We start from the raw sequence: 243793 nt of genomic DNA on the forward strand, positions 1-243793 counted from the left end.
GACAACAGAAAAAGAAATAAAATGATAATAGAGAAAAAAAAGACTATACATACCATACCCCTTACCCCTCGCTTTCATTTACCATTTCAAACTGAATTTATTTTAACATTTGTTCCCCCTATTATTTATTTTTGTTCCATATGTTCTACTCTTCTGTTGATATAGTAGCTAAAAGGAGCATCAGACATAAGGTTTTCACATTCACTCATTGTGAAAGCTGTATCATTGTTCAATCATCATCAAGAAACATGGCTACTGGAACACAGCACTACATTTTCAGGCAATTCCCTCCAGCCTCTCCACTACATCTTGAACAACAAGGTGATATCTACTTAATGCGTAAGAATAACCTCCAGGATAACCTCTCGACTCTGTTTGGAATCTCTCAGTCATTGACACTTTGTCTCATTTCACTCTTCCCCCTTTTGGTCGAGAAGTTTCTCTCAATCCCTTGATGTTAATTCTCAGCTCATTCTAGGGTTTTTCTCAGTCCCTTGATGCTGAGTCTCAGCTCATTCCAGGATCTCTGTCCCACGTTGCCAGGAAGGTCCACACCCCTGGGAGTCATGTCCCACGCAGAGAGGGGGAGGGTAGTGAAACTGCTCGTCATGTTGGCTGGAGAGAGAGGCCACATCTAAGCCACAAAAGAGGTTCTCTTGGGGGTGACTCTTAGGCCTAAATTTTAAGTAGATTTGACCTATCCTTTGTGGGGTTAAGTTTCATATGAACAAACCCCAAGACTGGGGGCTCAGCCTACAGCTTTGGTTGTCCACACTGCTTGTGAGAATATCAAGAATTCAACTTGGGGAAGTTGAATTTCTCCCCACTCTCACCATTCCCCGAAGGGGGCTTGCAAATACTTTTCCAGTCACTGATCAAATCATTCTGGGATTCATCGGGGGATTGACACTTTATTTTGTCTCATTTCTCTCTTCCCCCTTTCAGCTGTGAAGGTTTTCTCCATCCCTTGGTGCTGAGTTCCAGCTCATTCTAGGATTTCTGTCCCATGTTGCCAGGAAGGTCCACACCCCTGAGAGTCATGTCCCACGTAGACAGGGGGAGGGTGGTGAGTTTGCTTGTTGTGTTGGCTGGAGAGAGAGGCCACATCTGAGCAACAAAAGAGGCTCTCTTGGGGGTGACTCTTAGGCCTAATTTTAAGTAGACTTGACCTATCCTTTGTGGGGTTAAGTTTCATATGAACAAACCCCAAGACTGGGGGCTCAGCCTACAGCTTTGGTTGTCCACACTGCTTGTGAGAATATCAAGAATTCAACTTGGGGAAGTTGAATTTCTCCCCACTCTCACCATTCCCCGAAGGGGGCTTGCAAATACTTTTCCAGTCACTGATCAAATCATTCTGGGATTCATCGGGGGATTGACACTTTATTTTGTCTCATTTCTCTCTTCCCCCTTTCAGCTGTGAAGGTTTTCTCCATCCCTTGGTGCTGAGTTCCAGCTCATTCTAGGATTTCTGTCCCATGTTGCCAGGAAGGTCCACACCCCTGAGAGTCATGTCCCACGTAGACAGGGGGAGGGTGGTGAGTTTGCTTGTTGTGTTGGCTGGAGAGAGAGGCCACATCTGAGCAACAAAAGAGGCTCTCTTGGGGGTGACTCTTAGGCCTAATTTTAAGTAGGCTTAGCCTATCCTTTGTTGGGTTAAGTTTCATGTGAACAAACCCCAAGATTGGGGACTCAGCCTGTGCTTTGATTGTCCCCACTGCTTGTGAGAATATCAAGAATTCTTCACCTGGGGAAGTTGAATATTCCCCCTTTCTCACCATTCTCTCAAGGGGACTTTGCAAATGCTTTTTCATTCACTGTTGAAATCCTTGTGGGATTTATCGAAGCATTGCTCTGGACAAACCTACAAAATCTCATGCCCTACTCAAGGTTCCATGTACTTATGATGTTCAATTAAGCTGTCCACATAAGTTATATTCTCAGGTCATTTTTAAACGTATTATTCACACCCCATACAATCCAACCTAAGAAAAAAATCAATGGCTCCCGGTATAAACACATAGCCATGCCTTCGCTAGCACAGTCTATATGAAGACATTTTCCTCTCCTTCCGCAAAGAATCCCGTACCCCTCCCCCATATCCCCTGCTTATTGCCATTTGGTTTTGGCATATTGTTGCATTATATTCAATGGAAGCATATTACAATGTTACTGTTAACTATAGACCCTAGTTTGCATTGATTGTATTTTTTCCCATATACCATCCCATTTTCAACACCTTGTAGTGTTGACATTCATTTGTTCTCCCTTGTGGAAAAACATTCTTATATTTGTACATTTAATCACCATCTTTGTCCACTTTAGGCACTGATAAGTTTACACCATCTCAGTCTTAATCCTCTAGTCTTCCTTTTTGTGTCCAAATGCTCCCAGCCCTTTTCCCTCCACCATATTCACACTCAGCTTCATTGAGGGTACTTATATTTTGCTGCTGCCATTGGATAGTATTGGACTATCCATTTCTGGATCTTTATAGTCAGTCCTGTTGCACATTCTGTACTCCTTCAGCACCAACTGCCCAATCTCTACTCTCTTTCTATCTCCTGATAACTTGTGCTCTTAACTTAACTCTCAAATTCACTCATGAATGTTAGTTCATGTTAGTGAGACCATACAGTATTTGTCCTCCTGTTTCTAATTTCACTCAGTGTAATATCTTCAAGTCTTATCCACGTTATTACATGCTTCATGACTTCGTACTGTCTTACAGCTACATAATATTCCATTGGATGCATATACCACGGCTTGTTTAGCCACTTATCCATTGATGGACATTTGAGTGGTTTCCATCTCTTGGCTATCATGAATAATGCCACTATAAACATCAGTATGCAAATGTCCGTTTGCGTCCTCGCTTTCAGTTCCTCTGAATATATACCTAGTAATGAGATTGCTGGATCATATGGCAATTCTATACTTAGCTTTGTGAGGAACTGCCAAACTGCCTTGCAGAGGAGTTGCAGCATTCTACATTCCCACCAACAGTGAACAGGTGTGCCTTTTTCTCCACATCCTCTCCAGCACTTGCTGTTTTCTGTGTTGTTTTTTTTAACAACAGCTATATTGGTTTGCTAGGACTGCTGGAATGCAGTATATCAGAAATGGACCAGATTTTTTTAGTGGAATTTATTAAGTTGCAAGTTTACAGTTCTAAGACTATAAAAATGTCCAAACTAAGGCATCTAGGAAATGATACCTTGACTCAAGAAAGGCCAATGGGCCAGGATCACTTCTGGCAGCTGGGAAGGCACATGGCTAGCATCTGCTGGGGTCTTTGGCTTCTCATTTCATACAGCTTCCCCAGGGGCATTTTCTTTCTTCATCTCTGATCATCTCTGCCTGTGTCAGCTCTGAAGATTTTTCCAAGAGTTCTCACTTAAAGGATTCTAGTTAAGCAACCCCACATTGAATGGGTGGAGACACATCTCCATGGAAACCACTTAATCAAAAGACCCCTCCACAATTGGGTGGATCACATCTCCATGGAAACAACCTGGTCAAAAGGTCCTATCATAAACAATATTGAATGAGAATTAAAGAACATGGCATTTCTGAGGCACACAGTAGTCTCAAACTGGCATTATGGCCGTTCTAATGGGTGTGAGATGATATCTCATTGTGGTTTTGATTGGATTTACCTTATAGCCAGGGAAGTTGAGCATCTTTTCATATGCCTTCTAGTCATTTGTATTTCCTCTTCTGAAAAGTGTCTGACCATGTCTTTTGTGAATATTTAAATTTAGTTGTTCGTCTTTTGGTTTTTGAATTGTAGGATCTCTTTATGTATTCTGGATCTTAAATCCTTAACTGATATGCAGTTTCCAGATACTGTTTCCCATTTTGTAGGCTGCCTTTTTACTTTCCCGAGAGAGTTCCTGGATGCACAAAAGTGATTAATTTTGAGAACTTCCTATTTATCTATTTCTTTGTCACCGTTTGCGCTTTGGGTGTAGGGTCTAGGAAATCACCTCCAGTCACAATATTTATATTTCCCTACATTTTCTTTTTAAAGTTTTGTGGTCTTGGTTCTAATGTTTATGTCTTTGATCCATTTTGAGTTAATTTTTGTATAGGGTGTGAGATAGGGGTCTTCTTTCCTTCTTTTGGATATTGCTGTCTAGTTCTCCAAACAACGTTGATTGAAGAGGCTGCTCTGTCCCTGCTGGATTGGCTTGACTGCCTAATCAAAGATCAGTTTTCTGTAGATGAGAAGGTCTATTTCAGAACATTCAGTTAGATTCCATTGGTCAGGATATCTATCTTTATGCCAGTGCCATGCTGTTTTGAGCACTATAGCTTTGTAATATGCTTTAAAGTCATGCAGTGTGACACCTCCCACTTCATTTTTCTTCCTCAAGATATTTTTAGCCGTTTGGGGCACCCTGCCTTTCCAAATAAATTTGCTTATTGGTTTTTCCATTTCTGCAAAGTAAGTTTTGGGGATTTACTTGGTGTTGCATTGAATCTATAAATCAATTTGTGTAGAACTGGCATCTTAACTATACTTAGTCTTCCAATCCATGAACACAATGCCCTTCCATTTACTTAGGCCTTCCATGATTTTTTTTAGCAATTTCTTATAATTTTCTGCGTGTAACTCTTTTGTATCCATGGTTAAATTTATTCCTAAATATTTTATTCTTTTCGTTGCTATTGTAAGTGGAATTTTTTTCTTGACTTCCTCTTCAGATTGATCATCACTGTGTATAGAAGCACAACTGATTTGGGAACATTGATCTTTTACCCTGCCACTTTGCTGTACTCATTTATCAGCTCTAGTAGCTTTGCTGTAGATTTTTCCAGATATTCTAGATATAATATATCATCAGCGAACAGCGAGAGTTTTACTTCTTCCTTCCCAATTTGGATGCCTTTTATTTCTTTTACTTGCCTTCTTGCTCTGCCTAGAACTTCCAGCGTAATGTCCAATAACAATGGTGACACTGGACATCCTTGTCTTGCTCCTTTGATCTCAGGGGGAAAGTTTCAGTCTTTCCCCATTGAGGATGATGTTAGCTGTGGGTTTTTCATATATTCCTTTTATTATGTTGAGGAAGTTCCCTTCCATTCTTATCCTTTGAAGGGTTTTCATCAAGAAAGAATGTTGAATTTTGTCAAATGCCTTTTCTGCATCAATTGAGATGATCATGTGATTTTTCCATTTTGACTTATTGGTATGGTGTATTACATTAATTAATTTTCTTGTATTGAACCATCCTTGCATACCTAGTATAAATCCCACTTAGTCATGGTGTATAATTCTTTTAATGTGCTGCTGGATTTGATTTCAAGTATTTTGTTGAGGATTTTTGCATCTATATTCATTATGGAGATTGGTGTGTAATTTTCTTTTTTTGTAGTATCTTTGTCTGGCTTTGGTAGAATGAATTAGATAGCCTTCCCCCCACTTCAATTTTCTTGAAGAGTTTGAGCATGATTGGTAATAATTATTTCTTGAATTCTTGGTAGAATTCACATGTGAAGCCATCTGATCCAGGAATTTTCTTTTGGGGGAGCTTCTTGACAACTGATTCAATCTATTCACTTGTTATTGGTTTGTTGAGGTCATCTATTTCAATGCTCGTTGTTCTTGACTTTCTATGAAGTTTTCCATTTCATCTTCATTATTTAGTTTATTAGCATATAGTTTCTCATAGTATCCTCTCATTTCCTCCTTTATTTCGGTGTGATCAGTGCTTATGTACCCTATTCTAATTTTATTTATTTACATCCTCTCTCTTTTCTCTTGTTAGCCTAGCTAGGGATCCATTGATTTTATTCATTTTCTCAAAGAACCAACTTCTGGCTTGTTGATTTTCTTGATTGTTTTCATATTCTCAATTTCATTTATTTCTGCTCTAATCTTTATTATTTCTTTCCTCTTGTTTGCTCTGGGATTAATTTGCCATTCTTTCTCTAGTTCTTCCAGGTGAACAGTTAATTCCTTGGTTTTCGCTCTTTCTTCCTTTTGAATATAAGCATTTTAGGGCAATAAATTTCCCTCTCAGTACTGCCTTTGCTGCATCCCATATGTTTTGATATGTTGTGTTTTCATTTTCATTTGCCTCAAGATATTTATTGATTTCTCTTGGAATTTCTTCCTTGACCCACTGGTTGTTTAAGAGTGTGTTCTTTAGCTTCCATTTGTTTGTGAATTTTCTGGCCCTCTGACTGTTATTGATTTCCAGCTTCATTCTGTTATGGTCCAATACAGTGTTTTGTGTAATTTCATCTTTTTAAATTTATTGAGACTTGCTTTGTGAGCCAGCATATGGTCTATCCTTGAGAATAATCCATGAGCACTTGAGGAAAATATGCATCCCACTGTTGTGGGGTATAATGTTCTATAAATATTTGTTAAGTCTGGTTCATTTATTGTATTATTCAAAATCTCTCCTTCCTTATTTATCCTCTGTATAGGTCTTTTATCCATTGATGAGACTAATGTATTGAAGTCTCCCTCTATTATTGTAGAGGTGTCTTCATCCTTCAATGTTGTCAGTGTTTGCTTCATGTATTTTTGGGGCACTCTGGCTTGGTGCATATTTATGATTGGTATGTCTTTTGGATGAATTTTGCCTTTTATTAATACATAGTGTCTTTGTCTCTTTTCATTGCTTTACATTTGAAGTCTAAAATTTGTCAGATATTAGTATAACTATCCCCATTCTTTTCTGGTTGTTGTTTGCATGAAATATCTTTTTCCAACCTTTCACTTTCAATCTGTTTTTGTCCTTGGATCTAAAGTAAGTCTCTTGTAGACAGCATATAGATGGGTCTTGCTTTTCAATCCATTCTTGCAGTCTTTATTTTTTGATTGGGAAGTTTAATCCATTAACATTTAATGTTATTATTAAGGCCTTTTCTCCCAATTTGTCTTTCAGAGTCATATTTTTTTCCTCTACTGATTGTTCTAGTTGGCTAGCTGTCATAATGCAATATACCAGAAATGGAATAGCTTTTAAAAGGGGGACAGTTCACAGTTCTAAGGCAGAGAAAATGTCCCAATTAAAACAAGTCTATAAAAATGTCCAATGTAAGGCATCCAAGGAAAGATACCTTGGTTCAAGAAGGCTGATGACATTCAGTGTTTCTCTCTCAGCTGGAAGGGCACATGGCAAACATGGCAGCATCTGCTGGCTTTCTCTCTACACCTCTTATTTCATGAAGCTCCCTGGGAGGTGTTTTCCTTCTTTATCTCCAAAAGTCGCTGGTTGGTGGATTCTCTGTTTCATGGTTCTGCAGTGTTCTGAAGATTTCTCCAAAATACTTCTTTTATAGGATTCCAGTCAATCAAGACCCACTTAGAATGGGTGGAAACACATCTCCATCTAATCAAGTATAATACCCACAATTGATTGAGTCACATCTCCATGGAGATAACCTAATCAAGCTTGCAACCTATAGTATTGAATATGGATTAGAAGAAACCATTGCTCCCACAAGACTGATTAGGACTAAAACACGGCTTTTCTAGGGCACATAAATCTTTTCAAACCAGCACACAGATCATCTTAATTTTTATACTATTCTCCAGACCTCTGTCTCCTGTCTTTTCCTATCTGCCTGTAGTACTCTCTTTAATATTTCTTGTAGAACTGGTCTCTTAGTCACAAACTCTCTCAGTGACTGTTTGTCTGAAAATATTTTAACTCCCCCTCATTTTTGAAGGACAGTTTTGCTGGGTATAGAATTCTTGGTTGGCAGTTTTTCTCTTTCAGAATCTTAAATATATCATTCCACTGCCTTCTCACCTGCGTGGTTTCTGCCGAGAAGTCTGCACATAGTCTTATTGAGCTTCCCTTGATTGTGAGGGATTGCTTTTCTCTTGATGCTTTCAGAATTCTCTTTGTCTTTGGCATTTGACAATCTATTTAGTAAGTGTCTTGGGGTAGTTCTATTTGCATTTATGATGCTTGGGGTACACTGCACTTCTTGAATCTGTAATTTTATGTCTTTTGTAAGAGATGGGAAATTTTCAGTGGTTACTTTCCGCATTAGTCTATTTGCCCCTTTTCCATTCTCTTCTCCTTCTGGGACACCCATAACATGTATATTCGTGCACTTCATGTTGTCATTCAGTTTCCTGAGACCCTGATCATATTTTTCCACTCTTCTCCCTATCTGTTCTTTTGTGTGTAGGATTTCAGACATCTTGTCCTCTGTCCTCTAGTTCATTAATCCTTTCTTCTGCTTCTTCATATCTGCTGTTGTAGGTCTCCATTGTTTTTTCTTTCTCTTTTGTTGTGCCTTTCATTCCCATAAGTTCTGCCATTTGTTTTTTCAAGCTTTCAAGCTCTTTGTGTTTACCCAATGTCTTCCTAATACCCTTCATCTTCTCTTTTGCTACACCTTCCCTCAACTCTTTGATTTGGTTTTTTGATGTGATTTTGCATGTCTGTTAGAACATTCTTAGTAAATTGTTTCAACTCTTATTTCTCATTTGAAATGTTGATTTATTCCTTTGACTGGGCCATATCTTCAATTTTCCTAGTGTGACTCATTTTTTCTGGTGTCTAGGCATTTGATTTCCTTAATTAGTTTATTTTGAAGGTCATTTTCACTCTTTTACCTAGGGTTTTATTTTTGGTTGGCTTTGTTCTCTGTTTGTTCTTTGGCATTCAGTTCAGGTTATTTCAGGCCTCTAGTGTTCTAGTTTGCTAGACACCAGAATGCAATATACCAGAAACAGAATGGCTTTTAAAAAGGGGAATTTAATAAGTTGCTAGTTTACAGTTCTAAGGCTGAGAAAATGTCCCAATTAAAACAAGTCTATAGAAATGTCCAATCTAAGGCACCCGGGTAAAGATACCTTAGTTCAAGAAGGCTGATGAAGTTCAATGCCTCTCTCTCAGCTGGAGGGCACATGGCGAACATGGTGGCATCTGCTGGCTTTCTCATGGCTCTACAAAAAGGACTCTCTCCAAAATGTTTCCTCTTCTAAAGGATTCCAGTAAGCAACTTCACCTTCAATTGGTAGAGACACACCTCCATGGAAACAATCAAAATGCTACCACCCAGCAATACTGAATGAGAATATGGTTTTTCTGGGGTCCACCAGAGATTCAAACCAGCACATCTAGCAAAGCTTCTGTTTAACTCATCATAATTTTTTTTTTATTAATTAAAAAAAGAATTAACAAAACAATTAGAAATCATTCCAATCTACATGTACAATCAGTAATTCTTAATAACATCACATAGTTGCATATTCATCATTTCTTAGTACATTTGCATCGATTTAGAAAAAGAAATAAAAAGACAACAGAATAAGAATTAAAACAATAATAGAAAGAAAAAAAACAAAAAAAACAAAAAAAAAAAACCTATACCTCACATGCAGCTTCATTCAGTGTTTTAACATAATTGCATTACAATTGGGTAGTATTGTGCTGTCCATTTCTGAGTTTTTATATCCAGTCCCGTTGTACAGTCTGTATCCCTTCATCTCCAATTATCCCTTCTCTTTTTTTTTTTTTTTTTTAATTAACGGAAAAAAAGAAATTAACCCAACATTTAGAGATCATACCATTCTACACATGCAATCATTAATTCTTAACATCATCACATAGATGCATGATCATCATTTCTTAGTACATTTGCATTGGTTTAGAAGAACTAGCAACATAACCGAAAAAGATATAGAATGTTAATATAGAGAAAAAAATAAAAGTAATAATAGTAAAATCAAAACAAAACAACACAAAACAAAACAAAAACCTATAGCTCAGATGCAGCTTCATTCAGTGTTTTAACATGATTACTTTACAATTAGGTATTATTGTGCTGTCCATTTTTGAGTTTTTGTATCTAGTCCTGTTGCACAGTCTGTATCCCTTCAGCTTCAATTACCCATTGTCTTACCCTGTTTCTAACTCCTGCTGAACTCTGTTACCAATGACATATTTCAAGTTTATTCTCGAATGTCCGTTCACATCAGTGGGACCATACAGTATTTGTCCTTTAGCTTTTGGCTGGATTCACTCAGCATAATATTCTCTAGGTCCATCCATGTTATTACATGGTTCATAAGTTTATCTTGTCTTAAGGCTGCATAATATTCCATCGTATGTATATACCACAGTTTGTTTAGCCACTCTTCTGTTGATGGAGATTTTGGCTGTTTCCATCTCTTTGCAATTGTAAATAATGCTGCTATAAACATTGGTGTGCAAATGTCCGTTTGTGTCTTTGCCCTTAAGTCCTTTGAGTAGATACCTAGCAATGGTATTGCTGGGTCGTATGGCAGTTCTATATTCAGCTTTTTGAGGAACCGCCAAACTGCCTTCCACAGTGGTTGCACCCTTTGACATTCCCACCAACAGTGGATAAGTGTGCCTCTTTCTCCGCATCCTCTCCAGCACTTGTCATTTTCTGTTTTGTTGATAATGGCCATTCTGGTGGGTGTGAGATGATATCTCATTGTGGTTTTGATTTGCATTTCTCTAATGGCCAGGGACATTGAGCATCTCTTCATGTGCCTTTTGGCCATTTGTATTTCCTCTTCTGAGAGGTGTCTGTTCAAGTCTTTTTCCCATTTTGTAATTGGGTTGGCTGTCTTTTTGTTGTTGAGATGAACAATCTCTTTATAAATTCTGGATACTAGACCTTTATCTGATATATCATTTCCAAATATTGTCTCCCATTGTGAAGGCTGTCTTTCTACTTTCTTGATGAAGTTCTTTGATGCACAAAAGTGTTTAATTTTGAGGAGTTCCCATTTATTTATTTCCTTCTTCAGTGCTCTTGCTTTAGGTTTAAGGTCCATAAAACCGCCTCCAGTTGTAAGATCCATAAGATATCTCCCAACATTTTCCTCTAACTGTTTTATGGTCTTAGACCTAATGTTTAGATCTTTGATCCATTTTGAGTTAACTTTTGTATAGGGTGTGAGAGATGGGTCTTCTTTCATTCTTTTGCATATGGATATCCAGTTCTCTAGGCACCATTTATTGAAGAGACTGCTCTGTCCCAGGTGAGTTGGCTTGACTGCCTTATCAAAGATCAAATGTCCATAGATGAGAGGGTCTATTTCTGAGCACTCTATTCGATTCCATTGGTCGATATATCTATCTTTATGCCAATACCATGCTGTTTTGACCACTGTGGCTTCATAATATGCCTTAAAGTCAGGCAGCGCGAGACCTCCAGCTTCGTTTTTTTTCCTCAAGATGTTTTTAGCAATTCGGGGCACCCTGTCCTTCCAGATAAATTTGCTTATTGGTTTTTCTATTTCTGAAAAATAAGTTGTTGGGATTTTGATTGGTATTGCATTGAATCTGTAAATCAATTTAGGTAGGATTGACATCTTAACTATATTTAGTCTTCCAATCCATGAACACGGTATGCCCTTCCATCTATTTAGGTCTTCTGTGATTTCTTTTAGCAGTTTTTTGTAGTTTTCTTTATATAGGTTTTTTGTCTCTTTAGTTAAATTTATTCCTAGGTATTTTATTCTTTTAGTTGCAATTGTGAATGGGATTCGTTTCTTGATTTCCCCCTCAGCTTGTTCCTTACTAGTGTATAGAAATGCTACAGATTTTTGAATGTTGATCTTGTAACCTGCTACTTTGCTGTACTCATTTATTAGCTCTAGTAGTTTTGTTGTGGATTTTTCCGGGTTTTCGACGTATAGTATCATATCGTCTGCAAACAGTGATAGTTTTACTTCTTCCTTTCCAATTTTGATGCCTTGTATTTCTTTTTCTTGTCTAATTGCTCTGGCTAGAACCTCCAACACAATGTTGAATAATAGTGGTGATAGTGGACATCCTTGTCTTGTTCCTGATCTTAGGGGGAAAGTTTTCCATTTTTCCCCATTGAGGATGATATTAGCTGTGGGTTTTTCATATATTCCCTCTATCATTTTAAGGAAGTTCCCTTGTATTCCTATCTTTTGAAGTGTTTTCAACAGGAAAGGATGTTGAATCTTGTCGAATGCCTTCTCTGCATCAATTGAGATGATCATGTGATTTTTCTGCTTTGATTTGTTGATATGGTGTATTACATTAATTGATTTTCTTATGTTGAACCATCCTTGCATACCTGGGATGAATCCTACTTGGTCATGATGTATAATTCTTTTAATGTGCTGTTGGATACGATTTGCTAGAATTTTATTGAGGATTTTTGCATCTGTATTCATTAGAGAGATTGGTCTGTAGTTTTCTTTTTTTGTAATATCTTTGCCTGGTTTTGGTATGAGGGTGATGTTGGCTTCATAGAATGAATTAGGTAGTTTTCCCTCCACTTCGATTTTTTTGAAGAGTTTGAAGAGAATTGGTACTAATTCTTTCTGGAACGTTTGGTAGAATTCACATGTGAAGCCATCTGGTCCTGGACTTTTCTTTTTAGGAAGCTTTTGAATGACTAATTCAATTTCTTTACTTCTGATTGGTTTGTTGAGGTCATCTATGTCTTCTTGAGTCAAAGTTGGTTGTTCATGTCTTTCCAGGAACCCATCCATTTCCTCTAAATTGTTGTATTTATTAGCGTAAAGTTGTTCATAGTATCCTGTTATTACCTCCTTTATTTCTGTGAGGTCAGTAGTTATGTCTCCTCTTCCATTTCTGATCTTATTTATTTGCATCCTCTCTCTTCTTCTTTTTGTCAATCTTGCTAAGGGCCCATCAATCTTATTGATTTTCTCATAGAATCAACTTCTGGCCTTATTGATATTCTCTATTGTTTTCATGTTTTCAATTTCATTTATTTGTGGTCTAATCTTTGTTATTTCTTTCCTTTTGCTTGCTTTGGGGTTAGCTTGCTGTTCTTTCTCCAGTTCTTCCAAATGGATAGTTAATTCCTGAATTTTTGCCTTTTCTTCTTTTCTGATATAGGCATTTAGAGCAATAAATTTCCCTCTTAGCACTGCCTTTGCTGCGTCCCATAAGTTTTGATATGTTGTGTTTTCATTTTCATTCGCCTCGAGGTATTTGCTAATTTCCCTTGCAATTTCTTCTTTGACCCAGTCGTTGTTTAGGAGTGTGTTGTTGAGCCTCCACGTATTTGTGAATTTTCTGGCACTCTGCCTATTATTGATTTCCAACATCATTCCTTTATGGTCCGAGAAAGTGTTGGGTAAGATTTCAATCTTTTTAAATTTGTTAAGACTTGCTTTGTGACCCAGCATATGGTCTATCTTTGAGAATGATCCATGAGCACTTGAGAAAAAGGTGTATCCTGCTGTTGTGGGATGTAATGTCCTATAAATGTCTATTAAGTCTAGTTCATTTATAGTAATATTCAGGTTCTCTATTTCTTTGTTGATCCTCTGTCTAGATGTTCTGTCCCTTGATGAGAGTGGTGAGTTGAAGTCTCCAACTATTATGGTATATGAGTCTATTTCCCTTTTCAATGTTTGCAGTATATTCCTCACGTATTTTGGGGCATTCTGATTCGGTGCGTATATATTTATGATTGTTATGTCTTCTTGTTTAATTGTTCCTTTTATTAGTATATAGTGTCCTTCTTTGTCTCTTTTAACTGTTTTACATTTGAAGTCTATCTTGTTGGATATTAGTATAGCCACTCCTGCTCTTTTCTGGTTGTTATTTGCATGAAATATCTTTTCCCAACCTTTCACTTTCAACCTATGTTTATCTTTGGGTCTAAGATGTGTTTCCTGTAGACAGGAAACACAGGATATAGAAAACAGGATATAGAAGGATCCTGTTTTTTAATCCATTCTGCCAATCTATGTCTTTTGATTGGGGAATTCAGTCCATTGACATTTAGTGTTATTACTGTTTGGATAATATTTTCCTCTAACATTTTGCCTTTTGTATTATATATATCATATCTGATTTTCCTTCTTTCTACACTCTTTTCCATATCTCTCTCTTCTGTCTTTTTGTATCTGACTCTAGTGCTCCCTTTAGTATTTCTTGCAGAGCTGGTCTCTTGGTCACAAATTCTTTCAGTGACTTTTTGTCTGAGAATGTTTTAATTTCTCCCTCATTTTTGAAGGATAATTTTGCTGGATATAGGAGTCTTGGTTGGCAGTTTTTCTCTTTTAGTATTTTAAATATATCATCCCACTGTCTTCTAGCTTCCATGGTTTCTGCTGAGAAATCTACACAAAATCTTATTGGGTTTCCCTTGTATGTAATGGATTGTTTTTCTCTTGCTGCTTTCAAGATCTTCTCTTTCTCTTTGACCTCTGACATTCTAACTAGTAAGTGTCTTGGAGAACGCCTATTTGGGTCTAATCTCTTTGGGGTGCGCTGCACTTCTTGGATCTGTAATTTTAGGTCTTTCATAAGAGTTGGGAAATTTTCAGTGATAATTTCTTCCATTAGTTTTTCTCCTCCTTTTCCCTTCTCTTCTCCTTCTGGGACACCCACAACACGTATATTTGTGCGGTTCATATTGTCCTTGAGTTCCCTGATACCCTGTTCAAATTTTTCCATTCTTTTCACTATAGTTTCTGTTTCTTTTTGGAATTCAGATGTTCCATCCTCCAAATCACTAATTCTATCTTCTGTCTCTTTAAATCTATCATTGTAGCTATCCATTATTTTTTCTATGTTTGCTACTTTATCCTTCACTTCCATAAGTTCTGCGATTTGTTTTTTCAGTTTTTCTATTTCTTCTTTATGTTCAGCCCATGTCCTCTTCATGTCCTCCCTCAATTTATCGATTTCATTTTTGAAGAGGTTTTCCATTTCTGTTCGTATATTCAGCATTAGTTGTCTCAGCTCTTGTGTCTCATTTGAGCTATTGGTTTGTTCCTTTGACTGAGCCATATTCTCAATCTTTTGAGCGTGGACAGTTATCTTCTGCTGCTGGCGTCTGGGCATTTATTCAGATTTCTCTTGGTGTTGGACCCAGCAAGGTTGTAATATTTTTCTGTGAAATCTCTGGGTTCTGTTTTTCTTATCCTGCCCAGTAGGTGGCGCTCGTGGCACCCGTTTGTCTGCGGGTCCCACCAGTAAAAGGTGCTGTGGGACCTTAAACTTTGGAAAACTCTCGCCGTCCTGGTGGTTCGCTAGCCGAAACGGCTTGAGCCGGCCCGGGGTCCGAACGCAGGGAGGGTTGCTGGTCGCCGCAGCCAGGGAAAGAGCCCGTCCGAATTTCCTAGTCAGCCCTGGGCAACAAGCGTGGCGGGAGGGCGCCAGCGGCAGCGGCCTGCCCGAGAGAGTGCACGTTCCCCGGGAGTCACGGGTTTGGAAGGGGCCTCCCCCACCCGTCACCGTTCTCCGCGGCCTGGGGGTTTCCGATCCAATTCTCTCAGTTGGTCCGGGGGCTGCGCGTGGTGTGGGCGCCAGCCGTCTTTGTTTCAGGGGACCACCTCTCCAATTCTCCCAGCCGGCCCGGGAAGGGGGAAGGGAGTAACTCCGGCCGCTTGCCACCCCGCCCGGTAAGGCCCGCGCGCCTCGGCGATCTCACCCGAGCTACTTCTCTCAGCCAGCCAGCCGTTCCAGGATGGGGTACGCTGTCTTTTTTTATCTCTGTTGTGGCTTTGGGCGCTTTCTGTATCGTTTCTACTCCCCTAGTAGGTGTCCTGGAGAAGAAACTAAGATCCGCGCGTCTTACTAAGCCGCCATCTTCCAGGAAGTCCTCATCATAATTTTTGAGCTCTTGTCTTTCTGGTTCTTGTGCTGCTTATTTAGAACCGGTTTTTGAGGAGGGTCTCCTAAGATATTGACTCCAGTCAGAATTCCCCAGACCAGACAGGCCCACATCTTAGGAAGGGCTTGTAACCAGTATCACATTTCCCTGAGGGTGAGACTCCACAGGTTGTCATACTTTCCTTTGAAGCCTCTAGACTCTGTGCATTTCCTATCCTGCCCAGCATGCAGCACTTTGTCAGCCTGCAACTTCTCAGCAGCATAAGGTGATGCCATGCCTTTAATTCTCAGCAGCCTCTCCTTTCCAGTGGTGTGGTTGAGACAGAGGCTGAGGTAGAAAGCGGGCTTAGGGGCTTCTGTTTTGCATCCCCTGGGGCCTGAATTCCCTGAAGGAGAGCCCCACCTTGAGCTGAGCCCCACCTCCCTTTTCTTGGAGAAGATGCACCCTTTAGGGAATTATCCCCATTCATCTAACTAGTTACTTTGCCTCACAGATATGCCTTACTTCCACCCTTGCCATGGCAGTGCTGAAGCCCAAGAATGCCAGCGGTTCTATCTAATGAGGTGTTAAGACATTTAAAAAAAAAAAGAAAGAAAGAAAGAGAGAGAGAGAGAGAGAGAGAGAGAGAGAGAGAGAGAGAGAGAGAGAGAAAGCCTTTTCAAAACAGTTGAAAAAGTGATCAGACATTGAGTAGAGCTATGAATGAAGGTGATCTGGATAGGACTAAGGTATATTTGAAGACTGGGTAAACGATGATATCATCCATGTTTTAAAACTAACTTCTGTGTGAGACTAAAGAGAGAAATGTTAATTCGGGGCAAAGTTTATATTTTGGCTAGTGCATTTCCTAATTTAACTTGTATTGTCAGTTTAATTGAACACCGTTAAGTACATGGAATCTTGAACAGGGCATGAGATTTTGTTGGTTTGTCCAGGTTAGAGTGATGCCCCAATAAATCCCAGAGTGATTTGAACAGTGAATAAAGAGGTATTTGTAAAGTCCCATTGGGGGAATGGGGAGTAAGGGGAAAATATTCAACTTCTCCATTTGGAGAATTTCTGATACTCTCACAAGCAGTGGGGACAACCAAATCAATATGCAGAGCCCTTGATCTTGGGGCTCATCCCTATGAAACTTATCCCTGCAAAAGATAGACTAAGCCTACATAAAATTAGGCCTAAGAGTCTCCCCCAGAGAACCTCTTTTGTTACTCGGATATGGGCTCTTTCTCTCTAAGCTGACACAGTAGGTGAACTTACTGCCCTCCTCACCCCACCCCAACGTGGGACATGACTCCCAGGAGTATAAATCTCCCTGGCAACGTGGGACAGAAATCCTGGGATGAGCTGGGACTCAACATCAAGGGATTGAGAAAACCTTCTCAACCAAAAAGGGGAAGAGAGAAATGTAATAAACTATCAGTGGCTGAGTTATTTCAAACAGCGTTGAGAGGTTATCCTAGAGGTTATTCTTACACATTATATAGATATCCCCTTAGCCTTGATTCTTGAAGATGACTGTATAATGATATAGCTTTTACAATGTGACTGTGTGTTTATGAAAACCTTGTGTCTGATACTCCTTTTATCTAGGGTATGGGTAGAAGAGTAAAAATATGGATAAAAATAAACAATGGGGGAACAAAGGTTAAAATAAATTCAGTAGATTGAAAAATAGTGGTCAGTGAGAGGGGGGACAAGGGGTATGGGATGTATGAGTTTTTCCTTTTTTCTTTTAGAGATGCACATGTTCAAAAAATGATCATGATGATGAATACACAACTATGTGATGACATTGTGAAGCACTGATTGTACACCATGCATAGAATGTTTGTAGGTCAAGAATGTTTGTATGTTTGTTGTGCACAGTAAAAATATTTAAAAAAAAGAAAAGAGCCGGAGTTGGTACAGAGCTCCCTGTGTCCCCAGGCTCTGTGGCCAGCCTTTTTGCAGCATTTTGTGCTTGTCCAACTCAAAAAACTACTAATGTTGTTGGGTTTTTTTCCATCAGCCCTGGCCCCTCTCTGCCATGGCAAAAACTTCCAGGTCCTTTAGTTCTTACTCCTGATTTATCTGTGCTCTGGTCCTGTTTTCAGAAGTCCAGTTTTGTTCATTGATTCTACAGTCGGAGCTTGGTTGAGCTACGTTCCTTCCTCCTAGTAGAGTCTGCTTCTTCTTCCTTTGGGAAAAATAGCCTGCTGTGTCCATGGGGGAGAGGTGCTGGCCTCTGTGGCTTGAGAGACTTACAGTTCTGTGTGGAATCTCAGCCATTCCACCCATTACCGACTGGTGTACAATGTGTATCTGGTCACTGAAGTCCCCCCAACAGTTGTGCCATACAGTTTCTGGCTATTTACTAGCTGCTCTGGAGGACGAGCTAAATGCCACAGCTCACTATGTCACCATCATGGACTGCCCTTCTTCCAATAACTTTTTTTCAATATATATGTAATTTAGGGATCCGACTTGATACAATTGGGAAGCTGCTTAAATAGTTTGGAAAGTTGTTTCTTCTGTGTCTGGTGCTGTGGCCTGAAGTTGGTAGGGCAGGCAGTGAGGAAAGGATGGCGGCGAAAGTGAGGGGTGCCCCCAGGGTGCAAGGACAAACTGGAACCTACAAGGATGAGTAGAACAGAAAAATATAGACTAGAATTCACATTGTTCTTTCAGTACCTCTAAGCCTTCAGTCCCTAAGGTAGAGTTGTCCGTAGGAGAAGCTGTTGCCCTTTATCACTTTGCTAATACACCTGGACCAGGTGTATTAGAGTAAGTAAAAGAAGAGATCTACCAAGAGCTGGCTTTGCTGTGAATCTGGTTGATCCCCCCATGCCAGGGAGGGGTTAGCTTCCAGTAACTTTTAATAATGGTGGCTCAAGTTTGTGATGCCACCTTACTATGGTGTGATAAAGATGTGAGGAGACCATCTCCTCATTTAGGTTCAATAACTTTGAGTCAAAACTCCTTTCTCCTGAGAACAAGCCCCTGGAAGCAGCACTGCTGAACCGTGCACAAGAACTATTCACTAACAGTGACCCCACGGCCATCACACAGCCATGCAGCTGATAGACTGCAAGGTTGCCAAGACACTAGACGTCTCAGAAGAGATGAGCTGGAGCATGGGCTGAGCGCAGGCCTGAAACCCATTACCTTGCCTTTTGGACACCAGCTGTGCCTGGACATAACTGAAAGACCCAGCATGATGGATGTTCTGGCCTGCACGGGCACTCTGGAGGACTCTTGATAATATCATCCAGGTGGTGGTAAAATTGCAAGACTCCATCGGGAAACTGTGTTCTTTCTCAGCCATCATGAAAGCCTTGGAAATACCACAGATCACAAAGTTAGAGAAAACATGGACTGCCCTGTGGCAAAAGTACACCCAAATGGCCATCTTCTATGAGAAGCAGCTGAAACCCTGCAGCAAAGTCCTGCAGGAAGGCAGAGAGTCCATGTGTATTCCCCTAAGCAATGTATCAGTCCCAACTGCTGATGCTTCTTGTGACCTTAATGGACTCTAGGCTGTCACTCTTGAAGGACAGGTGAGGAAGAAATAACCAAAGCTGTGAGATCGTGTTGAACCATCTGACACCAGCCCAATCATGGCGGAGGCTGTAGACGCCTTCCAAATGAATGTCAAGAGACACTGGAAGATTGGAACCATTGTTGACAAACCAGCTAACTTCTACCATTCATGGATTCCCAAGAAGCCAAGGAAAAGAACCATTGTGGAAGAACTGTTAGCTGATTCTGAGTTCAGTAGGTATACTGAAGGAAATACTCAGAGTTCATGGCTGGAAAAGCAGTAAATACAGCAGGAAAGAAAGTTTGAAAGAGGAAGAGATTTCGCAACTAAAATTCACCAAGCAAACCACAGTATTTTACATCTCCTTTTGCTTATTTGCTAAAGATGTTTTAAAAACTCACACCAGGGTGGTGTGATGGTGGCTCAGCAGGCAGAATTCTCGCTTGCCATGCCAGAGACCATGGTTCGATTCCCAGTGCCTGCCCATGCCAAAAATAAATAAATAAATAAATAAATAAAAATATGCCATCGCATAAATAAGTTAAAGTAGACTGGTCCTGTTTATATAAGAATTTTCACACTGACTTCTGGCTCATGAACGCAAGAACAGGTTGAATTATTCAGTTCTTCAAAGCCTACAGTTATGACAAAGTTCTAGAATTTATTATTTTTTAATGTAATTTTATTGAGATATATTCACACCATACAGTCCATCTAAAGTATGCAATCACTGGTTCACAATATCATTACATGGCTATGCATTCATTACCATGACCTAAATGTTCTAAAAACATTTGCATTACTCCAGAAAAAGAAAAAAAAGAAAAAGAAAACCCCAAACATCCAATATACCTTGGATTGTATTATTGACCACTAGTACTGTCTACCTTATTTTAAGACTTACAATAGAGGTAAGTTAACTAAGAAATGTAGTATTGAAAGAGATAGATATATAAGTGTAATATTGAAAGCTAATATATAGTCTAGTTTGCTCGCTGCTGGAATGCAATATACCAGAAACAGAATGGCTGTTAAAAAGGGAAATTTAATAAGATGCTAGTTTACGATTCTAAGCCCGAGAAAATGTCCCAGTTAAAACAATTCTATAGAAATGTTCAATTTAAGGCATCTGGGGAAAGATACCTTGGTTCAGGAAGGCCGATGAAGTTCGGGGTTTCTCAGCTGGAAGGGCACATGGAGAACATGGCAGAGTCTGCTGGCTTTCTCGTGGCTCTACCAAAAGAGGACTCTCTCTAAAATGTTTCCTCTTTTAAAGGATTCCAGCAAGCAACTCCACCTTCAGTGGGTAGAGACATACCTCCATGGAAATCATCTAATCAGAAGTTACCACCCACAATTGGGTGGGCCACATCTTCATGGAATCAAAATGCTCCCACCCAGCAATATTGAATGAGGATCAAAGGGCTTAGCTTTTCTGGGGTCCAGCACAGATTCAGACCGGCACAATATACATACATCAGTGGAAAGAATAAAACATCTGGAAATAGATTCATATAAACATAGGCAACTGACTCTTTTTGCAGTATGGTTATATAGTCATTATCGAAGATCAGGGCTACTGGATTACAGCTCACCAACTTAGGGTATTTCCTTCCAGCTATTCTAAAACACTAAATACTAAAAAGAAAGAGAAAAAAAAAAGATAATTAAAAAAAAAAAGGTGACTCCAGCCCATAGCCGGTGCCAAAGCCGGGACTCAGTCTCCACTCTGCACCCTGTCCCACTCCGGCTACCCGGGGGCAGCAGGGAAGGAAAGGGAGGGGTCTTGACCTCCCCAAGTCCACCACTTGCAGGACAGAGGTCTGTGTGCCGTAGCAGGCACAGCTTCCAGCATCTGTATGCATCACACTGTGGAGTAGAAACACAGCCAGCAGCTGGGGCTCCTACCTCGCCCCTCTAAGATACAAGCCCCCCGCCCCGGATGCAGCTCAGGGGGGGATTAATTGGAATGCTGGATGCACTGCCTTTATTTTGAAAAAGAGAGCATGATGGAGGAATACTCACTCCCTGTGGCCAGGTATCCCATGTGTCCATCAGCTGAGCGTATCTCCACAACAGCTTCTCATCCTTGGGTGTCCTGATGGGGGCAGAAAACCTTAGACTTAGGAGATGTGTTGTTTGTTATACCCTTTGACTCCCAAGCCGGACTCAGAAGGTAGGTGAGCTCACCCAGGCAGCTCTGAGCAGAACCTCTGCTCCTTTTTTCTTGGGCTCCATGAGAAGTAATTGGATGTTTAGGCTAACGAGGGGTTGCTTTGAAGCCACCTGCAAAGGAGGAGGTGTGAGAGGAGTGACAAGAGAGAGGGTCTGTTAGAAAGGCCAAGAGGGAAGATCAGAGAACGTGGAAGAGATTTTTGAGGTGGGTGTCAGACCAGGCACCACAGAGCCCAGGCTTGTCTCAAAATCTCCCTCAGACTGGACTTGAGTGAGAAGCCCAGGACATTCTTCAAAAGCCATCCTTTAGGGTTATAGCAAGGAACAAAGAAGTTGCAGAGGCGGAGGTTTCATTTGGCTGAGGCCAGATTTTTACTTAGGGAGTAAAAAATGGATGACGTTCAGCATGAACACAAGAGCTTGCCTAGTGTAGCCAAGAGGTCAATTGCAAAAAAGAAGGCATGAGAAGAGTGCTAGAAAAATGGTCGCAAGGGAACAGTGAGGAGACAAGATTGGGCAGGGCCAGGGAGGACCAGCCCAGCTAGCTGATCAGGAAAGTTAACAAAACCAACAGAAAGCAGAGAAGGAAGAGACCAGAAAGCAAAGGAGCCAGAGAAAAAGACACTGTGAGTCAGGAATAGAGAGGATGAGAAGACGAGAAGGATAGAAGGGGCAGAGATTTCTGGAGTCAGGTGTCAAGGGCAGTAAGGGAGAGATGGTAGGAGAGTGAATTCCTACGGTGTGGAGTGACCCGAACACCGGCTGGCACACAAAATGCAATCAGGAAAGCCAGGATGAGTATAACAGAGGCAATTAGGGGGAAGATAAGAAGTGAGGGCTGGTGTCTTCTGTTGAAGATGCTCCTGTAAGTTCCTGGCTGCCCCTGGAAGCTTATGGAAGTGTCTGTAATTTTCTCCTGGCTGGCTCGCCAGAATATGTAACCGATGCCCTGCTGCCCCATTCCAGGTTCATTAGTCTCAAAACCAAAAGAATTTAGAGATGAGAGGGCCAGTGGGAATAAATAGTAAAGTTTATTAAACAGAAAGAGAGAGTGTACATGTAAAAGAGGTTAATGCAGACTGCTGAAGGGAGGGACATGAACTGAGTGGAGCAGGCTAGCTTGTTTTATAGGAAAGCTTTGTTGGTAGCAGGTTTCCATAGTTACCTTTGAAAACCAGGTGTCTTCTTTGTGCAGGTTCCCATGGTGACTTTTGAACACTACAGGCTTACACGGTTTTTATCACCCAAGTGCTTGCAGGGTTAGCATCTTTTCAGAAGGAGATAACCATTGATGCTGGTGGCAAGCCCATTACATATCCAAAATTTGTCTTGGGGCAGATGTAACAACCCCAGGTGTGCTGGTTTGAAAGTATAGTGTACCCCAGAAAAGCCATGTTCTAACCATGATTCAATATTATAGGGCCGAAACTTTTGATTCAATCATATTACTGGGGGATGTGGCATGCCCAATTGTGGGTGTGATCTTTTGATTAGACGGAGATGTGACCCCACCCATTCAAGGTGGGTCTTAATTAGTGTGCTGGATTCCTTTAGAAGAGGAAACATTTTGGAGAAACCTCAGAGGCAGACACAGACAAACATTCGGAAGAGCCAAATAGACATTTGGAGATTGAGGCAGAAATAGTCCAGGTTCTAAGCAAGGACTCACAGAAATAGCCACAACCTGAAGAAAAGAAATTTCCAGCCCTGACAGATGCTAAATTAAGAAGCAAAACCCAGAGCAGTTATTTAGAAGGCCCACAGACAGTTAGAGAGGAAACCACTGGCAGCAAAATCTGGAAGCAACGGAATCGGGGAAAAGGACCAGCAGATGCCAACCACATGCCTTTCCAGGCCACCCTTCTTTGATTCAAGGTATCTTTCTCTAGATGCCTTAATTAATGGTCTTTGAACTGTAAACTTGTAACTTATTAAATTCCCTTTTTAAAAGTCATTCCGTTTCTGGTATATTGCGTTCCGGCAGCTTAACCAACTAATACACCAGACTTTCTATTATTAACTAAGAGTTTGCTTCAGGCCCATGATTTTACGAGTATTTATGGTTTGGGGAGACTTGGATGGTTTCAGAGGTTTGGGGACTTAAGGGGAAAATTTTTGTCCAGAAAGTTTGCAGCTGAAGTTTGACGTTTGCATTAATTCCTTTGCAGTTAGGTAAGAACCAAGGGGCTTGCAGTTGTCCATTAACTCTTTCAGAGCTGAACAGTAAAGCAGGGACTTGCAGTGTCCTATTTTATCCTGCTTTACTAGGCACAGAAGACCCCTCCTCACAGGGCTCTGCTTGATGTCTCTGTTGGGCAGGGGCGGCCAGGACTCCAGCCTGGGAGTGTGGGCCCAAGAAGCCTCTTAACCTGCTCCCCGTTGCTCAGTGCACCTAGAAAGTCCATTCCCCTCTCAGGCCTCAGTTTCCCTCTCTATAAAGCGAAGGTGTTGAGATAGCTGATGCCTGAGATCTCCTGAGCATTAATGGGCTGAGATTCCTAAAAGTTCCCTTTCATGTCCCCCTCCTTGCTCAAAAGCCTGCTGTGGCTCCCTACTGCCCCAGGACCAACTCCGCACACCTTAGGCTGGCAGGCAAGGCCCTGCAATGGATGCCAGTGCCCTGGCTCATGCCCTACCCGATGGGAGCCTCCACTGTCCTCCAGCTCCTGCCCATGCCTGGGTCACTCCTGTCCCTGGGCCTGAATTCCTGCTGTCTCCTCTGGCCCCCACCCACCTCCCTTCCTCTGTTTCTGAGAACCTCAGCGGAAAAAGCCTGGGAAGTCATCCGGACTGGGTTTGAACTCCAGCTCTGCCACTTACTATGAGGGTGCAGTTTGGACAAGCCCTCGCACTCTCCCCTACCTCTGGGCGGGGCGGGGGTGGTGGTGGTGGCCCTCCCGGTGTGCACACAGGGTCAGTTTCTGCTGCCATCCGCACACCCATTTCCTGGGACGGTAAAGGGAGTGGAGGAGGCAGAAATGAACCAAACCCGGATGCTGCTCTCACAGGAAGAGGGTGCCATCTGGGGGTGTGCGATGAGGGTGCGGAGACAGCTGAGCCAGCCAGACCCCCAAGGACGGTGGCCTGGGGAGAAGCAGATGCTGGAGGCCCCCGGGGCCAAAGTGCTGTGAGCGCGGCAGGGACGCGGCCATGGGCCAGGTGGGTGGGTGGGGGGAGTGCTGGGCAGGGGACAAAGGCTGGGGAGCTGGGGAGAGCCCAGAGAAGCACCATTTGGCCTTAAGGGTGAGCAAGATGGGGAGGGGTGGGGAATGTTCTGGAGAGCCAGGAGATTGCATCAGGGAGGTCCTGGCAGGCCCAGGAAGGTGTGGATTCTGTCTCGAGGGCCACAGGGATCCATTTAGGGATTTGCACCAGGAATGACGGGGCAATCTGGAAGCCTCTCCAGATGGATCTGTGAGCCAGTGGGCGGTGCCAGGCAGGCACAGGGAGGCCAGGCAAGAGGCGGCCACAGCACGCCAGGTGGCTTGGAGTAGGTGTCAGGGCAGGGGCTGTAGGCAGCTGCAGGGGCTTGCAGAGATCTCTGGGTTGAGACCCATCGGGCTCACAGAGGCTCCCTGGAGTTGCAGGAGACCCTCACGCACCTTGAGTTCCTCACACCTGGACCTTGATGCACCCCCCCCAACCGACCAGCTGTCCTGGCTGCTGGGGGTGTCTGAGTGAATGTGGGTCAGACATGGGAACAGGCAGCATCGATACACATGTGAAATACCTGGGGGTGGGGTGCCACGCCTGTGTGCATGCACGTCTGAGTGTGCGGGGACTGTCCAGGCCCTGGGCCCAACCATGGGGCTTATGACATCTATGCAGGGACTGTCGAGCACATCTACATCCCCTCTTCACTGGGGGTTGGAATATTCCCTCTGTTGCTGTAAACCCCTCCTCCAGGAAGTCCTCCAGGATGGATCCTCGAGGTTCAGAACCTTATTTCGTCCTCCCAAATGGGGAAAGGGACATGACCTCCCCAGGCCCGGGGATTGTCATTTGTGGGGTCCTGCTCAGAATTTGAACACGTGGACTGGTGCGTCCATGTATGGACACATGAAGCACCTGGTGGCAGAGGATGGCATTGGGGCGGGAAGAGGGGTGGCTGGCCATGGCATAGCTCCTGCTGTTCTCTCACCTTGGGTCCTGCAGATGGTGGGGGGTCTCTGCCTCAGCAACTCCCATCGCCCCTCTGAGCCCCTCCCTAGTTGCTCCTCCCCTTGCTGGGACCCTGAGCTTTCCTACGTCTCCCCACCCCCACCAAGCTGGCCAAAGAGGAGGCCACCATCTCCCCAACCATGTTGTGCCAACTTTGAGTCAAGGCCCCGTCACAACAGCTCATTGTGAGATTGGGGCTTCCAAACTGAATCGGGGCCAGAGAGAGAAGCAGCAGGCAGGGAGGGCTCCCTGCATACCCAGCCCCTGCCGTGGCCTCTGAGCTGTTGTCCAGGAAATGGGCACCGCAGGTCCGGGTGGCACTGCCTGGCTGGGGCAGCCCCCAGCCCCACAACCCAGAGCCCTCCTGGCACCCAGTCCCTGTCCCTTCCTCCTAGATCCTGGTGATTTCATGTGCAGCTGTTCAGGCCCCAGGATTTTCCACCAGGAACCAGACAGGTGGCCTTTCGCAGCTGGGTCCCCACGGCCCAGGTGCTGCAGGACAGCATTGGACCGGTACAGGGTGAGGTCTCCATCCTGGAACTTGGGGAGCTGCCTGTACAGCCGGGGGTGGCACAGCTCGGTGAGGGGCGCTGATCTTGGCCACCCCCACCAACACGCAGCACCCCCCCACCCCCACCTCATTTTGCAGATGAAGAGACTGAAGCACAGAGAGGTTAAGCGATTTGCCCAAGGTCACAAAGCTGGTAAGCAGCAGAGCCAGCATTTAAAGCCAGGGCTGGCTGGCCCCAAGGCCCTCCCTTTTAATCCTCATTCCTTTCTTGGCAAGGCTTTGCAGTCCTCAAACCATTTCTTTGACCTAGTCTGAGAGCTCGGCATGCTTCATACACTGGCTGGGCCTGAGGACATGGGTGGGGAGAAGGACAAATGGACTGGAATAGACAGGGCCTTCCAGACCTCCCAGCAGGCCTGCCTGACACCCCCCTAGCCCCATTCACCTCCTGGCTGCCCCCTCCCCAGGGAGTGCCTTGGTCTTTCCCTAAGAACTCGGGCATGTCAGAGCCCCAAGGAAGAAGGAAAATGTGCTTCCCCAGCACAGAATTAAAAACCTCACAGCATGCAAAAATGCAAGCCAGAAATCTGCCATCATTAGCAGAGGGCTTAGGCTGGGGAGTGCTTTCCTCTCCTGCCTTATTCCTGCCCACAAGCTGCCTGGGGTGGGCAGCGGGGAGGTGGTTGCAGAACAGGGTTTCCATCCCTCACACAGCTGGGGGAACATCTGCCCAGCACTTAGCAGCTTGCAGAGAGCTTTCACACTAATCGTCTCATCGCTTCTACACAACCACCCTGGCAGATAGGGTAGCAAGTCTTGTTCCGCTTATACACAGGAGGCCAGCAGGCTCAGACAGGTTCGCTCCTGTGCTGGGACCAGGAGACACACAGCCGCTTCAGCCAGCTGGGCTGCCTGGCCCCAGCTCACTTCCTGCAGCCATCCATGCCGGGGAGGGGGCTGGCTTGGCACTGAGCTATGCTGCTTTGGGCTGACCTCCAACACGGAACTTCTGGCTCCAGGGACCCAGGCAGACCTAGTCCTGTGGCTTCCCTGGTGCTCTAGGCTGGGTTTTCCCAGGCTGGCCATTCCCCTTTGTCCACTCCCAGCCTCCACATATCCACGCACAGGTAGCCTCTGTGTATCCATCGGCACCAGTGTATGGTGCTTTTAAAATATATCGCAGTTTTATTGTTACCTAAAATGCATTCTTATAAAATGTACGATTCGCCGTGCTGTGCAGCCATCAGCACTATCGAACCCAGAACATTTTCCCCACCTCTAAAAGAAACCCCAGACCCACTGGTAGTTCCTCCCCAGCCTCTCTACCCCCTCCAGCCCCTGGCAACCACTAATCTGCTTTCTATTTCTATAGATTTGTCTATTTGGGTTATTTCCTATAAATGGAATCATACGATAGGTGGCCTTTTGTGACTGGCTTATTTCACCTCACGTGGTATTTTCAAGGTCCATCCACGCTGTAGCATGTATCAGTGTTTCGTTCCTTTTTTATGGTTGAATATTGTTTCACCGTATGGATATACCACCTTCTATTTATCCTTTCATCGATGGATGAACACTCGGGTCATTTTCACTTTTTAGCTGTTACGAAAATGCTGCTATGAGCATTCATGTACAAATTTTTGCAGGGAAATATGTTTTAATTTCCCTGGGGTAGATTCCTAGGAATGGAATGGTTGGGTCACATGGTAACTCTATGTTGAACATTTTGAGAAACTGCCAAGCAGTTTTCCAAAGTGGCTGTACCATATTACAATCCCACCAGCAATGTATGAGGGTTGCAGCTTGCTCTTATTTTCACCATCACTTGTTACTGTCCATCTTTTTTATTTTGGCCCTCCTGGGTATGAGATACTATCTCATTGCGGTTCTGTGTATGTTGCTTACTTGTCCCAAGCATTGGATTTCAGCTTGTGAAAAACACAACGGCGAGGGAGCGATGTTCTTGACCGTCAGAGGAATCGCAGTTCAGACAGGGAGAGAAGAGACAATAATTCTTCATTCACACATTGATCAATATGTATCAGGCAATGAATGGGATAGATACCAAGGGAGACAGTGAAATAGGTAGAACATAGTCTCCACCCTAGTGGACTTCATAGTTACTCATTTAATGAAGAAGATAAGACCTTCACCAGCAGTCCACCCATCCATCTATCCACCCACCTAGCCATCCACCCATTTGTTTGTCCATCTATCCATCCATCTACCCAAACATCCATCCATTCAACAACCAAACATTCAGCCACCAGTCCATCAAACCACCTACCTATCCATGTATCCACCCATCCACCCAACAACTCATCCACCCACCATTTTGGATTGAATTATGCCTCCCAAAAATATATGTTCAAGTCCTAATCCCCAGTCCTGTGAATGTAATCCTATTTGGAAATGGGATCTTCGAAGATATTTTGGTTAAAATGAGGCCAAACTGGATTAGGGTGAGTCCTAACCCAGAGCCCAGTCCCCTCCCCCCCAGGTGCGGGCACTCACGCAGGAGGACTTGAGGGCACCCGGCAACCAGGTCTCCTTGGTCACCACCTCCTCCTTCCAGCTCTGTCCCTGGTCTGCTACGCAGCGCCCTGGGGAGGGGGCACAGGGGGGTGTGGAGACCCCAGCCCCACAGTGCCCAAGGGAGAGAATCGAGAGAGAGGAACAGAACCCCTCCGCCTGTGACCCCCCACGGCAGGGGGTGGGGGGGTGCAGCCTGGCCCCCGCAATCCCGGTCTGCCTGGAGCAGCCCCCTGCGCCCTTCCCGGCCCTGCCAGCACTCTTCATCCCCTGGACCCCTGAAGGGAGCTGAGGCCGCACCTCGCGCAGGGAAGTTCACGATGGTATACTGCAGCACTGGAAAGAGACAGACAGACAGGCCAATGGAGGAGGACCCCCGACCCTTGCCAGGCAACCCAGGTCCCACCCCCCACCCTGTCCAGGCCCCACTCACTGGTGAGGTGCAAATGCAGCAGGAAATGAGGAAGAGCCCCAAGGCCATATATCGGCTGTCCTGCTCCCCCACCCTCCTGGTCCACCCGCTCCACCCTCCCCACCCACAAGGCGGGACATGCCACCCACCCATCTGCAAGGGCATACACAGCAGGGGTAGGGGCACACTCAGCATCACACACTCACCCCCCATGTACAAACACACACAGGTCATCATGGCCCACAGAGGGCCTGGGCCAGGGAACTCGTTAAAGGATTCTCAAATGAATGAATGAATGAGTGTAAGTTCAATGGACAGATGTGTGCATTTACTCGTCCCCCCGCCGTGATAATAACAGTAGCAAACCTTTAGGTGCTGAGGACCAGGTTGATGACCTCGCATATATGGAACCCCTCATTTTGCAGATGAAGAGACTGAAGCACAGAGAGGTTAAGCGATTTGCCCAAGGTCACAAAGCTGGTAAGCAGCAGAGCCAGCATTTAAAGCCAGGGCTGGCTGGCCCCAAGGCCCTCCCTTTTAATCCTCATTCCTTTCTTGGCAAGGCTTTGCAGTCCTCAAACCATTTCTTTGACCTAGTCTGAGAGCTCGGCATGCTTCATACACTGGTTGGGCCTGAGGACATGGGTGGGGAGAAGGACAAATGGACTGGAATAGACAGGGCCTTCCAGACCTCCCAGCAGGCCTGCCTGACACCCCCCTAGCCCCATTCACCTCCTGGCTGCCCCCTCCCCAGGGAGTGCCTTGGTCTTTCCCTAAGAACTCGGGCATGTCAGAGCCCCAAGGAAGAAGGAAAATGTGCTTCCCCAGCACAGAATTAAAAACCTCACAGCATGCAAAAATGCAAGCCAGAAATCTGCCATCATTAGCAGAGGGCTTAGGCTGGGGAGTGCTTTCCTCTCCTGCCTTATTCCTGCCCACAAGCTGCCTGGGGTGGGCAGCGGGGAGGTGGTTGCAGAACAGGGTTTCCATCCCTCACACAGCTGGGGGAACATCTGCCCAGCACTTAGCAGCTTGCAGAGAGCTTTCACACTAATCGTCTCATCGCTTCTACACAACCACCCTGGCAGATAGGGTAGCAAGTCTTGTTCCGCTTATACATAGGAGGCCAGCAGGCTCAGACAGGTTCGCTCCTGTGCTGGGACCAGGAGACACACAGCCGCTTCAGCCAGCTGGGCTGCCTGGCCCCAGCTCACTTCCTGCAGCCATCCATGCCGGGGAGGGGGCTGGCTTGGCACTGAGCTATGCTGCTTTGGGCTGACCTCCAACACGGAACTTCTGGCTCCAGGGACCCAGGCAGACCTAGTCCTGTGGCTTCCCTGGTGCTCTAGGCTGGGCTTTCCCAGGCTGGCCATTCCCCTTTGTCCACTCCCAGCCTCCACATATCCACGCACAGGTAGCCTCTGTGTATCCATCGGCACCAGTGTATGGTGCTTTTAAAATATATCGCAGTTTTATTGTTACCTAAAATGCATTCTTATAAAATGTACGATTCGCCGTGCTGTGCAGCCATCAGCACTATCGAACCCAGAACATTTTCCCCACCCCTAAAAGAAACCCCAGACCCACTGGTAGTCCCTCCCCAGCCTCTCTACTCCCTCCAGCCCCTGGCAACCACTAATCTGCTTTCTATTTCTATAGATTTGTCTATTTGGGTTATTTCATATAAATGGAATCATACGATAGGTGGCCTTTTGTGACTGACTTATTTCACCTCACATGGTATTTTCAAGGTCCATCCACGCTGTAGCATGTATCAGTGTTTTGTTCCTTTTTTATGGTTGAATATTGTTTCACCGTATGGATATACCACCTTCTATTTATCCTTTCATCGATGGATGAACACTCGGGTCATTTTCACTTTTTAGCTGTTACGAAAATGCTGCTATGAGCATTCATGTACAAATTTTTGCAGGGAAATATGTTTTAATTTCCCTGGGGTAGATTCCTAGGAATGGAATGGTTGGGTCACATGGTAACTCTATGTTGAACATTTTGAGAAACTGCCAAGCAGTTTTCCAAAGTGGCTGTACCATATTACAATCCCACCAGCAATGTATGAGGGTTGCAGCTTGCTCTTATTTTCACCATCACTTGTTACTGTCCATCTTTTTTATTTTGGCCCTCCTGGGTATGAGATACTATCTCATTGCGGTTCTGTGTATGTTGCTTACTTGTCCCAAGCATTGGATTTCAGCTTGTGAAAAACACAACGGCGAGGGAGCGATGTTCTTGACCGTCAGAGGAATCGCAGTTCAGACAGGGAGAGAATAGGCAATAATTCTTCATTCACACATTGATCAATATGTGTCAGACAATGAATGGGATAGATACCAAGGGAGACAGTGAAATAGGTAGAACATAGTCTCCACCCTAGTGGACTTCATAGTTACTCATTTAATGAAGAAGATAAGACCTTCACCAGCAGTCCACCCATCCATCTATCCACCCACCTAGCCATCCACCCATTTGTTTGTCCATCTATCCATCCATCTACCCAAACATCCATCCATTCAACAACCAAACATTCAGCCACCAGTCCATCAAACCACCTACCTATCCATGTATCCACCCATCCACCCAACAACTCATCCACCCACCATTTTGGATTGAATTATGCCTCCCAAAAATATATGTTCAAGTCCTAATCCCCAGTCCTGTGAATGTAATCCTATTTGGAAATGGAATCTTCGAAGATATTTTGGTTAAAATGAGGCCAAACTGGATTAGGGTGAGTCCTAATCCAATATGAATGGTGTCCTTAAAAGAACAGGAAATAGGACACAGTAGGAAGACAGAAACAGAGAGAGGGAGATGGCCATGTGACAGAGGGAGAGATTAAGTTCCATAGATTGCTGACGACACACCAGAAGCCAGGAGAGAAGCATGGAACATATTGTACCCTTTAAGAGGAAGCATGGTCCTACCAAACCTTGATTTTGGAATTCTGGTTTCCAGAACTGTGAGGCAATAAATTGGAGTTGTTTAAGCCAACTATTTTATGGGGTGTTTTGATACAGCAGCTCTAGGAAACTAAAGACATCATCCAATTATCCATCCGTCTACCTCTTCATCTATCCACCTACCCATCCATCCATCCATCCATCCACCCCTCCATCCATTTGTTCATCAGTCTACCTGTCCACTCATCTAATCATCCACTCAACCATCTATCTGTGCAATCATCCATCCATCCAATCACCAAACATTTAACTACCAGTCCATCAAATCATCTGCTCATCCTTCCACCCAATCACCCGCTCATCTGTTTAGCCTTCCATCCATCTGTCTATCCATCCAACTTCCCTTCTACCCACCCAATTATCCATCCACCTGTCCATCTATTCATCTATCAATTCATCTAGTCAATCATTCGTCTTCCAATCACTACATTCAAACACTGGTCCCTCAGATAATCCACCCATCAATCCAACCATCCTTCTAATCACCCAAACACCTACCCACCCTTCTGTCTACCCATCAGTCAATTGCTGATTCACCCATCCCATACACTAGGGCTTTCACCAGTCAAGGGCACCAAGATGAATGTTTCAAGATGCCACTCATTGAATACAAGCCAGAAAGGATTTCCAAGCCAACCTTTCACCACCATCTAGACACAAAACCTTTGCTCCCTGGTTGAAAGCTCTTCTCCCCATTATCCCTGACCAGTTATAATCCCAACTACTTTGGATCGTACGTGGGGACACACATTTCTCATCACTTCTTGCTTTCTTAGATGGCACTATGAGAAAGATACTAAGTCAATCTCCATTTTACAGATGAGGAAACTGCAGCTGAGAGAGGTGAAATGTCTTGCCCAGATCACACTGTAAGTACCTGGTGGAACTCAGGCAGGAGGCTCTTTCTAGAAAATCTTTGAAGATCACTCTGGACTTCCGGAGAAGATGGCGGCTTAGTAAGACGCGCGGGTCTTAGTTCCTCCTCCAGAAAAGCAACTAAAGAAACAGAAACAATACGAAACAGCTCCCGGAGTCACGACAGAGACCAAAAAGACAGCATACCCCAATCTGGAACAGCTGAACGGGCAGGGAGAATCTGCTGCGGTGAGATACCCGAGGGGTGCGCGTTTTCCCGCTGGGGCGGCTGGCGACTAGGGTCCCCTCCACGCACGTGGCTCCCCGGTCTGACTGGGAACGTTGGATAGCGGGGCCCTCCCGTCACGCTTGGCGTTTCGGGCCAGCTGGGCAATTAGGACCGGCACTCTCCCAAGACGCGGTGGCCAGCGACCCCCGCCTCCACGCGGGTTTCCGGCGGTTTCCCGGGCCAACTGCCGTGCAGACAGACGAGCACCACGAGCGCCACCTACTGGGCAGGAAAAGAAAAACAGAGCCCAGAGATTTCACAGAAAAACCTTTCAACCAGCTGGGTCCCACACCCAGGGAAATCTGATCAAATGCGCAGACACCAGCAGAAAATAATGGATGACGCTCGGAAAATTGAAGATATGGCCCAGTCAAAGGAACAAACCAATAGTTCAAATGAGATACAGGAGCTGAGACAACTAATGCTGAATATACGAACAGAAATGGAAAAACTCTTCAAAAACCAAATCAATAAATTGAGGGAGGACATGAAGAAGACATGGGCTGAACAAAAAGAAGAAATAGAAAATCTGAAAAAACAAATCACAGAACTTATGGGAGTGAAGGACAAAGAAGAAAAAATGGAAAAAACAATGGATACCTACAATGGTAGATCTAAAGAGACAGAAGCTACAAGTAGTGAACTGGAGGATGGAACATCTGAATTCCAAAAAGAAACAGAACCTATAGAGAAAAGAATGGAAAAACTTGAGCAGGGGATCAGGGAACTGATTGACAATATGAAGCGCACAAATATACGTGTTGTGGGTGTCCCAGAAGGAGAAGAGAAGGGAAAAAGAGGAGAAAAACTAATGGAAGAAATTATCACTGAAAATTTCCCAACTCTTATGAAAGACCTAAATTTGCAGATCCAAGAAGTGCAGCGCACCCCAAAGAGAATAGACCCAAATAGGCGTTCTCCAAGACACTTAGTAGTTAGAATGTCAGAGGTCAAAGAGAAAGAGAGGATCTTGAAAGCAGCAAGAGAAAAACAATCTGTCACATACAAGGGAAACCCAATAAGACTATGTGTAGATTTCTCAGCAGAAACCATGGAAGCTAGAAGACAGTGGGATGATATATTTAAATTACTAAAAGAGAAAAACTGCCAACCAAGACTCCTATATCCAGCAAAATTGTCCTTCAAAAATGAAGGAGAAATTAAAACATTTATAGACAAAAAGTCACTGAGAGAATTTGTGACCAAGAGACCAGTTCTGCAAGAAATACTAAAGGGAGCACTAGAGTCAGATACGAAAAGACAGAAGAGAGAGGTATGGAGTAAAGTGTAGAAAGAAGGAAAATCAGATATGATATATATAATACAAAAGCCAAAATGGTAGAGGAAAATATTATCCAAATAGAAAATCTTTGAAGGATGCCTGTGCTGCTATCTCAAGGGGATGTTACCTGAGATGGGGAGAGGGGCTGAAGGTTGAGCCTTCAAAACATCACTGTGGATAATTACAGTGAGCCCTACAGCTGACCAGCATCTTCTCACCTCTAAATCCTGACCTTTCCTCAGATCCTCAGACCCACCTCAGGAGCTTAGTAGAGGCTGTTCCCTCTGCCACCATGCCTATCCCTTTCCCTTCTCTTGGTGGCTCCCATCATCCTCTGGTTTTGGCTCAGAGGTCGCTTCCTCCCCAATCACAGTGAGGTTCCACCCTCCTCCCTCTCAACACCCTGCACTTATCCATCCATTGTAATTCCAGGTTTGCTGAATGTTCATCTCCCGCCAGGTAGAAAGTTCCCGACTGGTTCCCACCACCTAGGAAGGCACTGAGGAGGTGCCCAATAGACATTCGTGAAGATCCAGCCCTTCTGCAATTTTCTCTGAAGCCTTACCACCCATATCCTCTTTCCCAAAGCTACTTACTCCTCCTGAGGGCCTCCACCCAACGGGCCCTGCCACCTCCAGTGCCTGGGCCACGCCAAACTCGTGGCTGACCCCTGCTGGGGACCAGCACTTGCCCAGAGCAGATGCAGTTTAAGCATTCACTGCAAGGCCCAAAATGTCGCCCCATCATCCCCCTTCAACAGGTGCCCCCTGAGGTGTCCCCCCCAAGGTAGCTGCCAGGTGGCCCTCTTCAGAGTTAGATGTGCCTGTGAGCAGGTCTCAGGGCAGGCAGGCTGTGTCCTGGGGCCCCAGGCACTGGCCCGCGGTGGGCCCCAGCAGGCCTTGGCGATGTTTGCAGAGGGAATACGTGAACGGGTGGCGGCGAGAGGTCAGAGCCACCAGCTCAGGTGGCAGGCGTCTGGTGGGATCTGGTTCCCTGGGACAAAGGCCAGAGCGGGGGGCAAGTGAATAAATCATGAGGGGCCTGGAGGGGGGAGCTGACCTCATTCTGGGAGGTGAGAGCCAGGCAGCCGGGTGGTGAGTGGGTGCCCACCCCAGCCACCCCCATCCTTCGTGCCTGAGAAGCAGGAAGCTGGAGGTCAGCAGGGCGCAGGTGGGAGATGCTGGGAGGAGGAGGGGAGGTGGGGGAGCAGAGAGGGACCCTGGGGTTCTGTGGGTGGGAAAAAGAAAGGAGAAAGGCCTGGGTGGGGGGGGTCTGTCTTTGCAGAACCCTGGAACCACCCTGGGTGGGGGTAGGGGCGGGGGTCAGAGAGACCCACAGAGACGCTGCTGGACAGAGACAGATGGTGACAGGGGGCAGAGGGGTGGGGAGGGGCCGCAGGTGGGACAGACACAGAGACACCCTCGGAGGAGGGGGGCAGGGAGGAGGGCGGGGGAGCCTGGGGAGACCAGCGCCCGCAGGATGGACAGATGAACCCCAGGAAGTAGGCTGCGGCCCACGTCGGGGCTGGAGGGTGGCGGCACGGGTGGGAGGAGGTCTATAGGATTTCAGAGAAGGGTAGTAGGGCTGAGTGAGGGGCAGTGGGGGGCTAGGAAGGATATGGGACTTTGGGGGGCCCCAGGAGAGAGGGAGAGGGGAAAGAGCGGCAGGGCGCACGGGACCATCCCTGTACTTGCCCACTGAACCCATCCCGCAGGAGCCAGGAGGCCAGGGCGGGCTGGTGTCTCTTCTGCCAGCAGGAGGTGCCACCCCCGGGCACCATGGCCCTGCCCCCGGGGCACCCCAGCCCCTCTGAGGGCACTCCAGGGCCCAGCCGGGCCGCTGCCAGCCCAGAGGCCACCAGGCGGCGGGCACTCCTCCAGGAGCTCGAGGCCCAGGTGCAGGCCGCCTACGGGCAGGTAAGCGGGGTTGGGGTGCGGGGGCCGCCGTAGGGCAGACCCGGGACCCAGCCCAGGCAGGGGGTCCGGGACACACGTGTTGACAGAGGGGGCCAGTGGGTCCATCGGCAGAGGCTGACGCCCGCCCCTCCACCCCCCGGCCCACGCTGAACCCTGCTGCCACCCCAAGGCGCCCAGAGTTGGGTCTTTGAAGCTCCTTGGCCAAGTGCAAGGGTCAGGAGCCAGGCCAGGCAGGGGCAGCGCGGGCAGGGCCTGCCAGCTTCACATCCACCCGGGATTGTTCTTTGGGGAGAGCGGCCCCCGCCCTCCCCTCGCCCGCCAGGGCAGCTGGCTCATCCTCCAAGGACCCAGCCCTGCTTCAAATCTCCTGATTGGGAGAGATTAGGGGCTGGGTGGTGGGGAGGAGGCTGGAGACGGGGGTGTCTGGAAGCCCCTCAGTTGAGTATGGGGGGAACTGTGCCTTCCAGGGGTCCTTGAGTCTCAAGTGACCACCCCCTCCCGGCCCCCCAGCACACAAACTCATGCTCAGAGATTATCCGGGATTAGGGCCCAAGCCCCCATGCCCGGGGCCCGCCCGCCTGCCCACCCACTCCCGGTCTTCCCCACAAAACCCTGGGACAATCCCCCACGGTCCTCCCGGGCTCCCACTGGGGGAGGCTGGGGCTGGAGGAAGCCACCACATCTGCGAGGCGTGGGCCGTGGCCGCCGGGCCTGGCATGCTGCAGGGGCCCATGGGAAACTGTGCCAAGCGCCCCCCGCGCCGGGGGCCTAAGGTAGGAGGGCTGAGGGGAAGAAGCCAAGGCCAGGAGGCTGGGCTGGATCTTAGAAGGGGCAGGTGTGGGGTCGGAGGCTCCATGTGAGGGCTGCAGGTGGGGGATGGACGTGGGGCAAGGGATGGAGCCGGGGAGGCGTGGTGCCCACTGGCCTAGAGCGAGACATTTTCCTGGCAGCCCCCAGACTCTGACCCATGCTGGCCTTGGCTGCCCGAGGTACTGGGACCTCATGCCCGGCTCACCCAGCGCCCCAGCTGCCCCACGGCCCCACCCCCCACTAGCCTGTCTCGACCCTGAGACTCCGAGTTTGAGCGAATGACCAACCTCGGCCAAGTCCCTTGCCTTTTCTGGGCCTCAGTTTACCCGACTGAACAGTATGGAGGTGGAGCCTTCCAGCCTAAGGTAGCAACGGCCGAGGGCCCCCTCCACCCCTGCCAGGCCCCGTGTGGGTTCCAAAGGCTGCTGGGTTGGGGCACAGTGGCCACAGCCCAGCTCACGGCTGCCTCTGCCACAGGACCCCTGGCAGTGGCCCAGCTCCCCCCCGGGGGGCTCCCCCCGCAGCACCAGCCCCCAGCCCGAGGCACAGGGGGACCCCGGGCCGGAGCGTCAGGGCTCCCCGGTGCTCAGCAGCCTAGTGGGCCCAGCCTGCATCTTCCTGCGGCCCAGCATTGCCGCCACCCAGCTCGTATGTACGGCCCCCCGCCCGCCCGCCCAGCCCCTGCCCCCTCCCTCGCTTTGCCTCCCCTTGAGCAGGGGGAGAGCATGGCATGGGGACATTGGAGCCAGGCGCACAGCTCCAGGGGCTGGGGGAGAGAGGGGCGGACAGGGATGACCCCAGAAACAGGAAGGACACAGGCACGGAAGAGTCCCAGGGAGAGGCAAGGGGGCAAAGAGCCAGGGAAACGTCAGAAAGAGCCAGAAGGGGAGGGGCCAGGGAGGTGGCGGGACCCCAGGAGAGGGACAGAGAGGGAACAAGACACACACAGCCAAGCCTGAGGCTCTGCCCAAACCCCAGACCCCCCAGTGGCAAAGGGTGGTGACATGGGGGGTGGGGGGTACATGGGGAGGGGGCGAGGCCCCAGGGACTGTCCTGGGTGCATGGCAGGGAAGGGGGCGCCCAAGACGTCCAGGCCAGGCGGCGGGGATGGGGGGGTAACAGGCCCGAGTGACAGTCACAGTTCCTGTATCTCCATGTTGGGGGGGCGTGAAGGATTGAGGGGGTAAGGAACCAGAAGGAAGGGGTGCAGGAGCCTGGGTGGTCCTGGGAATTCCTAATCCCTCAATTCCCCCTTAGGATCGGGAGCTGCGGCCAGAGGAGATTGAAGGTAAAGGGTTGAGAAGGAACTGGGGTTCCTCTGAGGGGCGAGCAGAGGGAGGGACACAGGGTGAGGGCATCGGGGTGGGGGCCAGTGGGCCTCAGCAGTTTCCAGAGGAACTAGAAGCAAGGAGAGAGTGCAACAGGGCCAAGACGGAGTGGGTTGGGGGTGGCAGGTCCCCCTAACGGTGGGTTCCTTGGTCCCGTTTGCTGGGCGGGTCACCGTGCCCATGCATATTTGTCCTGGGCACCTGGCCTTGTGCCAAACACTGGGAAAAGTGGCAAATTGGGCAGGTACGGCCCCTGCCCTGTGGAGACAGATGTCAGTAAGTCAACTTACAAGCACAGAAACGACAGGCGGGGCTTAGTGCCCCGAAGGAAATGAACAAATGGGCTGGAAGGGAACGAATTTAATGGAAGGTTTCCCTGAGTAGATGACTTAACGACCAGAGTAGAGAATGTTCCAGAACGTGAGCTCTGCGAAGGCAGGGGTTTGTTTTTCTCGCTTTTCTTTTCTTTTCACTGCTATATCCCCAGTGCCTAGAGCAGTGCTTGGCACATAGCAGGTTTTCCTTAAATATATGCCAAAAGAACAACTAAAAGGAACAAGATGTGCAAAGGTCCTGAGGCAGCAGAGAAACCTGCTTCAGAGAGACTGCTTGTACCAAGGGGAAAGTGGGGGCTGGTCCAGGCCCAGTCCAGGGGCACGTGGTAAAAGACCGTGCCTGTCCCTCCGGGCAGAGCTGCAGGCAGCCTTCCAGGAGTTTGACCGGGACCGGGACGGCTGCATTGGCTACCGGGAGCTGGGTGCCTGCATGCGGACGCTGGGCTACATGCCCACCGAGATGGAGCTCATCGAGATCTCGCAGCAGATCAGTAAGCGCTTCGGGCCCACCCCTGCCCCAAGCTGGGGGCCTTGGTGGTTCTCTGGGCCAGCTCTCTGCCCCCCTGGGAGAGTGCCACCATCCCCTATGAGGTGGGCAGGGCAAGGACCATTGTCCCCATTTTCAGATGAAGAGACTGAGGCTCAGAAAGGTTGAGTAACTTGCTTGAAGCCACCCAGCAAGTAATTATTAGAGCCAGAACTTGAACCCAAACTTCAGGAAATTTACTAAAAACTTAAGGAAAGCCCCCAGAAAGCCCCTCCCCTTTGGCCAAATCTGTGCCTTGCCTGCCGAGGAGGGCAGTGGTTTTCCATCAGGAAGCAGCAGGGACTGGGCCTGTGGGTGCAGAGGGAAGGAGGGGCCAGATGAGGGGGGGTGCAGGGAGAAGGAGGTGGGTCGCAAGTAGGGGTGGGAGCAGAGGGCAGAGAGGGGGTCAGGGTCTGTGCAGGGGCCCCCCGGGGCCCTCAGTCCGGCTGATGGGGGTGGCCCCCAGGTGGCGGGAAGGTGGACTTTGAAGACTTCGTGGAGCTCATGGGCCCCAAGCTGCTGGCGGAGACGGCGGACATGATCGGCGTGCGGGAGCTGCGGGACGCCTTCCGGGAGGTGCGGGGGCGGGGCCCGGGGCCCCGGGGCGGCGGGGGGAGCGGCCGGGGCCCGCGGGGGGCCTGCTGGCGGCGAAGGGGCTGACGGAACCACGCCGCCACAGTTCGACACCAACGGGGACGGCTGCATCAGCGCCGGCGAGCTGCACGCGGCGCTCAAGGCCCTGCTGGGGGCGCGTCTGAGCCGGCGCGAGGTGGAGGAAATCCTCCAGGACATCGACCTCAACGGGGACGGCCGCGTGGACTTCGAAGGTACCCTGCCCCCCCCCCGCACCCCCACCCCGCTTAGCGCCCCACACCCAGGAGGGTTTACAAGACTAGCCACCAAGGTAGTGTTTGTTGGGCACTCATCATTCTTAGCCTTGCCCAGTTGATTATCACCGGAATCCTGGAGGAGGGGCGTCTTCGTACTTAGGAGAGGAAACCGGTCCTTAGCAAACTTCAGGCACTTGTTGGAGGTCGCGCAGCAGAAGGAGGTGGAAGGGACCAAGATTTGAAAATGGGCCACCTGCTCCGGGACCCAGCTCTTCCTCCATGCTACATCCCCAGGAAGGGAAAAAGGGATGCAAGAATAATACAAGACCAGGGAAACTTAGCATGTGGAAATGCATGACCCAAAGTAGACTCCAGATTTGCACCCGAGCTTCCTAGCGGCCAAAGCGAAAAGGAAAACACGTGCAGTTACCAGACAGTTTTGTCTGTAAGACAAAGTTACCCTCTTCCTGGCCCTGAGGACTATTCCCGACCAGATCCAGGGGTGCTGTCAAAGGCCCTCCCCTCTGCACCTGCACTGACCCCAAGGCCAGCAGATCGGCCTCACCCCTAGCGGGACAAGGCAGCAGAACCAACCCTTCCTTGGCTTTTTCCTGGCAGAGTTTGTGCGAATGATGTCTCGCTGAGCGTGGACAGGAATTGGTGGCAGCAGACAGGATCCGAGGACCACCACTGCTGGCCGTTGCCTCCTCTCCTTCCTACCCCCACCTGTGCACTGCCCCTGCCTTCACATCCACCTCTGCCCATTCACCGGTCCCACCTCCTCCCACCCCCACCCTGTCTCTGTTTCTCTGACAATAAAGAGTCTTCTAGCCTGGGACGAGAGTTCTGGCCGCTCACTTGCTCATCCTGGAAGCCCCAGCATTGGGCTCCCAAAGATTCAGGTCCTGGGGTTGTCCTCTTGGCCCATGGCCCCCTCCACTGTGAGCTCCTTTTGGGCAGAGACCCTCTCTCCTTCCCCTCTGGATTCTGGGTCCTGACAGAGTAAGTGTCCGTGGACAGGTCAATGCAAGCCCTTTTCTCCCAAAGTTCTAGTGAATGAGCAGCTCCTGCAGACCCACATTTAAGCCAGTCGGTGGAGAAAGCACCCGCAGCTCATCCACTCCCGCGGTGGAATTCCAGGTGGCTGCTTGCTTTCCTTCCGGGAAGAGGTTGCCATTTGGTTAGCTGGCAGCTTCCAGCTATTTGCCCCATCAGGCTTTGCCTCAGCTGGGGGGCTGCTGCCCTGCTCTTCCCAGGGTCCCCCACCAATGGCTGAGCACGGCGAGGGTACTGGGACCCAGAAGTTTCTGCCCAATGGGAGCCCCCTGCAATGGGCTGCTTTGCTCCGGAGCTCCCCCTTGGGTTAGGCGGGTCAGAGGGGCTCCTGCCCAGTCTTCTCGCTCCAGCCCTGCCTCCAGTCTCCATGCCCCCCTTTTGCAGATTGAGGAAACTGAGGCCCTGAGCATCTACGCAACTTGCTTAAGGCCGCACAGCCCGGCTGCCAAATTATTCTGCCAAAAATATCACTTGCCTATTGTTGTGCTCCCTGTTCCAAGGTAAACCTGGGGAGGTTGCCCTCAGGAACAACAGCCCCTCCGCCTGGCACCAGAGGTTTCATCAAAGAATGAAGGACTGGCATAAAGTCACACACAAATGGGGTGACGTGGGGGAGGGGTGCACCCAGGCCAGGGATCTCTGAAACTACGGAGGGGCTGGGTGGGCGTGGGATGGGCCTTTTCTACCTGCAGCGAAGGCTCCCATCCCCACACCTGGGCCTCACCGTCGCACTGCCGAGATGGCCCTGGGACAGGGGAGGCAGGCGCCCCCAACCAGCCCGGAGCCTGGACCCCAAGGTGCCAGGGCTGGCTGCAGCAGCCTCAGCACCACGTGGCCTGGGAGATCCTAATTAATCCTTAATCCCCAATTAGGCGATTTCTCCTGCCAGGCTGGCAGGCTGCGGGCACGAGGATGAGTTCCCCATGGACACACCCGGCCTCCCACACACCCTCCACGGCTGGCACAGGTGGCACTGCTGCCTGAGAAGACATCTGTCCTCTCTGCAGGGGCGAGAGGGAGACAGGGTGAGGGGTGGGGAGGTGGGGAGGTACCATGGGCAGATCAGAACCCAGCCCAGGATCAGTCTCCCCCAGCCCCACCCACCTGGCCCCCTGCCTGGCAGGCTCTGTTGGGTTAGGGGGAAAGGGAGAGCACGGTGGTGAGATGCTCTTACCTGCTTCAGTGTGTCTGCTGGACCCTGCAGTGCCCACAGCGCCCCCAGATCTCACACTCACCCTTCCACTCCATGGCTGAGAAGGTCCCAGCAGGCTACAGCTGGAGGCAGAGACTGTGGCAGGTGAGCCCCTTCTCCACCTACAGGGGGCGCCCGCCACCCAGCTCCACCAACCTGCCAGTCACAAGCAGGCTGGAGCTACCAGGTCTTCTGATTTCCCAGCAAGAGCTGTAAATTCAGATTTCTACATTAAATCCACTTAAAATATTCTGGAGTCATAACATACGTTCAGTAGGGTGTATAAATCTTAAAAGCTTAGTTCAGTGCATTGTGGCATGTGTAACACCCAGATACCATCATCCAGATCAAATAATACAGCCATTTAGTTTAAAAAAAAAAACTTTTAATTTTAGAAGTCTTAAGTTTACAGAATTATTGCAAAGATAGTGCAGAGAATTCCCCTATACCCCACACCCTAATTCCCCTATTGGTAACATTTTTCATTAGTACATTTCTCATGGTTAATGAACCAAGATTTTAAAAAAATATTTTGATTGTAAACAACAAACAAACATACAAGCACTCTTGACATGGTTACAATCAATGGCTCACAATATCATCACACAGTTGTGTATTCATCACCATGATCATCTTTTTGAGCATTTGCAACTCTCCAGCAAAAGAAAGAAAAAAGAAAAAACTCATACGTGCCATACCCCTCACCCCTCCCTCTCACTGACCACTAGTATTTCAATCTACGTAATTTATTTTTAACCTTTGTTTCCCCTATTACTTGATTATTTCGTATCCATATTTTTACTCATCTGTCCATACCATAGATATAAGGAGCATCAGACACAAGGTTTTCACAATCACATAATCACATTGCAAAAGCTATATCATTATACAATCATCTTCAAGAAACAAGGCTACTGGAACACAGCTCTACAGTTTCAGGCAGTTCCCTCCAACCTCTCCAATATACCATAAACTAAAAAGGGGTATCTATATAATACATAAGAATAACTTCCAGGGTAACCTCTCGACTCTGTTTGAAATCACAAACCAAGACTTTCATATTATTGACCAAATCCATATTTCCCTAGTTTTCCCCTGATATCCTCTCTCTGTTCCAGCCCACCCAGGGCAGCATCATCCTGGCCTCTTAGGCTTCTCTGGGCTGTGACGGTTCCTTAGACTTCCCTGTTGTACATGACCATGAGAGTTTCGAGGAGGACTGGTCGGGAATCTTATAGAATGTACCTAAGTTGGGATTTGTCCGATGTCTTTCTCATGATAAGACAGGGGTAATGTGTTTTGGGTAGGAGGTCAAGTGCCCCTCTCATCAAATCACATCAAGGGTACAAACCCTCAGATGACTTACTGCCGTGGAGGTTGGCCTTGATCACCTGGCTTGGGGTGGTGCTGTCAGGTGTTGCCACTGTCACGTGCTCTTCCCATTCCGTCCTCTTTTTGGAAGAAAGTCACTATGCACAGTCCACCCTTGCGAAGTGGGGAGTTATGTTCCAACTCCTTGAGAGGCAGATATCTACACGTAAATTATCTAGAAGTCTTCCTATGGGAAATGGGTCTATTCTCTCCCATGTATTTATCTGTTCATTCAATAATTTTTTTATATCAGTATGGATATTTATTTTATACATTGGGTTATAATCAATTCTACTTTATTTTGTTCCCAAATTGCTCCAGCTCTGGCCACAGGGGCAATCTCGCAGTTGGCTCCTATCGCCCCTTGTCATGCCCCCCCCCCATTGGGTGTGCATTTTGCTTTTGTTTGAGCACTTTTTTACTTTCTGCCATTATAAGATACTCCAAGCCTATCTTGTCTATTTCCTGCCCCAGTCTAAGAATCAGCCATATCTCCAGAGAACGCTGGTCCTTCTACTGGAGAATGGTCTTAGAAACCAAGATCTGGGTGCTGTAGGTGCTTGTTGCTACTGGGGTGTGGTTTCCTACATGTGTATGGTACATGTAATACAATTCCATTCTTTTGTCACATTCTGCATTCCATTCTGGGATCCCCCATCTCCTAACAGATTTTTAAATTTCACATAGATTAAATTTCACTCTATGCTGTAAGGTTCAATGGGTTTTGAGAAATGTTTACTGTCTTGTATTCACCATTGCAATATCTATCATACAGAATAGTTTTACTGCCCTAAAGAGGCTCCTCTGCTTCACCCATTCAACCCTTCCCCCACCCAAAACCCCCAGCAACCACTAATCTGTTTACCATCTCTATGATTTTGTCTTTTACAGAATGTCATATAATTGGAACCATGCACTATGTCCTTTTTTTCAGATTGGTTCCTTCAATACCAATATGCACTTACGATTCATTCTTGTCTTTGTGTGGCTTGATTAGCTCATTTCTTTTTATTGTTTGGTAGTATTTTTTTCCTTTATTAGGGAAATTATGCATTTATAGAACAATAGTGTATAAAATACAGGATTCCTATGGACGGTGTGACAGTGGCTCAGTGTCAGAATTTTCATCTGCCATCCCAGAAATCTAGGTTTGATTCCTGGTGCCTGCCTATGCAAAAAAAAATATATATATAGGATTCCTATACACCACCCTGTTAACATCTTGTATTGGTGTGGAGCAGTTGTTATAACTGATGCTAGAACATTTTTATAATTGTAGTATTCACTGTAGTCCATGCTTTCACATACGGTTCACTGTTCGGGTAGTGTCAGTCCATGGATTCTTTTTTTTTAATTTTCATTGTCACATATATGAAGTTTAACATCTCCCCTTTCAAATCACATATTTCAGTGCTGTTAATCACATTCACAGGGTGTGTTACCATTACCACCAAACTGAGTAGTATTTCACTGAATGGATGCAACACAGTTTATTTATTCACCTATTGGAGGAAATCTTGGTTCTTCCAGTTTTTGGTGATCATGAATAAAGCCGGTATAAACTTTTGCATGCAGATTATCACGGGGACATAAGCTTTCAAATCATACAATTGCTGGATCATATGATAAGATTATGCTTAGTTTTGTAAGAAGCTGCCAAGTTGTCTTCCAGAGTAGCTGCACCACTTTGCGTTCCCACCAGCAACAAATGAGAGTTCCTGTGGCTCTGCAAACTCACCAAGAGTTGGTATTATGTTTTATGGATTTTAACCATTCTTAAGGTATCATGGTATCTCACTGCTTCATCAACTTATTTTTCCTCATTTTATTACAAGATTTTTCAAACATAATAAAACCAAAAAAACTGTACAGAAATACAATGTTGAGTTTTATAGTCACAAGGTAAGGCAACAAACTCATCTGCTGGCTGGACTGAGCCTGGGGGCTTGTTTTCAGTGTCTGGTTTGGAGGCTATAATGCTGCAAGGCTCCAAATTGCAGAGGGTGAGCTAGGAGCCTGGGGTCTGAGTGGAGAGGGGACTCCCTGAAAAGTTCCTCCAAGACCACGCCACAGAGGTCTGTGCTATCTTCCCCCCAGGGTAGGAGTGTCCCTACCAAAATTGTCATCTCTGACCTCCTCAGGGAACTCTGTGCTCCTTCTGCTATGGCCCAAGGAAGAAGGATTTGGAAAACTGCTTGAGGGCAAGGTTCAGCCCTGCAGTCACCTCCTGGCATGTCCCTCCTGCCAGACACCGGCAGTGGAGAAAACGGGAAAGCCTAGGCTTTGGGAGAAGAGGCAGAGCTACTGGCCCCTCAGTGGCCCCCTCCCCCTATCCCTGCAGAACTCCTTCAGAGCACAGCCTCTGTGCCACTGGCAGGCTGGGGAGGCTCTTGGGTGATACATGATCAACACTTTTTATTTCTATAGTCAGATACTTAGTTTGAATATGAATTACAGAAGAACTTGGCTAGTCTTTGTAATTAGTCCCTGGGAGATACCCACTAACTCTTTGGGATTTCCCCTAATAGGACTGTCATTTGCTATTCCTGCTGGGCCCCAGCCTACACCTCCGAGCATACATTAACAAGATGACTCAAGGTGGGGCCAGGCGCACCTGCGGCTTTATTACGGGGGTCACCGAGGTGATTAGAGGATTGGGCTTTGAGCCAGACCTCTGCAGGTTAGAGGGCGGCAGCTGGAGACCAAATTCACCCACCTGAACCTTGATTCCATCAATCATGCCTTAAAGTGTCAAAGTACACAGAGGCAATTAGAAAACCTTATTAAACCTTATTTGGGTAACAAAGGATTAGCGAATCAGGCAGCACCAAACCAAAAGTGTAAGGAGGGAGTGGAAAGGGGAAGCTTATATAGGGCACAGGTGGAAGCAAGTGAGACGTTCTGATTGGCTGACATTGTTAGCATTTTATATGGGGGGGTCTTACAAAAGTGGGGAGCAGATAGTCATGGATTAGTATGGTATGCCTGTACATTCTGATAAATTCTCTCTACTGGACAGAAACTGGTTTATCACCAGGTGTTGCTTACCTGCAATCCTGCAAGATACCTTTCCTCATTCCATTTTCTCGGAAAGCCCCTGCAGGTCAATTGTTTTATCTCTGAAAATCCTTTCTTGGAAAGGGTCCCCTCCTGGCAACACCCAATGCAGGCGGCCATTTAATTTTACTTAACCTAAGTAATGAAACTCTGAAAAAAACTCTGGCCAGTGAAGCTCAAGTGAGCTTCCCTGCCTGACAAGACTCTGTTGTGCAAGGCGAGTGATGTGTCCTGACTCCACAGGGAGAGGACGTGAGCGCTTTGGCATCTGGCGACCTCCCAGACTTTATCCTATGTGTCTCTTATTTGTATCTTTTCCACTATAATAAAATTGTAATTGTAGCATTTTCCTGAGTTCTGTCAGTCCTTCCAACAAAAGGTAGAACCTGTTGTCAGAACCCCTGAATTTGTAGCCAGTTGGCCCAAGTGCAGGGGTCCCTGGAACCCCTGAACATGTGGCTGGTGTCTGAATTGCCACCTTGGGGAAGATTGTGCTCTTGGGCTGTGAAGTCTCATCTGACTTCGGATAGTTAAGTCAGAACTGCATTGTAATTAGAAAACTATGAAGTACACTGAGCTCATAACTAAACTGATATGATTCCTTTTCCTTTTAAATTTTTTTAAAAAGTGAATTGATACAAAGGAAATATTAAGTAGATGATGAGACTTGAAAATGTTTCACAAAGACTAGAACAGATGTTCAACACAATGAATAATAGACGGTTATATGGGGAAAATGCACCTGCTGCAAACTTCGGACTATAGTTAACTGTAATATTTTAATACTCTTTCATCAACATTGACAAATGTACTACACCAACACTATGGGTCAATAATATGGGATGATACAGAGTATGGGAGGATTAGGGTTTTCTTTTTATTTTCTGTAGTAAAGAAAATGTTCTAAATTTGCTTATGCGGATGAATGCAGTGTTAACCAGTGACTGTACACTTAGGATGGTATCTATGTTGTGTGACTATATTTCAATAAACCGGCATTTAAAAAATATTTCACAAAGGACTGAAGTTAGAAAAACATTGGGTACAGATTAAATTCCAACTTCCTTACATGTTTGCCACCTGAGATTCCTCTATCATTACAGCCCTGCCCTTGCTTCCCAATTATCCCCACAGCAAAAAGAAATGACTTGTCCAATCACTTGTGCTTCCAAACTCTCAATCCTTTCCATGTGCCAGGCCCTCTACCTGGAGCACCCCCCTCCTTCTCTGCTCCCACCACCCACCTTGGGGTCTTAGCTCAAATGCCACATCCTCTGGGAAAGCTTCTGTGAGGTCACCAGGTAGGCCCCTTCCCCTTGGCTCCAATGCTCCAAGGTCTGGGCTTCACCGTGGCCACTCCCTTAGTGTTGTCTGTGCCTCTGCTTTCCTATCTGCTCCTCTTAAGACTAGGAGCTCCTTGAGGACAGAGTCTGCAGCTGGTTCGTCTCTGTATCCTCAGAGTCCAGTGCAAGGTCCGGATAGGGAAGGGATTCAGGAAATGTTTGTTGGATGAGTGCATGAACACATGTCCCGGAGATGAGGGAAAACCTACAGACCTAGGGGCGTGACATGTACACCAGGCCAGACAGGTTTTGGGTGGAAGGAGACTGGGAAAAACAGGAAGGGGGGTGGGAGGGTCTGAGACTTGGGGTTTGTGATAGATGAGATTTGAGTGGGGTCGCGTAAGGTAATGAAAATGTTTTGAGGCGCTTAAATGGGATAGGGATAAAGGAACAAGAAGAATAAAATCGTAAAAGCAATACAAATATTCATTGAACCCACACAATAACTCCGAGAGGTAGTTTTCATGACTCCCCCACCCCCGTCCCATTTCACCGACAGGCACAGGAGATGAGCGACTTGGTCAAAGGGAAACTGCTAGTAGGGAAGGTGCTGAGATTCGAACCAGGCAGTGACTGCACTCGGTCCTGTCAGTCACTCCTCTGGTTCAGAGCCTGGCACGCAGAAAGTGATTAAGGAGGGGTTACCTGTGACTGCTGCTGTCATTATCTGCGGCAGAGGCGTGGGGGCTGGGGGGCGGGTCGCGGGGTCTACGGGTCGTCCTTACACCGACCACCTACGGACGAGCCAATCCCAGGAAGAGCCGCGGGTCGCGGCGTTGGTGCTGGACTCGTTGCCATGGAAACAAAGGGCGGCAGCAAGCGAGCGCATGCGCAGATTGGGGAACGGGTGTTCAACCGGCGAAAGGTGACGTAAAAGCGCATGGGGTGGGGCGGAGGAGCCGGGACGTCAAAGCCCTGCGTCCTTCGGCATCCGGAGAGGAGAGGCGCGCTCGGCGGCGGCGATAGCGGCCCCAGGTGGACCGAGTCTCGGCCGGAGACCCGGAGGCGTGAGGTTGACGTGCGAAGCGGCGCGGGAGAGGCGGGCGGACAGCGCCCGCGCCCGGGAGGAGCCACTCGACGCGAACCGCGGCGGCCCAGACCCGGGTCCCGGTTCCCGAGGCCCCGCCCCTGGGGCCGTGGGACTAATCGGATTGAGAGCGCGCTGGCCCGGGCCGCGAACTCGCCAGTTGCGGAGGGCGCCGCTCACTACCCAATCCGAGGCAGACAGGTGCGAGGTCCGGAAGGCGGCGGCCAATCGGCAGCGGTTGCGACCTGTGGGGGCCGGTCTCGGCCAATAAGGAGGCTCGAGTGACATCTTGGCGCGCCAATCGGGAGTGAGGGAGCGGTCGCGCCCGCCCGCCCTTCCGGCCCGAGCTCTATTTACCCGGGGCGTGCAGCCCACTTGCCAATCAGAGCGCGGCCGAGCGGCCGGGCAGCCAACCCCGGAGGAGCCGCCGGCCGGCGTCCGCCAGCACCCAGGAGTTTGGGATGTCCTACAAGCCCATCGCCCCCGCCCCCAGCAGCACCCCCGGTTCCAGCACCCCCGGGCCCGGCACCCCGGTCCCTACAGGTGAGGACCCAGCACCACCCCTGCTCGCCTCCCCGGCCGGTCGAGGTCTCGAAGACAAGACGGCCTGCGTTCTGCCATGCTGGCGCCGCCGCCTACCTTCCCGCGAGCCTCAGTTTCCCGGCCTGTGAAGTAGGCGTGGTCACGTAAGGGCTTGTAGGTGGAGCGCAGGGGGAGGGGTTTGTCCCTGAAGTTGAGCGGCCTGGAATGAAGTTGTCCCCTTGGAGGGATTCGGGCGAGCCCGGTCGGGAGCTTGAAACGCTGGGAGGAGGCGTCCCCGCCCCGCGCTGACCGCTGACCTCTGACCTCTTACTCGCGCGTGTTGCAGCCGGCAGTGTTCCGTCGCCGTCGGGCTCGGTCCCGGGAGCCGCAGCCCCCTTCAGACCACTGTTTAACGACTTTGGACCGCCCTCCATGGGCTACGTGCAGGTGAGTGCGGCCGAGGGTGGGCCTGGGGGTGGGGGGCTGGAAGCCCACCCTGGTTGGATCTCACTGCCTTGTTCCCTTTTGGCTCAGGCGATGAAGCCCCCCGGTGCCCAGGGCTCCCAGAGCACCTACACGGATCTGCTGTCGGTCATAGAGGAGATGGGCAAAGAGATCCGACCCACCTATGCTGGCAGCAAGAGCGCCATGGAGCGCCTGAAGAGAGGTAAGCGAGGCGGGGCCCACCCTGCCCTGCCCAGGAGAGGACACGGGGCAAGCCTCCTTCCTTAGGACAGGAAGGGCTACCGAGGCCACCCAATCCAAGCTCAGCACCCATCTCATTACCCAGAGAGGCATTCTGAAATGAATGGAATTGAACTGAAATCAAGTCCATTTCGAGGGAGGGACCTGAGAACTCCTATTTTACCAGGGTGAATTTGAGGATTGGCCAAACCTCTAATCTCATCCAGCTTGTCGTTATAGACTTCAATCCCTCTTACTGAAGGGCAGAGGGTGGGGAGCCAGTCTTCCTCTGGAGGGTGGGGGTGCAATTGGAGCGTCTCCGGGGCCTGGTGTTACTTCCCCGCCCCCACCCCAGGCATCATCCATGCCCGGGCCCTAGTCAGAGAGTGCCTGGCTGAGACAGAGCGGAACGCCCGCACGTAACAAGAAGCACCTCGTCTCGGCGTCTGGACCTTTCCTGGCCACCGCAGAGCACCTGCTTCTTCCTGGCCTTCACCCTGAGTTGCACTTCCCATCCTGGGCTTCCTGTCCCGTGTCCCGTGGTGGGAGCCCTCTGGGAGGCAGGAGGCAGCTCCCACTCCAGTCAGCAGCACTAGCTGGGGCCCCTGGACTAGTTAGCAGTGAGGTCACTTGTGAGGCCCACCCATGACCTGCTAACCAGGTTGATCCAGCGGGAGCTTTCCCCTTCCTGGGGCCCCCCCACTTCCCCAGCACTGAGAACCACGTTGTCCCTGCCCCCCTTCTCCCCACAGCAGGCCTTAAGAAGGCCTGTCGACTCCCTACCTTGACTCCTGGGCTATAGCGACTTTTCTCAATGTGTCTTTTGCTAAATAAGCCCTTTTTGTATAAATAAAAAGTGATTTGGAGTTGTTCTCTCAGCTCTGAGCCTTTCTGGGTCCAGTTCTTCTAAGCCTAGGGGAGCCTGACAGCAGGGAAAGAGGAGACCTGGGGTTGAGAGGAAGTGCAGGGGTGGGGGGGTGGGTTGAGGCTGAGGCTGGCTAAACTTGGCCTTGCCTCTGCTGCCCATTGCTCCCTGGGTGGGGCCTGGTCCCAGGCCTCAGACCCTCAGCCTTGTCTGTCTACTCTTAGGGGACAGATTTGAGTTCCAGGAACGGAGAGCCCTGCCTATGCCTTCGCACTGTGCCGCCAGGGGGCAGCACAGGGCCTTGGCTGCCTCCACAGCTGGAGGGCACTGCCTGCCAGCCTGGGCCTGGAGCGTCCTGCCCCTGGAGTGTCCTGCCCCTGGGTGGAAATGCCAGTTCACCAAAGCCTCTCCTCCACAGGCCTTAGTGCCAAAATGTCCTCAACTACCCTGAATCCATCTTTGACTCTTCAGCGTGGGAGGTGGGAGTGGAAAGTATTCCTGCTTCCTTTCCCCAGCGCCGCCTTCCTGGGAAGCAGGGGAAGGGGAGGCTTGGCCTGTACCATGGGGACACCCAGGTCTGTGCTGCCATCCATTGTCCTGGCACCTTAGGGCAGGCTGGGTGTGGCCTTCTGAACCCTGCACCAGTGTTGGTCTTTGCCCTGGGTTTAGTGGCTGTTGGGCCAGACTTGTGGGCCCAGAAGGCACAGGAGGGGAGGGCCTTGGGGCACTGCGAAGGGGCTGGCCCAAGGATTCCAAGGGGCAGTACGCTTCTGTCCCAGGCCTAGACTGAGTGACCCTAGAGGCCCAGGGCCTCAGAACCCCACCCCCAGGTGGAGGCAAGTCACAGTCACCAGCTTCTGGCCAGACTTTGGGGGTGGCACTTCCCCTGCCCTGAGTCTCAGGTTTCTGACACTGCAGAGGGTGAGGGCTGGGGACATGGGGATGGGACCCTGCCCACCAAACTCCACCCATTCATGTGTACACAGGAGGGCTGGGCCAGGGTGGAGATGGGAGCCAAGAGCACCTTACAGGGAGTAAGAAGTGCCGCCTTCCCCCTCCCACCCCTCTGTAACCCGCTGCGAGTGAGGAAGGCAGGCAGGGGTCAGCCCTCCTCCGCGGGCAGGGCCGGGACCCCGCGGTGGCAAGGGCCAGCCGGGCCCAGGAAGGGGGCGGGGCGGCCGCAGTGACGCGGCGGGCGGCGGGGAGGGGAAGGCAGGGGCGCCCGCGGGCGGGCTGGGAGGAAGGTCGGGGCCATGGGCCCGTGCTGCGCTACCAGAGGGGCCCGCCACTGCTCGAGCCCGAGGCCGGGGCTGGGGGCGCTCGGGGCTCCGACCCGCGGCGCAGCTGGCCCCGCCAGGGCCGGGTGAGGGGCGCCCGCCCCGAGCTAGAGGTGAGCTGGGACGTCAGCGGGCGGGCCAGAGCACGGCGCGGGCCGGGGACGCCGGGGATCAAGGGGAAGTGGGGACACCGGGGCCTCTCGCCTTCTGGCTGGCTGCGAGGTGGGGAGTGGCCGGGGGATTGGGGCGCCTGCAGCGGAACCGCGGCGCCGGGCCGGGGAGCAGGTGGGCGGAGCGAGTCCCCCGGGGCGGGGGCCCGTGGGATACCAGTGGAGGCACTCTTGCCTCGGTCCGGGGACGATGATGGGGTGGCTGCATAGACGAGCAGGAAAGGCGCTGGGGAAGGGGAAGTCGGGGACCCGGCCGCCGGCCGGGGTGGGGAGAGCCGAGCTTCGGGGAGGAGGGGTTGACGGCTGCTGCACGCGGGGAGTGGGGCACACTGGCAGGGATGCGGAGCGGGGCGCACGGGTCCTGTCCGCGGCGAGACACTTCGGGGAACGCGATCCGAACAGGACGTCCTGGAGTGGGGGATCCGGAGCCCGGTGGGCTCGGGGAAGGGAAGGAAGGGCCCGGGAGGAGGGGGCCGGGGGGCTCCGAAGGCGGGTCCCCGAGGGACGCCGAAACGCGGGGGGCTAGGTCGCGGCGGCGGCCGGAGAGGCGGGGCGGGTGGCCCGGCCCGCGCCCGCCGCTCCGGGGGACCCGCGTCGTCAGCGCGCGGTTGCCACGGCGACGGGCGGCGGGCGGGGGACGGGGGCGCGCGGAAAGGAGGTCAGCGCTCAGCCTCGCTGCGGCTCGCGGCCCCCGGCAGCGCTCGCGGCCGCGCCGGGCTCGCCTCTGCCTCCCCCGCGGCGGGCCGAGGCATGGGGTCCCGCGGCCCGAGCCCCCCGGCCGGCGCGCACGGCTCGGGGCCGCGCGCTGGCGCCCCGCACTGACGGCCGCGCGGTGCCCTGCGCCAGGCGGAGCGGAGGCCGCGCGCGGCCGGCCGAGCGCCTTCAGGATGCTCATCAAGGAGTACCACATTCTGCTGCCCATGAGCCTGGACGAGTACCAGGTGGCCCAGCTCTACATGATCCAGGTGAGGCGGGGGCGCGGGGGGCCGAGGGGCCGCGGCTGCCAGGTGAGGGGGGAAGGGCGGGAGCGCGCAAGCTGGGCACCGGGGAGCCGCACCCCGGACCAGGGGCCGGGCCCAGCTCCGGAGCCTGGGAGAGGAGAGAGGGGCTTCTGCTCCATGTGGGGAGTAAGGGCTGTGGGAAATGGGACAAGAGGGCCGAGGGACGCCTCCCCGCCCCCATGTGCCCAACCGGTGCTGGCCGCTCAGCGTACTGTGCCCTCCTTTAATCCCCCTTCTAGCTGTAATCCCACGGGGAAGGGAAAGGAGGGGCGAATGGGAAGCAGGGAGCGAGGAAGGGAGCCGAAGTGGGGGGAAGGCCGGGAGGGGGCTGGCAGCCCCAGGATGGCAGGGAGAGGGGACGAGGCTCAGACCCAGAGTTGTGTAGGGAAGGGACAGGGGAGGGGAGGGGACTGGACACCACCACCCCACCCCACCCCCACAAAGTCTGGGTGAGGTCTGTCCCCAGAACCAGGGCATCAGCATCTGAGGAGGCCAGAGCCAGCTGCCGGCCTCAGGGGGCTTGAGGGAGCCAAGTCAGCTCCCAAGCCGATCTCTCCAGCTATGAGGGGTGTGGCAGGAGCTGGGATTGGGGTCCCAGGGAGAGGAGTCTCCCTGATCCCAGAGTCAGGTCCTCCGAGAGGTGGGGCCCTTTTCCTGTTCTTTCTTCCATTCCAGCCACTCTGGCTTCGTTGCTGCTCGTTGAGCCTGTCTGGTCTGCTCCCACCTCGGGGCCTTGCAGGGTCTCCCCCCTGCCTCCAACCCTCACCCCTCAGCCCACCCAACCCAGAACCCTCCCTCACCTCCTTCAAGCCTGGTCATGTGACCGCTATTAAAATTAAAATGGCAATCTCCAGTTCTTACCAGATCCCCCTATTCCATTCTTTTTTTTTCCATAGCATTTATTACCCTCTAACATCCCATACAATTCGCTTTTTTGTGTCTGTCTACCTCCACCAGAGCAGAATTTCCACAAAGGCAGGGATCTTTGTTCTGTTCATCGATACCAATCCCAAGCAATATAATCCCAAAAAACTCTAAGCCTACCTTAGAGTAGGCACTGAGTAAATATTTGAACTGAAGGAGTGTTGGCTCACAGGACCCGTAGAGGACTGGGACCCGGTTCCCAGGGGCTGCAGGGACCGGGATTGGGATTCAGGAATTGAGAAGGCTGCGACCGAGATCCCAGAGCGCTGGGGCCCCAGGAGGTTTGTGGGGAAGGCCTTTGCTCCCAGGTTGAGCTCTGCATTGTGCTCCGCCCCGGGCTGCAGAAAAAGAGCCGGGAGGAGTCGAGCGGCGAGGGCAGTGGCGTGGAGATCCTGGCCAACCGGCCGTACACGGACGGGCCCGGCGGCAGCGGGCAGTACACGCACAAGGTGTACCACGTGGGCTCCCACATCCCAGGCTGGTTCCGGGCACTGCTGCCCAAGGCCGCTCTGCAGGTGGAGGAGGAGTCCTGGAACGCGTACCCCTACACCCGAACCCGGTGAGTGGGCACGCGGCACGGGCCTGGGGCCACGAGTGGCGTGGTGGGCACAGGAGTCACCCCCACCCCTGCCCTCTGCCCAGGTACACCTGCCCCTTCGTAGAGAAATTTTCCATCGAAATAGAAACCTATTACCTGCCTGATGGTGGGCAGCAGCCCAATGTCTTCAACCTGAGTGGGACCGAGAGGAGACAGCGCATCCTAGGTGAGGCCTGGTGCTCTTCTGGAGGTGAGGGCATGGGGGGTGGAGGACCCTGGAACCCCCCCCCCCCCAGGCCATGTGCTGCCTTGATGGGCAGGTCCCAGCCCTCTGCGGGCTCCACTTCCTGTCCGTGAAAGGCTGCCCTCTCAATCCGGACGGGTTGCTCAGTGCCCCGCCCACCCGCCTCCAGACACCATTGACATCGTGCGGGACGCAGTGGCCCCAGGCGAGTACAAAGCAGAAGAGGACCCCCGGCTGTACCACTCAGCCAAGACGGGCCGCGGGCCGCTGGCCGACGACTGGGCACGGACAGCGGCTCAGACGGGGCCCCTCATGTGCGCCTACAAGCTGTGCAAGGTGGAGTTCCGCTACTGGGGCATGCAGGCCAAGATCGAGCAGTTCATCCACGATGTCGGTGAGCCCCGGCAGGCACCGGGCCCCATGCTGGAGCTGGACAGGCCTCCATCTACTGGGGGGCCCAAAAGCATGCGGCCATCACGTCCATTTGACAGTGGTGGACACTGAGGCAGAGGGAGCCAGGCAGCCTAGTTGGGGGCTTGGAGAGCCAAGCTTTGAGGTATGGGTGATGGTCAGGAGGGTGAGAAGCCTGTGACATGATCTTTGAAGTCCATACCAGCACTGGTGTTCAAAGAGGTAGTTTCCTCTATTAAGACTCTAAAATTTTCCTTCATCCTACGGTCAACCCAAACCATTAGAAACTCTCAGGTTCACCAGCCCTTTTGGGCAAGAAATGCAGGCTACGTGGCTGTGACACTGAGGTCCTGCTTTCTGGGGTACCCTCCCACTTCTGCCTCTGGGGTCCAGGAGCCCCTGTTCTACCCCTCACCTTAAAAACAACCCCACATCTCCTGCAGGTCAGCCCTGCCCCATCCCCCGGGTGAAAGGGCAGGCAAGCCTCCACCACCTGCAGGTAGAAGGCCAGTCCCTGGGTGGGGGAGTCCAGGGGCCTGGGGTCCAATCCACTCCTGTCTCCCTGTGGGACTCCAGCCAGCCACTGCCTGGCCCTGCTCCGTACGTCTCCTTTCTGTAAATGAGAGGAGGCTGGGCCAGTCCTGAAGGCTGATGTTGACTGAACGATCATAACTTGCCCAATCCTTTGCCAGTGACTTTCAGGCAAGGGCCCATTTGGCACCTTCAGTGCCCCTTCAAGGGTGGAACTATCACTATTCCCATTTTACAGTAGAGGAAATTTAACTCCAAGAGTAACACACGCTCCCTGTCTTGCATTTGAAAAATATAGAAAAGCAGAAATAAGACCATTAAAATCATGCATGTACAACCACTATTAAGATTCTGATAGATTTCCTTCCAGAAGCTTGAGATTATAATTCAACCATTATTATTGTTTCCTTGATACTGCAAGGTTTCTAACTTTATTCCTCTGCTTATGAGGAAGATATCCCAAAATGAGTATCGTCTTTCACTACAACTTTCATCAAGTGCCGACACTTCCATTAACTATGAACACCTTCATTAACCATTAACTATTTTTTTAACTGTTAACACCTTGATTAACTGTTAACTGTTAGCAAGAAGTCCGCAGGAAGCCAGGTGAAACAGGGCAAGAACAAGGCTTGGTCCTACCTTTCAGGGTGGGGTGGGGTCAGTGCTGGGGAGGTGGGGTGTCCCGAGAGATAAAGAGGCAGTGGGCAGGGAGACAGATGCCCCAGTTTCCACTCCCATTCCCCAGATAACGCTGGCCCTGCCCTATTTTGTGGCTCTGGGCAGCAGCGGCCCAGGGGAGCCATTACCCAACGTCAGCGGCTGTGCATGTGGCTACAACAGTGGCGGCAGGGGCCCTGATGCCTGGGCACCCACAGGTCTGCGCCGGGTGATGCTGCGAGCCCACCGGCAGGCCTGGTGCTGGCAGGACGAGTGGACTGAGCTGAGCATGGCCGACATCCGGGCCCTGGAGGAGGAGACCGCCCGCATGCTGGCTCAGCGCATGGCCAAGTGCACCACGGGCCAGGAGGCGTCCGAGGCCCAGACCCCGGGGAGGCCAGGCACTGAAGCCCGGGTTGGGGCCAGCCACGCGGGCACCCCTGACGGGCCCGAGGCACCCCCTGGCCCCGATGCCTCGCCTGACACCAGCTTCGGCAAGCAATGGTCCTCGTCCTCGCGCTCCTCGCACTCATCCCAGCACGGAGGTGAGGCCAGGGATCGGGACTGGGCAGGGAGCGCCTGTGCAGGCCTGGGGCGGGGGTGGGGCGGCCCGGGCTGAGCCAGCCCTGCAGGGGGCGTGTCCCCCCAGAGCTTGTCCGAGTGGCGCATGCAGAACATCGCCCGCGACTCCGAGAACAGCTCTGAGGATGAGTTCTTTGATGCCCACGGTAAGCGCCGCAGCCCCGAGCGATGGGGGGTGGGGGGGCGCCCCCGAGCAGCTCCCCGCTCCCCCCCACCATGACACAGCCCCCTGTCCCCCTCAGAAGGCTTCTCGGACAGTGATGAGGTCTTCCCCAAGGAAATGACCAAGTGGAACTCCAACGACTTCATCGATGCCTTTGCCTCCCCCACGGAGGCGGAGGGGGTGCCAGGTGAGGGGGCCACGCCTGGCCACCTGGCAGCAGCACCCACCCGCGTTCCACCCACAGAGGCCAGGAGGGCTGGGTCCTTCCCCTCGGCCCCCAACAGGGAAGGTCCGAATCTCAGGGAATCCAACTGGAGTCAACAAACTCCACTCGTCTCTCCCCATAACTGGCTCTGTGCTGGGCACTGGGGGCTCAGAGAACAAGGTGGTTGTGACTTCGTGGGGGTCCTAAGATGCAAGTCAGTCCAGAGAGGCAGCTCATTAGATACACAAATGAATAATGAATGGAGGATGGAGGATGGATGGTTGGACGGATGGACAGATGGACCCACTCAAGGTGTGGCCACAGCGCAAAGGACAGGGGAGTTAATCTGGAACCCGGAAGGCTTCATTTGGAGGGCGGGTGATGTATAAGTGGGAGGTTGGAAGGCGTGGCCTAGCGCTGTCCACAAGAACTTGCTGTGATGATGGAAATGTTCTCTGTGTGTCCTGTCCAACATGGCAGCTAGGAGCCACAGGAGGCTGGCAGACACTTGAAATGCAGCTGGTGGGTCTGCAAAACTGAATTTTTTTTTTCACTTAATTCATTTAAATTTAAATAAATGCACGAGGTCAGGGGTTACAGCGCTACCCAGGGAAGGACTGAAGTTTGCCGGGCAAGCAAGGCACCGTGGGGAGAGCAATCCCTGGCGGTGAGACCAGCAAGGACAAAGGCTGAGAAATGTGAAATGACCTGTGAGAATCAGGTGCCAGATGGTCAGAGGGAAGTGAAGGAGCCTCAGGCAGACACCAGAGCATGGGTGCTTGAGGTGCTAGGGGAGGAAGGGGATGCCAGGGCCCTCTCGGTCGCTCTTACCAGCTTTCCCCTGCCTTACAGAGCCTGGAACCGAGGCCACCAAAGGCATCGGGGACGGAGCCCGAGCGGCCAGGGACTCGGAGGTGAGTTTGGGTGGCCGTCACCATCTGCCCACCCGCCGGCCTGCCCACTGCCCTGACGCACTGGGTCCACTCTTCCCCCCAACACAGGGTCCCGGCGGAGTCGGGGAGCTGGGGGCCGAGGCGTGTGCAGTCCACGCCCTCTTCCTCATCCTGCACAGCGGCAACATCCTGGACTTGGGCCCCGGAGATGCCAACTCCAAGCAGGCGGATGTGCAGACGCTGAGCACGGCCTTCGAGGCTGTCACCCGCATCCACTTCCCCGAGGCCCTGGGCCACGTGGCCCTGCGCCTGGTGCCCTGCCCGCCCATCTGCGCCGCCGCCTTTGCCCTTGTCTCCAAGTATTGGCCAGGGGCAGAGGGTGGGGGTGGCACACAGGGGTCCCAAGGCGAGGACAGCCCCTGGGGGGGCCCCTAGGATAGGAGAGACCCCATGGGGGGACATCTAGTTTGTGGCTCCATCGCAGTAGCCTCTCTGGTGGTACAGGGACAGGGGAGCCGGTGGCGGGGCTGGAGGCACCCCACCCACCCATCCCCCTCCTCCTGCAGCCTGAGCCCCTACAGCCACGACGGCGACAGCCTGTCCCGCTCCCAGGGCCAGGACCACATCCCGCTGGCTGCCCTGCCGCTGCTGGCCACCTCGTCCTCCCGCTACCAGGGCGCGGTGGCCACCGTCATCGCCCGCACCAATCAGGCCTACACTGCCTTCCTGCGCTCGCCAGAGGGCACCGGCTTCTGCGGGCAGGTCAGGGCAGAGGGATGGCCCTGGGGGGGCCGTGGGCGGGGCTCTCTCGATGCCACCTGCCCTCTCTCCAGGTGGTGCTGATTGGAGACGGTGTGGGCGGAATCCTGGGCTTTGACGCTCTGTGCCACAGCGCCACCGTGGGCAGCGGGAGCCGGGGCAGCAGCCGCCGTGGGAGCATGGTCAGTGTGGCCTCGGGACGGGGGCTGCTCTTGCCTGTCCGGGTCTCTGCCCCCTGAACATGAGCTCTCCACGGGCAGGTTCCTGCTGTACCTGAAGTGTCTCCTTGGGGTCCCCACCCAATTCCTAAGCCTCTCTCTCCTTCTCACCTCCTGAAGATGTGTCTGTCCCCTGTTCCCTTCAGAATAATGAGCTGCTCTCCCCGGAGCTTGGCCCAGCGCGGGACCCCCTGGCGGAGGGGGCGGAGGGGCTGGGCAGGGCCAGCCCAGAACCTTCTGCCCTGCCCACCCAGCGTACGCCCTGCGACGTGGCCAGTCCTGAACCCGAGGGCTCCCAGAACAGGTGACAGACAAACCTGCCCCGTTTCTCCCACCACGGGCTCAGGCTGGACTGCGGAGCAGCACTGAATACCCCATCCCCGCAGCCTGCAAGCAGCTGCCGCCCTCGGGGAGCCCCGGCGAGCGAGCACAGCCTCCTGCCCCCCGGCCACGGGTCCCGAGGCTCCCGATGGCCCCACCGGCGCTGCTCGCCTCGACTTCAAGGTCTCCGGCTTCTTCCTCTTTGGCTCCCCACTGGGCCTGGTGCTGGCTCTGCGCAAAACTGTGATGCCCGCCTTGGAGGGTGAGCCCTCGGGGTGGGGTGGGGGGCACCCCTCGTCCTTTGTCTGCTCAGAAGAGGCCCCATCTCATCTGTCTTTTCATGTCAGCCAAGATGCTGACATCATTATTTCCACCTCCCACTGCACAAATTCAATGCCCTGGCTAGAGAAGGGGAAACTGAGGCCCAGAGAGGAAAAGGGAGTTGCTGAGGCAGTTTCCCAGAGTGTACTGGGAGGACCTTCGTTCCCACAAGTTATTCTGCATGAGAAGGGGTCGGACAGGGAAATGCTGTTGCCCTGAACCACAACAGCAGACTAATGGCTCAGACCAACTTTGCCCAGAGACCCACCTTTCAGCAGGACCGTCATGGCCCCCCAGGGAGCATTGGCTCAGGTTGCTCCCACCTCCCAGAATGCCCGTCTGAGCCCCCTCCCCACCTCTCTCTATCTCCTGGGTACCCAGTGGCCCAGATGCGTCCAGCCTGTGAGCAAATCTACAACCTCTTCCATGCGGCTGACCCTTGCGCCTCCCGCCTCGAGCCCCTGCTGGCCCCAAAGTTCCAGGCCATCGCCCCACTGGCTGTGCCCCGCTACCAGAAGTTCCCCCTGGGAGATGGCTCATCCCTGCTGCTGGGTATGCCCCAACCAAGATAAAGGGGGGAGGGTACCCGGAAAGGGTGTGGGTTGGGCTCCCTCACCCAAGAGGACATGAGATAGCTCACACAGCATCAGTAACCTCTCAGACCTCCCCTGGCCCCCGTGGGCAGTCTGAATCTCTCTGTCCAGAGAGAGGGGCAGGCAGGGGTGGTACCTGGGCTAGAAGGAGGAGGTAGCATGGCATTGGCATATACCGGGGTGTGTGTGGCTGCTGGGTATCTGTGTGTAGGTACACAGTGTCTCCATATGCACTTGTGGTGTGGGTGTGTAAAGGTATTGGTACCTGTTGGGCCCTGAGACAGGTGTGCATGTGTTGGGGTGTGGGGCACAGGCTGGCATTTGGCGGGAAAGCTGCTAGCTGATGGGGTGAGCTCTCAGGAGAGGAAGTTCCACTTCGCCCCACCCAGATATGGGGCAGTCCAGTCTCAGCCAAGACCTGGCCAGGAAGGGGAGGGCCAGCAGGACAGATGGCGGAGGTGGAGGAGCTGAGCTACCCTGGGACCCCTTGGAGGGGGACAGGGGTATGGCTGCTGAGGTTACCCCTCTGTCCCCAGCCGACACTCTGCAGACCCACTCAGGCCTTTTTCTGGAAGAGCTAGAGATGCTGGTGCCTTCGACGCCCACCTCGGCCAGCGGTGCCTTCTGGAAAGGCAGTGAGTTAGGCTCCGAGCCCCCAGCCCAGCCAGCAGCCCCCAGCACCACCAGCGAGGTGGTCAAGAGTAAGTCCGGACAGTCACTGCCCGGGGCAGGCCAGCCTGGGGGAGGGCCCTTATTCCCTGAAATCCCCTTGCCCCCAGCTTTTCCTCTGCCCCCCCCCCAGCACCCAGCCCCAGTAAGGCAGAGCAGGCTGGGTAGGAGGGAGGGAGAGGGAAGAGCTCCCCGCAGCGCAGGTAGGTGGGCTCAGGTCGGGAGGGCCCCGTGCTCACTGCCCACCATGGCCGTGCAGTCCTGGAGCGCTGGTGGGGGACCAAGCGGATTGACTACTCGCTGTACTGCCCCGAGGCGCTCACCGCCTTCCCCACCGTCACGCTGCCCCACCTCTTCCACGCCAGCTACTGGGAGTCCGCCGACGTGGTGGCCTTCATCTTACGCCAGGTTGGCATGGGGGGGTGCGAGGGGCACGGGACGGGGTCGGGGGAGCCCCAGGCCTGCCCCCCCACCCCCTGCACGTGGTCTCACCCCACCTTCCTGCAGGTGATCGAGAAGGAGCGGCCCCAGCTGGCCGAGTGCGAGGAGCCGTCCATCTACAGCCCCGCCTTCCCCAGGGAGAAGTGGCAGCGCAAGCGCACGCAGGTCAAGATCCGGGTACGCGCCTGGCGCCCCCCAAGCTCACCTCCTCAGTACTGCCCACCCGCCCAGAACCCCGGCCCCTCACAGCCACGGCGCTCCCCTCTCGGGTACTGCCCCGTCTTTCCTAACAACCTTGGGCTCTTAGACCACAGTCCACCCGCAAAGTCGGGGTCCTCCAGCTGGTGCACACCCCGCCCCGGGCAGGCCCCGCCCCTATAGTCCTGGCCCCTCCTCCTTACGGCCTAGCCCCGCCCCTTGGGACCCCTAGTCTCCACCCCTGCCCACGGACGCCCGGGGTCCGATCAGCGCTCACTCCCACCCCACTCACCTGCCCGTCCCACCCTTTGGGAACCACAGTCCACACTGTGGTTGGACTGATGACCTCGGCGCGGGGCCGCCAAGCCGCACGGCCCCCTCCCCCGGCACCCCCGTCCTGCCCGGGCCGCGGACCCACCCCGCCTTGTCCCGCCAGAACGTCACTTCCAACCACCGGGCGAGCGACACGGTGGTGTGCGAGGGCCGCCCCCAGGTGCTGAGCGGGCGCTTCATGTACGGGCCCTTGGACGTGGTCACGCTCACCGGAGAGAAGGTCAGAACCCGAAGGCGCCCGCCCTCGTAGACCCGCCCCTGTCGGGCCCACCCGGCCGAGCCCCTGCAGACCCTGCCGCGGCGCTCCTCCACTCGGAGCCGGGGGGTGGCCGGGCCTCCGCGTGCACGGACCCTCGGGTCCCCTCTCCCGGGCAGGTGGACGTCTACGTCATGACACAGCCGCTGTCCGGCAAGTGGATCCACTTCGGCACCGAGGTCACCAACAGCTCGGGCCGCCTGGCCTTCCCCGTGCCCCCCGAGCGCGCGCTGGGCATCGGCGTCTACCCAGTGCGCATGGTGGTCAGGTGAGCGCGCGTGTGCGTGCAGCCGGCCCGGGCTCTGCGGGGCGGGGCTCCGCCAGGCCCCGCCCCGCTGACGCCCCAGGGGTCGCAGGGGTGACCACACGTACGCCGAGTGCTGCCTGACCGTGGTGGCCCGCGGCACGGAGGCCGTGGTCTTCAGCATCGACGGCTCCTTCACCGCCAGCGTCTCCATCATGGGCAGCGACCCCAAGGTGCGGGCCGGCGCCGTGGACGTTGTCAGGTAGGAGCTGCTGCCCCCTCCACGCCGCGTCGCCACGCCCAGCCACACACCCCTGCCCCCACACCCACCGCCGCCCCCGGCTCCGCAGGCACTGGCAGGACGCGGGCTTCCTGATCGTGTACGTCACCGGCCGGCCCGACATGCAGAAGCACCGCGTGGTGGCCTGGCTGTCACAGCACAACTTCCCCCACGGCGTGGTCTCCTTTTGCGACGGCCTCACGCACGACCCGCTGCGCCAGAAGGCCGTGTTTCTGCAGAGCCTGGTGCAGGAGGTACGGTGGGGGGCGACGGGGGTGGGCCTGACCCCGGAGGTCTGGGGCGCCTTGGGCCATCCACCAGGAGAAGCTACTGTGGAGTCCTACACCCTCAGGGGTCCCCGGGGAGACCCAGCCCCGGGAAATCCAGCAGCACTCGGCCCAGCCAGGTGGGGAGGAAAGCTGACCAGCCTCTCCGGTCACAGGTGGAGCTGAACATCGTGGCCGGATACGGGTCCCCCAAAGACGTGGCCGTCTATGCGGCGCTGGGCCTGTCCCCTGGCCAGACATACATCGTGGGGCGCGCTGTGCGCAAGCTGCAAGCACAGTGCCAGGTGAGGGGTGGGGAGGGACCCGCCAGGGCTCGGTGCTACTCAGGCCTTAGGGTACCTGGATTACTTCTAGGACAGAGATGGCGTGCAGCTTAGGACTGCCCCTGAGAGCCTGGTTGAGTGCACTCCTGCTGCTCAGCTCTGCCATGGTCACAGGCCTTGACCTTTCTGAGCCTGTTTCCAGGCTGTAAGCCGAAAAGGACAATGGCGCTAACCTTGTCACCTTATCCTGAGTGTCCCATGATGTACTGCCCATCGTTGCCAGGGCTGGGCATGAAGTAGTGCTTGTTAAATGTTAGCCTCAGTTATTTTTCCCCAAGATCCCATATTGCAGATGAGGAAACTGAGGCCTGGAGAGGGGCAGGGGAGGGAGGAAATCCAAAGTGCCCGGGCTTCCAGCCTGGTGATCTGGCCAACACCGACCGGCCCTAGCTCCCTCGGAAGCCTCAGGGAGGGCAGCGTGTGGGACCCAGCCCAGCCGTCCCTCATCCCTGCCAACCTCTGCCTGCAGTTCCTGTCAGATGGCTATGTGGCCCACCTGGGCCAACTGGAGGCGGGCTCCCACCCACATGCCCCCACAGGCCCCCCACGGGCCACCTTGGCCAAGAGCAGCTACAGCGTGACGGCCCCCGTGGACTTCCTCCGCAAACAGAGCCAGCTGCTTCGCTCCAGGGGCCCCAGCCAGGTGGAGCGGGAGGGCCCTGGCACGCCCCCCAGCACCCTAGCGCGTGCCAAGGCCCGGAGCATCAGCCTCAAGCTGGACAGTGAAGAGTGAGGCCCAAACTGTGGCTGAACCTGGGTTATTTATTCTCATGCCTGAGGGGACTAAGGGTCCGCGGGTAGGAGGCTGGGGGCCCAGACCTCAGGTCCCAGTCCTGGCCCACCGGCCCCAATCCCTGCACCTTTGTCTGCCCCTCAGTATTACTTCCCTGTTATGTGGGGGGACCCAGCCCCGGGGGGAGGGAGGCAGGGGGGGGGCAAGGGCTCAGAGGTTTTTCCAACACGTGTAAATCCATGAAAATAAAGACCACCTACATCCCACCTGCTTGGCCACCACTGCAGCTGACAGCTTCGGGGGGGGGGGGGGTCAGGGACCTGCCTGGGATCATCCAGCAGGTCAGAGCAGGGCCAGGACAGGGGTCTGGACCTCAGGGGTCTCAGGGAGAGCGGCCTTCTCCTGGATAGAGCTCCTCTTCCCCTCTCCCCCACCCTCCCCAACGTGGTTTCTCTCTGAAACCCCCGCCTCCCAAAGCTGAAGCCAGGGGATGATGGGATCCGGGGTGGGTGGCTGCGATGGGAAACCACCTCACTCAGGGCACTAACCCTCTCCCTCTTTACCCCTCCCACCCACCCATGTTCCAGGTAGAGGCCACCTGGTGGCCACTTCCCAGGGCACCCTCGTGCTCCAGTTTCCTCCTGGCCAAGATCCCCCCATCCCTGCAGGATCTGCCGGTTGTCCTCTTACCCTCCCAGAGACCCCCTCCCTCTCAGTACCAGCTGTAAACATGCTTCCTTTCCAGACTCTGAATCTCAAACCTACACCATCCCTTCAGCCTCCCTGCAGTCCCCAGCCAGGGCCCCCTCTTCTCCAATGCTCCTTCCTCTGGTCGCTCCCCTAGGTCCCACCTGTCCAGGGCCACAACCCTCTGCTGCTCTGAATCCCAGCATGGCTCCCACTGTTTCCTGGGACAACCCCAAGTCCCCACCTGGCCCTAAAGATCCTCCCGTTTGGGCCTTCCAGTGTCACCCTGCCCCTACCTGCCCCCCACACACACCTACAGGTACAACGGCAGCCCTATTGCTTCTGCCAACTGCAGCCTTGGAATGTTCCCTCGCCCCTAACTGCCCTTCTTCACCCTCAGGACACAGCTCAAGTTCCTGCTCCCGCCCACAGGAAGCCTCCCCTCCTCCCCAGGCCACCTGGCTGGTACCTGCTTTATCTCCCCCTTAGCACTGGAGGCTCCCGAGCACTGCGGCCCCCGCCAGCAGGCACCACCTCCCCGCCACCCGCCAGTCAGAGGGCCCGAGGCTCAGGGACGTCTGGGCGCGTCTCGGGGGGGGGGGGAGCTGGGACAAGACGCTGACCCTCTGCCACCCTTTCCCGGGAAAGGCCAGGTGGCGCGCCCGGCTCCCCCGATGGATCAGCTCGGCAGACCCGGAGGGCGATAAATAAGGCCTTTATACAGACAGAACCGGTGCAGCGGGGGCGGGTGGGCTGGGCGGGGTGGGTGGGGCAGGGCCCGGGGGCCAGGTCAGTGGGAGAAGATGCCCCGGAAGCGGGCCTTATCCTCCTCGTCCTTCTGCCGGATCCGAGCGTCCAGGGCGCGCAGCTCGCGGCTCACGACGGGTGCCAGGGCGGGGTCGAGCTCCAGCACCTTGGCGAAGTCAGCCTGGGCCTCCTGGGCGTTCCACACGGCCGCGTGGGCCTTGCCCCGCTTGAAGTAAGCCTTGACGTTGTCTGCGGGGGACGCCCGCGGGCAGCAGGCACGCCGGGGCAGGAGTGGGGGCCCAGCCAGCTGCCCCGCCCCGCTTCTCCTGGCCCCAGGGGTCCATCATGGGTGACGCCCCCCCCCCACCCTGCCCCCACATCACCCCATTCGCCCCTTGTTGGCCCGGCTAGGGTGGGGGGGCCTTTGGGAAGGTCCCAGAGGTAGCTCAGGATGGGGGGTGCCGAGGGCTGACAGCGTGCATGGGGAGGAGGCAGCCGCCCGCGCCCTCGCCCGCTGGCCCGCCCTGGCAGCCCGGCGCCCCGGCTCACCTTCGTACTTGTTGAGGATGGAGGAGCAGTGGTCCAGCACCTCGTAGTACTCTTTGGCCACCAGCTTGCACTGGCAGTAATTGAGCAGGAGCGGGGTGATCTGCAGATCCAGCTGGATCCAATCAGGGGACCCGGGCTGTTCCTGGGGCCGCCGGGGAAGTGAGAGGAGGGCCAGGTGCTGACCCCAGGGCCCCGCGCGCCCCGCCCCCCGAGCCCCACCTTCATCTGCAGGTTCTTGAGGCAGGCGATGGCGTCGTAGTACTTGGCAGCGGCCTCCTTCACCTGCCCCTCGCGGTACAAGCGGTTGCCCTCCTGGTGGATGACGGGCACCGCCCTGGCCTTCTCCTCGTCCGTCATCGCCCAGGGGTCCTGCTGGTACGTGCCAGGGCTCTCCACCTGCCGGAGCAGAGGCCGCGTCACACACGGAACCCGCAGGGCGTCGGGAGGTCCGGCAGCCCGGCCAGCGGACAGACACTTACGCGGCATCCCCTAAGGGCCCAGCCCGGTGCCAGGTGCCGGGAACAGAGCAGGGAATCCAGGTGGAAATCCCTCCCCCGCACAGCGTATGTTCCAGGGGAAGATTCCCTAATCAGAGGAGGCCGCACACAAACTCCTACGTGATTTCAGATCATGGCAGAGCCGGGAAGGAAACGACCAGCACGCGGGCTGAGAATAAAAACCCTGCAGGGTGGGCAGGGCGGGCCTCCCGGAGGAGGTGCCATCTGAACCCAGAAGGAGGAGGGGCCCCAGGAGGGACACCCTGGGGACTGCCAGGGTGCCTGACAGGTGTTCTTGCACCTGCCTCTCCACCCCTTCCCCAGGGGTCCATCCACTGACCCCACCACCCCTGGGCGGGCAGGCAGGGCCGGCGCCCCCTCTCGGGCTGGGGCGGGTGGGGGTGGTTTGGCATGGTGCTGGTTTAGGGCACGGCACTGGGGCCTTGGCAGCCACTCGCCTTAAGCATCTCGATATCGAAGATGAGGGGCTGGGGGTTCTGCTGGAGCCCATCCAGGTCGGCGTGGCCCAGCGAGCTGTGCTCGTGCATCTGGGCGATGCCACAGCAGAGCCGCTGCCCCTCCAGGGGGTCCTTGCCCGCTGCGATGTTGCGGAGACTCTTGGCCACCAGCGGATACAGGACCACGTGCTGCAGGGGGGGCAAGTGGGCACCGGGGGCTCCGTCATGTGGGCTGCGCCCTACCCGAGAAAGGACACTGAGGCCCAGAGAGGGGGAGCGGCTGGCTCTGCCCCCCAACCCCATCCCCAGGACTCCCCCAGCCTCCCAGCCCTCACTCCCAGTGAAGGCCCCTCAGCTTCTGCCCCACCCTGGCCACCCAACCAAGCCGAGCACCTACCCCCAGCAGCCCCCTACACACACACCCACTCCATCTGCCAAACCCTGGCTCCCCGTCCCCACAGGCCAGGCTGGGTTGTCTACAGGTAGACACCCAGAATCCTAACCTCCTGCCCCCCACCCCTCACCCGTTCAGGGCCTAACCCAGAGCTGGGCCCAGGGCAGCGACTTCAAAACCCTCGGGGCGGGGAGGGCCAGCATAAGAGACCTAGCCTCTGACCTTTCACTTGGAATAGCCACAAGGGTGCCAGGAGGCAGATGACCCCACCCCCCACCCCCACCCACTGTCTGCACAGGGCTGACTGCTCAGCAACGTTCAGCCGCACCGCAGAAGTGTCCTGAGTCCTGGCTCTGGGCTGGCTCCTGCTGGGCACTGAGAAGCTAGAGGGGAAGCAGGCCACATCCCTCCCTGATGTGTGGCAGGCAGAGGACCAGAGGAGGCGGTCAAGCTTGCAACTGACAGTCAGGGAGGCCTTCCTGAGGGTGGTGGCCCAGGAATCAGCCTTGAAATACGGAGGAGGATACTGGCCCAGAAGCAGATGGAAAGGAAAGGCAGGGTGCTGAGGGGGAGGGGGAGACCGTCAGGGGAGGTCAGACCCCGCAGGACAGCGGGAGCAGCTATAACTTACGCTCAACCCTGACAGTGACAAGGAACCACCGAGGCTTCAAGCAAGGGGTTGCATGGGCCGCATGCATTTGAGAACGTGTCCCCTGGCTGCAGCTGGGCTAAGGTACAGGAGAGGGCAGAAAAGAGGTCAGGAGGTACCAGGGAGAAGCTGGAGATTTGCCCTGGGGTTGGGGAACAGAGCGCGGCTGGACAGACAGACACCGCAAGCTGGTGTGGGGTGGGCACCTTGACGTCGCAGAGGAACTGGGCGATCTCCCCCTCGCGCATGGTGCACACGATGGTCTCCCACACGGGCAGCTTGAACTTCTTGCCGATGATGAGCTCCATGGGCTTGCCACGTGCCCGGCTGTCGTCCAGCACGGTGCCCTCCTCGTCACTGCGCAGCGTCCGGTAGTGGAACGTGGCCTGCAGGCCGCACACGGGATCAAGGAGGGGCCCACATCCTCCCCCAGCCCTCAGGGACAAGCCCAGCCCCAAAAGGGACAGGAGTCTCCAGCAGATCTTGCCCTTGACGTGACACCGCCCTGGGGAGGCTAAGTCACAGAGAGGGCAGGAAGGGGCCAAGTCACCTAGCCAGCAGGCAGCTGGGTGGGACGGAACCCAAGCAGTCTGCCTCCATTCATCCCTTCAGCAGATGGATAATGACCCCATCTGTACCCTGTGCTAGACCAGGATATGGCAGTGAACCCAAGAGACCAAATTTCCTGCCCTCAAAGAGCTCATCTTGTACAGGAAAGAGACAGGCATCGAGCAGAATAACATAATACGCCACATAGAGCTGATGCCATGCAGCAAAATAGAAACTACATCCCACATGACCTGGCAATGCCACTGCTAGGTATAATCCCAAAGAATAGAAAGCAGGGACTCAGGCAGATTTTGGACACCAGGACTCACTGCCGCATTATTCACAATAGCCAAAATGTAGAGGCAACCCAAGCGTCCGTCAACAAAGACTGGATTAAAAAACTGGCATAGCCACGTGCTGGAATATGATTTAGCCGTATGAAGATGTGAAGTGCTGGGCCACGCTACATCACGGATGAGCCCTGAAGACATGTTCAGTGAAATCAGCCAGACCCAGAAGGACAAATAGTATATAATTTCTCTTACATATAATTCTTAGACTCAGCAAATTCATGCAGACAGGAAGCAGAAGACTGGTTACCATAGGTGGCAGGAGGCGGGAGTGGGGAGTTATTTGTAAATGAGTGTGAATCTTGGTTTAGGATGATGAAAAGAGTCTGGAAATAATAGTGAAAGCTATTAAGCACTGTCAGTGTATTTTATGTCAAAGATCTGTCCACTCTAAATAGTTAAAATGATGTGTATGTTAGGTATATTTTACCATTAAAAATAAATAATTGTTTAAAAAAATACAAAATACAGCAGGATAAGGGGAACGGGGATGGCTGGAGTGGAATGGGGAAGGGAATGCACCAGGCAGATATCTGGGGTATGGAAGTGTGCCAGTTTGAAAGGATGTATGTACCCTAGAAAAGCCATGTTTTAATCCTAATTTCATTTTATAAAAGCAGCTGTTTCTCCTAATCCCTATTCAGGACCGTATGTTTGAAACTGTAATTAGAGCATCTCCCTGGACGTGTGACTAAATCAAGAGTGGTTGTTAAAGAAACAAGCAGTGGTATATACATACGATGGAATATTATGCAGCTGTAAGACAGAATAAACTTATGAAGCATGTAATAATATGGATGGACCTAGAGAACATTACGCTGAGTGAGATTAGCCAGAAACAAAACATTATATGGTCTCACTGATATGAACTAACATTAGTGAATGAACTTCGAGAAGTTCAGCTAAGAACAGAGACCATCAGGAGATAGAAATAGGGTAGCTATTGGGTACTTGGAGCTGAAGGGATGCAGATTGTGCAACAGGACTAAATATAAAAACTCAGAAATGGATAGCACAATATTACCTAACTGTAATACAATAATGTCAATACACTGAATGAAGGTGAATGTGAGAATGATAGAGGGAGGAGGGCTGGGGGCACAAATGAAATCAGAAGGAAAGATATACGATAAAGACTGAGATGGTATAATCTAAGAATGCCTAGAGTGTACAAAGACAGTGATTAAATGTACAAATTAAAAAATGTTTTTGCATGAGGAAGAACAAAAGAATGTCAATATTGCAGGGTGCTGAAAACAGATGGTAACTCATATTTTAAAACTTTAACTTATGTGCAAGACTAAAGCAAAAAATGTTTATTTGGTACAAAATTTATAATTTGACTAGTGCGTTTCCTAATATAACTTATGTGGACAGCTTAATCGAACACCATAGTACTTGGAACCTTGAGTAGGGCATGAGATTTTGTAGGTTTGTCCACAGTGATGCCCCGATAAATCCCAGAGTGATTTGAACTGTGAATAAAAAAGTATTTGCAAAGTCCCCCTCGGGGAATGGCGAGAGAGGGGGAAAGTTCAACTTCCCCATGTGGAGAACTCCTGATATTCTCACAAGCAAGAGGGACAAGCAAAGCAATAGGCCGAGCCCGCAATCTTGGAGTTTCTTCATATGAAACTTATCCCCACAAAGCACAGGCTAAGCCTACTTAAAATTAGGCCTAAGGGCCACCCCCAGAGAACCTCTTTTGTTGCTCAGATGGGGCCTTTTTCTCTCAGCGAACACAACAAGCAAACTCACCACCCTCCCCGCTGTCTACGTGGGGCATGACTCCCAGGGGTGTAAACCTTCCTGGCAACGTGGGAAATCCTAGAATGAGCTGGCACTCAGCATGAAGGAAATGAGAAAACCTTCTTGACTGAAAGGGGGAAGAGAGAAATGAGACCAAATAAAGTGTCAATGGCTTAGAGATTTCAAACAGAGTCGAGAGGTTATCCTGGAGGTTATTCTTATGCATTATATAGCTATCACCTTGTTAGTTAAAGTATATTGGAGAGGCTGGAGGGAAGTGCCTGAAAATGTAAAGCTGTGTTCCAGTAGACATGCTTCTTGAAGATGATTGTATAATGATGTAGCTTTCGCAATGTGACTGTGTGATTGTGAAAACCTTGTGTCTGATGCTCCTTTTATCTACGGTATAGACAGATGAGTAAAACATGGATTAAAAATAAACAATAGGGGGAACTAATGTTAAAATAAATTTAGTAGATTGAAATGCTAGTGATCGATGAAAGGGAGTGATAAGGCATATAGAAAAAAATAGGGCAAACAAAGACTAAAATATATTGGGTAGATGGAAATACTTGCAATCAATGAGAGGGAGGGGTAAGGCGTATGGTATGTATGAGTTTTTTTCTTTTTATTTCTTTTTCTGAATTGATGCAAATGTTCTAAGAAATTATCATGGTGACGAATATACAACTATGTGATGACATTGTGAGTTATTGATTATACCAAGAATGGAATGATCATATGATAGCAATGTTATATGTTGTTGTGTTTTAAAAAAAATTAAAAAGAGTGGTTGTTAAACTGGATTAACAACCAGTGGAGGTGGAGATGTGTCTCCACCCATTCGGGTGGGTCTTGATTAGTTTACTGGAATCCTATAAAAGAGGAAACATTTTGGAGAATATGGGAGATTTTGAGAGAGCAGAACAACCTAGCCACAAGAAGCAAAGAGTCCACCAGCCAGTGACCTTTGAAGATGAAGAAGGAAAATGCCTCGCAGAGAACTACACGAAACAGGAAGCCTGGAGAGGAAGCTAGCAGATGACGCCATGTTTGCCATGTGCACTTCCAGCCAAGAGAGAAACTCTGAACTTCATCGGCCTTCTTGAACCAAGGTATCTTTCCCTGGATGCCTTAGATTGGGCATTTCTATAGACTAGCTTTAATTGGGACATTTCCATGGCCTAAAAACTGTTCACTTGCAACTTATTAAACTCCCCTTTTCAAAAGCTGTTCTGTTTCTGGTATACTGCATTCCAGCAGCTAGCAAACTAGAACAGATTTTGGTACCGGAGAAGGGGGTGCTGCTGCAGTTTGCAAATACCATACATGTTGGAATGGCTTTTCAAGTGGTTAAGAGGAACATTTTGGAGGAGTTGTGAGGAGCTTGATAGAGAAGGCCTAGAATGCTTTGAAGAGACTGTTGGTAGAAACGTGGACTCTAAATAGACTGTCGACAAGGCCTCAGACAGAAATGAGTCACTTGTTATTGCAAACTGGAAGGAAGGCGATCTTTGTTTTAAAATGGCAGATAATCTGGCAAAATTGACTAGTGGCTTTGGCTGGAAGACAGACTTTAAAAGCCATGAACTTAGATATTTTGCAGAAGAGATTTCCAAATTAAATGTGGAAAGGGCAGCCTGGTTTCTCCTCACAGCTTATAGTGAAATGCGACAGGAGAGAGATAAGCTGAGAACTGAACTTCTGGGGACAAAGAAACCAGAAATGGAAACTCTGGAAAATTCTGGGCCTTCAGAAAGGGAGAGCCCCAGAGAATAGTGCCCTGCGTGAGGATTTAACCAACTGTGGAAACAGCCAGCCATTTCAGAGAAAGCCAGGATCAGAAGTGGGGTTATCCAGGAAGGATTTATGGAAACTCCTTATGTCTGATGGGCATGATCCAAAACTACTGCATGGAAAACAACGAGAGTGCTGCAGGATCTGTATAAAGAGAACCACTGCCAGGCAGGACAGAGAGGGTCAGAGAAGGGACACATTGGAGGAAAAATAACTTCAGAGGCAAAACCATGGAGGGTGGGGTCTAAAGTCAAGAAGCCTCGGGCCTGGAGAGCGGACCCACCCAAGTAGTGGAGAGGGTGAGTTTGCCCCAAAGGCAGAGAATGGGCCTTCCACCTCATTGCAGTGGAAGAGTCATGCCGCCTCAGGCCTTGGAGAGGGTGAAGCACATTCCCTGGGGTTTGGGGAGAGCCTGGCTGCCACCACATGGAGGGGTTGAGCATGTGCCCCAGAGATGGCAGACAGCCCGGGTGCAGCCCCAATCCTTGGAGAGGATGGAGCCAAGAAAAAGGTGGTCTCCCCAATGCCCCCCAAGGTTGCATTTGGAGGGAGGCAGGCCTCGTGTAGGCCCTTGGAAAGGGTGGGACTGCTGCTTTCTAAAGCCCCAAAGGTAAATGATTCTCAGACTTTGAAATCTAATGGACTTTTGTCCTACAGATTTTTGAAACTGTATGGGTCCAGTGACCCGTGTTCCTTCCTCCCTATGGAAATGTGTGTATGTATCCTATGACTGTTCCTCCTTTGTACGTTGGCAGCAAATAACTTGTCTTGAGTTTTTACAGGTCCAGAGTCAGAGGATAATTTTGCCTTAGAACAGACCATGCCCGTAACTGACTTTGATAGGAGTTTGTACTATTTCTAACTCTGTATTTCATTTGTATTGCTACTGAAATGGTTTAAGGGTTTCTGATCCTGTGATGGAATTAATGTATTCTGTATATGGAAAAAACATGTCTTTTTTAGGGTCCAGAGGGTGGAATGTGCCAGTGTGAAAAGATGTATGTACCCTAGAAAAGCCATGTTTTAATCTAATTCCATTTTGTAAAGGCAGCCGTTTCTTCTAATCCCTTTTCAGTACTGTATGTTTGAATCTGTAATGAGATCATCTCCCTGGAGATGTGACTCAATCAAGAGTGGTTGCTAAGCTGGATTAGGTGGAAACATGTCTCCACCCATTCGGGTAGATCTTGATTAATTTACTAGCATCCTATAAAAGAGGAAACATTTTGGAGAATATGGGAGAGTCTGAGAGAGCAGAACGACATAGCCGTGAGAAGCAGAGAGTCCACCAGCCAGTGACCTTTGGAGATGAAGAAGGAAAATGCCTCCCGGAGAGCTACATGAAACAGGAAGCCAGGAGAGGAAGCTAGCAGATGACGCCGTGTTCGCCATGTGCCCTTCCAGCTAAGAGAGAAGCCCTGACCGTGTTCACCATGTGCCTTTCCATTTGAGAGAGAAACCCGGAACTTCAATGGCCTTCTTGAATCAAGGTATCTTTACCTGGATGCCTTAGACTGGACATTTCTATAGATTTGCTTTAATTGGGACATTTCGACAGCCTAAAAACTGTTGACTTGCAACTTATTAAACTCTCCTTTTTAAAAGCTGTTCTGTTTCTGGTATGTTGCATTCCAGCAACTAGCAAACTAGAACAGGGAGTGTGTGAAGTTTCTAGCCCAAAAGGACAGCTGGTGCAAAACACTGGGGGCAGGATAGTGTTTAGCGCGTTTGAAAAGCATCAAGGAAAAAAAGTATTCGTTGTTATCTGAAATTCAAATTTAACTGGGCATCTGGTTTTATCTGGCAACCCTAAACTCAAGGGGTTTGAGTTCACAGCGCTTAATCTAAGCCACTTTGCCAGCGGTTTAAAAAAAAAAAAGCAGCAAGAAGGAGGTCAGTGTGGCAGAAGTAGAGTGAACAAGGAAAGGGTTTGGGCAGGGCGCAGCAGAGCTGGACCCCATGGGACCCGTAAGCGACTTGTCGTTCCCTCTGAGTGAGATGGAGGCTTCTGGGTGGCTCTGGGCAGTGGAGGGACAGGATCGGACCTGGACTCTGCTGCTGGGATGAGAGCAGATAGTGGGGGTGCAAGGACGGAAGTGGGGAGGCGAGTTAGGAGCTTTCTGCAATGGTCCAGGGGAGACGATGGTGGCCTGGATTGGCGTGGTAATGGTGGAGGCGGGGGGAGCCATGGTCCGAGCCACAGGTGACTCTGAAGTTTTTGGCCTGAACAGACCAGAAGGACGGAAAGCGTTAACTGAGATGGGGGAGGCCCGGGCAGTATGGATTACGCGTGAGCTGTCAACCAAACACCCAAGTGGAGAGGGTGAGCTGGGAGCTGGATATCAAGTTTAGGGAAGTTAAGGGCCAGCAATAGACTTTGGGGCATCTTCTGGGCATGGAGAGTTTTTAAAGAGATGAAACTGGATGAGAGTATGTGGAAGTGAGTACAGAGAGATGATGCCTGAGGACTCAACCCTGGATAGGATATGGGCAGAGGCCACCCTTGTGGCCAGCATGCCAGGCTGCTTCTCTGACCTCGGTTTCCACCTCAGTAAATCAAATCAACAGTAAAACCTGTCTTGCACTGCGGGAATTCAAGAAATAAACTTGGAAAGCACTTAGCTCAGTGCCTGGCCTGGAGTGAACACTCAATCAATGCTGGCGGTTGGTTATTTAATAAAGCCTGCTCCTTTTCTCGCCATGCCTTAGGTCACAGTTCCACTGCCTTCACCACATTCTCTCCTTCTGGTGTCTGTACCCTCTTGTAGATTCTCAGCACGGGTCCCGTTGCCCAGGCCACTCCCACACCCCTAGCATGTAGGTGCATGCACATACACACCCACACAAACCCCACAACATGTGGGGCATGCATACACACCCACACAAACCCCACAGCACGTGGGTATGCACACATACCCACATACCCCGCAGCACGTGGGGGCATGCACGCACACCCACACACTCACAGCATGTGGGGCATATATGCACACCCAGACATGTGGGGGCGTGCAAACACACCCACACACACCCAGCACATGGGGGCATACACACACACACACACACACACCACAGCACGTGAGGGCATGCGCACACACCCACACACCGCCAGCACATGGGGGCATGCACGCACACACACACACACGACAGCACATGGGGGCATCCACAAACACCCACACATCCCCAGCATGTGGGGGCATGCACACACATGCACACCCCCTGCAGCATGTGGGGGCATGCACACACATACACACCCCCCACAGCACATGGGGGCATGCACACACACCCACATACCCTGCAGCACGTGGGGGGCATGCACATACACCCACACCCCCCCAGCACATGGGGGCATGCACACACACCCACACACTCCCAGCACGTGGGGACATGCACAAACACCCAAAGACTCCCAGCACGTGGGGGGAAGAACACACACACACACACCCAGCACATGGGGAGAAGAACACACACACACCCTGCAGCTTGTGGGGCATGTAAACACACCCACACCCCCAGTATGTGGGGGCATGCACACACACACACACACATGCCCTATAGCACGTGGGGGCGTGCACATACACACACACTCTCTTCCCAAAGAAGAGCCCTCAACGTGACCATGATCACGAGACCTGTGCAGCTCACGTCCAATCTCGGGGCAGGTTCACGGGGCCAGGTTAAGATGTTCGCATGCCAGACCCTGACCCAGAGCCGGGCAGCCAGCAGGCGCTTGTTCACAGTAGCCTTTACGTTTGGTGTGCCCAGCACCTGCCAGGGCCTTCATTCATCTGCTCAGTAAACACCTCTTGCTCTGTGCTGGGCACAGGTGCTCCCCCTGGGAAGATTCTGAGTCGACAGATAAGTGACAACTGGGAAGGCACTCTGGGGGCAGAGAACTGGGTGAGCAGAAGTAGGGAGGCCTTGAGACACAGGGTGTTTGGGAGAGGGGGCCAGCCGTGGAAAACAGGCAGGTGAGGGGGGGGGGGGGGTCTCTGCTTCCGCACCCTCATCTGCCCGAGGGGCGCCACGCGGGGCAGGGGGAAAGCTCCCAAAGGGCCCCGCGCTGCCCGACCGGACCCCTGGCCTCATTGTCTGGGTTTGCAAGACCTGGCGCCTGTTTTCCCATCCGAACAACAGGAGTTGTTCGAAGTGTTTTCAAAAAGCCTTTCCATGTATAAAATATCGTGAAACTTAAACCCAGAGGTCCCGGGTCCACCCCCGGCACGGCTTTTCCACCCAGGGTCTTCTGCACCGGGACTGCGTAAGCACGCACAACCTGTTTGTGATAACTGACGGCCTCCATGACCAATGGGGCCACACCACCAAGGCAGGAGGCGGGACTGACGCACCCGAATTCGCGCCCCAGCTAAATTCAGGCCAATCGGCGTCGAGCTCTGCATGTGAGCAGTAGGGCCACGGGCCACTGCTACCTGGGCATGCGCAACCTCTCACCTTAGGCCTCCTCCCGTCTCGCATGCGCACCGCACCGCAGAAGGTTTAAGGGGAGACGGGTAGACTCTAACCTTGGTTCCATCCTGAAAGTCAGGGAGGGCTCCTCGGCCCTCTTGTATCACACGCTTTTGGATCCCGTCCTCGCGGAGTCTTCCGATAATCTCCGCCATCCTCCTTCCCCGCTGCTCTCTTTCGGCAACTTCCGGACTCGTTCGGTAGCTTCCGGACCTGCATCGACAACTTCTAGAGCCTCGGAAGCTGCCTCCGTGGCGCCATTTTGGGTGAGGGCAGAAGCCAAAAAGGGGACGGAACGCGGAAGCGGGTGGTGATTGGTTCCCTGGCTGAGGGCGTGGTTCTGGGTAGGGGCGGGGCAGAAGAATGTCAGGGGGGAGGGCCAAAGCCTGTCCGAGAGGCGGGGCCTGGGTCCGCTGGGCGGGGCGATCGTGAAATTGAATTGCTTCGGGCTGCGGAGCTCCCACGTGGCCGCGAGCCACGCCTTTCAAAATTGTAAAGGTAATATAAGGGCATTGCAGAATCAGGAACATAAAAGGGGATTTAAAAAAAAAACCGCCTACGCGTCATGCCAACCCTAAAACCACTCTTTTTTCTGTGTCTTCTCTTCCGGCTTTTTTTCTTTTGCATGTGTAGTGACATCTTGCAGCCTGTATTTTTCTCTTACCACTAAGAATAAATAAGAGCGGGGAGGAGGAGTGGAAGGGCCGGGGGGTTGGGGAGGGGGGGACAGGAAGCTCCCAAGTGGCTGAGAGCCCCTGTGGGATCCCGGGGGCGCGGGTGTGTTGGCGCCAATAAATCCACCATCTGGCGCGTGGTAGGTGCCCAGTATACTGGAGAGCGCATGAAGGATGGATATTGGGCATTTTGGAGCCTACGATGTTTCTTTCCGCCTCTGGAAACCAGTTGTAAACAACAGCAGAAACAGCCTTCCGCTCCCACTTTCAAGGCTTAGGTCACCGAGTAAGGGGAGTGTCTTCACCCGTCATCGCAACTGCCAGGGATTGGTGTCGGTCCCCTGTGACCCCGGCGCTAAGCGCTTTAGATATTTATCCGGTTAATTTTCCGACAAGAAGTCCCCTGGGCCCTCTAGAGTGAAGGGGAAACGCGTTCTGGTTGTCTTTACTCACACAGAAGGTTTTACAGGCAAGTTCCACCAAATTTTGAAGGAGCAAGTGATCCGAGTCTCATACGAATTGTTACAGAAAATTAAAAAAGAGAGAAAGCTGACCAACGTGTTTTGTGAGGCTCGTTTAATCCCGATGCCTAAACCAGATAGGGCTCCACGGGGCAAGAAAAGTATACATCCGTTTCAGTAATAAAGGTATGAAAATCTTAAGTAAAACATTAAGCTAATTGACGCCAATGGTGTATTTGAAAATGGATCAGAGTCAAGTAGAGTTTTTTCAAGAATGTTAAGAATGGTGTAACATCAGAAAAATCTATTAATGCAGCTCATCAGAGGACTCACGAAGAAAACTCAGGGTTAAAAAAAATGCAGGGAAAATATTTGAAGTTCCATAACTATTTTTGATAAAAACCCACAGGAATAAAAAGGAATAATCACAAAGTGATAAAAGCTACATACAGTTTAGTATAATGGAGTAAATATTCACCTTTTCTTTAAGGTAGTATTTGAAGTCCTGGCCAAAGCAAAAAACAAAACAACAAAAAGAGTACATTGCCATTATTAGCAGATTATATAATCAACTATGTAGAAAATCCAACAGAATCAACAGACTATTTTAACAAATCAAGAGAGTTCAGTAATGTTACAAGGATATAAAAGAACTTGAAATATAGAAAATATGATACCATTCATAACATCAGCCAAACTCATAAAATATTTAAGAAATCCAAATACAACCTTCTGAAGAAAAAAAAAATTACCTCTGTTAAATGTTATAAAAGATGTGTATTATTGAAGTGTCATAGCTTCTTTTTTTTTAATTCCATATGTTCTACTCATCTGTTGACAAGGTAGATAGGAGCCATAGCTTCTTAATGAATAGAAGAACTTAAAATTTAAAGATGTCCTTTCTCCTGAAATTAATCTAGAAACTTCATGAAATAACAATAAAAAATGGGAGACTCTTTGAAGAACTTGGAAAACATTTCTGTAAGATCTCTATAGAAGAATAAAGGTTCATTGAATAATGATAAAGCTGTCACAATGTAACTGTGTGATTTTGAAAACCTTGTGTCTGATGCCCCTTTTATCTACCTTGTCAACAAACGAGTAGAACATATGGAATAAAAATAAATAATGAGGGGAACAAATGCTAAAATAAATTTAGTTTGAAATGCTAGTGATCAATGAAAGCGAGGGGTAAGGGGTATGGTAGGTATAATCCTTTTTTTTTCTTTTCTGTTTTTGTTTTATTTCTCTTCCTATTGTCGTTTTATTTCTTTTTCTGAATTGATGCAAGTGTTCTAAGAAATGATGAATATGCTACTAAGTGATGATATTGTGAATTACTGATTATATATGTTACTGTTTTATTTGGTTTGTTAATTTTTTTAATTAATAAATAAATTTTTTAAAAAAGAGGAAGAATAAAGGTTCAAGAAAAGCTAAATCGAGTTTGAAAAAAGATAACCAAACTGGAAGGATTTGCCCTTCCTTATTAGGACACACCACAAACCACCTCAGTAAAAAACCTATGATACTGACTGAAAAATAGCTAAGCAGGCCAGAGGAATCAAAAAGAGAATTTAGAACAGCTATATGTGCACAGCTGTATACTTGGTACATGATGAAGATGGCATCACAATCCAAAGGGAGAAAGAACCGATTGTTTGGTAGAAGGTATTGGAAAACTGACTCACTCTTCACTGAAATAAATCTGAATCCCTCTTTGCACCACCTCCAAAGGTAGACTCCTTATGTTTCTTTTTTTATTTATTTTATTTATTTATTTTTTTCTCTGTATGTTTCTTAATATTAAATTGCAATAATACCTAACATTTATCAAATGTTAACTATATGCCAGGCTCCTCATTAACTAGTCAGTTCAATCCTCAGTTAATGCTGAGGGAAGCACTATCATTAACACCTCTTGACAAATGAGGACACTGAGGCACAAAAAGGTTATGTAACTTGCTCAAGGCAAGCCCAAAATTTGGGTGAGGCAAGTGAAGTGAGTTGTGCAAGTGCATGGTTTAGCTGAGTTCAATTTAAAGCTAAATTTAAAATTTACATCTTGATACTTTGTTCATCATGGATTTGGAGCATCCATTTAAATTTTTTTAATATTATTTATGTTGTTGATGAGTTTCTTTGGTGTCCCCTTAAATTTTGCACCCGAGGAGGACTCCTCCCTGTCCTCTCGCCTGGCCCTCCAAGTCCCAAAGCCCAAAAAGAGAAAAGCTGGAATTCCAGTGCGGGTGGCTGGGTTTCAGAGTCCCCCTCTTAACCACTTTGTTGCAACACGCGTCTAGAAAGTAAAACTCTAAGGCTGATGGAATAAGATGTTGGAAAATGTCTTCATGATCTTGGGGTGAGAGAGCATTTCAAGCAAGACTCAAAGAGCACAAACCCATAAGGCAAAAAGCACATGATTTGGCTATCTCAAAATTAAGGATCATTCTTTATCCAAGGACACCTTAGACCAAGTAATGACAAGGAGACTGGACAGGGAGGAGATATTTGCAGCCTAAACAAAACGCATGAGATTATTAATCTGTGCATGCACAGACATGCACATCAGCAGGGAAAAGACTAGTAATCTGGTAGGAAAAAAAAGGGACAAAGGAAATAAACAGGTAATTCACAATAGCCTTCAAGTGTTTGGAGAACTGCCAAAACTCTCCAGGTGTCAGGGGAGCCAGTTGAAAATAGGGTACCACTTTATAATCATCAGATTGGCAAACCACTAGAGAACTGGAAAGGACCAAGTGCTAAGGGACAGCTGGAGCCCTGGGAGTGGGTGTGTAAACTCGTGCAACCACAGCCACACAGGAGAACACCTGTGGTAACCTGGGAAGTCCTGGTGCGTGTACCTTATGGCCCCAAGAATGCTCACATTGTCCGTAAGGGAACAGTATGAAGACGTTTACACAGTGACACCTGTGACGGGGCATCGAGGTCAGCTAAGTGTGCATCGCTGTGTGAGGGTGGGTGGGTGGGATTATAAAAGTGGTGAATGCTCAACATAGTATACCAAAGCATGCAGCCAGAGGAAGCAACGGGCAAGCTGTACGCAGGAAACATTAATGCTCAGTGGAAAAGATGAAAACAATAGAACATCATGACACCACGTTCGCTAATTGCAAACACATCCGCAAAGGGTGCAGTGCCACGTGTGCAGGGCTAGGAAACGTGCAAGAAGGCAGAGGGTGCACCCCGACATGGGGACCTCCAAAGGGACCTTCTTGATGGTGATAATGTGACACCACTGGAGAAGAAGGATTGACTTGACTCTCTGGACCTGTGGTCATAAAATGAAATTGGAGGGTGGGGGATGGAGAAGGACAAGGGCTTTGGGAGCAAAGTGGCCCTTGGGTTCCAGTCCCAATCCTACCACTTGAAAGCACTTGGGACTTTGGCAAACCACTCATTCCTTCCTTCTACAAATATTTATTGAGCATCTATTTAGGGCCAAACACTGATCTGGGCACCGTGGATACAGTGCCGAGTAAAACAGTGTAAGATGAGATCATTTCAGGTCAGTACCATGCAATGTGAAGCTGAGTCTATTCTGCATAGTCAGGGTTGGACTCTGAAAGGTGACATATGGCAGGTGCACAAATGACCAAAGGGGCCAGCTGGCTGTGAGATGAGCCAGATTAAGAGCTTTCCGGATATACGGACAGCATGTGCAAAGGCCCTGAGCTGGGAAGACTAAGAAAACCAATGTGACAGAGGGAGGTGACTGAGACCCAGAGGGGGCTGAATGAGGCTGGAAGAGGCTAGAAGAGGCAGGCAGGGGCCAGAGCATACAGGGCTCTGTGGGCCTGACTTAGTAAAGAGTTCGGACTTTATGCAATTCACAATGGAAAACCAAGGGAAGGTTTTTTTTTTTTTTTTTTTTTTTTACATGGGCAGGTACCAGGAATCAAACCCAGGTCCTTGGGCATGGCAGGCAAGCATTATTACCTGCTGAGCCACCGTGGCCCACCCACAAGGGAAGGTTTTAAGCAGAGAAATGACCCAGCGGCATACTTTAAAAAAAAAAAAAAAGTTTTGTTGGAGTATCACACACAGAGAAAAACAAAAATAAGATCAGATCGGTTTTAAAATATCACGTTGGCTTCTGGTGGAGACCAGATGGGCGCGGAGAGTGGCAATCAACGTCAGCCTCTGCACCTCAGTTTCCACACCTGCAGGCTGATGAGAATCCCTGTCATACAGGGCGTGGGGACACAGAGAGTCCCCAGAGGCTCCATGGACCTCGAGGAGCGGGCAGGGCTGCAAGAGCGCCCTACCTCGCACCTTGGGCCCGGGAGCCCAGCGCACCCACTAAGGACCGCGCCCGGGCGCGTCCCGGCTGTCGCTCGGCTAGGCGTCCGCTGGGCGGCGCGGGCCGCTGGGGGGAGGCCCCGCCCACCAGCCCGCTCGGCGCTCGGCAACTCCGGCCTGCCGGGGGCAGACGGGGGGCGGGGCCGTTGCGTGGGGGGCGGAGCCTAGGCCGGGCGGTAGGGGCGGGGCCTGAGCGCAGGGGCGGGGCCGCCGCGGCGGCTTGGGGCAGGCGGGCGCGGATGGCGGCGGCGCAGGGCGCCTGAGCGGGCCGGGGCCATGAGCGCCGCCCGGCCCCAGTTCAGCATCGATGACGCCTTCGAGCTGTCCCTGGAGGACGCGGGGCCCGGGCCCGAGTCCAGCGGGGTCGCCCGCTTCGGGCCGCTGCACTTCGAGCGCCGGGCCCGGTTCGAGGTGGCTGACGAGGACAAGCAGTCCCGGCTGCGCTACCAGGTGAACGGCCCGGCCCACCTCACCTCCGGCCCCCGACCGGGCAGGGCCTGGGAAGAGCGGCGTCTCCGGGGACCACCTGCCCAGTGGCCCCAGGCGGAGCTGAAGACGCCCCCTCCCGGACGTGACCCGCGGATCCAGAGCCCTGCCCAGACCCCACCCCAGCCCACCCTATCCCCAGCCTCGGTCCGGCCCCGGACCCTCACCCCCACCCCAGCCGGACAGCCCACCTGGAGGCACCCCCACCCCACCCCCCCAAGTCCCGCTGGGCTTGGGGAGCCCCTCCGCACCCCTCAACAAAGCCTGGCCCACCCTCCAGAGCACCCCGTTGGGTCCCAGACCAGATGAAATAATAGGGCCTGTGCTCCCCCTTCACTTCTAGGAGTTCCTTTCCCGCTCTTCCCCGCCGAGCTGGAGCCCCCACTCACATGACAAGTCTTTTTCCATCCCCGGAAACCGGGAGTCCCCATCTTCCCGGAGGACCTCCACCAACCCTAGGATCCTTCCCTTGGAGACCTGGACCGGATTTCTGTGTCCCAAACTTAGGAATCCTGGGCCTGGCCTTCCTTGACACCCTAAATCCAGAGCCTCCATTCTGGACCCCTGAAATACCCATCCTGAGAACTTCACCCTGACTCCCAGATTCGGGTGATCTCCTGGCCCTGGGACCCAGGTGGGGAGCCCTCAACTGACTCCTGCGGGCTCCTGCGCCCCAAGCCCCCAACACCCGCCTCCCACCTGGGTTTCGGTTTCTGTGAATCACCAAACCCGTTCTGCGGGAGGGTGGAGGGCCAGCTGAGCAGCTGTCAGGCGGCCAGGCAGACAGCTGCATGGGCCTGCTGCCCTCTCTCCCCGAGGCGGGACTGAAGAAGGGCTTGAGCCCGCCGCCCCTCTGAGCCCCGTGTTCTGGAACAGAACCTGCAGAATGATGAGGACGGCGCCCAGGCCTCTCCAGAGCCGGATGGGGGTATCAGCACCAGGTCAGGGCCAGGTGGGGACCCACCCTTATTCCCCCAGCCCCATCCCGCCAGCTCCTGTCCTGCCAGGGACCCTGCCCAGCCCCACACCCTGCCTTTCTCAGCTTCTACTTGTCTTGTCTGATTCCTAGTGCGGCCCCAACTCCCCTCATGGGCTCCCCTGAGCCCCAACCCTCAGCCTGTACCCCCCTCCCAGTCCCAACCCTGCAGAATCCCCCAGCCCTTCCCCGTTAGGGCCCATTATCCCACAGGGACACACCACCCCCTGCCACTTCCTCAGGACTCCCTGTCCCGCAGGGGCCCTTTCCTTGGCCCCTCCCCCCTTACGGGGCCACCTGTCCAGCAGGGACCCAGGCCGAACGTCTGTCCGCAGCTCCCAGTGGTCCTTTAGCACCATCAGCAACACCACCCAGCGCTCCTACAACGCCTGCTGCAGGTGAGCCCATCCTGCCTGAGCCCCGCAGCGTCCCAGCCGCCTGCTGCCCCATGGCCTCTCCCCCACCCTTCCAGCCCTTCACACTCCTTCTGTCCTGCCCGTCAGCTGGACCCAACACCCTTTGATCCAGAAGAACCGCCGCGTGGTGCTGGCCTCCTTCCTGCTCCTGCTGCTGGGGCTGGGTGAGTGCCCCCCGGCGACCCCTCCCCACCCCCCACAGAGACCACCCTCCTTCAGGGCGGGCTCTGCATCTGCCTTGGCACAGCGAGCCGCCTGGCATCACCTCCACCCCCATTTTCCAGGCCCCTGATCACCCAGCCGGGAAGCCACCCAGTAGCTGAGAGCACAACCTGGCTCAGAGCCCCAAAGGGCCATAGATTTTTCTCTATCTTTTGTTAAATAACTTAGCCTCCTTATCCTATCCCTCAGCCAGCACACTATCCTGAACCACTCTATTTCGGCCCTGGGGATAAAGCAGAGGAGAGAACTGCCAGAGGTGAACAGAGCCCCTGCCCTGGGGGCACCTTCATTCCCACGTTGACTGGCCAGTGAGGGCTGTGGCAGGCGTGACAGGTGTCCAGAAGATGGCAGTGTGATGGCTGCCACGTGCCGTGTGTGTCTAGTGCAGGGGCCAGGCAGGTTGATTTTCCCACCATACGGGTGGGCAGACGAGGCCTGATGTTACACAGCAAGTGAGAGGGAGGGTCACTGCCCAGAACCCCAGTGGAGAGGCCAGTCCCCATGGCCAGGGCTTCTGTCACACACACCCCTTCTCTGGAGTCTGAGAGCCAGTGGGGACTTTTCTCCACCCACATTGATCCCATGGGAAAACTGAGGCCCAGAGCAGGCAGATCTTATAGCTTAGATGTCACAAATGTTTGTGACTCCTAGGCCCCTCATTCTAGGGGCTAAGGAGACAGGGTCCCCAGAAAGGCTCTAGGTTTGGGGCCAAGAGAAACCCTAAAGAGAGGGTAGACAGTGGCTGCTACCCTGGCTCCCCTCCCTTCTCCCAAAAGAGCAAAGCACACTCTCCCCACCCCCAACTAGCCAGGCCCTCCGCTGAGCAGCACCGTTGCCCCCACAACCTAAGCTCTGGGTGTTCCTGCACAGGGGAGGGAACCATCACTTCCCAGATCTCTGTGTGCCCAGGCACGGGTCATGCTGGCCACTGTCCCAATCTTACAAATGGGTGACACAGGCAGGTGAGGGGCTTGCTTGGGTCACAGCTGGGAAGTAGACAAGCTGGGATTCAAACCCACGAGTGAGACTGTGTGGGGCCTGTATAGGCCTTTATAAGAATTAGCAAAAGGTGCCCCCTCTGAGTGGGCAGAGCCCACAGCCCTAAGCCAGGGCTCAGGGAGTGAGTTTCAGCCCCCGTCACCCCCTTGGTGGGACACTCTATGCAGTGAACAAATCACGCAACCGTCCATGGTGGCCCTGTGAGCCTCCCTGCTCCCGCCTCCACCCCTCCTCAGAGCCCACAGTTCAGTTCCCCATCTCCCATCAGCTCTACCCTCTAACTGAGGGCCCAGGATCCCATTCCATCCTCTAACTGGGCACCCAGCACCCATTCCATCTTCTAACTGGGGATCCAGGACTCTATGGGACTGAAAAGTTGATCCGTTCATGTCCTCTCTCCCTTCCAAGATACCCACTGTCCTTGGGCCAAAGTCCAAATCCCACCCCGGGGTTCTGACAGGCCCTGCCAAACCACATGCCAGCTTGTACTCTTGCCTCCACTCTCACCAAATGCCAAAAACTTCTAGAAAGCCCCCAAGTTCCCTCCAGACTCTGGGCCTTTGCAGTACTGTTTCCTCTGTCTGGGATTCTCCTCTGCCTCAGCCTGCACGGTGCCTCTGGCCAAGCCCCTGGAATCAACCTCCACAGTTCAACTGCCACAGGGGTTACTTTTCCTCTCTGCCTCAGTTTCATCTTTGGTGCACAGGAATGACAGCAAAACTTGTCTTGTTTGATTAAGGTAACAAATAAGGCAGGCATGTAGCATGCTTAGCCTGGTGCCTGGCAGCTGCTGGTAAGTGGCCAATATATGGCAACTGCTGTTTCAGCTGCTGCCCTACCCCTTCTGGGCTTAGCTGGCGCTGCCTCCAGGAAGTCCTTCCGCAATCCCCAGGCAGATGAGGGGTCTCCCCTGTCCCATGTATGGGGGTCTTCCCCCATCATGGCCGGATCACCGGGTGTAAGGCCAAGGTTCTTGGTCTCCGGGACTTGTCAGTCCTCCGCAGGGGAAGCCCCAGGCCCGCACCCAGAGCAGGTGCTCCCTTGGTGGGGAGGGTCTGTGCCCAGGGACCCTTCGGCTCAGGTGGGGGACACCATTCCTCGGGCCTGAGCCATGGTTGGGTAGAGGGTGGAGGACCCCCGCCCGACCCCGGCCCCTGCCCTCACACCTGTGGCTCCATCTGTGCGCAGTGCTGATCCTGGTCGGCGTGGGACTGGAGGTGGCCCCCTCTCCAGGTGAGCTCCCCACCTCCTCGGGCAGAGGTTCCATCCCCGCCCTTCGGCTCTTGCCACCCTCACTGTGGGGAGACAGCCTCCTCCTCCGCTGGGAGCGCGCTTCGGGCCGGGCAAGGTGGGAGGGACAAGCGCCCGGGGCCGGGGAGTCCCGGGTCCCCGCGCCCCCGCGTCCCGCCCTGAGCCGGCCGCCCCTCCCCCGCCCGCAGGTGTCTCCAGCGCCATCTTCTTCGTGCCGGGCTTCCTGGTGCTGGTCCCAGGAGGTGTGAGCGGCCCCGGGGGCGGGGCGGGGCGAGCCCGGGGGGCGGGGCGGGGGCGGGGCCTCGGCGCTGACAGACCCCGCCCCGCAGCCTACCACGTGATCTTCATCTACTGCGCCGTCAAGGGTCACCGGGGCTTCCAGTTCTTCTACCTGCCCTACTTCGAGAAGTGAGGCCGCCCGCCCGCCGTGTCTCCCCCCCCCCCCGCGTCCACCGGGGGCCTCCGGGGACCCTGTCCCGCTCTGTCGTCTCATCTCACGGCAGAAGCCCCCCCAGGACCCTCGGGGCGCCCGGTCCCTTGGAGTTTGCTCAGGAAGTTTGGGGCGTGCAAGGCCCCAGGCCTGGGCACATTGCCCCTCGCCTGCTCAGTGCCTTAACTTATTCCCGGGCCCCGGGGCTCCTGGGTTGGGGTTACTTTGTGCTAATAAAAGGATAGTTGATTCTAACAGAGAAAATGACGCTTTTCATCTCGGCCCCAGGTGGCCAGCCCACCCACCTGGCTCAAGCCACCTCCTGAAGGTGGGAAAAGTGCCCCAGGACCAAAAGTGCCCCAGGACCGCTGACCTCCGGGGTACACAGAGCCGCGATGGGCCAGGACTGGCCCAGAGAGGGGCGGGGATCCAGCCCTTGGATGGAGTCCACTCCGCACTGGAGGCCCTGGTCTAGGGCACATCGAGATGACAAGATGACAGATATGATGACACAGGCCTGGGACCTGGAAGCTGCTGCAGATCTTGGGGCCTGGGGCTGTCACAGCCACCCCCAGCTGTGGGTCAGGACAAGGTAGCAGCCCAGCCCCCCAAACTCCCACAGCTCCACTTCCTCCTTGCCCCCCCACTCCCAGGGTGAGAGGAGCGGGAGGCAGAGGGCATGCAAGGCAGGGTCCACAGAGCAGAGAACCCCACAGAAGGTTAAAAACAGACCATCTCAGAATCTTAGAAAATTGGAGTATTTCAGAATCATAAGAACCAAGAAACAGAATCTTTGAGAACCTTGAAATATTGGAGCGTGTCAGTCACTGTTTATCAGGCTCTGATAAGGCTTGAGGCCCTGTGCTCAGCACTTCAGGCAGGTTGGCTCTTGTAATCTTCATAACCTCAGTCCCGTTTTACAGATGGGGAAATAGAGGCCCAGTGACGGCCAGTGACTCACTCAAGGGCAGCCAGTGGGTCCTACACAGGACTTTCAAATGTAATCCAGGGCTCCAGCTCCGTCTCCGTAGCAGTGGGGGAGTGGGGGAGCAAGGAGGAGAGCTGGTGTGGGTCCCCACCAACCACCCAAGGGGCTGGCTGACAAATCCTGTTGTAGTTGCTTCCTCACTAATACATGAGGCCAGAGAGAAGGGACTTGACCTGGCTTGGCTTCCCCGGTACCCACAGCAGCCAGGATGGGGCCTTTAGAACTCTGGGACCCGCTTTGAACAAATGCAGTTGAATGCAGGAACTCCTAAACCCGTGGCAAAGGATTGTGTTTAATTTCTTTTTTTTTGTTTGTTTGCTTTTTTGTTTGATTTTATTTTATCTTTGCTTTGGTTTTAATTTCTAATCCATGACAGACTAATACTTTTGTAAAATAAAATAAAAACTAGAAGAATGAAATATAAAGTCAAAGACGTACAGAAGTACAGACCCACAGTTTTTAGCATCCAGTTAATCAGGCACAAAATGACATTTCTATAAAGACACTCAGAACAAACATAAGACAAAAGAAAAGAGCTGCAAAAGCCACCCATTAAAAGCGAGCAAACAGGCAATAAATACCGAGAGTCACCATTACACACCCATAACTCTTTGTGATTCTGCAGTTTTAACCAGACAAAATCATTCTGGAAGTTTCCCCCTATCTTTTGCCTACATCAGGAGTCGCCAGTCACAGCCCAGAGGCGAAATAGGGCCTGCAAGCTGAGAATGATTTTCTTTTTTAAGTTTTTTAGCAGCAGCATATAATACAACTTATATCTCCCATTGTAACCGCATTCACATATACAATTCAGTGGTGTTGATTGCATTCACCATGCTGTGTGACCATCCCCACCTCCCATTACCGACAAGTTCCATGTCCCCAGACAGCTAAGAATGATTTTTATATTCTTTTAATGGTTGGGAAAAAAGTCAAAGGGTAGTAATTTCTCATGACACATAAAACTTAGGTCAAACTCAAATGTTGGGGTCAATAAATCACATGTTGGTGCACAGCCACGCCTGTTTATTTGCATGTTGACTCGCTGTCCAAGGCTGTAGCTGAACATGACAGAATTGAGTAGTTGTCGCAGAGACCATGTGGGTCTCAAAGCCTAAAATATTTACTCTCTGACCCTTTACGGAAAAAGTTTGCCAACACTTGGCCGATATGAACACTCTAACACCGTGAATATCAACGTTTCAAGTGGCCAGTGAGCTTGCTTCTTGCTGGTTTATTTATCTGACCCAGGTTGGAATGACAGCAACGCTACAGGCATACCTCATTCTACTGCATTTCACTTTATTCCACTCCGCAGGTTTTTATGTTTTTCACAAATGGAAGGTTTGTGACAACTCTGTGTTGAGCAAGTTTATCTTTCCAACAGCATGTGCTCCCTTCGTGACTCTGCGTCACATTTCAATTAAGGTACATCCATTGTTTGTTTCTTTTTTTCCCAGTTGAAGGTTTTAACCCTCTTCCGTTCACAATTGATATATAACAATAGACAAAAGACCCGTAAGGATATAGCATATTTGAAGTTCACAATCAATCAAATTGATCTAATTGCTATTTATAAAACCCAGCAACTGCAAAGCACATCCTTCTGAGTGCACGCGGGACATTTGCCAAGGCCCGCTGTGTGTGAGTCATAAAACAAAGCTCAATCAATTTTTCTTGAAGGTAATGATTTTTAATGTTATTAAAAGCAAAATAAAACAAGGTTACAATGAATGAATAGTTCTCGTTCACTGATGCTTGATCACAAACATGCCCATTGTTTTTTAAGATGTAATGCCATTGCACGCTTAGACCACAGTACAGCATAAAGATAACTTTTATGTGCCCTGGGAAACCAAAAAATTCAGTGACTTATTTTATCACTGTATTTGCTTTATTGCAGCGATCTGAACAGAATCTGTACATTCTCTGAGGTATGCCTGAGTTCACAGGACACAGAGAATATCTAAATATACACACACTCTCTCTCTGTCTATATATATAATGTATATTTTTCTTTTAAGTTTAAAGATACATTAACGGGAACATAAAGAGTAGAGTAATTAGATTTCTTCAGTGAATTGTGATTCAATTTAGCCCTACAGTTTTTTGCCTCAAAGCCCATTTTCATCTGATATTATCTGATATTACTGTAGTTATACTAGCTTTTTTTTTTTTTTTGGCTAATTTTCTCTAGTTAATCTTTTTTCCAAGCCATCACTTTCAACTCTTCAGTTGTCATGTCTTGCATATCTCCTGTATCCTGTATTCAGCTGTGTAGAAGACCTCTGCCCTCTCTGGGACCTGCTAACCCTTTCTTCTGGAGCAGGAGAAGCCGCAGTGGTTAGCTGGGCACTCGCCCACCCAAGTTAAAGACTACACTTCCCAGCACCCTTTGCAGTCAGGTGTACTATGTGATAACTCTTCCCAATGGGGTATAAGTGATCCATATTCTTTGCCCCCTTCTCTTCTTTGTTCCTGCCTCATCCTGCCACTTGAAAATCAAACAAATGTGCTCAGGCCCTAGGGATGGCAGGACTGCAAGCCAGAAGGAGGTTGGGTCCCCAAGGAATGTGTAAATCTGGCTCCCCCTCCAGACTTTTCCGGTGGGGAAACATAAACTTCTATCCAATTTGAGGCATTGTTATTTTGGGTCTCTCTTACTCACAGATAACCTAATTCTAATAGTCATACTTAAAAATAGATACACAATTTGAGATTCTCTGACTTTTGATGACCAAATTTAAGCTTCTTATATTTATTGTAAATGTTGATTTTGACAGGATTATTTCTGCCTTCTGTATTAATGTTTTTTATTTACTTTGTTTTTCTTTGCTTTTTCCCTCTGTTCCAGACTTCTATTGGCTTAATCACAAATTCTTATTTCCCCTTTTTCCTCCCATTATATTAACAGTTACCCTTAGATGGTTAGCAAAGTCTAAAGTTAGTCTGTCCTACTCCACAACAACAATAACATAAAAGGATTTTGCTATGCCAAAGCATCCTTTTCCATCTTCCATTTTATTTTTATCTATCATTTTAGTCCCTCCTTGTTTTCAAAATCTCCCAAATTAGTTTATATATATATATATATATACATGTATTTGTCGGGGTTTGCTAGAGAACCAGAACCAACAGGAGATGCCTGTAAATGTGAGATTTATAAAAGTGTTTCACACAACCATAGGAATGAAAGAATCCAAAACGCAAAGGGCAGGCTGTGAAGCTGGCAATTCTGATGAAGGGTCTCAACAACCTCCACAGGAGAGGCTCGCTGGCTGAAGAAAAAGGGAAAAATTTATCTCCTCCCTTGAAAGTCTTCAGTTGATTTGATCAAATCCAATTTGATTACAGTGGATTATATTATCTCATTTGCAGCAGACATTTCTTTAGTTGATAGCAAAGATGTAATCAGCCATAGCTGCTCTCAACAGCCTTCTGGTTTAGCAATCAACCAGGAAATATCCTTACAGTAAAGGTTAAACCAGTGCTTGCCTGACCAGACAACCGGGCACCACCTGGCCAAGTTGACACCAAAACCTAACCATCACAACACCTAATGCCTCTTTAGCTCTACCAATATGTTAACCTATTTCTCTCCTATTACTTACCACATACTCTGCCTTCCTTCTGGATGCAATTTCCTTCTTACTGAAGCCATTCCTTCAACAAAGATGCATGGGTGGGAAAACTTTTCAGCCTTTGTTTCTTGAAAAATGTCCATATTTCACCTTCATTCTTGAATAATGATTAGGTTGGGTGATGATTAGGCTTCCTGGCTGAGGGTTCCCCCAAACCCCCTTTGGCTGACGATTAATTTTTGCCCAGCACTTTGAACAATTTATTCCATTGCCTTCTGGCATCTATTGTTGCCAATGAAAAGTCTTCAGTGAGTTTAATTGTTGTTCCTTGTTGGAAATAATCTTACTTTTCTCTCAACTTGTTTTTTTCAAAAAGATTTCCTTTTTAGTGTATTCTGCAGTGTCAATGGGTGTTCTGTAGATACTGATTTATTTTTATATATTCTGCCCTGGTTCCAATGCACTCCCTCAAGGTGGCAATTTAAGTCTTTGTTTAGTTATGGATGAAGGGTCTCAACAAACTCCACAGGAGAAGTTCGCTGGCTAAAGACAAAGTGAAAAATTTATCACCTCCCTTGAAAGTCTTCAGTTGATTTGATCAAATCCAATTTGATTATATTGAATTATATTATCTTGTTTGCAGGAGACATTCCCTTAGTTGATAGTAAAGATGTAGTCAGCCATTATCTCTTTGAATATTGCCTCATACACACTTCCTATATTCTCTCTTTATGAGAATCCTAATGATTTTTTCCTACCTTTTAATATTTTCCATTTTTTAACCCATCAGTACTACATTTTGGATGATTTCTCAGATACAGCTTCCAGTTCATTAATTTCCTTAAAAGATCTCTAATCTGCTGTTTAACGTATCCAGCAATACATATTTTTTCATTCCAATGTCTCTATCTTTTATTTCTAGAAGTTCTACTGGTTTCTTTTTTGAAATCTTCCTGTTCTTTTTTCATATTATCCTATTATTGCATTTGGGTCTCTCTTCCTTGTCTAAAAATTTTTTACATTCTTTTTATTTTTGAAAGATTTTATTGTGATGTACTCATTTATCATATATTCCATCCAAACTATACAATCAATATCTCACAGTTAGTTGTGCAATCATCACACTCACTTGTAGACCATTTCCCTTACTCCTAAAAGAAAATTATCAGAAGGACACACAAAAAGAAAACCCAAAACACCCCATATCCCTTAAGCCCCCTATTCATGACCCCTTGTCTTGGTGCAGTACACCAGTTACAGCTGATGGAAGAATTTTAAGGTATTTCTGTCAACTGTAGTCTATAGCTTGCAACTATGTCCCCCCACTCCATACCACTCTATTATTAACTCTTTGTCCCAGTGTCATATATTTCTTACATTCATTTTATGGTCTGTCTTAGGTTGTTCTACTTTTTTGTTGTTGACATGTTGGAGCCCTAACTCCCCTGTTTGTTCCATCTGCTCATTGTCCCTCATGGTGGCTTGTTTTGTTGTGTGAATTCTAACCTTTTGTTCTGAGTTCCTTCTCAGGAGTGACGGGGTATTTTTAGAAGTCCCACGTGCCCTGGGTTGAGACAGAGGCCCCTCCTCAGCAGTTTTCTAATCGCTTCCAGGTTCTCTAGGGTAACTCTTTTCCACTCCAGGCCCTGAATATCTAGGCAAGCTTCCTTGCCACTTTCTCAGACTGGTAGGTGGCGATATATTTCAGTCTCCCTTTTGGGAACAGGATAGCCCTTTGAAGCCCTGGAATGTATCCAGGAAGTTAATTCCTTGCTTCCTAGACTTCTGCAGATCTTTTGTGTTGGAGCCAGGGCCCCAGAGCCTCTAACCAGATCTAAAACCCCCACTGTGGCAGCTCCCACCTACCATTCCAGCTTTGATTTCTCTTTGTCTTTGGTAGCTGGGTGCTCAGCTATTCATCTACACGTCTGAGGAGTGGGAAGAGGTCTGCCACCTTCCCGATTCTCCATGTCACTCGAGGTCCCCCCCCACCTCATCTGTGAATGCTGCCGGCTCCATGGAACTCCCTTCCCCCTAAAAGACTGGAGATACCCACATCTCGCACTGGGGAATAGCAGGCAGTTGGGGGCTGGCTCCATCTCAGCGGCTTGGGTCCGGGGAAGGGCAGGGCAGAGGACAGCATGAGCAGGTAGGTGCTTCTGCCAGATGGGGTCGGGGGTAAGAAGCCTGGGGGCCACTGGGCTAAATCCATGGGGGGCCTCTTGGGGGAGGATACGCTGAACAAACCCTGCTGGAGTTTGGGCCACCGGGATAACTATTCTCCAGCCTGGAGCCTCAGTGTCTGGACAGCATCATCACGAACTCTGCAAGGGAGAAGGGGCAGGGCTTAGGCCTGTCCAGGTCGGGGCTGCCAGGGGGCGCCGGGGTCACCCAGGGAGCAAGAGGGATGGGAGAGAGACTCACCATCAAAGTCTACGGTGCCGTCCCCATTGAGGTCCACCTCCCGGAGCATTTCCTCCAGCTCAGGGCCCTCCAGCGGCTCCCCCAGCAGAGCCGGCACTGCCTGCTGCAGCTCGGCCACTGTGATTCGTCCATCCCTGTCCCTGTCGAACTAGGGTCCCCGAAGGGTTCAGCCCCTTCCACCCCAAAGTGCTTCTGCAGGTACCTGTCTCCACTCCTGCCACTTCCTCTGCCTGGATCCCCCCAACTTTGCACATCCAAACCCTCCCATCTTCCCAGGCTAAGCCGGTATGCCCCCTACTCCAGGAAGGCCCCCTGGGCTGACCATCCTTCTACCCACCCCCGTCCTGGCTGGGAGTGTGCCCAGCCCTCTCTGGACCGCTCCCTGGGCCCTAGGCCCACCCCCTGCAAGGCTCCTGGCCTCCAAAGGGTGGGGGCCCCCCAACCTCTCCCTGCCCGCAGAGCCCCGGGCCACACCTCCCGGAAGGCGATGCGCAGCTCCCGCACCCCCAGCATGTGCGCCGTCTCCTCCCGCAGTTTTGGGCTCATCAGGTCCACAAATTCCTCGAAGTCCACGCGGCCGCCCACTGCGGGCCCAGGCAGTGTGTCAGGAGGTGAGGGCTGTGGCCCACGGAGGGACGACACCAGGGCTGGGCCCTCCCCAGCTGGGCTTCCGGGTAGAAGGAGCCGCACCCATGCCCAAGCCTCCCGGTCTGGGGGAACCAGACCAGGCTTTGGAGCCATACAGCCCTGGGTTCAAATCCCGGCTCTGTCGCGGTTCATGCCACGTGCGTGGCTATTAAACACCCTCCCTCCTCCTAGAATGGGGGTGAGTGAATCTACTCCGTGGGGTGCTGTCGGGATCAGAGTTTGTGCCAGAAAGTGCTGGAACCCAGGAGGTCGGCAATCAAAGCCACCGAAAAAGTCTACCCATGCAGCTCCTCTGTTCTCAGATACCACCGGTTAAAAAGCACCAATGGTCGAATAACAGTTTGGGGGGAAAGAAAAGAATCACCACACTAAATGCTCCCATCAATTTCCATCCCTGATTTTGGAAACTGTAAAATACACTGTGCATGGGTTCTGAAATTAAGGGACATCATGTTTCAGGACAAACCGGCAAATGACAATTACACAAGCGCCCATGCCACAAGTAATACCCGTCGGGATTCCACCATGCCGGGCCCAGCCTAGCCCCCTCCTCACTCCTGCCCCCAGCCTGAACCTGAGGCCCTGGGGCCCCAGAGTCACCCCCTGAATGGTTTATCGGGGACTCCAGAAATGGGGCTCACCGAACCGCAGGAGGCTGTTTCCCAATTCAGGCTGCAGCCAGCATGGCATGGGAGTGGGGGCACACACTGTCCCCCCGCCTCCCCTGTTGCTTAGGGTCCATGGGTGAGTCCCAGCAAAGAAAGACCTTTATCCAGGAGTCCCAAGTGCCTGGGCCGGGCAGGGGAGGGGCTCAGGTGGGGGAGGGCAGGGCTGCGACAGCCCCTCCTTGCCTGCTCGCTACCCTGGGGTGCTGGAATGTGGAGCCTCGTGTCCCTGCATCTGGGCTGACATGATCATGTCCGCCTTCCCCTGGAAACTGTCACCCCCCTCACCCCCCTCCAACCCAGTGGACCCCCAGAGCCACCCTCAGAGGCCCCTGCCCCACCCCCTAGCGGTCCCCTTGAACCTGAGGCTCAGAGAGGCCCAGGCGGCGGGGCCCAGCAACTCACTGCGCATCTTGATGTGCTGGGAGAGCTCGATGAGCTCCATCTCGGTGGGCATGTAGCCCAGCGTCCGCATGCAGGCGCCCAGCTCCCGGTGGCCGATGCAGCCGTCCTGGTCAGTGTCGAACTCCTCGAAGGCCGCCTGCAGCTCTGCAGGGGGCTGAGGTCAGGCCGGGGACCCTGGGCTCAGGGACAGCCCCCTCCCTGCGACCAGCAGCAAGGAAGGGCCACTCACCGTCCAGCTCCTCCGGGTCCAGCTCGCGGTCCTGCAGGCAGAGAGCCCAGCGTGGCCCCAGGGCTGGCCTCGGCTCCATGCCACCCCGTTGGTCCCCCCTGCAGGTCCAGCCCAGCCCTGGCCACCACCGGCCTCAGCGAGGTCCAGGGGCAGGGCCGACCCCGACAAAGGCAGGAGAGGCAGCTGAAGCCCCCTGGCCCCAAGAGGGGAGCCCCTACCCCCCATTCCTGGCCCGGAAGTGCTGCGCTCCCACCCGCGCCCTGAGCCGGGGTTGGCAGCTTAGCCCCACCGCCCAGGCCGGCCTGGGACCTGCCCTCCCCCCTCGGTGGAAAACCTGTCCCTGCCCTCCCGATCGGGGCTCCCCAAGTGGAGGCACAGGAGGCCTGAGCCCCTGGGGACTGAGCCCCCATCCCTCCCGCCCAGGCCCCAGGCCTGCCCCCCACCCCCTGACCTTTCCGAAGAGGCGGTTGAGCAGCGGCCAGTAGGTGCTCTGGGCAGCATCGTGTGGGGGCCCCGGGCGGCGCCGGCGGGACTGGGCACGGGCCGGCCTGGGCGCCACGGCGGGTGGCTCCTCGGGCCCCTGCCTGCTCTTTGGGGCATCTTTGCTGTCCCCCAGATCCTCAGAGCCCTTCCGGGACCCTCGGGGGCCCCGCTCCTTCTCACTCCTCCTCCTGCTCGGGACTGGCGCCTCCGCGCCACCCCTGGGGGCCGCCCCTCCCGCGGGGGGCTGCTGGGGGCCGGGGGCCGGGGCAGGGCAGGGCTGTCCCCTTGCTGGCCCGCTGGCCATGTGGGGAGGGGCGGCAGGGCTCAGAGACGTGGCCCCACGGAGTGCCCTTGGTTCTTGAGTCCCACAAAGCTGAGAGTTCCCCTCCCCGTCCCCCCCACCCCAGGTCCAGGCCCTGAGGGGGATTAGGGGAAGAGAGACAGACAGGCCAGGCTCTAATCCCCACCTGTCCGGGGTGGGCCAGGGCACAGCCAGAGAGGTCAAGGGGACTGGCCGCTGGGAGCAGCAAGGGGTGCTGGGCCCCGTGGGTGCCACGAGCTCCCAACTCCAGCTCTGCCACTTAGAAGCTGGGAGACCCAGCCCATTTTGCCTCTCCAGGCCTCAGTTTCCCCATCTATAAAATGGGGAGGACAGTGCTGAAGGGGCACGGACGGACACAGCCCAGCCTTGTGAAATGGGCAGGACTTAGCCGAGCTGGGTGGACACGGGAGGGCTTCCCGGGCAGGAGGGAGAGGGGCGCAGCTGGGTACAGGGAAGAGACCAAATCAGTTGCCGAATGGCATCCCCAGTGGGTGACAACCCGGCTGGAGCAGAGGGTGTGTGAAGTCAAGGATGAGAGGCCACATCGCAGAGGCCTTGAATGCTGACGGAGGGATCGGGGTGGGGGTGATGCCGGAGGAGATGGGTGCTCGTGGGCCCCGGAGTCTGGGGTGAGGGGATTCCAGCCATCCGGCCGTGTCGGGGTCCAGGGCTGGCCGGTCACCTGGCCCGATCGGGCTGGGGTTAGGGTTTCCCGGCGAGCAGCCCATGAATGATTGATGTCCCATCGGCTTGGGTTTCCTGCCTTGCTGCCGCCGGGCCCCACACACCAGACCCCGGCGAGGGGCCGAGCAGACGGCGGGGGACACTGGGCAGGCAGGCACACCCCGCTCCTTCCGGCTGCCGGCCCACACCCCACAGGTAAGCCAGGCCCCGCCGGGCCAGACCCGGGGGCCCAGGGCCCTGATGCCACAGGGGCTAGAGCTTGCAGAGTGGGGTCCCCCCAAACAGGATCCCTGGGCTCCAAGTACCTAGAGCTGGGGAACCCCTCCCTGGCTCCCCCACCAGGCATGCACCTTTCTGGGGCCTTGGCTCTGCTAACTCAGTGCTGGTACCAGCGCTTTCACCACCTTCCCTCTGCCAGCTGGGGAAGGCGGGGTGGGGGGGAGGAATGGGGGAGCTGGCCTCTTGGGTGACCCCCCCGGCTCTCACCCCACCGATGAATCTTCTGCTCCCTTGGGTGTTTAGTAGCCTCCGCCCAGGGACAGGAGGAGGCCACCTGCTGTCTGAGCTGTGGGAAGGGAATGGGGTCATAGGGTGGGGTAGGGGGGTCGGGGACAGGGAACTCCCCTTTAGTCCATGAGTTGAATTTGGGGAAGGGAGTCTCTTTCTGTCCCAGCCTCCTTGGCCACCCTTAGGTGCTTGAGGGCTCATGGGACCTCAGACCCTTCCCCTCCTGGAATTTGAAACAGTTGAATCCCAGCATACCAAGAAAAAAAAGGGCTTTGCAATGAGCTAGCCAACTGGTTCTCAGGCTGTGTTCCCTGGAACCACAGGGGGGTTGCTCTCCCTTCCTTCAATCTGAGTACCCCATTTTAGTCCATATGAGTTCCACTGTAATATTTCACTTATAGAAAAGAGTCAGCCTTAAAAACATGTTTGAAAGCTTCTGGTTTAGTCTGGTTGGACACACTGGGATTCCGAGGGGCAAAATGATCCATCAGTCTGGGTTTGAGTCCCTGGTGCCTCTCTACCTTTGGCAAGTCACTGAAATCCTGGACTGTCCTCTCCTCACCTTTAAAGGGGATTTACGGGCACTTAGATGAGGTCCCTATTTGACATCCCTGGCACACGCTAATTACCCCAAGGGCCATAACAAAAGGGGCAGCAACCTGTTTGGAGATGCACACCATCCTCTCTCCCGTGATCATTCATTCGTTTGCTCATCCATTCATTCATCTGCCAGGCTCCCACTGCACGCTCAGAGGTCCACTGGGGACCTCAGATAGTCACTGCTATGGAAACCAGCCTGCGCGCCGCCGGCCACGGACCCCGCACGGAGCTTGCTGACGACGAGGATGCCTATCCCCAGGGTGGCTGGGACACGGTCTTCCTGGTGGCCTTGCTGCTCCTGGGGCTGCCGGCCAACGGGCTGATGGCGTGGCTGGCCGGGTCCCAGGCCCGACACGGAGCAGGCACGCGCCTCGCCCTCCTCCTGCTCAGCCTGGCCCTCTCGGACTTTTTGTTCCTGGCGGCGGCGGCCTTTCAGATCTTGGAGATCCGGCACGGGGGACACTGGCCGCTGGGGACGGCCGCCTGCCGCTTCTACTACTTCCTCTGGGGCGTGTCCTACTCCTCCGGCCTCTTCCTGCTGGCCGCCCTCAGCCTGGACCGCTGCCTGCTGGCGCTGTGCCCCCGCGGGTACCCCGCGCGCCGCCCCGCCCGCCTGCCGCTCTGGGTCTGCGCCGGGGTCTGGGTGCTCGCCACGCTCGTCAGTGCGCCCTGGCTGGTCTTCCCCGAGGCCACCGCCTGGTGGGACGACCTCGTCATCTGCCTGGACTTCTGGGACAGCGAGGAGCTGCCGCTGCGGATGCTCGAGATCCTGGGGGGCTGCCTGCCCTTCCTCCTTCTGCTCACCTGCCACGCGCTCACCCAGGCCGCCGCCTGCCGCCTCCGCTGCCACCGCCGCCGCCACCGCCACCCGCCGGGGCCCCCGGCCTGCCGCGGCTTCGCCCGCATCGCCGAGACCCTGCTGTCGGCCTACGTGGTCCTGCGGCTGCCCTACCAGCTGGCGCAGCTGCTGTACCTGGCCTTCCTGTGGGACATGTACCCCGGCTACCTGCTCTGGGAGGCCCTGGTCTATTCCGACTACCTGGTCCTGCTCGACAGCTGCCTCAGCCCTTTCCTCTGCGTCCTGGCCAGCGCCGACCTCCGGGCCCTGCTGCGCGCGCTGCTGGCCTCTTTCGCGGCTGCGCTCTGCGAGGAGCAGCCGGGCAGCTTCACGCCGGCGGAGCCACGCACCCAGGTGGACTCTGGGGGCCAGACCCTGCCTGGGCTGTCGTCTGTGACCCAGCTGCAGCTGGACCCCACGCCCCAACCATGGTCGGAATCTGCGGCCCAACCACGGTTGGACCCTGCGGCCCAACCACGGTCGGATTCTGCGGCCCAGCCGCCAGCGGACCCTGCGGCCCAACCACGGTCGGATTCCGCGGCCCAGCCACAGTCGGAATCCGCGGCCCAACCACGGTCGGATTCCGCGGCCCAGCCACGGTCGGAATCCACGGCCCAACCACGGTCGGAATCCACGGCCCAACCACGGTCGGATTCCGCGGCCCAGCCACGGTCGGAATCCACGGCCCAACCACGGTCGGATTCCGCGGCCCAGCCACAGTCGGAATCCACGGCCCAGCCACAGTCGGAATCCGCGGCCCAACCACGGTCAGATTCTGCGGCCCAGCCGCCGACGGACCCCGCAGCCCAACCACGGTCGGACCCCACGGCCCAACCACGGTCGGATTCTGCGGCCCAGCCGCCGTCAAACTCCGAGGCCCAGACCCCCAGGCCCAATGCCAACTCAGCCCCCAGCCCCTCTGATGAGGCCTCCGCCGCCCCAACCATAGATCCCACCCCAGGAGGCCCTGAAAACTCAGCCACGCCTGCTTCCTCGGAGAGAGAGAGCCCCAGCAGTGACCCCCCAGAGGAGGCTCCCACCGCAGGCCCCACGTGAGGGCCCTGGAAAGCCCAGACTCGCCAGGGCAGTGGAGGAGCCCGAGGGAGGCAGAGGAACGAGCCCGTCAGCAGGGCGGGGAGCGGTGGAAGCAGTCAGCTTGGAAAACCCCACCGAGTCCTTCGGGGCCTGGAAGGATGACTTGGGGGAAGTGAAAACAAAGTTGTCAAAAGTCTCAGGCAGTTTGTCGTGAGTCCCCCACCCCGGCCCTGCCAGGCTCTTCCACGGCTGCTCTTGACACACGGTCACCCAAGAGCCCCCTGAGCCACAGCTAAAGGTGTCCTGCCAGCTCCTGCCCCCCAACATCCCCAGATGTCACTGACCACTCAGCCGAGGTCCTGCAGGAGGAGGACAGCAGGGGGGACTTCCCCTGGGCTTGCCCTGACCTCCCTTTCCTTTTTCCCTCCCTCCCTTCCTCCCTGTCCCGTCCAGGGCACAAGAAAGCCAAATGAAGTCCCTGCAGAGAAAGGGGGAAGCCATGAATCAGCAAAAACCTCAAGCAAGACCCCAAGGCCCTAGTGGCTCACAAGCTAGCCTGGCCTGTCTGAGCCCTCTCCTCCAGCCCCCCAGCCCCAACTGGCAGTGAGGCTGAGGCACTACATGCCTCAGCAAGGTGGGGGAGAATAGAGGTAGGAGCTAGCCAGCTTATATCCGAATCCGGCTCTGCCCTGGGCTAGCTGAGCAATTCCGGACAAGGTACTTCGTTCGCCCTCTGAGCTACTGTTTCTTCCCCCACAAAATGGGCTGTTGTGAGGGTTGAATGAGAAAGTGTATGAGGCGCCCCATAAAAGCCTGGCACGCCGCAGGGGCCCAGTAAGCAGATGCTCTTCTCCTTCATTGGTGTAGACGAATTTCCCAGGAGAATGGATGGGAGGAGGTGGCTGGGGAAGCCACTTGCTGGCCTGAGTATTGTATCTACTACTGCTCTGGCCTGCGGAACCCCAGGGTGCCTAAGAGGGGGCCGCCTCTGTGCTTTGGGGAGCTCCGCAGGACTTCAAAGTCTGGCTCTAGGGTTCAGCCGGCACCCACCTGGCCCCCTGCTGCCTCCCTCTGTCTGAGCTGTTCTATATGCTCAGTCCAGAAAGCCCAGATGGAGGATGCACAAGCAGAGAGTTCTGAAAAGGCCCGAGTCTCCCCAGAGGCCACATGGCAGCTCGGGGCAGAACCAGCCTTTTCCCTCGCGGGCCACCTGCACTGCAGGAAAAACTGCCTCATGCTGAAAGTCCCTCTTCCAATCCCCACCTCACTTCCCCTTTCACGCTGTCACCCTCTCCTGACACCCCACCCCACCTAGTTTCCTCCCAAGCCCCTGTGTTCCCAAACCAGGCCGCTTTCCCCTCTCCCCGCAATCCTGCCCCCCCCCCCCATTAGCTCAGCATCATGACCTTGGGCAGCTGAACCGTGCCCTCACCTGCAAGGATTCCTGACAATGACATTTTTGTGTGCTACCCCTTCCCTGGGGTGCTGGCGGTTCAGAAGGGCAGCAAGCAACCTGCAGTGGTGTAGCCAGATCTGGGTTTCAGTTTCTAGCTCCCACTCAGCCTCAGTTTTCTCCTCTGTAAAATGGGAGCACCAACACTCTCCTCACGGGGTTGGCTCTTATAATCATTAAATGAGCTGGAGGAGGGGAAGCTGCTGCTGGTGCTGATGGTGGGCGGTAGTGCTAGCAGCTGAATGGTGGCATTTTCTCCAAGTGGAATTTGGGAAACTGAGGCGGGTGGGAGAGAGAGATTGCTGGGCAGGGAATCTTCCATTCATTCATTCATCAAATCTTTAATTGAGTACTTGCTATGTGCCCTTGTGGCCAGCCTTCCATTTGGGGGATGTAGGGAGGTGGGGGGATAAGGGGGTGGCCTCTGGTGCCCTCAGGGTTTATTTCAATCCACTTACTCACCAGCTATCTGACCTTCGGCAAGGCACTTCACCTCTTTATCACTCAGTGTCCACATCTGTAAAATGGGGATCCCCCCACGGATGTTACCTCTGAGAAATGCTTGGAAATTGCCTGGCACGTGGTAGGTGCTCTATAATCACTAGCCATGAATCTGATTGCACCGGGGGCAGTCCCAGGCTGCATCCAGGCCCGAGACTACCCGCCGCCCTCCACCCTGCCCATAAAAGTTTTCACACTCTTCCCCGTTCTCCGCCCCCCTCCCCCAATGGAGTGCACGAAGCCTGAGTGCAGGGCGACTTCTATGGCCCTTGTGGCACTCTGCAATGTCCTTCTCCCCTTGCCCAGGTAAGACTTCCCAAGCAAAGCCTTTTCAACGTGGCAAGCATATCAGAGAATAAAACCTCAGTACCAGTGCCTTCCTTTTGCTCTGGTCCACTCCCCAAGGCCAATCCCATCTCCCAGGGCCCCAAGGGGAATCCCACCCACAGGGACAAATTGCTATCCAGGTAAAGGCAAGAGAAGCAACTAGAAGAAATGGTGCCCTGAAAGGTTTTGCAGGATAAAGAAGAGTTTGCCTGGTAGCAGAGAAGCAACTAGAAGAAATGGTGCCCTGCAAGGTTTTGCAGGATAAAGAAGAGTTTGCCTGGTGGCAAACACAAAGAAGGGCTTTGTGTTGGGGAAACAGGCACCCAAGGCCAGAGGGTGCGAAACGCAGAAGGCTCACCTCCAAGATACAGCCCCCTACCTCACCCCCACCCACCTCATGAGCAGGGCTCCTGTCGCCATCCCTCTCTCTCCATCAAAAGGACCAGATACTAATTCTGTGAGTTGTGGATAGGAACATTTTTCAGCTCTACCTTCAGGGTTCTGTTCATTCATTCATTGAATATATATTAATTAAACACCTATTGTGTGTTGGGGTAATAAGTGTTAGAAGCTGGGATAGAGTTGGAGAACCATGGAAAGTCCCTGTTCTCAATTTGCTGACGTCCTAGACGGCAAGGCAGACCAAAAGCAAATGCATGAGAATTATATAATGTAACATCAGGTAGTAAGTAATAAGGGCCTGGGGCAGGGGACGGGGGTGGGGGGTAAGCAAGGATCAGAGAGTGAGTGCCATGGGGCCACCAATCCTGGTTGAGGGGACAGACGACAGACTCTGGCCATGGGACCCACAGGGACCCCTAAGCCCTCCCAGGGTGGGACAGGATGGAAGTGGCCCCGAGAAGTTCAGTCTGGGCTCTTTGTCACAGGGAGGGAGGTGTCTGGACTGATTTCTGGGCCTGCAGGAGAGATGGTAAGAAAAGGCGGCCTGGTGGGAAGGATGGGCTGGCTGGGGCCTGCTGCTCCCTCTTAAAAGATTGCTGTTTTATTTACATTATTAGCTAAGAGCGTGAACTTTCAGCATTAAAAATGAGGCACGTGTATCTATACACTGTCATATCGGAGTCGGGTGCCGGGTTAGGGCCACCCTGTGGGTTGCATTAGGGTGGGATTCAGTCCACTCCGGAGGACGCTGCGAGGAGAAGCGGGATGGGGGACCCCTCCCCGGCCCCCTTGTCCCGAGGGGCTCGCGAAGGGCTTCGGCTCCCAGCCTCCGGGGTGGCCCGCGGCTCCGCCCCGCCCCTCGCGCGTGCCTCGGCCCCGCCCCCTCGAGCCCCCGCCCCGCCCCCGCCCCCGGCTCCTCGGTCACTTCCTGATTCCCGCTTCCTGCTTCCCAGAGGCCGGGATCCGGAGCCGCCCCAGGCCGGTGCCGCAGCCCCCGGCGCCCCAGGTGAACGCGGCGGGGCCGGGGCGGGGCGCGCCGGCGGGGGAGCGCGAGGCTGCGGAGCCCCCAGGACGGGGTGTCGCGGATCCGAGGAGACCCCCTTCCTGCGGCCGCGCCCCTCCCTCAGCCCCCGCCACCCCCCGGCCCTCGACCGGGGTCCCCTGGCAAGTGGGCGCCTGGGTCGCCTTGCACCCCGCGTGGAGGCCGCTGAGGGATGCGCTGCGCCCGGGAGCTGCCCGGCCCCGGCTCCCTGCTCCCCCCAGCCCCGGGACCCTGGGGATGAGACTGGGGCCTGGCCCAGCCCCACAGCCGAGCTCTCCCCTGCCTCTTGGCTCCTTCCTCCCCATCACCCCGACTCCAGTCCCTGAGCAGGACTGAGCCTGCTCGGCTGGTCCCAGGAAGAGCTAAGATTGCTTCCCTGCCTTGGCTCCTGCGTGTTCCCACTTGGTGCCACGGAGAGGCCTGGGTAGGGACCTGCAGACCCCTGTGGACTCAGCAGTGGCCCAGGCCAGGGGCCATTTTCCTGCTCAGATCCCCCAGGGTCGGGGAGGCAACCGGGGTCCGCTCCTGTGACCCCCACCCTGTAACTGGGGCCACCGGGACCCAGGCAGGTCCCCAGTCGCACCCAGCCCGCTGCCCTGCGCCCAGCCCTGGGAGGGCTGCGGGGCCCTCGGGATGGGTGACCACTGACCCAGGGCCTCTCTGCCCGGCAGCCATGTCCTTCCGCAAAGTGGTTCGGCAGAGCAAATTCCGGCATGTGTTCGGGCAGCCGGTTAAGAGTGACCAGTGCTACGAGGACATTCGAGTGTCCCGGGTGACCTGGGACAGCACCTTTTGCGCCGTCAACCCCAAGTTCCTGGCGGTGATCGTGGAGGCCAGTGGGGGGGGCGCCTTCCTGGTGCTGCCCCTGAGCAAGGTAGGCTCCATCGGGTCGGGGAAGGCAAGGGTCAGAGGTCAGGCTGTTCCCACACCCCAGGGCCCTGCCCCTGCCTCACCCACCCCACCCCCACTGCCAGCACAAGTATCAGGATCAAGGTGTGAGTGCAGGTGGAGAGAGGGTTTTATTGCAGCAAATTCAGTGTCAGAGGCTGCAAATGTTTTCTGCTTACCTGGGGGAGGGGGCGGGGTGCTGTCACCTGGCCGCTGATTGCCCTGGGGGGTGGGGGCCTTGGGGGCGGATCAGGAGGGCCGCTCTGGCAGAGAGATAGAGCCCTGGGCCATGGGTCCCCCTGACCGGTCCTCCCCTGCCTGCAGATGGGCCGCATCGACAAGGCCTACCCGACGGTGTGCGGGCACACGGGCCCTGTCCTGGACATCGACTGGTGTCCCCACAATGACGAGGTCATCGCCAGCGGCTCAGAGGACTGCACGGTCATGGTGCGGTGCGGTGTGGGGCGGGGGCTGGGGTGGGGGTGGGGGCCGGGGCCGCGGGGACAAGCAGAGACCCCCCCCCTCGTCCCCGCGCTGCCCGCAGGTGTGGCAGATCCCGGAGAACGGGTTGGCGTCGCCACTGACGGAGCCGGTAGTGGTGCTGGAGGGACACAGCAAGCGCGTGGGCATCGTCACCTGGCACCCGACGGCCCGCAACGTGCTGCTCAGTGCAGGTCTGCGCCCTGCCCCGCCCCTGGGGCCCAGGAGGGTGGGCAGAGCCGGCCTAGCAGGCTCATGGTCCCCAACCCCCCAGGCTGTGACAACGTGGTGCTCATCTGGAACGTCGGCACGGCCGAGGAGCTGTACCGCCTGGATGCCCTGCACCCCGACCTCATCTACAACGTCTGCTGGAACCGCGATGGCAGCCTCTTCTGCTCCGCCTGCAAGGACAAGACTGTGCGCGTCATCGACCCCCGTCGCGGCACCCTGGTGGCAGTAGGTGGCCTTGGAGGTGGCATGGTGGTGGGCAGGCCTCGCGGGCTCAAGCAGGATGCTGCACTAAGGGCCCCTTCCATCCCCCTCTCTTCCAGGAGCGGGAAAAGGCCCACGAGGGGGCCCGGCCCATGCGTGCCATCTTCCTGGCGGATGGCAAGGTGTTCACCACAGGCTTCAGCCGTATGAGCGAGCGGCAGCTGGCGCTCTGGGACCCGGTGAGCACTTGCCATCTCGCCTCTCCCTGCACCCCTGGTCTCCTCGCCCTCTGCACACTCCCTCATTTCTCCATGCTCCTCTGGGGCTCTGCCCGCATCGTTCCTGTCAATCCAAAGGCCCCGCCCTCCTCTGCTCGCTGGTATCCATCCTGCTGGCCTTCAAGGCCCCTGCCCTGCGGCGCTCTGTCCCCTAGCAGTCTCTGGGGACCGGCTCACCGGGCTGGGGGCTGGGAGGGCCGTGCGAGGCACGTGATAGGTGCCGAGGCTGAGGGGTCAGAAGGAACCCACCAGGTTTTCAGGGGCAGCCATCAGCTGGCACATGAGGTTGCCGTGGCCAGTCCTAGCTGGAGCTGGGGACTTGGCCCGACTGCCCCTTTCATGTGCCAGGAGAACTTCGAGGATCCCATGGCCCTGCAGGAGCTGGACTCAAGTAACGGGGCCCTGCTCCCCTTCTATGACCCCGACACCAGCATGGTCTACGTCTGCGGCAAGGTGGGCTGGGGCAGGGCAGGGGGCTGGGGGGCAGGGGAAGTGGGTGCTGGCTGAGCGCTGATGCCCGCCCTGGCTCCAGGGAGACTCCAGCATCCGGTACTTCGAGATCACAGATGAGCCCCCCTACATCCACTTCCTGAACACCTTCACTAGCAAAGAGCCCCAGAGGGGCATGGGCAGCATGCCCAAGCGGGGCCTGGAGGTCAGCAAGTGCGAGATCGCCAGGTAAGAGGGGTCCTCGAGGCTGCCGTCTGCAGGCGGGGCTCAGCTCGGGATCGAGGGTAGCCTGGGAGGCCAGGGTGGGAGGTCATATCGTGGGGGGGGCTGCTGAGGCACTGCCCAGAGGTCAGGAGGCAAACACAGGGGCTGTCTGGGGATCGGTGTATGAGAGAGCTAAAGGGGGATTCCACCACTGGCTCTCCCCTCCCCTCCCTTCTCCAGGTTCTACAAACTACATGAGCGCAAGTGTGAGCCCATTGTCATGACTGTGCCAAGAAAGGTGAGGCTACCTGGTTCCCTCCTCTAGCATGTGGGCCATGCAGAGGTGATGGGTGAGGCCTGTGAGTGGGAGGTAACCATGGGTGGAATGTGGTCAGGGAGTTGGACAGATGCCAGGTAGGGGGCAGGCGAGGCCCCAGCCCAGAGAAGCCAGAGAGCACAGTTGGGGTGGGGATGTGGCAATCATGGAGGTCTTCCCGGAGGCAGCAGCCTGGACAGCTTGGCTGGGGAGTAGGCCAGATGGGCATGGATTTGGGAGTGGAGAGAGGGACCGTGAGGAGGGGACCAGGCCAGAAGCCTTGCGTATAGCTTCCTGAATTCTCCACCTAGTATGTGCCAAGTGCCCCATCCAGCATGCCAAGCAGCATCTCAGGGAGGAGCACTCTTCACAAGGCCTGCAGGGCCTGCCCCAGGACCTCCCAGCCCATGGGGGCACAAACACAGCTCCCAGAACCCCAGAATCCCACTCTGGTCCCTGTACCTTGCAGGGGAACGTGTCCCAGGGAAGGTTGGGGAAGGTTTTGGAGGAAGCTGTTAGCAGCATCCAGAAGGGAAGTGAAAAGTCATTTAAGAAAGGTCACTTGGGGTTAGGCCATTGGAAGAGGGGTTGACAGGATACAAGCCAGGAGCCAGGGGACAGAGAGGAGGTGGCCCCCGGAGTCCAGACCCGAGACGAAGCCTGAGCCAGGACAGGGGCTGTGGGGATGAGAGAAGAGGGCAGGGGGTGAGCTGGGGAAGGCTTCCTACCTGCTGGGGAGGGTGGTGGGCAGGCGGCCGGCTTGGTTCACCTGTGGCCTCTGAGATGAGGTCAGGAGAGGGGTCAGGGCTGGGGTCACAAGAGAGGGAAGGCTGCAGCCAGGGTGCAGGGAGCCTAGAGAGCTGCTCCTGGCCCCTGCCCCATCAGCGGAGTGGCACGTGCTGGCCAGGGCTGCTCATTGCCTTGGCCCTCTGGGCCCCCGTCCCCTGCCCAGTCGGATCTCTTCCAGGATGACCTGTACCCCGACACGGCCGGGCCTGAGGCGGCCCTGGAGGCGGAGGAGTGGGTGAGAGGGCGGGATGCCGGCCCCCTCCTCATCTCTCTGCGGGAGGCCTACATACCCAGCAAGCAGCGGGACCTGAAGGTCAGCCGACGAAACGTGCTCTCTGACAGCCGGCCCGCCGCAGCCCCTGCCCCTGCCGGCCTCAGGGCCTCCACGTCCACTGCCACCGCTGTCACTGCCGCCGCCACCGCCACCACCACCCCCAGTGGCAGACTCGCTGGAGCTGGGGTACGGGCCCCACAGGCCACGGAGGGGTGGGGACAGGGGTCATCTGCTCTGTGGGGTGTGCCCAGGCCCCTCGCTGCCCTGCTCTGGGGTCCCTGACCCAGATGATGCCCCCACAGGAGGCTGGGAAGCTGGAAGAGGTGATGCGGGAGCTGCGGGCGCTGAAGGTGCTGGTCCAGGAGCAGGGGATGCGGATCAGCCGCCTGGAAGAGCAGCTCGGGCGCCTGGAGAACGGGGACGCGTAGGAACAGCGCCCCGGTGGATGCCACCCCTGCCTCCGCCATCCCCCCACCCTTGTCACTCAGCTCCTGCTGGCAGGTGACACCGGGCCAGCTGGGTGCTGAGGGCCTGGGGTGGCTCGGGCCAGTCCACACCCAGCCTATCCTGTGGTCCCCTTGGTTTCAGCCACCGTCTGGCTTTTGTCATTATTACCGTGTAGGAATTTTGTACCAAGGCAAGCTTGCTTGTCCTCTGAGGGACCACCACACCCACCCCTGCACAGCCCCTGCCCCCTCTCCGAGGAAGCAGAAGGGATGGGTTCTATATTTTCATTCCAAATAAAGTTCTTTCTAAAAGCCAGGTCTAACCTTCCACTGCAGGGGTGGGGCTGGGAAAGGAAGTCCAGGCAGATGGGGACAGAGGAGGCCCGCAGGCGTCCTGGTGGGAGGAAGGTCTTCCAGGCAGGGAAACTGAGGCAGAAGACCTGTGGCCATCTCCTCGCCGTGTCCCTCCCTCTGCACACAGGCCTCGTCCCACGAGGGGCCCGTGAGGACTGCAGTGTGGATCCGGGTGGTCTCAGGGGCCTGGGGCCCCACTAGGGTCCCGAGACAGTGGGGGACAGGCGGGGTGGTCTTGGAGGCGTGGGGCCCCACTAGGGTCCCGAGACAGTGGGGGACAGGCGGGGTGGTCTCAGGGGCCTGAGGCCCCAATAGGGTCCCGAGACAGTGGGGGTAGGCGGAGTAGCCTGGGCAGGAAGCGGAAGCGTCGGGTCGCCCCTAACGGCTGTTGAGTGCACCGAGAGCTCACATCTCGCTCAACCCTGCCAGAGCTGGAGGTGGGTGCCCTGCGTGGAGGCCAGCAGACCAATGGTGAGCAGCAGGGACCCCAGGTTTTGGGGGTGGGGTGGCAAGACGGTAGGGCTGGAATGTCTGGGCCCCAGAAGCCAAGGAATCATCCCCCTCCCCTCCCACCAGACCCAGGGGCCAAAGAAGCTGGTCAAGGGCAGAGGTGAGAAACCCAGGACAGACGTGGGCTAAAGCTTTTGCTCACCTCCTGGGGCTCAGAACTCCAACTCCCCATGCCAGGCCTGGCTCCCCTCACCCTCTCTTTGGGAGCTAGAACTCGGCCACAGACCCCGCTTGCCTCCCCGGAACCTGGGCAGACTGGACCTGGGGCTAGGTAGGGGGGGATGGTTCACACCCAGCACACCTCCCCTGCAGAACCCTCCCCCACCTCGTTCCGACCGCAGGCTTCCTCTGGCAGCTGCACCCGCTCTTCCACCAGTCCCTGGCCCTGCACACCCGAGGCCCCCAGGGACGGGGTTTTGAACGGAAGCTCTGCAGCTGGGACAGCCCCCCGCCTGAGAGGGAAGCGGGGGTGGGGGGCTGCGGAGGGAAGGCTCAAGGGCCTGTGCCCCAGCCTGGGGCCTGCTGAGTGGAGAGTGATTGGTTCCCCCTCCCTTGGTTAGTCCAGGCCCTCCCCTCCATCCGGGGGCTTGGGAAAAACCTTCCTCGCTGGCACTAGCCTCACAGGCTCCTTCCCTCACATATCCCAAATGACAGGCCTTAACCCAGTCAGCCAGTATTTGTGCACCTACTATGTGCCAGGTATTGCTTTAGATGATTAGGATACTCAGTGAACAGACAGACCGAAAACACATGCCTCGCTGCCCTTTACATCCTGGACGGGGAAAATAAGAAGCAAACATAAGTAAGCAGCGTTATCCCATGTGCAAGGAGAGCCGGGGAAGGACAGCAGGTTTGAAGGGGGCTGTGGAAATAAACAGGGCAGCAGGGAGGCCCCACTGAGGTGATGCTGGAGCCCCAACTTGGAGGCCAGTGAGGAGGCTATGAGGGGACGGAGCCTCCAGGCAGAGGGACCAGCAGGTACTGAGGCCCCGGGCAAAAGTGGGCTCAGGACGTGCTCCGAGCAAGGGCTTGGGCTTCCCTGCATGACTGTTCCTGTGTCACAAGGAGAGACAAGGAAGGCAGCCTGGCCCCCAGCCCCGGGTGACGAGCCCTCACATCTCTCTCCACAGGCTCTACCCTACACCCTGGGGCTCGGGCTGCTGCTGGCCCCCCTGGGGGCCCTGGGCTCGGGCCGCAGACAGGACAGCAGGGACTCCAGCCGTTCTGTGATCATCCTGCTGTCACTGTTTCTCCTGCTGCTGGTCATTGGCCTGGCCCTGGCCTGGCGCCGCCTCATCCGTGACTCGGGGGGTTACTACCACCCAGTGCGCCTGGGGGCTGCGCTGTGGGGCCGCACTCGCCGCCTGCTGTGGGCCAGCCCCCCGGGTCGCTGGCTCAGGGAACGGATTGAGCTGGGGTCGCCGGACAACGACTCGGAGCAGCAGAAGGATGCCGAAGAAGACTACATCACAGCTGGGGGCCCGGCGGAGGCCGAAGCCCAGGAGGAGCAGCAGTGGCGTGGAGAGGGACCAGGACCAGAGCACGCCGGGGAACCACACGATGGTGACAGTGATGGTGGCCTGGGCCTAAGCATCCAGGGGCCACCAGGCTCGGGGGGCAGTGCCGAGGCCCTGCTCAGCGACCTGCATGCCTTCGCGGGCAGTGCGGCCTGGGATGACAGTGCCAGGGCCGCCGGGGGCTTCCATGTCACCGCACTGTAGGGCCAGCCTCGGCACCCCGCCCTGCCCAGCCACATGATCCCTGGGCCTCAGCTTCCCAAGCTGCCACTGCTGGACACAGCCTGCCCCGGACCTACTGGCACCACATGCCTGCACAGAGAGCCTCAGACTGTAACTCCCCCCACCAGCTCCTGTCCCCGAGGCTGTATCTCCTCCCCATCCCACAGGAAGGCAACCCCCTCACCCGCGGGGCAGAAAGCAGCCGTTTGAAATAAAACCTCCAGCCCTGAAGTCCCCTAGTCTGGCCGCAACCCTCCCACCTGAAGCCGGGCCCCCTGGCATAACTCCAGCCCTCTCCTGCCCCCAGAAGGCCAAAGGAAAGCCAGGTCTGTGCCATGATTGAGTTCTTTAATTCTGAGGGCACACAGCTCCAGCTGCAGGTGAACACCCGGCAGCTGGGACCGTCTGCCAGCTGCAGCCCATGGCCCTCCATGCTCATGATTCAGGGGCCACGGCCACCCCAACACACACTCACTCTCCCTCCCTCTCAAACTCCTAGGCACACCCCAGGTTTCCAGAACTGGCCCAGGGTCCTGCAGCCTCCAGAGCCTGTCAGGAGGGGCCTCGACAGCTGCCCTCAGCCCCACCCATCCTGCTAGCGCCTAGGGCGCCCACGGCTCCTCTTGGCCTTCTTGGCCCCAGAAGGGGGACGGATGGGAAGGGGAGCAGTGGTTGAGGGTGGCGGTGGCGGTGGCGGTGGGAGAAGTGGAGGTAGAGGTGGCTCCCTGGGCTCCAATGGGCCGGGGTTTGGCCGGAACCCCTCAAAGGGGGAGAACTTCAGGGGGCTGCAAAGAAAAGCAAAGTAGAGTCAGAGCCTCCTAGGCTCCCCCTCCACCAGGGACCTGCTGGCACTGGGTCAAGGAGAGAGCAGACTCCTCCCTGCTGGGATGACGGGTGTAAGGTCCACGGGCAGACTATGCAAAGGACTCCCTGGCAGGATGAGGAAACCGACGCCGGTGCTGGTAAGAGCCTTGGCCCAGGGGTGACAACCAGAGGGAGACTAGCCTCCTGCCCACTGGGGCCCCACCCCAGCTACCTGATGGGGGTCCGCGGGCTGCTGTTGAGACGCCTTGGGGAGCGCAGCTTGGGCTGGAAGGAGAAGCCCTCCTTGATGCTGTCCAGGACTGAGGGTGCCACATACGTGAAGCCCTGGGGGAACAGAGGCAGGGCCGGGCAATGCTCAGTGTGTATCACACTTCACCCACACCCCTGCCCTTGACCCCAGCCCTCAGGCTCTCACCAGGAAAGCCTGGTTGGCGCTCTCACTGAGAGCCGTGTCGTCTGGGCTGTCTACTGGTGTCTGCCGCGTGAAACGGGTGTCAAACTGGCTCACATCCTCTTCTGACTGCTGTGGGCGGACCCGGGGGGTTGGGGTCAGGGGGCACCCGAGGTGTGGGTCCTCAGCCCGCCACCAAGCCAATGGGACTTCCGCTCACCAGGCAGGGCCTGAAAGGGGGATCCACGCGGCGGGCCAGTAGGTCATCCCAACTGATGTGCCGGAAGAAGGGGTGCCTCTGTGGGTAGAGCACCCCCAAATATGCCAACAGTTCAGCAGACACGGCCCCCTTAGTAACTGCCTCTGCCTTAGAGCCCCCACACCCAGGTGGGGATCCCAGACCCACCTGCACATCAGCAGCGTCCCCGGGGCCACCCCCGATTCGCTGACTAGGATTCCTTTTCAGAAACTGGAGGGCAAAAGGCAGAAAGTAAAGGCTTGGAGAGAGGTACCGCTAGTGTGTTCCCTCACATCCCCAGGGGTTGGCCACGTGGAGTGGGGATCCAGTGAGATGGTTTGGATCCACAGCCCCTTCTCCATGAGCGCTGTCCAGGGCCTCCAACTCCAAAGCTGGAAGGACCCCTAACTGCGCAGCCCTCCCCTATTTTGTCCCTGCTGCCCACCCTCCGGGGGAGGTTTTATCATGGGTGCTCTGCTCGCTGGGCCTTGGACTGGGGACCTGCACAGGGCCGGGCAGCTGGTCTGAGGCAGATCTGAAGCCTGACCTCAGTCTCTTGGATCCAAAAGCCAGCATTCCTTCCGGTCCCAGAGGCAAACAGCACACCTTTGGGCCCCACACCACCCAGGGACACTCAGGAAGCCAGGAGAGGTAGAGGACCCCACCTTTTTGACAAGGTCCCGAGCATCTGGGGTGAGGTAGGGGGGTAGCACAAGCTTCCCCTTGATGATCTTGTCCATGGTTTTCTTCCGATTCTCTGCAGTGAAGGGTGGCTGCAGACAGCAGAAGGGGAGAGGAGCCTTGTGGGCGCCTCCCAGGCCCTGGCCCTGCCCCAGCAGGGGGGCCTCCTCCCACCCAGTACCCTCCCTCTGGAGGAGGCCGGACTTGCCGATCCAGTGAGCATGTCGTACATCAGGGTCCCCAGGCTCCACCAGTCCACTGCCCGGTTGTGGCCACTGCGCATCAGGATTTCAGGGGCCCTGGGGGCCGAGTGGAACATTAGTCAGGCCAGGCCCCTTGCTGGCTGTCCTCCCGACCAAAGCCCAGCCAGCGGCCACTTACATGTACTCGATGGTGCCACAGAAGGTGTGGGTGACAGTGCCCTCGTGAATTGACTCCTTACAGAGGCCAAAGTCTGTGAGTTTGATGTGACCTGTAGAAGAGAGTTGGGGGCAAGGGTCAGGGCCAGGCACCCCACCCTCCCCACAACTCTAGACACAGCATGTCAGCACGCACCCTGGCTGCTCAGCATGATGTTCTCAGGTTTGAGGTCCCGGTAGATGATGCCTTGTGAGTGGAGGTGTCCGAGGGCCAGCGTGATCTCTGCCAGGTAGAAACTGCAGAGACAGGACAGGGTGAAGAAGGCAAGAGTCCCTGGAGCCCCTCAAGAAGAAGAGACCCAGGAAGTAACACCCACCAGGCCGTGTCCTCCAGGAAGATGCCTTCTCGCTCCAGATGTGTGAAGAGCTCACCACCTGCGACACAAACACGTCAGTGGCTGTGTGTAGGACCAAGAGCCTTTTCTCTTTCTGTGTCTCAGTTTCTTCTTGGGGAGAGTAGGGCTTGGAACTCCTACCCTACCTGCCTCACAGAGCTGCCGTGGGGATTCAATTCAATTCAGCAAACATCTACCGACGCCTGCTCGGTGCCTGGCCCTGGGCTGGGTGAAGCTGGGGACACAGGTGAAGAGACCCAGCCACTGCCCACAGGACGCGGGGAGACAGATATGCGCAGCAGCTCTAACACGCCCAGACCGAGGCAATGGTTCCAAAAGCTTCACCCCAAAATCTCAGGGAAAAGACAAGGGACAACAACTTGAATCCCAACACAAGGAAACAGAGGAAGTCTCACAGATGTGGTGGGACTTAAAGGGGAGGCTGAGATGGGGGGGTGGGAAGCAGAGCGTGAAGGCAGGAGTTCACGGGGCTCATCTGGTACAGATGGGATAAGCAGGAAAGCAGGCCTGGACCGCTTCGTGGAGAGCAGGGGGCAGCAGGCCAAGGAGGCCAGGCTTTGTCCAGACAGTTATAGAGAGCCATGGAATTCCAAGCAGGAGTGTTGGAAACAATCCCGTGCTCTAGGAAAACAACCCTGGCAGTTAGTGGAGGAGACACTAGAAAGGGGGTGAGCTGGTGACATCAAGAAGCCCAGTTAAGGGACAACAGCAACTGCCCCCACCCCCACCCCCACCCCACCCAAGGAGAATGAATAGGATGGAAAACACTGCAGACAATGAACCAGTCAGATTTGGAAACTGGCTGGACACTGGCACAAAGGGGAGAGGAAGAGGACGGGAAGTCCAGTAGAAACAGCACAACCCTCTGGACTTTGTACACATTCTCACCATTCCCTCAGGCCATCCACCCCCCAACGCAGATGAGGGACACAACAGGCGCTGGACAGACGTTTGCTGAATGAATGAATGAATGAATGGAGGGAAGGATGGATGGGTGGGTGTGCGGAGCCCCCTAACCAATCTTTTCAACCACACCTCCTCAGCATATTCCCCTGGATCCCCCAGTTCTGCCTGCACCGGTTCCTTGCCCCGGCCCCTGCCCCGGCTTGACCTGTACTCATACCACTGAGGCACTCGAGGATTAGGTAGAGCTTGCCACCAGTCTGGAAGGCATAAGCCAGTTCCACAATGAAGGGGTGCTTCACCGACTCTAGAATGTTCCGCTCAGCCCGCGTGTGTGCTGTGTCCTTGGCGTTGCGCACAATTTTGGCCTGGGGAGGCAGGGGTCAGTCAGGAGCGGGGGGACCCAGGGCCTCCTTCAGGCCTCCTAGCCATCACCCTTCTGCCCTCCCCTGTCAGCCCATTTTAATTCTCTATAATTCCACTGCTCACACAGCCACCAGGACACAGTTCATCTCCATCACCGGCTTTCTCTGCCTCAGCACTGCTGGCAATGGTCGCCAGATCATTCTTTGGGTAGGGGACTGGCCTGTGCATTATAGGATGTCTAGCAGCATCCTTGGCCTCTACCCACGGGATACTGGAAGCACCCCTCAGTAGTAACAATCAAAAACGTTTCCAGATATTGCCAAATGTCCCCTGGAGGGGAGGGTGGGGAGTGGCGTGTATTAGAACTACCACTTAACAATGCACATCACAGAAGACCATAACCTAGCAAATGCCAGAGACAAAGGTCACAAAGACAGGGACCATCTCTGCCATCGTGTTCGCTGCTGTCTACCAAAGCCTGGAGCGGTGCACTGGGAACGGCAGGCACCCCATGACACCTGTCAGCTGAATGGGTGACTCACCTTCTTTAGGACTTTCATGGCATAGATTTTGCCCAAGTTGGTGCCCTGTACCTTTCGCACCTGGAACACCTGTAGAGCAGGGGAGACAGGATCAACTTCTCTCTCCACAGCCTATCTTCAAGGAGCCCCACCCTAAAGCTCTGGCATCTGACCCAAGAGGCCCAGGCCCACCCAAGGGTGGGGCAGTTAAGATTTCAAGACAGATTCTGAAAGGATCTTCCCTTCTTTCCTTTGTGTTTCTGAATTCTATCAGAGGCTTTACTGGCTTACAGGTCTAATTTCAGCTGAGAACCCTTTGCTGAGTCAAGCCAGCCTTTGAGGCCCACAGGGAGGCGGTGCCAGTACCTTGCCATAGCCCCCCTTGCCCAGCACACGCAGCAGCTCAAAACAGTGGGGCCCGATGCGCTCAGGGCCCGGGTTCACGCTGGTCTCCGTCAGCTCCACCTCTTCGTAGTGTCCCACGGGCCTGTGGACACAGGAAGTTAAAGGGGGCAAAGCTCCAGTACCCCGCAGGTCTCCATCCCCCCTCCCCTAAGACGCCCCTCACTCACTCCAGGCCAGCAGCCCGCAGCTCGGCAACGGGGCACACGTCCTGTGGGAAACCGAGGGGTAAGAGCCTGGGGAGGGCCCAGAGCGCCGCCCTCGCCCCCCAAAGCTGGACTGCTCGGCCCAGAAGAGGAGGGGGGTGGGGAGGAGGGGAGCTGGCAGAGCATGGGACAGGGACTCGGGAGGAGGGCGCGGGACAGAAAAGGGAGGCTCAAGAGAAAGGGGTGGCGAGAAGGGAGAGAAGCAGGAGTGAGGGTGGGGTCAGAGCGGCCGGGGCCTGAGGGGCACCGAAGTCTGCCGGGGTTTCTCTGGGTGAGAGGTCCGCGGTAGGGGGAAACGATCGGCTCCGGGGGGGAACTCACAGCGGGGCTGAGCTCCGGTTCGCCCTCGCCTTCGCTGCCCTCCTCCGTCTCCAGATCCAGGTCGAACACCGCCGCCATGGCGGCGCCGGCCCCGCGGGCCCCTCGGCCCGAACCTGGCCGTGGTCTGACTGACAGCCTGGGTCCCCAATCCGGACGTCATCACTCCGTGACGACGGCCGCGCGCACCGATGACGCACGCGCAGCTTCCCCCACCCCCGAGCCGTCCGCTCGGCCGGGGGGGGGGCGGGGGGGGGGCGAGGGAGAGAGAGAGATACGGCGTCCGTCGCAAGGCTTCTCGGGAATTGTAGTTCCAGGATGTCGAGGCGCACAGCCTCCAGCGGCCCTACCCCTTTTGATGGGACTCTGTTTTCCCAGCACTGCTCCCCCGGTTGGTTTTGGGAAGAGTTTGGGTCTGGATAGGGCAGGGTCGGAAGAGCGTGCGGGCGGGCGTGGAAATTCAGTGTGCGGCCGGGCTGGCTGGGCGGCAAGAGGCAGGTCGCACCCCCGCTCTGTTAGTCCCTGAAACGGAGACGGGATTCTCGGCCCTAGGACTCTGCGGGTCAAAGCATTTACCGGGTGCCCGCTCCATGCCCAGCTCATAGCCGGGCTCTGTGGCCGGGTTTCTTCTAGAAAGGAGGCTGGGTCTTGTCTGTAAACATGGGCTTGTGCTGGAGAGTGTTCTGTTCTCAATTTAAGCACGTTAGTAACTCGACACTTTATACAACTTTGTTGAAAGAATGAATGAATGAACAAGCACAGCAAACTTGGCGTGGGATTTGGTGTGGATTCCTTTTGCATGCCGCTCTCCGGGGGCGAACAGAGGCCAGACCTAACTTTGGGTGTGACTTCTGATTATCTGAGACTGGCTGCGTGTGCATTCTGGTTGGAGCGGGGAGGCTGGGTAGGAACTCAAATGGGCAGGACTCAGGGGTCTCCAGGCTGTTGGAGGATTATCTGGTTGGCTGTGGCCCTTGGGGTATAGTACCAGGGAAGGAGACCCTCAGGTTTGGGTCCTGGTGCAGGTGTAGGGCATGGCCCAGGCTGAAGGTCAGTCTAGAGGCCTGGCAGCTGGGGCAGTTTGCCCTTGGGTCCAGGTGTCACAGATGCCCTTGCCCATCTCCGTCAAGCCCCGCCACCCCCACCCCCACGCCCACCCACCTGGCAGGGTGTTGTCCCAGTGAAGAGAATCTGTCCCAGACTCCAGACACTTCACTAGTCCATTGCCTTTATTTGGGGAGGGATGCTTATGGAGCTGTCCACAGCTCCTGGGATGCACAGAGGCAGGAGTTCTTAAGGCAACCTCCCCTGGATTTGGAAGGGAGCAGAGCTGCTTTTCTAATGCTAGAGATGTGCTAGAGGCCAAAGCTTGGAAGCTTGGCGGGGAAGGCGTATGGAAGAGGAGCATGCCCATGCCTCATTTTTCCTCATCTGTCAGGTAAGAGCAGTAGTGGCTGCTTGGAGGTGTGAGGGGAGTAACTCCTCCTGTCCTCAGACCACCTGCTTCTACCACTCAGGCCAAATAAGGCAGGTGGAATTTGTTAAATGAGAGGAAGGGACAGGAAGTCAGGGAAGGTTTGGTCTCGGGTTTTCTTGGGATTTATCCAAGGCCAGGGGCCCAGCTAGGTTCTCTCCTCCCGCAAGTGGCAGGAAGACAGACCTGGGGGGGTGGGGGGGAGGGGCTGGGGTTAGGGCCCATTCCATTCTCCCTGGGTGGGGTTGGGGAGGCAGGGACGGGCTGCTCTTGCTGCTTCTGCAAGGTGGGAATCCTGGGGCAGCTATGGGATGGACTGGGGCCTTTGGGAGGGGAGGAGAAGCCGGCAGTCCCCAACATACTTTTATCTGTGGCCCTCGGGCCCTGGAGGCTTTGGGTACATCGAAAAGGCCCAGCCTCTCTGGAACAGACCTGAGGCCTTGGGGTGGGCCAAGCCAGGGTGGAGCAGGGTGCAGGGAAGAGAGGCAGGGAGAGCACTGGGGAGCAGGGGGCACCAGGGCCCTCCTCCTCCTCCCAGCACCCAGCCCCCTGCCCCCTGGCCCCAGTGCTATTTGAAGTGGGACAGGAAGTGGGCGACGGGGTAGTGGGGGCCGTCAATGCCCAGGCCCTGGCAGAGGCCCAGCAGGCGCAGGCGGGCCTCGGCGGGGCTGGCCCCGGCACAGGCCACGCTGCAGTAGGGCTCCTCGTACTCGCCGGGCACCAGGGCCTCCTCCAGCAGGTTGAGGCGCAGCACGCCCCGGTCGTGCAGGGCCTGCAGGGCCTCGCGGCTGGCGGTGGAACTCAGCGCCCGCAGGTGTTGGGACACCAGGCACATGACGCCCACCAGGTGGCCGTGGGGCCGTGGGTGGGCGGGCAGGGCGGGCCGCAGGCCGCAGGCCACCATGGCGGCAGCCAGCAGCAGGTCCACGCCGTAGAGCTCCAAGATCCAGTCGCGCAGGTAGAAGCCGCCCATGCGGGGGTTGATCTCGATGAGCCGCGGCCCCACCCCGGTCAGCTTGAGCTCCACGTTGAAGACGCCATCGAGCAGGCCGCAGCCCAGGCAGCAGCGGAAGGCGGCCTGCACCAGCTGCGCCTCCTGCTCGGGCGCCAGCCCCGTGGGCATGCAGGCTGCCGTCTCCGTGAAGCCGGGCAGCCGCGTGGGACCGTTGTCGGAGACAAAGGCGGCCAGCAGGCGCCCGCCGAACACCACCAGGTCCACGTCGTGCTCGGTGCCCTCCACGAACTCCATCAGCAGCATGGCGTTGCCCCAGCCCAGCCCGATGCCCGGGTGGTCGGCCTCGCCCTGCAGGTCGCGGGCGATCCGGGAAAAGTGCTCGTGGCACTGGGACACGTCCTCCACCAGGCGCACGCCCACCGCGCCGGCCCCGAACTCCAGCTTCATGACGCCCGGCAGGGGCACCTGGCAGGCAGCCTGCTCCACATCAGCTTCGCTCTTCAGCGGGCAGCAGGGCACGGCGTGGAGGGAGGGCGCGGGCCAGGAGGGGCCATGGTGGCGCAGCAGGTGCAGCTGCGTGCGGCTCTTCTGCTTGGCCAGGCTCATGGCGGCTGGGGGGCTGCAAGGCAGACCCAGTTCCTGGCACAGCAGGGCCGTGAGCACCAGGCAGTCATCCCAGTAAGAGAAGCAGCCGTCCAGCTGCAGGCCACGTGCCCGCACCAGCTCCGCCAGCAGCCGCGCGTTCTCCTCGTCCCGCCGGTGCTCCGTCACGTCAAAGTGGATGAAGGTTTGCACCAGCTGGGACGCAAAGTGGTTGGGGTCCGATTCCACCAGATGCAGCTGCAGAAACCGGGGTGGGGAGGGTGGGTATCAGGGACACACCTAGGTGCTGGGGAAAGTGTGGCGGTGGGGGTCTGAGACGTGCTCACACACAGCTAAGAGCAGTGCAGGCCGAGGGCTGGGCCTTCCCTGCCATGTTCTCTGTTGTTTCCCCTTGCCCAGCACACTGCCAGGTACACAGTAGGAACTTAATACATACGTGCCGGAGCCTGAATAAAGAGAAGGTGCCAAGGGGAGAACTAACCCAACTTGGAGCAGAGGGACGCATCCCAGAGAATAGTAAGAGTCAGCCAGAGGGGGCGCGGAGAGGTGGGTGCAGGTGGGAGAGGGAAAGATCTGGGTGGGAGGGGCCGGGTGCCTAGAGGAGGGGCGTTCGCCCATGGGTACTGCCAAAGGAATCCCGTGGGGGTCCCCTGAAGCTCACCGCCAGCCAGGGGACACCAACACAAAGCAGTTGGAACCCAGAGCAGGGAAAGAGGGGGAGCAGGTGGCTGGCTGCCCAGGGGCCTGACAGAGTGAGGAACGACACTGCAGAAATGTCCCAGAAATTGGAGAAAACATGCAAGGCAGGCAGCCAGGAGGTGGCAGATAGGCTGGAGGGTGGGGTCACCCAGAGGGGGTTGTACTGCGGAAGGAGGGCACAGAGGCCACTGTGGTCAGTGAGAGTCCAGCCAGAGAAGAGCGGGGACATGGGATCTCCGTTCTCTCATCTGTTCAATGGGGATAAGAATATCTGCACCCTCCACCCCCTCCCTCGGCCTGCCTACAGTTCTGTAATGTGGGGCAACACCGGCGGCCATCTGTTCGGGGACCTGGGACGTGCTCCCCAGCAGGAGGAGCTGGGAACTCAACCTCAAAGGGCCAGTCCTTCCACCACCCGGGATGGAGCCCTGACTGCCAGGCCCAGGGGCTCGTCCTGAATGCCGCCCGGCGCCCATCGACCCCAGCTTCTCCCCTTTCTCCGGAGGACTCCGTGCCCGCCCCGAGGGACCGCTCACTCCTGGCGGGGACAGAACTCGGTGGAGGGGCCCGGGAGAGTTGTGCGCCCCCGGCCGGGGCAGGGTGGGGGGCCGCGTCCTGTCCGCCCGGGTGCAGCCCCGCCCCCAGACCGAAAGCCCCGCCCCCAGGGCTGCCGGCCCCGCCCCCACCTTGAGCCCGTAGTCGCGCGCCGCCTCCCACACGAACTTCTTGCTGACGCCGCCCGCGCCGACCAGCAGCAGCTGCTTCCCCTCCATGAGGCAGCGCGCCGAGCGCCGCAGCATCGTCTCCACCAGCGGCGCGGCCGCCGCCGCCTCCCGGGGCCCCCGGCGCGGCGCCGCCCACAGCCCCTCGAGCGCGCCGCACGCCTCCAGGCACAGGCCGCCGTTGAGCTCCAGGGCCACCGGGGTCAGCGCGCGGCCGGCCACCGTCAGCGCGAAGTCCACGCCTGGCCGGGCCGGGGCACGCGGGCTCAGCGCGGGCCGCCCCCCCACCCCGGGCCTCGGGGCACACCCCATCCCCCACCCCACCCCCACCGGGCCCCGGCCGCTCCCGGCGCTCACCGAGGAAGTCGGTGCGGGCCCCGCGCCCGCCGCGCTGCTCGGCGCTCAGCCCGGCCTCCAGGGCCAGCACGGCGGCCAGCGCGGCCTCGGCCGCCGCCTTGACGCGCCGCCGCACGTCCGCCACCTGCGCCGCCTCGCCCACGCCGCACTGGGCCAGGGCCACCTCCAGCGTCCGCGGCAGGCAGCTCTGGTGCCGCAGCGGCCGGTCCCCGCGGCCCACGCCGCACACCACCTGGGCAGGGCGGGGCTCAGGCGCGGCGGCCGGGGGGACAGCCTTCCCGGGGTCCGCACGCGCCCCCCTCCCCCAGCGCCGGGATCCGGGCCCGTCATTTGGAGAAGCGCCGTCCCCCAACGTGACTTCGGCTGCACAAAGCACCTGCCCCTGTCTGGTTACCTGGCCCCACCCGGGATCCTACCCAGACTCCCAGGCCCAGGCTGGAAGGGGGTCCTGCGCCTTAATGCCTTCTAACTCCTGCCGCCCTGGGGGTCCCTGCCTTTCCAAGGCGCCCCAGCTCCAGCATCTCTGGATGCTTCCCAGAGCAGCATCTCCTGCTCCCAATCTCTCCCTTTCAGTTCTGCCTAGCGCTGGGTCCCCGGGAGGGTCCCCAAGTCTTCCTGGAGCTCTCTGCTTGGAGACCACTCCTAAAAGGTGCCAGGAACCCGAGGTTTATCAGGGTCCCTGGGTCTCCCTCCCCTGACGTCAGAGCTCCCTAGGAAGAGGGTTTGGTTTGGGCCCAGGTACCCACCCTGTGACTCTGCACAGGAATGGGGTCTCCTGATGGGAGCAAGCCCCACCTTCATCCCCGGAGGCAGCTAGAACCCCCCCCCCACACACACACAAAGTATTGTCTCCCTTCTCGGCCCAGGGATTGCCCCGGGATCCTTGCCAGGGGAGCGGGGCTGGATTGGGGTGTGGCGGGCAATGCCAGGACCTCGGCCAGGACACACTCACCTTGCTTAGCAGGGGCCGGTCACCCTGGGTGCGACACACCACGGCACAGATCCGCACAGCCAGCTCCGGGCCAGGCGGGGGACTACCTGGGGGAAGACGGTGAGGCCGGAGCCCAGCCCGGTGGCCGTTCCCACCCTGGCACAGCCCGGGAGCCCCTCACCTGGGAAGGGCGGCCGGGCAGGTGGGCACACCGCTTCCACCAGCACGCTCTCCTCCTCCTCCAGCTTCTCCAGCAATGCCAGCACCGTGTCCACCACTGCTCCCGGCTCCGCCCGTGTGTGCAGACGCCACGCCTGCCGCCCCCGCCAGCGCCACCCGCTGAGCTTCACGGCCACCTGCGCAGCAGGGCAGGAGAAAGGGCCTTCTCACAACCGGCATGTGTACTTACAGGGCTGGCCGCTCACACCATAGGGGGGCTGTGGGTAAACTGAGGTAGGATGGCAGGGGCTTGTCACAGTGAGATGGGGCAGTGGCCAGGCTGAAAGTCAGGGCAGCTTCCCAGGAGGACCTGGTGACCATCCACCGCGGCCATCCTCCTACATCTGCCTAGGGCTCGCGGGGGGGTGGTGCCTGTTACCTGCAGTGTGTCCCCCAGGCCCTCGGAGCACAGAAAGGCCCCTACTTCCTCTGTCACCAATGCCTCCTGGCCCTCTTTGCCACTCAGCTCCACCAGCCTCAGTCCCGGGCTGGCCTCCTCTCCCCGCAGCAGCGGTGGCGGCTTGTAGGTGAAGGCCAGGGTGGCTGGCACGGCCACGCCACCCTGCTGGGCCAGCAGCCGCCTCGTCAGCAGCCGGTCCTCCAGCAGCCGGGCCAGCTCGGCCGAAGCGCCTGTGGGGCAGGCCAGGTCCCGGGCCAGCTCAGCTGCTTCCCGACCCTGGCCAGGCCCCGGCCCCAGCCCTGGCAGGAAGTAGGTGGCACGTCGTGGAGGGACAAAGTCATCCAGGAATGTCAGGCCCCCAGGGTGGAAGCTCACGGCCTTGGAGACCAGGAGGGCGGCCTCGCCCGGATGCCCGGGGGCTGGCACCTTTGTCAGCCAAGCAGGGGACAGGCAAAGGAGCATGTTTCCTGTGGGCAGAGGTGGAGGAGGGGACAGGTGGCTGGCCAGGGGAGGCCTGTGGTCCCTCATGCCCCCCACCTCCAGCCCAGTCCCCCGGGCAATGGGGGCAGCTGCCCTTAGAACACCCCTACCCCACCCCCACTCAGAGCATGACAGCTGTTCCAGGAGCATGCAGGCGGTTGCCAGGGTCAACGGGTATTTTGGGATGTGGCCGGGCCAGGGCAGGACTGCCCTTTCTGGAGGAGGGGGTGGGGATCTTGGGCACACACTCACCCGGGCTCTGGACCCCACCTTCCAGCAGCACAGACAGAAAGGTGCTGGGGGGTCCCAGGATGCACAGGGTCACCTCCGCCCCAGGGCAGCCTCAGGAGAAGAGAGCAGGGACCCAGCTTACCAGGGGCTCCCCTTGGTCTTTCTGCCCATCTTCCCCTGCCTCCAGCTCCCCCGCCCTCACCCTTGGGCCCCCAGGTCCCAGGGGACAGAGAGAAAACTGGACAGGTGAGGGAGAGCCACTGGCCCTGCCCTGGCCCGTGAGACTGGCTCCCTTGTCTCTGCAGCTGGTCTGGAAGGCCCCGGAGGCTGGGTGGGAGGAGACCTGGGTTCTAGTCTGAGCTCTGACACTGTCTGTGTGACCTGGGAGGCATCACTGCCCCTCTCTGAGCCTCTGCTTCCCGGTCTGTACAACGACACCAACTGTGATTCTCGTGTCTTCTAGCTGTGAACCCTCTGTCCCCACAAAATCTTTGGTGGCCCACCTGATCCATCAAACAGATAGAGGAGGGAATGGCCGGCACTTCTACAGAAACCTCGCCTCTACAGCACAGGATTTGCAAATCCCAGGGCTGGATCTCCCAGGGGAAAGGGGTAGAGCGGCTGGCTCCAGCTCTGACTTTCTCTGCTGGTGTCGGGTACCCTGGGCATGACTCCCGCTTGCCTGGGGTGGGGAAGGGACCACCCTTGGCAGGTTCCCCTCTTCCTCCTGGGATGGGAAGCAGGCTGGGCTGAGGGTAGCTCCCCGCACCCCACCCCCCACCCCCGTGGACGGCCCCCTGCATGGAGCCCTCCCTCGGCACCTGTGCGGGGCACCTGGCTGCGGTCCAGAGTCTCCGGGAGGCCAGCTTGCTGCAGACAGCTCTGCAGTAGGCTGTAGTAGTAGGCAGTCCAGGCCCGGGCCTCGGCCCCCTCGGGGGAACCCTTGGGGTCCAGGCCCACGTCCTGGCGCCAGCAGCCAGGGAAGCAGCCCGCGGGCGGCAGGCCCGAGCCCCTTCCCCCTGGGCCCTGCTCTTCCTCCAGGTCCTTGGAGCCCAGGGGGCAGTCCCACTCGGGACCCAGCGGATCCAGGGAGAGCTGAGGGGGGCAGAAGTGGTGGGTCTTGGGTGGGGGTGCACGGCAAGTCACCCAAGGGCCTGTCCGCCTCCCCACCCACACCCCCTATCGGTCCTGGGGTGTTTGGGGCAGACACTCTCCAAGGGACAGGAGAGGATGGGGTTGGGCTGAGGGATGGAGGCTTGTCACGGCAGCATGTGAGTGGAAGTGCTTTGTAAACTGTTATGTGCCAGGGCCCTGGGGCTGGGGGGAGCAGCAGCCCGTGGCTGGACCACCGGGTCTCCCCACCCCGTGCCGGGCACTGCTCTGGCTTGGTTTACAGGGGCATTTAGTTCATCTAGGGAGCCCCAGCACCTAAAACAGTGCTTGGCCCACAGTAACTGTTGAATGAAGAAATGAAGACATACAGACCAATCACTCACTCTTAGGGACCTCGTTTCTCTCTGGGCCTCCGTGGCCCCTCTACCATCGTGAGAATTCTGCTGGGACCTACCTCAGTAGGTGATTCTGTTTCGGTGTCACTCCCAAGGAGGCCTTGAGGACCTAGTGTGTGCCCAGCCCTGTGCTAGGCCCTGGGAGGCCCCAGGCTGGTTCCCTTGTTCTCAGATGGTTTGAGTCAGGGGAAATCTTACAGCCCTGCCCCTCTCGGAGACTGGGGCGAGCCGTGCTCTGGCTGACCCCCAGGGGCTGCTGGGAGGCTCAGGGCGGATGCAGGTGGGAATGTTTATTCCGTGTGTCTCCCGGCCTGAAGTGGGGGGCTGGCAGCTGAGCTGTGCTGCAAAGGACAGGGGCGGAGCACCTTGGCCACGTTGCAAGGCCTCTCTAGGTCTGGTGGGGGGCTGGAACCTGCCCTGCCCCAATCTGGGAGTGCCAGCCAAGAGCACTGCCTTTGTCACTGGGACACGGTGTGCCGTGGCTGTGGCCGGAAGGACAGAGGCTGGGCCTCTGACCTGGGCTTGAGTCCTGGCTCACCAGGGCCAAAGCAGGACTTCGCGCCCTCCCGTAGAAGGCCGGCTCTGTGTCGGCCCGGACTGGGGATTCTCTGCACACAGTAGGTGCTCAATAAGTGTTTGCCGAATGAATGAACGTCAAAGTGGCTGAGGGGGGAGACGGGTGTGCTCTGCACATAGCAGCTGCTTCTCCCACGGTGGGGTGGGGTGGGGAGTCAAGGGGGACGCGTGGAGCTGGTTTTGGGTGGGAGTGTGTATACATGGCAGTCCCCAGCCTTGGGCCCTTGGGACCCTCCCTCTGTCCTGGGGTTTGAGGCTTTTCTTTGGGAGGCGGGGGTGCAGAGGGCACTCACCATCTTGCAGGTGAAGTGGCTGAGAGACTGATGGCAGAGACAGAGGGACAGAGAGACAAAGGAGGGAGTCAGGACAGCTGGGTCCCTCCCCCTCACGCCAGCCCCCACGACTGGGGTGGAAAGGTGGCCGCCACCGTGCCTCTGCCCTGTGTCTGTCCCCGCTCCTGCCAGATTTCCAGGGCCGCCCCACCCCCACCCCGAGGAGGGCGAGGATTTCTGCCTCCAGCCCCACCCTGCGCCCACCGATCCCGGGTAGCTGTGGGGCAAAGGCTTGGGGGGGTCCCGGCGCCAGCTTCCAGCTCAGCCTCTCCAGCGAGGGGCGCCGCGGGTCCCATGGGGCTGGGGGGTGCGGCGGATGGTCCCGCTCCGGGCGTGCGGGCGCTGGGGGTCCCCGTCCCCGCGGCCCCTGCCCCGGCAGCCCCCCTCCCTGGCTCGCCCCGGGGTGGGCAGGAGCCGGGGTACCTGGCGGGCGGCAGCGGCTCGGCGGGGCTCGGCGGGGCTCGGCGCGCGGGCGGCGGAGCGGGCACGGCGGGCACGGCGGCGGCGGCACAGGGACCGGCCAGGCGGCGCCGCCTTATATAGAAGCGCCCCGGGCAAGCCCAGGGCCGGGCGGGGCCGCGGGCGGAGGGCCGCGCGGACAGACGGCGGACAGACGGACGCGCCGACGGATGCGCCCCGCCGCCAGGGACCGGACCCGCCCCCTCCCCCCAAAACATTCTCCACCAATCCCCAGGCCTGGGGCGCTGGGGGTGGGGGGGTCATGAGAGGGGGCGAGGGGGGAGCGCGGAGCCGCCCGGGAAGAGACGGGGTGGGGGGGCATCTTCAGGGACCCCGATAGAGACCGGGTGGAGGGACAGGTGCAAATGGAGAGACAGAAACAGGCGGCGCACAGAGAGAAAGTGATGGAAGAGAGAGACGGGAGAGATGGAAAGGGAAGGGGGGATGGAGGGGAGCAGCGGGGGAGGGGAGAGCTGGAGCTGCCGGCGGCTGGTACTAGGGCTGCCTACGGGGTGGAGGTGGCCTGGAAAGGGGGACGGGGGACACACCGTGTGTCCAGAGCCCTGCCCTGGGGTGGCGTCCTGGGTCCCCGCAGCCCCTGCCTGGCAGCTGCCTGTCCTAGTCACAAGTACTCTGCCCTCCAGCGCCCCTTGCATCTTTGGGGTCCTTTCCATACCTCCCCCAGTCACTGCCAGAGTAGGGGGAACTCAATATGAGGCTCACCACGTAGGGGGCAGTCCCAGTACCCAGCGACACCCTCCGTCCTGCAGGGGGTCAAGAAGGGAGGATAAAGCCGGGCCCGTGGGGACCCCTGCGGGTCCCCCTGGGTCTGCACCCAGGAATGGGGGAGGTCTCTGAAGTTAACAGGCAGGCCAACGGCGTGCCTGGGGCTACAACTTAATCTTTCCCAAGACACGCAGACTCACAGCCAGCTGCAGGTACAGCACACGCCGACAGAGCTGGCTGACTGCCACACACTCGCCCAAGCGAACACAGCCGAAGACCCACACTCTCTCCTACCGTGATTCCCCTCAAAGGGGACCTGTCCCCATCTCGGGGGCGGTGCGGTGAGGACCAGGCCAGGCAGGGAAGGCCTCCAAGCACGCTGAGGCTATTCATCACAGCTCCTCAAACCCACACCCCAAGCTCACCCTCTCTCCCTGGCTGTCTCCCAGTGGGGGACTCCTAGGCAGTCCCTGTGAGCCTCCTGGGGTACCTGGTGGGCTCGAGGAGAGTCCCGAGGGTCTGGCACCACAGGGGGAGAGGACCAACTTTGGGCTCTTCTACAACTGTATACAGAGCAGCCTTTGAGCACCCATGCCCGGCCACCCCTGGAAGAGCTCAGAGCGGAAAGTGACTTCTCCAAGATCACCCAGCTCTGCCCATGCACCCCATACAGCTTTCTAGACCTGCTCCAGGACCCTCTGCAGCCAGCCCAGGCTCCTGGAATGGGGTGTGGCCACTCCACAAAGACCCATTCCCTTGACTCATGGGTGGCCTGAGGCCAGCCCCAGGGTGGAGGGAGGCACCAATGTCATCCAAAGAGCATGAGCTGAGACCCCCCCCCCCAACAAGTCATGCAGCCCGTGGAGACCTCAGTATACTCATTCTCAGATAGGAGTTGTGGAGGAAACATGAACCCAGGCTCGAAGTGGGGTGTGGCTGTGCAGGGGCACCTGGCAGAGGGCCAGCGCTTGGGGGTAGCACCAGCCACTGGTCCTTGACCTTGAAGCAGGCCCTGGGCAGAGGCTTCACCTGCAGTAGCTCACTGAACCCCGCGAGGCAGCAGCTACTAGCTCCTGCCTTTTACAGATGGGGCAAGCGAAGCTCAGAGAGGTGGTGTCACTTGCCCCAGGTCACACAGCTGGGGAGAGACAGAGCAGGGGGTCTTCCCTCTGCCGGAGCACTGGGCAGATCCACATGGTGAGGGGGCGGTGGCGCTGCCTCTTCTCCAGGCCCCTGCCCAGCCCTGGGCGTGGAGTCACGTAGTGTTTGCTGGGTGGATGCGGAGAAGATAATCAGGTGGGGTTTGTTGTCCCCTTCTCCACAGGCCAAGCGAGGAGAAGCCGGTTTGGCGGCTGTCCAGGTGGAGCAAACAGTCATCCTCCTGCTGAGACTGGTACCGTGCTGTGCTCGGGGCGGGGTGGGAGCCGCCATGACCCCATTGTCCCCAGGAGGAAACAGAGGCTCAGAGAGGATCGGTGGGTCTCTCCTGGGCAGGGACTTTGCAGGGACCCAAGTCTGGCCTCTGAGAGTCTGGGACAATGGGGATTCGAGGTGATCCTCTGGGGCGGGTGGTAATGCAGGACATGGACCATGGTCCCCCATCTCTACCCCAAGAAAAAGGCAGGGGTCCATTTGCCCTTTGACCCCGGGATCGTTATCTACTTCCCACACCTGACCCCTAGGCTGACTCAGGCAGACAGAAATCCCTGGGCGCCATCCCATCCCTGCTTTGGTTCCCATAGACTGAGTAGTTCTTGGGCACATGGCTTCCCTTCTCTGAGCTTGTTTCCAGGCAGGTTTGTCAGGAACCGGGGCTGCCAGGGATCACTGAGTATGGCTGTGCGGTGTGCTCACTAATAAAGGTACCCGCCAATGGGTCACGCCCCACTCTGCCAAGCTGAGTGTCCAGGCAGAGCTGCCTGTGCCTGGAGGAGGGGGGCATCTCTTTTCCACTGACACGGAAGGGCTGTTGGGGCTGACCCAGCCCCGTGGGGGGGGGGACCTGTGAGAGATGTGTGTGAATGTGTTCCAGCCCCTCGCCTCCGGTTCCCCATGGAGCTGGTCGATAATGGCGTGTGCAGAAGCGCTGCCCAGAAAATGCTCCTCTCCAGGCTCCCACAGAGGTGCTCTGCTGGGGACCACTGTCAGCCGCTGCCCCCAGCCCCTCCCAGCCGCGTGGCAGATGCCTGGACCCAGGGAAGTGCAGGAGAAGGGACAGAACACTTAGGGGCAGACTCCGGAGGGGTGCCCTCCAGCCCCCCCCATTACAGTGTCTGCAATCCCACCACTAGACTGCCCTCTCTAGGACCAAAGGCCTCACCTCTAGAAGGCACAGAAGAGCTGGTTGTGACCTTGGACAAGTGCTCAGCCTCCCTGACCCCCAGTTCCCCCTTTCTGTAATGAGGCTCTCAGGGCCCTCTGCAGAGGTGGGGGGCTAGGGGGGAGTGTCTGAGAAAGGGTTTTGTGAGTTGCAGGCAAGGGGGCTTCTTATTAAGCTGTGGGGGGGCGGGGGGGGGACAAGGGAGTTACAGGGAGCTCCCCGTGACTCCCAGAGGCCCCAGCAGCTACCCCATACTCAGAGGGGCTGGGCCAGGCTGGGGTAGGGAGAAAGCCCCTGGCCTCGGGCCCAGGAGGATGCCTAACGGTGGGGAGTGGGTTCACTGCTGCCAGGGACGAGGGTCAGGGTCAAACCCTTGGGTCTGCCACAGACAGCAAAGCTGTGGCTGTCTGTCTCAGTTTCCCCCATGACTCCCTTCTCCTGGCTGCAGACATCTTGAGAGCGGGATGGGTCAGATGCAGACCCAGGGCCCAGCCTGGCCCACCTGAACACATGTTAGGTGGGTGCAACCGCGCAGCCTGTGGCCCTGCCACTAGAACATTCCAATGGGTTTGGTGGGAAGCCACGCCAGTGTTCCAGCACAGCCACTTAAATGTGGGACTTCACGCTTCCTGCTGGTGCTCCTGAGCTAGGGCGGTGGCCGGGGGGAGACAGGGACGCAGGGACGCAGGGACTCAGAGCACCAGTGCACGGCCTCTGCAGGGACCCAGGCTGCTGTGGAACCGCCCTGCTGTCCTGGTGATGGCTCCTGTCCCAGGCACCCCAAGCCCCCTCAGGGGCAATTAGAGAGTGTGGGAGGGGGTTTCCATGGTGGCAGTCCCGAGGGGGTGCTGCCGGGGCATAGGGAGGGGGCAAGGGCCGGCGGGGCCTTTCTCCTTTGTCCTGTGCACACTGGGTCTTTGTTCCTGCCTGGCTCCCGCAGAGAGGCGGGCCCTGGGGCACGGTGGGTTGGGGGTGGCCTTGGGGTGGGGTGGGGGGGAGGAGAGGGAGGAGCAGAGCAAGGGACAGGGGCCCCAGTGCCGGGCCCGGCCCCCACCTGGGCAGCCAGCTCTCCCTGCGCAGGTGCAGGTGCCCGACCTGCCCCCAGGAGGCTGGGCAAGGTGGCTCACAAGGGGCTCCCGGGGCTGGTAAACACCTTCCCCCAGCAGCCATCGCGGGGCCACAGCAGTCCCTGGGGAGGGGACTGGGGAGGGAACAGGAGACAGGGACGGCGCAGACTGGGGGACACTGGGGAAGGAGGCAGGGGGCAGCATGGGGTGGGGGGGCACTTGCGCCAACTCCTCTCCAAGTTTCTGCTGAGTCAGACTTTATTGCAGAGCTCCCCAGGGGCCCTTTGGGGGCCCCCCCATCCCCCCACCCCACCTTTGAGTGCTGACTTCAAGGCATGGGGACAGCCCGTGGGTGGATGGGGGGGCCTGGGTGCCAGCAAGTTTCCCCTGGCCCCTGGAGGACCTTCCTTCGTCTTTGTGCCTGATACAGGGTCAAAGGAACTGATCAGGCTGAGTGGGGGATCACCCCAGCACCCCCACCCTTCACGCGAAGGGAGCTGAGGTGACGCCAGATCCCAAGGGTAAAGTGCCATCCAGCCGCTCAGGCCTGGGGAGCCGCTGAGTCCACGGTGCCCTCAGAAGCGGGTGTCCAGGAAGGAGGAGGAGGCTCGCTGGGACCTGGAGGGACCCTCGAGAGGAGGGCCCCAGGACCGGGTCAGGAGCCCGTGGAAAGTCTTGCCTCGGGTCTGGGGCTTGCGCCGCGGTGGCCTGGGCTCCTCCGGGGGCTGCACCACAATGCGGGGCACCTCGGGGCCGGGCCTGGCGCCGCCCCGTGCCCCTGCCAGCTGCTGGGCCTCGAAGATGGCCTGGGCCCCGGGCAGGCGGGCCTGGGGCCGAGGGCGCGGCCCGGCCTCCGGTGCAGGCAGCTGCTCCAGCTGAGCCCTCATCTCCCGCTGCAGGTCCCGCTCGGACAGGGCCACGCCGTGCACCTGTGGGGAGGCGGGGGTGCTGCTTGGGGCTGAGTGTGCCCGGGCTAGAGGGGGCGAGACAGGAAGCCCTGAGGTCCCCACAGCCCCCGGAAGTGGCGGGAGGGGCGGACAGACTCCCTCGTGGCTGGGGGAGCCACAGAAGAACACTACTTGAGGCCTGGGGTTTGCATGTTCTCTGCAGCTCGGGGGACAGGAACTGAGCTCCAGCTCTCACTACGGCTTCCCGCTCTGGGACTCAGTTCCCACGCTGTGCAGCGGGGGCAGGGGACACCCACCTGGGACATGAAGACCTCCTCCTGCAGCTGGCTGGGGGGGATGGCTCGGAGGGCGCCGAGCGTCTCCAGGAGCCCCGGGCAGGCCAGGCGCTGCTCTGCAGTGCCCAGTGCCAGGCGTACCAGCGTCAGCCCCGCCCGGAACAGCACCTTCACGCCTGCAGGCAGGTGGGGGGTGGAGTGTCACTTAGAGGGGGCCTCCTCAGCCGGGAGCCCACTCTCCACTGCCAGCAGCCCTGCACCTCCAACTCGGGCCAGGAGAGAACTGCAATTTGGGTCCAGACTTTACTGAGGACCCCATGCCAAGTTGTCCCCCTTTGGGCCTCAGTTTCCCTGCCTCTACAAGGAAAGGCCAGAATGGGTACCCTGGGAGGCTTTTCCAACTTGGTCTGTGACCCTCTGATCTCAGACAGATTCTAGAAGGAGCTCCAAGCCCAGTGCACAGCGCGTGCGTTTGCACACACACACCAGGGCACGTGTAACCATGGGCCAACCTCCTTGGAGCCTCAATCCCTTCCTGGCAGCCTCGGATCTGCTGAGAAGAGCAACCTAGCGCACGGCAAAGTCTAATGACAATCGTGACTTGTGATGGGGCAGTCGTGACAATGGCTGTGATCGTCGTTAATAAAGGTTAATAAAAGGGCGCCACAGCCCTGCCCCTCCTTGCTGCACCCTCCCCCCGCCCTCCCCACCCCCGAGGGGATCAGCTTGGCCCCACCTTCAGGCCCTACCCCACCCCGTCTTCGAGGTCTGAGGCTGGCCAGGAGGTGACCTGTAGGTGGGGTCTAGGACAGAGCTGAGGCAGCCAGCTGCCCTCTCCCTGAGGGAAAGCCCTGGAGCCGATTGGGCACCCAACAGCTACTCAATAAATTCACCTATGGTTCGCCACCATTTTTGAGGTGCTGCCACCCCACATTGCTTGAAGAACATGAAGAGGTCCTTGTGCAGGCGGAAGCCCCTGAGAATTCAGCCCAGCTTGGCCCGGCTCCCCTCCCCTTCTTGGCTTATCCCATCCCCCATCCCCCTCTCTCCACACCCCATCCTCCAGCATCTTTCCCCTGCAGTCCCCGCCACGCGCGCAGTCAGCCCCAGCTTGCAGGGCAGCACCTGGCACCCCCGAGCATGGGGCATATGGCTGGGGGGAAGTGCCACTGCGGTGCCCGTGGGCCGGCCTCGCCCCAGGCCCTGGGCCTCTGCACCTGCTGTGCCCCCCAGCTCCTGCCCATCTGCCTCTGTGGAAGCCCCCCTTGGTGCTGGTCCTCCAGGATTCGTCTTACCACTCCCTGTGTTTTCCCATCCCCTACCAGGGGGTTCCTAGGGACAGGCCCTGGGCCCCTGCGCCTGCTCCCCCCAGGGCCAGGCACCCTGTCCAGCACAGAGGGGAGGCAGCAAACAAATGCGCCAACTGCATGTGCTGTGGCCGCCGCCATCACCCTCACCTCATCACAGCCGGGCCCCAGGAGGGCCTCTCAGGTGCTGGGGTCTGCCCGGGCAGAGCAGAGCGCATTCAGGGCCGGCCAGCTGAGCTCCCCGGGGCAGGGTCCCCGCTCCCCCCCTCCCCCACCCAAGGCTCCAGCCCTGGCGCCCACTCACCTTCACTGAGGAAGGCGTCCCAGACACGCAGCACGGTGGGGAAGGGCAGGGAGCGGGCGAAGAGGCACAGGAACCACTCGGGCAGGTAGAGCAGGGGCCCGACGCCCACCTGCTGCAGGTGCCTATGCACGCGCGGAAGCAGCCGCCGCAGCAGCGCCGCAAACACCTCGGCATCCAGCCGCACGGCCTCCTGCGCCCACAGCCATCAGCCTCTCCCCACCCGGCGCCCCACCCGCTCCCCACCCCTCTCCCAAACCCCAGGCTTCAGCCCTCCTCAGGCGGCTCCCCCCGCCAGCGCCCACCCCATCCCCGCTCACAGGGGCCCCCATCCCAGCCTCTCACCATGTGGGGTCCATAGTAGCCAGGGAGGTAGACCTCACAGATCTGTACCAGGCACCAAAAGGCCTCCTGGGGGGTGGGGGGTGGGCAAGGCACAGGCCCGTGAGTGCCCCCCACAGAGGGGCAGGCAGGGCAGGACCCAGGAGCCTGGGAAGCAGCTGGGGTGACTCTGGGGTCCCTCTCAGAGCCTCTGCCCTGGGCCCAGTCGGGGGCCTGGTGGTGGGTTTACGGAGCCGAGAGTTATATGGCTCGGGATGGTGAATTGGGGAGGGGGGGGTCACAGGATTGAAGCTCACTGGTCAATGGTTGGGAGCATCCCAAAGTTCAAGGCCTGGGGTTCCTGGAGTCATTCGGGTCAGAGGTCATGGTGGCAGGGTTCAGAATCGGGAGTTGTGAGCTTAAGGGGATAAAGTCAAGGGCCCCCCACGTTTCTGGGATCAAGGTCATTGGGGTTGAATGCCACTGAAGGTGGCAATCATGAGACCCCGGGTCACTGAGACAGGGACTGGGGGTCAGAGTCCCTAGGGTTGGGGGCTATGGGTGCAGAGCTCAGAATCATGGTGGGGGACACCTGGGCCACTGGGGCTCCGGGGTCAGGGTCTCGGGTCCCTGGAACAAGGTCAAGGGTCACTCACCTCTGGGGGCAGGTGCATGAGTAGCACGGCGGCCACGGGTCCCTGGGCCTGGCAGTAGCCCTGTTCTGGCCGATACAGGGTGTAGGCCTTGAGAACCTGCTGGAGCCCCTGCTGCCTGTGCCAGAAGACCCCGTTAGGGGCCAGTCCCCCAGGGTGTCCCTTGCCCACCCTCTAGTGACCTCTGTGCTAGGCCTCAGCCTTCCTGGCTCCCCTGAGATAAAAGGATGTGAAGCTGGGCGAGGGGGAGGAGGGCTGGGCCAGAGGACCTGGGGCTGGGGGCCTGGGGGTCCCTGGCCATCACCAGCCTCGTACCCATGACCTTGAGGTGACACAAACATCTCGTGCAGAGGGAACTGGCGGTGCAGGTCCCTGCCAATGGTCTCCATCCACTGTGGGTCTCCGGGGGCCGAGGCCAGCTCCTGTCAGGGGGAGGCGGGGGTCACGGCTAGAAATGGCAAAGGGCTCTGGGAAGGGGAGGCAGGAACCCTGCCCACTCGCTCACCTGATAGGTACCGGGGCTGTTCTGTTTACACACGTGGGCCCCACACAGCAGGGGCCAGCAGCGCGCCCGCAGGGCTGAGGGGATACCTTTCCGGCACTGCATCTTTACCTGCAGGTGAGGCCGGGGCAACCTTAGCCAACCTCACCAGCCTTACCTGCTGCCCTTGGCCGGCCCCCAGCAGGCCGTGCCCCCAGGCAGGGAGCAAAAGCAGCATCTGCGGGGGCTGGAGGGATGGGTGGCCCTTGTCAGGGGCTGGCTCCAGGCCGAGGGGAATGGGCCACCCTCCCCCTCACCTTCTTGTACCGGCGAGACATGGTTTTCTCCCAGTGTGACGTCATCTCCACCCACTTCATCTCCCGCTGGCGGATAAGGTCTGCAGGGGCCTGACCTGGGCTGGGGACACATGCATAGGTAGCCAGGTGTCGGGCAGCTGTTTCCTAGGACCCACTCCTGCGAACCGCCCCCCATGCTCCCACCTGAGCCCAGCTCCTGCTCCTGCCGATGACCTGTAACCAAGAGCTGGCAATGTTGTCATGGGGATGGGAAAGGATGTGGCCTCTGATATGGGCGGAAGCAAGAGAGACTGAGGGGTGTGCATGGGGGGAGGGGTTGGCTGGCTATTCCCCCTCAACCACCCTGCCCAGGACAGGGACACAGATAACTCATAGGGAAAGCTGGCTGGTCCAGCATCCTGGACTGGCAGCCAGGGATTCAGAGTTTGACTCTGGTTCCGTCTCTGATCTGCTTGGACAAGTTCCTACCTGTCTCTGGCTCTGTTTTCCTGTCTGCACTTTTGGGGAGGGGCTAGGTGTTGTGGGTTCTATGGTTTGGATCTGGGATTCCTGGGCTAGAGACTAAAAAGGGAAGGCTGTTCAGCCGCAGGAGAGGGTGCAAACCCTTGGAGGTTTGGGAGTACAAGAGACATTTGGAACAAATCCCTCCTCCCCCAACACACACCCCCCCCCCAGCCTTTTCCACCTTAAAGTTTCACCTGAAGGAGAGAAGAGAGGTGATCTGGCTCAGTGTCTAGCTCAGTCCCTACTGCCACACCCTCCCAGACCTTTGAACACCTCACTTTGGAATCCAGACCCCATCCTCAGTCCCGGCTTCCCCACCCCACTCCATCCCACTTACCCAAGGTCCGCTGAGCTGCCCCCAATGAAGCCATAGCGGTCAGCCTGGCGATACGGGCCGGGTCCACTTAGCTCAGAGTCGGACCCCAAAGAGCTGGAGTCATCCTGCAGCTCGGAAGGCTGCACCAGGTCCTGCCCCAGGGCCTGGGCCATGGTGCCCCCGACTGTGATGCCACAGGTTCAGGCTGTAAGACATGGGGGAGAGCCAGTCTAAGGGGTGGCCGCTGGCCAGCCTGGGGCCTGGGCTCCCATCAGTTCCTAGCCCCAGAGCCAAAATGTGGGGTTGGAGCCGGCAGGTTTCAGAGCATCCCGCCAAGCCCCGGACATCCCCTCTTCTTTTGAGGGAGGGAAGGCCCTGACGTGGCAGAAAAGCCTGACCTCTGTATGGAGCCCCAGGCCCAGCCCCTCTCCCCGGCAGCCCGGGCTCCCCACCCGGCCATACCTGACCCTCCTCCTCTCACTTCCTCCTCAGCCACAGCTACAGCAAACCGGCTCCGGGCCCCTCCCAAGGTGTGGGGGGGAGGTGTCACCCCTTCCTCTCTGAGGCTCTTCCTGTCAGCCCCTGGGCCGGCCGTGGGCTCCTCCCTCCCTCCCCGTGGGCTGGGTGGGTTCCTGGGTGGGGTGTGATTGGCCAGGGTCTGCCAGAGGCAGAGGCCAGGCTGCCTCCACTTTTGAGGTTCCTGGTATGTAAGACACCCAAGTCAGGGCTCCAATAAGAATTCTGGTTTACTTAATGTTTGATATTCAGGGGGGAAGCCTTTTAACAGGCACACATACAGCATATTGTGCTTCTCACGTGGTAACTGTGGGACCCATAAAGATTTTTGCATGCACAGAGGCCGGGAGGACCTGACTATGGCTTGGAGTTCAGGAACAGGTGTCCTTGGACCCCACAAAGACTCAGAAGGATGAGGGCCTCCGCGAACGTGAGTCCCCCGTGTTGGGCCAGCCCCTTGCTAACTCTGAGCCTCAGTTTCCTTTTCCGGAAACTTTGAGGATTTAACCCGCAGTGTTTTAGGAGGCGGTCTGGGCTGGGGTTCCTCGCGGTTATTCACGCGCTCATACCACCCTCCGCCTAGAGCAGGGTTGATGAAGGCTGACGAGTCTCTGCAAGAGAAAAACAACTTCCACAGCGTTTCCGGTCCCTTAACCTCGGAGCGCGTCTGGGCGACTCTTTGTGGGCGGGGCCTGGCCCCGCCCACACGAACCCCGCCCCGAGCACCTCAGCAAGATCCCGCCCTAGTCGCGCCAAGCCCCGCCTCGCCCCCAGAGGCCCCGCCCCCGGGCTACCGCGGCCTGTGCGCCTCCTGCCCAGCAGAGGCGCTAGAGCGTGGGGTCGGGGCACAGGGCGGAGGCGGGCCTGGGGGGCGGGCCCGGGCGACGGGGGGCGGGGGCGGGGGCGGGTCCGGGCGGGCGGAAGGAGAGCCAGGCCGGAAGGAGGCGGCGGGAGGGCGGGAGGCAGCTGCGGGCTCGGAGCTGTAGGGCCGGAGCGGCGGCGCCGCCATGTCCGACAGCGAGAAGCTCAACTTGGACTCTATCATCGGGCGCCTGCTGGAAGGTTGGCTGAGGCCGGGGAGGGCCGCGCCCGCCGCGCCCTGGCCCGCTGCCCAGCCCGGAAGTGGCGCGCGGGCGGGCCTGCCCCTCCCGGGGCCAGTGGAGACTGGGCGGGGACGGGCCGCGAGGTCCAGCCGCCTCCCCCACCCCTGTCGCGGGCTCCCTGAGGGGTCTGGGGTCCGATCGGGCACGCGAAGCAGCCCTCTCTCCCGGGAGCGCACACGGTGGCCTGGGGCTCCTAGAGTGAGGGAGAGCCCTGAGAATCCCAGCCCGGGAAAGGGGTTCTGCGATATTAGGTTTTGAGTGGGGGGACCCCAGCGCACCCTTTTCTCGAGGGCCTTGTTTTGGGGGGCATGAGACAGGTCCTGGTCGAGGAGGGGTGTCGGGAGAGACCCAGACGAATACAGAGGTTCCCCTGGGGCGGTCGCCTGTATATCGCCACCCTCTGGCTCCCCAGGACCTCAGAGGCCGGGGTCCTGACGCCCCATTCCGCATTCCCAGTGCAAGGCTCGCGGCCTGGAAAGAATGTGCAGCTGACAGAGAATGAGATCCGTGGTCTGTGCCTCAAATCCCGGGAGATTTTCCTGAGCCAGCCCATTCTTCTGGAGTTAGAGGCACCCCTCAAGATCTGCGGTGAGTTCCCTGCCCCAGCCCCCTTGGGCTTCCTGAAAATGGCATTACCCACCCCACACCCCTCCACCACCCCCACTCCAAGTTCATGGATTCCTCCTCCCTTGAGGAAGCCAGTCCAGGCACTGCACCTGGTGCTGACCGGATTCCCTGGGTCCCAGGTGACATCCATGGTCAGTACTACGACCTTCTGCGGCTGTTTGAGTACGGCGGCTTCCCACCGGAGAGCAACTACCTCTTCCTGGGGGACTACGTGGACCGGGGCAAGCAGTCATTGGAGACTATCTGCCTGCTGCTGGCCTATAAGATCAAGTACCCTGAGAACTTCTTCCTGCTTCGTGGGAACCACGAGTGTGCCAGCATCAACCGCATCTACGGCTTCTACGATGAGTGTGAGTGGTCCCGGGGTGTGGTGGCTGCTCGACTCCTGAAGGGCTCATCCCTGTTCTGTGGGACCCTCCTGTTGGCCTGGCATTAGCCATATCAGTGTCTGGCAGGTACCTGCTAGACTGAGCTTGCAGGGCCGGGTTCAGTTCATTTCTGGCTGCCCCGCCCTCCTGGCATGGGGCCTGGCACTTGGAAGGGTTTGGTGAATGGATGCTGACTGGAGGGCTGCCCATATTCTTAATGCTTTTCCTCAAGGCCCTGCCTGGTGACTCCCCCACCCCCAGGACATCCGCTGCTTAAGCACTTAGGGTGTCGAGCTGGGCTGGGATCTGCTGGCCAGAAGAGAAATGGAGATAGGCCAGACCCCACCTTGGCCTGCTCATGGGTTGGGGCAGGTGTGTGTGTGGGGGGGTGCGTGTGTGTGCCAACTCTACGGATCCTGTTGGGTTCCTGTGGACTGAGATGCTTTGAATTCCATCTTGGAAGGTGGTCCACAGTGCGGGTGGGGTGGGAGGGCGAGCCCTCCCCGCCTTCCACTCTCTTCCCTCAGCTGTGTCTGACCAGCCTGCAAAGCGCCTCAGAGAACCAGGCTGCGGGTGGGGCGGGCAGCCTCCTCACAGGCCGGCATCTCCCTCCTCTGGGCAGGCAAGAGACGCTACAACATTAAACTATGGAAAACCTTCACCGACTGCTTCAACTGCCTGCCTATCGCGGCCATAGTGGACGAGAAGATCTTCTGCTGCCATGGAGGTGAGAGGGCCTCCTTGGAAGCTAAAAGCCCCAGCCACATCCCCGGGGCCCTGGAATAAAGTTCCGTTAGCTGTCTTGGGGGTTAGATGCCTTCTCTTGAGGAAGCTGTACTGCCACACCCCCGCCATTAGGCAGTTTCTTGTGGTGCTCAGCATTCTGCTCTCAAGGAGTTCATCTTTCTTCCAAGCGCTGTGTTCCTTGAGGGCAGGGGCTTCTCTGGCTGGTTTGCCTCTGTGCTCAGGGCCTCAGACATGCAGAGGGAAGGAGGGCCAGCTCTGGCTGCCTGAGCCCCCACGGGTCCAGGAGAGGGGCCAGATGGTGGTGGTAGGAAGAGTGAGGCTGGTTGGCAAAGGCTCCCTCGGAGAGGGGGTCTGGTTTTGAGGCTTGTTTGAGGAGTTGACTGTCCTCCCTGTACCCCGCAGGCCTGTCCCCGGACCTGCAGTCCATGGAACAGATTCGGCGGATCATGCGGCCCACAGATGTGCCTGACCAGGGTCTGCTGTGCGATCTGCTGTGGTCGGACCCTGACAAGGATGTGCAGGGCTGGGGCGAGAACGACCGTGGGGTCTCCTTTACTTTTGGGGCTGAGGTGGTGGCTAAGTTCCTGCATAAGCATGACTTGGACCTCATCTGCCGGGCGCACCAGGTGGGCTGGCCTCTCTGGGTGGGGCAGGGAGTGGGGGCTGGGTAGGGCCGCACAGGCTGGGCTGACCACGCCCATCCTTGCCAGGTGGTAGAAGATGGCTACGAGTTCTTTGCCAAGCGGCAGCTGGTGACACTTTTCTCAGCTCCCAACTACTGTGGCGAGTTTGACAACGCAGGTGCCATGATGAGCGTGGATGAGACCCTCATGTGCTCCTTCCAGGTGGGTGCAGGGGAAGAAGGGACCAAGGGTCCTGGGCCTCAGCCCAGTGAGCCTTACCAGCTATGTCTGTTTTCTAGATCCTCAAGCCCGCTGACAAGAACAAGGGGAAATACGGGCAGTTCAGTGGCCTGAACCCAGGGGGCCGGCCCATCACTCCACCACGTAATTCCGCCAAAGCCAAGAAGTAGCCGCCCCGGGCCTGCCCCTCTGCCCCAGATGATGGATTGATTGTATAGAAATCACGCTGCCATGGAGGGGGGGGTCAGGCCAGCTTGTTGGGCCCACCCATCGTGGGGAACACAGAGCCTTGGTATTTTTCTTTCTTTTTTTTTTTTAATGAATTAATAGCAGCGTCCAATCCCTCAGGGCTCCTTCCTGCCTGTGCCTATAGTGGCTGCTGGCCGGAGCCTGGGGCTGAGGCTGCAGCTCAGGGCAAAGGAAGGCCAGAGCATGGGTCTCCAGCCTTGCCTGGCCTCAGGGCTGGCAGCCGGATTCCTGGGCAATCCATCTGGTCTCTTGAATAAAGGTCAAAGCTGGATTCTCGCCATGGGCTCTGTCTCCCTTGTCTCAAGCACAGGGCCTGGCAGCCCTGCAGGCCACTCGGTTGGGAAGGCTCTGGGCGCTGGGCACCAGCCAGGGTGACCCCCAGCCATACGCTCAGGCCACAGAGGTTCTTAGAATTCCATGCCAGAGCCAAAGAGTATTGGGAAAGCAATAACAGTCTTGCTTTCCAAGACCACAGGGGTGTGTCCAGGATTGGAGAGAGGGCAGGTCATGATTAGCAGGGGCCAGCAGCATACTGGTTTTCTTCCTTTGGGGGAGGGGGGTGTCCTGATTTGTTGGGAGGGGAAGGCAGCAGGTCCCAAGCCAGCCACACTCAGTGGGGGAAGCGCTCAGTGGCTAGCCAGGCACAGCCAGCTTGGCTCCATCTGGGCCCCCTTGACCATCCACTGCCTGGGCCTGCAGGGGGCGGGGCTGGTGCGTCATCTAATCCAGGGCCGCTGGACTCAGACTTCAGGTTCCCAGTTCAGCCCTCACCCTCGCTGTCTTCAGCCAGCACAGGGCTGGGGCCCTGGGGAGAATGTACGGGGGCCAGGATGGAGCCAAAGAACAGTGAGCGGAACTGGAAGGAGAACAGAAAGCCCGAGTGAGTTCTGGAGGCTGCTTCCTCCCTCCTCCTCCATCACGACCCTCCACTCCCCTGCCCCTACCTTCTTTGGTGGGGGAGTCCCAGGCACTGTGCTGGGCTCGGCTTCATCTTCCTCCTCTGACTGGGGGCTGGGGCTACAGCGGGGCTGGGGGCCAGGTGACAGGGAGAGGGAGGGCAGTGCCCGTGAACCCTCACTGCCCACGGTGGTTTCCATGGCAATCATGTAAGAGTCAATGTCGTCATTGGCAAAGTCGTCCAGGTGGGATGTGCTGCAGGCAGACGGAACAGTGTGAGCGCGGAACAGAGAAAAGCAAAGGCAGGGCCCGACCTTGGAGGGCCAGGAGGGGTGGGGTAGCTTGTGACCCACGACTTGGGCTCTGGTGATCTCTAGTAGTTTTATTTCCTGATTTGCTTGGAGGGGAGAAGATACAGGGGTAGCTTCCTTCAGGGGCTCAGCCTGGAATCTGTTTGATCAGAGTTCAGGTAGGAGCCTGAGAAGAGGCAGCCTGGGGGCCAGTTTAGCCTGACTAGGGGAAAGGAGCAGCAATTCTTGTAAGTCAGGCCGCAGGGGGCTCAGCCCCCCTCCCCAGGGGACAGAAGCTGCAGCAGGCGGGGGCCCTGGGACAAGCTGGGCCAGGGGCCAGGCTGACTTCCTCTGCTTACACTACACTGGGCCCAGCCTCCCCAACCCACCTGCCATTCCAGCCACCTGCTTCCCCACCCCAGGCAGCTCCCTGCCTCCCAGCAGCCTTCTCCCTCCTCAGCCTGGGAGGAGGCTCAGAGGGGAGGCCTCAGCCAGAGAAGGAAGCCGGCAGGGCCTTGGGGACACCTCCCTGGGTGGGAGGGGTCTTTGAGCACAGCTGACGGTGCAGGCTCAGTCAGCAGGGCTGGAAGCTGTGAGCAGGAGGGGCAGGGCCTGACAGGAAGTGGTGGGGGAGGGGCAGCACTAGAAGCCGCAGGCCTGGGCCAGGGTGCAGGGATGGGCAGAGGGAGGTGGAATGGGTCGGCAGGCACCTTCACCTGTGAGCCTGGAGCTGGGGCCCTGGCTGGCAGAGCTCAGGGGAGCCCAGGGCCTGAGAGTGCACGTCAGCCTCTGAGAGCGTGGCCAAGACGAAGTGGCCGTCGAGTAGGGCGTCCTCGATAGTGAAGATAGCAGGCCTGGGCAGGTGACCAGATCCCGAGGAAGGTCAGGGCCCTTGGTTCCTGGCTTCCCAGAGTCCTTCCATCCCCTCCCCTCCTCTCCCCTAGTCTAAGGCTGGGAGTTACCTGCCCGGGGCGTCAAAGTGAATGCTCAGAGACAAATTTGCTGACTCGGCAAAGCTCAGGAGCCCCTAAGAGAAGAGGCAAAGAGCTCAGGCCCTGGGCTGTGCAAGAGGCCAGGATGGCCAGTGTGGGGGGTAAGGGTCACCTACCCGGAACTCCTTGAGGCAGAAGGTGATGGCTGCCCCTTCTTGGGCCTGCAGCTGCTGGAACTCCTCTTCTCCAATGCTCACCTCTGTCACCATGGCTTTGACCGTGCTGTCTGCAGGGGCAGGAACAGGCGGAACCTGGGCTTGGCCCCTCCCATCTCCCACCCAGTAGCCCCGCCCAGTCCACCTGTGGCCTGACTCCCCCTCACCTGCCTCCTCCTCCTGATAGCTACGCAGGCTGACTCTGCGGCCGTGGCAGATACCCAGAGTCACTTCAGCCAGTGCAGGGGGGAAGGGCATAACAGCCTCCCCCAGGACCCTATGAAGAGGGCACAACGTCATGCCCAGCCCAGGCTCGGCCCTGCCCAGTGGCCTTGCTTTCCAGGACCCAAGGCAAGGCAGATACACATGCACGTCTGTGTACGTGCACACATAGCAACATGTAAGGAGAACCACCTCGGGGCACCCTGGGAAGGAGAGGAAAAGAGGAATGGGCATGCATGGTCCCTGCCCCACTTAAGCTTCTAGGCTCTTGTGGCAGAGCCCAGAGAAGGCAATGGGAAGGAAGGGAAGCCTATTTGCACTTAACTGAACAAGGCAGGTAGCACCTGGCCCCATGGGTGGGAATCGGATTTCAGGTGGGCGAGGAAGGCAGCCCAGAGGTGGGAACCCCACCCGCTCACTTCAGGAAGAGCCACTGAAGGCCCTGTCTATAGAAATATGTCGATACATGTTTACAGATTAAGTAACATCTGGAATCTGTCCCAAAATGACCGGGGACCAGAACTTCTGTATATATTTGGAATTGTCCATAAGAAAAAAAGGAAACATTCATTAAAGAGAGAAGACAGAAAAGGAGCCTTGAAGTCTGGACCAGAGGTGCAAGCCTTCCCTCCTTTATCCAAACGAATTCTGAGCAGGGTTATTTCAACTGAACTTGGGACAACACACTTTTAGGACTGAAAGGGGCCTTCAAATCACCATATCCTGACGTTACTAAAAGAAATGAATGGGACCTTGGGTTGCTTGAACACAAGCCCTGATGCTCTGACTGCTCAGAACAGCCCACCCTCTCAGTCAATGGTTCAGGTAGCCCTCAGACCACAGCCTCCCCACCCTGGCTCCTGCCTTCACCTAGGGAGTCAAGGCCAGGGCCTGGGCAGGTGTAGTCAGAGTCTGCCAGGGTTAGGAAGATAGCCTGGCCTTCAATGGGAATACCCCTAGGAGGATGACCAGATTAGATTTTTGAAACCCTGAGTCACAAAGGTTATGGGTGGACCTTCAAGGCTGCTCAGGCCAGACAAAAGAGATTTGAAAGATGTCCAGGGAGTCAGACTGGGTAGGTCTGAAGGGCCCCAACAGCCAAGCCAGACCTTCACGGTGGAGAATATGGAGTCACAAAGACAGTGAGGAAAATGGAACAAGGGAGCACCTTTGTTCCCACATCCTCTCTAAATTCTGCCTTTAAAGAGCCAGGTAAGGACCTGACAGCAAACAAGGCTGGGTTAGCACTTTGGGTTCCACAGCAGTCCTGTAGGGAAAATGGAGGAGGTGCCTTTTTCAACTAACATGGGGGCCCTAAAGAAGAAAGAGAGAGACCTATGGCTCAGCTTGAGGCAAAGGGTGTGCTGACCTGGCTGGGGCACGGAGCATGTGGGAGCACAAGGCTGGGTCGAAGACAGCCTGCAGGGACTCGCAATCCTGGAAGGACAGGTTATGAGTCTTCCTCACCCCTGGATGAAGAGACAGGGTCTCAGTGGGCCTCACCAACCTTCACCCCCACATCCTGGGGACCCCTGGCCAGCCAGCAGCCCACTCACCATACTTGCAGTGGAGCTGGACCACCAGGCGGCTGCTCCTGTCATTCAGGGAGATGCAACATTTCTCCACGGTCTTCTCCAGCATTGCCAGCGAGCGGAAGACAGACAGGAATGACTGAGAAAGGAAACACGTCAGCTTGGCATTGCATCGACCAGCTCTCACGGCCCACAGAAGGCCTGCTCAGCATGGGCCCAGCACCACCACACTGAGAAAAGGGATCTTTGCATACTTCTAGGCCTTTGTTCTCACTGTCTGGAATGCCTTAAAGACCAACTTGGATGTCACCAGCCTGAATGAGAGTCTCTGCAGTTCCCTGGCAGTCAGCCACCCTCCCCAAGGCTTCATTACCTTCAGGACTTTGCTAAACTCCCACTGCATTTTGCACCAGATGACCCTACATACGTCTCTCCCAGTCAGCATCTCCTAAGCGACCCAGAGCAGCAGTCCTTCTAATGGAGATTCCTGGGGTGGGAGTATGTGTGTGTGTGGGGGGGGGAGGGTAGACCCGCAGCTGAGCCGGGCATCTCACCTTCATCAGGACCTTACAGCGCAAGGGATCCTGACCTGGGACAACTGCCTGGTACTGCTGGAAGAAAAGTGGGGCGAAGAGGAAGCAGGCGTAGGCAGAGCGGGAAGAGTTCACTGTCCGGAGAGAGAGCTGGCGTGCAAAGAGGGGAGAGGGCATTGTCAGGGGCAGCGATAGGCCCCGCCCTCTGCCCTGCCTGTGCTCACACACTTGCTTTAATGTTCTCACCTTCACCCTCACCTCTTAAAATCCTCCCTCTTCTTCAAGGACCACCACCTTAGCTGGTATCTGCTCCCTGACTCTGCCTCAACACTGCCAAGGGCCTGTCCTCTTCACAGCCACCAGCACTCTGCCTCTTCCCCTAGTTACCTCCAAGTCAGGGGGACATCGCTCACCCCCACTCCCACTGGGCACTGCTCTCAATTCAGACACTAGCCTGCAAAGCTGACAGGGCCAAACTGATGCGCTAGCAACGGGAAAGGAAATCGAAACTCAGTAGACAGATCTGCCCATGGTGGAGGGGGGCTCGAGCCCAGGTGACCGGCTCCCTCTTGGGACCCTCCTCCCACAGCCCTGTCCCTCACCCCGTCCTCCAAGGGTTCCAGGTAGAGCTCGTCCCCGAGACGGGACAAGGAGTGGACGGCTCTGCCGAACACTGCTGGGAGGAGAGGAGAAAAGGGGGTTAGACTACGCCGCGCGGGTCGGTCCACGTGCCCCAACCACCCACCGCCCCCCGCCCCCGGCCCCAGCTCACCCTTCACGTTGCCGCCGGTGACCAAACACCTCACGCTGCCCATAGCTCCAACCCGAGGCCTAGCCTGCGGCCGCAATGACACACGACAATGGCCCCGGGCGAGGACCCTCAAGGCCCGCGACCAGGACCTCTCAGTCCCCACCAGGACCCAGCGGCCGCAGCTGGGGTCTCGGGAGCTCTTCCCGCGCACCGCCCCTGCCCAGCCCCGCCCCCGCCCCCTCATTGGTCCACACGCAGGCGCCTCCGTCACGTGAGAAAAGCGCTCGCGGGCGCCGCAGTCACGTGACGGAGTTCCTGCCTAGCGCGCGGCCGTGTGTCAGGTGATCTGGCTGCGCAGAACTGCTACTTCCCAGTTGCCGTCTCTCCTTCGAGGCTCGGTCCTCCCTCTCTGCGGCTTCCGAGCGTCCGGCAGCTCTGCAGGGCGCGCGGCGGATTGCGCCCCGGAACGCGGAGTGTTGAGGACGCCGCTCCCGGATAGGAGGTGCCTGCTGCTGCGGCGTGAACAGTCCGGAGACCTGGGGGCAAGCCCTCCTGGGTCACTAATGCAGGACGGATTTCCCGGGGGCTTTTTGGGGGTCGAAACACCGTCGTCCTCCCCGATCTGGGCCGGACAGTCGGCATCACGCAGCAATCACCTGCTAAACAGAAGTTAAAGCAACTTGCTCCGGGAGCCAGGAGTGGGAAAGAAAGAACGGAAGATTCTTCGGGCGAAAAATGGGTAGGAGGGTCCACGCGGCAGAGGGAAGAGCAGGAGGAAAGACTCTGCGGGGCGTGGGCTTTGCCTGGTGGAGAGGGGAGTGGGTTCGTGAGTTTCGTAGAGGGGCGGGGGCTACCGGGCTGGGAAGGCTTTAACTAAGGTGGCATCGTGGTTCTATGGCCTTTTTTTAAAAGACCGCGGAACTGCCAAAGGAGGGCTTCCTCAGCTGGGAAGTCGTCTCCTTTCCTTGAGCCCGGCAGATGTGAAGTGGAAGAGAAGTGGCCTCCTGACCTGTAGTTGTCGGAGCACCACCTTTCAGTGGTTCTTGGAAGGGCCTTGGACATCCCTGCTTCCCTTTAGTGTGGCCTGTGCCTCCGCCAGTGGTCCTGTTGGCAGTGAAACCATTTGTCTCCAGGCTCCTTGCCCTCCAGCCTCTGGCCCTGAAATTCTGGACCCCACTTTGTTTCTCCTTCATCCCTTCCTGAGACACTGAAGTGGTTATTCTTCCCTCTCCAGAGGAATCAGCGCAATTGGCACCACCTCCCCTAGGCATGCTGGTCAGTAAACTGGGAGTCATCTCTGACACCATCCTCTCCCTTACCCCATGTCCAATCCTTCAGCAGCCTACCTCTCAAACAGATCCCCACCCATCCCCATGCCCCCGTCCTTCCCCACTGCCATGCACCCTGGCTCAGGCCACCATCATGTCTTGCGTGGAGTATGGTAACAGTTCTGAGTGGTCTCCTGCCTCCACCCTCCATACAGCAGCAAAAGAGACCTTCCTAAGATGTAGATTATGCCATGCCACTTCCTTGCTTAGACTTTCCAGGGTGTACCAGTTTGAAGCTATTATGTACCCAAGAAAAGCCATGTCCTTTAATCCTCATTCAGTATTTCTGGGTGGGACCTTTTTGATTGTTTCCATGGAGATGTGACCCACCCAATTGTGGGTGGTAAGTTTTGATTAGATGGTTTCCATGGAGATGCATCTCCACCCATTCAAGGTGGGGTTGCTTATTGGAGCCCTTTAAGAGGGAACCATTTTGGAAAAAGTTCAGAGCCATCAGAACGAACAGAGCCCCAGGGAAGCTGTTGAAGAGAAAGCTAGCAGATCTTGCCATGTACCTTCCCAGCTGAGAGAGAAGCCCTGAACATCATCAACCTTCTTGAACCAAGGTATCATTCCCTGGATGCCTTAGATTGAACATTTTTATAGCCTTGCTTTAACTTGGACATTTTCATGATCTTAGAACTGTAAACTTGCAATTCAATAAACTCCCCTTTTTAAAAGCCATTCTGTTTCTGGTATATTGCGTACTGGTAGCTTGCAAACTAAAACACAGGGGCTGCTGACTGCTATACATACAATAAATTCCAGACTCCTTACCCTGAATTGCAGGAGCCAGAATGTCCCCTACCCCCCATCACTCCACTTGTCTCCTGCCTTTCTCCTTTAGGTGGCCATGTGCAGCCACACTGGCCCTGGCTGTTCCCTGAACCCGCCACATCATTTTCCACCTCAGGGTCTTGGCACGTGCTTTTCTCACCACTTGCGATCTCAGCCCCTGCTTCCTCTTATTTGTTCGTAGTACTTAGACAGCAACTCGACATTAGTTTAAACATCCTCCCCACTGGCACATCAGCTCCATGAGGATGGGGCTGTGCCTGCCTGGTTCATTGTTCTATCCCTGAGCTTACACAGGGCCCGGCCTTGGCAGACAATAAACACATGTTAAATAAATAAATGAAGCTGAGCTACCTCTTAGTCAAAGGGCTGTGATCAAAGAAGCAAATTCAACCTCCAATGCTCTGCCCACAACTCCACTTATTCCTCTACAATAACTGTCCCCACACTCTATCAAAATTTTAAAAACGAAAAAAAACCTGAGGCATCAGCTATTCATTTTCTTACCTTTTTCTCCTTGCCCACCCCCATGAAAATCAGCATAGGCTTCTTCTAGAGCAGGAGCTAGATACTACAGTTCCTGCCCGGAAGCCAAGGGAGAAGAGAGCTGTGAATATCCACCCAGCCCTGTTTTCTGCCCAACACCTAGGAGTCTGGAGGGTCTCATAAGGAGAGGGGAAGGGAGACTTATCAGCACTCCAAGATCCCTAACAAATCTTTCTTCAGTCACCACCACTCCCATTCCCCCATCTGGACCTTCTGGAGGCGTTAAACACCGAACAGAAGCCTGGAGCTGGGAGACAGGAGGCCTGGGTTTCTAGTTTGGGCTTCACCCTTTACTGTGTAACTTTTTTGTAAGTCCCTCCCTGTCTCTGGGGCTGTTTTCTCCACTATATAATGCGATGGGGTGGGGGTGGGGGCAGGAGATGTTCATTGTGCAGAAGTCAGGCCCTGCTCGCAGGTGGCCTCAAGCAAGTGAAGGCCCCACTTGGCCTCAGACTCCTCTCCATAAAAAAAGGGAGTTTCATGAGATGCCCCAGATTTTGTGTCTTTGCTGTTCTCCAAAATGAGAGATGCCTCCAACAGGTAAGCATGTAAATGTGTGTGAGTGGGAGGAGGGGACCACGTGGCAGATGTAGAATGAAGAGAGGTGGTTACAATTTCAAACTTTCAAAATAATTATCTATTGGAAAAATACCTCCTCTTACAATTACTTCTCAAAGCCACCACCCAACCGGTTAGGTTTGAAATAACAGGATCCCCAAAGCTTGGGACCTTGGAGCTCAGGAATTCATTCATTCAGCCCTTATCGAATGTGGTTTTCTTAGTACAACACAAAAATCTCTGCTTTCACAGGGTCTCCACTCTAGTGGAGTCAGACAACAAAATAAACAAATACATGGCACTATTTCAGAAGGTGGTCAGTGCTACAGGGAAAGGAAGAGGGAGGAAGACTGGGAGTGCCAGGGTAGAAAGCCTGTGATTCTGCCTCACTGAGAAATGGGATTTGAGAACGATCTTAAGGGGCAGAGGGAGTGAGCCCTGAAGACATCTGAGGGAGCGGCCCAGTGGAGGGGACAGCTGAGGCTGAGGCTCTGAGGTGGAAGCCTGAGCTGACGCAGGAACTGTACCCTCTGAATGCCAGCTCCAGGTGGAGCCCTTCCAGTACGGTGGCAAGGGGCCAAAAAGAGTCAAGGCTCCCTAGCTCAGGGGCCATGGTTTAGTCAGTCACCAAAGGATATGTGAGATTACACCTTTGAGAAAGACCAGGGACGACAAGACATGAGCAAGGAGTGCATGTCATTAGGTAGACTTGGGCAGGGGGCATCAGGGAGGACTTTCCAGAGGAAGGAGTGGCCCGAGGGAGGTGTGCAGGACAGTGAGCTGAACAGAAAAGTGCATTCACTGAGGAGCCACTGGCAGTTGATGTGTGCATTCATTTCCTAGGGCCTCTGTAACAAATGATCACAAACTGGGTGACTTAAAATAACAGAAATATGTCTTGTCATGGTTCCAGAGGCTGGAAGTCCAAAATCGAGATGCTGGCAGGGCCCGCTCCCTCCAAAGGCTCTGGGGAAGAATGGGTCCCCTTCCTATCTCCCAAACTACTGATGGTTGGGGGGAATCTTAGGTGTTCCTTGGCTTGTAGGTGCTTCACTCCAACCTCTGTCTCTGTCTCCATGTGGCCTTCTCTCTGTGTCTGTGTATATGTGTGTGTGTGTGTTTCTAAATTTCCCTCCTCTTATAAGGACTCTAGTCATATTAGATTCAGGGCCCAACCTAATCCCAGTATGACCTCATCTTGATAACATCTGCCGAAACCCTATTTCCAAATAAGGTCGCGTTCACGGGTTCCAGATAGACATGACTTCTGGGGGTACACCACTGAATCTGGTACAGTGAGAACGATTTGGCAGGCACTGTGCTTGGTCCCATGGTGGGACATCCTCTGCAACCCTCCTCATGGACCCGAGAGCAGAAGCAGAACTTACTCATGGTAGGGTTGTGCCAAATTGGGGTAACTAAAAGGCAGAAGGGCAGGGAAGCTTAGGGCTTGGGAGTTCACTCTGTTGTCTTGATCTAGTCCCTAAGGCATTGCCTCCCTACTTTTTCTAGCCATTGCACATGCAGAAAATGGTATTCTTTGGCCACTCAGGGGTAGCCAAATGGGCAGGGCAGCCCTGGGCACCGAGCCAGGGGAGCACTAGCTTGGCCCACTAGTAAGGACTTTGTGGCATGCCATCATGTGCCAGCCCCAGCTGGGAAGCTCTGCCCACATGGTTCTTGTTGCCTGGTCTTTTTGTCAGCCATCAGAGAACAATGTCACACACTCAGCAGGGGTGTAAGAATATACGATGAATGACTGGAGAAGAGGGGACCCAGAGAGCCCAGGAGGCTCTGTTGAGGTAGACAGGGGGTCTGTGGTGTCAGCCTGCTCATCAGGATCCTGGATTCATTACACAAGTTGCTGTGTCCTGTGAGCTTCGCTTTCCTTGTCTATAAATGGTGGGTGGTACCTAGCTCAAAGGGCTGCTGTGAGTATTACCTTGGTGAGTGTTTATGAAGCTCTTAGAATTAGACTGTGTGTCACTATTACTGTTATTTCTGGGTTCCAGCACCTCCAGTGTATCAGGGGGTCAGAGTTGGGGGCAAAAGAAATCCTTGGCTTGGACCAAGCCAGGATAAATGCCCATTAGGAAGCTTAGAGGAAAGTCCACCCAAAGAAAAGTCCTGTGGTCCAGAAACTGGTAAGTACTCCGAAGACTCAGGTGGGGACAGCCCAATGTGGAAGAGGCACGGGGGGAGGTTGCTGGGAGCCCCACCATGGGCCGAGCTGCGATTCTGGGCCCTCTGTGTCCCCATCTGCCCCGGGAGGGGAATGTGCATGCCCACCTTCCTCGCTAGTTGCCGGAGGCTGATAGGGGTCTGGTGTGCTCACTGGGCCAGGCCCCGTGCCAAAACGAGAGAACAGGCTTCTTCAGTCTGCTGGAATGGAGATGGAGGAAGATGGGATGGATTTGTTTTCAAACCCACAAAGGGGAGTAGAAAGGGCTTGTTCACCAAAACCTGGCACGCCGGAGTTACAGGGCCCCCTTGGAGCGCAAGTGAGGTAAGTTTAGGACAAATCAAAGGCAGTGTGCTTCACCCAGCAGGGGAGGACACCGATGGAATTCATTACCCCCAGATGTGGTCTCAGCTGGAAATATAAATAGCTTCACAAAAGGTTTAGATAAATTCATGGATGACAGCTCCATTCATGGGTTAGAAGGAGGAGGCTGTTTGGGGTCTGCTGTTCCCTGGGGGAAGGCGTCAGGGAGGCAACCACCCCTCAGCACCCCTGTTGGAGGTAGACTGCTGGCCACAGAGACCCCAGGAGGCAATGTCAGGATTCCTGGAGGATGGAGCCTGGCCTGAGTCCCCAAGCTTTTTCTCAACCCCATAACATTCGGCATTCATAGTTGGGGGAGACCTAGGTGCCATGGGCTCTAGGTAAGGCATGCTGGCCAGGCTGTCCCCTGAGGGACCAGCAGAGGGAGACAGACACCGTGTTCAGTTGCAACTCCCAGAACAGAGGGTGCTACTCACCCTCTGTTAGGGTCAAGCAAGCCTCTATGGGTATCAGCTTTGTGCCCAGCCTGGTGCTAGCCTCCACAGTGGGCCGGGGACAGAGAAAATATCCTCCTGGACAGAGATGGGCTTACTACAGTGTAGTCGGGGGTGGGGGTGGGGGGAAGAGATTTCAGGGATCTGGGGAGGAATGGGGGATGGAATAGGGTGGCTCCAGAGCCAGACTGCCTGCTCCAGGACCCACTGGCTAAGTAACTGACCTTGGGCCTCAGTTTTCCCACAGCAACTATAGCAGCACCTCCTTCTGGAGGATGAAGTGGGACCATCTGTGAAGCATTAAAATGCAGTGCTGGACAGTTAGCAAGTGCTCGGCGGACAGCAGCCATCTACAGGGGACACAGCCAGACGTCTCTCGGGTCCCCTTGGAGCAGCTTGCATGCTCGCTGTCTCAGCTGAGCCTCGTACCAACCCTGGAGGTCCGGGAGGCTGAGAGGCCAGCTTCTAAGTGGTACCTCTAGGCTTTCTGATCCCTCTGGAGTCCTTGCTGATCTGGAGGTTGGAGAAAGCCTGACCCCGGGTATCCTGATCTGCACCAGCCTCCCAGCAGGCCACCTTGCTGCTCAGTACTGCCACATGTCCCAGAGGTGCGGAGCTCCTGGCAGCCAGGGCCTGAGTCTTCTAGGCCCACAGTCAGGCAGGGCTGTCAGCATATATACGTGGGGCTCCAGAAAGCCTTGGGAGTTGCCTTGACCCCCACGGGCATGAGGGCCTGCTCCTCTGCAGCCTCTCATCCCAAGCCAGCGCCCCTTGGGAAAACCTCCTTGACACCTCCTACCCCCTCTGACCCCTTCAACTCTCCTTGTATAGCTTTTTGTATACCTTCTTAAGTTCCTCTTTCATTTGACACGTTTAGCAACGGCTAACGGCTGAATCTGAAATATGACATGCTCTATTAGGGACCACAAGGTGGACCTAAGAAAGAGGCCCACAGGTGTGGGAACCCAAACCATCTGTGTCCTCTAGAAGGCTGTGCCCTGAGGGTCTGCCTCCGCCTCTGGCCCTCATTCAGCACACTGAGCCCCACAGGGGAGGATGCTGTCTAGGATGCAAAACTAAATCCTCAAGGAGTAGCTAACTGTGTGCAGATGTGACTATAACACAAGGTGGAGCCCAGGAGGGCCCTCAGAGACTTCTGCATCTGTGCCCTTGTTGGGGAGGGAGGTGGACAGAGAGGGAGTGATGGGGAGAAGCTTCAAGAAGATGGAAAGAACAGAAGTTAGAGGTATAGAGGCAGGGAACTTGTGAAGGGGAGGTGACATTCTAGACAGAGGGGACAAGTTAGCAAAGACAGAGGGGAGGGATAGGGTATGAAAAGTAGGTGACAATATTTAACGTCTCTGAGCACTTGTGAGTGCCAGAGATTTGACCTCCGCGAACTCCACTGTCTCTTATTCTGTCCAAGGGAATATTGTCAACAGCCTCGTTTTATAGACGAGAAAACTGAGGTACAGAGGACTGGAGGGACTTGCCCAAGGTCTCCCAACTTGTCCACGGGGAGTTGGCATTCACTCTCGTTACCACGAAGTCCTCCCTCTCTCCCAACAGTACTGGAGCAGCTGGCATGGCGGTGTGTAGGGGTGGGGGTGGAGGGAGAATGCAGAGAGGTGGCCCCAGGGAAGGCGATGCCCCGCCTCTGACCCCCAGGGCCCTGAAGAGTCCAGACAGTCTGGAAGAAGCTGGGAGAAGTGGGAGTGGGGGAGGCCGTGAGGTGGGAGGGGAGAGGGCGGGAGGAGCCTGCAGTGACTCAGCAGGGCAGGATAAGGATCTCCCAGCCCAGGGAGAGGTAACCCCACTCTGCCAGGGGAGAGGGAGTCACGGAGCCTGCGGCATGGGTTGGCCAGGGCGAAGGAACATCCTAGGAGAATGGCGGGCCATGGAGGAGTTGAGCACCTGGGGTAGCCCTTCTGCCCCTGCCCTCTTCCTCTGCCCAGACATCCAGGCAGATGGGAGATAGGGAGAGGCAGGCAGCAGGGCTGCTTCTTCACAGGGGCAGTGGGGGTGGGGCAGAGGTGGCAGTGGGGGGCAGGTGTCCTCTGGAAGGGCCTGAGCGGGTCCAGATGTGGGTGGGGGACCCAGGGAAGGGTAGGGCCATTGCTGAGGTAAGAGGCAGCCCTTCTGCCCCAGGGTTTCTGCTGACATCACGACCAGCTCAGGGTGAGGCCAGGCCTCTGGGCTCCTGCTCACTGGAGGGAAAGGGAAAGCGCACATCCTGCTGCCTTTGCCCCAGCGCCTGCCTTGGGTGGCCCCTGGCGCCTGTACATGTGCACACCTGCACACACACACATGCACGGTAGTGGGAGGAGGCTCTCCTAAGGATGTAGGGTCCAGGGCTGGCCTCCTCTGGTCCTGGCAGTGCAGGGGGGCTCTGAGCCTTCCTGTGCAGGCAGGGTGGTCAGGCCCTCCGGAAGCAAAGGCCAGCCCTTGTCTGGTTCTGCTACCTAACTCCCAATTCAGTCCTCGTTCCATGATTCCAAACACCCTGCTTGTGGGCTCTAGACTTCCATTGAGAGGACTCGGGCATCCAGGGGGTCTCACCCCTACACAGCATCACACAGTTTGTGACCGTGGTGGGTAGACAGGAGGGCCCAGGTCTTGGCTCCAGACAGGACTCCCCAGGCCCACAAGCACTCTCTCGGGTTAGTGTCCTAAGGAAACTGGCCGGACCAGGCAAGCTTCCTCGTGGCCAGGGGACCCTCAGCCAGGCATGGCTGCAACCCAAGTCTCCTCTCAGCCCCTGCCCCTAGGCCCCCACCCCACTTCCTGAGACTCACATCCCTGTGGTATGAAGGGCACGGCCCAGAACTCAGACACCCAATGTTCTGAGTCCAGGTTTGTCGCCTTACTAGCTGGGGTGACCTCAGGCAAGTGGCCTCCTCTCAACAAGTTTCCCTGCGTGTAAAATGGAGTAATAACAGTCTCTCTCTCACAGGGTTACTGTAAGGCATAACTGAAAGCAACAGGGATAGTCTTAGCACAGTGCCTGACGCATATGTGGTAAGAGCTTAATACAAACTGTTGTTGTTTATGCCTCCTTGGAGGCCCAAGGGAATCAAGCTTCAGTGAGAACCGGCAGGCATCACAGCAGCTGGTGGTGTCGCCACCACCGGTCTCCCTCCACCACTGCAATCCAGTGTCCCTTAGGGCTCCTCTCTGTCCCCAGCATTTGGCATGGAGTAGGTGCTCAAGGAACATTTGGTATACAAATGAATGAATTAGTGAATGACCTTACTCACCTTTGTGGCTTCTCCAATGCAAGACCTCTGCTCACTTGTCAGGAGGGGACTAGACCAGAGGCTTCCCTAATTCAGGAATCCAGAGATCCTGGCCAGGGTCCCTTCAGTGCCAATTCTGCAGCTGTGCAGATGTTTTGGGCATCTAGAGAGCCTTCCCTGGGGATGTCAGGTATCGGGGAGAGAGGAAAGGAACAAGGGGGTAGGAAACTAGCCTTTCCCTGGCTGACACTGACTAACCCCCACCCCCCTGGAGGGCAGCTCAGTCACTCCTGGTTGCAGCCCTACCCTCCACCTAGCTACACCCATTGGACCTGACCTGCCACTTAACAAAAGTTCCAGCTCCTTTGTGGATGGTAAGGTCTTGAGTCTGGAAGAGACTTACTGGTACCTCAGAAAGTCCCCAGCCCCCAACCCCAGGGAAGGTGGAAAACAAGTTTCTTCCTTTTCAGCTCACTAGATTCTCCCACCATTCTATGGGACAGGAAGGCAGAGACAGTCATACCCCATTCCACAGAGAGGCAAGGGGTTTTGTCCCATGGACACATTGGCAAGCTGGGGGCCAGGGTCTCTGACCCCCAGCCTGGGACTTCTACTCAATGCAGGGCACCACGTGGGCTATGCCAGGTCTTACCTCGGCACTCTCCAGCCCAGTCTGTCCACTTCTCCACCCACACGGATGCTTCCCCTCTCCATTCCTAGAAACTCTCCTGCCCTCACCATCCTCCTTGGCCATAGGTGCAGGCATGCTGCCACCCAGAGCTGACTTCAGATGGTTTAGTGAGTATCCCCAGTCACAAGACTAAGAATCTTGAAGACTGGGGTGGGTTTGCCTTGTCCTCTGTGTTCTTTGCAGAGCCAGGCACCCATAGGGGCTCAGGAAATGCCTGCAAAATAGAGCAGGGAACAAATCGAATGTTTCTCTCCTGGAGGATGCTTATCTGGAGCTGAAGGGTGGGGTGGGAATCTCCTCTCTCTAACCTCTGCCACTTCCCCCTACCCACAAGCTCAGATTCTTGGAGTTGAAAGGGCTCCTAACAAGAATTCCCAAGCCCAGAGGGGCGCAGGAACTTTCCTGAGGTCTCCCAGATGGAAATCAGAGGGCAGACACCTGTCCCACCCTCCTCCACAGGAGCCCTCTCCTTTGCTTCCTTCTTCCCCAAATTCCATCAGCCCACCCCCACTTGGGGACTTGGCAGAACCAAGATGAGTCTTTATTCCAGCCCCCACCCCACCCCAACTGGCAGTTCCTACCCTGCTGCCTTTGCCCAAACATGGCAGAGGGGCACTGGCAGCTTGGAAATAGAGTTGATTTTACCCTTGGCAGTAAGAAGGTGGGGGAGGGGAGAGGCTCGGCCCCCCACTAGGTGAGAGGAAAGGGCAGGGATGCAAGTCCAGACAAGAGGCAGAGGGAGAATGTGGCTTTCCCAGCTTGTGGGGTCACGACATCAAGAATCAAGGACAAACTGGGGACCTGGGAGCCACGTGTAAAGCCACTCATCCCCACCCCCACCTGGCCAGGGTCCCTGTTTCAGAGCAGCAGGCCCAGTTCCTGCAGACTGGTGCTCCCTAGACGCCCAAAGTGAATGTTTGCTGGGGGGTGGGGGACCACCATTGTAAACTTCCCCTCTCCTCCACTTCAAGAGTCTATTTCTCTCCCTCCTCCAGCCTCTCCCACTCTTCCCTCCTCAGCTCCCGCCCGCCTCCCCTCTTTCTCACTCCCACCCATTTGCTCCTGCCTTTGTGTCTCCTCTTTCCTTCCCGGGTCCCTTCTCTTTCTCACTCCTCTTCCCTTGGCCTCCACCCTCTCTCTCCAGCTCCCCCTCTCCCTCTTTCCCCCTTCTCTCCGGCCCCCTCCTCCTCTCCCGCTTTGGGGCTGCTTTCTCCCTGACTCAGCAAGGTGCTTTATAAGGTGCTGAGGGGGCTCGGCCAAATCCAAACCACATTGTCTTTGCAGACTCTCCGCGAGGAGCAGGCTGCACACCAGAAGAGAGGGCTCCAGCGCCCCCCCCCCCCCCCACACCCCTTCCCCTTCCCTTCTGATCTCCCTCCCTCCAGAAGGGTGGTTGCTAGGGGCCCTCCTGGCCAGCCTCAGTGCCAGTCACCCACTGGGCATGGGCCTTCTTGACCTTGGCATGAGCATCCAAAGACCGTGGGGCTCACCCGCCAAGAATGTCATTGAAACGCCAGAGTCCTGGCTCGCGGGGGTGGGAGGGAGGTGAGGGAGGCCCAGGGCACTTTTTGAAAGGGCCCCTCTAAGGCAGGTTTCATCAGAGCTGCTACTGGCACCTCAGAAAGTCCCCAGCCCCCAACCCCAGGCCAGCTCTCATTTCCCAGCCCTTTTTCTCCTTGTTTAAAAAAAAAAGCACGAAAGAAGAAGAAGAAAAAAAAAAAAACCAACAACAAAGTCTGTCCCACTCCAGTGAGGTAATTGAAAACAAACTTCTCCCCCCAACCCCCCCACCTCGGTTCTCGCGGTGCAGAAGAGGGGAGAGCTGCCCTGGGAACACAGCACTGGTCAGGATGTCTTCTCTGCCCCACAGGCAGGGGGACTACCACTGGCTGGCAGGGTACCCTCCTTTCTCAGGGGGGCACTGGGGCTAGATTCCCCTCTCCTGCGGAGAGGGGGATGAAGGCTTCTGACTCTATTCCAGAGAGAGGCTTTACTTTCCAGGGCTAGTCCACCACCCACCTCACCCCCTTTCGAAACAACAAATAAGCAACAGCAACAAAAAGCAACTTAACTTACTACCAAATTCTTAACTTGGTGGCCTGGTTCTAGAGCACCCAAGCTCTTAAGACCAAAGAAAAATCACTGAGTGGGATGTCTGCCTGCCCCAGACGAGAGCGGTTTCCTCTGCACGCCCCCCACCCCACCCCGCCCCAGCGACCCTTTGTCGTGGAGGAAGGAGGAGGTTGGGAGACCCTCCAAGGAGGGTCCGGGCTTCTGGGTCCCCCAGGTATCGAGCTAGCATGGCCCAGCCCAGCCCGAGGGAAGGAAGGAGGGAGAGAACTTCATGGCCAAACCACCCCTACCCACCACCGGAAAAAACCAACCACCCAAAACCCCAAAGGAAGGAGAGTGCCAAATGTCTATGGGGAAGCATTTCACAAGTGGGGACTCTCGGTCTGTCCATCGCCTTGAATGGGAGAGTTCTCGCTGAGTCACCCAAAGCCTCTGGTGTTGAAACTGGTCCGTAGCCTCGTGCTGATTAATGAATTACAAACCCCCTACCCGGGCACACTCTCTCTTCCCCGAAGGCTGAGAAGAAGAATGAAGAACGCTGTGAACTTGAGGGCAAAAGCCTTGGCCGGTGCCAGCATCTGCGCTCCAAGCCAGGCAGTGGGCCTGCGGTGCCCTCTGCCTCCCTCCCAGGGAGCCCCGGGAGCCGCTTAGTCACCTGCCCCAGCCCCCGGCGCCTCACTTCGCCCAGCTTTTGGAAATGGGACAGGCGGCGGGACAAAAGGCAAGGGGGCGGTCGGCCCAGACAAAGGGCAGCAGGAAAAACACCATCACTTGCTGCGAGGCCAGCTCGCTGGCATTTGGGAGAATGTGTCATTGCATTTACTCAAGTGGAAGGGGGAGGGAAGGTTAGAGATGGGGAGGCAGAGGTAGGGTGGGAGCAGGGGACCGGCCCGGCAGGGAGCAAGCGGCCCCCAGGCCAAAGCTGCCGAGGACCAAGGAAAGAAGGGGACCGGTTCACTCCCCTGGCTCTCCAGAGTCTGCGGACGGACTGATGCCCTCCCCGCCCCCTCCCCCAGGAGGCCCAGGGTGGTACCGCCGCAGCCTCGCCTCACCTCACCCCCCCCTCGGTGTTGTGGGAGGGAGAGGAGCCCCAGAAGCCCTCCCTTCCCTCCTCCCCCCTCCTCCCCCCACCCCGGGGAGGGCCGCTACAATTTGTGGTTACAGCTTTACACGTCAGAAAAAAAAAAAAGTTTGCAGAATGTCCCACACCGAAAAAAAAAAATCCTAAACCGAGCGAAAAAAACCTGCGAGTGGGCCTGGCGGATGGGATTATTAAAGCTTCGCCGGAGCCGCGGCTCGCCCTCCCACTCCGCCAGCCTCCGGGAGAGGAGCCGCGCCCGGCCGGCCCGGCCCCCAGCCCCATGGACCTCCGAGCAGGTAGGAGCCAGGCGTCCGAGGCCCCGGCCCCCGCCTCCGCCGAGGAGCTGCGAGATCCGGTGGTCGCCCTTCTCCCCCAGGGGAGCCCCGCGCCGGGGCCGGGCCGAGTTGCTGCCCCCGCCAGCAAAGCTCGGGCCGGGGGAGACACGGCCGGGCGCCCTCGAGAGGGGGCCGGGCGGGGACGCGGCATTCCTGGAGTCTGCCTGGTCGGGCCAGGAGGTGGCCCGAAGCGCGGCGGGGAACCCGGGTGACCCGCAGACCCGGGGAGGAGGCCACCTGGTGACCGGGCGAGGTGGGTGCTGGGGAGCCCGGTGGATCGAGAGCCGCGCGCAAAAGTCGGAGCTAGCGAGTCCGCGCGGGGAGCGAGGCTGCGGGAGGAAGACGCGGCGAGGAGGGAGGAGGGGAGCTGCGGGGAGGAAGCGGGAGGGGAAGGGAGAGGGGGAGCCCGAGGCCGGGCCGGCGGGAGGCAAGGGAGGCCGACACCTCGGGCCGCGCCGCTCTCCCTCCCCGGCCCGCCGGGAGGGGAGGCGGCGGGAGGGAAGGAGGGCGGGCGAGAAGGAGAGGAGGGCGGGAGGGCAGCGCGGAGCCGGCTGGGCCGGGCCGGGCGGGCCGAGGCGCGGGAATCGTTGCGTCCTCGCTGCGCTCAGCCCGGCCGGAGCCCACCATGCTGCCCGCGGCCGGGGAGCCGGCGGCAGGTAGGGCTGGACAGGCGGCGGGGCGACGGCGGGGAGCCCCCCCAGCCCGGCCCGCCTTGGCCTGGGAGTGATTAGTGCGGGGGGCGGGGGCAGCCCGGGCAGGGGGCGGACGCGCGGGAAAGGGCAGCGGCCCGACCGGGCCCCGGAGCCCCTGCGTCCCGGACCCCGCCCCCGCCGCCGGGAAGGGAGCGACTGGGCCCGGGACGCCGGGGCCACTCCGGGGAAGGCGTCGCCGCCGCGGGGAGGGGGTCGGAGCGAGAGGTCACCGGCCAAGGGGCCGCCCGCAAGCGGCGGGGAAGCCCGCCGCACACATCACCTCCCGCCCAGGGAAGCCCAAAGTCCCCAGGGACCCCTCCAGAATCCCCCCTCTCTGCTCCCCCCAGCTTATTTCCCAGCCGCTCAGCTCTGCACTCCTGAAGCCCTCCCCACAACCTCACAAGCCCAGAGGACCCCGTCCTTGTTTCTCTGCTCCCCTTTGGGCAGGGACTGCCGGGAGGAAAGGGGAAGGCAGCCGGCTGTTGGCAGGGAAAGACTGAGCTTTGGGGATGCGGTCTGTATGTGTGTGGGGGGCACACTGGACACACTTCTCTGTCGCCTTCTCTCTTTCACCCAGAACCAGAAGGGCTGCCAGGCTTTCACCTGCCTGGCTAGAATGCTGGTAGGACCCCTGAGCACACATTGCCCCTCACATGGGGCACAGGTATAGTTCACCTGATGGACCCACCCGTTCCACCCACTGCTCAGACCTATTTGCTGCCCTGCGGCCACACATCCAGCCAGGGGAGGAATCATGCCCCAGGCAAAACTGGCAGCCACTGTGGGCCACCAGCCCAAGAAGCAGCCTGTCTTGGCTGGGGAGATAGTCCCCTGCACTGCTGTCCAGGTCACACTTCTGCAGCCACCCCTGCTCGGCCAGCTCCTCTATTCCTGACACTTCACATTCCTCCCAGTCCCACCTGCCTATTCACACTGGCCTCCAGCCCGCCCCTTCCTGGCCCCTCCCACACGCACTTGCAAACTCTTGATTTCAGTCTCACCCCTATCCTTGCCCGGACTCTTTCACTTCACCCCTCTCCCACCTTGGGCTTTCAGCCGGCTGCCCTGCAATTTCTGGCATCACCCGCTCGCCTCAACACCCTGGGTTTCTCCTGAGGTATTATAGGAAACTCTTGCCCCCAAAGCGAAGCCCTAAGCCTAATGCAATTACTGACTCCCCGGGCCAGGGGACTAGCCACCAGACTGGTTGCTGCTTCCCTCCAGTTCCCCACCCCACCCCCACCCCCCACCCCCCAGCCTCGGTTTCTTCTTTGGACCTTTAGACTGGAAGAGAAGGGCAGGGAAGGGATACTGAAGAGGATAGCAGAGATGGAGCCTCACAGGTTTCCGGTAGGAGGAATTTTAGCATGCATAACATAAGCCCTCGGCCACCCTGGGGGTTGATGGCAAAGCTGGGTCTCCTGACTTCCAGGACCCGGCTTTCCCACTCACCGAAGCTGCTTGCTACCCAGTGGTCCGGGGGCAAAAGGACCAAGGATAGGGTGGAAGGAAGAGAGAGAAGCCCAGGGAGGGCAGCCAGCCCAGAAGTACAAGGAAAAATGGTCCGTTTCTGGGGCGTTTTCATGGGGGTGGGGGAGGTTCCCTGGCAGGGAGTGGATGGGAGTTCCTACAGTCACAATGCCTAGATCTCACACCACAGGGTACACACCACCCCTAAACCCCTCCATGCCCCTAATTCTGAGGTCACCCCAGAAGCTGGTCTTGGTCTGGCATGAGGACAGGGCCTTTCCATCTGGCCCAGCTTGCAGCCACCATGCCCGCATCTCTGGAGCCCTCTGCAATGCTTCCATCTCTTAGCCACCAGGTCTAGGTCCAGAGGCTCTAGACCATATTACCCACCCTGACTCCCCCCTCGTCGGCACTGCTGAGCCCCTCACCCCCCACCGGGTGAGGTCAGCCTGGGGGAGGAAGGCTGGGACTGTGCATGCTATGTGCCTGCCTGTGCAGCTGGGTTGGGGTGGCCATGCACTGGTGTGGGCCGAGTGTGTGAGTGAGTGAGTGTATGTCTTCATGAGGGGGGCCTCGGTTCCCAGGGCCCAGGGATCTGGATGGAATTAGGGGCCAGCCCTGGCGGGGGCCAGGATGGGGATTGGGGGGGGGGACTGCAGCAGGAAACGTGAGCTGTACTCATTAGCTCCTCACGTGCTCAGCGGATTTATAAACACAGGGAGAAGACGGCATGTAAACAATCAGTGGGCAGCAGCCAGAGGCAGAGCTGGGGCGGGGGTGGGCCAGGGGCCAGGGCCCAGGGGCCAGCCTGGGGAAGGGGCCCAGGACACAGCCCCAGCTGGCCAGATCCACCTGCACACCAACAGAATGCTGGAGAGGAGGAAGGCCAAGGCACCAGGGTGCCCTCCCAGGAATGCTGGCAGGTTGTGCTGGGCACCGGGGCTCCCATCTAAACACAGGTGTTTGTACCCCAGATAGCTTTCGGGTTTCCTGTCTGAGATAGGGGCAATGATTCCTGGCCCAGAGGGGGAAGCTTCCAGAGTAGATGGCAGAGCTCTGTCCTACCTCCCCTTTCTCCTTGCCAGGCCACTTCTCCCTCTGGATTCCTGGGACTCCCTCCTTCTGGTTCTCTCTGTGGATCGGACAGTCAGATCCTTCTGCTCTCTCCCTGGCCCGCCCCCCCCCCCGCCCCCCCCAGCCTGCAGTGACACAGTTACCTCAGAACTGAAATATTCCTGGAAACACCGGCCTCGTCTGGTTAATTTCATGAGCCGTTTTTCTGCCCAGATGACTTAGCTCTTGTTTATCCAAAGGCCTCTCCCCCTGCTGTCCCCGTGTAGGAAGCTGTTTTCCCCCTAGGGATGTCCCACAGGGCCCTGAAGGGGAGGGGGCCAACAAGGCCCAGAGCTGGCTTCCAGCCATCCTTGCTCCCCATGGGCAGACAGAGCTGAAGCCCAGAAGCGGGGCTAGCCAGGCTGCACCAAGGCAGAGTGAGGTAAAGAGGAAAGACCCTCTCCCAGTGCCGGCTTCAGCTGGGACCCTTGGTATGGCCTAACTGTGAGCTAGGCCAAATTTGATCCTGAAAGCCTCCTTAAGGCTGGAAGGGCCACTGCCCACCTCGGCCAGTCTCCAACTTTGAAAACTAAGCCCACGTTGTACCTGTAGTTTGCTGCCCCAGTGCATCCGGGAGAAGGGCTGGGAGTGATCTGGGATGTGAAGAACAAGCAATGGAAAGGCTCTCCAAGGGCCTCAGGATGGAGGGCACAACTGAGGGAAGGAGCATTCGGAGGGAGAAGGGGAGAAGTCGTGGCCAACCCTGCTCTTAGTCCTAACACACACACACACACACACACACACACACACACACACACACCTCAAACCCAGAGCCCTTCCCCTATACAGCAGTGCCCCTGGCGGGAGCCCCCTTGACCCTCTACTCTCTAAGAGGCAGTTTTACAGGATGTGGAGCTCAATGCCTTCCTGGTTTATAACTCTCTCTAAAACACTAACTCGGCACTATGACGAACTCTAAACCTAACCTAGCCTCACTTCTTTAGCTCCAAACTCTATCGTAGCTTTACACACAGTCAAATTGTAAACCTGTCCAACTTATTTCTAATTATTGTAGCAATAAATGTCACTGTAGAAAATTTTGACAATGGAAAATATAAACTAGAAAAAAGAAACCACCCGTAACCTCACACCTACCCAACTTTAAACCCAGTGTGCCTCTTGATGACACACAGCATCACCACATCTGACATCCAAGTCAACATGCTCATGAACCTTAGCCCTAGCTAACCGTCTGCCTGCCCAAACCTAACCACATCCCCCTGCTGGATTCAAACCTTAACCAAACTCAATCAACCAAATCCCAAGTCTCCAATAACCCGAAACTTTGAAAGTAATTCAGTCCTCAAACCTGACCTAGCCTAATGCCAATTAAATTCCTACCCTGTCCTAACCCTTGTTGCTTTACCCGGTCCCAATGCCCCCTGAATCCTGGCATGGGGCTTTTGACCTTACATCTCACCTAAGAGCCTCACAGCATCAACCCTGGCCTCCTGGGGCACCCAGACTCTCCGGCTCCATCCACTGACATGCCCAAGTCATCAGATGTACCGCCTCCCCCCCCACCCATCTCTCAGTCCCCACTGCCTGCGGGCTGATGGAAAGGCCTCTTCAGGTCAAACTTCCCCACCCAGTACCCCAGGTAAGAAGGGGACAGACCTTCCCACAGCAGCCAAGCCCTGAGGTAGAGCACTAACCCACCATAGGAATCATATCCTCAAACATACTCGATTCCGACTACCTAAGCCAGCCCTTGTCCCCCACCCCAGCCATCCTCTCTGCAACCCTGTCTCCTGCAGCTCTCCTCTGTTCTCAGAGCATCCCACTCACCCCGCCCTCTCTCCTGCACCCCTCCCTCAGGTGGGCTGCTCTCAGCTCACCAGTCCTGGACTGTGCTGCCTCCCCTTTCCTTGGCTCCCCTCATGCTGCTGAGGGATGGGGAGAGGAGGCTGAGGTACAAAGGGAACCCAGGAAGACTGATTCACAGCCCCTAGGCCTGGCCCCATCCCTCCATGTACACAAACATACGTGTTGGCACACATATACTGACCCGCATGCCAAAGACTCTTTCTTAGTTGACACACAAATCTACGATCAAATATCTGCTGGTACACAGACACAGACACACACAGACACACACACACACACGCCAAGTCCTCATCCTCAAACACATACATGCTGACACACACACACACTTTCTCGGACCAGCAGCATTCACCCTCCCCCATCCTCACTGCCTCCCATCTGGTGTCCCACCCTCACTCCCCCTCCCAGCTCAAGGTGGGGACAGACACCTGAGGGGCTGCCAGCTGCTTCCCCCGCCTGGGTCCAGGCCTGCCCTCATGCTTCTCGCCCGTCCTGTCCACAGGGGACTCGTGGGGGATGCTAGCTTGCCTGTGCACAGTGCTCTGGCACCTCCCCGCCGTGCCAGCCCTCAATCGCACAGGGGACCCAGGGCCTGGCCCCTCCATCCAGAAAACCTATGACCTCACCCGCTACCTGGAGCACCAACTCCGCAGCTTGGCTGGGACCTACGTGAGTATCCAGGGTAGCTCGGGGTCTTGGGGTTAGGTGAAGAATGGGAAGAGGAGTTGGGAGAAGACAGCTACAGTGGGGGGGGTCATGGTGAGTGATGGGGAGATGGGAGGGCCTTTGGCTCTGCAGTCTCCCTGTCTGGCCTATCTGCTGCCCTTCCCTCTTAGGCGCCCCCCTCCTCCCTACCCTTGGCCCCGGGACTAGGCATGTGGGCAGGCCTTGCACCCGCCTTGGCCCATTGCCCACTGGCTGCTGGCCCAGCTGCCCGCCTCCCCCTGGGGGCCGGGGAAGTCTCCTCTGTTTACCCCGTGTTGTGGTGTCTCTTGCACGGGTGGGGCTGGGTGGGGATGGAGGGGCCCCACCTCCCATGCCTGTGTCCCAGCTCGTCTCTGCCCCCAGACCTGGGGCCCTTCTGCTCTGGACCCATGGCCTCCCTTCCATCTGCCTCTCCCATCCTAGGGCCTCCTAGGGAGTCTTGGGGGAAGGGGGCTGCAGGGAATCCAGGCCAGTGGTGGCAAGGGGCTCCGGGGGTGAAGGGAGGTTATGCCGTAGGATCTGGGGACAGTCCAGAGGTGTTCAATGAGCCCAGGAGAGAAAGAAAGAGGGTCGGAGGAGCTGAGGACCATGGGGAACTGGCCCCCTCTTCCCGTGTTCCTCTTCCACATCCCAGACCCTATTCTGGAGCCAGGGAAAGAAAGGGGAGGAGGGTGGCGGGGGAGCTGGCTCCAGCCCCAGGATACACCGAGGAAATTAGTTTGTCTCTGTGCTTGTCAGCGTGTGAACCTCCCCCTGGGCCCTTGCCTATCCCAGCCTCGCCCCTTTCTCTCCCAGCTTAGACGGGCTCCCTCATCCCTTTCCCTGGGCCCCAGTCTGCTCCCTCAAGGGCCGGCAAGGGCTCTGCCCTCCTCCCTGCACTGTCTTCCTTACCCTTCCTCTGCCCTACCTTGCGACTGCCTCAGTTTCTGTCCCCTGCAGCCCAGCTCCTGTCAGTTCAACCCTTCTGGGGGCATTAGTGAGTGCCCTTCTACCCCCTCTCCCTTCAGCTGGGGGATTTGGGCAGGCATATGGGCAAGACAAAGGAGGGCACTGGATGCTGGTGGCCCCTCTGCCTTTCGACACATGCTGGTCTCTCTCTAGATTCCCGGTCCAGAAAAACTTTTCTTGACTCTGCTACCCCCTCTAGTTCCCGACCCATTTTTCTCTCCAGGCTTTCCCTGCCAAATTTCTCGAAGGAGTGGTCTACACCCTCTGCCTCCACTTCCTCTCCACCCACTCACTCCTTAACCCCCTGCAATCTGGCCTCCAGTCCACGGCAACACTCCTCTCCAAGGTCAGCCGGCACCTCCTTGCCAAATCCAGCAGTCTTTGCTCAGTCCTTTCTCTCCTTGCTCTCTGTTTTGCAGTGACACTGCTGAGCCTTGAGTCTCTTGAGCTATTCTTTCCTGGTATCTGTGCCCTCCTGGTCCAGCTTGTGCCTCTCCAGCCTCGCCTCCTGTCTCCTTCAGGGGCTCCTCTGCCTTTTTGCCCTGCCCCACCGCTGGGCACACTCCCAAGGCTTGCACACCCACCAATCAACAATCTTTCCTGAATGTCTACCACATCTTCTCTCTCTACACTTCCTCCGTGGGAAAGCTCATCACCCCCACTGTTTCAGCTGTTACCTCAGTGCAAATGGCATCCTTGTTGGAGAACCTTAGGGGAGTCACATCATGGATATGAGCCTGTGTCAGGGGATCCATGAAATAGAAGCTCTGGGGACAGGCATCTCCTCGGCGTACTGGCGGCTCCGCCCTCCTCCTTCCCCATCGCCCTCTCCTTTTCACAGCTAAACTACCTGGGACCCCCTTTCAACGAGCCTGACTTCAACCCACCTCGGCTGGAGGCAGAGACTCTGCCCAGAGCCACTGTCAATTTCGAAGTATGGCGAAGCCTCAATGACAAACTGCGGCTAACCCAGAACTACGAAGCCTACAGCCACCTTCTTTGCTACCTGCGTGGCCTCAACCGCCAGGCCGCCACGGCCGAGCTGCGCCGCAGCCTGGCCCACTTCTGCACCAGCCTCCAGGGCCTGCTGGGCAGCATCGCTGGTGTCATGGCAGCTTTGGGCTACCCGCTGCCCCACCCTCTGCCTGGGACTGAGCCCACTTGGGCCCCTGGCCCTGCCCACAGTGACTTCCTCCAGAAGATGGATGACTTCTGGCTGCTGAAGGAGCTGCAGACCTGGCTGTGGCGCTCAGCCAAGGACTTCAACCGGCTCAAGAAGAAGATGCAGCCTTCGGCAGCTGCAGTCGCCCTGCGCCTGGAGGCCCGTGGCTTCTGATCCGGCCTTTACCACCCTCTTCTTTCCCTTCCCCCTGGAAATCATGCTCCCACCCTGGGAGGGAAAAACCTGTGTGCCCACACCTGTTGAGCCAGGAGACAGAAGCCATGAGCCTCTGGCTCTCCCCTGGACTGGGATGGGGTGGGATGCAATAAGCCCTGTCCCCCCACCCCACCCCCACCCCCTCTCCCGAAGTCCTATAGGTCTGGGGAAGAGGTGCAATAGGCCCATCCCACTGCCACAGGAAGTACCAATCAAGGGGGCCTGAAGTGGCTCAAGTGGTGCCAAGGCCCTCACAGCTTCGTGCTTCCTGCTCACCACTCACCAGTGCCCACCTAGCCTGCTAAGCAGCACTCCCAGGAAGTGTGACTGGTGGGCAGGGATGGGAGCCACCATAGCATGTGCCTACCTGGGGTGAAGCCCTTTGGCTGTCCCATTCTCCTTGGATGGGTATTGCTCTCCTAACTTCAAATAACTCTAAGCATCCAATTCAAGAAACAGACCAGTCCAAACAGGAAGAGATGGGCTTAAAAATGAAAGAGGTGGGGTCTGCATTGGAGATAGCTTATAAACCAGAAGAGGTAACACTGAAAGCAGAGGAGCAGGGACAGACTGGACCCAGGGGTCACCAAGGCAACTGGTGGCCCAGTGTGGCAAAAAGAAGCTAGCAAACTCTTGCCAGCCTCATGGTGCCTCCACTCCACCCCCTTTCCCAGGGTATCTGTGGGTTGCCCAGGCTGGGGAGGGCAATCCCAGCCACAGCCACAGGATTTCCTGAAAGTTTACATTGTGGTAGCATTTTGGGGTATGGGGGGGCAGCTCCCCCAGGCCCTGCCCACCCAGCCCCACCCACTCATGACTCTAAGTTTGTTGTATTAATATTTATTTATTTGGAGATGTTATTTATTAGATGATATTTATTGCAGAATTTCTATTCTTGTATTAACAAATAAAATGCTTGCCCCAGAACTATTCCCAACTTGGCCTGGCCCTGCCCCTTCCTCCTATCTCTCATCTCTGGGGTCTCCTGGCACACCTGTTCCCCAGCTCCCACTACTGCTGGTGAAGGGCCCTGAAGCCCAAGATCAGAGACCTTGAGGGAGTGGCCTCCTCCTTCCTGGCCTCTCCACCCAGGAAGATGTGTGCAACAGCAGACTTCTCAGTTCTGTCCACAATCCTTGCCTGCTTGTCCTCCCAGACACTCTTCAACTATCCCTTGTTTCCATTTTCCCTACTTCTGTTTGGGTCTCCTCACCTCATGGAATCCCTTGAACAGTCTCATAGGCCCGTTCCCCACCCCAACCCCACAGCAGAGCTGCTTCCATGCCTCCTGTGTCCTCTCCCAAGCTGTCAGCTGCCTGGGCGGTCAGTCCCAACTTCCCCAGGGCCCCACCTGGGACTGCCCACTGGGGACCCAGGGCAGGGATCTTCACCTCCTCAACACCCTCTGTCGCCGTTCCTGGGTGACGGACGGCGGTGAAGTCACAATTCTCAGCTGCAACCCCACTCCTTTCTCCCCATTGTGAGAAAGTCTGTTGGGGGGAAAGAGAGAAAACTTTATACTGGACTGCATGTGAAGGGGATAGATGTTGCCTGAGGGGTGACCTAAATTCACATCCCCAGTTTCAAGCCTATTAACTGAATGACCTTGGGACAAATTACCTCAACCTCTCTAAGTACCAGTTTCCCCATCTGTAAAATGGGGGTAATTAAATGCCCCTATAAGATTGTTGGGAAGGATAACATAAACAGGAAGGTGAGATGCTCAGTTGCAAGAGCAGCCATTGTAGTCACAGTTAAGGAGGGCACTGTCATGGCAGCTAGGTAAGAACCACTGGATCAATGGATGGGTTAACTGCTTCCAGCCAACACTTTGGTATTTTACAAGGGCCTCCTGGAGATAATGCATTAAGCCAAGGAAGCAAGGTCAATCAGTTGACAGGTGTTTTCAAGGCCTTCACTGGTGACTATCACTGTGCTACCTGGTGGAGGAAATCCAAAAGAAATCCAAGACTACCTTGGCTCCTACCCTTATGGAGCTTACAATCTACTTGGGCAGAAAAGGCTAGCTTACTGGAAACAGTAAGAGGAACACATCCACGTGCTGTATGGACTGGGAAGTACCATTATGTATGCAACCACTGGGAAGGGGAGAGGTCAGAGGCAGGTGCAGGACGACTGGACTCTGCTGAGTGGCCCCGAGTCACCTGTCCCAAGGCAGAGTATGAAAAGCCCTGTTCTGAAGGGTCCAGGCTCTTCAAGGAGAGAGAGATGCCCAGCCATGGGCAGGGGCACCCCTAGAACCTGCCTCCCACCTAAAAAGATAGGAAGAAGGGGACATCTGGGCAAAATGAATAGCTGCCTATAAGATGGAAGGCCCTAAGCAAAGACTGAGGTAAGTAAGCCCTAGCTCCTGTCATCCCGGCTCCCACACTACTAGACTGTGAACTTCCTAAAAGCAGGTTCTGAGTGCTCCTTAGCTCTACATTACTAACTCAGACTCCAGTCCAAAGAAGGCATTCGATAAATGTGTGTTGTACCAAATAGTCTAGAAATAGGACAACTCCCCTCACACCCTCAAATGCTAGAATACAAGGCTGAATTGGATTAAGTGCAGAAAAAGAGAGCAGGGCAAAATACTGTAGGGGTCAAGGAAGGAGTGGCCTCATCCCCCTGGGTGGCAGAAAAGGCCCTTCTCCTCTGTGAGCCCCACTGGGGTGGGACAGGGCCTAAAATCATCACCACATCCCAGCCCAGCACACAGTAGGTGCTCCGGATTCAACTCCTGAATAAATGTGCGAGCTGACATTTGACACTAGTCTTGGAGGATGGGCAGCATTTTGACAGATGGAGATGGAGCAGCGTGATGGCTGAACAGTCTCTCCCTCTCTCTTTCAAGCACACAGCATTTCAAGGGCAGGGGCTGTGGCCTACTCATATCTTCATCCCTACAGCATTTTAGCACAAAGTCTGGCACAGAGTAAAGTATTTGATAATTGTTCAGATTAAACCTATTTAAAGAATTTCAAGATGAGTGTGTATTAAGAGAGTTTTAAGGAGGCAGTTTCTCAACAGTCTCAGGTGGCCCAGAAGAACTGAGAGAATCCTGAGAAAAGCCATTGGCTTTGGGAATTAGCAAGTCATAGGCGACCTTTGAAAGAGTATTTGAGAGGCAGATACCAAATTAAGAGATTAAAGGACTATATGGTGGGAAGAAAGTAAAAGGAGTAACTATATTCCCTCAAGAGCTTGGTGGTAGAGACAGTATCTAGAAGGGGTACCAGGGTCAAAAAGGTATTTTGTTGGTTTATTTTGTTTTATTGTTTTTACATGGTATATATTTCCTATCCTATCACTTTCAATTTACATGTATCTTTGAATTTAAGGAACAATAGTTTAGTATCCTCTTATGATCCTTTTTATTTCTGTGGGGTCGGTAGTAATGTCCCCCTTTCATGTCTAATTTTAGCTATTTGTGTCTTTTTCTTTTTCTTTGTCAGTCTAGCTAAAGGTTTGCCAATTTTATTAATCTTTTTAAATAACTAACTTTTGGTTTCATTGACATTCATTTTTTTTTTGCTTTAAATTTTTTTATTGAGATATTTCCATGCACCATCCAAAGAGTACAATCAATGGCTTGCAATATCATCACATAGTTGTGTATTCATCATCATGATCATTTTTAGGATATTTGCATCACTCCAGGAAAATAAATAAAAAGAGAAAAATTAAAAAACCATACATCTCATACCTGTTACTCTATCCTCTCATTGACCACTAGTATTGCACTCTCCCCAATTTTTTTAGCCCTTATCCCCCCCGTTATATATTTATTTTTGTCCTTATTTTTTCACTCATCTGTCCATAGCCTGGATAAAGGCAGCATCTGCCACAAGGTTTTCACAATCACATGGTCACATTGCAAAAGCTATGTATTATACAATCATCTTCAAGAATCAAGGCTGTTGGAGTACAGTTCAAGAGTCCCAAGATACTTCCCTGTAGCCACTCAAATACACCATAAACTAAAAAGGGATATCAAAATAATTCATAAGAATAACCTCCAAGATAACCTCTTGACTCTGAAATCTCTCAGTCACTGAAACTTTATTTTGTCTCATTTCTCTCTTTCCCCTTATTTTAGTCTACCAAAGCTGCCAAATGCAACACACCAGAGATGGATTGATTTTTAATAAAAGGGAGATTTATATAGTTAAAAATGGTATAGTTCTTCAGAGCAAAGGCAGCTAACTTTCAACTGAGATTCTTTATTACACGGGAAGGCGCAGGGTGATCTCTGCTGGCCTTCTCTCATGGCCTCTGGGTTCCAACAATTTTCCCTGGGGTGATTCTTTTCTACATCTCCAAAGGCCTGGGCTGAGCTGTGAGTGCTGAGATGACGTATGCTTAGCTGCTTGGGCTGTGCTGCATTGAGCTCTCTCATTTAAGCATCCAGCCAATTAAATCAAGCATCATTCATTGCAGCAAGCATGCCCCATAGCCGACTGCAGATGTAATCAGTGACAGATGTGCTTCATATGCCATTGGCTCATGTCCACAGCAACAGAACTAAGCACCTTCACTTAGCCAAGTTGACATCTGAACCTAACTACCACACCCCTTTTGGTCAAGAAGGTTTACTCAATTCCATGATGCCGGGTCCAGGATCATGAGGAATCATGTCCCATATGCCAGGGAGATTTACATCCCTGGAACTTATGGCCCAGGTAGAGGGGGAGGGCAGTGAGTTCATTTGCTGAGTTGGTTTAGAGAGAGAGGTCACATCTGAGCAACAAAAGAGGTTCTCTGGGGGTGACTCTTAGGCAGATTTATAAGTAGGCTCAGCCTCTCCTTTGTAGGAATAAGTTTATACAGGGTAACTCCAAGATCGAGGGCTCAGCCTATTGAATTGGTTGTCTTCAATTCTTCTGAGAATATCAGGAATTCCCCAGATGAGGAAGGTTAATATTTCTTCCTTTTTCCCCAGTCCCCCAAGGAGACTTTACAAATACTTTTTTTATTCTCTGCCCAAATTACTCTGGGATGTACTGGGGTATCACACTAACCTGTACAAACCAACAAAGATCTTACTCTTTATTCAAGATTCCATATAATTATGGTGTTCAAATAAACTGAACATAAAGTTAAATTAGATAATGCACTACCAAAAATATAAACTTTGCACCAAATAAAGATCTCTTCCTTTGGTCTCACACAGGAGTTGAAGTTTTAAAATCTCTATTGTTTTCTAATTTTCTATTTCATTTATCTCCACTCTAACCTTTCTTTCCTTTCTTCTGCTGGCTTGAGTTTCATTTGTTCTTTTTCTAGATCCTCCAGTTGTGAGATTATGTCTCTGATGTGAGACCTTTCCTCTTTTTTAATGTAAGCATTTAGAGCTATAAATTTCCCTCTCAGCACTGCCTTTGCTGCATCCCATAAGTCTTGGTATGTTGTGCTGTTTTTAAATCGAAGAAATCTAAAAATGTTTTCTGTTGAATGAGGGGATGGTGGCGGGAGAAGAAAGGAGAGGTCTGGGGAATGGAATAAGAAGACCATAAGAGAATAAAAAGGGTTGCTGGGCAGTCCTGAGGACCCACTTAATCAGCAAACATAATTTTCTAATGGGCTCAATTGGCATGGATTGTGAAATTCCACAGGCCAGCAGTGGGAACTCTGTGAAAAGGGCTTCATCTCAGGCCAAGGACTGGCAAAGCAGGAAAGGCAGAGAATCAAGGGTTCCGAGTGTTCTTGGGTGCTGGGAGCTTATAATGTTGCGTGGCCAGGGGTGAAGGAAACAAAGAAAGGAAGGCCAGGAGAAGAGAGGGCGGGAGGAGGGGGTAAATGGGAGGGGGCACACAGGGGAACGTGTCCAAGAGGCCAGTTCTCGAATCCTCCCCCAGGGAGCTCCCTAGCGATAGAGAATGAGCCCATCCTTTGGATTTTGGCACTGTGTCCCCCAGGGTTTTTTATGAAAATGCCAGGCCAGCAGGATAGGGAATGCGGCCACAGTTCAGTTATCACTCTCTTCTGTGACTGAATCTATCACTGGTTCTCTCCCTACTGCTGCTTCAGGCTGTGTGAGGAGGGGATGGATGAGTTTCCCTTGGTCATCTTAGGTTCCACCACTTACATATGGCCTTGTGGGCAGGGGCCCAGGTATTCAGAGGTCAACTTAAGAACCTAGAGTTGCAGGGGCCTGCAGTCCCATGTTCCCAGGGAGAATGGAGGGCAGGAGAGAAGGCCTTCCTCTCTGTCTCTGCCAGACACCATGTAACAGATTAGAAACCTCATCGTCATCTCGGGTGCCTGGAAATCCACTTGTGCTTGAGAGGAGGAGCACAAGATGGAGAACCATCACTTGAGGGGGCAGTTAGGAGGCAGGACAGGAATGGGTATAAAAGAGAGGCTCATGGGGATGGGCAAAAGGGGGCATGCTTTGCCAGCTTTCCCCTTTTGCAAAGACTGACCCAACATCTAGGACTTAGGGGCCCCTTGGTATATGAGGAAGTACATTCAAGCACTAATCTGACACACACACATACACACTCTCTCCCCAACCACTCCAAATGGGGAAGAGCAAAGGGAGGCCCTCTGTTTCCCCTAACCTAGAGGGCAAGGGCCAGTGATTCAGGCCTGGCTGAATGTTCTGACGGGTAGCTCCCTCTCAGCTCCCCCTTCTTCTCTGGAGCCACAAGTGCCCCTGTCTTTGTCCCTTCATTTCTTGAGCTCCCTGACTCAGCCTCATTCCCTAATTTCCCAGCAGGGGACAAAGCCCTTGTCAATGGGGTGGGGAGATAGTGAGGGAGTAACTGTGAGAAAGCTTCAGAACTAGAATTTCAGTCCTTTCCCAGTCTTAGCCTTCAGGGTCTCTCAGCCTCATGAGTTCAGAGATGACTCCTAGCCCCTTCGATTTTGCTCTCATCTCCAAGGCCTGCCTCCTGGGGTGGAAATGGTTAACTAGGATCTTCCTTCCAGCTGGACAAAGTCTGACACCTGGTGGCCAAGGTGAGGAATAGCCAGAAGAGCCCCTTTTCAAATCTTCCCAGAACTTCTTCAGAGCCAAGATGGCCAAGGTGGAAGGGGAGATAACTGGAGGGCAGCGACTGGGACAGAGCAGAGGAAACCATGGCAGAAAAACCTAGAGGGACCCGGGAAATCCTTCCCTGCCACCTGGATCCCACCCCTGAAGCCCACTAGGCCAGAGAACCTGGAGCAGGCTATGGCTGGTCGTGAGGGAATAGAAGGGACTGCCTATAAGAATTCTGGCCCACGGGGAGAGGAGTGGGGCCCAGGCTGTGTGAGTATGTTGGGGGGCCAGGGATGCTAGTCTGGTTGCCCAGGATGCCTGAGCAGGAATGGTTTTGAGTTCAGGGTGACTGGCAGGGTCCAAGTGCCTGAGGAAGGGGTCCCAGGAGAAGAGCAGAATATGCCCCAGAGCCTGCTGGGTCCCAAGCAGCTGCTTCCCTCCCTCGACCTGTCCCCACCTTCCCAGCTCTTCCTGGTTCTCCGTACAAGCCCCACTGGAAGCTGGGAGAGGAGAAGGAGCCCAGAGGATGCATGAGCAGTGCTGGACCCCCACCCCCACCCCGTACTGTTTGCGTTAAGTCAGGCCTAATCCCCCTTCCTCTGGAGCAGTCAGCAGAGGGCCTCCATTCTTATGAAGGTGCAGGGCTCCCCCTCCATTTATTTCCTCTTCTGGGCTCCCCAGTACTTTGGACTTAGCCCTTAAGCAAGGGCTGAGTGTTCTGAGGCAGGGGTGCAAGAGTCACTCTTGATAGTCCCCTCACCAGCCTCTGAGGGGCAGGGCTGCCACAAGGAACCTAGGTTTCAATCTTAGGAAACTCTCCCACAAAGAGAAAACTTTTTAGCCCCTAACTCAGACCTCTGGCCTGGCCCTCCAGCCTGCAGCCTGAACTGTGACAGGTCCCAGGACAGCAATTTGGGGGATGGGCCCAGGAGGTTTCCTGGGTAGGGCAGGGGTTCCAGGTAGGATAGTGATAAGAGGCAGTGGTGGGTGAGGGTAGGGGATAAGGAAGAAGAGACCCAGTGCTGGGTAGACCAAGGTCCAGTCTAGTTGCCAGAGAACATTGGGGATTCAGAGGCTGTGTCAGGAAAGGAGATCAACTGGGACAGGGATGGCTCTGAAATCCCTGGGTGCTAGCTCGCCCCTCGGAGCTTGATCCCACTCTTTAATGAAGAAAGGGCGATGGTACATGTGAAGAGTCCCTTCCACACTAAGCAGAAAGCCAGTCCAGTGTTGCCTGAGCCCAAACTGATTATCTTTCTTGGGGCTGGAAGGAAGCTTAAGGCCAAAGGAAACATCTTCCAGGCTGGGTGGGAAAGGCCAGGTCCAGAGGGAGGCAGAGCTGGGGGCGGGTGGCAGGGTTGGTCCAGACTGTGTCCACAGAGCAGGTTGGGGGGCCAGAGGCTGCACAGGAAAGGAGGGAACCGCCCAGGCAGCAGTCGGAGCTGCTGTGGCCGCCCAGCGGCACACCCCATTTCACGCTCCCTGGGCGGCTGCAGGGCCCCACGGCTATCAGCTTTCAGGGTGGAAGGGACCAGGAATGAGGAGGGGTCTGCCCCACCCACGACTCCCTACTCCCTCGGGGCTTTGTAGACTCAGAAGGTGGGTGGTGACTGCAGCTGGGACCCTGAGTGCCACACATCTCTGGGAAGGCCCAGGAGGCCCTTGCTAAGGCCTACTGGGTGCCAACTCTCCATGGAGTACTCGGCCTGGTTAAGTACCTAAACCCTTCGCAGCCTTAATGGAGTGGGCCTCTATGCTTTCCTCCCCACTTCAGCTGGGCCCCTGCCTCCCTGAAGGTGGGCCCCACTTAGTCCATGAGGTACTTGGGGGGATTAGACCAGACCCAGCCCAAACAATGCAGCAGGGAAGGGCCCTCCAGCTCTGCAGTATACTCACAAGCTTGTGCTCCTCCACACAGCTCTCCTCAAGGGAGCTAACGGGGAGCCAGGCAGGAGGAGGCCCCTGCTGACGGCCTGCTTCCCTTTCCCTTCCCTTTGGTGTGCTCCATTTCAGAGCATTCTTCTCCTTTGCTTCTTACAAAGACACTGGACTGGCCACAATCATGAGGGACCCACCCTTTTCCCAGCACAGAGCACCCAGACCTCAGAGCAGAGGGAAAGGAAGAAAGCAGAGGCCTCAGAGTAGGCTCTAGCCCTGGCATCTCTGCTTCACCCTAAAGGCCTTGCACCCTGGGGAGGAAGAACTGATGGCATCTCTCAGGGTGATTAGAGCTTCGCTGGTCCTCACTGATTCCCAGGCTCCCACTGGCCAGCATTTTTCCCTGCTGCCAGGAAGTTGGTGAGGGGGAGGCAGGGTAGGGGTGAGTCAGCGATGACAGGAGCCCAAGGGACAAAGGTCATGGGTGGAGAATTGAGAGACACTGTTTACAGCAGTCTGCTTTCTCCACAAGGTCTTGCAAAGCTAACCAGCCCTGTGGTCCCCTCTATGTGTCCTATCTGCCCTCTTAGCCTGTGAGCTCCTGGAGGGAATGGGCAACTGTGGTTTAATTGGGGCCCCATAATGCATGCGACCATCAGCAGTGACAATAATTTAGCCATAATTCCTACTTGTGAAATCTTTTCACATTTAAATTGAGCAACTGTGGCAAAGTGCTTAGAACAGTACTTGGCACATTGTAAATGCTGTGTTTAAGTGTCAGATTCATTGTCATTTTCTGCTCATGCTCTCCCTTTACTGCGAGAGAAAAAGGGCACAGTTGACTCAGGAAGAACTGGGGGTCAAGGTAAGTTATAGGGGTGTGTGATTGAACCCCCGGTTCAGTATATCTTCCTGACTAGTGGGGCGGCTGGCTGACAAAGCAAATGCTTGCCTAGACTAACAGCAGGCAGTGTCTTTGGGCGCAGACTGTGAGAAAGGAGCTCCTCGGAACTGTGCACTTTTCCAGCCAGGTCCCCTGGGTCCAATTGGGGTGGGGTGGGAGCTGGGAAAGGGGCTGGAATAGCCCAAACTCTCCTCGGACCTCCAGACCTGCCCCCACAACGCGCGCGGGCCAAGGGGCCAGGGCGGAAAGCTCCAGCTGGACTCTGGGGAATTACAAAACGGCCACGGGGATTAGTGGGGCTGAAAAGAACATTTGCCTAGGAAGGGAAAACGGGAAGTGAGAGGCTGAGGAGAACGCACTGTAACTCCCTAGAGACCCCGCCGCAGACCAATAGAGGGGTGGGGTAGGAAGAGGTGGTGAAGTCTGGGGCATCTTGACAGGTCTCCCCCCACAGGACACAGCTGCAGGAGAGACCCCGCCCCCTAGGTCCGCGCCACCTGCCATTGGTTAGAGTCGGGGCTCCACCCGACCGAGGCGGTCTGCCATTGGTTCGAGTCTTTTGTGTTTGCGAGCTTGTGGGGGTGGGGAAGAGTCGTCATTCCCTGGAACCAGCCGGACTTCCTCTCTCTGCTCGTCTGGGTCATCCCGTCTGCCCGTCGCTGGCCCCATCTCTCTCAGCAGCTGTCTCTCTTGCGCCCGCTGGCCTCTCTTCTTTCCCGCAGTCACCTCCTTCTCCGCCTGCCTGGGTGGCCGCCATGGGCCGGAAGCGGCTCATCACTGACTCCTACCCCGTAGTGAAGAGGAGGGAGGGGCCCACCGGGCACAGCAAGGGGGAGTTGGCATCAGAGCTAGGTGGGGGAGGCCGGACAGCCGGACACCGAGGGACAGGGGGGAAGTGGGTGGCGGAGGGGGAATGGAAGGGAGAGCGTGGTCTATCCTCCGCTTCCTGCACAAGGGCTGGCCGTACTGGGTGGCAGAGGCCAAGGGTGGCTTGAGGTGAGGAGCAGAGGTTTGGGCAGGCCTGAGACAGCATCTCATTGCAGAGAAAGAGCCCCAAGCCCCCGACGTGGATGAAGCAGAGCTGGAGCTGCTGAGGCAGTTTGACCTGGCCTGGCAGTATGGGCCTTGCACAGGTGAGAACCCCACCCAAGACCCACCAAGCACATCCCTATGCCAGTCCTGTTACCCACATCTGTCTGAAGTAAACCTGGCCCCTGCCTGCCTCTCTCAGGCGGTCTCCAGGGATGGTGGGCTTTAGAGGCTCCTGAGACACACCCCTCCACACATTTTCTAGCCTTGGCTCTTCCTCAACCCCCATGAGGTCCCAGTGTCATCTTTTCACCCTATAGGGATCACACGCCTGCAGCGCTGGCATCGGGCACAACAGATGGGCTTGGACCCTCCTCCAGAGGTGCATCAGGTGCTACAGACTCACCCCAGGGATCCCCGCTTCCAGTGCAGGTCAGAGACAGGTGGGGGAAGGCCTTGCACGGGAGTCTGACCTTTTCCAGGCACCACCATCCTGCTGGCCCAAAGCAGAGAAGGAGGCAAGCATAGGCTCCTCCAATCCTTGCTGGACAGCAGGAAGGTTCTATGAGTTGCCTGGTTTAGAAGAGCAGAAGGTTGCTTTAATAGTTCCTATCTCTATGAGCCAATGGTGGAGGAAAGAGTGTACCAGGGACCAAGGGATGATCTATTTTGGGACTGAGGGTCTGGCCAAACATTATAGCCAATAACCAAGGACTGGGGCTGGTAAAATTCAGGTCACCCAAGGACTCAGCTGGCTTGCTCTCTGATTTCTCCCTCCCCATACCTCCTTCCACAGCCTCTGGCATCACTATCCACTTTGAGGCACTGCCTAGGACCTCCTACCTTTAGCAGATCTGCTAGCCACCCAAGAGCCTCAGGAAAGATGGAAAACAGGCTGAATCTGGAGGTATCTGCAGCTCAGTCTCTCCACCTAACCAGCAGTCTCCAGGAGGCCCTCTTGGAGCCCACACATTTGAAACTGAGATTCTTCTGGATAGAGAACAGTCTTCAACGGCAAGAACCTGTCTATGACCCTGTTGCCACATCTATCCCTGACCTAAACACTGGGGTTCCTGGGGACTGTGTGGCAAATCAGGCACAGCTTTGGCAGAACCAGACTCAGGTGGATGATCCAGGAGGCAGGGATGCATTCCCCACATAAGGCTGGAAATGTAGGGCAGAGGCTGGCTGAGCTCACAGGGCAAGGGGTTCACAAATGCTTATCAATAAAGAGTCTGAATCCTGACCTCTGGCCCCTTACTGTGCCCTGTTTTGGCTCACAGGACCCAGCAAGCTGGGGGGTGGGAGAGAACTGGCATCGTGTCCCTTCTTTTTCTGCAAGACTCCTGGGTACATGTGCCTCTTTGGTTGCCTAAACCCAGGGTCTGAAAACAGTCCAATAACAGTTAGTCCTGCCAGAGCTGAACTGCCTCTGGCGCCGCCTGGTGGTGCACAGGGAATCTCAATTCTTTAGTCACCCTCACTGACCAGCCAGGGACCACCCAGTGTTGCCACCCATCTTGAACTTGGTGGCTTTGTCAGAGGAGGATCCAGGGGGCCCGTGTCTCATAAAGCCCAGTCAGGTCCTCCATATTCCAAGCAAGCACCTCTGCTCCCCACATTGGGGGCCACCTGAGTCCAAAGCAGGGTTGGAGGAGGGTCTCAGCCTGCCCCTTCTGATCAGAGCTGGCCATCATCTGGGGTGAGGAGGGCACCTTGGTAGGGCATGCTTAGGGGATGCTTGGAAGTATAACATGGAGAATAGAATCTAGTGCTTCCTTCATTTGTATACCAGCCTTCCATCCTGAGGGCAGAGAAACAGGGTTGTTCATGCCTTGGAAACAGGTGTAGAGAGCAGCTAAATGGCCTTTTTAGCCCTCATTTTTTTTTTTAGCACTGGCCATGTCTCAGGAACTTCAAATGTTTTGTCTCTAATCCTCCTAAAAACCTTCAAACAGAGAAGGAAACTAAAGCTCAAAAAGGTTAAATAAAGTTGTCCAGCCTGACATAGCAGAACAGAGGCCAGGTCCATGTCCATTGGGCTACTCCAGTCTAGACTGTGCCCCCTGCCCAGCTCCTGGGCACCTACTATGTGCCAGGCACCAATGAGCCTCTTGTGTTGTTATTAGTGGTGAGGAGATGAATAAACCAAACACACTTGCAAAACTTATGTCATGTGATGGTTGGTGGTAAGGAAAATAAGGGTTAGGGGTCAGAGAGTGCCAGGGCTGCACTTTTAGAGAGTTTTCTCAAGGAAGGATCTCTGGTAAGGTGGCATTTGAGCAGACATATAAAGGAAGTCAGGGCAAGACCTGGACCTACTAAGCATTCCAGGCAGAAGGAAAAAAAAAAAAAAAAAAACCTAAGAGGAGAGTTTTCAGCCTGTTCAAGGAATGGAAGCCAGTATGGCTGGGTCGGAGTAAGCGAGGGAGCCTGGTTGGGGATGAGGCCAGAGAAGTAGCAGGCCTGGCCTGGTCCCATGGGGCCTCATAGGCTGTGATAAGGAATCTGGACTTTACTCTGAGTGAGAGGGAAAGACATTGGAAGGCTTCAAACCAAAGAATGCCATAATTAAACTTATGTTTTGAAAATATTACTCTGGTTGTTGGTGGAAGGTAGAGTGTGGAGGTGGGAGAAGACAGATGCAGCAAAACCACATAGGAGGCTAATGGGGTTGGTCCAGGTGAGAGGGGGGAGTGGTTTGGATCAGGATGGGAGAGGGGGAGGTAGCAGGAAATGGCTAGATTTTCTTTTTAAATTTTTAACGTGGTAACATACATACAACATAACATTTCCTATTTTAACCACTTTCAAGTATACAGTTTGATCTCTATATTTTAAAGGTAGAACTGACAGGGCTTAATCGCCTGGCTGTGGGATTTGTGAGAGAGAGAGAGAGGCTTGAGCAACTGGTAAGGATAGTGTTCCATTACTAAGATGGGGAAGTTTGTAGGAAGAGTAGAGTGGGGGTGGGGGTGGGGGGAATGAAGGGTTCATTTTAGACATGTTGAATTGAAGTTTCTGTGACCTGTTCAAGCAGAGATGGAGAGTAGGCAGTTGGATCTCCTAGTCTGGAATTCTGGAGAATGGTCTGGATTTGAGATATACATCTGGGCACCTTTCCTATGGCAACTAAAGCCACAAGAGTGGATGAGATTACCTAGGATTGAATGTAGGTAGAGATGAGAAGTGGTTCAAGGACAGCACGGGCTCTCCCACACTTAGATGTGAGGGGGACAGAGGGGGATCCAGCAGAGGAGACTGAGAAGTGGCCAGTAAGGTTAGAGGGAAATCAGGAGAGTGTGGAGTCTGGACTTCTGGGCAGAGGTGTTTCCTGGATGCAGGACTAATCAGTCTTAGATGCTCCTCACGCCAGGTAAAATGAAGCCTGAGGTTAGTCCTGCAATGCAGAGGTCACTGGAGACCTGGATAAGATAAGAGCAGTTTTGGTGGCACAATGAAGATAAAAATCTGACTGAATGGGTTCAGGAGGGAATGACAGCAGAAATGGAAACAATAAATATGCCAATTCTCTTGGTGATTTTTTAATGTAAAGGGAGCAGAAAAATGGAGTGGTAACTAGAAGAGATATGGGATCCAGGTTCGATTCTCCGTCCATGCACCCCTCCCAAAATTTGTATGTGTATATAGAAGAAATGGGATCAAGGGTTTTTTGTTTGTTTTTTGCTTGTTTGTTTTGCCTTGTTTTAGACAGAGTGATTCTACAGCCAAATTACAAGATGAAGAGAATGCTCCAAAAGGGAAGCATGCAATGATGTAGGAGAAAGGGAAGGCAGTTATATGAGTGAGGTCTCTGTGAAGGTGAGAAGGGGCAGGAGCTAGCACACAAGAAGGAGAGTGGCTTAGAAAGGAGCATCCGCTATGATAAGCAGGGAGGCAGGGAAGATGGGGGTAGAGGTAGGGGCTCCATCTGGGGGAGGGCACATCTGTGAATCAGATGCTTACTGAGTGCCTGGCACTGCTGTGGAGGGCCTGAGGTTTCCTGAGTGCCCCCCAATGCCATCTGTTGGTCTTTGTGCTGCACACACAGTGGCTCCTCATAACAACCTCATTAAGTAAGGATTATCCACATCTTATACAGAAGGAACCCCAAGCCTGAGAGGTAAAATAACTTGCTTAATTAGTAAATGCTAGGGCCTGGATTCAAACATAGGCCTCTCCTTCTAGTACGTCACAGTCCCACCCAGCCTTGCACTCCAGGTGCTTATGATTTTGTTGGAGAGATAAGATCTACACATGTGGAAAGCTGAAAAACAATGTACTACAAGTACTACCTTGAGGCAGCCTAAGAGAAATGGAAGACACTGAGTTCTCTAAATTCTCAGGAAGGAGAGAGCACCATGGGTTAAAGGGACCCTTAACAGGCTGCCTACCCTGTCCCTTGTCCTCATCATGGCCATGCCCCTCAGCCCTTTCCACTGCAAAATGAATATAGAACCCCACTGGGGCTGGAAGTGGCCCAAGATGCCTCCATTCTGAACAGTTTTGGTAGTTTTGTTTTAAAGATCTTTGGTCAATTTTGTATTTGACTCCAAGACGTGAATTATTTCGCAAGAAAAAGAAACCCTCCACGAAGATGTGCCATGTTTGGCCTGTGGGTGGCTTTGTAGACCCCTGACCAACCCACCACCACCTAGCCCACTTTGAGCAGTACTGCAGAAAGCACTAGACACACTTTCATTAGAAGGAGCTGGGAGGAGGTAAATGGCCCTTGAAGGGTAAGAGCTGGCAGGGAGAGAAGGGCATTCTAGATGGGGAGAACAGGCTGTGCACAGGCAACAGGAGGGAACAACACGTGTCCAGGGGACAGATGTGCAGAGAAGTGTGCAGTGTGCAGTGCTCCCTCTGTGGAAATTATTGTGATCAAAAGCTAACATCTGAGCGCTTACAGTGACCCTAGAAACGATTATAAATTTTCTTTCTTATATGACAATTTTAAAGAGGAAATTTGGGCACAGAAAGATCAAGTAATTGTCTGAAGCCACATAGCCTGTGTCAAGGATAAAATCTGATCCCAGAGAGTCTGGCTCCTGAGCCTGCACTCTTAATCATATGTGATAATTCAGTGAGGCAGGTTGGGGCCAAAGGGTCCTAAGCCTGAGGCTAAGGTGTCTGGACTTTATCTGCTTTTTTGAGCAGAAGAGAAAATAAAATAATCATTCTGGATAATCAGTCTGGCTAGGGAAGAAACTGCAGGCAGGAAGACCAAAGGGGAAGCATGGGGTGCAGAGATCCTGGATTAGCAGATAGAACAGAAAGGACAAAGAGTTACAAGATATGTTACAAAGGCAGCCTGCAAGACTTGCATTTGGGAAGGGAAGAATGGGGAGGAGGTGTCAAATATGACTTAGGTTTTAAGCCTGGGTGGGTGAGGGAATGACGATGCCATAGGCAGAAAGAAGGAAACTGGGAGGGGGAAGAGAGATTCAATTTTATCCATGTTTACTTTGAGGTGATGACAGGACACCTAAATGAAAACATCTGGTAGCAATGGAAATAGCTCCAGTCCAGCAGAGAAGTCAAGGGAGAGTGTGGTATTGTATTGAGGAGACAGACTTGGCCCTTAATCCACGAGCATGCATGAGTTCTCTGAGAGTAAAGAGATACAGGAAGAGGGTGCAAGGAGAGGACCAAAGCTAGCACTTTGGAAGATTCTATTTAGAAGAAGATAGAAGAGAATCCAGCAAAAGAGAGGGAAGCATAGGCAGAGCGGCAGAAGTAAGGCAGCGAGGGCAGTGTCACAGAGGTCAACAGAGGGCTTCACAAAAGGTGGTACCAAAGTGAAGCTGCAGAGATAGGAGAAATGTGGCAGAGATGAGAAGGGTGTGACAGGTGGAAAAAAATGGCTTGTCCTAACTCTATTCCTCTATTCCCCACTCCCCTCTCTCCCTGTTTTGTAGTTCCTTCTGGGATCCCAGCCATCATAGTGACTGAATCACACCCATCGATGAGGGCCACACTGATTCATTCTCTATTGACTCAGGTGTGGCAACGTTTATCCACCCTCAGACAAACTCACTGGTAGGCTGAAGGTTTAAAGAGTTAATTTACCAAGCAAAAAGTAAACACGGGAAAGGAACAAGTTTCTGAATTGGTTGAGAAGCAGAAAAAAGCTTTAACCAGGGCCTACTGGAGGCAGGTTTGGAGGAATACCACTTCTAGGACTTATAGGCTCCTCAAAATGATTCCTAGTTTTCTCTACTACCGGTTCTCCAGTTTACCTGAGCCCTCAACTAGAAAACTACTTTATGCTACTCATTGAGATGCAAATGATTAGAACCCCAGTCCCTAACCTCCAATGGCCTTACTCAGTAGGAAAGAGAGAGAAAAAAAACATGCAAGTAGACTTCACAGGTGTGAGCGCCACACTGTGGGAGCTGAGACTTCCTAAAGATGAGCCTTTAGCTGGGTATTTAAGGGTGGGCTGTGGTTTGCACAACAGGAACAACTGACAGAGCATATGTGTTGGGGAAGAGTGGGTTCTGGGTTCTTCTTGAACCCTACTTGAGTCCTTTGTCCCTTGAAGGAAAAGGCATTTCCTGGAAACCACTTTTTTGGTGTGACCTTCTTGTATGATCTTTTGGATGCCTCCTTCATCTCACCTAGACGTTCTGATGGTTCCTAGTCCTGGATCTCCCACCCTTGATTGCATGTTTCTCTCTCTGTGGAGCCTTCCCTAAGAAGAGTTAAGGATTCCTCCTCTGCTCCCCATGGTAACTTATCTTTTATTATAGCACTTCATACTGTTACACTGCTAGGGAGTATTTTATCCTTGTCAGTCTATATCTAGCATGTGTGGCCTTGCTGGAAGAAGCCATCTCCACCTAGAGCCTCTCAGACAGGCATCAAAACCGTCAACTCAAAAGCAGGTCCCTTTTTATTTCTCATTTTGAAGCCTGTGCCTCCCTTGGGCCAAACCCTTGCATGCCCAGCTGAGGTCTTCTCAGATGCAGACCAGAGGTGGTCATCACATTGAGAGCTCAATGATTCAGCCAGCCCACTTCTGTGCAAGTTCTAAGAAGGCTGGCCAAGATCCAACTTGACAAGTCTCACCCCGCTGCAGCATAAACTGGCTCAACTCCAAGTATGCCAATTTAGCATCATTTATCAAAATTACAAAGGAGTATATCCTTTGACCCTCTTGATCCATAGCTGCTCATTTATCCTACAGCTCCATTATATACACAGTAAATAAATAAAGGTTATTTATTATAGTACTGTTTATAACAGCAAAGATTAGAAACAGCCTAAAAGTCTATCAATAAGGGACTGGTAAAATAAGTTATAACACAATGGATGCTAAGGACACTACTAAGAAAAAGCTTAAGGAAGCTCTTAATGTATTGAATAGATTATAAAATGATCTCTAAAATATACAGTTAAGTGACAAAAAGGATTTACAGAATCATGTGTGTAATAGGCTACAATACAGGGGAAAAATGTATCTGCTTGAGCAGGCATGACATATCTCTGAACAAAACCCTCAGCTCCCCTTTGAGAGAAAGTTAATTTGAAGGCTTAGAAATAAGAACAGGGGTTAAATTTTTTTTTGTTAAATAGTACTTTTGATTTTGAACCCTGTAATTATATTATCTATCAGTCAATCAGAAAAAGTCTTCTCATGTCCATGTATTTAAAAATATTAACTATAACAGAACATAGGACTATTTATATTACTAAGGTACTAAGTGTGGGGGTTTGAAGCTGTTATGAACCCCAGAAAAAGGTTCTTTTCGTCCATCCCCATGGGTGTAGACCTATTGTGGGTGGGACCTTTTGATTAGGTTATTTCAATTGAGATGTGACCCACCTCATTCAGGGTGGGTCTTAATCCCAACTGGAGTCCTTTATAAAGATGAAATTCAAAGAAGCTCAAAGAGAAACACCCAGAGAAGTTTAGAGAAAAAGCCACAGATGGAGAAACCAGAAGCTGAAGCAACGAAACCTGGGACAGAAGGACCAGCAGATGCTGCCATGTGCCTTGCTACTGGCAAAGAAGTTACCAGTAACCAGTCTTCAGAGAAGGCATCATCTTGTTGATGTCTTACTTTGGACATTTTCACAGCCTTAGAATTGTATCTTCCAAGCTAATAAATCCCCATTGTTAAAAGCCAGTCTGTTTCTGGTATACTGCATGCTGGCAGCTTTAGCAAACCGAAACACTCAGTTACAGTGTTACTAGTGTCATGTGATGCAGTGATTTGGGGGGAAGTTGCTGGACTCATGGTGCTGCATCCTTTCATTCTATTCCACTGGGAATCTGTTTTCATGGTAGGTTCTAAGCAGTGGGAAGGACTAGGACTTGTGCTCTCTAGAACCCATCTCCTCTTTGACTTGATCTCTGCCAGATACCTTGCACTACCCCACACTGGGACAAGGGTCACCTTGTCACAGAGACAGGTTTCACAAGAGTCCAAACATGATGAATTCAGTTTAAATCCAACAAAATCATTTATCCATTTAACAAGTATATCTAGGGCACCTGTCAGTTTGTGTCCTATGTGGAATGGGTCACAACTTTAAAGAGTTCTCAGTCCACCCTTAAATATATAAAAAGATGTTCAATTTCACTCTAAATAAAATTGGAAAAGTTAAAAAAAAAAAACAACTCAGCATACTTTATTGGTAAGGCTGTAGGGAAACAGGTGAGAGCTCAAAATGGCACTGTCACTGGGAAGAGGAATCTGGTTCCACTATCAAGGCAACACAGCATTTTCCCTTTGACCCTGCAACCCAGCCTCTTGGAATTTACTCTGAAGATCCACTTCCATAAATATGAAACAACATGGAATTATTTGTAATTGCAAAATATTGGAAGCCACCTAAATTCCTGTCCATAGAAGATTGATTAAATAAGCACATGCTGTAGTAGAAAGAAAGGAGGAAGGTTTCCATTAGCTGATATAAGGGATTTCCAGGATAAATTGTTTAAAATGTAGTATACTAGTTTTGTGTAAGAAGAGGGAAATAAGGTATATATTAGCAAAAGGAAATACAGGAAGAGTAAATAGAAATGAGTAAAAAGTGTTACTGTGGGGTAGAAGGGATAAGATGGGAGTGAGACTTCTTTAAGTACATTTTTTGGTATAGTTTTGGCTCTTGAACTGTGGAAATATTTTACATATTCAGAAACATGTAATAGGGATTTTTAAAAACCCTAAAATTGAATACAAACATAAATAAATGAACCTTTGTATATTAAATTGATAACTACAACCACACAAAAAACAAATACAAGAATTCAAGTAAATTTCGAACAAGTTCATTGACTTCCTAAGAATAAAAGAATACAAAATTCTTTGCATGGTCACACACTGATGCTTAAATGTTTCAGTATCTAATATGGCCACAGAAGTCTTGATAACTAGTCATTTTTTTCCATCTTTAGAACCCTACATGGGAACAACCAAATCCAACAGATCTTAAGCTAGTGTGTGTATATGAATGAACACTCCCAAAAGCTTTATACCTGAATGCTATCCATCTGTTTTGGATCGTATATTGTATTTTTAAAATGTATTTATGCTTTGATTCATAGTAACTTCTCATATTATGAAATTGATTTGCATTGACACAAACTATAAAAAAAAAATAGGTGAGAGATCAAAAAAAAAAAGGAACTACAAAAATATCTTGAACTTAACCTATTAGATGCGTGGTCGATAATGGTTTTGGTGTAGTAATTCTAAAATTCTTTTGCTATTTTTGTATAAAAGATAGAAAAAAAATGAATAAATCCATAGCCATTGGGAGCCAGAGACAGTCCTGTGATTAAAGGGAGAGGATGTGGAATGGGGAAAGGCGAGGAAGAACCCTAATGTGCTGGATTTGTACTGGAGGTATTAGTATGAACACATGATTTTTTTTTTTTAAATCAACTTTATTGAGGTATAATTTATCTACTACAAAACTACAGATTTTCAGTGTATATTTGAATTAGTTTGTAACCACTAACCCAAGTTAAGGTCTTCCACATTCCCAACACTCCTCTGTACCAAAGCCGCAGCCCATCTAAGGCAGTCTGCTCTGATTTCTCTAATCATAGATTTGTTATACCTGTTCTAGGACGTCATATAAATGGCACCATACAGCATGTCTGGCTTCTTTTACTCAATATAATATCTATGAGATGCATCCCGATTGCATCCATTCATTTTTGTTGTTGAAAAACAGTCTATTGTGCAAATATACTAAAATGTATTTATCCATTCTTTGGCTGATGGACAGATTGTTTCCATCTTGAGCTATTGTGAATCAAGCTGCTACAACTTTCATCAAATCTTCTGGTTGGGTATGTTTTCAATTCTCTTGGATAAATGCCTAGGAGTGAGACCGTTGGGTCATAAAGCATTGTATATTTAATTTTACAAGAAATTGCTAATCTGTTTTCCAAAGTGGTTCTAGTATTTCACACTTCCATCAGTGATGTATGCAAGTTCTAGTTGCTCCATATTCCTCACCAGCACCTGGTATTGTCAATCTTTTCAATTGTAATTCTGATATACATGAAGTAGTATCACATTGTGTTTCAATTTGCATTTTCCTAATGTTGAACATCTTTTCATGGGCTATTTTGTCATTTGTATATTTTCTTTGGTGAAGTGTTTTTTCAAATATTTCACTGGGTTGGTGAAATCTTTAAATTAGGTTCCTTGGCTTCATATTTTTAAGTTGTAAGAGTTCATGATATATTCTGGATACACAGCTTTTGTCAAATACATGTATTGTGTATGTTTTCTTATAATCTGAGCTTACCTTTTCATTTTCTGAGTGGTATTTTTTTAAAGAACCAAAAAATATTTTATTAAAATAAATCTTGATAAAATCCAATTTATCATTTTTTGATGGCTAGTGTATTTTATACCCTAAGAAATATTTACCTACCCTAGAGTAACATATATTTTATCTTATTTTTTCTAGGTTTTTAAAGTTTCACCTTTTACATTTAAGTCTAAGATCTATTTTAAATCAATTTTTGTGTATGATGTGAGGTAGGGGTCAAGGTCATTTTCCAAAAATACAGATATCCAGTTCTAGCACCAGGTGTTGAAAGACTTATTTTACCCATTTAATTACACTGGTACCTTTGTTAAAAATTAACTGCCCATATCAGTGTGGGCCTATTTGCTAAACTTTCTATTCTGTTCCATTGATACATGTCCATCTTTATCCCAACATAAGACTGTCTTGATTTGTAAACGTTTAAATTCAATAGTCCTCCAAATTCATTCATCTTTTTGAAAACTGTGTTTGCTGTGCCTTTGTATTTCCTATATATCTCAGAATCTACTTGTTAATTAAAAAAAATTAGCTTCGATTTTTATTGGAATTACAAAGATTCTATAAATCAAATTGGGCTAACTGTCACCTTAACAACATTGATACACCAAACCATGAACCTGGTATAGGTTTACATGCATTTAGTCTTCTTTGGTTTCTTTAATTTCATTAGCAACGTTTTATAGTTTTAAGGACAGAAGTCTTGCCTGTCCAGTTAAATTCATTCCTAAGAATTTTTTTGGTGGGAAAATATATATAATATTTATCATTTGAACCATTCAGCAGCATTAACAGCATTCACAATATTGTGCAACCATCACCACTATCTATTTCAAGAACTTTTTCATCATCCCAGACAGAAATTCTTTACCCATTAAGAAATAACTTCCCATTTCCCCTGTCTTTCAGCCCCTTATAACTTCTAATCTATTTTTGAATCTATGAATTCATATATTCTAGATATTTCATATATGTGGAATCATATTTGTCCTTTTGTGTCTGGCTTATTTCACTTGGAATAATGTTTTCAAGATTCATCCATGTTGTATGACAGCACTTTATTCCTTTTTATGTGTGAAAAAATATTTCATTGTATATATGTATATATATAACACCTTTTGTTTATCCATTCATTTGTTGATGAACACTTGGATTATTTCCACCTTTTGGCTACTTGTGAACAATGCTGCTATGAATGATGGCGTACCAAGTATCTGTTTGAGTCCCTATGTTTCTAAGAATTTTATCTCTGCACACCAGTGTATATGGGTTTAAAAATAATTACCAGCCCCAATGTCCACTGGGAGATAAACGAATAAGCAAAATGTGTTATAGTCATACAATGAAATATCATTCAGTCATAAAAAGTAATGAATTTTTAAAAAATTCATTTTCCCATTGTTTGCTGCTAGAATATAGAAACACAATTTACTTTTTTTCCCAAGCCAAACTGTATCCAGCTTTATTAAAGATAGTTTTCATAAACAATCATGGTATTTCAGACAGGATATGGCAGACAATCATTAACAGAATACAACAACTTTCAAACTCCCTTCTTCAATGGACTACCAAAATCAGAATGCCACTATAGAACCCAATGAAGTCTTCACCTGATGCTCTGAACAAGGAAAGTTTAGAGTGAGGGTTGACATTTTCACATTTAGCATGTTGTTTGACCACTTTTCATGAGCCAATCTTGACTTTCAGGAAATAAAATGAAAATGGCAGAATTATCAGTTTGAAGATCCACGAACTAAACAAGGGCTCGATGCTCTTTTGTGGGATGCCATCACAGGGGCATAACTGTAAAGTCCAGATTGCCTGACATTATCAGGCCCCAACAGATTTAAGGGAGTCAACTCTATGCTGAAGGCTGAGTGGGAGAAGAGGACATAACAAACTTTAGTTTTTCCATATCATGAGACATTTGTGCCAAAATGGTTAATGTGTATTAACATCAGGGAATCCAATATCCTGGGATTAAAGAAGTCTCTCAAAACTAGAGGGGAAAGGTGTTTTCTCTCCTATTAATCCAGCTTTGGAGATATTCTATTAGTGACAATTGCCCCTTCCCCAAAAAACAACAATGAAGGATTTTGTGTACTAACAGCATAGCTTTAAAAAAAAGTAAAACAAAATTCTGCATTTTCATAAAATTTGATACAAAATATTATTTAAACTGTGCAGTCACCAGACATACAGTTATAAAAAATGCACACACTTCGCCTGCCATCTTCAGCATCTTTGCCTTTTTGTGCCTGGTAAGTTTTGGCATCTCCAGTTTCTGCAGGGTTATTCCCATCCTTGCCACTATCAGTTTTCCTCTATTTCCCTTTGGATACCTTCTCTCCCTTCTTTGCAGGGGCCTTTTTAGGCTTGGGTTCTGGCTTTGGAGGAGCACGTTTAGCACATAACCTTGCAGCGGATCTTCTCTGTGGTTTGTCTTTTACCTTGGTTTTACCTCCTTTAGAATCCCCTTCACCCTTCCTCTTGGGCATGGTGGCAACGATGGTAGGATATAGGCGCTGGACACAGGGATGCAGTGGTATGCCTTCTTTGGTTGGTCCAGAGGTCGTTCTCACCTCTTCACATTTACAATTGATTTTTGTACATTGACTTTGTGTTCTATGACCTTGCTAAATTAATTTATTTATTCCAGTAGTCTTTTAAAACAGATTCCTTTGAATTTGGGAAAGATTCCCTTTTGGTAGAGCCACGTGAAAGCCAACAGACGCCTCCATGTTCACCATGTGCCCTTCCAGCTAAGAGAGGAACGTTGAACATTGTTGGCCTTCTTGAACCAAGGTATTGTTCCCCGGATGCCTTAAATTGGACATGTCTATGGGTTTGTTTTAATTGGGACATTTTCTCGGCCTTGGAACTGTAAACTAGCAACTCATTAAATTCCTCCCTTTAAAAGCCATCCCGTTTCTGATATACTGCATTCCGGCAGCTAGCAAACTAGAACATAGGCTCTGCAACACACTGTTGAATGTGGCTCCCTCTGAAGGAGGAAGCAAGAGTGCATTAAGTGGGGCTTTAAACTTTTTGCTCTTTACTTCCATCATTTATGTAATCAGCATGCTTACTCTTGAAAATTCAAGATATTAAACAAGAAGTAGGGCGGGCCACGGTGGCTGAGCAGGCAAGAATGCTTGCCTGCCATGCCAGAGGACCCGGGTTCAATTTCCGGTGCCTGTCCATGTAAAAAAAAAAAAAGATGTAAAACGACCGTCCAGACATGACTCCCAGGGGTGTGGACCTTCCTGGCAATGTGGGACAGAAATCCTGGAATGAGCTGAGACTCAGCATCAAGGGATTGAGAAAACATCCAGAATGAGCTGAGACTCAGCTTCAGGGGATTGAGAAAACCTTCTTGACCAAAAGGGGGGAAGAGTGAAATGAGACTAAATAAAGTGTCAATGGCTGAGAGATTCCAAACAGAGTCGAGAGGTTATCCTGGAGGTTATTCTTACGCATTAAGTAGATATCACCTTGTTGTTCAAGATGTAGTGGAGAGGCTGGAGGGAACTGCCAGAAAATGTAGAGCTGTGTTCCAGTAGCCATGTTTCTTGATGATTGTATAATGATATAGCTTTCACAATATGACTGTGTGATTGTGAAAACAAGATGCTCCTTTTATCTACCTTATCAACAGACGAGTAAAACATATGGAATAAAGATGAATAATAGGGGGAACAAATGTTAAAATAAATTTAGAGTGAAATGCTGGTGATCGGTGAGGGGGAGGAGTGGGGGGTATGGTATGTATGAATTTTTTTCTGTTTATTTCTTTTTCTGAAAAGATGCAAATGTTCCAAGAAATGATCATGATGATGAATATGCAAAAAAAAACAAAAACAAAAAACAGATTCCTTCGGATTTTTTACATAAACAATCATGTCCCCTGTAAATAAATAACTTTCCTTCTTCCTTTTCAATGTATTTTTTATTTTTCTTGCCTCAAGTACCTCCAGTACAATGTTGAACAGAGTGCTGAAAGTGGATATCCTTTCCTTTACCCTATCTTATGGGAAAAAGTTTAATAGATCACAATTTAATATGATACTAGCTTTAAGATTTTTTAGGAAGTTTAAGTTTTGCTCTCTATCAAATTAAGGAAGCTCCCTTTATTCCTAGTTTGCTGAGAGTTTTTAAGATAATCAAATGACTTTTCTCTTTTATTCTGTTAATGCATCAATATGTATCAAATTGATTAACTTTTGAACAACGTAACGACCTTGCATTCTTGTAGTGAATATTTGATCATAATCTTTGTTTTTCTATTGCTGGATTTTATTTGCTAATATTTTGCTGAGAATTTTGCTTCTATGTTCATAAGAGATTGACCTGTAAATTTTTCTTGCAATGTCTATTTTTAATGTTTTATTAACAAGGTTTGCAGGCCTCATATAATGAATAGGAAAGTGTTCTCTTTTTTTTTTTTTTTAAAGGAGTTTGTATAAGGTTGGTATTTTCTTTTCCTTAAATGTTTGACAAAATTAACCATGACACTGTCTGCACCTGGAGTTTTCTTTGTGGGAAGAATTTTTAATTACAAATTCTATGTCTTTAATAACTACAGGGATATTGAGATCTTTATATCTTTTTGTGTCAGTACCAGTAAGTTGTTTTTCAAAAATCTGCTCATTTCATCTCAATTGTCAAATTCATGGGCATAAAGTTCTTCATAGAATCCTTTATTATCTCTTTAATGTCTAACAATTCATAATGGTATCCACTCTTTTATTCCCAATAATTGGTGTTTTAGTTTGTTAAATGCTGCCAGAATGCAATATATCAGAAATGGAATGGCTTTTAAAAAGGGAATTCATTATATTACAAGCTTATAGTTCTGAGGACATAAAAATGTCCACACTAAGACTCAAGAAAGGCCAATGTCTGTTACATGGGAAGGCACATGGCTGGCATCTGTTGGTCCTTGTTCCCAACTCATTTGCTTTCAGTTTCTAATGCCAGTAGTCTCCTCTCTAAGAGTCTGTGGGCCTTCAATTAGCTCCTCTGTGATACAACTCTGGGTTCTGGCTTGCTTAGCACCTCATGGGAAGGTATGGGGACATCTGCTGGGCTCTGTATCTCCAAACATTTGTATCTAGGCATCTATTCTCTCTGTCGGCACTCAAGCATCTCCAAATGTTTGCCTCTCTGTTGGCTCTGAAGCAACTGTGTTCTTTTCAAAATGTCTCCCCTTTTAAAGAATTCCAGTAAACTAATCAAGACCCACTTTGAAGAGTCACATCTCCATTGAATCAAAGATCACATCCACAATTGAGTGGGTCAGTCTCCATGGAAACAATCTAATCAGAGGTTTCCATCCTACAATACACAAAACTTTCAAACCAGCAAATTGGTAATACAATTTTCTTAGCCAGTCTTGATAGAGACTTACCAATTTTATCAATTTTTTTAAATAGCCAACTTTTGGCTTTGCTAATTTTCTTTATACATTATTTTCTATTTTATTAATTTCTGCTCTACATTATTTCCTTCCTTTGGGTTTAACTTGTGTTTCTAACTTCTTTTCTTTTATTGAGCTATAATTCACATAACAAATTCACCATTTTAAAGTGTACAATTCAATGGCTTTCAATATCTTCAGTATGCACCCCAGAAAGAAACCCTGTGCCTATTAGCAGTCAGTCCTAATTGTGCCTTCTTCCATACTCTGACAATCACTGATAAATACTTCAAGTCTGTGGATTTGTCTATTCGGAACATTTCATGTAAGTGGAATCAAACAATATATGGTCTTTTTGTGTTAGGCTTCCTTCAGTTAGCATAAGGTTTTCAAGGTTCATCCATGTGTAATTAGTTATGGTCAGATAGTATTCCATTGTATGGACATACCACATTGTTTATCCATTCATTAGCTGGTAGACATTTGAGTTGTTTCCATTTTTTTTTACTATTATTAATAATGCAACTATCAACAATTATGTACAAGTTTTTGTATGAACACTGTTTTCTATTCTCTTGGGTATACAACTAGGAATGGAATTGCTAAATCATGGTAATTCTATTATTAACTGACTGAGGAACTACCAAACTTTTTGTAGTTCATTAAAAAAAAACATACAATATTGATTTTAAACCTTTCTATTTTTTGTATGCAGATGTTTAAAGTTATACACTTTCTTCTAGGTACTTCTTCAGCTGTACCACACAAATTTTGATATGCTATGCTTTTATCACAGTTCAGTTGGAAACATTTTCTAATTTTGTACGTGTTTTCTTCTTTGATGCTTAGTTAATTAGAAATATATTTTTAATTTCCAAATATTTAGGGATTTTCTAGTTATGTTACGTGGTAACTCAGGGGTCAGGACCCCTTCCTTTAGGGAACAAAACAGAAAAGAAAAAAGCCTTAAGCATGTAGCAGCCTGCATGACTACAGCACAGACACAGAAGATAAACAGACCACCCTTCCTCTCAAGGGGGAAAGAATGTATTGTCAAAGGCGTTAATACTCCCCTCCCCTAATCACTGTTGGTAACCAACTCATGAGACTTGCTGAAACTCCACTGTAACCAAATCTTGTGAGACTCTGCTGAACTTGATAAGCCACTCCCTTCCTCCTGTTTGCCCAGATCACTGACTTCTATTTTGCAACTAGCTGCCATTGGGAAGGATCTTCTCCTGTTAGTAAATGCCTAATTAAAACTCATGAGTAACTCTCTGCCTACCGTGTTCTTTGGTCTTGGGGCTATGCTGGGTTGGGACATTTGGCGAGCCATCCAAGATATCAAAGAGCTGCCAGCCATAAAAGATATATGATTACTGGCAAATTCTGGGATGGCCTGTAACATCCATGTAGGGAGGGGTGGCTACCCTTCTAGATGAATGGGGACCACTGAGGGAGTATGCCATTTCAGAAAAAGCCAGGATTAGAGATGGAGTTATCTAGAAAGGGTCTGTGGAAAGTCCTATAGCCTGATGGTTTTGGTCTTTGTGTTCTACACGGAAAATCAACAATTTTTTTGCTAGATTTTATTTGTGTGAATGGATCCACTGCAAATCTGAACTAAAAGGGACAGAAAAGGGACAAATTGAAGGAAAAATGGCTTCAGAGGCAGAACTATGGAAGCTAAGGTCTGGAGCCAGGAAATCTTGGGCCAGGAGAGTTGACCCACCCATACACATGGAGAGGATGAGTTTACCCCAGAGGCAGAGGGCAGGCCTTCCACATCATTTCTCAGGAAGAGTTTTGCTGCCCCCGGCCTTGAAAAGGATAGAAAGCATAAAGTGGGGATTGAGGGGAGTCTGGCTGCTACCCTGTTGTTCTGGAGGGGTTGAACATGTGACCCAGATATGACAGGGATCTTCGGGTGCTGCCTTGAAGCTTGGGTAGAGCTGAGAGAAAGGTGGTCCCCACATGTGCCCCAGGGTTGCAACTCTCACCCCAATGTCTGGGGAGAGCAGCGCTGCTGCATAGGTCCTAGGAAATGGTGGGACTGCTGCTTTTGAAAGCCCCAAGGATACATGACTCTCAGACTTTGAAACCTAAAGGCATTTGCCCTGCAGGTTTTCAGAATTGTTTGGGTTCAGTGACCCCTATGTTCCTTCCTATTTCTCCCTATGAAAATGGGGGTATTTATCCTATGAATGTTCTTCCTTTGTATATTGGCAGCAGACAGATCTAAGTTTTACAGGTCCAGAGTAGAATTTTGCCTTAGGACAGATCATGGCTGTAACTGATCTTGATGAGATTTTGTACTGGTTTTGACTTTGTGTTGTATTTATATCGTTACTGAAATGATTTACGGTTTTGTGATATTGTAATGAAATGAATGTATTTTGTATATGTAAAGAACATGCCTTTTTGGGATCCAGAGGGTGGAATGTGCTGATTTGAAATTGTTGTGTACCCCAGAAAAGCCATGTTCTTTAATCCTGAGTTAATACCGTAAGATGAGATCTTGTTGATTAAGTTCTTTCCATGAATACGTTACCCACCCAATTGTGGGTGGGACCTTTTGATTAGGTGGTTTCTGTGGAGATGTGGAAACCATTCAAAGTGGGGTAGCTTCCTGGAGTCCTTTAAGAGGGAACCATTTTAGAAAGAGCTTCAGAGCTGACACAGCCAGAGATCTTTCAAGGTGCAGGGCCCAGCAAATGTCACCATGTGTCTTCCCATGAGATGCTAAGCAAGCCAGAACCTGGAGAGAGTCAAGGGAAGCCAAGAGATGAAATCCAGCCTGGAGACACCAAGGAAGAAATTCCCACAGGAAACACTGGCTGAAAGCAATGGTGCCCAGGAGCAAGGGACCAGTGGATACCAGCCAGGTGCCTTCCCAGCTGACAGGTGATCTGGATGGCATCAGCATTTCTTGAGTGAAGGTAACCTCTTGTTGTTGCCTTAATTTGGACATTTTCACAGCCTTGGAACTATAAACTTGCAACTTAATAAATTCCATTTTTAAAAGGCAATCAATTTCTGGTATATTGCTTTTTGGTAGCATTATCAAACAAAAACACATGGGAAGGACAATGGACAGTTACTGTGTTACCCCAAGAGTACCTTCACAGTCCCACTATTTGCCATGGCTTAGCTGCTCGAGACCTGAAACTGTGGAAGCCCCCACCTCCACCCACCAAATGTAATTATTTTCTATTACATCGATGATATTATGCTAACCAGTAACTCTTTTTCAGGACTAGAAACCACTATCTACACAGCGGTGACCCACCTTGAAAGCTGGGGATGGGTGGTAAATTGAGACAAATTAAAGGGACCTGGGGGCTCTATCAAATTTTTGGGTGTCGTCTAATCAGGTAATAGGTTAGACCTAGTCCTTCTGCTGTTGTTGGCAAAGTACAGAATTACCCCACTTCACACACTGCCAAGCAGTTAATGGCTTTTCTTGGTTTACTGGACTTTGGAGACTGTTTATACTTCACTGGGCACGAATTTTAAAATCTCTGTATACTCTAGTTCACAAGGGGAAGGCTTGGGAATGGGATACTCTGCAGCAGGCTGCTTTTGAAAAGTCCAAATGAGCTACAGCACAAGCACAAGCTTTAAGGGAGGTGGACTAAGAGCGGTGGACTCAGATATGTGTCTTGTAAATTGTATGTGGCCGGTACAGATACTGGCTTTGGGTGGGATTTGTGGCAACAGCAACAGGCAAAACATGTACCTTTTGGCTTCTGGTCTCAGTTATGAAAAGGGGCAGAACTAAGATATAGCCCTCTGGAAAAGCAGTTATGTATGGCCTATCATGCCCTGCTACAAGTTGAAGAGCTGACTCAGAAATGTCCTGTGACTTTACGAATGGTCATCTCCATTCAGAGGTGGGTACGTGACACTGCTAACAAGGCCCACTCAGGAAGTGCTCAATTTAGCCTGCTGACAAAGTGGAAAGCTTATCTCCTGCAATGCAGCATCTTTAATAGCAGTGCTCTAAATGAAGAAATGCATGACATTTTAGGCTCAGTTTCTTATGTGGAAGAACAATGTTTACCCCTCCCTGCTGATCCTCCCAAGGTGGTTACCCCTACACCCAAGGTTGATGGATGTGGAAGTATACCTGACTACACATGGTATACTGATGGATCAGCACATGGGCAACCCGTTACCTGGATGACCATGGCTGTCTAACCTAGTAGTGATATCATCTCGTGGAAGACTGGAACTATGCACAGAATGGTCAGTGGGCTGAACTGAGGGCTATGTGGCTGGTCATCAACCATGAGCAAGGAGACGTACTAATCCCTGGTACTGATAATTGGGCTGTATACTGAGGCTTGATGGTGCGGATGGTCACAAGAACAGTGGACTATCATCAGCTGCCCCTTCGGTAGAAGGAGATGTGGGAAGACGTCTGGACTGCTTGCCACAAGTATGAGGTAACTATTTTCCATGTTTCTGCCAATAACACTGATTCTTCACCAGGCAACCACTGAAGCACATGCTCCGCAAAAGTTTGTAGCCTAGATAAGCAAGCTGTGATATATACATACGATGGAATATTATGCAGCTGTAAGACAGAATAAAGTCATGAAGCATGTAACAACATGGATGGACCATAAGGACATTATGCTGAGTGAGATTAGCCAGAAACAAAAGGACAAATATTGTATGGTTTCACTGATATGAACTGACATTAGTGAATGAACTTGGAGTATTTCAGTTGGTAACAGAGAACATCAGGAGATAGAAATAGGGCAGATTTTGGGTAATTGGAGCTGAAGGGATACATATTGTGCAACAGGACTGATTGTAAAAATTCAGAAATGGATAGCACAATACTACCTAACTGTAATACAATAATGTTAGTCATTGAATGAAGCTGAATGTGAGAATGATAGAGGGAGGAGGCCTGGGGGGCACAAAAATCAGAAGGAAAGATAAACAATAAAGACTGAGATGGTATAATCTAGAAATGCCTAGAGTGTATAATGATAGTGACTAAATGTGCAAATTTAAAAATGTTTCTGCATGAGGAAGAACAAAGGAATGTCAATAATGCAGGGTGCTGAAAGTAAATGGTAATTCACATTTTAAAACTTTAATTTATGTGCAAGACTAAAGCAAAAAATGTTTATTTGGTACAAAATTTATAATTTGACTAGTGCATCTCCTAATATAACTTATGTGGACAGCTTACTTGAACACCATAGTACTTGGAACCTTGCGTAGGGCATGAGATTTTGTAGGTTTGTCCAGAGTGATCCCCAGATAAATCCCAGAGCAATTTGAACAATGAATAGGGAAGTATTTGCAGAGTCCCCTAGGGGGAATGGTGAGAAAGGGGGAAAATTCAACTTCCCCAAGTGGAGAATTCTTGATATTCTCACAGGCAGTGGGGACAGCCAAAGCAATAGGCTGAGCCTCCAATCTTGGGGTTTGTTCATATGAAACTTAATCCTGCAAAGGATAGGCTAGTCCTACTTAAAATTAGGCCTAAGAGTCACCCTCAAGAGAACCTCTTCTGTTGCTCAGATGTGGCCTCTCTCTCTCAGCCGACACAGCAAGCAAACTCACTGCCCTCTCCCTCTCTAAGTGGGACATGACTCCCAGGGGTGTGGACCTTCCTGGCAATATGGGACAGAAATCCTAGAATGAGCTGGAACTCAGCATGAAGAGATTGAGAAAATCTTCTCCATCAAAAGAGAAAAGAGCAAAATGAGACAAAACAAAGTGTCAGTGGCTGAGAGATTTCAAACAGTCGAGAGGTTATCCTGGAGGTTATTCTTATGCATTAAATAGATATCACCTGTTTAGTTAAGGTGTAATGGAGAGGCTGGAGGGAACTGCCTGAAAATGTGGAGCTGTGCTCCGGTGGCCATGCTTCTTGAAGTTAATTGTATGATGATATGGCTGTCACAGTGTGACTATGTGGTTGTGAGAGCCTTGTGTCTGATGCTCCTTTTGTCGACTTTATCAACAGACAAGTAAAACATATGGATCAAAAATAGATAAATAATAGGGGAAACAAACATTAAAACAAATTAGTAGACTGAAAAGCTGGTGATTGGTGAAGGGGCAGGGTAAGGGGTATGGTATGTATTAATTTTTTTGTTTTCTTTTTATTGCTTTTTCTGAATTGATGCAGACGTTCTAAGAAATGATCATGATGATGAATATACAACTATGTGATGATAGTGTGAGTTATTGATTATATAACAAGAATGGAATGATCATATGATAAGAATGTGTTTATATGTGGTTATGTATCATAAACAAAAAATAAATTAAAAAAAAACTAAAAGTGAAAAAAAATTTGTAGCCTAGAGCCAGCATCACATGAGGCTGCTGAATAGTTACACAGGAAACAGGGCACCGAGGGTACCAGACTTAGTGGAGTTTGGTGCAGCAATTTTGGTTGCCCAACATGAGGCAGCAGTTAAAGGAAGTTGTGCATCTTACCCCTCCTACTCACTATGCCAGCTGTTTTAGTTTGCTAACACTGCTGGAATGTAATATACGAGAAATGAGTTGGCTTTTATAAAGGGGATTATGCTGATTTGAAAGTATTATGTACCCTAGAAAAGCCATGTTTTAATTCTGATCCAGTCTTGTGGGAGCAGCTGGTTCTTTTAACCCTGATTTGATACAGTACGTTGGAAACTTTTGATTAGTTATCTCTGTGGCGATGTGACGCACCCAATTGTGGGTGTGATCTTTTAATTAGGTGGAGATGTGACTCCACTCATTCCAGGTGGGGCTTGATTAGTTTACTGGAGTCCTTTAAAAGAGAAACATTTTGGAGAGAGCCAGAAATGACAGAAGTCTCTGAGCTGACAAAAACTTCACAGCAGCGTTGACACAGATGCAGAGAAATGGAGAGCAGAGACAAGGATGTTTGGAGATACCTGGAGTCCAGAGCCATCACCATGAGATGTTAAGCAAGCCAGAAGCTGGAGAGAGCCAAGGGAAGCCAAGAGATGAAAGCCAGCCCTGGAGAAGCAAAGTGAGGAACCCTCACAGGAACAGAAGCTGAAGGCAAGGAAGCCCAGGAGCAAGGGACCAGCAGATGTGAAGGTAACCTCTTGTTGGTGCCTTAATTTGGATACCTTCACTTCTAAATTCCTCTTCATAAAAGTTGTTCCATTTCTGGTATACTGCATTCCAGCAGCTTTCAAACTGACACAGGGATTTATTAAGTTACAAATTTACAGTTCTAAGGCCATAAAAATGTTCAAATTGAAGCATTCAGAAAAAGATACCTTGACTCAAGAAAGGCAGATGGCAAATGGACCATCTGTCAGCTGGGAATGCACATGGCTCGTGTCTGCTGGTCCTTTGGCTTCTGGTTTCAAACAGCTTTCCTGGGGGTATACTGCATTTCCAGCAGCATTTAACAACTTAAAATATCCCTCACAGCACCCCTTCCCCAGGAACACTTTTGTCTATGAGTAGAAATTTGGGTTGTATTCAATTAGATCCGCAAGATTTGCTTCTCATAGTTACCCATAAGCATCTTTCTTTTCACCCTTTGCTACCCATAGCATTGTAGCAAATACTTTTTCGCAATAGGCTTCCTCAGTAAACTATACACACAATAAATCTCAATGCTGAGGGTGCATGAACTGCCACTGTTGAGTAGCCTGCCTTGGACTGTGACTCCTCTGAACTGGACTAAGTGGAACACCCTGCTAGCCTGGTAGAATTCTCCACCTTGGAAAATCTGGAAAAGAATCTTCTCACTTAAAATTAACTCACAAGTTTTATCAATTGTCAGTTAAATGGTTTAATTCCCTTACTTGGCCATTGTGGCATCACTTTATGGAGTTGCTATCTCTGTATGGGGGACTCCTAGTGTTCTGTTGTTTCTATTACACTGCTTTTGTGGAATATGGATGTGATGTCTGTCCTATGATCAATGCAGACTGCTGGGGGGGGGGGCTGCGGCAACCAGGGGTCAGGACCCCCTCTCTTAGTGGGGGAAAATATGAAGCCTTAAGCAAGTAGAAGCCTGTATGACCACATCACAGATATTAAAGGTCAACAGAACCACCACCACCACCACCTTCCCCCACAAGGGGAAAGAATGTATTGTCAAAAGCACTAAAAGTCTCCTCCCCTAATCACTGTTTTTAACCTATTCTCATTAGACTATGCTGAAACTACATTGTAACCAAATCTCATGAGACTCTGTTTAACTTTATAAGCTACTCCCTTCCTCTTGCTTGTGTGGATCACTGACTTTCATTTCCCAACTGGCCACCATTGAGAAGGATCTTCTGTTAGTAAGTCCCTAATTAAAATTCATGGGTGTGTTCTCTGGTTCTGGGGCTATGCTGGGTTTTATTATCATTTATTTCTAATTCAATTCCATTGTGATCAGAAAGGATACTCTGCAAGATTTTAATCTTTTGAAATTTATTGAGACTTATTTTATGGCCCAGGATATAATGTAACTTGATGAGTGTTGTGTGCATGTTTGGGGGGAAAAACGTGCATTCTGTAGTTATTTAGTGGAATTGCTTCAATATCAATTAAATCAAGTCAGTTGGTAATATTATTCAGATTGTCTATACCCTTATAGCTATTGTCTAGCTTATCTATCAATTACAAATAGAGGGGTTTTCAAATCTCTGTGATTGTGTATTTGCCTATTTCTCTTTAGTTCTGTCAGATTTTACTTCATATTTTTAGCTTGGTTATTAGGTGCAAATACATTTTGGATTATTTTCCTGTTGAATTAACCCATTTCTGATTTTGAAATGTTTCTCTTTATTTCTGCCATTACTCCCTGTCTTGAAGTTTACTTTATCTGATAATCATACCAGCTTTCTTGTACTTTCCATTTACAAAGCATATCTTTTCTTTATTCTTTTACTTTCTACTTATCTATGGTTTTTAAATTGAAAGTATGTCTCTTTTAGACATTATATAATTGGGTCTTGATTTCTTTTATCCTGTCTCATAATCTCTGCCTTTGAATGCTCATATTTAGTGGAATTATTACTATGGCTAGATTTAAGTCTAACATCTTGCTATTTGTTTTTTATTTGCCCCACACTATTTTTGCCCTGCTGTTCCTCTTTTCCTGCCATCGTTCATAAGACAGAATGTTTCTAATATATTTTATTTCTTCAGTCTGCTTTACAGCTAAACCTCTTTTTATTATTTTAATCGTCACTCTAGAGATTACAATATGTATATTGAATTTATCACAGCCTAATTGAGCTTCCTCTCTCTTCACAAATATAAGAACCTTATGTAATATAATTCTATGTATTCTCCACGCTTTTTACTATGATTATTATATATTTACTTCTACATATGTCGTTACTTATATACCTTACAATGATATTAGTATTGCTGTAAATAGTCATTTGTATTTTACAGAAGTTAAGGAAAGAAAAAAAAATAGCTGGTCTTTCATATTTACCAGATATTTGCTATTTCTGTGGCTCTTCATTCCTTTCTATAGCTCCAAGTTTCAGATTTCCTTTTAGCCTTTCTCATAAAATTGCTGGCAATAAATTCTCTCCACTTTCATTTTTGCTGGAAAGGTCTTTATTTTCTTCTCATTTTGAAGGATATTTTCAATGAATAAAGAATTCTAGATTAAAACTCTTCTTCTGTCAGCACTTCAAAGGAATGAGTCCACTGTCTTCTGTCCTCTATTCTTCATACCACTGTTCTTTTCTGAGTAATGTGTCTCTCTTTTCTGCTGCTTTCAAGATTTTTTTCTTTACCTTTAGTTTTCAGCATCTTCACTATACGCTCCTAGTCTATGTGTGACTATCTTTCTTTTTTTTAGGATTTTTATTAATTTGTTTATTTAACAAATAATTTTATTTATTTATTTATTTCAAACATAGCATACAAACATGAACATTCTTACCATATGATAATTCCATTCTTAGTATATAATCAGCAACTCACAATATCATCACATAGGTGTATATTCATCACCATGATCATTTCTTAGGACATTTGCATCAATTCAGAAAAAGAAAAAAACTCATACATACCATACCCCTTACCCCTTCCTCTCATTGACTGCTAGTATTTCCATCTACCCAATATAGTTTAGCCTTTGTTTCCCCTATTTTTTTTCTATACCCCTTACCACTCCCTTTCATTGATGACTAGCATTTCAATCTACTAAATTTATTTTAACATTTGCTCCCCCTGTTATTTTTTTTAATCCATATGTTTTACTCATTGGGCCACACTGTAGACAAAAGGAGCATGAGAGACAAGGTTTTCACAATTACACACTGCGACTGTCTTTCTATTCTTCCTGATTGGGGTTCACCAAGCTTTTTCAATCTATAAATGAATGTTTTTCATAAAATTTCGCTCTCCTCTCCTTCCGGAACTCCAAATACATATGTCAGACTGTCTGATTTTGCCGTACAGGTCACAGAATTTCTGTTAATTTCTTTTCAATATTTTTTTTGGGGATGCATGGTCCAGGAATTGAACCCAGGTCTCCCGCATGGAAGGTGAGCATTCTACAACTGAATCTTTTCAATATTTTTAATCTCTGATTTTCAGATGACATCATTTTTCTGGATCTATCTTCAAATTCAGACCTTTACTTCTTCCAAGCTGCTTCCCCCTCCTCCTCCTCTTTCTACTCCTGCAATCTTCTGTTAAGCCTATCCAATGCATTTTCCATTTTCAAACTTGCACTTTTCAGTTGTAGAATTTCCATTTGGCTCTTTTTTACAGGTTCAATTTGCCTGTTAAGATTCCCTGTTAACAAGTGAATAAAAAAGTACTTGCAAAGTCCCCTTCGGGGAATGGTGAGAACGGGAAAATTCAACTTCCCCAAGTTGAATTCTTGATAGTCTCACAAGCAGTGGGGACAACCAAAGCTATAGGCTGAGCCCCCAGTCTTGGGGTTTCTTCATATGAAACTTAACCCCACAAAGGATAGGTCAAGCCTACTTAAAATTAGGCCTAAGAGTCACCCCCAGGAGAACCTCTTCTGTTGTTCAGATGTGGCCTCTCTCTCCAGCCAACACAACAAGCAAACTCACCACCCTCTCCCCCGGTCTACGTGGGACATGACTCCCAGGAGTGTGGACCTTCCTGGAAACATGGGAAAGAAATCCCAGAAGAGCTGAGACTCAGCATCAAAGGATTGAGAAAAGCTTCTCGATCAGAAGGGGGAAGAGGGAAATGAGACCAAGTGTCAATGGCTGAAAGATTTCAAACAGAGTCGAGAGATTATCCTGGAGGTTATTATTATGCATCAAGTAGATATCATCTTGTTATTCAAGATGTAATGGAGAGGCTGGAAGGAACTGCCTGAAAATGTAGAGCTGTGTTCCAGTAGTCATGTTTCTTGAGGATGACTGAATAATGATACAGCTGTCACAATGTGACTGTGATTGTGAAAACCTTGTGTCTGATGCTCCTTTTATCTACCTTGTCAACAAAGGAGTAGAACATATGGAATAAAAATAAATAATAGGGGGAACAAATGCTAAAATAAATTTAGTTTGAAATGCCAGTGATCAATGAAAGCAAGGGGTAAGGGGTATGGTAGGTATGATCTTTTTTTTTTTCTTTCCTGTGTTCGTTATATTTCTTTCTCTATTGTCTTTTTATTTCTTTTTCTGAATTAATGCAAATGTTCTAAGAAATGATGACTATGCAACTAGGTGATGATATTGTGAATTACTGATTATGTGTGTTGTTTTATTTTGTTTTTTTTTTAATTAATAAATAAATTTTTAAAAAATAGCAACTAAAAAAAAAACAAAAAACTCTGCTCCACTGGCAACCCTTTGGCAGTAACTGTCTGCTAGGTTTTGCAAAGTCTCGCCCTGTGCATATGCAGCCCAGCCCTGAGCTAAGGATCCAGAAAGAACACACATATAGACTTATTGACATCCCCCTTCTGCACAGCTCCCTCCTTCCAGTACCCTACCCTGCAGCTACTTCATTAACCCTCAACTCTGATTTTTGCTTTATCACCACAGCAAAACTATTGTGCTCTGCATGGGCTCCACCTGTGTGTTATTATGGTCAGTAAATTGCCCAGGCAATTTACTGGTTCAGGGGCCAGGATTAATGTGTTTTCCTTTTCTCAGTAATCTCAATCCAGCTAACTGTTCAAAGTGTAATAACAGTTGCTTTATATATTCAATCCAGTTTTATAGCTGCTTATAATATAAGGTTTTTGCTCCCAATATACTTACAATATAATTGCTGCTCTGGCATGGTCAGATTAAATGATTAAATTTTTTTTCATTCCCTGTCCACTGAAAAGGTTTGGAAGCAATAAAACTCTAGTAGTAGTGAACACACATAGAACCCAACCTTAATTTCTAAATATCTTTTCCACTTAAAGTAAGTATGGGTTTCTCTGGACAAATGGTTGATCCCGGGTCTGGAGCTGGAAAAATCCAAGATACATCTGGAAAATTATGTTGTGTTAGAAAACAACAAAATGCTCAAGAACTAATAGAGGGAAAATTTGGGGAAGGTGGCAGATTAGGAAATTCCAGGAATTAGTCCCTCTACCAAAACAACTATTGACTGGCAGGAAGTGTCTGAATCAACTATTTGGGAACTCTGGAGTCTAGTCGAACATTGTACAGCAACCAGGGAAGAGCTGGAGGATTACTGTAAATGCCAGTGAATTTTATCCTCTGTGCGGTAGCTATCATCCTCTAACCCCCTCTAACCCTCTAACCCAGCTAGCTTGGGATATCGATGGGGGATATCAGTGGGGACTGCAGCCTTGGTTCCTGGTAGAGCTTGCTGATATCACAGTGGGCAATAAGGACCTTATTGGGAGTGGTGGTCTCTGATCAATCATCACTACTTTTGATTACCTACTTAAGATCACTAAACTAACAGAAATTAGGAAAACATTATCTGAACAAAATAAAGAGATAGAAATTATAAAAAGGAACCAAATAAACGTTGGAGTTGCAAATAAACAACGCACTTGGCAGATACAACAGTAGATTTGAAAAGGCAGAAGAAAGGATCACTGAACTTGAAGACAAGACATTTTAAATTATCTAGTGTGTGAAGATGGGAGAAAAAATAATGAAAAATGAACAGAGCCTTGGAGCCTTGTGAGACACCATCCCACATACCAACATTCATATCATTAGAATCCCAGAAGCACAGAGAGAGAGAAGGGAGCAGAAAAAGTATTGGAATGACTAATGGCCAAAAACTTCCCCAATCTTATGAAAGATATGAATATATAGATCAGGAGGCTCAACAAACTCCAAGCAGAATATACTCTTAGAGATCTTCACCAAAGCACATTATAGTGAAACCACCAAAATGCAAAAACAGAGAGGATTTTGAACATTAAGAGACAAGCAACTAGTGGTATATAAGGGATCCCCAATAAGATTAACGGTGGATTTCTCATAGAAACCATGGAGGCCAGAAGACAGTGGGATGGCATAATTAAAGTTCTTAAAGAAAAAAAAAAAAAAAGCAACTGAGAATTTTCTAGCCTGCATAATTATCTTTCAAAAATGAAGGAGAAGACTTCCAGAGGATGATGGAATATAATAGGCTCAGTTCTCCCCTTCTCCATAGAACTAGAGAAGTGGCAGAAAAATGACCAGGACAGTAGTTTCAGGGTGCCCAATGACCTAGGAGAGTCTTCTACACTATATACGGAGAAGCTGACAAATTGGCAGGGAGAGAATGGGGTGAATGGGCTCAGTCATGACTCCACTAGAGACAAGAGGCTGTGCCCAGGAAAGTGCCTGCTCCCGCAGCTAGCTTGGGATATCAGCCCCCTCAGCTCTGTAGTCCAGAGTTCCACTGGGGAATCCGGAAGTCAGCTGACTAGCTTTCTGTGCTCATAGAAACAATTCAGATAATGTACAGAGCCTATAGCTTTCCTTTCCACATGGAGTCCTGGAGCCCTTAAGAGTACACAGACAGGGAGGCAGGGATAAGGAAGCAAGCCACACTGCATCCCATGCCCCAGTACCAGTAGTGCATGATGCTCCCTGCAACCTGGCACCCTGTGCCCATGCACCCCACACTTGTGCCCCTCACGCCATACACCATACCCCCATGCCATAACCTGCCTCACCTTCACTCCCATGAGCTGTGCCCTTACCTCAGGGAACTGACCTCTGCCTCCGTGACCTGCCATGCACCCCATGCCACACCACATCCCACACCCTATGTCCCACTCCCTGTGTCTCCACCACACCATGCCCCATACTCCCTTGCCACACCCCTGCACCATGTGCCCTGTGCCTCCATTTCCCACCCCATGACCCCAAGCCATGCCCTATGCCCTCACTCCATCCCTCACTGTGCCCCATAGCCCTGTGCGCCATGCCCCATACCATGCCTAGCCAGCAGGTATTTCGACACTGGCTGTGGACAGGGACATAAATACCCAGTCCCACAGCCCAAGGTCATTCCAAGAAGGAGCCTGGGGGTCAACCCGCTGAGGTGCACACTGCCCACCCACAAGCCCTAGGGTTTATGGCTTTAGGAGCATGCCAGGACCAGCAGACCTGGCTAGAATTGCACCGGGTCTCCATCCAGCTCAGTTGGCTGCCGCAGTCAGGGAGAGGTGGGCCTGAGGGGAAGAGGAAGCCTAAGAGCACCATTTGCTAGGAAGAAACGCAAAGTGCAGTCTGGCAAACTGCCTATTTGTTCACCTTGAAATAGATCCTCAAGTAAAGCTGCATCCTCTGCATGAGGAACGGACTTTGGTTTGGTGGGGAATTACTGACAAACCAAGTACAAAAGGAGACCTTCAATGCAAACTCAAGCAAATACAAAACTTTAGATGACTAAGGGAAAACAATTTTCAAAATAACCCTAGCAAGATAATCAAATGCCTCAAAGCCAACAGAAAATCACAAAGCATATGAAGATGCAGGCAGCCAAATGACCAAATTAAAACATCAGAGGAGACACAGAATTTGAAACAACTAATCAAAGACGTTCATACAAATCTCTTAAATAAATTCAATGGGTTGGATAATGACATAATGGATATCAAGGAGACACTAGAAGAGCAGGAAGAAAAATTTGAAAGAATAAATAGAAAAATAACAGATATCACAAAGATGAAAGACACTTTAGACCAAAGTAAAAATATACTATAGACACACAACAGCAGATCTGAAAAGGAAGAAGAAAGAAAAAGCAAACTAGAGGACAGGACAATTGAATTCAAACACACAAAAGAATAAATGGCAAAAAAAAAGATGGAAAAATTTGAATTGGATTTCAGGAAAATGATGGAGAACACAAAGGGCACAAATATAAGAATCATCAGTGTCCCAGAAGGAGAACAGAAGAGTAAGGGGCTAGGAAGATGAGTTGAGGAGATAATGGGGGAAAACTTCCCAACCCGTATAAAAGACAAAAATATATAAAGCAAAGAAGCCCAAATATCAACCAATGGAATCAAATCAAGAGTACAGATCACCAAATCTAAGGTCAACTGATCTTCAACAAGGTCCCCAAATCCACTGAACTGGGATATAGTAGTCTGTTTAATAAATGGGCTTGGGTGAATGGGATATCAATAGTCAAAAGAATGTAAGAGGATCCTTACCTTATACCCTATACAAAAATTAACTCAAAGTGGATCAAAGACCTAAATATAAGAGCCAGTAACATAAACCTCCTAGAAGAAAATACAGGGAAACATCTTCAAGATCTAGTAATAAGAGGTAGCTTCTTAAACTTTATACCCAAAGCACAAGCAATGAGAGAAAAAATAGATAAATGGCAATTCCTCAAAATTAAATGCTACTGTGACTCAAAAGACTGTCAAAAAAGTGATGAGGCAGCCAATCAAAGGGAGAAAATATTTGGAAATCACACATCAGATAAAGGTTTGATATCCTCTATACATAAAGAAATCACACAACTCAATAACAAAAGAACAAACAACCCAATTATAAAATAGGCTAAAGATATGAATAGAGACTTCCATGAAGATGGCAGAGTGGAATCACTTGAATTCACTTCTGCTCTGTGGAACAAGGAGAGAATGACTGGGAGTGCGATCCCAGTGGGTGAGTAATCAAAGAGAGTCTCCAGGATTTTCAGGGAGGTGGGGGGATCAGGACAGAAGAGAAGTATGAGTCAGATGGACCATGATCCCCCCAGGGGCAGGCTGTAGCACATGGGGAGGTGCGGATCAGAGAAAACTGACGGTCCCTCCACTCTAGTCTGCCCTAGTTGCTGGCCAGAGAAACCTTCCTGAGCAGCTCTGAAGCCAACAGTGCCTGTGGGGAGCCTGGAGGTGGGTATGGCTGTTCACCATAAGGGTCACGTTCCTGGGAGCTGGGAGCTGTCACCTGGCTGGGCTCTGGGAATAACTGTCTGGAGGGTACAGCGTGTGGTACTCTGCCAGGTGCCACAGGTAGGCTGCTGCCCTGAGCACTGGTCAGCCCTCTCATCCCGCATGCTGGGACCAGCCATCCCACCACCATGGTCCAGAAGAAGCCCTCCACGCCATGTATACCATTTTCCAGTTGCCACTGTAGTCCAAGAGGCAGAACTGAGGGGCAGGGGGCTAAGTGCAGGCAGGCAAACACCCTATGTGCCTAGGTTTTTAAATTATTATTATTATTATTATTTTGCATGGGCAGGCACCAGGAATGCCTAGGTTTTTATTCTTTTTTTCTTTTTTCCCCTTCTTTTTTTCAAGATTTTTTATACAGATATAGTTTATCAGTAATATTATTGTTTTTATTTTTACATATTTTATTCTTTATTTTTTATTTTACATATTTTTACTCTATGTTATTTTTCTTTCCTTCCTTCCTTCCTTTATTTTAATTTTCTCTCCCTTCTGTGAGCACCAGTATGAGTTCAGTCCCAATATATCTTAGGGTGTCTGCTTCTGACTTTGGGGCCTATTACTATTGAGGTGTGTTTTTTGTTGTCTTGTTTTCATATTTTCATTATATTTTATTTTACTTCTTTCTTTCTTTTTCGGGGGGGGTGGGGGTACATGGAGTTGAGCCTGAATCTCCCATGGGGCAGATGGGCGTTCTGCCACTGAAGTACCCATGCAGTCTGGGCTAGCTTTTAACAGATCCTTAAGTTGAATTGTACCCCTGACCTGAGATCTGGGTCCTAGTTTGGCAGGGAATAATTGTGCAAAACGAAATGTTCAAAGCAAAACCAAGTAAATAAAAAACTTTAGATAAGTGAAGGAAACCAACTCACAATATAACCTTATTAAGATAATCAAATGCCCCCAAAACAACAGAAAATCACAAAGCATGTGAAGATCTGAGCAGAAATGGCCCAGCCAAATGACTAAATCAAAACACTAAGGGGGATACAGAATATGGAACAACTATTCAAGGATATTTATAAAGAAAAAAGGATTCAGGAAGATACTAGAAGAGAAAAATGGCCTTATTTCACAGACATGAAAAATACAGTAGACCAAATTAGAAACATACTAGAGATGCATGATAGCAGATTCAAAGAAGCAGAAGGAAGAATAAGTGAGCTTGAAGACAGAACAATTGAACAAGAGTGCACAAAAGAACAAACAGCAAGAAAGATGGAAAAAATGGAACTGGATCTTAGGTAAATGATAGACAAAAAGAGGCACACAAATATAAGAATCACTGGTGTCCCAGAAGGAGAAGAGAAGAGTAAAGGGCTGAGAAGATTAGCTGAAGATACAATCAGGGTAAACTTCCTAATCAAGTCTTGTTTATTTTGGACATTATCCACGATGCCCAATAAATGCAGGGAGCTGGAGGGTACAATGACTGAGAAGAAGAAGAACAGAGAACTGTGATACATTTATCTGATGGAATATGGTGTGAACTACAAAAAGGAAGAAGGCACACAATAAACAGAATAAACCTTGTGGACAATGTGTTATGCAAAATAAGCCAGAAACAAACAAATATGTTAAAGTTTCTCTCAGAAAATGCTTATAAGAAAATGGGAGCCTAAATTGTAAGCCCTTATAGCAGCCACAGTTAGTCTGAAGTTGTAAGTGTATTTCTAGATTCTGAGACATTGAGCTATATGTGTATCAGTTGGCATTTTCCTAGAGCTCTGAATAACTCTGAGACAACTAAGACCCAGAAATGGAGTGCTGCAGCCCTGAAATGGCTGTCACCTGGCTGGGCTCTGGGAATAACTGTCTGGAGGGTACAGCGTGTGGCACTCCGCCAGGTGTTAGCACAGCTAACATATAACAACAGTTAAAGTAACTGAAAAAGAGATCAGGCCTCAATTAGAATTTAAAATACAACCAATCTCACTGGGTCTAAGGTAAATTAGAATACACGGCGTTTTACTTTGCAAGCTGCCAGAATGTGATATACCAGAAACAAAATGGCTTTTTTAAAAAAAATTTATTTATTAATTAAAAAATAAGAAACAAAATAAAATAGCATACATAATCAGTAATTCACAATATCATCACCTAGTTGCATATTCATCATTTCTTAGAACATTTGCATTAATTCAGAAAAAGAAATAAAAAGACAATAGAAAAAGAAATAAAACAAACACAGGAAAGAAAAAAACAAACAAACAAAAAGATTATACCTATCATACCCCTTACCCCTTGCCTTCATTTTTAATTTTTTTTATTTATTTATTTATTTTTTTTATTAACGGAAAGAAAAAAAAAAAGAAATTAACACAACATTTAGAAATCATACCATTCTACATATGCACTCAGTAATTCTTAACATCATCACATAGATGCATGATCATTGTTTCTTAGTACATTTGTATCGGTTTAGAGGAACTAGCAACACAACAGAAAAAGATATAAAATGTTAATATAAAGAAAAGAAATAAAAGTAGTAATAATAGTAAAAAACAACAACAACAAACAAACCAACAAGCAAACAAAAACAAAAAAAACCCTATAGCTCAGATGCAGCTTCATTCAGTATTTTAACATGATTACTTTTCAATTAGGTATTATTGTGCTGTCCATTTTTGAGTTTTTGTATCTAGTCCTGTTGCACAGTCTGTATCCCTTCAGCTTCAATTACCCATTGTCTTACCCTGTTTCTAACTCCTGCTGAACTCTGTTACCAATGACATATTTCAAGTTTATTCTCGAATGTCCGTTCACATCAGTGGGACCATACAGTATTTGTCCTTTAGTTTTTGGCTGGATTCACTCAGCATAATATTCTCTAGGTCCATCCATGTTATTACATGGTTCATAAGTTTATCTTGTCTTAAAGCTGCATAATATTCCATCGTATGTATGTACCACAGTTTGTTTAGCCACTCTTCTGTTGATGGAGATTTTGGCTGTTTCCATCTCTTTGCAATTGTAAATAACGCTGCTATAAACATTGGTGTGCAAATGTCCGTTTGTGTCTTTGCCCTTAAGTCCTTTGAGTAGATACCTAGCAATGGTATTGCTGGGTCGTATGGCAATTCTATATTCAGCTTTTTGAGGAACCGCCAAACTGCCTTCCACAGTGGTTGCACCCTTTAACATTCCCACCAACAGTGGATAAATGTGCCTCTTTCTCCGCATCCTCTCCAGCACTTGTCATTTTCTGTTTTGTTGATAATGGCCATTCTGGTGGGTGTGAGATGATATCTCATTGTGGTTTTGATTTGCATTTCTCTAATGGCCAGGGACATTGAGCATCTCTTCATGTGCCTCTTGGCCATCCGTATTTCTTCTTCTGGTAGGTGTCTGTTTAAGTCTTTTTCCCATTTTGTAATTGGGTTGGCTGTCTTTTTGTTGTTGAGTTGAACAATCTCTTTATAAATTCTGGATACTAGACCTTTATCTGATAAGTCGTTTCCAAATATTGTCTCCCATTGTGTAGGCTGTCTTTCTACTTTCTTGATGAAGTTCTTTGATGCACAAAAGTGTTTAATTTTGAGGAGCTCCCATTTATTTATTTCCTTCTTCAGTGTTCTTGCTTTAGGTTTAAGGTCCATAAAACCACCTCCAGTTGTAAGATCCATAAGATATCTCCCAACATTTTCCTCTAACTGTTTTATGGTCTTAGACCTAATGTTTAGATCTTTGATCCATTTTGAGTTAACTTTTGTATAGGGTGTGAGAGATGGGTCTTCTTTCATTCTTTTGCATACCCCTTGCCTTCATTGATCACCAGCATTTCAAACTAAATTTATTTTAACATTTGTTCCCCCTATTATTTATTTTTATTCCATATGTTCTACTCTTTTGTTGACAAGGTAGATAAAAGGAGCATCAGACACAAGGTTTTCACAATCACACAGTCACATTGTGAAAGCTATCATTATTCAATCATCATCAAGAAACATGGCTACTGGAACACAGCTCTACATTTTCAGGCAGTTCCCTCCAGCCTCTCCATTACATCTTGAATAACAAGATGATATCTACTTGATGCATAAGAATAACCTCCAGGATAACCTCTGGACTCTGTTTGGAATCTCTCAGTAATTGACACTTTGTCTCACTTCCCTCTTCCCCCTTTTGGTCGAGAAGGTTTTCTCAATCCCTTGATGCTAAGTCTCAGCTCATTCTAGGGTTTTTCTCAATCCCTTGATGCTGAGTCTCCGTTCATTCCAAGATCTCTGTCCCACGTTGCCAGGAAGGTCCACACCCCTGGGAATCATGTCCCACCTAGAGAGGTGTAGGGTGGTGAGACTGCTCGTTGTGTTGGCTGGAGAGAGGGGACACATCTGAGCAACAAAAGAGGCTCTCTTGGGGGTGACTCTTAGGCCTAAATTTTAAGTAGACTTGATATATCCTTTGCAGGGTTAAGTTTCATATGAACAAACCCCAAGACTGAAGGCTCTGCCTATAGCTTTGGTTGTCCACACTGTTTGTGAGAATATCAAGAATTCAACTTGGGGAAGTTGAATTTCTCCCCGTTCTCACCACTCCCCGAAGGGGGCTTTGCAGATACTTTTCCACTCACTGATCGAACCACTCTGGGATTCATCGGGGCATCACTCTGGACAAACCAACAAAATCTCATGCCCTACCTGAGATTCCAAGTACTTATGGCGTTCAATCAAACTATCTGCATAAGTTATATTAGGAAATGCACTAGTCAAAATATAAATTTTGTAACAAATAAACATTTTTTGCTTTAGTCTCACACAGAAGGTGACATTTTAAAATACTAATTACCATCTATTTTCAGTACCCTGCAATAATGACATTCCTTTGTTCTTCCTCATGCAAAAACATTTTTAAAATTGTACCTTGTACATTTCACTATTATTATACACTCTAGGCATTCCTAGATTATACAATCTCAATCTTTAAAATCTATCTTTTCTTTCTGATTTCAATATGTCCCCAGCCCTCCTCCCTCTATCATTCTCACATGCAGCTTCATTCACTGTTTTAACATAATTATATTACAGTTAGGTAGTATTGTGCTGTCCATTTCTGAGTTTTTGTATCCAGTCCTGTTGCACAGTCTGTATCCCTTCAGCTCCAATTACCCAATATCTTACCCTATATTTCTATCTCCTGATGGTCTCCGTTATGAACAAAATATTCCAAGTTTATTCACTAATGTCAGTTCATGTCAGTGAGACCATACAGTATTTGTCCTTTAGTTTTTGGCTAGTCTCACTCAGCATAATGTTCTAAAGGTCCATCCACGTTGTTACATACTTCATAAGTTTATTCTGTCTTAAAGCTGCATAATATTCCATCATATGCATATACCACAGTTTGTTTAGCCACTCATCTGTTGATGGACATTTTGGCTGTTTCCGTCTCCTTGCCATTGTAAAGAATGCTGCTATAAACATTGGTGTGCAAATGTCCGTTTGTGTCTTTGCCCTTATGTCCTCTGAGTAGATACCTAGCAATGGTATCACTGGGTCATATGGCAATTCTATATTCAGCTTTTTGAGGAACCGCCAAACTGCCTTCCACAGCGGTTGCACCATTTGACATTCCCACCAACAGTGAATGAGTGTGCCTCTTTCTCCACATCCTCTCCAGCACTTGTCATTTTCTGTTTTGTTGATAATGGCCATTCTGGTTGGTGTGATATCTCATTGTGGTTTTGATTTGCATTTCTCTAATGGCCAGGGATGTTGAGCATCTCTTCATGTGCCTTTTGACCATTTGTATTTCCTCTTCTGAGAGGTGTCTGTTCAAGTCTTTTTCCCATTTTGTAATTGGATTGGCTGTCTTCTTGTTGCTGAGTTGAACAATCTCTTTATAAATTCTGGATACTAGACCTTTATCTGATATGTTGTTTCCAAATATTATCTCCCATTGTGTAGGCTGTCTTTTTACTTTCTTGATGAATTTCTTTGATGCACAAAAGTGTTTAATTTTGAGACATTCCCATTTATTTATTTATTTCTTCAGTGCTCTTGCTTTAGATGTAAGGTCTATAATACCGCCTCCAATTATAAGATTTATAAGATATTTCCCTACATTTTCCTCTAACTGTTTTATGGTCTTAGACCTGATGTCTAGATCTTTGATCCATTTTGAGTTAACTTTTGTATAGGGTGTGAGATATGGGTCCTCTTTCATTCTTTTGCATATGGATATCCAGTTCTCTAGGCACCACTTATTGAAGAGACTGTTCTGTCCCAGGTGAGTTGGCTTGACTGCCTTATCAAAGATCAAATGTCCATAGATGAGATGGTCTATATCTGAACACTCTATTTGATTCCATTGGTCAATATATCTATCTTTATGCCAGTACCATGCTGTTTTGACCACTGTGGCTTCATAATATGCCTTAAAGTCAGGCAGCGTGAGACCTCCAGCTTTGGTTTTTTTTCCTCAAGATATTTTTAGCAATTCGGGGCACCCTGCCCTTCCAGATAAATTTGCTTATTGGTTTTTCTATTTCTGAAAAGTAAGTTGTTGGGATTTTGATTGGTATTGCATTGAATCTGCAAATCAATTTAGGTAGAACTGACATCTTAACTATATTTAGTCTTCCAATCCATGAACACGGTATGCCCTTCCATCTATTTAGGTCTTCTGTGATTTCTTTTAACAGTTTCTTGTAATTTTCTTTGTATAGGTCTTTTGTCTCTTTAGTTAAATTTATTCCTAAGTATTTTATTCTTTTAGTTGCAATTGTAAATGGAATTCGTTTCTTGATTTCCCCCTCAGATTGTTCATTACTAGTGTATAGAAACACTACAGATTTTTGAGTGTTGATCTTGTAATCTGCCACTTTGCTGTACTCATTTATTAGCTCTAGTAGTTTTGCTGTGGATTCTTCAGGGTTTTCGACATATAGTATCATATCATCTGCAGACAGTGATAGTTTTACTTCTTCCTTTCCAATTTTGATGCCTTGTATTTCTTTTTCCTGTCTAATTGCTCTGGCTAGAACTTCCAACATGATGTTGAATAACAGTGGTGATAGTGGACATCCTTGTCTTGTTCCTGATCTTAGGGGGAAAGTTTTCAGTTTTTCCCCATTGAGGACGATATTAGCTGTGGGTTTTTCATATATTCCCTTTATCATTTTAAGGAAGTTCCCTTGTATTCCTATCCTTTGAAGTGTTTTCAACAGGAAAGGATGTTGAATTTTGTCAAATGCCTTCTCTGCATCAATTGAGATGATCATGTGATTTTTCTGCTTTGATTTGTTGATACGGTGTATTACATTAATTGATTTTCTTATGTTGAACCATCCTTGCATACCTGGGATGGATCCTACTTGATCATGATGTATAATTCTTCTAATGTGTTGCTGGATTCGATTTGCTAGAATTTTGATGAGGATTTCTGCATCTATATTCATTAGAGAGATTGGTCTGTAGTTTTCTTTTTTTGTAATATCTTTGCCTGGTTTTGGTATGGAGGTGGTGTTGGCTTCATAGAATGAATTAGGTAGCTTTCCCTCCACTTCAATTTTTTTGAAGAGTTTGAGCAGGATTGGTACTAATTCTTTCTGGAATGTTTGGTAGAATTCACAGGTGAAGCCGCCTGGTCCTGGACTTTTCTTTTTGGGTAGCTTTTTAATGACTGATTCAATTTCTTTACTTTTGATTGGTTTGTTGAGGTCATCTATTTCTTCTTGAGTCAAAGTTGGTTGTTCATGCCTTTCTTGGAAGTTGTCCATTTCATCTACATTGTTGTATTTATTTGCATAAAGTTGTTCATAGTATCCTGTTATTACCTCCTTTATTTCTGTGGGGTCAGTGGTTATGTCTCCTCTTCCATTTCTGATCTTATTTATTTGCATCCTCTCTCTTCTTTTTGTCAATCTTGCTAAGGGCAAATCTTATTGATTTTCTCATAGAACCAACTTCTGGTTTTATTGATTTTCTCAATTGTTTTCATGTTTCTACACCTCTCTCTTCTGTCTTTTCGTATCTGTCTCTAGTGCTCCCTTTAGTATTTCTTGCAGAGCTGGTCTCTTGGTCACAAATTCTCTCAGTGACTTTTTGTCTGAAAATGTTTTAATTTCTCCCTCATTTTTGAAGGACAATTTTGCTGGGTATAGAATTCTTGGCTGGCAGTTTCTCTCTTTCAGTAATTTAAATATATCATCCCACTGTCTTCTCGCCTCCATGGTTTCTGCTGAGAAATCTACACATAGTCTTATTGGGTTTCCCTTGTATGTGATGGATTGCTTTTCTCTTGCTGCTTTCAAGATCCTCTCTTTCTCTTTGACCTCTGACATATTAGTAAGTGTCTTGGAGAATGTCTATTTGGATCTATTCTCTTTGGGGTACGCTGCACTTCTTGGATCTGTAATTTTAGGTCTTTCATAAGAGTTGGGAAATTTTCAGTGATAATTTCTTCCATTAGTTTTTCTCCTCCTTTTCCCTTCTCTTCTCCTTCTGGGACACCCACAACACGTATATTTGTGTGCTTCATATTATCATTCAATTCCCTGACTTCCTGCTCATATGTTTCCATTTTTTCCCCTATATTTTCTTTTTCTTGTTGGATTTCAGATGTTCCGTCCTCTAGTTCACTAATCCTAACCTCTGTCTCTTGAAATCTACCATTGTAGGTTTCCATTGTTTTTTTCATGTCTTCTATTGTATCTTTCATCCCCATAAGTTCCGTGATTTGTTTTTTCAGACTTTCCATTTCTTCTTTTTATTCATTCCTTGCCTTTTTCATATCCTCCCTCAATTCATTGATTTGGTTTTTGATGAGGTTTTCCATGTCTGTTCGTATATTCTGAATTAGTTGTTTCAGCTCTTCTATCTCATTTGAACTATTGGTTTGTTCCTTTGACTGGGCCATATCTTCAATTTTCCTGGTGTGATTTGTTATTTTTTGCTGGCATCTAGACATTTAATTACCTTAATTAGTTTATTCTGGTGATTGCTTTCACTTCTCTTACCTAGGGTTTTCTTGCTAGATGAATTTGTTGTCTATCTGTTCTTTGACCTTCAGTTCAGCTTTTTCTGGACCTTTAGCTTAGGTTTTGTTTAACAGAGGATAATTTTTCAGTTCTTGTTTTCTTGTTTCTTGCCCGGCTTGTATGGTGCCTTTTCCCTCCCCACCCTTAGAAGGGTCTACGTAGGTATTATAGACTTGAGCCAGGTTTCCCCGGACTAAACTGGCCTCCTACCAGGGGCAAGGAGTCACCTGCGTCAGTTTTCCCTGAGTGTGAGACCCAGAAGGTTAAAAGACTTTCCTGTGAAGTCTCTGGGGCTCTGTTTTTCTTATCCTGCCCACAGTATGTGGCGCGTCTGCCTGCGGATCACACCAGCAAAAGATGCTGCGGCACTTTTAACTTTAGAAGACTCTCCCTGCTGGGGGCGTGGTGGAGACGGAGGAGAGGTTGTAGGCTGGTTTTAATGGCTTCAAATTGCCAAGTCCTGGGGGCTGAACTCCCTGAGGGAGGGATTCCACCCCAGCTGGGCCTTACCCCTCCCCTGGGGAAGGCACAGGTGGGAGACAGCCCAGAAAGTAGCCTGTTTCTGCCTATGCCTGGGGCAGTTGCAGCCCGAGAAGTCCTGCCGCTGAATCCAGAGGCTGCCAAGTCTCCGTAGAGACACAGCCACCAAAGCCTCCGTTTCCTCCCCTTTCCTCCCTTTCCTCCCACTCCGTGAGCCCAATGAGCGACCTCTGCCTTGACCAGGTTTAGAGTCTCCTTCCTTTCCCTCCGGGAAGCTGACTGTCGGGGAGGGGCATTGGGCGCCAGCCGCAGCTTGGGGAACTCACGGCCCTGGGGAGGCTTGCAGCCACTCCAGCTGGTCCAGACTGGGGTACACTGTGTGTCTGGTCACCGATGCGGCTCCAGGAGCTGCTCTGTACTGTTTCTGGTTATTTAGTAGTTGTTCTTTCAGTGATAATCAGGCCAAGTAGCGTAAGCTCTGAGATGGAGAGAGTGTTCTCTAATACCCATCAATTGTCCAAATCCCTGCAGAGAATTTTGTCTCACCTTGATAGGAGAGGTTTGGGGACTTCGCCGGACAGACTTCTCTACCCACTCAGAAAGTCACATCCATTGCAGACATCCAGAAATGGATGGCCTCAGAAGTGGCACCTGACCCACCTGAGGACAGCTGTCTGATCAGACGGTCAGCCCCCTTTCGGCTGTTCAGAAAAACTGGGGCAGAGCGGGGCTCCGACATGCGCAAAAAGCAGAGTCACGTGGACCAAGCCCTGACCTTTATCGGGGCCTTCCACGCAGGGCCTGGGGCTTGGGCGCTGCTCCTTCAGAAGTAGTTCATTTTAATGTGCTCTGACCTAAAGTTACAGCTGGTTTCCCAGCTCCATCGCAAAGAAACCCAGAATGGCTTTTAATAAGGGCAATTTATTAAGTTGGAAATTAACAGTTCTAAAGCCATGAGAACATCCAAATTAAAGCAAGGGTATAGAAATGTCCAATCTAAGGCACCCAGGGAAAGATAACTTGGTTTAAGAAGGCTAATGATGTTCAGGGTCTCTCTCAACTGGAAAGGCACATGGCAAACACGGCAATGTCTGCTAGTTTTCTCTCCAGGCGTCTTCTTTCACAAAGCTCCCCAGTGCAGTTCCTCATCTCCAAAGGTCTTTTGGCTGTGTGGGCTCTCGTGGCTCTAAGGCTTTTTCCAAAATATTTCCTCTTTTAAAGGATTCCAGTAAACTAATCAAGACCCACCTGGAATGGGTAGAATCACATCTCCCTCTAAACAAAACATCACACACACAATTGGGTGTGTCACAGCTACATAGAGATAATCTAATCAAGTTTCCAATCTATAGTACTGCATAGGGATTAAAAGAAAGAGCTGCCTCTACAAGATGGATCAGGATTAAAACATGGCTTTCTATGGTACATAATCCTAGGGTACCAGCACACAGGGTAAAAGATGCTAGTATATGTACTCTAGACTTCAGCTACTGCATGAGACCAAAGGCAGAGAGGTTTATTATGTCTGGAACCTAAATTTTCTGAAACATACAATCTAAGTCAACCTGTCTGGATAGCTCATTTAAAGAATCCAAATTCCTGGAGTCCAGAACGGTAACGAGGCCTTGTAATTCTGTATAGCTTAATGTAATACCAGGATACACCTCAGACTATGGTGGGCTAATAATTAAAAAGTATTGATACAGTTCCTTGAGGGTCCAAAGGGGAAAATACATATATATGGAACTATTAAACTTTCCCATTTGGGGAAACCTGGGTACCCTCTTGACCACTGGGGACTCCCAAGAAATAGGCCAAGCCCTGGGTTTTGAGGCTTGCACTTACAAAGCTTATTTCTGTAGGGGAGAAACTAAGACTACCTATAACAGGGCCTAAGAGTTGTTTCCAGGAAGCCGCTTTGTTGCCCAGATGTGGCTGCTCTCTAAACCCAACTCTGCAAGGAAAATCATTATCCTCCCCCCTACTTGGGACATGACATAAAAGGGTGAAAATCTCCCTGACAATGTGGGGCTTGACTCCCGGGAATGAGCTGGACCTAGTACCCAAAGATCAACAGCACCTTCCAGACCAAAATGGGGGAAAAAAGTATAATAAAATAAGGCATCGGTGGCCAAGAGATCAAATGGAGTCAAGAGGCTATTCTGGAGGCTACTCTTAGGCAAGCTTCAGTTAGATAGTGCTAATTGCCATGTTTAGCTATGGCAACAACCAACATCACTCCTGTCAACTCCTAAGAACACCTAGTGCTCAAACTGAGACTCTATAAATGTTTCATGCATAAAGTTTGCTTTCCTGGAACCTATAATTCCTGGAGGGTTCCTAGGTCAGATAAATCCTGAAACCCAGAAAGACTAGCCTCTCCAAGATTATCAATTAATTTTATTCCTCTATCCTTTAGTGTTGACACTCCTTAACATGAAAAAGTCAAAACGGGCATTGCCCAAAGACCCCTAAAGTTTGGGAGAAGGATCAAAGGAGAAGGAGGAGGTATAACAGAGAAAATGAGATTTTAAAAATGAGCGTGGCTGCTGATCACTGTATTAATATTCCTTGTAGACTCCAGTGTTTTGGAGCAGCTAGCAGGAAAAATCTGAGATGGCAGAATCATCGCCTATGACAAACTCTGGGATCTGTAGGTAACTAATTGTTAAAGCGTGCTTTGAAAATTATTTTTTTTTCTTTCTTTGCTTTGTATATATGTTATATTTCACCATTTAAAAAAAAGCTTAAAAAAAGAAATGAATAAATATTTTTCTAAAGAACAAATACAGATGGCTAAAAAGCACATGAAGAGATACTCATTTTCATTAGCTATAAGGGAAATGCAGATCAATAATACAATGAGATAGAACCTCACACCTATAAGAATGGCTGCTATTAAAAAGGAAACTACAAAGAAATGATCATGATGATGAATATGCCATTATGTGATGATATTGTGAATTACTGATTATATATGTAGAATGGAATGATATGTTAAGAATGTTTGTGTTTGTTGTCATATTTTTTAAAAAATTTAAAAATTAATTTAAAAATTTTAAAAAGAAGAAACTACAATGGTGGAAGGATGTGGAGAAATTAGAATACTTATTCACTGCTGAAAGGAATGTATAATAGTACAGCCACTGTGGAAGACAGTTTGGCAGTTCCTTAGAAAACTAAATATCGAGAAGCCCTATGACCTAGCAACACCACTACTCAGTATATACCCAGAAAAGCCAAAAGCAGTGACACAATAGACATTTGCACACCAGCGTTCACAGCCACATTATTCACAACTGCTAAAAGATGGAATCAATCCTAGTGCCCATCAAGAGACAAGTGGACAAATAAAATGTGATATATATATATATATATATACACATGTTGGAATATTATGCAACAGTAAGATAAAAGAGGTCCTGAAGCATATAACAACATGGATGAACCTTGAGGACATAATGCTGAGTGAAATAAGCCAGACATAAAAGGACAGATCCTGGGGGTGCGAGGGTAGTTCAATGGTAGAATTCTCGTCTGCCATACGGGAAACCCAGGTTTGATTCCTGGCCCATGCACTTCCCAAAAAAACAAACAAGCAAGCAAACAAAAAAACAAACAAACAAAAAAAAATTCAACAAACGGTGCCACAGTAATGGGATATTCACATGGAAAAAGAATGAAATGTGACCCAGTTATACAGTATACAAAAAAAAAAAGGATAGATACTGTATGATTTTGCTATTATGACCTTGGTAAAGCTAAACTCAGAGGATTACAATGTAGAATATAAGGGACCTAGAGATACACAGAAACTAGAGATGGGTGAACAGTTAGCTAATGAGGTTGAACTTAAATGTAAGGGAATGGATAGAAGTGAAGGCAGTTCATTAGTGGGTTTAAAAGTAATATTGCAATCAATGAAAGGGAGGGGTAAGGGGTATGGTATATATGAATGTTTTTCTGTTGTCTTTTTATTTCTTTTTCTGAATTGATGCAAATGTTCTAAGAAATGATCATGATGATGAATATGCAACAAAGTGATGATATTGTGAATTACTGATTTTATATATATAGAACGGAAAGATCATAAGTTAAGAATGTTTGCATTTGCTTGTTGTTATATTTAAAAAATTTTTAAAAAGTAATATTGCCACATTGAAGGTGAACATGACTGAAAGGGGTTATATAGAGCCAGGTATCATACCAATTAACACTACAAATATAAATAAGTTCTTGCATGAACTACTTCGAAGGTACAAATCTTGTGCAACAAATCAGTAATAGAAGGGGGTGGGGGAAAACTAATATTGCACGATATGGTCTATATTTAATAGAAAGACATCAACACCATAGTAATACCATGGGTAAATAATTGGCAGGGGGAAGGACAAGAGTCAAGGGGAGGTTTAGATTTTCAATCTGGTAAGGGTGTGTTTATTGGTTATTTTTCTCTTTAGAGCCCTGAAAATTGTTCTAAAATTCAGAGAGCTGATGATTATACAACTAAGCAAGGATCAAGAGAGAAATGGATTGTTTACTTTGGACATTACCCATGATGCCCAATGGATGGAGGTGGCTGAAGGATACACTGAGTGAGAAGTAGAATGATGAACTGTGGTGTATACATATGATGGAATATTGTGCAACTACAGAAAGGAACAATATCGTGAGGCATGCAACAAGGTGATGGAAACTTGGGTACTTTGTGTGGTGCAAAATAAACCAGAAAAAACTCTCTCTCTAAGCCCAACTCTGCAAATAAAATCACTACCTGCTCCCTATATGGGACATGACATCCAGGGGCAAAAGTCTCCTTGGCAACATGGGACATGACTCCCAGGGATAAGCCTGGCCCTGGCACTGGTGGATCTACAATGCCTTCCTGACCCAAAAGGGAAAAAGAAAAGTAGTAAAATAAGGTATCAGTGGATGAGAGAATTCAAATAAAGTTGAAAGGTTATTCTGGAGGCTACTCTTACGCAAGCTTCAGCTAGATATTAATTACCACAGTTTGCCAAACCCCAACCAAAACCATTCCTGTTAGCCCTAAAGAATACTGAGGGCTCTATCTGGGATCTATAAAAGTTTCATGCACTAAGATTACTTTCCAGAGGGAACTGCCTGAAAATGTAGAGCTGTGTTCCAGTAGCCATGTTTTTTGATGATGATTGAATAATGATATAGCTGTCACAATGTGACTGTGTGATTGTGAAAACCTTCTCTCTGATGCTCCTTTTATCTACCTTGTCAAGAAACGAGTAGAACATATGGAATAAAAATAAATAATAGGGGGAACAAATGTTAAAATAAATTTAGTTTGAAATGCTAGTGATAAATGAAAGCAAGGGGTAAGGGGTATGGTATGTATAATCTTTTTTTCTCTGTTATTGTTTTATTTCTTTTCCATTGTCTTTTTATTTCTTTTTTCTGAATTGATGCAAATGTTCTAAGAAAGATGAATATGCAACTATGTGATGATATTGAGAATTACTGAATATATATGTAGAACAGAATTATATATTAATGTTTTTGTTTGTTTGTTCTTAATTTTTTTTAATTAATAAATAAATTTTTTTTTAAAAAGATTACTTTCCAGAAACCTAGAGGGGCTAGCCTCTCCAAGAATATCAACTCGTTCCACCCTCTGATTCCATGCTATCAACATCCCTTTCCAACATGAAAAAGTTAGAATAGGCATAACCCAAATACTCCAAAAGATTGGGAGAAGATCAAAGGAAAAGGAGGATTTATAACAGAGAAGATAGGATTTAACAAACGAGTATGACTGCTAAATCATTATACTGATATTTCTTTTAGTCTCCAGTGTCTTAGAGCAGTTAGAAGGAAAAACCTGCATTGTGGAACTGTAACCCATTCCAAACTCTGAAGCCTGTTCTATAACCTTTATTATGTACTTGGAAATGTATTTCTTTTTTGTATATACTTTACAGTTCACAATAAAATGTTTCTTAAAAATGAAGGAGAAATTTAAGGCATATACAGATAAACAAAAGCTGAAAGAGTTCATATCAGAATATACACTACAAGAAATGCTAAAACGAGTTCTTCAGGCTGAAATAAAAGGAAACAAAGCTATAAGAAGAAATAAAAAACACTGGTAAAAGTAATTACATAGGTTTTTTTCTTTACTTTGTATATATGTTATATTACACAATTTAAAAGGTTAAGTATGCTTGAAAAACCAAAGCAACTACACAGGTAAATATAAAATCCTATATTAGTGTACCTTTGATTTTTTAACTAGTTTTGCCCCCCCCCATATAATTAACAGGCAAATGCATAATATAACATTTTGAATCTACATTAATGGGCATACGATGTATGAAGATGTAATCTGAGCTACTAACAATATAAAGGGGGAAGGATGGAGATACATAGGAGTAGAGGGTTTGCACTACTGAACTAGGATGGTTCTAGTTGACTCAGTTGTTATTAGTTTAGAATGTTAACTGTAATAACAAAGGTAACCACTAAGAAAATAACTAAAAAATGTAGAGAAAAGAAAAAGAAGGAATCAAAATTACATACAACAAAATAGCAACTAAATACAAAAAAAAAAGGCAGCAATGGAATAACTGAGGAGCAAAAACCATACAAGACACACAGAATACAAAAGCTAAGTGGCAGAAAGACATTCTTTCTTCTCAGTTATTACCTTAAATGACAATGGGGATTAAACTCCCCTATCAAAAGGCAGAGGTTTGTAGACTGAATGAAAAAGCATCTAACTGCTGTCTCCCAGAGACTAACTTTAATTACAAAGACACAAAGAGGTTGAGAGTAAACGGAAGGAAGATATCCCAGGCAAAGAGTAATCAAAACAGAGCTATTATTATTGTCAGACAAAACAAACTTTAAGTAAAAAAATATTGTAAGAGACAAAGAAGGATATTATACATTGACCATATGACACAGTATTCCACTGCTAGGTACACTCCCAAAATAACTGAAAGTAGGGACTCTGAAAGATATCTGTACACCAGTTCACAGCATTATTCACAACAGCCAAAAGGTGGAAGCAAGCCAACTGTCCATCAACAGATGAGTGGAGAAACAAGATGTGGTACATCTATACAATGGAATATTATTCAACTGGAAAAAGAAATGAAGTGCTGGTTCATGCTACAACATGGATGAATCATGAATGGAGTGAAATTAGCCAAACACAAAAGTACAAATACTGTCTGATTTATTTTATATGAAATACTTAGAATAAGCAAATTTGTAGAGACAGAAAGAGTAGTGTTGCCAGGCAGTGGTCAGGGAAGGGGGAAATGGAGAGTTATTGTTAGAGGATGAGTTTAGCTTTGGGATGATGAAAATAGTCTGGAAACAGATAGTGTTGAAAGTTACATAGTACTGTTAATGTACTTAATGTCAAGAAATTGTTCACTTAAAATGGTTAAAATTATTTTTATGTATATTTTACCACAATTAAATATTAATTATTAAAGAAAAGAACAGAGGGACTGTAACACCCAGATTATGGTCCCTAAATACTGTTAGCCACTTAAAGGAACCAAGGCTCATTAAAGAAAGGTTGATTTGTATCCTGGGGCATGAAATATAAAAGATGTACTAGACCATACTGTACTAGAAACTAAGGAAGTTCTTAAAGAATGATGGGGCATGCCAAAAAGACAGAGGAGACAGAAAGGGCTCCCACTAGCCAAATATAGAACAATTTGAGCACCAAATAATAATAATAATAACACTGAAATGGAATGGAACACACAAAATATATAAAGATATATGCATTCCAAATAAGTAAAACAAACTTAGGATCACCCTAATACCAATACCAGATAAAGACATAACAAATGTAAATTTCAGAGCAACATTTGTAGGAATATAGATACAAATATCCTCAAAAAAATAGTAGCAAATTGAATCCAACAGCACATTCAAAGGATTATACACCATGATCAAGCGGGACCTATCCCAGTAATGGAATGGTGATTTAACACGAGAAATCTAATAGTGTGATATACCACATTAATAGAATGAAGGGAAAAAAATACGATCATCTGAATTGACACAGAAAAAGCGTATGACAAAATCTTGCACCCATTTTTTTAATTATTTATTTTTATTGATGTACATTATATATTCATATACATGTAATCATCCAAAGCATACAATCAATGGTTCACAATATCATCATATAGCTATGCATTTATCATCATAATCAATTTTTTTCTTTTTTGTGAAAAATAACATAAATACAAAAAAGCAAATTTCAAAGTGCATCGCAACAATTAGCTGTAGAACAGATCTCAGAGTTTGGTATGAGTTCCAATTCCACAATTTAAAATTTTTACTTCTAGCTACTCTAAGATACTGGAGACCAAAAGAATTATCAACATAATGATTCAGCATTCACACACATTTGTTAAACCCTACCTTCTCTGTATAACTTCACCATCGCCTTTGTTGGCGATGACTAAAGAGTGATTGTTCTCTCACTCTTTAGGGGTATTTGGGTTATGCCCAGTCTAGCTTTTTCATATTGGAATACGTTGTCGCTAATATGCTGCATCCATTTTTGATAAAAGCATTCAGAAAACTAGGAACACAAGAGAATTTCATCCACATGATAAAGACCTTATATGAAAACCCCATAGCTAACATCATACTCAAGTGTCAAAGATTAAAATCTCTCCCCCTAAGATCAGAAACAAGACAAGGATACCCGCTTCATCACTGCTATTGAACACTGTACTGGAAGTGCAAGCCAGAGCAATTAAGCAAGAAAAAGAAACTAAGGTAAAAAGAAAAAAAGTAAAACTATCCCTATTCACAAATGAAATGATCCCATATATAGAAACAAACTTATTGGTCGCCTTTTTATTCTGAAAAGGAAAAGAATCAAACATATCTCTCACCATTTCTGTATAGAGGAGATTTCAGAGTAATAAAAATAGTTGACATGGGAAAGTTTTTCCTTATAGAAGAATCAAAGAATAATACATACAGGAAAATCATGTATTTTTTCTGGACAATGATCATCAATACCTGATAAAAACCTTAGGTGAAAGGTTGATGGGGAATTTTACAAGAAGGGATTCAGGTTGGCACTACCTGAACACACCTGTCAAATTTTAGCACCCCAAGAAGAGGAACAATCAGACACTATACACTACCTAATGTGATATAATAGGAAGGATACAGTACAACCAGTGAAGTATTTTGGGAAAAGAATGAATATTTAATCAAGGTTCTAGATCTAAAACTACCAGTTTACAAAACAAGCAGGGGGGAGGCAAAACATGTTAAATAACACTAAAGGGACACAATCGGCCAAATTCAGACTGTAGGAAATTGCCAGACAAATGATCTGGTTTCTTGTACAAATGAGTGGTGAAAAAAAAGCAAGGGAACCTGTTATAGATTAAAAGAGATAAGACTTACGAGGCATATCAACAAAGAAACTGTGGGACTACTCTGGATCCTGCTTTGAATAATTAACTGGAAAAGAAGACACTTTGAGACAATTGGGGAAATTTAAAAATGGACTGGGTATTTGTTGACATAAGAAATCAGTGCTAATTTTATTGGGTGTGCATTTATGTAAAAAAGGGGGAACTTTTTCTGATAGAGGTACATATAAAGTGAAATAGAATGTCTTGGGTTTGCTTTAGAACAATTCAGTATAAGAAAGAGCTTGAGTGAAAGAGAGATGGAGAAAAGGAGAGAGAGGAAGAAAGGGAAGCTGGAGGGAAGGAAGGGTGGCTATAGATGACTAAGAATGGCAAAGTGTTGATAATTGTTGACACTGGGTGAAAGGCACAAGGGAATTCATTATATCATTGTCTCTACTTCTGGGAGTTCGAAATTTTCCGTAATAAAATAAAATGAAGGACTTAAAAAAAACTTAGTTGGAACATGACAAAAGGATCTGGGCCCAACTCAAAGGAGCACCCACTGACTAAATACAAGAAGTTTTAAGCATCAAAAAGAATAAAGATGAAAAAAAAAAAAGAATAATGATGGTGATGGCTTATAACACACTGAATAAAAAAAGAATACATGAATCTACAGAGATACTACAAACAGATACTAAAAAGCTGGGACCCTGCAGAAACTGTTTCCTAGAGAAGAGGGAACATTTGCAATTGCAAATAAGGGAATTTCTAGGGCGACAAGGCGACATGTGCATACCCAAGACAAGAAGCATGCGAAGAAAAGGAGGCCCATATGCTTTGGCCTGGAGCTATTATCAAAATTCATTATGTGGATAAGTGCTGAAGGATAGTGCTCAAATCAGATAAATCTGCAAAGACGTGAAATGGTGTTATCTTTTTTCCCTCTTTTTTTTTCCTTTTAGTTAGCTCCTGGCATTCAAGGAAAATATTATCATAATGCTTGCTGGATACAAGCTTAAGGAACAGACCTCAGAATCTGTAGTCCAATGATAATAAGCTAACAGCAAATGTACAGGTTTCAACAATAGGTAACAAAACAAACAAAGAAAAAGGAAATTATGCCCAAGCAAAGCAGATGATTAAAGCTTTAGAAACCATCAGAGAGGAAGATCAGACCTGGGATATTCCAGAAAAAGATTTTTTTTAAAAATGGCCCTAAATATGCTCAAAGAGCTAAAGGAAAACATGGACAAAATACCAAAGGAAAAAGACAGACGAATACAAAAAGAATATCAACAGAAAAATGGAAATTACAAAAAGAAGCAAAACAGAGCTGAAGACTGCAGAAACAGAAATTAAAATTTCCTAGAGGGGTTCAACCAAAGATTGGAGCCGGCAGAAGAAAGAATCAGAAAACTTGAAGATAAGCCAAATGAAATCATCCAGTCTAAAGAGCAAAAGGAAGAAAGAATGAAGGAATGTGAACAGAGCCTGAGGAACTGTGGGACACCATCAAGTGTACCAATATAAGCATTGTGGGAGTCCCAGAAGGAGAAGAAAGAGAGAAAGGCGTGGAGAGAATATTCAAAGAAATAATGGATGAAAACTTCCCAAATGACATGAATATATACATGCAAGATATTCAAGGAACCCAAACAGGAAAACCCAAATAGAACCATGCCTCATTATATTATAATTAAACTGTCAAATGCCAAAGATAAAGAGAGAATTCTGAAAGCCACAAGAGAGAACAATGCGTCACATAAAAGGAGCTTCAGTAAGATTAAGTGTTGATTTCTCATTGGAAACCATGGATGCAAGAAGGCAGTGGGATGGCATTTTTAAAGTGCTGAAAGCAAAAAATTACCAACCAAGAATTCTGTATCTGGCAAAACTGTCTTTCAAAAATGAGGGAGGGATGAAGACATTCCCAGATAAACAAAAGATGAAGGACTTTGTAATCACTAAAGTTGCCCCAGAAGAGGTGATAAAGAGAGTTCTGCGGGTGGAAAGGAAAGGACAATTGACTGAAATCACATGAAAAAAATAAAGCTGTCAGGTAAGGGTAACAACACGGGTAAATATAAATGCCAGTAGTATTGTATTCTTGGTTTGTAACTCTACTTTTTATTCCCCACAGGATCTAAAAGGCAAAAGCATAATGTGCAATGAGAAATCAGTGGTTTGGGACTCAAAACGTATAAACATGTAATCTGTGACAAGAACTACATAAAGGTAGGGGGACAGAATGGTATAGGAACATAGTTTGTATATACTATTGAAGTTAAGTTGGTATCAAAACAAACGAGGTTGTTATAGATTTAAGATGTTAAATTTCAGCCCCATGGTGACTAGTATGCAAGTGCAATGACAAATTAGAGTTCAGATTCCTAGGGTGGAGGTAGGAGTCAGGGGAATAGAGAGTTAATGCATAATGGGTGTAGGGCTTCTGTCTGGGGAGATGGGAAAATTTTAATAATAGAAGTTGATGAGGGTACCACAATATTGTGAACATGATTAAATCTATTCAGTGATATGCTTGGAAATGGTTGGCATGGGGATGTTTCTGTTGTATATATGTTCCCACAATTAAAAAAGAAGAAGAAACAGCAAATACAGAGAAAATGAAAACTAAAGGCAATATGTGGTCCTGGATGGGATTTAGCAAGAGAGGACAGAGGCTCAAAGGGAAATTATTGGGACATATGGAAAAAACTGGAATATAAACTGTAAGCTTTATATCAATGTTAAATGTTTGAACTTGATTACTGCACTTCAGGTGGTTACATAAGTGAATTTCCTTGTTCTGAGGAAATGTACATGGCCAGGATCAAGTGTTCAAGGACACAATGTATACAATCTACACTCAAGTGTTCAGAAAAATGGACTGATAAATAGACAGATAGATATACAGTTAGATTAGATAGGTAGATGGATGGACAGATAGAATGATACAGGAAGTGTGACAGAATGTTAAAAGTTGTTCTTGTGGTTATCTTAGATTGGGGGATGGAAGGGGTATGCTGGAGTTCTCAGTATGGCATTTAAATAATTTTTGTAACTGTCCTGTAAATTTGAAAGTAGTTTGAAATTTAAAGTTTTTTTAAAAGGAGGTAAAGGAAAATAATTCTTTATTGAAAAATAATAGCTTATTATATTAAATGCTTAATAAATGTAGAAGAATGACATAATTTTAAAACACAATGAAATAGTTTAGGCAAAGATCTTCAAAACCAATGGCTGATATGTTTTTGAGGAACAGGATATTCACAAGTTCTTATTTACCACCCAACAGGTTACTTATGATCACAAACAAAAAGGTTCTTTGAAAATAAGAGATCTAGCAGATATCATCATGGCCAGATAATCAAACTCAATATCACCAATAATGGGATGAAGCAACATTATATGACTCCTAAAATAATGCAACTGGTAGAACATGTGACTTACGTAGTATTCCTATAAAAAAATTTAACCAGAATCTAATTGTGAGGAAACATTCAAACAAATCCAAATTGCAGGTCATTTTACAAGACAATGAGCTTGGTGTCTTCAAAAATGTCAAGGTCATAAAAAACAAAGAACAAAAGGCCAGAGGACTATTCTAGATTAAAGAAGAATAAAGAGGAATGACAACTAAAAACAATCTGTGATCCCTGATTGTATCCTGAATCAAATTTTTTAACAAAGCTATAAAGGAAACTTGGAGGATACTGGAGAAAAAATTTTTAGGTGTGCAATGAATGTTTATTGTTATTGTTTCTTGTATTAATAATGTATAGTAAATTGCTCAATAAAGCTTCTGCAATGACTGAACGGATGCATGAATGTCCTTCCCAAGCAGGTCTCTAGTACACAGGCTTGCTGAAAGATATACAAGTGTCTGCTTTTTTGTTTTTTAAATTTTCATTGACAAAACATAACAACATACAAACATGAACATTCTTAACATATGAACATTCCATTCTTGGTATATAATCAATGACTCACAATATCAAAGGAAATTTGGAGGATATTGGAGAAATTTAATTATAGTCTATGTCTAGATAAGAATAATGCATCACTGTGAAATTACTTGAATATAAAACGGACAGAGTGGTTATGTAGGAAAATGTCATTATTCTTAGGAGAATATGTGCTGAAATATTTGGGGGTGAAGGATCATATAGCCTGTAGCTCATCTTCAATTGGTTAAGGAAGAAAAGAAAGAGGAAAAGAGGAAGAAATGTTGACCAAAGATTAGCAATTGGTGAGTCAAGATGTAAGGTACATGAGTGTTCATTGTACTATTCTTTCAACTTTTCTATAGGTCTGAAATTTTCAAGAAAAAAGTTGGGAAGTGGGCGGTACAATGGTAGCTCAGTGGAAGAATTCTTGCCTGCCATGCCAGAGACCCAGGTTCAATTCCCAATGCCTGCCCATACAAAAAAAGAAAAAAAGGGGGGGGGGGGAGCAAAAGAGTTTACAGTCTAGTGCATTCCTAATACAACTTACATAGAAAGTTTGATTGAACACCATAAGTACTTGGAATCTCAGGTAGGACATGAGATTTTGTTGGTTTGTCCAGAGTGATGCCCCGATGAATTCCAGAGTGATTCAATCAGCGAGTGGAAAAGCATTTGCAAAGCTCCCTTCGGGGAATGGTGAGAAGGGGGAGAAATTCAATTTCCCCAAATTGAATTCTTGATATTCTCACAAGCAGCGTGGACAACCAAAGCTATAGGCTGAGCCCCCAGTCTTGAGGTTTGTTCATATGAAACTTAACCCCACAAAGGATAGGTCAAGTCTACTTAAAATTTAGGCCTAAGAGTCACCCCCAAGAGAGCCTCTTTTGTTACTCAGATGTGGCTTCTCTCTCCAGCCAACACAACAAGCAATCTCACCGCCCTCCTCCTGTCTTGGGACATGACTTCCAGGGGTGTGGACGTTGCTGGCAACGTGGGACAGAAATCCTAGAATAAGCTGAGACTCAGCATCAAGGGATTGAGAAAAACCCTAGAATGAGCTGAAACTCAGCATCAAGGGATTGAGAAAGCCTTCTCAACCAAAAGGGGGAAGAGTGAAATGAGACAAAGTGTCAATGGCTGAGATTCCAAACAGAGTCGAGAGGTTATCCTGGAGGTTATTCTTATGCATTAAGTAGATATCACCTTGTTATTCAAGATGTAATGGAGAGGCTGGAGGGAACTGCCTGAAAATGTAGAGCTGTGTTCCAGTAGCCATGTTTCTTGATGATGATTGAATAATTGTATAGCTTTCACAATGTGACCGTGTGATTGTGAAAACCTTGTGTCTGGTGCTCCTTTTATCTACTTTGTCAACAGACAAGTAGAACATATGGAATAAAAATAAATAATAGGGGGAACAAATGTCAAAATAAATTTAGTTTGAAATGCTAGTGATCAATGAAAGTGAGGGGTAAGGGGTATGGTAGGTATAATCTTTTTTTTTTTTCTGTTTTCATTTTATTTCTTTTTCTATTGTCTTTTTATTTCTTTTTCTGAATTGATGCAAATGTTCTAAGAAATAATGAATATGCAACTAAGTGATGATATTGTGAATTACTGATTATATATGCTAACGTTTTATTTCGTTTGTTAAATTTTTTTAATTAATAAATAAATTTAAAAAAAGAGTTTACAGTCTAATGGGACTGATAAAGATATTACATGAATAATTTCAACACAGATCAGTATATGGTGTTAGTATCAGATATGTATAAAACTTTACAAGTGGTTCAACCAATATAGTTTAATGACTGAGAAGAACCACTTCAGCAGGAAGCAACTAGGGAAGACAGGGGAAGATACACTGCTTTATCAGGTCTTACCAAGATTTCATTTGTACAGTTAGGGCAACCCCAACCCCTATCACAACACCCTCTAAACCCCCTTTCTGATTTGTTTCTCTCCCTGGCACTTATCGGTATCTGCAACATTATATAACTTACTTTTTAAAAAAAGTCTGTTTCCTTCCGGAAAGATCCATAAAGGATCTTTTGTTGTGGTTCTGATCAGCTCTACATCCCTTAGCACCTAGAAAAGTCCTGGCAAACAGAAGGTGCTCAATAAATATTTTTTTAATGAATGAATGAATATGAGAGGGAGAACGGTATGAGCAAAGGTGAAGAGTTAGAAAAACAAAAGTGTTTTCAAGGAATAGTTAGTAGTTGCATTTGCTCAGAATGAAAAGTATATGCTAGGTAGTTCTGGGAGATAAAGGCAGGTGCCAAACTGGGAAAACCCCCAACAAAGAAACAGACAGAATGTAGTATACCTGGTAGGCTATGGAGAGCACCACCACAGGCATTTAACGTGGGAGTAAAGAAGGTGAGGTGATGTAATGCTTATTAAACATTAACCCATTTACAATGTTCTAGATAGACTGAAGGGTGTAACCAGGTAGGAGGCTGTTACAGTAGTCTAGCATGGGTAATAGGGACTTTAGGATAGGTGGAGAAAGTGAGGATAAAAGGAAAGTTTTGTGGAAGAAAATGAGTTATGCTGAGGTTCACACCTAAATGTAGGAAAACAAGAGGTGCTAGGAAAGGAAATGGGAAAGTCAGCAGGAAGTGCTGGTTTGGTACTCAAGACTCAAATGAACCATAAAAAAGTGAGTGTAGTTTTACAGCCTTCCTGTCAAATGGGTCCTTCACCATCCCTTAGGCTGTCAAGCAGGGGTCCAACCAGAAACAGAATTCTCCTTCCAAGGACAGCATCCCTGCCAGACCAGCCCTGCAGGGTCCCAAGAACCACCAGGTCTTTCTAGCTATCTTAGGCTTCAGATGTTACGACCCTTCTCTGGAAGCATCTCTTCAACCTATTAGCTTCCTACAAGGCCTCCATGTTGTTCCTGAGCCTCTTCCCCCCTCCCCTTGTACCCCTTTCCCTGCTGTTAACACCTGATATTACCATGATATATTTGTCACTACTAAGAAAACAACTTTGATACATAACTATTTTTCACCCAAACAAGCACTATCCTGCTCCTGTTCATCCCCCTATCCCTGGGTAACCTCTAATCTACTTTCTATTTCTGTAATTTTGCTATTTCTAATCATCTCTTATAAGTGCTATTATACAATATTTGTCTTTAGATGCTCTGCTTATTTCACTAAGAGTTCCCAGTCTTCTTGCCCTGACCTCCCTCTCTTATCCAAGTCCTTTTTCCTTTGTAAGAGAAATCAGAGATATCTTCTCAGTAGCACCAGTCCTGCAGAGTGCAGGCCAAGATGGGTACTTCTAAGAAGCTGAGGTGCAGATGGGACAAGCAGGGAAAGTGCCCCTGTGCTAAGCAGCTGTTGCTGGCACTCCCTAGAGAAAAGGCGGATGAGAGGGAAAAGATGAATGCACAGGAGGGTTGTGGAGGGTGAGGCTGGCCAGGATGGTGGGGTGGGGCAGTAGGGGTTGCCTACAGCAACTACAGCAAGTCTCCCTACATTCAAACCATATACGCCACCCTTGGTGCCAGCCCCACCCACCACATGATTACGCAGTCCCTGGGGAGGGGCCCCTTGGGAGGGGCAGGGGCGGACATGGTCTCTGCTTACTAGCTTAGGTATCCCACTGACCCAGAAACAATTTCAACTGTTGTCCCCAAACAATTTATTCAGTCCCATGGCACTCAGACTCTCTCTATCCTAATTTCCCATTTCTGAAGGGTAGAAAATAAAAGCTTTAGGTAGGCAGGAGTGTGGGAGAGTTCCTAGCATAGGGACATTTGGAACACTGAGACAATCAGATTGTGGACATGGCTAGAGGAAGCATCCAGCTGAGCTGCCAGTGGGGAGGGTATGGAGGAAGTCTCTTGAGAGCCTTCAAAGGATTGGAGCTAGTCTACAAAAAAACCAAGAGATGGGCTGTGCAGCAGTGTTGTGCTGCTGGGGTCTCAAAGACCCACCACATCTGCCCAACTCCAATCCTTTTCAGGCCATATGAAGATAATTATGTAGGATGCATCTCATCAGTTCCCTCTCCCCACCCCAGCCTCCACTCAACCCCACAATGACCTCTGGCTGGAGTTAGGCACTTGGGGACATGTTTTGCCTGGGCTTGCTCCTTGCTGTGTCCCTCCCTACCACCCCACCTTCCTACCTTTACCTCTGAGACTCATTCAGCTATTGGCAGGGGCACCAATGGATGGGGTGTGACATTAATACCAGGCCAAGGAATCCCACTGGGCAAACTTTTGCCCCAGTTCTCCTCCTGACCCAGGGTATCAGCTTTCCTCTTCTGGCTCCTCTAGCCTCTAGTGGAATCACCTAAGTATCCTCACCTGGGAATGGGCACATTTGGTAGCGTCAAAGGGAGGAGCACCAGCTCTCAGAACGGACCCTGTTGTCTTGAGAACAAGTTGGCCTCAGCAGTTGGACCAGCAAGGGTGTGAAATGGGGAGATTCTGGTCAAATATATCCGATAATAGAAAGAAGCTGAGATCAGATGGAACACTAAGGAAAATGGGCAGGAAATTCTGGCTGAAACGGAAAGGTGTCTTGATCTGGCTTCAGGTTAGGATAGGATAGTGGCCTCACCATTTGGCAGATGGCACCCTTTTGGCGATAAGTGAGGTAGTGGAAAGATTACTAGTCTCAATGACATCATTTAGCTCTCTGATTTATAACCTAAGAATTCATACATCTCCAATGGAAAAGTGAAAGTTGTAATATCAGACCTTGTGCCTGCTGTAGAGATAAAATGAGATCATATTAGGGAAAGTACTTTGTAAATTGTAAAGGATCATGATGATACTGACAGAGGCCTCCATGACAGCACTGAGCTATGGTAACCTCATGTCTGGAGTTCTTAAGCTTCCACTTAGTTACAGGGAACCCTGACACATCCAGCAGACACTTACCTGTAGCCAGGGAAATAGGAGCAAACTGAAGAGGCAGGTGGAGAGAAATAACAGGGCTCAGGGTGGGAGTCTGTACTGTTAGAGAGATGGTTCCAACAGCTCTCTTTGGATCATGTCTCCAGGAAAAGGGGCATTTATGGCCCTCAGAAGTCCTGCACCATCCCACACCTAGGAATGAAACAGGTAGTCAATCATGGCCCATGCCCTCTTTGGCTGAGATGGTCTCCTCTGTAATAACAGAGGATTTCAGGGAAAATCTAAACCCTTGGTGGGTAAAACAGGATATGGGAGGACGTGCCTATTCTCAAGCCATTCTCCTTTCAATCCTCTCTGTGACCTTCTCAAAAACGATCTCCATCCCATCCTGAGATAGTTCTCCTCTCTGAAAGTCAATTAACATTTCTCTCGAGGGGGCCTACCTCTTGGGACATGTTTAGCCCTGGGCAGGATTGGAAGAAGGGCAAGGGCCCAGAAGTCAGACTGAAGAAGGTGCTGCTGAAGGTAACATCATTCCTTTGCAGCAGCTACAGGCCTTAGCAACCTGTTGGCCTGGTGGATGCAGTTTCCCACTCCACGTAGATCACAGGTGGGAGAGAAATATTCTTGAGGATGAGGGAGCCAAGAAAAAAACCAGACATGGACACAAATGCCACAAGAGCCCAAGGAGTGTTCATCACTTGTCTTCCAGACAGTGGAAGTTTCCTTCCCTTGGGCTTCTTTACCTCATTTTCAGGGAAGAAGACTCACAAATCCTTCTAACTATTCACAGAAGATCCTGTTCACCGGTCTTAGTTGACAGGTACTGCATTCAACATGCCAACACGGCCCTTGACCTACAATCCATCTGCCTGTTCACGGTCCTCCTCTGAAAGGAAAGCTGTCAGAGGGCATATGAATCTAATGAAAGGGATTCCAGGTAACACAGAGATCTCACCTCAATTCCTTGCTAGTGGAAACTCACAGCCCTGGTCCATTCACTAATATTTAAAGGGTGCTAACCAGATATCAAGCTTGAATAAGACACTGATCAGAATCCAGTCCCTGCTCACCAAGGATACAGATATTTCTCTTCCAGGTCTCTCGAGGGGCTGTGGGAAGGGCACCCAGAGCATCTTTCCCCTACTTCTTGGCATATCCACATTTTCCACATCCTTCAAGCCCTAGCTCAAATGCTGTCTCTTCCTTGATGCTCTTGGTAAAGTACAGGGTCTCTCCTGCCTTCCAATCTTCAAAGCTCTATCACCTATATCCCTCTTTGGACACAGCTCTTTCTCCTTGTATTATATGAGTCTTGTATGCCTATTTGATCTTCTATCCTACATGCTATGCTTCTTGAGGGCAAAGATTGTCCTATAAATCTTCCTGTCCCTCACAACACAGTACCAGGCATATAACAGGAACTCAGGAAGTGCTCGCAGAATAATGTCTCACAGCTTCCACATAAAGATGCTTGTTGGGTGAATGAAGGCTTGTTTGTAAAGCTGCTTGGGGGGGTGGGGGGGAGGGGTCCCAGATTTAAAAAAATAATAATAATTAAAAACTCCTTGCTAGGCTTTTCCCAGTGAACACAAAGTTTGAACTCAATGCAAGCGGCACAGGATTACGATGTATTTCTCATAACTATTGTGTATATCCAGTCTTAAGGAAATAGATTTTAGCTCTATATTCAGCTGTTTTTGCATCTGTCATGTGTGTTCTCATCCTCTATGAATCGTAAGGAAAAGAAGGTGTTTTCTCCACTCTGTGTTGTTTGGCCTTCCCTAGGTGCTATGTGGTAATGCTATAACCCAGCCTGCAGCTAAAGAAGGGAGAAACCTCTGTCTTTAGCATCCAACTTCGTGTACAGAGAATGGATTTAACCAGCAATAAAGGAAGTTACTCCAGAAAATTAGGAAATGGTCTCATAGTGGCTAAGGAATTTAAAATGTTATCAGAAATGATGGCTGGGACTTGGAATGGCGCTTGCTACGTGAAGGCCCCATGCTAAAAACTTATATAGATTATCTCATTTATTCCTCAAAAACCTGAGGTCATACTATCATTATCTCCACTTGTACAAAAAAAATGGAGGCTCAAGAGATGCAGTAAATTTGCCCAGAGTCACAAACCCAGGTTTCTCTGACTCTAGGTTCTGAGCTGAGGTTCTTGCTCAAACCATACCAACGGTTTCAGCAGGATGCAAAATACGCAGAAGAGATTTTAGGGATCATCCGTTTCAACCTCCTTATTTTACAGAAAAGGAAATGGGTTCAAGGACATAAAGGCACTCGTCCCCCAGGTCACAGAGAGCCAGGAGCAGCGCTGCCCCGGCATAGCAATGGGCACTGGAAATCAAGTCCAATCCCCGACTTTGCAGAGCGGGGTGTGGGGGAGTGCCAAACCCCCGAGGGGCTGGGACTCCTCCGGTACCCGAGTTCATCAAAGGCCGAGGGGCTGGAACCCCGGGCGCGCTCGCGGCCCTGCGGGGCGCCGTCTCACCTTCACCTGCGACGCGAACCATCCCACCGGCGGCCCGCACCCCGCCCGCACCCGGCCCGAGCCCCGCAAGTACCTGTTGGCGACGCGCAGGCCCGCGGCTGGGGATGACAAGGCGCTGGTCCGGCGCAGAGACGGCGGGGCTGCGCGGGCCAGAGCTGGACACCCGCCTCGCAGGCCCGGGCCTTCCCGGCCAGTTCGCCTCAGAACGCTCAGGCCCCAGTAGCGCGCGGACAACTGAGGAAAATTCGGGAGCGCTGGTCCCGGGAGGCAGGGCCGGCCTGACTTCCTCCCCTCAAGCTTCCTATGTTACCCGGTCAGCCTTCTGCAGACCCGTTCCAAGCCCCAGTGCACCTCAAGAGGAGAAACGCCTTGGGGTTCGGGAGAGTCAAGCGGCTCGGCACCCAGGGAGTGGGGGTCTGCGGGAGGGAAGAGGAAGAAGACGGGTTCCTATGGAAACTAGATGAAGTTCTTTGCGCCTGCGCCAACGCGCTAGGTACGCTGGGAAATGTGGTTTCCCGGCTGTTCTCCCTCCCCCTCCCCGAGGCCAGAAGAATGGACGCAAGATGGCGCCCGAGCGTCGCAGTGGGTTCAAGTCAGCTGGGCGTCCGGGTTCCCCGGCACTTTTCCGAAGGAGAGGCCGCGGAGGCCTCAAAGGTAGACTCAAATCAGTCGCTGCCCAGAGGCGCCTGGGATGCGGGGGAGGGGAGGGGGCGCGGTCTCTTGAGCGCGCTCGATTTTGCGTTTGAAAACTTGTTCAAAAGAGGAGCTGCCCTGGCTCCGGGCAGGGGGGCGGCCGCGTCGGCAGAGACCTCTCCTCAGTCCGGGCCGAACCGGGCTAGGCAGAGGGAGACCGTTCGGACGGGGAGAGCTGCCCAGGATGGAACGGATGCGGTTCCTGCACGTGTAGGCGACCTCTCCTGCTGCGTGGAAGCCTAAGTGGGAGGTGACTTGGGAGACTCCGTGAGCGGGAGTCGTCCTGACCCTCCCCCTGGAGAGTTCCAGGCGGTGCCGGACCCAGAACCCGCCGTGGGCAGAACTGTGAAATCTGTGCGTTGACTTCCCAGGAACCACCTTTTCCACACCCGAGTAAGACCCCTAGACTAGGCCCCTAGAATCTAGTTCCGGTCCCTTAGAGACTCGATTACTTCCCCTGGACCTGGGTTCCTTATTTTTAAAATGGAGGTAATTATAGTGCCTGCCGTTTGTCCCTCTGGGAGTGTTGCAAGGTTCATGTGAGATGACATTGATGTGCAGTTAAAGATATGAAGGGGCATTCCCATTCGATGTAAATTGGGGCAATGCTTTGAGAGACAATTAGCCAGTGCCTCTCAAAATTAAAAATGTCCCTGTCCTTTGCTTCAGCAATTCTAGCACATGTCCTACAGACCTGGTGGTT

General features: G+C 51.5%; 16 protein-coding genes and 1 pseudogene across 35 annotated transcripts; 10 read left to right on the plus strand and 7 right to left on the minus strand.

Annotated features, from left to right (window-relative positions):
* Positions 1–36947: 36947 nt before the first annotated feature.
* LOC143645837 (calcium-binding protein 2) lies at positions 36948–40864 on the plus strand. Of its 2 annotated transcripts, XM_077114949.1 has the most exons (7): positions 36948–37004; positions 37519–37689; positions 38299–38329; positions 39061–39195; positions 39697–39806; positions 39910–40057; positions 40679–40864. In XM_077114949.1, the coding sequence occupies exons 1-7, from the start codon at positions 36948–36950 to the stop codon at positions 40702–40704; spliced, it is 678 nt and encodes a 225-aa protein (XP_076971064.1). In that variant the 3' UTR covers positions 40705–40864. The 2 variants fall into 2 exon arrangements, with proteins under 2 accessions (XP_076971064.1, XP_076971065.1); XM_077114950.1 differs by lacking the exon at positions 37519–37689.
* An 8100-nt stretch (positions 40865–48964) lies between these two features.
* On the plus strand, positions 48965–51190 carry CDK2AP2 (cyclin dependent kinase 2 associated protein 2). 2 transcript variants are annotated; one of them, XM_077115531.1, is made up of 4 exons: positions 48965–49649; positions 49975–50075; positions 50163–50295; positions 50668–51190. In XM_077115531.1, the coding sequence occupies exons 1-4, from the start codon at positions 49568–49570 to the stop codon at positions 50733–50735; spliced, it is 384 nt and encodes a 127-aa protein (XP_076971646.1). In that variant the 5' UTR covers positions 48965–49567; the 3' UTR covers positions 50736–51190. The 2 variants fall into 2 exon arrangements, with proteins under 2 accessions (XP_076971646.1, XP_076971647.1); XM_077115532.1 differs by lacking the exon at positions 48965–49649 and adding an exon at positions 49657–49792.
* Positions 51191–52546: 1356 nt separating this feature from the next.
* PITPNM1 (phosphatidylinositol transfer protein membrane associated 1) lies at positions 52547–65058 on the plus strand. Its single transcript, XM_077115536.1, has 24 exons — positions 52547–52567; positions 53471–53589; positions 54894–55108; positions 55192–55313; positions 55501–55725; positions 57152–57478; positions 57566–57661; positions 57758–57865; positions 58736–58797; positions 58885–59135; positions 59343–59538; positions 59610–59717; positions 59900–60057; positions 60140–60336; positions 60777–60947; positions 61525–61689; positions 61917–62065; positions 62165–62275; positions 62733–62849; positions 63005–63153; positions 63242–63391; positions 63480–63663; positions 63852–63980; positions 64489–65058. Exons 2-24 carry the CDS (start codon positions 53512–53514, stop codon positions 64750–64752), a joined length of 3732 nt encoding a protein of 1243 aa, XP_076971651.1. The 5' UTR covers positions 52547–52567; positions 53471–53511; the 3' UTR covers positions 64753–65058.
* A 1080-nt stretch (positions 65059–66138) lies between these two features.
* AIP (AHR interacting HSP90 co-chaperone) lies at positions 66139–77923 on the minus strand. 2 transcript variants are annotated; one of them, XM_077115534.1, is made up of 6 exons: positions 77699–77923; positions 68940–69119; positions 67691–67879; positions 66955–67131; positions 66736–66877; positions 66139–66435 (listed from the first exon to the last, which is right to left on the minus strand). In XM_077115534.1, the coding sequence occupies exons 1-6, from the start codon at positions 77795–77797 to the stop codon at positions 66230–66232; spliced, it is 993 nt and encodes a 330-aa protein (XP_076971649.1). In that variant the 5' UTR covers positions 77798–77923; the 3' UTR covers positions 66139–66229. The 2 variants fall into 2 exon arrangements, with proteins under 2 accessions (XP_076971649.1, XP_076971650.1); XM_077115535.1 differs by having other exon boundaries at positions 66247–66435; positions 66744–66877.
* Positions 77924–83322: 5399 nt separating this feature from the next.
* Positions 83323–88219, plus strand: TMEM134 (transmembrane protein 134). Of its 4 annotated transcripts, none has more exons than XM_077115541.1 (7): positions 83323–83550; positions 84463–84527; positions 84898–84960; positions 85066–85142; positions 87388–87432; positions 87639–87692; positions 87780–88219. In XM_077115541.1, exons 1-7 carry the CDS (start codon positions 83377–83379, stop codon positions 87860–87862), a joined length of 561 nt encoding a protein of 186 aa, XP_076971656.1. In that variant the 5' UTR covers positions 83323–83376; the 3' UTR covers positions 87863–88219. The 4 variants fall into 4 exon arrangements, with proteins under 4 accessions (XP_076971656.1, XP_076971654.1, XP_076971655.1 ...); XM_077115539.1 differs by having other exon boundaries at positions 84868–84960; positions 87780–88217; XM_077115540.1 differs by having other exon boundaries at positions 84871–84960; positions 87780–88163.
* Positions 88220–92722: 4503 nt separating this feature from the next.
* Positions 92723–99177, minus strand: LOC143645506 (uncharacterized). Its single transcript, XM_077114826.1, has 8 exons — positions 99173–99177; positions 98193–98546; positions 97272–97719; positions 96821–96851; positions 96592–96735; positions 95348–95457; positions 94874–95021; positions 92723–94773 (listed from the first exon to the last, which is right to left on the minus strand). The coding sequence occupies exons 1-8, from the start codon at positions 99175–99177 to the stop codon at positions 94745–94747; spliced, it is 1269 nt and encodes a 422-aa protein (XP_076970941.1). The 3' UTR covers positions 92723–94744.
* A 423-nt stretch (positions 99178–99600) lies between these two features.
* Positions 99601–101310, plus strand: GPR152 (G protein-coupled receptor 152). The gene is made up of 2 exons (XM_077114951.1): positions 99601–100649; positions 100842–101310. The coding sequence occupies exons 1-2, from the start codon at positions 99601–99603 to the stop codon at positions 101308–101310; spliced, it is 1518 nt and encodes a 505-aa protein (XP_076971066.1).
* A 3573-nt stretch (positions 101311–104883) lies between these two features.
* On the plus strand, positions 104884–109883 carry CORO1B (coronin 1B). The gene is made up of 11 exons (XM_077115542.1): positions 104884–104978; positions 105686–105888; positions 106227–106349; positions 106447–106576; positions 106657–106838; positions 106934–107053; positions 107441–107545; positions 107625–107770; positions 107987–108044; positions 109015–109311; positions 109428–109883. Exons 2-11 carry the CDS (start codon positions 105688–105690, stop codon positions 109551–109553), a joined length of 1488 nt encoding a protein of 495 aa, XP_076971657.1. The 5' UTR covers positions 104884–104978; positions 105686–105687; the 3' UTR covers positions 109554–109883.
* A 384-nt stretch (positions 109884–110267) lies between these two features.
* Positions 110268–112405, plus strand: PTPRCAP (protein tyrosine phosphatase receptor type C associated protein). The gene is made up of 2 exons (XM_077115544.1): positions 110268–110396; positions 111566–112405. The coding sequence occupies exons 1-2, from the start codon at positions 110394–110396 to the stop codon at positions 112154–112156; spliced, it is 594 nt and encodes a 197-aa protein (XP_076971659.1). The 5' UTR covers positions 110268–110393; the 3' UTR covers positions 112157–112405.
* Positions 112406–112503: 98 nt separating this feature from the next.
* On the minus strand, positions 112504–118045 carry RPS6KB2 (ribosomal protein S6 kinase B2). Its single transcript, XM_077115543.1, has 15 exons — positions 117804–118045; positions 117447–117487; positions 117241–117361; positions 116896–116964; positions 116208–116355; positions 115046–115103; positions 114865–114965; positions 114691–114781; positions 114518–114608; positions 114294–114401; positions 113797–113859; positions 113611–113688; positions 113415–113522; positions 113211–113323; positions 112504–112959 (listed from the first exon to the last, which is right to left on the minus strand). Exons 1-15 carry the CDS (start codon positions 117879–117881, stop codon positions 112770–112772), a joined length of 1458 nt encoding a protein of 485 aa, XP_076971658.1. The 5' UTR covers positions 117882–118045; the 3' UTR covers positions 112504–112769.
* Positions 118046–119011: 966 nt separating this feature from the next.
* Positions 119012–126027, minus strand: CARNS1 (carnosine synthase 1). The gene is made up of 8 exons (XM_077115545.1): positions 125693–126027; positions 124893–124982; positions 124140–124627; positions 123723–123897; positions 123563–123648; positions 122611–122842; positions 122218–122495; positions 119012–121069 (listed from the first exon to the last, which is right to left on the minus strand). Exons 3-8 carry the CDS (start codon positions 124620–124622, stop codon positions 119843–119845), a joined length of 2481 nt encoding a protein of 826 aa, XP_076971660.1. The 5' UTR covers positions 124623–124627; positions 124893–124982; positions 125693–126027; the 3' UTR covers positions 119012–119842.
* Positions 126028–132099: 6072 nt separating this feature from the next.
* TBC1D10C (TBC1 domain family member 10C) lies at positions 132100–138453 on the minus strand. 2 transcript variants are annotated; one of them, XM_077115546.1, is made up of 10 exons: positions 137705–138453; positions 137264–137447; positions 136423–136522; positions 136130–136237; positions 135940–136046; positions 135628–135742; positions 134996–135061; positions 134654–134843; positions 133064–133218; positions 132100–132788 (listed from the first exon to the last, which is right to left on the minus strand). In XM_077115546.1, exons 2-10 carry the CDS (start codon positions 137413–137415, stop codon positions 132435–132437), a joined length of 1347 nt encoding a protein of 448 aa, XP_076971661.1. In that variant the 5' UTR covers positions 137416–137447; positions 137705–138453; the 3' UTR covers positions 132100–132434. The 2 variants fall into 2 exon arrangements, with proteins under 2 accessions (XP_076971661.1, XP_076971663.1); XM_077115548.1 differs by lacking the exons at positions 134654–134843; positions 137705–138453 and having other exon boundaries at positions 135628–135738; positions 137264–137698.
* A 234-nt stretch (positions 138454–138687) lies between these two features.
* Positions 138688–141991, plus strand: PPP1CA (protein phosphatase 1 catalytic subunit alpha). Its single transcript, XM_077115562.1, has 7 exons — positions 138688–138820; positions 139318–139449; positions 139608–139838; positions 140479–140583; positions 141006–141229; positions 141314–141448; positions 141526–141991. The coding sequence occupies exons 1-7, from the start codon at positions 138766–138768 to the stop codon at positions 141634–141636; spliced, it is 993 nt and encodes a 330-aa protein (XP_076971677.1). The 5' UTR covers positions 138688–138765; the 3' UTR covers positions 141637–141991.
* On the minus strand, positions 140380–242884 carry RAD9A (RAD9 checkpoint clamp component A). 12 transcript variants are annotated; one of them, XM_077115552.1, is made up of 17 exons: positions 242471–242884; positions 239920–240087; positions 170252–170350; positions 157203–157455; positions 152604–156727; positions 148097–148191; positions 147109–147746; positions 146939–147012; positions 146358–146486; positions 145828–145942; positions 145641–145740; positions 144217–144326; positions 144011–144120; positions 143865–143929; positions 143619–143756; positions 142660–142867; positions 140380–142571 (listed from the first exon to the last, which is right to left on the minus strand). In XM_077115552.1, the coding sequence occupies exons 7-17, from the start codon at positions 147329–147331 to the stop codon at positions 142476–142478; spliced, it is 1368 nt and encodes a 455-aa protein (XP_076971667.1). In that variant the 5' UTR covers positions 147332–147746; positions 148097–148191; positions 152604–156727; positions 157203–157455; positions 170252–170350; positions 239920–240087; positions 242471–242884; the 3' UTR covers positions 140380–142475. The 12 variants fall into 12 exon arrangements, with proteins under 12 accessions (XP_076971667.1, XP_076971669.1, XP_076971668.1 ...); XM_077115554.1 differs by having other exon boundaries at positions 147109–147743; positions 156572–157455; XM_077115553.1 differs by having other exon boundaries at positions 156572–157455.
* On the plus strand, positions 160466–170101 carry CLCF1 (cardiotrophin like cytokine factor 1). The gene is made up of 3 exons (XM_077115563.1): positions 160466–160691; positions 166332–166498; positions 168324–170101. Exons 1-3 carry the CDS (start codon positions 160676–160678, stop codon positions 168816–168818), a joined length of 678 nt encoding a protein of 225 aa, XP_076971678.1. The 5' UTR covers positions 160466–160675; the 3' UTR covers positions 168819–170101.
* On the plus strand, positions 179194–180905 carry POLD4 (DNA polymerase delta 4, accessory subunit). 2 transcript variants are annotated; one of them, XM_077115564.1, is made up of 4 exons: positions 179194–179482; positions 179674–179763; positions 179980–180050; positions 180456–180905. In XM_077115564.1, exons 1-4 carry the CDS (start codon positions 179386–179388, stop codon positions 180819–180821), a joined length of 624 nt encoding a protein of 207 aa, XP_076971679.1. In that variant the 5' UTR covers positions 179194–179385; the 3' UTR covers positions 180822–180905. The 2 variants fall into 2 exon arrangements, with proteins under 2 accessions (XP_076971679.1, XP_076971680.1); XM_077115565.1 differs by having other exon boundaries at positions 179196–179482; positions 179980–180091; positions 180456–180592.
* On the minus strand, positions 192611–193655 carry LOC143646535 (non-histone chromosomal protein HMG-17 pseudogene; annotated as a pseudogene).
* Positions 242885–243793: the final 909 nt, after the last annotated feature.

The sequence above is a fragment of the Tamandua tetradactyla genome, chromosome 9, assembly GCF_023851605.1.
Source record: "Tamandua tetradactyla isolate mTamTet1 chromosome 9, mTamTet1.pri, whole genome shotgun sequence".
Classification (NCBI taxonomy): domain Eukaryota; kingdom Metazoa; phylum Chordata; class Mammalia; order Pilosa; family Myrmecophagidae; genus Tamandua; species Tamandua tetradactyla.

Coding starts and splice junctions, on each gene's coding strand:
- LOC143645837 (XM_077114949.1), top strand. CDS start 36,948: ATGCTGCAGGGGCCCATGGGAAACTGTGCCAAGCGCCCCCCGCGCCGG. Junction 37,690..38,298: donor GCATTGCCGCCACCCAGCTC/GTATGTACGGCC, acceptor ATTCCCCCTTAG/GATCGGGAGCTGCGGCCAGA. Junction 40,058..40,678: donor CGGCCGCGTGGACTTCGAAG/GTACCCTGCCCC, acceptor TTTTCCTGGCAG/AGTTTGTGCGAATGATGTCT.
- CDK2AP2 (XM_077115531.1), top strand. CDS start 49,568: ATGTCCTACAAGCCCATCGCCCCCGCCCCCAGCAGCACCCCCGGTTCC. Junction 49,650..49,974: donor CGGCACCCCGGTCCCTACAG/GTGAGGACCCAG, acceptor CGCGTGTTGCAG/CCGGCAGTGTTCCGTCGCCG. Junction 50,076..50,162: donor CCTCCATGGGCTACGTGCAG/GTGAGTGCGGCC, acceptor CTTTTGGCTCAG/GCGATGAAGCCCCCCGGTGC.
- PITPNM1 (XM_077115536.1), top strand. CDS start 53,512: ATGCTCATCAAGGAGTACCACATTCTGCTGCCCATGAGCCTGGACGAG. Junction 57,662..57,757: donor TGAGTTCTTTGATGCCCACG/GTAAGCGCCGCA, acceptor TGTCCCCCTCAG/AAGGCTTCTCGGACAGTGAT. Junction 63,664..63,851: donor TGCAGAGCCTGGTGCAGGAG/GTACGGTGGGGG, acceptor CTCCGGTCACAG/GTGGAGCTGAACATCGTGGC.
- AIP (XM_077115534.1), bottom strand. CDS start 77,797: ATGGCGGAGATTATCGGAAGACTCCGCGAGGACGGGATCCAAAAGCGT. Junction 69,120..77,698: donor ACTTTCAGGATGGAACCAAG/GTTAGAGTCTAC, acceptor TGCGGCCTGCAG/GCCACGTTCCACTACCGGAC. Junction 67,132..67,690: donor TCGATATCGAGATGCTTAAG/GCGAGTGGCTGC, acceptor CTGCTCCGGCAG/GTGGAGAGCCCTGGCACGTA.
- TMEM134 (XM_077115537.1), top strand. CDS start 83,408: ATGACGCCTTCGAGCTGTCCCTGGAGGACGCGGGGCCCGGGCCCGAGT. Junction 83,551..84,462: donor AGTCCCGGCTGCGCTACCAG/GTGAACGGCCCG, acceptor GTTCTGGAACAG/AACCTGCAGAATGATGAGGA. Junction 87,433..87,638: donor GGAGGTGGCCCCCTCTCCAG/GTGAGCTCCCCA, acceptor CCCCGCCCGCAG/GTGTCTCCAGCGCCATCTTC.
- LOC143645506 (XM_077114826.1), bottom strand. Junction 96,852..97,271: donor TCAACCGCCTCTTCGGAAAG/GTCAGGGGGTGG, acceptor CTCTGCCTGCAG/GACCGCGAGCTGGACCCGGA. Junction 95,458..96,591: donor CCAGCACATCAAGATGCGCA/GTGAGTTGCTGG, acceptor CTGGGCCCGCAG/TGGGCGGCCGCGTGGACTTC.
- GPR152 (XM_077114951.1), top strand. CDS start 99,601: ATGGAAACCAGCCTGCGCGCCGCCGGCCACGGACCCCGCACGGAGCTT. Junction 100,650..100,841: donor CTGCCTGGGCTGTCGTCTGT/GACCCAGCTGCA, acceptor GTCGGATTCCGC/GGCCCAGCCACGGTCGGAAT.
- CORO1B (XM_077115542.1), top strand. CDS start 105,688: ATGTCCTTCCGCAAAGTGGTTCGGCAGAGCAAATTCCGGCATGTGTTC. Junction 107,546..107,624: donor TGGTCTACGTCTGCGGCAAG/GTGGGCTGGGGC, acceptor CCCTGGCTCCAG/GGAGACTCCAGCATCCGGTA. Junction 109,312..109,427: donor GCAGACTCGCTGGAGCTGGG/GTACGGGCCCCA, acceptor ATGCCCCCACAG/GAGGCTGGGAAGCTGGAAGA.
- RPS6KB2 (XM_077115543.1), bottom strand. CDS start 117,881: ATGGCGGCGGTGTTCGACCTGGATCTGGAGACGGAGGAGGGCAGCGAA. Junction 116,965..117,240: donor GCAAGGGGGGCTATGGCAAG/GTACTGGCACCG, acceptor CCTGCTCTACAG/GTGTTCCAGGTGCGAAAGGT. Junction 113,689..113,796: donor GGGACGCTGCTGATGTGCAG/GTGGGTCTGGGA, acceptor CTCTACCCACAG/AGGCACCCCTTCTTCCGGCA.
- CARNS1 (XM_077115545.1), bottom strand. CDS start 124,622: ATGCTCCTTTGCCTGTCCCCTGCTTGGCTGACAAAGGTGCCAGCCCCC. Junction 122,843..123,562: donor ACCGGCCCCTGCTAAGCAAG/GTGAGTGTGTCC, acceptor CGCCCTGCCCAG/GTGGTGTGCGGCGTGGGCCG. Junction 122,496..122,610: donor GGCCCGCACCGACTTCCTCG/GTGAGCGCCGGG, acceptor CGGCCCGGCCAG/GCGTGGACTTCGCGCTGACG.
- TBC1D10C (XM_077115546.1), bottom strand. CDS start 137,415: ATGGCCCAGGCCCTGGGGCAGGACCTGGTGCAGCCTTCCGAGCTGCAG. Junction 136,523..137,263: donor GGCAGCTCAGCGGACCTTGG/GTAAGTGGGATG, acceptor ATGTGTCCCCAG/CCCAGGTCAGGCCCCTGCAG. Junction 134,844..134,995: donor GCTACTATGGACCCCACATG/GTGAGAGGCTGG, acceptor CTGTGGGCGCAG/GAGGCCGTGCGGCTGGATGC.
- PPP1CA (XM_077115562.1), top strand. CDS start 138,766: ATGTCCGACAGCGAGAAGCTCAACTTGGACTCTATCATCGGGCGCCTG. Junction 139,839..140,478: donor CTACGGCTTCTACGATGAGT/GTGAGTGGTCCC, acceptor TCCTCTGGGCAG/GCAAGAGACGCTACAACATT. Junction 141,449..141,525: donor CCCTCATGTGCTCCTTCCAG/GTGGGTGCAGGG, acceptor TCTGTTTTCTAG/ATCCTCAAGCCCGCTGACAA.
- RAD9A (XM_077115560.1), bottom strand. CDS start 147,331: ATGAGGGGGCGGGGGCGGGGCTGGGCAGGGGCGGTGCGCGGGAAGAGC. Junction 145,741..145,827: donor CCAGCTCCACTGCAAGTATG/GTGAGTGGGCTG, acceptor CTCTTCATCCAG/GGGTGAGGAAGACTCATAAC. Junction 143,757..143,864: donor CACTTTGACGCCCCGGGCAG/GTAACTCCCAGC, acceptor TCACCTGCCCAG/GCCTGCTATCTTCACTATCG.
- CLCF1 (XM_077115563.1), top strand. Junction 166,499..168,323: donor GCAGCTTGGCTGGGACCTAC/GTGAGTATCCAG, acceptor TCCTTTTCACAG/CTAAACTACCTGGGACCCCC.
- POLD4 (XM_077115564.1), top strand. CDS start 179,386: ATGGGCCGGAAGCGGCTCATCACTGACTCCTACCCCGTAGTGAAGAGG. Junction 179,764..179,979: donor GCAGTATGGGCCTTGCACAG/GTGAGAACCCCA, acceptor TTCACCCTATAG/GGATCACACGCCTGCAGCGC. Junction 180,051..180,455: donor CTCCTCCAGAGGTGCATCAG/GTGCTACAGACT, acceptor CTCCTTCCACAG/CCTCTGGCATCACTATCCAC.